Here is a 285,537-nt window from a genome sequence, read left to right as displayed (position 1 = left end):
GGCACAACCTGGTTCCCAGTGGTGAATCAGTGAGGCCGAACAGACAATCCCATCCAAGGGTGCTTACTTGTTGGAGGCAACTGAAAGAGGGCATGGACATCCCACACATTGTAGGGGTTCTTTGGCAGAGCTGCTGCCCACGTAGCCGTCCTTGCATCGCTCGCAGTGGTCTCCCTCCGTGTTGTGCTGGCAGTTCTGCAAGGAAAAGGCCAGCTGCGGGCTCAGCACTGACAGCAAGGAATGGTGGGTTGCACAAAGGATTCCCCATCAAATATTTGGATGCTTCAGTCCTTCCCCTTACCCAGAACTGTCTTTTATCCCAAGCTGACCCTGAGCGGGACCACCCCTGAAATGGTACACGCAGCCAATGCTCCAATCCAGGCACAGCCCTGCCAGCTCAGTTTGCGTATGATGAGCTTTTCAATCACATGCTACAGACCTTATAACTCAAAAATATCCTGCTGTTTCGCTGTTTACTTACAAGGCATATCCCAGATCCTGGCAGGCACTGATCTGAGTGGCCGTTGCAATGACATGGGATGCATTTTCCCAGAAAGAGCCCCTTGGTGTCCCTGTAGTAACCTGGAGCACATTCCTGAGGACAGAGAAAAAGTCAGAGATCTGAAAAACAGTCCAATACATTCAGGCAAAGCAAAGAGACTAATTTAGCTCCCATGACACAATTCCCACAGGGTCATACTGATGGAGAAGAGATTAAAAGCAACACCAAAGATTTTTCAGTGCAGCTCCTTCCCAATAAGAGATAATTGGACAGACAAAAGGACCTATTCCAAGCTACTGCATGCACTTAATTTTGGTCTGCACCACCTGAACTATTTCTCCATCATGCCTCTTCCGAGAGGCCAGAGGCAGCTACCACACCTCTCCCAGGTGCACCACGTTGTGGTGGGAGGGGAGCTGGGAGATGATGTTCCTTCCCCTGGCACAACCTGAGCTGTAATTTCAACTGAAGCCCTCAGGGGTCAGCTTGGAAGCTGGTACTCTGGCCCCACTACTTTCCACAAACATCCAAACCCCGCGGCTGCCACCCACGCCAAGCACGAGGGGTGGCTGGGACCTAAAATGTGACTGTTTGACTCCCCTCTGCCTGGAGCAGCACGTCCCCTTTCACCCTCACCTGGCAGGAGTCCCCCTGGTAGTTGGCCGGGCACAAGCACAGCTCCACGTTGCTGGCGCGGATGCCCGTAGCTGTATCCGTTGCCGTCTCCAGGACCACGTGGCGCAAGGACACGGATGAAGAGAGCTGGGAGAAGAGTGCCCGGATCTGCAGATGTTCCAGGTTTGCCAGCACCATCATGAGCTCCTCTCTAGACACGGGGTTGTGCGTTTCTGTGTGCCTGAAGTTCCCCTGATGGGAGAAGACCTGACATTACTGGCAGGAAGCACAAGACACCTGAACATCCAGCCCAGCCTTCGCTTCCCTGCTGCTGGGACGTCTCGCCTTTGAACAGGTAAAACAGCCGTGGATCTCCACAGCCAGCTCTATTTCGACTGGCAGCACCTAAAATACTGAGCTCAAAGCAATTGTCCCTTCTAAAAGTTGGACGAGGAGATCCTTGTGGTCCCTTCCAACCTGGTATTCCATGATTCTGTCTACAGGATAGTCTTGTCCTTTCAATAGTGTCTGAGCACTTCACTTGGTACACGCTTTTGTGTGCAAACTCACCTCCACCAGCTGCAGCTGGCCTTCGTGTGCATCCCCCGGGGATGGGTACGTGCCTTCCAGAAACATGATGCTCATCTGATTTCCCTGGGAGAAACGAGAAGGTGTCAGTCAGCACCTCATCCTGCTCGTGCGGTAGCAGGGGGCACCAGGGAATTTCTGGGGCTGCACCTTCAGGATCACATCAGGGCGGGACTCCACAGGAATGAAGACGTCACCCCTCCGCGGGTTGGAGTGCAGCTCGTAGCGCAGGTGCCCACCATAGGAGGAAACCTAAAGGGGAGGGAAATTGCATTTGTTGCTGCAAGTCCACACCGCACGGTCAGAGCTGTCCACATTCACCCAGAGCGTGAGCAACGCCTGCGCGTCAGCGGGCACGCTGCTGGCACACGTGTTGGTGCGGCCAGGGATGCACGTGCCTGCTGGTCCAGCTGCTGCTGTGCTCTTACTTACACGGTCCCCAAGGTAGGAGCTGGGTGCAACCCAGTAGAGCTCCTGGTAGGCATCCAGAAGGTTCTTGAGATCAGCGTGGACGAGCTGCTCGCGCAGGCTCAGGGTCGTCGGCACTTCCTGGCGGTCGCTGCTCAACAAGAGCCACCCGTTCATGTCAACAAACTGTGGGGAAAGAGCAATCGTAGATCTTCTAGTGGAGCTACAGAAGGTAGTTGGATGCTGGTGCTCCAGAAGAGCAAGTCCCAGAGCAGCAGAAAGGATAATACCAGGTTTACAACCTCGCATTCTGATGAAGCCACTGGAAAGCTGATCATCACCCCTGCCTCCCGCCTGGCACAGTCCCTCCACACCATGACTTTCCACCCTATTAGACCCCAGAGACCAGGAAAAGGGGCTGAAAAGTGGGAGACGGGCACGGGGAGACAAAGATAACCCTTCTCATGGTGTATCTTCCAGAGGGATGGGATTAATGCAGGGCAGAGACCTGAGGGCAGCGGGGAACCAGGGCGACAGGAACACAACTGCACCGCAGGCTCTGGTGGCCCTGGCCCCTCTCACCTCAGCTCGGTGCTTCTCAGCGCTGCGGCAGCGATCAGTGGCACCGAAGCAGAAACACTTGGTGCAGCCCTTCGGGTTGCTCGCATCCAAAGAAAATGTCCCCAGGCGGCACTGGTCGCACCTTGGGCCCTCCACGTTTTCCTGGAAGACAAGCAAAGCCCAACAGTGTCAGCAGCTTCTCACGAGGCATTTGAGGAGGACAGAGACGGCTGTATGAGAGATCGAAGCACAATGATGCGATGCTGAAGGACAATGAAGCAGTGCCTGCACAGGTTTGCTTGCACAGCACCCATCAAACATTAAATTCACCTGGAGAAAGCACTTGTGAGCCCTGCAAAGGGGCTGGAGCAGGCAGCTCAGCAGCAGTTGGAGCTACTCTGCTGTCATGCAGACGCAGGAGTAACAGGGCTGAAAGCTTTCCCTGCAACGGGCTCTGACACGGGGCTGGACCCAAACTGCCCATCTCCCGTGACAGCCAAAAGAATAAGCCTTCATGGCCAGGAAAGATGGGCAGAAGGAGTCTTTCTGACCCCACCAGCATGTGAGGAAGGCTGGCTGCAGCTCAGGCACTCGCCTTCTCCAGCCCTCCTCCCTCCTGGCACATCGGACACACACAGCCCCCCACAGCCGGAGCAGGAGGGTCGAGCTGAGGAGAAAGGCACCGTGTGAAGGCATCGAAGGGCTGACCTTGCAGTGACACTGCCCCGTGACCGGGTCGCACACGCTGGCTTCGGTACCAGCCTGGTGGCAGTCACAGCGCCGGCAGTTGGGGTAGTGGTAGTAGCCAGGGGCACAGAGGTCACACTGTCGCCCAATGATGTTGGGCTTGCACCTGAATGGGATGGAAGAGCCACAGCATGAGAAACCTCTGCCCCGCGCGGCTGCGCTGGGAGCAGCCGGGCTCTCAGAGCTTTACCCGCGCTGGCACGGACACAATGCTGATGAGGATGTCCCCATTTTGCAGCCTGCCGATGTGTCCCATCGCTCCAGCAGCCACCAGGGATGCCGGCAGACGTGCTCAGTGCCAGGACAGGGCTCCCTCACCTGCACTGCCCGCTGTCCACATCGCAGCCGGGCTCCGTCAGCTCCTGCACGCCAGGCCGAGAGCAATTACAGTCCTCGCAGCCGATGAGCGGGTGGCAGCCGAACGTCTGGGGCTCGCAGACGACACAGTCCGGCTTCAAGGTGTGCGGAGGGCAGATGCACTGCCCCGTCACTTCGTCGCAGAGACGTGTCCCACAGTCGCAGGCTGGAAGAGGCAGAAATGGGTCTGTGTTTGGGGGAGCCCAAGGAGAGTGCAAGGCGACGGATGCAAAGCTCAACTGCTCTGCAGGCAGCTGGGCGGTTTTCATGCAAGTGGAGCCATTACAGGGCTGGAAAATGCAGCCATTTCCCAAATCAGCCTCAGCCCTAAGAAGAAAAATGGCCAGCGCTGGGAAGGCAGAGCAGGAGATGGGACAACTCACGCCTACAGTTGGGGAAGCCCCAGTAGCCGGTGGCACAGCGGGAGCACTCTCGCCCGATGACGTTGGACTTGCAGGGACACTGCCCGCCGAAGGGCTCGCACTGGCTGCCCCGCGCCCCGGCCTCGTGGCACCCGCAGGGCTGCGCCCCGTTGTTGTAGAACAGGGAAAGCGAGACGGCGGAGTCGCGGCAGAACCTCGACGACGTGCTGGGGCTGCAGGGGAAGGCATGAGGAGTCACTGTGCTGCACACCCCCACAGCCTCCCGCCACCCCGAAATCCAGCAGGATCTCCTGCAGCAATAGGTACTGAGGGAAGGAGAGACCCACGATCACCGAGATCCCCCAAAAACCCACAGGTCTGGTCATAAGATAAGGAATGTCTTAATCAGATCTCTTCCCTGCCACATAGGAAGGGAAGGGGTTTTTGCTCCCTGAGGAGTGTGCAGCCACCCAAAGCCAAGTGTCTCACTTGATGTAGAAGCTGTTGATGCCACAGCTGCTGATGAAATCGTAGGACTTGTCCAGGGGTTCCTCCTGCAGGTACTGAGAGCTGTAGCTGTCCTCAGGCACCACAAGGATGTAATCCTGCAAGGCAAGGATATGATGGGTGAGCCAGGGCTCCTTAGATGAGCCAGACGCAGTCCAAAATGAGCTTACTCAAAAAGTGGAAATGCACCCTTAACTTCTCATCAGCTCATCCCTTGCTGGGACAGAACATAACACACAGAGTGCCCGAGTACTGGAAAGATTGGGGATCACCTCTCCATTGGAGTCTGTCAATCAAGGTGCATCTAATCTAGTGTTCCATGTGAGGAATGGCCCAAACTCACTGGAGTGAAAAAAGACAGAATACCCACAAAGGGCAGCACTGACTGTACTTCAGCAGAGACAGGCAGCCACTGTCATCTTAAACTCCTAGACATGAAGGCACTTGGGTTCCAGTTCTGTCTTTCAGCCATTTATCCAAATATTGGTCAACCTTCCAGTCCTGTTGCCTGAGGATAACAAGGGCTACCTGCTCCCACAATGAAACGTGCCTGAACAAACAATGCTATGCAGGTTCAAAATACTACTGGGGCAGGAAAAATGCTTATTCTCATCATCACAAGCTATGTATGCAGAGCAACAGCTTCCATTTCTGCGTTTTCTTGGTATCAAAATCAGACAGTGAGGGATAACTGTCATATACAGATCCTGTCTCTGTGAATCCTTCCCTCAATTCTACACCACTACAGTTGGAGATTGCAACTTTTTAGGGTAGTTCAGAAACTGAGTGATGGTGGGAAATATTCCTGCAGTCACACAGTGACAAAAATCCCCAAGGACAAACTCTGGCCCTGCTGGAGTCATGAGGCTGGAGCCTGGTCCAGCACACTCCAGGAGCTTCCCCAAGAGCCGCTCACCAGCCACAGCTGCTTGCCCTCTGGCACTCGAACAACCACCGTCAGATCGTTATCCGTAACATCCAGGATAATCTGGTCCTCAGAAACTACCAGGCTCCGGCACCCGTAGCCATGTGGGCAGAAAGCAGCATTGGTCTGACCTGAAAAGACAACAAACTTGTTAGTCTGACATTTCCCTACAGTCCCCATCGCACCCTCCTGGTTTGGAAGAGATGAGTCAGGCTTGCTTCAGATCTTTGCATTCCTCCGAGAACCCCCAGTTATCCTCTGGCATGAAAAACTTTCCAGGGCTTCTGCTTACCAGCAGCTTCCCCCAGGTCCCTGCTCTCACCTTGCCAGATGCGCCCACCGTTGATGAACACTTCCACGGGGAAGGTGGGGTGGTTGGGCTGGTAGTAGTGCAGGATGAACGCGTAGCGTCCCAGGGTCTGGATGCGGCTGTTAAACACAACAGCAGCCTGGCCCAAAACAGGAGAACAAAGAGACAAAACTCCACATTTGATGGCTGCATTCAAAGCCTGGATATTTTTCATTCTTGCATAAATTTGGGCTTTTATTGCACAACTGCCAGGTCTAGAGATTTGTGGTGAATCGACCCCCCATATCTCCACATTCCCCTCTGTAATGGTGCCACTTACAAAGCTTTTTCTGGGAGCCCAAAGAACCAAGCCGGGTCAAATGGAGGTAAGACATGACAGTGCACAAGAATTACAGGTTCAGGGACAAGTTTAAAGTCCAGATTAAATTCTGAAAATGCTAACTGCTAAATTGCTCATTGCTAAAGCTACTCAATAGAGAAGGAAAACCTCATGCACCAGGTGTCCAGTGTCACAGAACCATCAAACCAGCCCATGCCGCTACCTGCGGTGGTTGCAGGAGGATGAGCTCTGTGGTGGGATCCACCGCTGTGGGTGGCCGAGGCGCAGGATCCACCGGGACCCCAGCAGGGGCCACATGAACAGCCTGAGCCAGGGGGACATCAGGGGCGATGGGCAGAGCCTCGCCCCCCTCCAAAATGATCGACTGAGAAAGCTTCAGGAACCTCGAGGGAACACAAGAGCTGCTGCAAAACAAGGAGAAAATGGGATGTAAAGATCTCAGACAAGGAAAGAGAGAGGCTCCGGGTCGTGGCAGGAGAAGCACACCCTGTAACATGCAGCAGATCACAAAGCATGCCTGCCAAGGGAGAGGTTTCTACCAGGACCTCTGGGACAGGGACTCAGTGGGAAGAACAGGAACCTTCCACAGGCTAATTTATTCAACGCAGTGTCAAAAATCTGGACACAGCGTGTGTCTCTTGCTGCATGTAAGCAAAGAAACTGCTTTTGGAAACAGCCACCTGCACGCTAAAAACCTGCAGGACCCAAGACTCTTACTTGCTGGATGAGAACGTGCCATGGACGCTGATACAATGCACCTTGGGCTCGATGAACTCCATGGTGAACTGCGCAGCAGGTACGAGGTACACTTTGTGCTGCCGTACAGGAAAGAGAGAAACACCCGGTTACACGACAGCCTCTGCCACTGGGAGCCTGCGGCAGCTCTGTGCCCTCCAGCGATCGGCTGACCACACTAAGCATCTCCTTATCACACTTCAGCTAATGCACGGCAGGTCACACCTCTGTTTACTGCCCCTTCTTCCTTGGCACAAGCCCTAAGGCATTTAGGAGCTGCACATATTTATGGGATTCTTCTATCCTTGCCTAAGCAACTGCCTAAGCCTTCAAGGGGAAATAGGGAGAAGCCACACTGCTGCAGAGCTCCCTCTGCACAGAGCAGCCGCTTCTCTCCATCTCCTAAATCCCAGCCCCACGATCTACTTCAAAACACACCGCTGACCATGGTCTTCACCTTGGACTGCTCAGGACATAGACTAAGATCTAGTATCCAGTCCAAAGAGGACTAGAAAACCCTTCTCCAGGCCAGGCACCACTCCTGCTTCTCCTCCTTGCAACCTGCCCTTACCAGGAAGAAGTCGGCCAGATCAGAGGTGAAGCGAACGGTGGCCTCTGAGGTAAGTTCAAAAGTTGCCATGCGGCTCTGAGAATCTACAGCAATCCCTCGGCAAAGGAAACTGTAAGAGAAACACAGATTTTGAAGCCAGCCTTGAGCAGGGTCATGACCCATATCTTGTCTTGCCAGTTATATGTCCTGAAGGTATTTATACAAACTCCCTGGAAATCTTTTGGTGCCTCTTCCGGCAAGTCCTAAGAGTGAAGTCTCTCAAGGACACCCCAGACATTTGTTTCCTATTGCAAAGGTTGCAGTCTGAAGTCAGACACTTTGACAGTAAGGGACAGGGTTCGACCTGCACCAAGAGCTTCAATAAATCTGCCTGTAGGCCATTCCCTGAGTCAGGGTCCCACCAATGCACCCAGCTGTAAATGGGAGCAGCAGGTTATCTCCTGGCAGAGGCACTAGAGGACTATGTTGGCTCAGGAATGTATTTCCCAGGGATGGCCAGTCACTAAAATCCATGTCCAGCTAGAATGAGTTTGTTCATACACAGCTGAGATGTACAATGCTGAGGCATCGCTGTGTTCATGTGATAAAGCAGAAAAAGCTCAGCTGGGGGGGTTGTGTCTGTCCTTGCCACGTCAGAGGAGGACTGAACCCTTTCTCCTTCTCAGAGATGGCCATACCTGTAGACACACGGGTAGAAGATGAACATGCCCTGCTGCATGGCTAAGTGCGGCGAGCTCACAGCAACACCCACTGTCTGCAGAGCATTAGTGTTGGCATACTCCACCATCAGCAAGTATTTCCCAGGCTGGGCAATAGGCAGGGACAGCTGGACTTCCACCTGGAGGACAGAGGGACAGCTGAGCAGGGGTGTCCTATCCCGCTCCCCACAGCGAGTGCGTGCAGGATGCTACAAACCAGCCTCTTCTGCAGCTGAGGGGACAACGGGCCAACTCTTACCATACACCGCACGTGTCCTTGCAAGCCCTTTGCGTGTGAGACACTGCTTTTGAGTGCCCCAAACAACGGGGTGTGCAAGACTGATGGAGTAACAGTAACAAGTGGGGTATACAGAGGTGCAAAACCCTTCCAATAACCTGCCCGGGTTTATGTAAAGCACCAGAAGAGGGGAGCAGAGGGGTGAGCACCGCAGGGGCCACGCGAGCGGTGAAACAGAAGTGCCACTCACGTCACTGCCGCTGCACATGGCCATCCGGGGATGGGAGGGGGTGAGCTGCTCCGTGGGACACGCTCTGGGTAAGCGGTTGTCCAGCCTGCACACCGCATCCATGCCTGACGCTGCAGGGAAGCTCTCCACAGACAGGTACTTGTACAAGAGGCAGCTAAAAACATCAGGAAAAAAATTGTGAAGTACGATTGTTAGATCAGGATTGAAGTGCACCTGCACATCCTGATCCCATCAAGATTTGCAAAAGGCTCTGCTCTAACATGAGGGCTCCACTGCCCAAGGGAGCATCTCAGGTCAGTGTGGAGCAAGAGATTGTGTATTACAGGGCCAGTGAGGGCAGTAACAACAACAAACTTCCCTCCTTACAACGTGCTTTATCCTGGGGACCATTGCTATAGCGGAAGGGACAACTGGCGTCCAGAACCCAACCAGCCTTCTGGTCAACATGGACAGAGGGGTCCTGGGCAGAGCAAGCAGACACACCGAGATGCTCTCAGCACTACCAGACTCTGCCCATTCATTTTAAATAATCCAGCAAGACCCAACTCATTGTAGCCATTTTTCAGGACTGTTGACTGACATCCAATCCATCACTGGGAACCCAGCCTAGCAGAGGACTGGTCCATGGTCTTACTGGGTGAGGTGGCCCTCCAGGGTCCAGGAGAACACGCAGGCTGCCTGTGCCACGGATGGGGAGATCTAACCATTGGCTTTCTGGGCCACTGCAGGTTCAGCAAGTTAAATCAACCCCACCAAAGTGCTCCACTAAGCAGTTCTACTGCATCCAGACCCTCCCAGAGTATATATTTCTTAACCCCAGGCCAAGAGGAGTTGAGCACGTCCCACCCAGCATTAAGACGTGGAGATTCTTACTTCTGGGTGGCTTGTTCAGGCGCTGGTTGGTAGGTACATGGCTCTGTGACCTTTAGCTGCAGTATTGGTGCTTCATAGTATGAGCTGGGTAGCAAAACCAGATAGTCCTAGGAGGAAAGACGGGAGAGTTGGTTATGTTTGGGACACTTGCCCCCAGGGAGCTGCTGAAGCCCCCCCTGTGGTGGATGGTCCTTACCAGCAGCACACCCTCTGCTTCAACAACCAGAGACCAGGTGTTGGGGTTGAGTACGAAGGGCTCCCCAAAGCTGTTCTGGGGGACGGTGACAAAGGCTGGCTCCGTGCTGGGAGCAAAGACAATCTGCTTGGTCTGCTCTGTACCTGGAGCGGGAGGGATGAGACGCTGTGAAGGGACTGGGCTGGAAAACCCGGGGCTGCAAATCGGAGCCTGCGCTCGGGGAAGCAGCTCTGTAGTGCAGCGGGGAGTCCCGGGCTCCTGCTCTCCCAGTGCTGCCATAGCAGAGGCACCACAATCCCACACTGTCCCATAACAGACATCCAACCTGCTCAGTGGCTTAATGGGAGGAAAAAAACAACGAACCACACACAATAAATCACTACAATCCTTAATGCTAATCCACAGCGCTCTCAGTGTGCTCTGCATCCCCGGACTGCAAAGCATGGAGTACTGCACACCAAGGAGCGTTCTGCCAGCTAGAGAAGGAAGGAACTCATCTGTGAAGAATTTATTCTGAGACAGACAAAAAGAATGGCCCGGATATGTTCTTCCTTAGGGATATTCTCACCCCAGCCCCGCAGGCAAGATAGCTGTCTTCTGGCTAACTCTCAAACCCCTGGGCTGTGCTCCTGTCTTTCTTGCCAGCCACAGACTTTGTACCTGAGATTTAGACATCAATTTTAACGGACAGGACAGAATGCATTTAACGCCTGATCCTGCTGTTGTTGAACAGGTCCTTGGCTCAGCTGACAGATTCCTGTAACCTTTGAATTCATTAACTTTGGATGCAATAACAGTGCAGCACCTAGCAGCAGACTGTCTGCCTGTCTAGGAGTCTCAGGAGTGTTTTGAAGAGCACAGGTGAGAGGGATTCACCAAACAGGGCTGCATGGTGAGGAGACGAGATGAAGATGGAAGTGGAGAATGTGGCACGCTGGCTATCCTTGTGTGGTACGTGGACATCAAGGCAAAATGCAGAGGGCCAGAAGACAAAGCAAGGGGTTCGTGCTGCTGCTGGGATGGGTGACAGCCCTGCCCATGTGTGCTGGCGTCAGCCGAGGCCGAGCCCTTGCTTTGTCAGATGGGAAGCAGGAGTGAGGATGCAAGGAACGAAGAGATGGCCCTGAACAGGCAACAGGGTAGATTTCTTGAAGAGCTGAAGTTTCTCATTCTTTTGAGACAACAGACAACTCAAACCGAGGTGGCTTCTGGAGGTGGGGTGGGAGAAACTGGTCTGCAAATCATACACTTGGAAAAGGCTTCCCTTTTTGCAAGCCACATCTTCCAACTTATCTTCTTGCCAGGCCGCTTGTCTACCATGTGAAGCCCATTTCACCTTGGCAGAAGGTGGCTCAGCGTTTCTGGAGCTGATCTGGCCTATCGAGGAATCTGCCCTCTGGACCCCACTTCTGGTGTGTCAGTCTGGCAGCTTGCTTTCAGCACTAGAAAAATCAAACGTTGCTTCTGAGCAAGGAAGGAAGCACATTATAAAGGAAATGAGCTCTGCTGCTGGATAGGACAGATTAAATACTTCCTAATCTTTGGTGGGATCCTAAAGCATGAGCATGGCTCATGCTTCTCTCGTCTTTCTGCTGCGTAATATGACTGGCCATAAAAATAATCAGCTATTTTTCCTTTCAAAAAAAGTGGAAAAATAATATCTTGGCGTTTCAGACCTTGCATATCACATCAAAGGCAAAACGCCTCCTATGTCAATCCAAGACAGGGAGAGAACTTCACCCACTGATAAATTCGGTAGCTGGTGGTGACAGCCTTGTGCTGTGCACGTGTGGTCTGGAAGAGCTTCAGCAGGACGATGTGGCTGTGGCATTAGAAGAGGTAAAATCAATCAGCCAACCACTCGCTGGGGCACTTGCACGGCCTCAGGTCTGTCCCCACGCAGTCTTGCTCATAGGTATATTTGTTGTCCAGGTCTCTAGGCTTGTTCAACCATCTTTCGGTATCTCTTGTTCTTCTCCAGCAGCTCATGGCTTGATGAGAAGACATCGCATCAGAGTGCAATGCCTGTATAACACACAATTCCATTCCACTTCCAAACCCCACACCACGTGTGAAGCCAGCAGCCTAGTTTGGAAGAAGCACAAGGCACGGGCAGGTCTGCCACGAGGGCACCTGCGAAATAAAACCAAGTCCAGCTGCCAAAGTTTGAATCCAGTTCCCAGCATTTGGCCCATTCTGGTTTTATGGAAACTCAGTTCCATTCTGCCTGGGGCACTGACTGGGGTGTCCTTGTCCTGTATCAGATTGGACAGCAGCCGGATCTCACAGCAGCCCGGCTGCTAACAGTCCTCATCGCGCAGCGCCAGGACTGGGGGCCAACTTGCTGTCACTTTGTTAAATAAGGGGGGGCTGCAAACTCAAATCAGCCTTTTCAATTGGAAGGGCAGGACTAATGGGATAAAGCCATATGGAAGTGTCTTCTGGAAAGGATGACGCAGAAGGTTGCCTGGGATGGGGAGGAGGTGGCGATGGTGCAGGGGAGCAGAGCAGGCTGGGATCCTTACCTCTCCTTCGTGGCTGATAAGCTGTAATTTTGCCATACACAGTGGCCCCTCCTGAATTAATATACCTCAGGATGACATGGAACAGATAGAGCTCTGCCTCCTTCACGTCTACAGTGACTCTGATTTTATTCTGCAAAAAGCAAAAAAGCACACGGGGCCACATGTCACCGGCGGGGGCAGCTCCTGGCTGCTCACCCACCCTGCGGGAGAGCCTGACCCGCCTGCCTACCTGCCTGCCTGCCTCTCTTCCCCCTCCCTCGCCATCCCATGGCACGGCGCTGGCCAGCCACCTGGGATGGGCACACCTGGGACGGGCACACCTGGGACGGGCAAAGGGGCAGAGGAGCAGTGTCACAGCGTGGGATGCTCTGAGTTAGTCTAGAAGTGAAAAGTGCACTTACAGTTGCCACAAACATTAAACTTTCCTTCCTCAACGACCGAGACCCTCCCTTCCACACTGGCGGGCCCCCGGCTGACGTAGCGGAAGACGAGGCGGAAGAGGTCGGGGGATGTCACATTGAGAGTCACCACTACCTTGGGCTGGTGGGAGAGAGAAAGGGGAGAGAAGCAGAGCACACCTTCAGTTACCTCCACCGCCCACAGCTGCCAGCCCAAGCGCAGCCGCTCGGCTTCACTGCTCCCAAAGCAACATGCCACAGCGCAAGGAGACAAGCACATTGGCCCTGCGGCACAGTCATGGCATGGCCGTCCCTTTTGGGGACAGCCACCAGGGGAACAACCTGCCTGCGGGGCTCTGAGCACATCTGGAACGTGCTGTGGCACAACTGGGTGGTTCGGCTACCCCAGGGCACACACTGTGCCAGAGGAAAGGTTTTAAGAAGTTCTTGCTTTTGTTATCAGCATGTTGCTTTTGGGCTTCATGTGCTGTAACCAGACAGCAAGTACCAAAGGCTGAAGCTCCTGCCCTTGTGTTTAAGGGGCTCTGCCCAGATGCCTACAGAGGAGGCTGCAAATTGAGCTGGTGCCTCGTCCTTGGGAACCTGCAATGCGAAGGACCAGTGCTGCTAAGGGAGTGTGTCACCTGTCACCAACAGGCTTGGCAGCCCTCCGCCTGCCTGGACACTGTTTGGCAAGATCCCAGTTAAGGAGATGCTAAAGTCCGACCCATTTCAAAGAGATCTAAGCATCTGCTTAAATACCCTCCGATCTATAGGGCAAATCTGGACTCTGCCCGGGGACTCCTAATGAGGGCTCTGTGTTCTTCAAAGCTCCAGTTACACACCAGCTTCCCACTGGAGACTAAACTGGATGTATCTTGCAAAGTGAACTATAGGTGAGACCTGCCAGCAGAAAGCCACATGCTAGTCCATCTATCAAGGCCTATTTCTATCTCAGATGCCAACACTGGATGCAAAACAAAAGCTGTGAGCTTGAGCGTGAGCTCCATCCCTTACGCTTTAAGGCTGGGGTTTTCTCAAGGGAACCTACAGGAGTTTGTTGCTTAGCTCCTACCTACAAATTCAACAAGAAATGGCTAATGCATTTGGCACCTCTGTTATTTTCCCTAAGCATGAAAAAGTGAAGCAAACTGAAAGTACATGCACCAGAATAAGGACTATCTTAGATGGGACAAGACTGTCAGAGAATCGCTGCTCTGCACACACACAGGCAACACTTCCACGGGAGCCATGCAGAAGAAGAATCCACCCAGGAGAAAAAAGGGTCAACAAATGAAATAGCTTCACTTCTAGGCCTTAGACAACTCCAGATTAGTGTAAACCATCGTTACAGCAAACCAGCTAAGAGCAAGAGCAGAGGCAGAACGGTAACAAGAGGTCCAAGCTGAACATGGCAGCTAAGGAAGAGCTAACTTATTTTTGGAAAAGGGAGGGAAGGTTATGCAGAGAGTTGCAGGAAAGAGCAGAGTCAGATGAAAGAACCACAAGGAAACCCAGAGACAGTGTTTATAGACATCCCTGTAAGTAATCACTAAGCTACCACTCTTGTCTAAATGGATTAGGATGTCAGGGGATTCCCAATTTAGGATCTTTCCCCTCATCAGTCTATGCCACCCCAGCACTACAGGAAATATCTATGCAAACAGACTATATATACACCGTGCTGTTTATGTTGGCCATCATGTGATTCGGGGCGGGGGGGTTGAGGAGCATTTGGAGTGAAAGATGTGTGCCAAATCAGTCCTGCACCGGCTGCATCCTCCCCAGGGGCAGCTGGGCTGGGCTGGAAACACTGGCCGTACCTGGATGGAGGACATCTGCGCGTATCCTCGCCAGCTGAAGCCCTCAAACTCCAGCGGGTTGTAGCCGAAGCGCACAGCCCGGCCAGCTGGTGTGCTGCCTTCCTCCAGCTCGAATTTCAAGTGATGAAGGTCAGGGAAATAATGGTCCCTCGCGGGTCTGGGGAAGAGAAGGAGCATCGTTACCTGCTGGGCTACCTGGAGAGAGAGGCAAGAGGACACCTCTGCCCGGCACGCAGCTGATGGAGCAGCAGCCCAGAGGATGATGTCCCCATCCCCATGGTGGCAGAGGACACTGTCCCCAAGGGAGCAAACGGCAGGCAGAGCACTCCAAGGTGCATCTCCTGTCAGCAGCTTACTGGGTGCAGGTGGGGCCGCGTGTGCTCTGCCGGCAGCGACAGGCTCCGCTCCGCTCCTCGCAGGACGGCCCCAGGGACCCGCCGACGTCGCACCGGCAGCCTGCGGGCAGGAAACGCCTGTTTACATTCCCGCCGCGCTAACGAGCTCCTGGTCACTAATCAAAGGCGCATCCCGGCGGGCGGGGAGGCTGGGGCCGCTATTTTTATTCCATTGTATCCGTTTTCATATTGGCCCCAGCCCCACTTGGATCGGCTCCTCTTCCACCTCAGCGCCGAGCTATTTCCAGGCGGCTGCGGGAGGAACAAGGTCTGCAAACCCTGTCGGCCGGGTGCCGCAGCCCTGCTGCCAGCAGCGGCCTTGCTCCCTCTTCCCTGCCCTGCCAGGATCGCGTGGGCCGGCTGAGAGCGGCCCGATCTCCTCCTTTACCTCTTCCCATGGGCATGATGACGAGCAGCCAACCCCACACATCCATGCCCACCTGCTCCCAATGGGAGGAAGGGGTACAGCTGTAAGGACACGACCCGTGGTTAAAACACACCACTTTCTGGCACCTAAGGGGCACCTTTCCTGGCCTCTTATCCCCCAGCCTGACAGATGTGTGTTCAACAATGGCAAAAGTGTGAAGACAGGTCTCCAGATCCACAGCAAGACCCAGCCCCTGCTCTTGACCATGGTATGATCAAAAGCAAGAGGTAGCACACCTCCTGCCCCTTCTTTCCAAGGCAAACAGTCAGCTGGTATATGCAGAGCTGTTTGCTCCAGGGCCAGCTCTTGTAGCCCCCCTCAGTTCGCCCGAAACACCACGGAGGGGGCTCACCTTGGCACCCAAAGTAATTTGCATTCTCCATATTGAAGTAGCCGTCCTTGCACGCCGAGCAGAACTGGCCGCAGATGTTTGGTTTGCAGAAACACTGCCCATCGCTCTAGGAGAGAAGCAGGAACAGAGGCTCATTCCCTCCTGTTGCTTGTCATGGTTAAGTTGTTACTCAGTTATTTGGGTCTTCGTCTGAGGCACTGGAGGAGCATTTTGAGTTTCATGCTCTACATGGCTTCCTGCATGTGGGTGGGCCAGATAAGGGCCAGATAAGTTAAATCACCCAACAATGCAGGAAAACAAAAATCCAGGCATCCTGAGCCAGACCCAGAAATATGTAGGTGCCTAATTTATGACAGGTCTTAATCCCGTGTTCTCATGCAAGCCCAGATTGTGGTGCAACCTCTGAGAGCTCAGCGTCAGGACAGGCCTCTCCAGCAGCTGCCGGGAGAGACGGAGCTGAAACAATCCCAACACAGCCCATGCTCGGAGGCGCCTGGAAGCAGAGAGGAGCAAACCCACCTGCTGGCACTCCGCGATTCCGCTGGTGGTGCCCTTGGTATCACACTTGCAGCCTGGAGAGAGGGAGATGAACAAGAAAGCCAGATCAGTCAGCCCCTGAGAAGAAGCCTGATGAGGGACAGTACCCGCCACGCCAGAGGACATTGGGTGGGATAAGAGGAGCCAGGAACTGGTCAAGTAGAGGGTAGTGCTGCACAAGGGCTCACATTTCATTCTGGACGGTTGCTGTTGAGGACACGACTACCAAAGACATTTGCCTTTTCTGCACTTCTGTCCATGAAAAATTAAGTGTGCAAAGTCTGCAGGAAGGGCTGAGAATGGCACAACTCATTGCATGAGTCCTTTGTGTTTCATCCCAAGCAAAAAGATCCAGGCTTCAGCCTTTCCCCTCTCCAAGTGGGGGTAACCCAGACCACTCCAGTTCTGACATGTCACCCCGGGGCAAAGACGGAAGGAAAGGCATCCCTTCCATCCAGCAATGATGGTCTGGGTCTTGTACCATTACAGCACACAGGGGACTTTTGGGGACTGTGCCGATGCCATTTCCTTACTCAGGCAGCCGTAGGGGTTCTCTGGAGTCAGGTTCCAGTATAAGGGCTTGCATCTGTCACAAGCTGGGCCTTCAACGTATGTCCGACATGCACAGGAGCCCTGAGGAAAGGGAGAGGGAAAAAAGAAGAGGTGAGAACTTGCAGCACGGTGGATAAACGTGGTGTCCTGTACTCTGGCGTGGGTAATGGCTGTTTTCAGGCTGCGCTTAAGGAAGGACTTGGCCCAAAGTGAGAAAAAGGGGATCATGCAAAAACGACCTGCAGGGCTGGTGGGTTTATTCGATACTCACCGGGGCCAGCGCAGGATCTGCAGTCACCAGCCCTGCTGGGTTACAGGAGCCCACTAGAAAAGAGAGGCACAAGGAGGGATTTACAAAGAGACAGCTCACACCCTGGCTGTTCCTCAAGGGGGTTACTGCTTCCCTTGTGAAGCTCTTGGGGGATGATAAGCCCATTTGCCACCACCACACCACTGTGGCCCAAGATACCAGAGCCCCGACCCCATCAGGGAGAAGGGAGCTACCTTCGCAGTGTGGAAATCCATAGGCGCCCGGCACGCAGCTGTCGCAGCGCAGCCCCGCCACTTTGGGCCGGCAGCTGCACTGCCCCGTCTCCTGGTCGCAGGTGCTGTGCAGAGAGCCCTCCCGGGAGCACTGGCAAGCTGAGAAAGAGGACAGAGCGACCGCTGGAGCTGCAGGGCACGGGGACTCCTGCGTTCAAGGCTTCCCACCAGCAACCTCTTTTGGCTGCCTGACCTTCACCACCATCAAAGCAGGCAGAAATATGGGTAATAGATAACATACACACTCGTTCTTTGCTTTTGGTTAAAAAAAACCCCCATCTTTTAAGAGAAGTAATAGAAGCTGCAATGTTTATCAGACCTATTCCCATAGATTTATGTGTATTTCCAGAGGCGGGGAGAAGATTTGGTCAAAGAAAAGGGGAATGTGTGATCTCATCCCCCAAAGGTCAGCAACCAGTGACATACCAGACCCTACAAAAGCCCACCTGCACCCAAACACCCAAGAGCAGCTTCAGCCGTCAGGGTCTGCCCCGTGGACGTTGTATTGTGGGGAGCAGCCCTGCAGCACCAGGGCAGCAACGCAGCCGTGGCAGTGCCTGCGGCCAAGGGCAAGGGCAGGGAACGGCTCTGTGGCTCCTGGCGTGATCTGCATCCCGCGGCACACGTAGAGATTCTGCTCCCCTATCACATGAAAGGTCAGCAAGCTGTCCGGGAGCTGCCCATGCCCTCCTTGCCCAGCCAGCACTCCTCAAATCCCTGCCAAAGGGGGTGTTTCAGGCTGACAACCCCAGACTGGCTAACAGCAAAACATTGTTCGTAAAACAACAGATCAAAAAAAAAAAAATCGGGTTCTCTTTTTCTTTCCTTACTGTGACTCCTCTACAGCTCTGTAATATGGACGCTGCTTTATGAGACAGAAAAAAAAAGAAAAAAAAAAAAAAAGAAAAAAAAAGCGACTACTGAACTCCTGCGAGACCATTTCATCTCTGCCTCCAGCCTCTTCAAAGGCATTTTGCCGGCAGCGCTCTGCCAGCTGGCCACAGCTCAGGCGTCTACATTTCGTATGGTGCAAGAGGATGATGATGCTCTTTTGTTGCTTCAGGGAAATTGTATCACAGATTATTTTTTAATGAGCAGTAAATTCTTGCTGGGAGACATAAGAGTACATCTGGCTCCCAGTCGGACTGCTGACAGGGAGGGAGATGGGGACACTCTGCCCAGAGCTGGGGACAGCTGTTCAGAGGATTTGGGGCCACAGGCACCTGCCACAGGGATTGCTCAGCCCTGGCACCAGCGGCTCTGCTCCCAGAGCCATGTGGGGCATGGGGAGGTGGATGCAAAGCCACCCTGCCAGCAGGCACCCTGACTTTGGGGCTGCCATGAAAATCCCAAATCCTGACCCTCGTTGTTCAGCCTGTTGTACAACCCTACGCCCGCTGGTTTCAGCACAGTTGCTCCTCCTGTGCATTGGCGTGAACTGGGGTGGAGTAAAGCCCTGAAGAGCCTGGATGGGTCATTTGAGCCACATCTGAGCATCTCAGGGCACCAGGGTATAATCTGAACACAGGATTCAAGACTTTGCTTACCCCACTCAGAGCCCTGCTCCTCGGGCTGCAGGCTCTCCAGCCCAAGGACAGGCAGATGCAGTTCAACACGTTTTATATGCATCTGCACACAAAGCTTTTGGAGAGAGAGTGTGAACCACAGCTGCTCCCAAGTCATATTCTGTAGGTCTGTTTCTTAACAGGTCACTGGATTAGAGGCCATATGTCCAGAGTGGGTTTTATTTCCCAACGGAGCAGGCAGGTCCAAGCTCCAGCTGTTAGTGACAGCGAATGAACTGGGGGAGACAAACTGCACAGCCTTTGAGGAAGCATTTCTTCGAGACATTTACTCATGACAGAGCATGCCTGTCAGATGAGACAGGTGAACTGCGCCCAGGAAATCTGCTTCATGCTGCAAGAGCCAACTATATCCGCATACAGCCCTTGGAGATGGATTACGGAAATGAAAACCATTACAAAGCCAATAGCGGCAGCTATTCCCTTCCCTCCCCTGAGATGTGACGGTGGTTACTCACGCGTGCAGCTGGGGTACCCGTAGAAGCCCAGGGCACACTGGTTGCAGGTGTGTCCCGCAAAATTCACGTGGCATCGGCACTGGCCAGCTGGGCTGCAGTTGTTGTCCAGCGCACCCCGGGAATCGCAGGAACAAGCTGTAAGAGCAGGACTCTCAATAGTCTGGGGAAACGTGTGATCCAGCCACTGATGGTCTGAATTGTCACTCAGCCCCACAGGAATTAGCTGTTTCCATTGAAACCAAATTAATTTCTTAATGCTCTAGAGAGACAAGGAATATTTTCAGCTAGAGTCATGGCCATACCAGGAAAATGCCACTGAGGGTTTTTTACAGCCCACTCAATGTTCCTCAGCAGTTTAGTAGGTTAATGCACTAAAAAGACAAAAAAAGCATAAGCTGAGACACCAGGTCACAGGAGGATTGTGAGGAGGAAATGTGACTGATAAAAACTGCTTTGTCTTCCAGTCTTGGGCATGATCCACGACCTCCAGAACAAGCCTGCCAAGTTCACAGTGCAAACCGCACAGGTTTTGATTTTGAGAAACACCAAAGTCTTGCAAAAATAGGCATGTTTTTCCACAGAATCGTAGAATCATTTGGTTGGAAAAGACCTTTAAGATCATCGACTCAAAGCGCTAACCTAACGCTGAAGGTTCAGAAGGAACTGGCCGCGACCGTCCTTACCGTAGCAGTGGGGGTAGGAGTGGTGCCCGGGGCTGCACTGCTCGCACCGCGGCCCAGCAAACTCGGCTCTGCAGAAACACCTCCCGACGGAGTCGCAGCCGCCCGGCAGCGTCCCGACCGCGCTGCAGCCGCACACTGCAACACAGAGGAACCGTCTGCCCTGTGCTGGGAGCATGGGGCAAAGCTCATAGCAACGTGTTGGGTTTTTTCTGAGGTTCTCAGGTGGGCATTTAGGTGCTGCCCTAAGCATTCAAACTGTTGATCTCTGCCCATTGCACGTATCTTCCAAAACACCCAAAACCCCTCCTCCCAGCCCTCCCCCAAAGCCCTGCCAGAAGACTCTGGCTTTTCACGTGCCCACCCGTGGCAGGACAGATACGCACGCTGGCACAGAGGGTAGTTGAAGTAGCCGGGAGCGCACTGGTTACACAAGTGCCCTTCAAATCCCGTTCGGCACAGACACTGCCCTGTCTCGCTGTCACAGGTGCCATCATATTGACCAGGGCCGGAGCACTGGCAGGCTAGAAAGCAACAAGGGCACTAGTAAATAAACAGCTTATTATTCTTTCCCCTTCCCTAGGAAAGGAACCAGAGGCGCCTGTTCCTCTGGGGTAGAAATGCAGTTGCTGGAGGAACCATGGGGGACACAGCAAACATGCCTGGCCCACAGCTCACACCCACAGGGAATTTCTCAAGAGCCACCCCCCAGCTGGGAGGATGCTGGAGGGTCAGGGCTGGGTGGAAAATATCAGCAAAAGCCATGGGAATTTGTCACTTAGAAGTGAGGCTGGAGAATCTCTCCTCCCCAGCGCGAGTGGAGGACACAGAGAGGCACATTCCTTCCCAGCAAAGGAGGGCGAGCTTGGGGCCACCAACCCCGAGTGACTCACGCTGGCAGCTGGGTCCATAGTGGCCTGGGGCACACTGGTCACACTGTGTTCCCTGGAAGTTGGGTTTGCACACGCACATCCCCACCCGGGGGTCTTTGCGACAGGCGTTGCCTTCCGTCCCACCGGCGTAGCAATCGCAGTCTGGAGCGGGGACACACAACAAGGGACATCAGCGGCGTGGGGTGTCGGGTTGGGGGAGGGAAGGGGGCAAAAATCATCTGAGAACCACAGGGAAGGGGAGGAAGGGAAATGAGAAGGGAAGTGAGAAACTCCAGCTCAGGAAAGAAAAACCTGCCTGGAACATACAGAGTTTAAAACATCAAAAGGAAGGAAAAGGTTATCCTGAGCGCACTGGGGAGCATGAGACAGGGGAGGACTTGGTGGGAAAAGAGACCAAAAAAAAGCGGATGGGATGAGATGAACAAGAGGAACGAGCATCAGAGAAGAGGGAGGCAGAGGGAAGCAGGGATGGGGGCATGGGTGAGCTTCCAAAACAACACAGACAGCAAAACAGAGCGAGCGGCTGCCTGTGCACGCTACCGCAGCTTTGTGCAGAGGGGACCATGGGCACGGACCCCTGCGCTGCACACCGCATGGGAATGGCAGGACATGCAGGTGTGGCAGAAGGACAAGTTTATATCTAAACCCAAAGGCTGAGGTCTGGGAGGACCCAGCTCAGGATCCAGCTCAGCCACAGCCCCTCTGTGACCTTAGGGGGGCTCCTTACAGAAGGAATGTCCCCACGTGGCCCGGACCCCAGGAAAAAAGCACACAATCACAGACACTCTGGGCTAGAGCTTCCTTGTCTATGAAAAGGGGATCATAAAACTTCCCTTTCTCTCACCCCTCAGCTGCCTCCTCTCTCAGAATTACTCTGTGTCGGGGTTGTCTCTTGCAACGTATGTGCGCAGTAAGGCAAAAACCTGATCTTGCATCAGGTGATGAGATACAACAGTAAAGCATGGTGACTGCCAAAGCAGCAAGGAAAATCACACTACTTACTTATTATCTGTCCCGCAGGGAGCACTTGTTCTCCAGTATCGTTGTGAGCGAAAGCTGGAACAGCTATGTAGAGAAAGAGACATTGCACAGGTCATCACACATGCTCAAAGAAATCCTGTTGGTACATCAACAGGTTGGCAGTCTCACAGCTGAACAGGCTGAACGAAAATGTGGAACACGGAACAAAGCGCAGACATCCCACTAAGCAAAGATCCATTACAACCACTTTTAACCTGGGCTCTGGTAAGATGACATTCACAGAGAGGTGATACTCCAGCCAAAAGGGAAGCTCCTGGTGACTCCAGAGAGCCACGTTCAGCCCAGCTCAGCTCTGGTCCAGCTCCCACCAAAGCCAAACATGGGCTCGTCCCCACCTGCAGGAACTCCTCCTGGGACGGGTATGCCACGTGGCACAGGGAGAAGGCACCTGGGGAGCAGCCCCAAGTGGAGCTGCTGGCCCTTCATCTGCGGGGTCTGTGGGGACCCAGACCTGGCCCCCCCACTTACGGTAGCAGTGGGGGAAGTTGAGGTATCCCTCGGCGCAGGCATCGCAGTGCTCCCCCGTGTAGTTAGGCTTGCAGTAACAGCGGCCAGTGAGATCCTCGCAGGTGCCATCGGTGAAGTCGGACTCACAGTTACAGCCTGCGGAGAGGGACAAGCCGACAGCGGTTGTCACTAACTGAGACCCTTGGCGAGCCACAAGCGCCACAGAGGCATCCCTGCGATACAGAGCCTCTAAGAGACCCTGTCATCAGCTGTAAATTCTCTCCAAAACCAGAAAGTGTGATTTTTGCCTCTTCAAAAGGGGTCTGGCTCAGAGGAACTGCTCCCACTGTGCTTGTCCCACAAGTACAGAAGCGCAGATGCATCTCACTTCTCCAGGAGACTCCAGTTTCCCCGGAGAGGTGGTGGTGGCACACTGCAGCAAGGACATGCTCATGACAGCTGATGTGTCACAGACACCAGACCGAGCTGGGCTCCCCAGCAACATGGATAGAACCCCCTGCTGTCTAGAAGTCCCTGTCCTGCATTGTGTGAGAGCAATGGTCTGCAAGTGCCAGCTGAAAGGGCACACAGATGACAGCTACGACTGGACTGCCCTGCAGGCAACGGCAGGGCTAACAACACATTTTTAGCTCGTTCCAGCCCTAGAAAGTGCCACCACTTCTGATTCCATGGATGCTGCAGACACACACACATTCCCATGGGCAATGCCAGCTGCAGCAAGAACCGCTCACATAGCCACATCTCTTAAGGTGCTGCACTCCCTGTGCCAGAAAAAAGCATCTCTCAGCCCAGTCCTTCAGACCACCCTCCCCAGCGTCACCGAGCCCCAGCAGGCATCCACAGCCCGCAGCGGAAATCACACTCACGGTAGCAAATGTACGGAGAGTCGATCGGGTGGTCAGGGGACCGGTAATATCCTGGGATGCACCTCTCGCAGTTAATGCCAGTGGTGTGATGCTGAAAGACAGTGGGTTAGAGGGGCATGAGTTCCTCTGCTCGCAGGATTCACGTTCACTAACAGCTTCAGGGGCCAGGGGAAGCAACTCAGAAGTGCCAGCACACAGAAGACCTAAATCTGCTCGAAATTCCACTTACACCGATTTGAAAACAAAGCATTCCCTGCAAACTGTGTATCCTCACATGAGCCCAGTCTGAGTTTCAGGTTCATATCTTGACCTCAAGCCCATTTCACTTGCTTCAGACGGTAATACGTCCTGACCACTTTGTGCTAGGAGGACTGAGCAATCCGTTTCCTCCCAGTAAGAAAGCACAGCTAAAAGTTTCATGCCACTGCAAAAATTACCCAGCTCATAGTCAACTTGGGAGTGGAAAAGCGACTTTCTCACTTTTACTGGGAACTTTGGAGTCCGAGTTGATTGGCATTGGTGGTCAGAGAGCGACCCAGAGAGGTGGCAGCGCCTGAGCACTGCAAACTAGGCAGGGACATCCCGATGTGCTCAGCACCAACCTGCCCCTCCCAGGGCACGTAACCCTAATCCCTCCCAGTGCACCAACCTGGCCCTCCTCAGCAGACCTAACCCTAAAGCATCAGAGGTAACGGTACCACCCAGGGGACAGCGAGGAACCCAAGTGCTATTTTCATTACTGCTGTACACTCCTTTAATCTACGGCAAAGAGACAATTCCCAGGCAGAGACCTAATTAAGACAACAGAAGGTGCGTGAGGCGGTTGGCGGTGCTGCCAGCAAGGCCGAACTCCATGCTGACAGTGGAAACACACAAAAATCTGCAACAGCCTTTTCCGTAAGAGCCCTTCAGGCCCACCTGACAGTCAATGCAAACACCTCCCCCTTCAAACTTGTCTTCGTGACTTTTGCTGGCTTTGTGGCGATCCACCTCTGGGTCATAGTAGCAGTCGTAGGCATGGCCATTGCAATTGCAGGCTGAAAATACAAAGAGACATTAGGTAAGCTGCAAGTCCACGGAGGTCCTTCAGTCACCAGCTGGATCTCGAGATATGAACTCTTCCTCCTGGGTTACATTTCTATGAGGAAGATGCTCGAATGCATCTGGGGCATTACATGATCACCCAAGCTCCCAAAAGTCTTCCAGCTCAAAAGCCCAGAAGCAGCAACTATCTCACAAAAAAACCGCAGCAGGCACAAAATCAGAAATAAAATATGTGCAAGTGTGTACGGACAAGAAAGAGAAATTACCCAACTTTGGGGCCTCAAGTAGTCTGGTTTAAAGGGCAACATTCTTGCCTCTTTTATCCCATTCAGGATGGAGGTGAGCTGCAAAGTTCAGCGCATGGTGAGGCTGCTCTTTACCAACCCACAAGATTAAGGTCCATCTGTCCTTTGCTGCCCCGCGTTTATTAGCGATCGTGTGATGCAGCTACGCTCCACGCTCTGCGTTCCCAGCGCAGTATAAATTCCCCCTGTCGGCATTTACCAAAAGTTTCTCTAGACAAATAAAGATGTCCTGTATGTAAACATATCCAAATGTAATTCATCTTGGAGACAGAATTGAGCAACAAGACTTGCCTGCACGAACCCTCGGACACGGAGGAGGAACTGGAACATAAGCAGCATCAAAGTCCCGCACAGAACTAATGGGCCTCCCTGTGCAAGCCCTGACTGAGCACAATTAACCACTGTGCAAAGTGTCGTCTTTGCAGAATTAGTGATCTCCACCCAGTGCCACCCACCATAAAATCATCCATCCCGGCGAACAGCTTCTCTGCATTGCAACATCAAGGGGCTGGTGGAACGTGGTCAATCTGTGCTTTGCAAAACAGCCGGAAAAGGAAGGAAAAACCCAACCCCGACTTACGCTGGCACTCGTTGGCGCTGTCGGCCGTGGCGGGTTTCCAGGGGAACTGGTTGAAGCCGGGGCAGCAGCGGTCGCAGGACCCGCCGCAGGTGTTGTGCTGGCAGTCGCACTGCAGCCTGCGAGGGACAGAATGAGGTACAGCCAGGATGTCACCCTGACAAGGATGCGTGGGATGGGGCGCTGCTGCGTAACCCTGCTGTGCACATCACTAGTCATATACACAAATGAGTGATATTTGTTAAACCAAGTATTCTGGAAAAGAGGCTTTTAAAAAAAATTTTTAACTTTCGAATTGCTGATTATTTTTTTTTCTGAGCCAAACACCAAACTTTGCACTTCCAGTGCCATTCTGTCCCTTTCTTCTTCACCACTATCACTCTCTTCTTCACAGGGAGACAAGGATTAGAGAAAAATCAGTGTGCCACTACCTAGCCAGCTCTACAGACACTAAAATGTGAAACGGTCAGAGGGGGCAGCGGTAGAAACCTGAGCTGAAGTGGATTACTTGAGAGGGAGCAGCATGGTGCAGGGATGTGAAGATACCTGAGAGGGAGCAGCATGGAAGATGTCCCATCGCAGCGTGAAAGGAATAAATGACAGCCCGGGGCTGGAGAGGGATGGGCCACACGGGCCCATCTGCTCCTCGGGGTGGGTATACCTGTGCTTGCAGAGATGAAGGCCATGAAATTTGAATTAAGCCTTTTAGCAGCCGCTGGCCCCATGCTCCCTGTGAAACGCTCCTCCTGCTCTTCTCGGCCGGCACAGGCAGGGCTGTGCTGGGTAAACAGGCGGCTCTGGAGGCGCCAGGCAAGAAATCTCGATGGTCGACTGACGGATCTCGTCCCTGCTCGACCGCAACGGTGATTCATTAACATCAATGACATCATCTCCAAAACTTCCACTTAGCAGAAGGCGATTCCCATCCAACACAAACGCTTTGTTGTATTAGACTTATGGATAATACAGTGTGTTCCAGCTTTTATCTGTGCAATTACTCATTTCCCCTCAGGGCCGGTCTGCCACTCCCATCTCTCCCTCCTCCAATGCTTTTCCATTCAAAAGCAGTGTTCAAAAATAAATGTAATTTTTTAAAACATCAGAAATAAATGGAGCAGTCATTCTGGGTGAAATGTAGGGGTGCAGACACACTCCTCCATGGCTGCAATGAGCTGAGTGTCATGGTTTGCACCTACACGTATTTTTAAGATGCGAGACCAGCAAGTGTTACGTATGGGGAATAGCCAGGCAGAGGCAGCAGTGTGGGACAAGTGAACTCATTTTAATGAAACACAGGAGGATCTGCAAATTTAGGGTAATGCGGGCAGGAGCCACACTCAGCACATTTGCTTCAGCCCTGCTCCTGGTCCTCCCCTTGCAGACACCATGAGATGCTCGGCTGCAGGCAGCTCCAAGGAAACCACATTTAATGCTTTTTTTCTTTATTTTTTTCCTCCCATGGCAGCAGCTAGAAATTGAGATTAACATCCATATACATATGCGTAGAGCAAGACGGTCACTGAGTCAGGGAACTCACAGACCTGCAGAGCAGTGTTAATCTCCCCAGCTGGAAGACGTGGCTCCAGCCACACAGGCTGGCTTTTTGATGTTTGAGATGTTTGAAAAGCACTGGTTCAGTTCCCAAAATGTAAAAAGATGGCACTCCATGAGTAAAGATGCACATTTCAAACGGAGAAGGAGCTATTTATTTAGTCTCTGCTGTCCAGAGTTAGCAACGACCTCTCAGAGAGCTCATCTATCACGGCAGCTTTACCACACCTTCTGCTGAGTTCATGCTGCTAATGAATTATGGACAAATGTGCATAAGCTACACTATTTACATGTTTCATTGATTGAATATATACAAGGGAGAAGAGGGAGCGGCTGTGTTCACATAGCACATACTTGCTGTTTGTCCTGCCGTAAAAAATCAAACCGCAATCTTCCCACTAGAATTGACGCTCAATAGCAGAATATAAACAGTTCTTAGCGAGCAGCTGTGTCAGAACTGAGAGCAGCACACATGCTCTACAGCATCTGGATTTGGCCGGGACATCTGAGAAGCAGAAGCAAGACAAAAAAAGCTCCTTCCTCTAACTGCTTCTGACCATACTGAGGGAAAACCACCTGCAAAAGGGACTCTCAGACAGCACAAATCTATCAGCACACATAGTGCTTTTCCTTCTAAAGTGGGAAAGAGCAAGCTAGCGTTTGGGATGCAGCAGCAGGAAAGCATCCTTGATCTCCTGCAGCTCTGCTTCTGGCCTGGAGGCTGCTGTTATCTTCAACATCAGGCACAGAAGCAGCAGCTGGATGCTGTGGTTGTCTCCTCTCTTGCTCGTGGCATTCCATGATGGGGCAGTGAACCCAGGGAAACAGCTGCTCTTATCAGACAGACTCAGAGCACTTGCAGGGTCCTCCTGAGCTCACGTCAACAGCAGCCACAAGTTAAGACACGGTTCCTGTCTGGGCTCCTTGTCTGCAACGTGCCAGGTCCCTGCTGATGCTTATCTCACTGCTCCAGGGCTTTGCCAGGAGAAAGGTTTGTGTCTGATCCTGCTGGTGTTCACCTTTAACCAGGAGAACTTTCCTTCCCTCTGTTTAATTCAGCCCATGCGATCCCAGGGCAAAGACAATTGTGAAAAGTGCAAAGGAGCCGTGAGGAGGCTGATCCTGCCCACACACCGCAGGTCCTTGCACGCGCACGCGGGAACCAGACATGCTGCCAACTTGACACAGCTGGATGTGCAGCCTCCGTAACTTGGCACTTCAGAGAAACTTTCCAAAGCTGGATAAACATTATCATTTATGGCCAGGAAGTCAGCTCACGAACATGCTCCATCACGTCCTAAAGTCTCTGCCAAGATTTCTAGCTCAGCTCACCTCACCTCTATCAAAGTGCTCATCCTGCCTTTCTGGGCAACACGCACAAGAAACACAGGCATGTACAGAAGAGAGAAGTTAAAATGAGAAGCAGAGACCTCCCAGATAGGCTGAGACGTAACTGTGATTTCTAATGGGACTGGGCCGATTCACATTCCTTGCCTCCCTCTATTTGCATTTCCTTGCCCTGTTGCTGTCACACATCAGGACATGTGCAGAGGGACACACCACAGCTCCCACTCGGATTTCTGAAGGAATGATATGTTTCTGACCGCTGGGGCTCATGATATGACAGGACAGAGCGTCCGAGCCCCGGCTGCCCGAGCAATGGTCCTGCCACGCAGTGCTGTGGCTGGTATCACCCATGGGGCAGGAGCAGAGGGATGTCTGACCGCCCAGCAGCGCCCGTTCCGCAGGAAGGCTGGACACAGCTGCTGCCGGAGCCTTGGAGAACGGCAGCGTGACACCCATTAGTAATTATCTCAACTGCAAGTATCGTATTTCTGCTGAGTTCTCTGTGCTCCTGGGCTTGTTAACAGGGCATAGCAATGCCATGAGAAGTTCTGTATACCCAGCATCTTTGTCCTGATGCATCCCAAAGGGCTTTACAGATGTTATGTGCTCACTGTACAAAGCACCCAAGTAGGAAATGTTTTCTCCTCCCAGCAAGCGCGATCTGCTCATGGTGAAATGCAACAGCTGCTTAAGAACATGTGCTGCAACATTAGAGCACAGTTTGGGGCCAAGAGTGAAGATGCCAAATGCATCCAAATGAGAGCGGAGGAGGCGAATTCTGGGAGGCAGAGACAGTTGTCAGCAGAAGTGGCACTGAACAAGGATCCCAACATATCTCTCCTCCCTCATCTTCTCTCCCTGCCTGGAAAGACCCAAGTCATTGCTATAGTCAAGCAATATCATGGCATTTCTATGTTAAAGAATCACTTTGCATCATGAAGCCCTTTTGCCCTGGTACACAGGTGTACTGTACATCCAGCAACATCCAAGTCTAAAACAAACCCAAGGAACTGTACATTCAAGTGTTTATGAACTTCTTTCCTTTTGTCAGAGAGTTTGGCAGACTAAGGCAGACTTGCTTACCAACGCATCTTTGTTTTAATACTTAGTGGCTTTAACCTTGGCTGGGACTCACTGGAATTTTCTTTTAGAAGATCCAAAAGCTCTACATGATCCTGATGAGAAAGAAATACACGCTTCCCTCGTCCAGCTGAATCTACCCATCCCTTTCATAAAGGCAACATTCAGGCTGCAAACAGATGGCTAAGAAACAACAGTTTCATGGTTTGAAGCAGGTCTTTGGCATTTCAAGTTGCCAAGGCGGATGGGAAGTCCCATGAGCCAAGCGTAACTGCTTTGCATGCTCTTGTTCCTTTGCAAACAATATATGTTCAGCTACATACATAATCTATCGTTCTTATGAGTAGAAATGGACAGAGCAGAGTCTCTGGTTTCTTGGGAGACCATCTGTTTCTGAGCGCACTACCCCAATTCTTAAGAAGCCACATGAGAAGCAAGAGACTTCTCTGAATAAGCTCAGAAACCAGGGCTGGGCTTTGATGCAAAACCTCCACATTCAACAACAGCATCGGCGTTGCACACCCACCCTCCCATTCCAGCACTCTGCTCCATGGGGATGGCAAAGTTGTGGGCAGGGAAAATAGCTCAGGGAGCTGATATCTGGCTGAAAAACAGCCTGACAAAAACATATAATTTTTGCTACTTTGGCTAGGCCAGTTCCCAGTTTGTTCTCAGGGCAGAGTCAAGAACAACAGTGCTTGACACAGTTACCAGCTCGGGACAAGGCACAACTCACGCTGGTACCTTTCATTCTTAGCACAACAATTCAAACACTTTTACACAGAAAACTTTGAAAAACGTACCTGTAAGGGTCATTAGGGTCTTTGGCATCACAGACATCCGCGTGGCCATGGCAGACGCAGCGCCCTCCAATGCTGATATCTTTGATGCTGTAGTAGTACTGGAGAGAACAAGAAAAGTTGGCCATTAATATCTGTATGAATAAGCTTCACAACTGCCCTACTCAGGATTCAGCAGGACTTTATCCAGTAAAACGATGTGTTGGGCTTTTCCCTCACAGTGACAAGCTAGACCTTGTCGGCTGCAGCATCTCTCCACGGTAAGACCCGCCACCACTAACAGAGCCCATTAGCTACAAGTCAGGTCTCCCAGCACAGCCAACAAAGCCAAGTGACACTAAGAGGCGTTTCCCAGTTTCACGCTGTTGGTGCTAAGCACAGTTCTTCCCAAAAAGCCTCCAACTCCAGTCACGGCAGCAGTGGCATCTGCTGCAAACATCTCCAGCTGGAGGAACACAAGCACAAAGAGAGGAAATCCCCACAGGCAACATCCAGGAATGTCTTCTCCCCAGAGGTGGCCCGCGCAGCCCTCAAACACCTCCACCTCATTGGCAAGAGGTCTCAAGGCTTGCCTTACCCTCCTTGTCACCGTAGGGTCCCTTAAAGCTTTGCCCATCAGGTGCCCGAGCAGAGTGTTTGTCTGCAGAAACCGCAGTCTGATGTTGGTGGCTTTCGTGAAATTCCGCAGAAGAGGAGAGTAGGAGAAGTTCATGGCTCCCGGGCGCCCGTTTACCAGAGAGACAACAATCTGTCCATGCAAGGAGGGAAAACAAAGCTGTGTCATCCCCTGGGATGGGAGGAAATTAATCCCTCCCTCAGCCAAACCCAGTCTTTACCTCCCTTCAAGACAACTGAATCAGTTGCCTGCCAATCTCATTCGGTTTAACTGAGTAGTTTTAAATGGCATCCAAAACTCAAGAGGGAACCAATTAATAAGAGTGCATACAGACACTGAAAAACCTTGGAAACGCCATGGGATGAAAATGTGCAACTACTCACCTCCCCATTTTCCAAAGGCACGATACGGGAGTATTCAGTGGTGCAGATGGCGTGGTCGTCCTTGGTGATGCGATCCACGGTTTGCAGTCCAAACTTCTCGATGCAGTCCCTCTTGGAAGCTGTTCATCAATCAGAGGCGAGAGCACAATTCAGAGCTCTGCATTGATTTTCCCAACATGAGGGAAGGGTGTATAATCTTCGTTAAGCATTTACTATGTACGGATTGCTTTGTATCGTTAACTCTGTCATTGCTAACATAAATGTACTCCGTCAAGGGAGGGAGTCACTACAAGACTAATAGGCATGGTCAGAATATCCCTCAAATCATCTCATTGTAGTGAATTAATTCAGAGATGGAAGGTGAGAATGGTCATTGTACCTCCTGAGATCATCTGCAGAGAAACCCACCTCTTAATTTTGGCATTAAACTCTCAGCTTAACCACCTTGAGCCCTGACCCTGGTCTGAATTTGTTGCTTTGCTGGCACTGGGTTTGCTACACCACTTCTGCTGAACTGGGGAAGGGCTGTTTGCTGCTAGAGCTCCCTCCCGACGCAGGAGCTTGTACCATCATGTTCACGTGGCTCTTTAACCTTTTGGGTAAGTCTTAAAAAGCGAGCCAGCACAGAGCCACACAATGGGAGCCACCACAAGCCACAGCCACCACTGCAGCACCTCTCAGCAGGCAGGGTGGACACACAGGTGTGGGGAGGGGGCTGGCGGTGTTTGGGAGAAGCAGAGCCTGTGGGACACCTCGCCCTGAACTCTGCAATCGCTCTTAAATGCACACTACAAAGCAGAAATGCCGCAGCTGCCCAGAACCACTCCTTGGGGACAGTGATCGAGGGCTCCTGCCACTAAGTGGCAATGCAAGGCTGGCTAAGGCCAGAGGACAGGCACAGCCAGGCAGCCGCACTGCTGGCCCTGCAACCTGCTTTGGGGACACTGCATGCCAAGGAGTCTCCAAAGCAGCGGTAGGAGCATCCTGGCTTCCCTGCACAGCCGCTCCTGCAAGTCCAGCACCCTTGTCCCCAGGACGCCTGACAGCCCCATGCTGGCAGAGCCAACCAAACCACCGTGAACATTCTGGGGTAGTACAAGACCTGATTGTGCAGGGTGGTGAGCACTCACATCCACCCCTGCAAAACAACAGTGCTGCTCTCCGGCCACTCTCTGGGGCTGTTGCCCCGGGGAAGAGCCTGGGACAAAGGCTGCTGTTCCCTCCCACTCCAATTTCACCTGCACCAGGAGCTCTCAGCAGTGTGCGCCAAAGCACACATGCTCGTGAGGGTGTTTCCACGGGCAGAAGGAGTAAAAAGCAGCAGACACAACCCACTGCTCCTGCCAGCGCTGCTCAGCTCACACAAGGAGCTGATGGCGACATGTTAGCCTAACTTATGGGAATAATCCTCCAAAATCTGTTGCAATGTGCCCCCAGAAGGCACGTCCCCCACTCCACATGCTGCCTTGGTCGGCTAAGCCAGGCAGGAGGATCAGGACAGGGGGAGCACAGAGAGCTTCTGCCTCCCCTGCCTTCACCTCTGGCTTGCACCACCCACACCTCATCTCCAGTACGTGGCCTCGCTCCATGAAACACTGTTTTGGCAACAGCAGGAGCTTGGCTGCATCCACAGGAACACAATGTGGAAGCATTTAACATCGTGTCTCTGGCCACAAAGCTTTTCTTCACCGAGTGCTTTTTTAAAGACCATTTATTCTGAAGCCCCAGGCGAGCAGCCGGTCACCACATTGATTTCCAGAGCACTGCCATGGCTGGGCATGGAGACAGGATGCTCAGCAAGAGCAGATACTCAGGAAAACCAAACAACTCCTTCGGTTCTTGGAAATCTGCACAACCACATGAGCCAGAAGCTGAGCACTCTGAGCTAAAACAGAGCAACCCATCAGCCTTAAACCACAGCAATGCTTTAAGGAAACAGCAGGCTGGGGAAACCTGCTTACCCTCAGCGGAGAAAAGGATGGAGCCTTGTTCTGTGCTATGACTGCGTTCCCCTCTGCAGCGACACTGCCCAGCACAGCGAGACAAAACAGGATAATCCTGCACAACACGCTGAGCTGGGCAGGCAAGGATCCGCGGGAACGGACGGACAGCTGGGACCATGCACCTTTCATGTCCAGTCCCCATTTGAAACGCTGCGTGGGGAACCCTTCATGCGGATAAACGCCACCGTAAATCTCCCCCCAGCGCTCACACTTCTCCTTTGGTGGCCGAGGAACGCGTGGTGCCTCCCGACCGCGATGCACGGAGGATTTCCAGCGCCACGGTCCCCCCAGCCGCTCGCCCCAGGGAGCCCATCAGCTGCACCGACAGATGCTTTCCACAACGCTCATTTCTTCCCTCCTCCCACAAAGCTAAGCCCAAAAGCACTTCAGCAGCCTGGCTGGGGGACACAGGGCAGTGTGGGGACGCGAACACGTCCCACGATGAGCGGGGATCGAGGGGCAGCGCTGAGCCGGTGGGGACAGTGTCACCCACGGCAAGGCTCGCTGGAGTCCCTGTGGAACACTTACATTTCTGTCAGCTGCCTCTAACCCTCTTGCTGAACTGACCAGTGTTTTCATTAGACCACCTACAGAATTCCCCATGCTAAAAATAAATCTCCGCAAAGGACTTCTTGTGCTAGCGAATCTGGCAGGTTTTGGAGCAGCCACCTCTTTATTTCCATGGGAATTTTCCACTGGGTTGTGTCACTGCACGTCCCTTCTCAAGGGGGGTGGTAACAAGGTCTGATGTTGCGGGAGGGCAGAGGACTCCAGACATTGCCACTACATGCAAAGAACAAGCAAAAGGGGCAAGAGCTCCCCGCTCAGCCCCAGACCATGCAACAACGTGACCGTAACGGGCCCCAAGAGAGGCTTCAGAGCTGGAAGGGTAATTCTCAGAGACGATAAAAAAAAAAAAAGCAAAGCAGGCAATTTGACAGCAGTAATTTCCCACTTTCTGCACTGGAGAGGAGCCACCATGCTAAGCAACACAGTGGGTAAAACATCTGCAGCTCTTTCTTGCAAAAAGGTCAGCAAAGCTCAAGCACGGGCTGACAGGTAAGCCAGAAATATGAGCCTTCAGGGGCAGCCCAGGGTGAGGCCTCTGAGCACTCCAAGGTCTTTCCTTGCCAGGTTTTAAGCTCCGGCTGTAGATCTCAGCTCACACCTTCTCCCAATTAATGCTGTTGCTTCAGGGAGGTGACGGTGGTTAACAAGTTCCTTGGCATCTGGCTACCCCATAGACCCTTTGGGAGAGGCTGCATCCCATCTCCAGTACCAGTAAGTTCAAGAGGGCTGTTCTGCCGCAAGATTTTTCCATTACAGCAGCCACTTGGAAGCGAGCTGCTGGTTTGCTTCTGGAGGAGCTGAAATACGTCAGTCTGGATATGGTACAGGGCAGACTAACAAAGGAAAGCAGGGAGGAGATGATAAGTAATCTCATGTTGCCAGACCTAGATCAGCAATGCCCAACGATCGACGCTGGTGCCAGCTTCAGCATCCACATAGATTTGGGTGGACATCAATACTTTAAAAAACACAGTCCCAGAAAGCAAAGAAGTTCTCCTGTCCTGAGGAGCACCACAACTTCACCCAGCTGTTCCGCTCTAAGCTGCAACTCTCGCAGCCTTATGGGGCAGAAGAAATGGAGAACATGTACCACACCACAGCAACGACACAGAAACAACTCCGAACCCAGTCTCATGCTTGCACAAAGTGCCATCTTCACTGTGGCCTCACCACCTGGCACCAGCCTCCAGCTCTCTTATAACACTGGAATACTTACAGGCAAAATACTGCCAGGGCTCGTAGGTAAGGCCAAAGTCAGTAGATCGTTCCAGCACCCAGAGGTCAGGACGAGGGGAATTTGCAAATTTGATCAGGACATATGCCACATGGAAGAGCTGAAAGAAAGGAACACAGAGTTAGTTGGCTGCTCGAGGCATCATGAAAGCCAGGGAGAGCTTAGTGGTATCCAAACCGAATAAATGAGCTGGCACTTTGCAGATCCTGCTGCTCACAAGCAGCCCGTGGAGCAAAATCCTCCGTATCTAAAAGGATGGTGATACAACACGGCTGCTGGAGAGAGCCAGATAGGGAGCTCAGCTCCCACCGGTCCGAATGCAAACAAAACACAGACTTTGTGGCTACAGGCGGTACTCGGAGGTTGTGCTGGGCGACACCTTAGACTGAGCCTTGACCCAAGCAGGCGGCACTATAAACCAGTGCCCCTGCCCTACCAAAGCCCTACCGAGGGAATGTCATCCTGGCTTGGCAAGGCAAAGGCTTGGGCCCCACCACATCATCTGCAAGGTGACTGTGAAAAGTTGCTATATGAAGCTTTTCTGGGGTATTTGGCTTTTGGGCTGTTCTTGGAGTAACAGGTAACAAACACCCTGGACTGCCAGCTCGGGTACATCCGACTGCACCTTGCACCTATCACAAAATTGCTTTTTTTTCGTTTTGAAGGCTCTCTACACGGCAGCCCTGCTTCACCCACACAACCCGTGTTTTTAAGCTGGTTGCAGAAATGTCCCAGCACAGCTGCCCTTCCCCAGGTGCCACAGGGAGGGGAGAGCAGAAGACCCGCCTGGCTTCGGCACAGCTCCCATTTGTCTGGACACTGACGTGTGCACACACACTCTTGCCAAGAATAAAATAAACCTACTCTTTTAAAGAGCTAAAATATCAGTGCTAGAGAGAAACAAAAGCCCCAGCAGAATTTCCCTTCCCCGGCTGGCACGGGCTCGCTCCAAGAATTCCCACTCCATCATCCTGTCACAAAGTGATATTTAAAGGCAAATAAAAGTTCTCTTATCGGAGAAAATTCCTAATGTCAAAAACAACCCAAAAGGGAGTTTAGTGCTTGAAAAGCAGAGATTTATAGCTCAGGAGTCCCTCCTCATACAAAGCTGGCGCTGTATGAACATACATCCCCCAAAGACTAACAGGTAGCCAGAGGGACACCTCTGCAAGGGGAGGAAAAGGACGGCTCGGTGCCCATCGCAGCCATAACCAGCTGCAGGAGGGTCAGAACAGCAGCCTGCACCTCACCCTGCCCCAGCCACACACGGCACCAAGCCACGGGGCGAGTATTAATAATAACGTACCTCCAAAATAGCCCTGACAATCGACAGGAGACTTTTGAAGGGAAAATAGAGACAAGGGAAAAGCGCTTAAATCTACCACGTCATCCATAAAGTACGTGTCTTGCTATGGTAATTCGGACAAGGGGCTGAGCGCTGCCGTGTGGGTACGGAGCAGGAGGGCAGGAGCAGCCCTGCGATTGGCACCGGCGCAGTCTCCTCCTCGGGACACACAGACAAAAATGTCCTCAAGCTATATCAGAGCTAAATCCAGCTGGGAAATCTGCCTGATCCTGAAGCATAGCATTCCCCCCATCAAGGGGGAAACGGACATCCTTTCGAGTTGCTAAAAACTGGGGAAAAAACAGACCTAAATGCTGCCTTAATTTCCCTCTGCAACCTACGTATTGTTAAGGCTTACGAGGGCAAGTTTTTTTGGGAGAGCTGCATTTTCTGCACCCTAATCCTCTCAGTAGAGTTGTTATTTTTTAGTGAAGCCCAAGAGGCTTCAGCTCAGGCAGCTGCTTTCTCTGTAGGACCAGTTCTCACAGCTTCACATCTGCCTCTTGCCATGGGAACAGGGCTGGGTACCAGCCAGTGAACTTACACCTTCTCTCCACTGTAAATCCTCCTCCGGCTTTATTCTATAGGGAATAAATTAATGCTCCTACTGGAATCTGGCATAGCCTTTAGCTGGACAAAATTCACTGCAGCTCCAGCGTACCTGCCTGTGTTCTGGTCTCTGGTACTGGGTCAGCCCCTGCTCCAAAGGAACAACCACAAACATACAATTAGAAACATGAGGCATATCTGTCTTCTGCACTTTTCTTTTTGCAAAGCCAGCTATGAGTTTATGGTCAGAAAATCCCGTGGAGTTTCTGGAGGTTCCTCCTTACTGTCCAGTTTTGTGCTGGAAAGAAATGCTCCTAATTAAACGTCCTTGAGTCCAAACTCCTTGCACACTTCTAGCTCTCAGAAGTTCCCTGCAGAGGTTACGATCCAGTCAGAAATCAGTGCATGGTGAGAGTCGTTTCTTGCGCAAACACTGAAATGATGCAAATACAAACCTAGGGATCAGTGCTTTATAAAGTGAAAACAACAGCCGAAAAAAGAGCTGGTCCTGCTGGTTGCAAGCCCTGGAATAAGTGCTCCTGGGACAAGGGGCAGCAGGGTCAGGCAGTGCACAGGCTCATAAGCCCTACGAGCTCTCTCTAGCTGAAAGAAGCAGCAGTAGCTGGTTTCAGTACATTTTCAGTCCTAGGAGATGTGGGTTTGTGCGTCTACACAGGGCACTGGGGAGAACTGTGCCCGTGCTCCCTGGGAGCTCTCTGAAAGGCCAGTCCCACCCTCAGTAGCAGTGTTAAATATCCAAGACAGGGCTAGCATGCTAATTTTTTATCTTTTATTGCTGCTGTTCCCAGAAAACATCCTCTGGGTTCTTGCTGGATCAGCCGCGCTAACTCAGCTGAAGCCCAGCTCGGATATTCCTATCCTGCTCCTGCCCTCAAAGCCAAACATGATTCCCAAAAACATCATTAGCCACGCTGTGTGCTGTCAGACGGCTGCTGAATTTCATCCCAGTCATGACGGCAATTTTGGGACAGAAAGAAGCCAGCCAATATTGCACACCCACTCCTCTCCAGTCTGTAAGGGTTTGGGTCATTCCTACATGGAGCACAGAAAATATTCTGAAGTCTGTGACCACAGTGAACCCGACCCTGGAACAGGACCTGCATCCTGGTATTCAGAGGGATTTTTGTCAAATCGCCTGCCCCTCCATCCAACATCCTTATCTTGTAGAATATCACAGCCTGCCGGAAAAAATAAAGGCAGACTGCCTGCTTCAAGTGCATATGCTGAGAAAACTCAGAGATACAAAGATGGAGCAGTTATCTCTAAAAATAGAGCTGGCAGAAAAGCCAGACTTTTCATTCCATGTTTAGGTCTAGTACAGTTCTGCCCAACTAATATTGCAAGAGAAATGGTCGGGTTTTTTTTCCAAAGCCTTTATTTAGCTCCTATTAGCAATCAGATGAATAAAAACCTCTATGCTCCCAGCCTCTTAGGCAATTTTTTTCCCTTCTCCATTGAGGAAGGAGGTGGAGCAGCAGATTTGATGCACACCCTTGTCTCCATTGCTCTCAGCACCTCTGAAAGCACGCCAGGTACAACCCAACCTTCAACCAACGCCTGGGATTTCACAAAATGAGTTTTCAGCCAGGAAATTCTGACAGGAGTCTTTTAATTAGTAACCAACTTTCTTTGAAAATAGTAACATCCCTATCTCCAGATGATGTTGCTGTTAGTGGTTTTGAAGCCTGTTTCCTTAGTAACAATCACTTGTGGCTGCACCAGTGCCTGGAAGATGGAGCAAGTCCCAGAGCCAGGAGAGGAAGATGGAGATGAGGGCATTTCCTCCATCTCCCACCCACTCCATCTCCTGGCATGTTTGGATGATGGGCAACTTCATCCAGCATCAAAATCGCATGAAAATATAATTCTGATTACTGCCCAGTGTGACAGTGCAAAGACTTGAAGAGTAAAACCAAGATCCAGAGAGGCAAGAGAAACTGAGCTGCTTTTGGAGCAGTATGTTCTGTCTGTCTGTCCATGTATCCTCCTGCGTGAGCAGCACACGACGGCAAACTTGCACATTCCTGCTCTATTCCCTCCCTCGAGACACTGATTTCAGTTTTCCAGCTCTGGGAGGCACACGTGGAAACAAGACAGCAAGCTGGACCCAGCCACATCCCGTGTTTCTTTGGTGAGGGATTTTTGGTGAAGTCTCACTGATGTTCGTCCAAGGTGCCATAAAGCAACGCTGAATAAGCAAAATCAAGCTTGAAATTCTTCTAATATTGGCAACTCCATTTTGACAAACAGCACGAGAAGCCCTTTTTTGGTCCTCTGGCAAAAAGGTACAAGCAGGCTATGCTGGCCGGGAGCTACGCGCAGCTTTTCTCCCAGTCCCGCAGTGCACGGGGGTAGTTTATATAGCAAACCACTCTCTAATTTTCTGCAGGACAGATTTATTACCTTTGGCGTTGACTTATTAAAATAGCAACATGTAAAAACAAAGCAGTTCATCGCTTCCTAACCGCTGCTAAACATCCCCGTGCAGCACGCGTGTGGATAGCATTACCAGCGCTGCCGTATTCCTGCTTGGGATTTCCTGGAAGGATCGGATGGACCAGGCGAGCAGGTGTGCGGCTCAACGGCGCAGCGCACGGGCAATAAATCCCACTCTGCGGGGGCACACGAGGCCTCCTGGACACGCACAGCATGGCCAGGAGCAGCGGCCGGCCCAAAGGGCTTCAGCACACGCACAGCAGGCACCTGCAGCATTTCGGGGCACACTGCACCCCAGTCTGGGTCACTGCACAGCAGGGAAGGCAGGAAAAATCCAGATGAAGCATTTCAGAACCACTGTGGAAGGTGCGTTGTGGCGTGAGATTTTTTTTTTTGTAGGGTGGGGTTTTTTTGTTTGTGCGTTTTTTAATTTTTCCCCAGAGCTTTCAAAAGTGACCGATGCTTTTCTTTCCTCCCAGGCCCATCCAGCCCCCAGGCACTGCCCTGGTCTGATGCTGCAGCCACGAGCCCACCTGGGAGACACGGCGGAGGCCAGAGCTGGGCCGGGGGTATCTGTGACAAACCCAAGAACACAGGTCACCTCTGTCCCCAGCCCGGGCACCAGCTACCATGGGCACAGCGAACACTCGTCAGGCTTCAAACACTCGGCAGCGCTGGCACCACGTCTGCCTTCCCCAGCAGTGGCAGAAGCTGAAACTAATAAGCGATCAAGCCTCTCCAAGCACCTTTTATCCCCGCAAACAAGTGTGTGGAAGGTGAAGAAGCCCTAGAAAGCCAAAGAGCTCCTGACTTGCTTTGAATTTCTCCAGGTCAGTGATCTGCCCCTTTTGCATCTTTTGCCTGTAATCATTTATTCTCATTGAAGCAATGGATTTACTCATTAACAGTCTGACTGTCCCCGTGCTGAGCTCCTGCTGTCCTACAGCACATTTATTTCTTCCTAGCCCATACATCAGAATCCTTCAATAAAGTCTCTCACATTTAGCTGCTGGTAATTATATGCCTACCTTTTATTTCCAAACGTACAAGAACTTTTTCAACCCTTCTAGGCAGTAAACGAAAGGTGCTTCCCCTCCAAGCAGGCAAGGCTTTTGTGCAGTCATTTTTACTAAAATACTCAAATACCTGAGACCAAACAAACCCCGCAAAATAAAAGCACAAAAGATAGTGTTTGAAAGATGGGTGGGTCCCAAAACACTTTGCCCGTTTCCCTCTTTTGCTCACAGCACCTCCTGCCTCATTCTCTCCTGGAAACCACAAATTCAGAACCACCAGCCACCGTGAAACCTGCTCAGTGCCATCGCTAACAGCAACTCAGTGGTTTACAATGTTATTTTCTAACCAGCGCCTGCTCCCATTCTAAGTGGCCCGGCTTAGGTGAACAGCTGATAGAGCAATTTCCAAAAAGGATTTTTTTCTGTTTTTTAAACACCACTGCGGAGGATTTGGCTCGCTGACTTGTTTCGCACACAGCACTGCTTTATCTCCGCAGCATCCTCCCGCGCCAGCGGTCCCTCCCCGGCCAGGGCCATACACCGCTCCTGCCAAAAACCCTCCGGGGACCAAACCTGCGGCCCTTGGCACACGGCAGGACCGAGCGGTGCCATCACCTGTGGCTCGGCGAGCCTGCACGAGGGAAGATTTGGATAGCCAGGCTTTAGAAATGACCACAAAGAGAGCAGCAGCAAGAGCCCAACACGCAGAAGGTTCAGCCGGCTGGCGCTAAGGATGGGAGAGACACGGAGGAGTCTGCGCAGGACACGGGGTTTGGGGAACACCCCGTTAAATCCGTGCCTGCCTGGAGCTGCAAACAGCAAATGCCACCCGGCTACATATGCAGCGTTCAGGGGATGCTGACACTACAATCTGCGCACGCACTTGTGCTTCAAAAACCCAGCGAGCGGGCTCCCTTCTGAATTCAGAATCAGCCCTTTCCGTGTTCGCCCGACAGCCACCCAAGTGTCGCTGGAGGCGTCACAGCAGAGCAAAACGCGGTCAGGGCAGAAGGGGATGGCTGGAATTGCTTGCAATGGGGCTTCAGCCACTTACAGATAAGGACTTTGCCCACACTAGGCTTTCACTGTGCATTAGGAGATAACCTGCACTTGGCTGCGATGGCCTTTGCACCTTCTAGGTTGCTGGGAAAAGCGTAAAGTAACCCCTTGGAGACAAGATTTAAATATTTGTCTTTTAGCCCAAACTTGAACGAGCATGCCCCTAGGGAAGGGCAAAGTGGGCCCTACATTCAGGATTTCACATTCTCAGATATTTACCTTTGAGGTGTCAATTATCTTTGACTGTTAAACGCTCCTAGGAAGCTTCTCGGAACTTTTTTGGGAGTTGGGTGTTCCTGGAAAATATCTGCATGGTAATTAGTCACTGGCAGGATTAGCAGCAGTTCATACCAGCATCTTCCTCACAGTAAAATATGGTATTACTTAAAAAGAGGGGTAAGAAAAAAAGTGGCTTGAAGAAGAAAAATGGAAAATTACCATCAGTCTCTGGGCTCACGGAGGCACAAGGAGCACTAAGGGGTCGGCACTGATGGCTCCACCGTGAAGTAACACGTGCTTGTGCCGTGTTATCTGACGGGCGGAAGCAGCCAAACTGCCCGCAAGTATAATGTAGATAGGTGAGCAATGAGCAGATGCCCCAGAAAGACTTGGTGTTCTAGAGGAATTTAACTGGAAGTCACTCAAATCCAGACAGATGAATAAATCCATCCACATAAATAAATCCAGCCACCTACACAATGATGGCTTTGAGCAGAAAAAAATTCCACATTGTTCTTGGGGCTGATTTTCGAAGTCCCTTGGTGCATTGCCTTAGTTCTCCTCCCTTGAACTATCAGGAGTTTGTGACTAATTTTAGTAAAATGACAACAATATGAGCAAAAACTCTAGTGATCCCAAAACATACAGAAAAATGTGCTTTTCTATTAATAGCAAGCAGGAACTCCCTGATTTTTCTAATACTAACTGGTGTGCTTGCATCCTAAATCTGAAATTGCTGAGAAAAAACGTGACTTGAGGGATGCAATCTGACAGCAGTTATTCGAGACAGCAAGAAGCAGCAGCCTCTTCAGGGAGCAATCACGTCACATAAAGGGTTTTTTTTTTTTGGTAACTAATGGGAAAGAACTGACTCAGTTTTTAACGCCAGCTAGACTTTGAGAGGCTAATGGAAGAAAAAAATCTCCTTGGAGTGCCTCACCCTACCATAGCAAATTTTATTAATAGACAATTAATATGCATTAATAGACAATGAGCACATCTCTAACCTGGAAGGACATGGCTCGGTGCCTCCCAGTGAGCTCCAGCATGGCACTGGCTCTGCAAATCAGCCTTTTAAGCCCACCTCACTCTGCATCCACCTGGGTTGGCAACGTCCCTCAAGAGCAACTCACCCCAACGTCACCTTTGCTCAGGGAACAATCTTACACCGATATTTCAAGAACATCAATAGGTTGCTTTGTGAAGGAAGACTCAAACAATGTACAATACGCATGTATGAAGGAGAGGATGGCCCTACCTGGTACCTTCTTTTATCAACATGCAGCCTAACCAGGCAGAAATTATGACCTCGAGCACAAGGAAAAGAAAGGATCCCATTAAAGGACCATGTTCATCCCTCTACCAGCCAAGGACAACATCACCACAAAACGATTTCACCAAGAGATTACCAGGGCTTAGCAATGTTCCTGATCTTTCTTGTTTCCTCCGAGTATAATTTAACAACTCTCAGTTAACTTGGTTAACTGTTCACCCAGCTGCATGCGTGCTGAGATGCAGAGAATAAAGCATCCACAGTCACGGATTGTTTGCTTTTAAAACGTATAGAAGGAATCCATGACGTTGGCAGCAATCGCGACAAAAACAAGTCGTTAAGACATGGCACATTCCAGCCCCAGGTGCATGGGCACAGCTGTGAGAAAGCGCAGATCCCCGGGCCAGCTCCGCAGAGCTCAAATCTGCGGGGTACTCGGGTCCTCCAGGCTCTGCCCACGCTGCAGCCAGTGAACCTTGCTGGGAGGAGATGGGGAGAGCAGAGGGACTCTTCTGATCCCCATTCTCACAAGCCACCATCAGTTCGGGCAGGCACAACAGGGTCTGCAAGATGCAAAGTGTTCATGTCCTTATAAATAAGAGTTGAGGCGAGGCCTCGACGGATTTGTGAGCCGAGCTGCCTCCCCCGACCCAAGGGCTCCCACACAAGCAGGCAGGAATTTCAGCACACGCTGGGCCAAAATTCCGCAACTTCCTCCAAAGAGCAAACAGCTCCTCACTAAGAAATCTGGTCTGACCTTTCATATCGCTTCATTCCTCCTGCTCCACAATTAAAAAGCAACAGCAGCACAGCACGGCCACCAATTGTTGCACAATTTCTGTACGGAAACAGCACAGGGCACCTGGGATCAGCTCAAAGCATTGCAGTAAATCAGTGTGGCACAGTATGCGGCACCTACATCACACTGCTGATGTCTAAGCTCAGTGAACACCATGTGTGGTTAAATAACACCCCAATAAAGACAGGGTCCCTACCAATGCAGTACCCCGACAGCATTTCAAGCCAAGCAAAGCTGGCACAGTCAGAACAGAGAGCCTGCCTGGTTCTCAGTTTGGGTCCAAACTGCACAAGAAGGTACACAGCCCAAGCTTGCTCTCAAGCTCCTACAAGATGTAACACTCAGCAATTTTCAAAACCGTCCCTCAAGAAAGGATTTTGGTATGAAAGTGCCTTAAATCCCCCGGAGCCAGCATGACCCTGCAGCCAGCTCCTGTAGCTCACTGCATCTCCCCGTCACCACTCCGCCTTCAACACCTCCCGAACCCAGGCAGTCGGAGAAAGGAACCCGCGATGCAGATGGGCAGGAGACCTCTCTCCATTGCATTAACAAATCCCTCATGATATAACACCGACTTCCCAATGAGCTGGGCTGGGAGTGTGGAAAATCAGGGCAAAATGCACAGGGATGAATTTCTCCTCTTTGTAGATGTGTCAGACATCACAAGGTGGATTTGTGGAACAGGAATGCAGGGGAGGAAGAGCTGAGAAGGGTACATGAGAGGTCTTGTGGTTTAGACCAGGTGTAACAGCAAAATCCTTCAAATGGATTAAGATTTAAAAATATAAATTCAGTGAAGTAATATGCGTGATATCATTCATACAGGTCTGTACGCAATAAACTTGTATCTAACGGGTGGTCCCAGTTAAACTAGAGGCTGTTTCAGGTACATCACAAGCCAAAGCTGGTTGTGCAGAGCAGCTGGTGAGAAAAGTAACCATTCTGACTGGCAAGAAATTTAGATTTCCTTGAACTTTCCAGTCTGCCAGTTCACCCGTATTCTCTAAAGTGCATTATCTATGCTTGCAGGCTTTACTCCAGCCTTTTATTGTCATCTTATCTCCAGCCTCTTCCTGCCCCAGCTTCAAACATTTAACATCACAGAACAACATGAATGAGCTAAAAAAAAAGAAGAAAGAAAAAAAGAATATATATATACCAGTCCAAACTCCTTGGCAACCTGGCTACTCAACTCGCTGCAGAGGCAGGATGGGGTCTGCATGCAGAGATGAGGAGAAGCAATCTCCCCTGGCTGATGAGGACAAGATAACTACAAAATTCCCCATGCCCTGAGCACAGCTTGGTAAAGCACTGGTCAAACCAGACAGGCCTATCTGAGCCCACCACTAATCTCAATTTCAACAGCAACCACTGGGTCAACGGGAGGAGGAGAAAGGGCAAATGCATCCCAGCTATGTTTGTGCCAGGACCATAAACCATGGTCCACCCTTGGGTATGATGGACTAATTAAGCAGCCTATCTGCAATACAGGATGCAGCCCTTTTAGAGCAACAACCACGTAGCTGTTGATTTCTGCAGTTGTATTTGTGAGGGTGCACCGAAAAGCATTCCCGGGGAGCTGGAGAAAACAACCTTCTCTGGCTGAGGACACCACATCCCAAAAAGGGCTTTTGCTATGGGCAACATGCATTCATGACTACTGGGAGAAATCCCCATGCCTGTCAGATCAGCAAGAGGCATCCCAGGCAGCCCCCTCCCTCGATAGCACAGCGGGATGCCCACGGCTGCAGGCAGCGCTGATGAGATGCCTCAAAAGGCACCTGAGCTGCCCTGCTCACCAACGTGCAGGACAAGCTCTGCAGCTCTTCTTCTCTGCCAGTTTAAACACAAACCAACCAACCAACAAACAAAAAGCCTCAAACTCCCTGGTTCCCACATATCCCACAGCTCATGAGTCATGGCCACAACCAGAGCCCAGCCGGCCACTATGGGATTCTTCTGCAGCCTCTATCTGCCCAGGAAGAACGCAGTTATGACACCAGAGGCTCCATTCGAGACAAACGTAATCTCCCAAGATAAGGCTTGTCTGCGGTGAAAGGAAATTGGCTGCTTTGTTTCAAAGCAGACCTCCGTTTCAAGTACCTTTTTGCATACGCTTGCATCTCCTCCGCTGAGCGGCTCGGCCCGTGGGTCAGCACTGGGGCTGGTGCAACAGCAGAGCCCAAAAATAAATCACTGCGGCGGGCTCCCCGCCAGCACAGCCAGCGGCAGGAGGGCCGCGCTCTTCTGTGAACCAGCCCTCCCCGGGACCGACTTAATTGGACCTTGTAGACTCACTTCGCATTTCCAAAAGAGGCCACTGTCCCCCATCGCTGTTTGCTCGTTGCGGGGACAAACTCAGGAGCTGCATGCATCAAAGCCTGATGGTAACGAAGACCAGGAACCAATTAGCAACTCCCCAACTGCCTTATCGGGGGTTTCTGAAACCTGGATGTGCTGCAGGGTGTTCACCTACCCTGGCTACACTGCAAGTCTCTCACAAAGCAGCTTTGAGGTCATCCAGGCTATTCAAGTTTTGTGTTATTTTTAGGTCTCCAAATTATGTGGGGATATCCGGGAAGACTTCAGAGATCCAGTCCAGTTCCCACAGAGTTCAAGACCAAATTGCTCAAAAACTCATTTTATCCTCAAGGGTTTTTTCTTAATGTTTGGCTTATGCCCTCTTGCTTCTATTGGTATTTTAATTCTTTAAAAAACAAACAAACACACACCATACACACCCCATAACAACAAAAACTTGAAAACTTACTAACATTATTTTAAAGGGGAAAAAAATATTCTGCACTCTTTCTGGGCGAAACAGTTATTTTGAAGCATTTCCCACATAGGGAATGAAGGTCTAGAGTGTCTGAAAAGACCATTCACATCCTGCCTCTCCAATTCTCTGTGGGCTGTTACCAACAGAAAACAAGGGAGAGACAAAAAGGACGAAAACATCTTTCTCTTTCAATCACCTCAACTCCCAGTTGGGGCTTACGCTGGCTCATACTCTTTGAATTTCAATCAGCCCATAGCAAAACTTTCAGTCTTTTTTTCCTCTCGAACCACAAGTTTTCTTCTACAGCATCAGCCACTGCTGTTGTGCTCCAAGGGCTTATTCACAGATGTACCTAACTGCAACACCACCTTCATGGCTGACAGCTCTCTCTCCATCTCCCCAAGAAGATCCCCTCAGATCTAGATGCTGCCTTTGCCATCCCTGGTGTCATCACCTCTGTGAAACCCCAGCTGGATGCAGCAACTACAGATAGCAACTCTTACAGATGCCCAAATTTATCTCCTCTAACTCCATGGACCTTCTGGACCCAAGAAGGGAACTATGGGGCAAACTTCAGCAACTTAATTATCCAAGATCAGCTGGAATATGCAAAAGGTGGTGCCCTGCAACCCTCCTATTTGTGGACGTGCCCTGGCCAAGACCACTAGAAGCACACAAGCTTGGAGCATCCTTGCTATGAGCAAAGCCAACACTGGCAGAGGAGAGAATACTCCAGGAAGCTGGAATTCACCCCTCCTCCTCTTAATCCAAAATAGCCCCATTGCCGGCTCATGGGGCTCACTCCAGGACTCAACTGCTCTGGGGTCAGACGAGGAGAAAGGAGCTGTAGGCTGGAGATGTGCTGTGAAGGCAGCAGCATGTTTGCTGAAAGTAGCAGCGCTGGAAGGATTGATAACAATTTCTGCCTTTTTCTTTTTTAATAATTTAATTTCTTTTAGTTAATGCAAAGCTGCCTGAAGGCAGAGCCAGACACCTGGTTATTGAATCTATACCCAAATCAAGTGACTGTGCACAGCCTGGGGACAGCTGGTGTATGAAGGCAAGACCACAGCAATCCCCCGTCGGTTCATCACGCTGGCGTTCGCTCCCCACCGCAGCCGGCTCAGTTTGCTGCACGCTGCTGGGCGGAAAACAAATGATACTAACTCACTTGTCTACAGCATAGTATGTTTTGAAATATTTATCGCCACCCCAATCGGAAGAAAGAAACATTTATCTCTTGGACATAATGAAGAACACATTTCCAGTACTGAACAGCTGGGAGCTGGAAAGGTGGCCAAAGAAAATCCCTAACTATTTTTTCTTTTTCCTTCAAAGTAGGCATCTGGAAAACTCATTTCTGGGGAAGAGGAACCCTCCCAAACCAACCCAGGGAAAGAGTCAATTAAACTCTCAATTAAACTTGGTCACAATTCACAGGCAGGAGCTGATAAGATCCTATCCTGACTGTGACATCAACGTGTTTTTTCATCTGACTGGAGTAGAGGACAGAAGAGGCTGATTTTATTTAATGAAATGCAGCAACTCCCCCGGGCAGAGATTTTCAGTATGGTTTCGATCAGCCACTGAAATATCAGCGAACTCTTTAATCCCCAGCCCAGATCTCTTCAGCTGGTACACTCCAGGCGATGCTAACAAGTTCCTGCCCCCCCGGGATGGCAAATGAGCCCCCTCAGCTTCAGCTGTCCCTGGGAACGGCTCCTCCAGCCCAGGTTCGCGTGAACGCAGCAGAGAGAACGACAACCAGCACACATGCTTGCAAGCAAAATACTGTTTTTTCCAGGCCAGACCCCCCCAGTAACCCATCCAAATGACCAGGGAACCCCCGCATTCCTGTCCTTCAGCTGTTACACCATCACTCTCTGCACCTCCAGTGCACCCCAAGGTCTGGAACCAGTCACTGATTAAACGTGAGAGTAGCGAGAGGGAGCAGGGCTACACGCTGTTTGCTGACACAGGTCCATGCCCTTCATCGTGTCTGAATGATGACAACTTCAGGCTGCTCAAACCTTTCTCCACTCAAGGCACAACCCTCGGGGAGCCTACGGCAGATCCTGCTGGATGGTGCTCCCTGGGATGGTGCTTCTCGCCCCCGTAGCCCAGGAAAGCCCCACCAGACGCAGCAATTGCTGTTCCCAGAAGCACGAGCAGCTGTCAAGAACAGAAATGCTCGGCTTCGGACGGGCTGTCTGGGAAAAATGTTTCTCCTCTAAATTTCATGACGGGTTCGAATTCTTTTGGAGAGAGGACTAACGTGGGGTTGTTTTTAAGTACTTGCTGTGTTATTGCAACTAATAACAGGAAATTAACGGCTTGCTCTGCGGTGGGGCAGAAGGCAGCCCCTATGGGGGCGGGTGCCGGCTGTCCCCACCACGCCGTGTCCTGCCTGCTGGCTGCCACTGCTGGCTGTGTGGTGGGGCCTGCTGAAGTCACCAGACACCCCTCGGAGGAGCAGCAGCAGGTAGATGTGAAGAGGAAAGGCACAATCCAGAGCCAAAGCCTCTCCACGCGCCCCATCCCTCTCCCGCAGCTCTGGGGCAACCGAACCTAAAGCCTTTGTCCGGTTCTGCTCAGCTGCCCAGGACACTAAAGGCACATCCAAAGTGAAGTGTGCCACCTCCCCTGCCTTGGGGACACGCAAAGAGAGCCCCCCTCCCTTACCCTGGCTGCCACTCACCAGCCACTGGGAGAAAAGCTGCTTCTGGCAAACGCAAGACATTTCTTTTTGAGAAACGGAATTAGCTCACGCTGTTCTCCAGCATTCAGTTATCTATCTCAGCAGGCAACCGGGCTTTGCCAGAACAAACAGGACATCAAATAAACAACGCATTAAGACGAAGCACGCTGCGGACACGTGCGGTCACTCTGGTCTGGAGCCCCAGCGGCTCCCGCAGCTCAGACATCTGCAGCTGCTTCGCTCTGCGCTTCCCCGACCTGCCACGGGGCTGCCTTGGGGCACTTTGCTGCAGAAAGCGGTTCTTGCTGCTGATACAAGCCCAGTTCAAAAGCAACAGCTTCACTGAGGACTGATGCTTTCAACACACCCCCAGCTATCCTGGTCAGAAAGGTATCAGCACACAAAGAAGAGGCCAACTGCAAGTAACATCGCTCCTGTAAGCGCTTCTGCTCAGGCAGCACCAAGCCAGAGGCAGCACTAACCCACCTGCTCAAAGTTTTAACACCGAATTTCTGGTCGATGAGACACGCACGGTCCCCGGCAGCCAAGGACCGGAGGCAGAGGTGCAGCTCAAAACTTCTCAAGCCCAGGGGTGTGTTTCGGGTCGTGCTTCTGACCTAGTTTCAAATCCGGGTGGTTTCTATTTGGGGGAGCTGCGCTGCGGCACCTGCCACCCCTCTCCCTTTCAGCAACCCGGGCCGGGGCCGCTACGCTCACATCCCGTCCTGGCCCCGGGGACGCCGAGACACGCGGGCAGGGACACTGAACCGCTCCAGGCCTCACTGCTGATGTCAGACACATTCATTGGGACGTGGGGAAAATAAATCCCAAAGCCTTTCCAACACCGGCACCGAAGGCAGCGTCCCAGTCTGCACCGCAGCCATCTCATGTTTCCTCCTTTCTGGTGCTGTAGGTACCTGAAAACTGATCGCTCCCTCCACTGCAGAAATCCCAGCGCTTATCCCCACGCCCTGCCCAGGAAATAGCATCACCAGGGGGATTTACTACCCCTCAGTGCAAGAAAAATGGAGCGTAATTCCAGTACTAGTTACAGATACAGCGTAAGCGTGGGATTGCAAACTCAGCACGCCCTGAGCGCCCGGTGTGTCCTCACCGGAGGAGGTGGGACCACCAGCACCGGCGGCTCCTCTGCCAGGCTCCAGGGTTTGCTCCGCCGTTCGGGCAGGGACACAGAAAGGGCCAGCGAGAGGGACAGCCGCACACGGGGAGGTGCACGCTGCCTGCATCTGCACTGCTCCCCCAGGCCACGGAGCAAGAACCAAGGACACGAGGCTGCTACCGTGGAAGTGGCAGTGGTGTTGCTGTAGCACATCGCCCTGCTATGAGGTTAACAAGAAGCTGCTAACGACCTGATGTGGATATCCCAAAACACCTTTAGAGCAGCTGCTCAGAGCAGCCATTTAACTTCTGTCCTTTGCTGAACCCTCATAGTTTTTCTAGAGGCAGGGACCTTGTGAGTGCAGTTTAGCATTGAACACAGCACTGTGTATAACACTGATATAAACACCACGGGGTCAGTAACAAGTGGCCGCAGGGATGAAGCTGTATCCCTCAGCAGGATGCACGCTAACCTGAGCGGGTTTGGCTCGCGAGCTGTTAGATAGCTGTACTTGACAGACCAAGGCCACTGTACTGTACGGCTCTGTTCCCGAGGGGAGATTTATAAATATTTTCCAGGATAAACATTTGTAAATAGTGTCTTTCAATTTGTCTGTGAGCAGATTCTTGACCTCTTATTTTCAAAGACAGTCGTCATCTTCAAAGGAGGGGAAGCAAAGCCATTCATGCAAACACGGTAGCTACAGGCAATCCACACTGTTTGGTCCTTGCATCCAAAGCTGTCGTGGGGTGTCTGTACTAGATGGTGCGTCACCAGGCGCAGCAACAGCCTCCCCTGCGATGCCTCCCAGCGCTGTTCCAGGCGCAGGGTACGCCACCCAGAAATCGGATCTGCCTGGGGAAACGCGATCGCCTCGATGCCTCTGCTGCTGAGGGACAGGGGTCACATTCTGCTAAGATCACAGCAAAGCAAACTGGCATCTGACTCTGAGCCTCACGGTTCATGAAATCAATATATGGGCCACGGGAGTAATTTCACCTCCTCTGCTCTTTGAAGAGCTCCCTCCCTTCCCCCTCTGCTGGCCATGAAACCAGACGCTGGGTGGTCCCTTCCAAGACTGTAAACTGGCTTGTTGAAAGCCTTAGCAAAAGAAAGGTCAGATGCCTTATACACCAAGCAAAACCAATAGCGCTACACAATTATTTGCACGTTATTCAAAGGATATGCGCATCCACGCAGCTGCTTGCATCACAGGAGGCATCATATCGCGTGCAGATGCACCCATGTTGCACAGGTTTCCCCTGAAACAGTACATGAAGATGCAACTCTTAGTCACGCTCCAAACCTTCAGCTCTGGCTACAGAATGGGGTAAAGGTGGCGTGAGCTGTGGAGTTGCTGCCCTTCACTGTGGATGGCAAACCCCCACCACGAAAACAAACCTGTTGGGAAGCAGGTGCTCTCCAGCTCAAAGGGTCAACAAGCAAGATGTCCTTGCAAGGAGGAGCCATAAAACCCACAGTCTTTTCTGCAGGTTCAACCGTGAGAAGGCAAGAGCATAAGCACTTTCCTGGACTTTACAGTATCCTTATTCTGATGGTTCAAAAAAAGGACAAGGCAGGGACAAGGGCACAGAGAGCAGAGACAAGACCACAAAGACACTTGACTGCGACCTTCAAGCCAGTTTTCAGCCCCTTTCCGTAAGCCAACATCCATTTGAGAAACTGCAACTTTATGCTACGTGAACATGCTGCAAATCCTACTCCCTCAGCCCCTAAAAAGAATTGTCTTGCAGAAACCCCAACTGCCCAGCAATTTGGAAAAATCCAGCTGTCCTACAGGTGCTTCTTGTTGCTCTCAGTCTTGCCCATTGCTGTAGGCCACACAGCATCACTGCAGAGCAAACAGGCATTTACAGCTTGCTCAGCCCCTCCTGCTTCCCTGCTCCCACTGCCCAGCCCTGGGAAGGAACAGAGATAAGGGGAGTGCTACAGAAAACACCAGGGCTTAAGAAAGGCGTGATTTCGTGCAGATAAAAGGTCTGGGCGTGTAAGCACACACCACTGAAAGAAAGACCACTGCTGAAAGAAGAAAGGGCATGTGCGATGGCATGTGTCCAGGGTGGGGGCACAGCACAGGTATGTCATTTATTGGGGAGGTTATAAACAAGTTTTTAAGCAATAGCTGTATTGTCATTCTCACAGCACCACAGCCTAATGAAATATGTCCAACTGGACGTATTTCAAGGTAGAGTTTCCCTGCAGATGGCTCATGGATGTCCGAGCAGCCCAGCAAGCACAGAGAGAGGCCCCACAGCTCAAGTGAGCACCCAGCTCCTCTGCCCCACAGCCTGGGGTAACCACTCGAGCATTTCAGGCAAAAAGCAGCAAAGAGGGAAGCAAACCCACGCAGGTCTTGCCTGCAGCACCCATCCACCCCACCTGGAAGCAGACCTGCTCTGCTGGGCAGGCTGCAGCCCCTGCCCACACCCCGGGTTGGGCGAGCGGCACGTGCTGGAGAAGGCTGGATTTCCAGCTGTATTTCTCAGCGCAGGAGGCCCAGATCTGCCCTTTGCTCACATTAAAGGTAACACACAACTGACTCGTGGTTCCTTTGCACAGCCCGATCACCTCCAGGGAATGGTTTTCAGTCCTTGTGCTCGTGGTGTGAATTTAAGCCACGCTCTGGATCATGAGCACGGTGGTAGAGATTGGGTGCTGGGCTGGGGGAAGAAGAGCACGGGTCTAAAACAAGAAGGTGTAGAGCAGCATCCTCCTCTGCCTTGGGCTGATGGCGTTAGGAACGCAGCCTTGCCAAAAGCTCCTGGCACGCTGTTCTAACAGCTGCACAGACCTGGTACCAAAGTTGTTCGAGGTAACTTGGCTCACTGGCTGAAGAAGGTTGATGGCAAAGCAATGGGGGAAGAAAATAAGAAATTAACTAGATAGAAAAATCACATCTTGAAACAACACAGGATTTGCTGTCTCAAGCATCTCTGCGCCAAGCTCAGAGAGCCTGCTAGAAATGAACCTGCAATGACTGGGGCTCTGCAAAGCCCAAACCAGCTCCAGTCTGCTACACAGTAAATCTGAACTAAGCATTTCAGCTGCCAGCCCCAGGGATAATGTAAGCCAGGAATAATATTTCTGTGTAGCCCTTACTCCGAGCACACAGTTCCCCATGCTCCCTAATAAGACATATTAATTTTTCACACTGTTAAGGGGAAAGCAAACAGCTTAGACATTTCTGTTCCTACATTAGGCGCTCAAGCACATTTGCTGCATATCTTATCAGCACAGCTCTACCAGCCTTTCTAAGCTGTTTCAAGACTTTGGCCTTCAGAAACCTGGAGAGGGGGGTGGAAAAACCCTCTATTCATACTTACCAAAGCATAGCACATTTTCAAGAGGGCATTCCTACCATCCAGAGCAAACAAACGTTCCCAACTGTACATTCCATGAGTTACATTACAGCAAGTAATATCAATCCAGGTTCACTGTACAAGACAATTTAAACATTCTTAAGAGTTTCTGGGCCAGTTTGCAATCAAAATGGAGAAGCCAGACAAAATAATACTTGTCTCTGCTTTAGACAGCCTGCAGGATGGTTTACACCCAGAGTTTTACAAGTACCGCTACGTCAGCTAGGACCCCAGGCTTGTTGGAACGGGCTCTCCAAGGCATGCTAAGGGCTGTACAAATCCAGGACCTGCTCCGTGACCAGACATTCTCAGCCCTGCAGTACTAAAAATAAGAAAAATTACTATAAAAGAGCTATAGTAGGACCCTTTTCAGTACTGACAAAGCCATGCTGATTTGCTAAGTTTATTCAGGAAGCCCTTGGCCAAATCACGGGCTGAAAAAAGAAACACTCAAGTCCCTTTCCATAGGACACAAATAGGATTTTGTGCTTTAGGCACTGGATGAGACTTGAAACAGCTCTGGCTCTTTCTGTGGCCAACAGTGAATTAGACGACTGTGAAGTTCCCAGAACTTTTTAGGGGTCCTGGGGTGGCAATGTAACAATCCCAGCACAACACAGTATGCACACAGGTAAATATTACCTGATGCCTTATGACAAACAGAAGTCAAATCTTCTGCCTTGCAGGGCACAGTGGGCAGAGCAAGGTGTTCGAGCATCAATACATGCACAACCCAGGCAAATCACCTCACTGAGTAAAAACTCTTGCCCTCTCTATACTGCCTACAAACCCATCAGCCCAGAGCCCTGGACATCTTTGCTTTGGCCATAACAAGGCTTTAAGACCCAGACACTGCAATTCATGACTTTCCTTGCCACTGTCATTACTGGTCTGATTTTTTTTTTTTTAATTTACAAAAATGCCTTCTGCAATCACAACAGGGCTTGGGTGTCACCAAGAAGAGCCTCCAGCTACAACATGCTGAATGGAGCAGGGGAAACCATCTTCTTAAGCACACAACTGAATTCTCCTAGAAAACGCAGGCATGTCACAAGCTCAGATCTTAATCCGCCTAAAAAAACCTCCAAGACCTATTTTAACCTTGATAAAGCACAACTTGTATGGCTGTGACACAGCGACTTCCCATCAAAGGCAGGATCTCAGACCCAGCCTGTCCATAGCCCACCCAGCTCTTCTCTTCCCCTGCATTTATGGGATCAAAAAAAAAAAAAAAAAAATCCCTGATGTCATGCATTTCATTTCCAGAGCAGCAGGAAATCCATTCCAGTCTCATGCCAGCTTCAGCTCCGAGAGTTTCCTTGGGCCGTCCTTTCAGCAACATGGAGAACAAAGCAACCTTGGCAACTGGCCACGCTACAAGCAAATATTTCCCCCATTCCCTTGAAAGGAGTGGATATCCTGTCGCAAACCTGCATGCATGGGAAGGGTAAGGAGAGGAAGGAAACAGAAGAGGATGAATTAGCTAAAAATTGGCACAAAGAAAGAGGTCTCAGCTTGCCACCAAAGGCACTAAAAGGCTTTTCATTTTAAATGACCAGATGCCAAAGATGAATGATTCACACAAACCTCAGGGGAGTCCCAAGCTCTCTGGCACCCAAGAGCAGTATATACCCAAATCCTGCCTCTGTTGGATCTGGAAGCGGATACGGATGCTCCATTTCTCGTACCTTATTCCTGCCTGCTTCTGACCCCAGTTCTAGGAGAGAGCAAATGTTATTTCCTTTCTGCTCTCCATTCCCTGTCTTTCTTACTTCCATCTTGTCCATCCCCAGGGCCAAGTGGTGGTTTTGGAAGGTCCCTTTCTGGACCACCATCAGACAGCAGCTCCAGGTCCCACACAGAGAAGATCTGGCTCCAACACAAAAAGAGTCTCCCTTGCACCACTGTATTAGGTCGCCGTGCCAAACCCGACTGAATCAAGCTTCCAGACATTTCAGCAACATCACTTTTCGGTAATTCTTCTGCATAGTTCCTGCAAGCCTCGACAACACTGGGTTTAAAGCTCTAGTTGTTAGCAGATTTCAACAAAGCCAAGCCCAACGTGTGCAAGCAGGTTTATTCTTCTAAAAATCTGCGTTATAGCCACGCGCTATGTTAGCATTTGTCAGCAAGTTTTCCCACCATGACACTGCCATTCAGAGCCGGGTTAGCCGACCCAACAGCAGCGCATACCAGGGCTGCAGTGGGATTAACATTCCCAACGCCACTAACACCAGCACAGATCTGCAGCTACAACGTTTGTGTGGAAGTTCTCACTGCTGTTCGGACATACAAGGCTCACAAGAACATGAGCTTTGTACTCGGGATCCCCCAAGAGCCCCCTTGTATTTACGGTCCCATTTATGGAGACTTGAAGTAAGCTTATTCCAAGACAGAAAGCAATGACTAGTAAAGAAAGTAAAAAACAAGACAAACAAACAAACAACCTGCAACAACAAAAAAATGTACACACCATCCTGGAGTCCATCCAAAATGGATCCAAAATCTTTGTGCCCACTAAGTTTGGGTGGATGCAGACTTTGCAAAAACCTGGACGAGGATTAAGCAACAGCTTTAGCAAACAGCCAGGACAACAACAGTGAAGTCATGATGAAGCCAGCAATACAGATTGCTGTTTGCAGTCATGAGTCTGTGTTTACAGTTTGCAACTATGTGCAAATACCAGAAAGCCATTCTTTTCCCCGTCCCATCAGGGCTTGGCATCATGTGCATTTAACTAGATCCAAGAGATGCCTACAGCAGCATGCCAACTGTTTTTTGGTCACAGGATGTGCTCCAATCTGCAGCTACAGAAACTTGTAGGAGCCCATAAATAGAGCTCAGCTGAGCGTGTGTGTGAGGGAGAGCTCTGTAACAAAGCAGGCAAAGAATTAAATGGGAAAGTGCAACTAAATGCACGTGTGAAAAATCGCGGCATCTCTCAGAGTTTGGCTGTTTGCTTGTCACTGCATGGCTTAAGCAAACAATTACTGGAAGACTCAGGATGTCAAACAGAAGATGCAAAAATTATTCTCAAGCAGAGCACACCAAGTCACGCACAAGCTTTGCTAGTCAAACTGCTCCATCAAAGATGTGGTTTTCAGCACACACAGGTACAACGGCAAAATCCATCAACGATATGCAGATCTCCTAGGATAAGGGCAACTTACTCTAAGGGAAACCGTTCTGACTTCCAGATAACCACGTACACCACGCAACACAGCCAAAGGTATCCCTGCAACAGGAGCTCAGCTAATGTAACCCTGCTGGCAGCCACAGCTCCTCGAGGTAGATGTGGCTTGGAACGAGAGGTATGAAGCGTCCCATCACATCCAGGAGACTTGTGTCTCCCACGGACATTGTGTTATTCAACAGAGGGAAGCACAACACAAACTACCATGCTAACGCCATCCTCCAGGAGCTCTGAACAGCAAGCCCTGGCAAGTCTTGCTGCAGCAGCAATTGCTGGCCCCCGTTACCTGCGCATCCTCTCTGCCAGAGGCTGCCACCCCCGAGCAGAGCTGTCAGGAAGGAGCATGTCCCCACACGGCCTTTCCAACGCAGCGTGCACGGGGCCAGGCTGGGGTGCTTGGAGGAAACAAGCACCATCGCGTCCTGTGCTGCACAAACAGAAGCTGGCACCATCCAGACCCACCTTCCGTTAGCAGTGACCTCGTATTAACAAAGGTCTTTATTATAGTCATGCTTGGCAAGTCCTTCTACAGAGCACAAAATAATGTCATTCCTCTCATTCTTGTCAGCCTCTGGTGACCCGGGTGGCCCCAAACCACTGTGCCACCCTCGCCTTGTGCAGTCATCCATGTGCCACTCTCAAGACCTTGTCCTCCTCCCTGCACCTCCCAGAATGACAAATCCTTGTTCCAGTCCCTCCTCTCCAACCATTCCCTCAACATGCCTCCAGAAACAAAAACTTAGTTATCAGGTCTATGTGAAGAGGCCACATTTCCCTAATTAGCTGCCACTGATCTTGAGTCTACTCATAAGCCATTCAGAAAGACTCTTCCATGAGCCTCTCACCTTGTGTCTTCTTACTGGTCTCCCTTTTATTTTCTATCCAACAGGAAGCAGTGCAGTATTTATTGTGCTGCTTGGCATCACACATGGGAGGGGAGGTCTGGAATTTGAAGAGCATTTAATCCAGAAAACAGGAAACGGCTGAGGATCAAGGCTGGGCACAGCCCGGAGGCCCGCGTTTATGACTATAATAAAAGGATAAGGCAGAGATGAAAGCAGAGCTGAGCCAGGCTTGGTACAGCATCAAAAGAAAGGTGCAGGGGGCTAGAACAGGCTTGAAAGAGCGGAGAAGCTGACTAGGCAGATGATCAGAAGTGTATTTAGCATCCTCCCTGCCAGCCCAGTGGATCTGAGCCAGGACATAGCTACGCCGGAGCTGCGAGGGCAAGGATGGCTCCCAGAAACCCGCCCCGGGAAGCAGGAACAGCCCACTCGAGGGGCTTCTCATCGTGATCAGGACCAGTGTCAAGAACTGAACTGACTGCGCAATGCCACAGGATGAGCGTGTCTCCCAGCCCACCAGGAGCCGGACTGGCAGCACCTCCAGGCTCAGTCTTTGGGTAGGTGCTCAGGGCAGGAGCTCACGGGCAGCCAAGCGACCCCGCAGCGGTGGGGGATGCTGTCACTTGCTGGAGGACAATGATGGACAGAGGAGAAGGGCTGCACAGGGCCAAGCCGAGAGCTGTCATGGGCACTTGACTCAAGAAATAGTTTGATTTTGTACTCATTGCTCTGGTGCTGTGCAGGCTCCAGCACACAGGCTGTGCACACAAAATGATGGAGGTAGGTGCAGTTATTCCCCTTTTGGAGACGGGACAAGCCAAAGTGCAGAAGACACAAACCCACCTGCTCAGATGCCAGCACGCTCCATGCCAGAGCTGTGAACCTCTCTGGTCCCACTGGGTACACTGACCATCGCAAAACGCTCCCTGTCACATCTGTCTGAAGTAGGAAAACTCGACTGTCCTGTAAACAGAGGCCTGACCTAGAGGGTTCTGGTCTGTTTTAACTTGCGTGGTACAAGCACAAACGGGCTAGACAAAGCTGACCCCTGGAGCATGTGTATCTGCACACATTCGCACCCGATTCCAGGCTCTTGTTTCCCAGCCCAGCCAGGCAGACACTTTCCAGGAGAACAGTAAGAAATTACAAGGCTTGCCTTCCAGCTATTCATTACAAACTAAAGCCTCCCATACAGCTCGCCTGACCTCTCTCCAGCTCGTGCTCGCCCCAAAGCCTTCTCCTAATCTTTGAAGAATCCCAGGGAGCGGAGCAGGAACCAGCAGCCTGGAGGGAAAGGGGAGTTCCATGGCAGGAGACTTCACCATCAGCCTCCTCACTTCTCATCATGCCAAAAATCAAAAATAGGCAACAATATCTATGGAGAAATTACAGTGGAAATCTTACATACGCTTTTTAGAAACAGAGTAATTATCCTTTCATCAGTTGTTACCTGGAGCTGTTCTGGGGGGTGGCTGGGGCTCTTTTTAACACCTGAATTCTCCGGAGCTGGTTCAGGTCTAGGCAGAGCAAGCACAGCCTCTGGGAAGATTAAGCCACGGAAGCACAAGGGTCATTTGTACGAGATGCGATGGATGGGCAGAAACACCCTCCTTGGAGATCACAAAAGGTGCCACAACGCTGAATGATCTGCCCGGAGCCTCCTGCTCTCGCAGGAGCTTTCTCGGTGCTCACAGCCCGCAGACGTGACGCACTGCAGGTCGGGAGTCAAACGCTACCAGTGAAATACCAGCTACTCATTGCAGCCCTGGCAAACTGACTTTAAGCAGTACTGGTCCATGACATAAGTAAACGTAACATGCAATTAAAATTCACATGTCATCCATGATTTACCTAGAGTGATATTCTGCACATCTCCTCCCTTAGAGCAACCACCAGCACTAACAAAGAGGAAAGAAACCTCAGCCTTGGCTGCTCTAGATCCCGGAGAAGTGGACTTGGCATCTGACTTGGCAAGGCTGTTTGAAAAGGGAAGGCTGGGTCTGCTCTTGCTGCCGGAGGAAAGAGATGCCCACTTGATTAACAACCAGGCGCTCTCTTCCGCTCACCTGAGCGGCTCCTGCGCAGCCGCTGGAGCCGTGAATCTGCTGGGGGACGATAGAGAACACAGAAAGGTTGAAATGGGCCAAGTGAAGGAAAAAAATCTCCCCTTATCAGCACCGGAAGAAAAAAAAAAAAAAAAAAAAAGCAAGCTGCTGGTCTGAGTCAGGGGAACTGCAGCTTTGAAGGAAACAGAACAGCCTTCGCAAGCTAAGTTATTTCAAACAATAAAGGAGAAAACATATTGGGAGAGAAGATCCGTACACCTGGGCTCTGCGCCAGGTCCCGGCGCCGTGCGCTCTCACAGTCACACCTTTGCTGCTTCTCCCTGAGAAGCACGACAAATATGCACCCGCTTCCCAAAATACAGCAGCACCCAACAGGCTCCATAGTTAAAGGGCTATTTCAGATCAGGGAACCAAAAGCTTGTAAACAGACAAATAGAGATCTTGAACTACTCTTGGAGGATTTTACGGAAATTGCAGAGGATTCTACACAGGAGAAGAGACTGTAGCCTTAGCTGTTGAAAGCAAAAAGGATTTCTGCTCAGCCTGCTTAACATGCTTTATTTTTAATACTGCTTTTGCTCCAAAAAACAGAGAACAACTTGGAGAAAGAATGTCTTTGTTAGAGATTTTACGTCCCAGCCCCTTACTTAAGGTGCAGAAGCTCACAGTAAATGTCACTAAGCCCTCCTACCCCTTTCCCACAGCGGTGCCCCAGCACAGTGAACACCAAGCAGTCCTTACGGTAAGAGAAATAAAATTAAAAAAAAAAATCTTAAATCTTCACCTATTCTTGAAATGCTCCATAAGAAACACAAGTAGGGCAGATAGTGCAGCCTGTGGCCCCAAGAGAAGTGGAAGGTGTGCATTTGCCAGCCATATGTGCGGGGGAAATGGATGCAGAAGACACCCCAAGGGGAAGGAAAGGAAGAGACTGGTCTCAAGACTCCACTCGTGTAGAGCAAGAACAAACAGGATACCTCAGAGGGAAATGTAAGCAGCAGCTACATCACCCAGAGGCAGGTAAGAGCTCTCACAGCAACTGAAATGACGGTGCAAAAGGAAAAAGGTGCAAGAAAGGAGAGGTTTTCAGCTGAAAATTCTCCTTGGATGACCATCACCACGTCCCACTGCAATGTCAGGGAAAGCAGCCACTAGGAGAACAGCTCCATTCATGACTAACTATGAGCTTTCTTTTGGGACTTCATGAGTTTTCTCATCAAGAAAGCTTTTTAAAAATTAATTAAGCCAGAAAATAAACCAAATTCATCTGTGTGCTGAAGGCTTTTGCTGGGGACAGGGAGGTAACAGCACATCGGTTTGCCAGGTTTTCCTTCCAGCTGCCATTCAGAGCACTCCTGAAGATCTCCACCAGCAGCCTGCATTACTATTCCAACTAAATTAAAATAAATGAGAGGCTAAAAATCATGGTGGAAGAAGATTTCTGAGCACTGTGACATGCAAGGGACTATGCTCTGGTGCAATGGCATTCCTTTAGCACTAGGCCAGGTAGCATTTTCACGCAGAGAACCCAGCCCAGATCTACCGAGGATGAGTAGGAATTTAATATCCATTAAGAAGAAATCGGTTTGCACAGAAAGGATTGACTTGTTCATGCAAGTCAGGCATTCAGCCGCATACCCAGAACCTGCAAGCGCCCTGCACGTCCAACCGTTGTGCAAAGCCAGTCCCGAGGGGCCACGTTTGCAGTGCAAGAGGGAAACGAAGTAGGTTTGTGCCCTGGAAATCCACCACGGGAAAACATCTACCCCCTTCTGAGAGAAGATTCCCACTGAAAGAACAGCAGCCTGTTGACTAAGGGCTCAAGTGTGCAGTGTGTGTTGTGCCAATGAACACCTTCGGAGCTAGGTTAATTGACGGCATGCATAAGTTAATCAGCTCAACAGAAACCAGAAAAATGGTAACATTGGCAGATCCCACTATATTTACTAGAAAGTTCAAGAGGTACTTGAAGTTCCTGGTAAGTTATCAATCTACTCCTTTGCCTAGACACATCTTACAGTGACTGCAAAACACACCTTCAGCCTGGTCCAGGAGCTCAGCTCACAATTCTTTTCATTTCCTTTCTATCTTCATAAGTTACCAATGAATGCAGCTTTTTTTTTTTAACCCTAAAGGAGGCTGCACTTTAAACAGTAACAGCCTGGAGCCCTCCAAAGGAGGAGGTTTCTCTTCTCTCCCTGGTGGCAGAGGTCAGTGATGTGGGTATTTCTTGCCAGTGACCGGTGCGTAGGGGAGGCTGCGTGCGCTCGGTGCAGCACTGCCGAATTAAATACCTTCAGGGTGTAAATCAAAACTCCCTGCAAAGCTTCAGTCTGAAATTCTGCTGTTGTTTAGTGTCAGCAGGACCAGCAGACTCTGGAGATGGGGGATGCTATCCAGCCACCTTCTCACTGCAGTCATTAACCTCGAGCAAGCACTGGCACGAAGCTCCTGCTCTTGCCTGACTGCGAGCATTCCTCTGCACAGAGTTTATCCTGAAGCACCAACTCTCCATAAACATCTCTGGGAAGGGCTGGCCTGGGTTCACCTTCACGCAAGGAAGATGTCAGGCGCTGGCAGGAAGCCAGCCATTCATGTTTCTTTAAACCTCCTGATTTTTGTCAGCTCTGACTCAAATGACCTTCTTGGAAAAAAAAAAATAAAATAAAATAAAGGAATCTTCCATCACACCCTTTCCTCCCCTCCACCCACTGTGGCACTTAATCACAGCAGGATCACAGGGGACAATTCCCATGGTGGCCGTGACTCATGGCCTCCTGTCCCTCTGCTCCCTGCACAGCCCCTTTGCAGCAGAAGCGCTTTCCCATCTGCAGCTGGTCTGAAAGAGCTTGGAGCTCAGCAGCAGCAGGGCAGGCTCAGGAGCCTCCGTCACGACACAGCCCTTTGCCCTCCAAGCAGAACAGGACGGCCAGTTTTGGGGACAAGTCCAGATTGTCCAGCAATGCCACAGCACACAAATGTCCTCCCAAAGCACAGCACCCTCCAATTCTGCCACCCTGCGGAGCTGAACCGTGCTTCGTCGCAGTGCCGTGATGTTGTATTGTGCAGCAAACCCATGCGGTGGCCCAGCCATTCATCCTAAACATACTAAAGCTTCAAGCACAAGGTCATGATAAAAAGCAAGCAAGAAAAAAAAAAACATTCCTTCACACTCTCCACCCCAGCAGCTCCTAAAATTCATTCAAATTCCATCCTTGAAGCCATTTGCTGTACTTCTGGCTCCCAGACCTGTGTCTGACATAGGAACCCTCAGCAACTTTTCCTCCCCTCCCAGCTTTTCCCCCACCAATTCTGGAAAGAAAAGCTCTCTCTTCCCAAGGAGACAGGAACAGACACGGCACCAGGAGGAGCAATTCAGATCTGCCCCCCTCAGCCGATAATCAGACACAATCTCTTCCCATGCTGTGGTGAGAGGTCTGATCTGCCTTGATGATGAAGCTGTTAAGATTAGGCCACTGTTGGCACTAAGATGACATGACATGAGTGGTTAATATACTCACACCAGCTGGGTGGCCAGCCTGAGCCATTTTTTAACTTATTTGCTGGCTGTGAATGATATTTCTCCTTCTCTCCTTCCCAAACGATTTTAACATCCCCCTGAGAAGAGCAAGCTCCCAGCCAGCAAAAGCAAAGACCAACAGGCTGCTTAATTAACTGCCCCTCTCCCACTTGCCACAGCCTTGCCAAACGCTGCAGAAACCCGATTCCAGCTAGTAATTAAGCACTTATGGCTGGAGAGGGACAAAGACAGCAGGGAAGCACAGCAGTGAAGGCAGGGCTGACACCACAACCCCCTGTGCCAGCCCGGGCCAAAGCACCATGTCATCGGTGCTCCAGGCACTCACCATCCCTCAAAGGCACAGAAGCTTTTGGTGGCTGCCAGTCCCTTAAATTAAATCTTAATTGGCCCAAGAGCTCCCTAGGGGGTTGGGCAGAGCAAGGAGAGCCCTTGTTTGCCAGCCAAAAAAAAAGCCCTGCTCTCAGACAAGCCTTCGAGGGTGTTACCTGCACTCTTTCACCGGTATCCAAGGAATTTGCAAAGCCTGGCTGCCAGGTACGCGGGCCTGATCCTGCGCTCACCCTGCAGACCCCGCTGCGTCCTAACAATTCCACTTTTTGTCTTCCATCCTTCCACCCGACCTCAGCTTCAAAAGGAGGAAATTAGTGATTCTGTAACATTGCATGTTGTTTCTATTGCCCGACCTACCAAAACAAAGGAGGGAAAAGCAAAGAACTGACTCTCACCAGGAGCATAAACAGGTTATTACAGCAATTATATACAATAAGGGCATGTATAAAGAGGAAGCTATTAAAAACAGGCTGAAGCTTCAAGTCTGTGCTCCTGTTGAGACCAGCTGGGCAACCACTTACTTTGCAAAGCCAGGAGGGAGGCAGGGGACTCGGTAATTCCAGAGAAACTCCCCACCACGCGAGTCAACTGCAAAACCAGCACCACGCACGCGAGCCCTGCTACCAACCGTGCCGAAGACGTGGTGTGATCCCAGCCCCAGGGTACCCAGAGCAAATACAGAGCCTTGGGAGGGCAGGAGAGAGAAGGTAAACTTACACCACTCAGTTTTAGCACTATTGCAGGCCCCCCCCAATTATTCCAGTCTCAAGCTCCCAGCTCTGAAGGCTGCACATCCCCAGGTGAGCCAAATGCAGCAGCTCGCAAACGCACAGCACGGCTGGGTCAGCCCTGGCCTGAAGCCAGTAAGTTGCCACAGAGAATGACAAAGAGGAGGACGAGCTCCCAAGGAAAGCTGGTCTTTGAAAATCCCTTTCCAGACAAGCGGTGAGCGACCAGAAAGCTGCATTGCAGGCTGGCCCTTGGTCGGAGGAGGGAGTGCAAGCCATCCACCCACCCAGCACACCCCTGCCAGCTGAGAAGTTTCTAAGAGACGCAGCAGATGCCACCTACGTCGGCTAAAGGGATCAGCACACTGCGTGCGGCGGCGGGAGGCTTTGCCCACGCAGCTATTGTGCGATGCACGATGTGCCCCAGGCGTCAGGAGGCATTTTGCTGGTGCTGTGTATAGCACAGCTTTAGATAGCTGACTCTCATGGGAGAGAACAAATCTGTGGAGGGTGTCTGAGACGCTCCAAGCCGAGTGCTGCAGCAGGGCAAAGAGCAGATCAGAGACAATCCTGGGGACTGAAGTCGTGTTTGAGGCAACTAATAGAAGGGTATTGTCATTGATACATCCCACGTATCTGCAGCTGTAGATTTGGAGTCAGATGCCTTACAAATAGCAGTAAAAAACAAGCCTTTACTCCACCAGAGAGGGTGAAAAAGCCACTTGCAAGGTCAGAGCAAAGCTGCAGTGCTTGACAAGGCTTGAAATCACTGCAATCTGTGCAAACTCCCAAATAAAGGGGCAGCGCGCTCAGCCCCTGAAAGGCTGCTTGAGCAATCGCAAATCACGGCAACCACGTTTCCTCTGTGAGAGGTGACCTGTCCACAGCCGCACAACTGCCCCGTCCCACAGACCTTCCAGCCAAGGAGGACCCAAACTTGGCCTCTGGTGCTGCAGGGCAGGCAGCAGAGCTCGGGGAAGCGCGGCAGAGGTGAAAGCTCATCCCTACCTGTTTATGGGCGCACTTCAGTAGTTAACTGCTGAGCACTGAGCAAGTACCCTGAATCCTGAATTATAGCTGGGGCTGCTCAGCATAGCAGAGCATCTTGTCCAAGCCCTGCCACGGTCTGAGGAGTTGCCCCATCCAACAGCTCCACACCAGAAAGCAGACCCACATCCCACAGCCCTTCAGGTCTCTGGCTTGTAACACCTTCCTGCTTCCGCAGCTTCAGCCAGGACATCTTTTCTGCTGCTTTCCTACAAGTTGAGGAAAGTCTGAGAGAATAACCCACTCCCAGAGGGATGGTTGTGTGGATGAATAGCAGCAGCAGAGGAGGCGGTGGGGGCTGACAGCCAGCACTATTACAATGCTAATTCCCTTTGACTTGCCAGCATTACAGACCAAACAGCCATTGTGTCTTTTATAAGAAGATCTTCAGCACGGAGTTACTGTGTTTAAAGGTACCGGTTAAAGTTTTACAGCACAACCTTAAATTCCTCAGTGCTGTATTTTCGTGCTCTGGCGTGAAGCCTTGCTAACCATCCCCCTTCGGGAGGCAGGTACCTTTTTTGGGGAAAGGCACCTGTACAGCATGGCAGGTTTCTGTGAGTGACTCAACCTTTAGGGAGAGCCTAAATACTTAACAGCAAATAGCCCAGACTGCCATTAACACCACAAACAGACAAGAGGTTTTCCCTTCCACATTTTAACCAGAGCCTCCTGCCCTGTCATTAAACAAGTGGGTTTTGTCCCACCCTTCCAGCAAGGACCACTGAGGATGTTAGATGCAGAGTCCTTGCCAGCATGGTCTGCAACACAACCGAGAAGGTCTTGGGTTACCTGTCCAAGGTCCAAAGTGATGTTGACCTGGTTGAACTCCAGCCCCCGGGAGAGAGGGGGGCTCTGCCACCAGCGCTCCGTCCCATCGATGGCATTTGTTATGGGGTGGGCCTTGTTGCTGTTTGCAGAGGAGCAGATGTCGCAGTACTGGCCCTGTTGGAAAGCACAAAACCAACATTTAACTGTAGCCAGAAAAACATGGCACATCACAGACGGGTATCACAGCAATTCAGAACATAAAGGGTGTAAGCCTGCTAATGCAAATCAATATGTAAACTTTTTGTTTGCATCAATTCAGAGCATGGACGGAAGGAGGAACAAGAAAAGGCTCAAAACCCCCCCAACAACAACTCTGTGTAGAACTTGGGGTGCTCTAAGAAGCAACCCTTCTACATTTCAGATACGCAATGAGTGCTGGCAAAGGGACACAGACACAAAGAACTGGTTGCCACGTGCAGAAGAGCGGGCAGAGAGAGAAGCCACACTGCAATGGAGAGTGGCAGCTCCTGCTCCAGGGCCTGCAGCTCCTCCGCCGAGGCTGCCCCTCACCCTGCTGCCCTCCAGAGACCCTGACCCCACCATCCAATCATTCCTATGGGCCCGGACTGGCAGCTCTTCCACCCAACTCCCTGCAAGCTGTTTCTTATCAATGTATTCATGTCGCAAGTTTAGTCCTTTCAGCGACATTTTCAAGCTTAACGGTCTAGCAGCCAAGTTCCATTTGCTGGTGATGCTGCAATGCAAGGCCAGAAAGGGACGGTCCCTGGCCAGGGACGTAGCCGCAATCACTTTTCTGCCTTGCTTTTGTGGTGCGGGTGGCTTTGTCAGCTCCATGGACACGCTGCCAGAGAAAACAGCTCTGCAACCTTAACAGCACCTCCTGAGAAGGATCAGACAAAGACCTGAGCTGTTAGGGACCCTTCTTGCTTTCTCATTTAATGCACAAATTAATCTGGCCCGCTCTTAAGGAAACCTGCAAATAGCCCTGAAAATTGGCACGTTATTTGTTTTGTGGAGCCACTGTTCTGTCACCTAAATTGCTGCTACAAACAGCCTAGAAAGGAACTCTGTCACAGGCAGTTTTCCTTTTAAAGGCGCAGTTATCCCCAGGCAAGCAAGCCGCCCTTGCCTGCCCCAGCTGCCGCCAGCTTCACTATTACACCAGGTACATGATCTCAGGACAGACAATCTCCTTCCTGCTTATTCCATCTGCAGCCCTACAAGGGCTGAGGCAAGACAGAGCCGCCGCAGAGCATGTGATTTTCCAGATGTCACAAACTCTGGAGGACTCTCAGTGCAAAGGAAATGGAGATTTCACAGCATTCTTCCCCACAGCCACGTGCTGTGTTATTTGCAAGTAATTACACAATGCAAATTGTCCGGAACAAGCACACCTTTTAATTAACTCCTCCAGAAATATGAAAATAGCAGATGGGCAAGCACAAGGCCAAAGAAAAGGGAAACCATCCAGGTAACCCTGATGCCTGTGCAGGGAGCTCGGGCTGTACAGAGAGGTCAGGACAAGGCTCGTTGGAACACGCGGCAGAAGGAGGGAGAGCAGACCAGGTAAAACTGACCCAGCTCTTCAGCTCAAACCTTTAATGGGAGGAAACCGGTGCAACAGGTTGTGTGGAAACCTCCGCTGCACAATACACAACACTAAGGGGAGGGAGAAGTGAGGCGAGCTTTACAAAATGTGGATACGTAAAAAAAACCAATAAAGTGTTTCCATATTTTAAATTCTTGCCACGGATGTGAAAACCATTTTGAACCCAAAGTTCACACTGATGGGCAACAGTCAAGTCAAGTTTAGTAAGAGAAGACTAAAAATTAGGATTAGCTGCTCCACATTTGTAATGCTGCTGTTATTCCCCCACTGCTGTGCAGCCAGCGTGTTAGCTGCCAGTGGGCTGGTAGCACATCAACTGCTGAACTAAATTTGCTGTTAAAAGTGCGATTAGCCCCTCTGATACACCAGTTACTCGTTAGTTGTTTCATCAGAGCTGGACCTAAACCTGATGAGAATAATTTCCAGCTTTTCCTATTTTAGAGAAACTCAGGCTCCTGCACAGTGTGTCAGGTCTCTACGGGCAAAAGAAAAGTTCTGACACCAGCAGAAGATTTTAATTAAAATGCAATTGTGAGCTTAGCAGAGACAGCAGGTTGCCAGAGCAAGAGAGGCGTGGACATCACCAAGGTTTGCTAAAGAAAGAACTTCAGCAATGCAAGAAGTTGCAAGGCAGCTTAGAGAACATAAAACTGCCACTGTCAGAGCAAACTGCAGAGAGATAAGGAGGAGGTTTGAATGGAGGGCAGCTTCCAGAGACCTGCAAGGCCTGATCCTGTTCCCGCTCACATCAATGGGAACTTAGAAGTTTCCCCTGAGCATAAAGCCCAGCCTGGCACCCCGCTGGCAAGACCTGCCTGGGGGAAAGCAGATGCCTTTGTCCTGGTTTAACTGGCCCTGCCATGACCCAACCTCGGCTATCCTCACCTAATTTATTGGAAAACCACAGGGAGCGTGACCCAGCCTGGTCCACTGGGGGCGAGGTAAGAAGGGCAGGAAATGGGGGGCAAAAAGTAATATTTCAGCCAAGGGGAGTGCGTGCTTGTAGGCTGTTACCCGGGCTGTCCTCACAGATCAAGTCGCTGCTCACACTGCCTCACCACGTGTCTTTTCTGCAACTTGTTCTAAAAACTACATGTCTTCAATTGCAGTTAAACCACCGAAGTTCAATGCTATCATATATGTAAACACAGAAGAGACACATACAGAGAGATATATAGTCACCCAAACGGCAGAGAACCCCGGGCTGAACCAGGTGCCACCACGCACAAGAGACATGGGATGGAGAAACACCGGGGCAGACGGTCACTGCCCACTGCAGGACACCAAAAGAGAACGTCACTTAATTCAGAGACATTCGGGTATGAAACGGCTTCAGACTCAGCTGTTACCAACACCTGGAAGAGCGAGAGGACAAGACGTGCGATGAGCACCAACACTGCTCAGGCAAGCGGAGCTCAGCGCTGCAGCTCAATGTGCAAACAAAGCAAAAGCAGCGCTGATTTAAAATCAGTGATGTTTGTTGCACATTTTTAAATTCTAAGCTCTATAATTGCTTTGATTAATGCTAGTGACTTCCCTTATTGTTACACTACTAATCTCCTGAAATAAAGTAATCACCTCCAACCCTGTCTGGCTCGGGGAGCCGTGTACAGCCCCCCCAGCTTTGCCAGGTCTCTGGAACTGCCCCCGGTAGCCGGTGGGATGGGGAACACGAGCACAGGGCTGTGCCTTTGCAGAGCTGGCGGGCTTGGAAGACAGATCACTACGAGCATCTTCAGTAAACCTTGATCAGAAAAACAAACTTATAATCTCTCTTTTGCCTCATCTTCAAGACATCATCATTAAGGCAGTATTGCCCATGCTGATTAGCGAGTGGGAGAAGAGAAGCAAACCTTCATGGCGGGTCCCTTTCAGCACACCTCAGCATCACCGTGCATCACATCCTCACAGACTGAAAAGCCCCCTCCCTCCCCCAGTTAGAAATGCTGTCTTCTGCCAAAGAGCCCTGAATAAAGCAAAGGAAACTCCTTGAAAAGGTTTAGAGCCTTCTCAAAGACACTGCAAGTGTCTTTGAGGCAGCATTATTCCAGAAACTTTAACGATTATCAACATTTTAAGACTAGCAGGTTTTAAACTCAACGAACTCCCTTTCCTGAGCATCTTCTACAATGTCAAATACAAACAAGAAGGAAACTGACTGAACTCATTGACTAAATGATTGTGTTAATGTTTACACTAAGTCTTTAGTCCAGCAAACGTCCCTTTCACCACCACAGCACGCGGAAATCCCTTGGAGGGTCCCAAGGGGCACTCTGCCAGAATTCCTGACCAAAACCCCTTCAGGAGCAGGTGACAAGGGAAGGGACTCTGTCTGGTGGGACATGCGGGCAGCAAGGACACGCACGTGGAGTTCATTATTGTCACTTCAGCCTGCTCAAATTGAACACTTCCCTCCCACCTCCCTCATTGCTTTAGTCACCAGGTGGTGCCAAAACTCCTAAAGGGGATGAACTGGGAACTCTGACCTCTGCTCTGATGCCTCCTGTTTCCTCCCCTCCCTTTTAGGTGCTGCCTGCGGCCACGGAAAGGAGCCACGACAAAAGGATTTTTCTAAAGCTTTCAGACTGACCGAAGACCACTGGCCTGGGAAGAGGCGCTCAGATCAAAGTGACCACATGCCAGAGCTGCGGAGGGGAGGGGAGGGGGTTGCGGCAGAAATCAGCACCTGAGGAGCCCTGTTCGGCTCACCCTGCGGTACCAGCACAGGGCTGCACTTGAAGGATGAGTTACAACTGTCCCCAAAGCTGGCACCGCCTAAAGGGTTTATTTTAGTCACCAGCAGCCCCACTGCAGTGTGCCATGCTGGACTAGCAGTGTGGCCAGAGCACGGGTGGACAGATGGAGAGTGATAAATGCATATGCACGTTTGCCAGCTTTTCCAAACAGTCATATCCTCCCGGTTTTGCTTGGCAGATCATTCTCATTGGTTTGCAAGTGTACAGAGGAGCAGTTCTTTACCTCGCTGTAGGCGCAATTACTACATCTAGGTTCCTGTAAGTTTCCCGCTACTAGTATTTACCTAAAGCAAAGATTCTTCAAGTTACATTATTTTACAGTGCAGCAAAAAGACACAGATCGCTTTAAAGGTGGCAAAACTCAGAGGATGGTTCGTCAGCTTTTTGCCATCTACTAACATCTTCAACAATTTCTACAACAAACAGGGCAAAATTCCATGTCATAACCACACAATAGCCAGAAAATTCCTGGTACAGCACTAACACGGGAGAATGCGGCCAGAATGACAAAAATGTTTCAGAGATCATCTCATAACAAAGCCACTCCTACCAAAAGGCCAAGAAAGGCTCAATCCGAGAAACTGCCAGTTTTCCCTTGCTCTTCCTACTGTTACCTACAACAAGGACAATCCTATTGCTCCATTACAACAGGTGAATGCACTGTGAACCTCAGAAGCAACAAGCAGAAAACGCTGGTGAGCAGCAGCTGGTGGCTCTGCAGCTGCAAAGCATTTCAAATCAGAGCTGAGGGGGGCAGCGGGTCTGGAGCTCCTGCAACTAAAACTAGTGTTTTACAAGCTTGTTTACAACTGTTCTTTCCCCTTTTCAGGAGAAGAGTATCTGTTAAACTGCACAGCAGTTCTTACCATCTACATTCCTGGCTACAAGCTCTTTCTGGTCCACTTAAAATGGGAACCCTGAGGTAAGTCACCTGACATTCGCTTGTAAAATTCACTCTCTTAACTTTCTCTGCTCATCCTAATGCCCCACTAAACACAGAAGGAATGGCGGAGTTAAGACCCGTAAAGGTAAATATTATCATATTTATGATACATCGAGTCTCTGGCAGAGGAATTTAGGAGCTGGTTTGCCCAGGATTTTATCAACATAAAGACCCAACGGCTTTAATGCCACGGGAACTCAGCAAGCAGCGTTTCACACGTGCAACTTCTGGCAAAGCTGGGTGAGAAAGAGCACGTGCATCTCCCGGCCCCGCTGCTCGGGGGGTTCAGATGGGCTTCCAGCTCTGGGGCACAGGCCTGGGCAGGGGAGGATGCCCTGGGGACCACCCCTGGTGCCCTTTGCCCCCTCCCAGAGCTCCCACCACGAACCCACCAGCCAGCTGACGGACACCAGCTCTGCACAAGGTCTGGCCGCAGTGGCCGGGCAAGGGGGGGATGCGTGGGAAAACACCAGTGGTAGTGGGGGCCGTGGGGCCCCGCACGCCGCTTCCTCACCCATCCCCAACCTGCCCGCCTCTTTGCTGCAGCATCCACCCTTCCCAGCCCCCGGTGAGACCGAGCTCTGCCTCTTCTCGCACCGACGGCTGAAAAACAGGGGTGAGACAAGGGAGCGATGGCCCGGGGAGCACAAAGGGGGGCTCGGACCTTTCCGCGCACCCCCGGTCGGGAGGCGGCTTTGCCACCCCAGCGAGGCTCCGCAAGCTGCGCGGGTGCGTGTGTGTTCCCCCCCCCCCCGCACCGGCCGTACCTGGATGGTCTGGTTGGGGTCCCCCCCCGCCACCGGCCCCCCGACCAGCTTGCAGTAGAGATCCTCCACGGCGCGGCGGCTGCCGGCGCCCGCCGCCTCCTCGCCGCAGGTGGCGGTGGCGGAGATGCGGGTGCCCTCGGCCAGGTTGAAGTAGGGCGGGTGGAGGCTGTGCCCGTTCACATCGCTGGGGAAGGAGGCGGGCGGGCGGGCGGCAGCGGCGGGCAGAGCCAGCAGCAGCAGCCCCAGCAGCCGCGCACCGCCCCGCTCCGCCGCCCTCGCCATGTCCACCGAGGCTGCCCGAGCGGCGGGGCCGGGCAGCGGCACCGGGCGCCCCGTCCCCTCGGCACTGCGCCCCGCGCCGCCGCGCCCGCGCTACTTCAGCCCCGGCGGCGGGGAGGGGCCGCCCGGCCCATGCGCGGCCCCGCCGCCCTTAACCCTTTCGCTCAGCGCCGGGGCCCTCTGCCCCCCCCGCTTCAGCCCCAGCCTTGCGGGAGGAGAGGCCAAGTGGGGTGAAGTGATTGCCCCCCCCCCCCCAAATAAAAGGGGGGACAGGATCCTCAGGGAAACAATGTGCCTATTGTATCGGCGGGGCTGCGCTGCCTGCGTCGCGCTCACTGGTATTTTAGTACGTTAAACTCCATTAACCGATAGATCGGTTTATCTCCTGGAAAAGTTCTATTACTCATTAACAAAACACTCCACAAAATCCACTTTGCGTTCCTCGGGGTATGGTTTTGGTTATCATTAAATTTGGACGTCGAAAATTTGCTTCCACTTTCTCCAGCAAAGCTGGCTTTCCGGGAAAGGCTCTGCCCTCTCTGCTAAGGGGGGAAGAAGCAGCTGAGTGATAACCCAACCTTCTCCCCATCCCTTCTCTACCGACAGACAGCCCCGCCGTGGTGTGACTTGCAAGGACACACACACGGTCAGGTCTTTACATACTACTGGGGGAAGAAAATCTGCGGTCAAGAAACTGAACATATTACAAGAAATTATATATAACAATACATAAATTAAGTCATCAAAACACTGCTTTGATTTTCTAGCACAGACTTTTTTTTAATCCAAAAACTGAACAACACACACAAAACATTGTGGCTGAACTGGCCAATACTGTTTCTTTAAACTAAGAAGATACAGAGCAGACCAACAGAGATCAGATCTGGACTCCATACAGTTGGATCGCTATGGTATTTGAACCCCACAGGAAGCAAAACAAGCTCACAAGCGTGTCCAGGTCTTTACAGGCTGCTGCTGGGCATTTGCCTGTTGTCTCACATCATCCTCTTTGTTTCTCTTTCGTGGACAGCCTAGCAGGAGCCAGCTCTCCTGGAAAAGTTGCTGTCTTAAAAGCGAAAAGCCCTTTGAAAAAAAAAAAAGAAAAAAAACCAAAACCAACCAACCAACCAAAAAAAGCCCAAAAAGCCCCAAACCAGCCATTGTGATGTATGTAGTTCGAATACAAAGCTCCACGGACTGCATTCAAATATGGCATGTACCTGGCAGGCTATGCAATTACACTCATTTCAGCACTTTCAAGGGCCTTTGAAAGATCCCTTTTATTGTATCTAAAGCACTGTATGTGGCCTGTCCCATCGCGATATATTCTAAGATTACCGTACAGGGAGAGCGTGCCCGGTGCCGCAGCCAGTCGGACACTCGCAGCACCCCGGCCGGGTGCTGCTTGGTGGGTCCCAACATCAGGAGCTGACGAACCGCAGCCCCACACGCCATCAGGAGCCAGGGAGCCACCCAGTGCCAGCTGCTCCTCTCCGGGCACCGCGCGGTGCCAGGTGGCATTAGGGTGACATCAGGACTCATGAAGGCAGGGCGTTGAGAGGTGCCTGGTTCCACATGGCCAAGAGGCACTGGAGCACAGCCGACAAGCCCATTCAGTCAGAAAAACTTCCTAAAGGCCCTTCGGAAATTTTTTAACCCCTTCCTGCTCGTCCGCCTCTTTGGAGACCGCCCCCCCCCCGCCTTGATTTCCACGCTCAATGCAAGATCTTATCACCCAGCAGATGAATGTACCCTTTAAAGGCTAAACAGAACCTTTTAAAACAAATTCTATTAAAGAGAACAGGCAGTCTTTGCCCTTCAGATATGCTCAGAAATGCTTGCTCTGGGCAAAGCAGAACAGCCACCTTTAAAAATACTTGTGCTCTGCAGTAATCGTTAACTAACATGTTTATGTATGGGAGACCAATACTCCACAGGACAGGAATTAAAACTTCCTTAAACTTTATCAAATGCCGTATTTAATTAGCTACTTACACCCCATGGCACCTGTGAATATGTAAAAAGAGTTAACAAGGAAAGCAGGGCACAGATTAGGAAAATAACTTTCTCCTACCCCCACAAGTGAATTACAAGGCAGAAACACTTTGGCCAATCTAATATCCGTAATCCCTCTAGTGGTAACGGTGTGGCACGTAATTAACCACCCCGCCAAAATGCAATTAAGGGAAGTGAACAATCCACCCAGAGTGAAATCGCAGTGAGCATGAGGGTTTTGCGGCAGGGACTCAGGAGCATAATGCAGAAAAAATGACCATTCTGCAGCTCGACTGGCCTGTGGTCAACCCCTAAACTGCTTTGCAAAGACAATTTGAAGACTAAAAACATACTTAGGCTGCCTATACTGAGAGGACCTGAAGTTTTCCAAGAAGCAAAGGAAACAGCTTAAAGAAAGAGGATTCTGAGGGGGTTTTTTCCCAGCATGGAAAGAAGGGGGAGAGGGTTTATAACATGGCTAATCGGTCAATTTAGAGGTCAACCAAAAAGTTGAGGTTAACAGGTTCAACTCCTATCCTGATGCCATCTCTGGTCAGCCACGCTCAGGAAAACAAGACACATTTGCTGGTCTGGAGTGGACACAAGTCCCATGCACTCCAGCATCTCATCCGAGAATCACCCGCAGCAAATATTTCAGGTGAAAACCCCAGTGGGTGGACAAGGAATACTCTGCTCCCAAAAGCAATGTCCCCTGTCTATAACAGCTAGAACTTAGCTTGAATACTGGAGCCTTTCTTCCATTTAAGAAGCTTTTCTAAGCATTAGCTTCGACAACCCTGGACATTTACCATTCATGTTATTATCTGCTCTGATCCCTCTTCAAATTTTACTAGTTTCTTGCGCCCAGCACTGGTACTTCTTGGCTCAGATTCACAAAGCTACTGGCCATAGTGCTACACTCTCAAACAAGACCTGTTGAAGCGGAAGCGACTTTTCCATTTAAAACCAATCCACTACCAGTGAATGCAGAAAGAACTGAAAAAAAAAAAAAAATCTCGCTTGTGGCAATTCTACTCCAGTCTTCTCTGAACCTACATGTAGCAACATGACTTCAGCCATGCTGCTATCCATCTGTAACTGTTAAAGGCATCTGAGTTCCACTGAAGTTTTTACATTTTCCTCCCTAAAAACTGCAGGAGCTCAACAGAAATTGCCATCAGAAACCACAAGCTCTTTCTGCACGCAAACTGTAGAATGACAGCAGGGTTTGGGGAGGGTGGAGGGATGGGAAGAGCTTAAAAGTATCAGAGAATAAATTCAATGTTTGGGCTCTAAATAGCTTACCTCGATAAGGGAACCCAGTTCCTAAATCTGAACAAAGATTCAGCAAATTACAAGCAAGTTTTCCTATCTACACATACCCTTGTAACCCGCTGCAGAAGCGCGGGGAAGTGCCCCACACACAAAAGTGAGGCCTGTCGAGTAATTCAGTGGCAACGCCAACACATTCTGCTTGCTGCAAACAAATTCTCTGGTTTTGTATTGTCTGTTACATAGAGAAATGAGAAAAGAAACTCTTCACTCTGGGAAAACCAATAGAAAATCCACTGTTGCTCTCACGTGCAGGATTTCCTAGCAAGGTACCACCGCAGTCGGAGCCGTCAGCAAAAGCGGTGCCTGAGCCAAGAGAAAGAACTGAGCATATGGTTCTTGTACCGTGTACTGTATGGGGTCAGGAACATGTTATCTTACAAAGATTTAATTACTTTTCTACCACCCTGCATGCAAGCAGTGTGAAGGAGCATGTTTCCTGAGCTTTGCTCTGTGGTGGCTTAAGAACATCATACCAAGATCGCTGTTTTCATAGGCACGTTGAGTCTTGACACAAGTGTGTCAGGAACAGCCATGGGAAGCTAAGAACTAATTCCACGTGAGCTGGAATTGAACCAACACGAGCCAGAAGAGCAATCAATATCCTTCAAGCACATCTCCAGCTTTATAATTTTACAAGCTTTATAGGCTGCACCTGAGAAGACTAAAACAAAATAAAAAAGACACAAGCAGGTTCCAAGTGAGGCTTGCACTGAGTTTGCTGAGTTCACGAGGCGCAGAAAGGAGTTCCCATCCTGTTCACACAGACCCTGCACACACAGACAGTTCTGCAAACAGCCCACAGAGACCCAAAGTACATTTCCCCTGTTTGTTCTCCAAACTGACAGCTCCATTACAGCTTTTTAAGCCCTTCTGCGTATGGGGGGAGCCAGGGCACAGTTTGAATCTACGGTGGGAAATGACTGAAGAGTTTTGTTGAAGGCATGAGGAATTTGACCAGGATCTTGCCTTTCTCAGGCTGGTCCTTATGAACATAAAAAGGCCAGAAGGGACAAGGGGACGCATCACGGTACCTCATCTGCTGTTTACTACAGGGCATAAACTGCTACCCTGCAGTGTTATAACCAGCAGAGCTCTGCTTTTATTCAGATATTCCTGATGCTGGTTTGCAGCGTTAACAGAAGTAGTTAAAAACTGGACAAACCAGACCAGACTGATAAGGTGATGCAACTCTAGAAAAGACAGTGTCCTTTACATCTTTTCATAACTGAATTACATGATGTGAAAATGCAAAACCTCTAAAACTGACAAGCACCAAATGAGCATCTGCAAGAGCTCCCCCAACTCTGTAAAATTAACGTCTTATCTTTGTTACTTTAAAGTGTTCATTCAAATTTGAAGAAGACTGTTTTGACACACAGCTGGTCAGTTTGCGATGCCCGGACAGCACTTTTTAGTTAAAACCAAAAGGAACCATGCATCTGTGTTTCATTTGCTGCAGACATTTCTGCAGAGAGATCAAGAAGTTTCATAATGTAGCAGGACGTGTTACTCTACACCAGGGAATTCAATTCACTTTAAGGTCAGCCTGTACCTTCCCTGTAATCAAATGGTTCCAAAACCCTCCCAAAGCCAGAACAGGTGTTTCATTCATACTGTCTGTCTACCTGGCAAGGAACTAAATACTTTCTTTTAAAGCCTAAAGTCTGTATTATTCTGGGGCTGTCTCCTAGGCATGCTCCAGGCTTGGGCATCATTAGCTACATGTTTTTCTTTGCACAAAGCAAACAGGAACACAGCTGCTTTTATGTTAATAACTAAATCATGCTTTAAATTTATGCCACACAGCCCTCCCTTCAGCCAGAAGGGCCCTGCAGATTTAACGAGCTGACATGTCAACAGAGATCAGTTCACCCACCAGAAAAGTGCAGCTACTTCTAGGGTGAGACATGGGAGCCGTTTAGCGCTGCAGAAAAGTAGATGACCGCATGGAGTTGAAGCCACAGAGGAAGGAACGGGATGAGTGAATGTGCTCAGGATGAAAACCAGTGCAATTATGGGAATTAACGCACTCGCTCGAGTGTGAAAGAGCCGTGGGGGCAAGCTAGAGACACACAGAACACACTTTTACTTCTTGTCAGAAAGGTGGGACATATCCAGCACTGCAAATGGGAGACTGACTCAAGCCTGACTCAGAGAATAGAATTTTTCCTACTATGTCATTGTAACTTCTTTGAATACCAGGAAGTTCATTCTCCCACAGATTGCTTCACCCGGGGTTGTTTCTGTACCCTGTGGCTACGCGCACAAATGTTCTTCGGGCACGGGGTCACGACAGACCCTTGCTGGCTTCCACAAACATCAGATCACAACCAATTTTTCAAGATCTAGGTGGAAATTATTAGTAGCAAGGAACTTCAGGGATTTCAGAAAAAAAAACCAAAACCAAACATTAGCACTTCTCATGCAAATACACACATTTCTTTGCAGGAGGGGAAGGAACAATTGGTGCCAATAAGGGTTGCTTGGGTTAAATCATCCACTGCGTATCCACTGAACGAGTTTCTTTTCCCCTTGCCATTCTTGAGAGCTGGTGCTAAAGTCACAAATAACTCCAAAAACAATAGGTCCTGGAGCAAGTTAGTAACTGACATGGCAAAAGGAAGATTTCATCCAGATCAGGAAGGCAAGACACCAGCGGGCCGTTGCCCGGTTTGCCTCTGCCCTTGGCAACGGTGTTCCCATTAACTGCACATCTGTTCAGCTGGAAAGGTCCAAGTTTGCTTAGATCAGGGAAATGCTCTGATTTCATTAGCGCTACTAAACCAGCACCAAAACGAGGTTGAGTGCTGTGTTTGATAGGTAACGAGCTGTCTACAGGGAACACAGCATTGATACAGATATACCGGCCCCCAGGCAAGCGCAGAGCTCCTACTATGAAAACAACTTCTACCTTCAGACTGGTCTTTTGTCAGTAACTTTTGCCACTTACGTTCCGGGACTTTAAGGTCAGACTTCTCCTTTCCTATAATCAGATTGATCCAAATCTACTTTTCTGGTTTTGCATGGAAAACCTTTGTACTTGCAATCCAGATTTAACTGGAGCCACAAGATGGCCCGGGCACACACTCAAACGCCCAGTATGAACGTAAATGGTTCCTATTAGGGCTAATTACACTATCATATCATATAGAGCTAATTTCCCCAGGACTGATGAGACCCAAATCATGCCTTAAAGCCTCTCCACTATCAATTTCTAGTACACAGGCTTCATGGGGAGACTGCCTTCTCTGCCATACAGGATAGCAGTATTGGCATTTTCCTATTAAGTCCTTTTTATTTACTGAGAAATAATACATAGTAAACGAAAAGTGTAATTAGGAAAAAAACAACAGACCGCAGTAACATTACAAATGCCAAGCTGGCCCCACAAGAAGGACCATCTCAATGAATATCCCACACCAGCAGATGTCCTTTGGTTTTCACGTGTGTTTTGCCAGCTGAAGGGGATGCCCAGTCCAACACACAGTGGCTGCGGCTCCCCAAAGGAATCAGCAACACTTACAGGAAGGTGCACAAACCCAGCAACCCGATGGACTTGTTGGACTAAGCAGAACAAACAATTAAATTTGGAATTTCCCTGTTACCTCCAATCTGCAGTTTAGCTTGGTGTTTAAAAATGCACAAGGCTGAATGAAGCAGTGAAGACACATTCCAGCCAAAAAGCTCCAGTTTTTGCTGCTCTGCAGCAGCTTTTCTAATTGTGCTGCACGTGTTTTCCCAGATGAAATAAGAACTGTGAGTCTTACAAACAGTGCCAGCTGCTAAAGAGGTTAGATGAAAAGTTGGAAAAAAAAATGCTAAAAATGAGGGGGTTTCTTCCCTCATCCCTTTCAAAGCAGTTTTTGAACGTGGGAAATAACTTTGTTCCCCACGTCCAGCAAGCTGAACGGCCAATACCAGCAGCACTGGTATAGTGAGTATGTGGGGGCTCTGCCAGGAGGTCTCTGGCACATGGGCAGCTGTGCTGGGGTCACCGAGCAGCCACGGGGCTGCGGCTGCAAGACGGGAAGCAAAGACCAACCACTCGTCACGCTGCCTCGAGCATTACTTGTCGGAATTATAGACTAAGACCATCACTGGAACCTTCTGCGTACAAGCTGTCAAGGCAAAAACAAGTCTCAATGCACAGGTTTTGTGTTTTCTTCTCACTTCGGACTGGGCAAGGGCTACAGAACGTGAGGGAGAGGATAACTCCTCTGGAGTGGACAAACAGAAGGAGCTGGCATCCTACGTGTGCACCATTGACATTAAACACCCTCACGTTTGCATTATTTCGTTTGAGCACATTAGGAGACACAAATATGGTACTGCTAACTCTGCCCAGTAGTCCCTGTCCTTTCCCAGGGCAGAGGCTGCAATGCAAAGGAAAAAAGTCAACAGAAATTTGTGTGCAATGCCTCAGCCCCCACGGCTGGGGAAGGTCAAACAGCCTCTGCTTGCTGTACCCACAGTGCTGGTGTTGGGGACACGATTCCAGCAAAAGCAGCGATCGCAGCCGCAGTGTTTGGTGTGCGGCGGGTCCATCTGGAGCACCCCGGCCCCTCCATTTGGGGGCACCTGTTGGTACTGGTGTGAGCTGTGCTGCAGCCACTCGGAATGGAACGTGGCCCAGCACCGCTGCAGGCTGGTTTAGCATCATCTCCACACAGATGTGGTTGAGTTCATACCTGCATTTTCCACTTATTTCAGAGCTGGAAACAGAGAGGTTAGTTACTACCCAAGACCCCACAGGGCACAAGGCAGTGCTGGATGACAGAGTTTAGCTCCAGCTGCACATTGTGGGCTCTGCCGATGGGGAATGCTTTACTTTTTTTTTTTTTTTTCCCCTCAGGGATACACTCAATCCAAGCACAATATTGACAATAAACTCTTCTTTCCGAGATTCCCAGTCCTAATCCATGGGACTTGCAGAGGGCGAAAGCATTGTAATGAAATATTAGCAAGGGTTGCCTTGGTAACTGCCCAGATGAAGCCCTCTTATATTCACTGAAGTTCTCCCAGCGTGACTAATACCTCCTGGGCTGTAGTTACACCACTCTGAGAGTCCTGAATGCATGACCAAGTCAGCAGAGCAAACACACTCAAGCCCCATTTATACAGTTACGGCTTAATCTGATTATTTTGCAGTTTCACTAAGTGCAAGAGAAATTTGCGGCGAGTCCATCTGCAATCATTAGCTCCTCACTTTCATCTTGTTCCTCTCACTAATTCAAGCTAGGATTTCCCATTCTGCAGTTCCTAAGAAAAACCAGCAACCTAACAGCTGAGTGCGAATTGCAGTCATCTGTTAAAATGCATTTGGTAACATTTTCTTTATCCTGTTAACCTTATCAGTGAGCATAACAGGTGGGGAATGTGGAGGCCCTTCATGCAATGCAAAGCAAGATGCACTCCATGTAAAGGCCTTGCCAGCCCCTCTGCTGCAAAATCCGGATCACAATTTCCAGCAGCTTAAAACCAGCAGAACCGTGGGACACAGAGGAAGGCGCCGGCAGAGATCTCAGCTGACCTGAACAAGTCTTTTTCCCCCATCACGTCCCTCTCCACACGCTCCCTGGCACTACACGCACGCCCTTCCCCTTCTGCTGGGTGGAATCTGAACTGCTCAGGTATGTGTCCTTGGCCATGCGTGGCTTCAGGCTTGCACAGAAGACGGATTTTCTTCTGCTTCAGTGGGAGCCTGCAAAGAAAGCCTTGGACTGCAGTCCTGCTGTCCCCAGGAAGGCTGGCACCATCCCACCCACAGGACTGGGCCAGGGGGAAACCTAAATGGTTCCTTTGTGAGCCGCAGCTGACAGCAGCAAGACATTATCATTACTCCAAACTTGGGCTCACTCCTTGTGCTGGCTCCCTCCATCTCAGCTGTCTCCCCAGCCCTTAATTCTCCTTTTGCAAAGCTCCTTTCACTGCCAGGACTAAGGATTTATAGATCCCAGAGGGAATGAGCCAGTGCCCTGATCCTCCCTTGCTCTTATTTCTAGGAGTACGATTCATTTCCCTGACTGGGATCGGGGGCAGAGCGCCTGCAAGAGAGGAAAACTCACAAGGTCAAGAGTTCTCATCTGTTTAAAACTTTTTGGAAATATCTTCCTTTGACAAGATAATCTCAGAATTCAGACCCCCCCCCCATTTCTGTCCAGCACATCAAGCTCCCAAGAGTCCTGCTTCAGATGTGAGAGAGGGCGATTGCAATATCAGAGAGAGAACGCGAAGGTGACAATGTGCACTGTGATGTCAAATGAGGGGGGATGCTAATAGCTGTTCCAGCAATTGAGCTGAAAGGCTGAGGACAGCCCAGCGAGCACTGTGTAGCTCCTACAAGGAGCTAGATATTATTGTGGCTACAAGCTCACTTGGTTCTCCACACCTGCCTGTGGGCTTTCATCTCCAAGTGGGACGTGAGCCATAACCATATCCTCTGCAGGGGCCTTGCTTTCCTGGTGAAAGCAAAAGGTGGCAGAAGTTTTGGATCTCCTTCCTACAACAAAGGGCTGCTGCGCGTCTGCAGCTGCGGCTCCTGCAGATGTATCTGGCTCAGCTCAGAAACAAGCAGCACCAGATTCGCTCTCAGAACAGCTGCCGCAGGGCAGAGCTGCTTCCAGGCTGCAATATTCGCCTGACCGGCTGGTAAAAACTAGGACAGCTGCTCTGCACGGGGTACTCGAACCTCCTGGTGCCTGCCCTGGACTCGGATCAGCACAGCCTATTGCTGATAATAAAGGCTTCTTTAACAACAAAGGAAAAATAAATATAGCAGCAAATCCCTCCTGGCACTGGGGACCTGTGGTTTGGTTTTGTGCTGCACTAAGTTGCATACAAACCAGCTTTTAAGAGTCAATTTATAGAGGGTACAAGAAAACATATTATTGTCCACTCTTAAGCTGTTCACCATTACCAGCTGACTCACCTTCTAAATGCAAACTGCGGTAACAGGGGTATTTATGCCTTTCGTTAGCATTTGTCCCTTGCATGCAGCACGAGTGAGTTTTCACACCTGTGTCTGCCATAGATAAGAACCAGCCATGGTTTGGGCTCCACATCAGGAAAAGATTTTACATATTTCCATTGTCACAGCCATTAATCTGAAATCTAAATTACTTCCTATTTGTGAAAGCATCGGACTTTTTTCCATGCAGATTATTCCTACAGTAGCTTAATAGGATCAGCTAGCTATTTTGCACTTAAAAAAAAATCCCCCCAGTAGGAAGAGATAGCAAATAGGAAAATAGATGCTTTATCCAAAATAGAAGAGCTATAAGCCTGTTTCTAACACCACAGAGAACGATGGTGCCACAGCCAAGAACCTCAGCTACAGCTGAGGCTCAAATCCCTTCTCTACCAGTTTCCTGCATGACTTTAGACACATCACTTACTTTCTCTTTGCCTCTCTTCATCAACTCAAAAAGTAGTAGTAGTCATAGGGTATGATGAGAACAAAAGCTGTGAGATGCTCAGCTGTCAAATGTAAAAAAAAAAAAAGAAAATTAACAGAGAAGCACTTTGGGATCCCTGAGTGCAAAATTGAGTGTGGTTTTCCAGCCGTAACGCTTCAAATGAGGTAGCTGGAAACATAATAGAGAGTAGCCCTGGGTTTCTTCTCTGACTACCGGTTTTCAGCAGGAGATTTTCCTCCCCTGCAGTAACCTCCAATTTCCTCAGCACTTCAAGAAAGGTTTGTGTTCTATGTAACCTTTATGCAGTCGTCCAGGTAACCAAAGAAATATTCTTAAATTCACAATGACTGGTTTGCTGGGATAGATCCTGTTACTGCTTTTAAATACTATGCATTAATATCAAGGATAACATTTTAAATAAAGAAAAAAGAAACCTCATAACCACAGCTGGACTACTTGTGGGAGGTTTCTCCTCAGTTTTCAAAGATCCTTGAAAAACTGGCAAGGAAACCAAAAGCTATTTTACTTTCTTTAGGAACACTAAAGGGAAAAAGGTACTTTGTGGATAAGGAGATTAAAATTACAAATACACTATATGGAAATTTTATAGTAATTAAAGTCATTATCTTGATTGTATACTGTAATTTCAGCTGGTTTCAGGTTTTAGAATTTTATTTAAAGGAGCCACATTATTAAGAGCTTCAGATGTGGAATTACTGCTGAAAGGTATCCACTCTGGATTGATCCATAGCTCTGAACTTTTAAGGTCTCCCAAGATGAAAGCCATTTGGAAACTCCTTATGTGATTTATGCATATAGGGCCTGACATCCTCATCTTCATGCGAGGGGATTTATTCCTTCTCTAATGAGGTGAAGGTCAGGCATGCCACGCTCGTTCTGGAAACGGAGAGGGTACGGGCGTGTGCCCATTGGCATTCTTGCCTTGAGCTCTGCACTTGAAGCATGAGGTATGAATAAAGGAATTTAATTAGTTCTTGCCTGCTTCTATTAAACCACTCTGGAGGGAGGGATGCAGAGACAGTGTAATAAAGAGGGTATGTGATTTGCATGCTAATAAAGGCACATACACTTTCTGCGGACAAGCTTTGACTTGATACCGAGATTAGAACTTGCACTAAGCCCAACCTTGTTCCAAAGTGAGCCTGCCACACACAGCAGTGCGAGTTTCACGGGGTTTTAAAGTTAATTACAATCCATTCTGCTTTTGCTGTTTAATGTCTCTCTGGCTGTTCCCTGCCCTGCAGCTCACTGAAAAAGCAGATCAAGTGCTTTGGGGTGTTTATCAAATCCTTATTATTACAGGCACTCACTGGGTTTGGGAGAGGAAGCTCCAGATTCTCTTTTGCTGTTTGTTGATCATATTTAGGGCTGGAGAGAACGGATGAGACCTGCTCCCCGCACACAAGGGACCGAGGCTGCGGTTCCACAACATGTTGTCTTTGGCAGCAGTGTCGACCTAATCTGTTTCTGCCCTTTTTCCCCTTCTGGTTGTGCCAACAGAACCATTTGTGGAACCAGGCTGTGAACCAGAATATGGACCTGACCCGGCTATAAAAAGGGGTGTAAACAATTTTTTTACAGTTTATTTTTTTTAAGCTATCTTAAGCCATTTAAGAAATAGCCTTCCCTGTGAGACTGCACAAGTCGTACATCTGGAAACACAACTATTACTGTTAACACAGGTAAACACTAGAAGTTCTTGAAAGGGACATCCAGCTCTTGCTGATTTAAGACAGCAGTTCCTAATGTTAAGAGCAATATGGTAAAGCAAAGTGGAGTGTCACTACGCCAGAACCGAAAGTGATCTGTCCATTTCAGGGGAGAGAAAGACAGGTCCATGCACTTACAGCAGAGCTTGTAGTTCTTGGAGCACGCATAAGTTGTGCTGTTTCAGCTAGCCTTACAGATCTTGTTAGGGGAAAATCCCAAATGTTTTGCTGAAGTAGTCTTCAGCCAAATCCAGATTTGCAATAGGGATAGGAGAGTTAATGAGAAAGATGAATCAGCTGCAGTGATCAGCAGCAAAAGAGAAAAAAAAAAATTAAATGCTTATCTGGGTGCTGGATTGAGTCCTTGATTTCCATGAGTTTCCTACATGGTCTTGGAAGAATTCTTGCTTGCACCCCAGTTTCCCAGCTGTAAGACGGGTACAACAGCACTGCAGACACAGCAGTCGAGGCGCTAGATACTGAGGTAAAACACTCTCCTAAGGTAACGGAAGAAAAAGACTCACGTAACAGCACACGGTGTCAGCAGGGGACAGGGAGCTCCTACCCACTGCAGGGACAAGGTGGCCATGGGACCTCCTGACAGGAGTTCCGAAGCACAGCCATGTTCTCAGGGAGAGACCTGGGTGGTCTCTGATGCAGCTCGCACTGGTAATTTGCAATAAAACACTGTCTTGGCAACATACCACAAACACCTTCCTACTAAATGAAAGCCCAGCTTTGTCCCTGGAGCATAGTGTTCAACCTGACACAGCTGCTCTGAACACGCTCCAAAGGCCCTGCAGAGGGTGGGAGGCACCTGGGAAAACCCAGCAGAAGTGCAGGTGAAACAACCTCCTCGTTTCTCCCAAATCCCTCGGCTTACAGTGCAGCCGTGGCTTTTGCATTGGGAGTTTAACCACACCACGCTTGCTCCATGGGTTCTTCTTTGCCAGATCTTCCCTGCCTCACTGAGCCACCTGCACCAGCTGGACTTGGGACCTTCGCCTCCCCACCCATCCCATCCCAAAGGGTGGGAACGTCTCTCTTGTTGAGCTGCATCCAAAGGCTCCCAGAAGCCAGGCTCTGGGAAATCACAATCTTGGTGAAGCAGGAGCCAGCCAGAGGTTTAGTTCTTCTGCTTTACCACCTGCTGTGCATTAGCAACTAATCATTAACCTCCTCCTCTATGGTGAACCTCCAGATACACTCATACAGATGGATCTCAAGATCAAAAATATCCTAACTCTCATGTGTGGGTAAAGACTCATTTGAATGCATTTTCCCCTCCTCCAAAGTACATTACTATCACTGGTCAGTAGAAGCTTATTTCAAATATAGCAAATCCCCCATATGTGCAACGGGCTGGACTTTTCAAAGGCTGCAGCCATCATAACCCAGTTCCTAAATATTCAGTTTTTGGGAAGATCAACCTTCACAGTTTTTAACTCCAGAGTATTTCACAAAGTGTACTAAAAGATCAAGATTTTTTTGAGAGATATGTGATTTGCAATCCAAATTTGTACACTGTAAAATGGTTACATTTTAAGGTAAGCCGTAAACTTCTGAAAATCAGACATGCTACACCAGACACTCAAGATCAATAGCTCTTCAGAAGTGCTGCCCTGCATGCAAAAGATTAGAAGAATAGGATCCTGCATGAATATGCAGAAATGTATAGAATGACAGAGGGTTGCTGTTCTGTCATATAACACTGAAGCTTCACTGTCAAACTCCTTCCCTGAGAACATCACAGCACCATCAAGCCAGTAGTAAATCCCCAAATTATTTGACAAGGACATACATCCTGTTACTTTGCTTTACAACTGCAGAAATTAAGGCAAACAACAATCATGTCATTTACACAAGGTCACAGTGAGTCCATGCCGGATTTCCTTAAAATAGTTGAAAATCCCCCATGAACATCTCCACTGTCTCCATACAACAAGTTTGAAAGGAGATGAGTTGGGGAATAGCACGAACTCCACCAAAGAAAATGAATCCCTACAGAATTCCTCAAGAATGCAGAAAAACCCTGCAATCCTTCCCAATATTTTTTCTACTCTCTTGGTGATTACTAATCTTTACGGAGTTTACATTCCATCTATCATTTTTATAACCAGAGATCAAAAAGGGATTACGACCGGGGGCTGCAAGCTATTCACACAGGGACCCTGTTTATCTAAGCAAAGAGAGCAGCTCTCCCACTTTAACCATTTATATGGTGGCAGAAACATAACAACCTGGGACATGTGCAGAGGTAATTTGCTGTCCTACACCAGCAATTTAGATGGTGCCATTTATATCAGCAGAAGCATCTCTGAATACGTATCAGTCGCAAACAACAAGCACGCGCCCCGAGCAGATTTCAATTGTTACACCCATTTTACATCCAACTTTTTTTTGAAATTAATGTCAATAATTACATCCCTTCTTCGGCACAGCCGGGAGTGCGCTGGGAGCTGGAAGCGCTCTGACGACGGAGCGCTGTGACCCAGAGACCCCTGGCAGGCATAATTTAGAAAAGTCAAAGCGCTGATCTAAATTCATATTAAAGGTCAAATCATCCCCTTGGGGCTCACTGGAGCCAAAGCTCAGCTACAAGAACTCAGCTGCCCAGGTTGACCAGAAAGCAACTGAAGTCCAGCCCATGCTGCTGGATTGAGCGGATCTCAGTCACCAATGCCTACTCTCCTGGATAAAAATGATGGTTATTTGAGATGTAGCTGAGACCTCTTAACCATAACAAATAATGATGTTGGAAAGGGTTCCTTTGATCCTCAGCAAAAATTACAGCCCTGATATCAGAAATACTTCAGTTTTTGTTTTGAAGCAATAAGTGGTATTACCTGGCTTCCACTTCCTTTTGAGCTGGAAGGCTAAAAGAAAAGAAAAACAACAAAACCACAACAACAAAAAGGAGCAAGACCTTAAAAAAAGACAGTAAAATACCTGTAAATATTCAGTAGCTAAAATGAAATTGATTCCTTGATGCATGACAGCATCTTCTTAAATATCATGAAGAACAGAGCCTGCTCTAATCTAGACAGTTATATATAATAAGAACAAAACAACAGATGAAGGGAAGGAAAAGGGACCTCGGGAGACTTTTTGGAGCAGGAAGGGATTTCCAGGTTACGGCAAAGAGAGAGAGTCAGGGATTTAATGCCTGTAAGGTCATTTTGCAGACTTTCTGAGGAGTGGATTCTCCCCCGGTATTTGCTTGCAGAATGCCCTGATGCCGCCGAAGTACTGTATAAATTACACAATAACCAAGAGGAGTGGGACTGGCAGGCTTGATGGGCCTTTACCCTGGTTTAAAGACCACTCCCTCTACACAGATCCTTGCATGTTATTTCAAAAGAAGCTGGCATCCACTCAGTTTTTTCCTGCCAGGTGTGTTTTTCATCTCCTGCTCCCATCCTCAGCAAACACCGGCATTCGGAGCGGCTGGGTACCAGCTGTCCTGCCTGTGCACAGCCAGAGAACGGGCACAGGACTCTTTTGTGCTTTGCTGCAAGATAAGCCACACAGACTGAGCTGCTATAACAACTGGAAACTAGCATTAAAAACACATATGAACATGCACGCCCAGGTCTTTAGTTGATGGGGAGAGGAAGAGTTAACTTCAAAACGAAACCCAGCAGCCCCAACCTTTAGACAGGAGCTGTCTACTTGCAGTAAGTCAGGTCTGGGGGTGCTTTGCATCCCAGAAAGGTGACCAGCAATCTGCTGAAGCAGCTCTCGCCCATCCTCGGCGTGAGCAAACGCAGCATGACGGATCCCTCCCCGAAAATTAATCTTCTGTGGGTTTGGCTTCAGCTAATGCCAGGACCCCTGGGGCAGAGACGGGCTGTGCTGCTGCTCTGTGTACCAGGAGAAAGTCCCTTTGGCTACAGCACACCCTGCAACAGGGGAGCCGAGGCTTTCCAGGGTGCTCTCGGCAGCTCCCCGCTCCCACCCCTGCAGCTCTGAGCACCCCCCGAAATCCACAGCCCCTCCCTGCCTCCCCCGCAGCTCACTGCTGCCTTTGCCGTCAAAAGCAAGCCTTGGGGATAACCGCAGACAGCTCTGGGAGGCAAAGGTTACAGGTGTGCCCCGCACTCCCTCCTGGGTGAACCCACACTGGCGGCAGAACGATGTCCAGGCCCCGGGGTGACAGCTTGACGAATGACATGCCACATCAAGGCTGGCAGCTTCTTTGCCTGGGAGGAGCAGAGAGGTTCACGAGCATTCTTCTCCTCTGAAATCATTCCCCTGCCTGACTGCCATTTCTAGCCCCCGTAGCTCATTTTTTTTTTTTTTTTGCCCTAGTAAACTGTTTTAAGATAAAAGGTACCAGGAGAAGGTGCCCGCCTTGAGGTGAGGCCAGTCGTCACTCCAGGGATCGCCCCGCTTCGTGGCTGGGGGTTTTCTCAGTCACCTCCCGGCACGATGAGGTGGCTGTGGCAAAGGGGACAAATGCCACGGGGGACCTGGCACTGTCTTCTCACCCCTTTCTTAGCTGTGCAACATGGAGAGACAGGACAGATCCTCATCCCACAGGTCACTCCTGGTTCTTCAGAGCACTGTAGTTAGTGGGTATCTGCTTTGTCTTCTTCCCAGCTTGGACACTGGCTCTTTTAGCTCTGAAAAGACGACGTAAGAGCTGTTCTGGAGGCTGGTGGGTACCCTTCATTTCCAGAACTGGTGGGAGCAGAAGTCACCAAAGCACAAGCCATTAACTCCCGTCATTCCCTTACTCCAGGCAAAGCAGAGATATGCTGCCACATTAAAATATAACCCTTCAGAGTCCCTTTCTGCTACAGGCAGAGGCCCTCTAAGGTCGGCAGGAGACTCTCCAGCCACACCAGCATCTATGGATCAAACCTAAAGATTTGTTCTTTGTCGGATCCTGCCCCGCGTGTAGTGCAGAGCCACCACCAGCACTGCACGGCCATGCAGCCTCACAGGTCCTCAGCTCCCCCACTCACTAAAAAATCTGCAGAAAGAGCCAAGTCCATGTAGAAAAATGTGTATTTAAAAAAAACCCTGAAGATGTAAAACATGCGAGACTGTAGAACTCTTTTTACTAAAAGAAAGCAGACAAGGCAAGAAATACCAAGGAAGAGCCTTGAGCCCCGAAGCTGCAGGCATCACTCAGACCGCTGTGTTGTAGCATGGACACCAAATGGATGGGAAAGTACAGCCTGCAGCTCTCCGCCACGTCCAGGAAGGACCAAGGCCCTTCCCCCTCTGTTTTGGCAGTTTCAAGTGACATATCCGACCATGGCTCATAAATCTCAGCTAACCAGCGCATTTCCTTAGGCCCCCGTATCTTTGTTTAATCACTTTCTCTAGACCTTGCTGACTTTCCAGATCTTGCATGCAACAGCTCAGCAGTTCCAGCAAGTGACATAAATGAATTCAGCGGCCCAAAATACCACCCCCACGGGCTTCGGTAGAGCTGTTTCACAGCAGTGCCCCACACCAAGAGCTGGCCTGGACAAAGGTTTACTGTTAGATATGTCCGCTTGTGAGGTTTAACATGCATCATCTACCATGCTGACAAAGATTAAATGAGTCATCCTTTAGCAAGTGTTCAGCTGGCCAAACTCAATCTCGTGGGGATCTTTGACTGTAACTCAAGCTACTTAAATCTGTTCTACATTAGACTCCTGTCAGCCAAAATGGCTTAATTTAAAACGTATGTTGGGGTGTAATCACGCTTTTCAAAGCAGGCTTGATAAAACCCAAAGGTGCTTGAAAACCCAAAGCCGTACAAATGACTTTTCACAAAAACCTCCTAAATATGTAAGCCAAACAGTCTGCTCTTCTGAGAGAGCAGGAATCTGACTCAAAATGCACTTGGGTTACATCATGTCTCCATCTGATCCATGGGAAAAAGCTGGTATTAGTACAAGACACAGTAGCAAAGAGTTTAAATTGTCCATGTCTGGGGACTGTTCTTTGAGTTTTCAGTAAACGCCTGCTATTAAAATCCCTGTGCTGTAAATAGTCCAAAATCAACTATAATTTTAGCCTGCGACTCAAGCAGAATTTAAAAAAAATATTTTAGAAGCAAAACAAAAGATGCTTCACTTTCATTTCTGAGCTACAAAACAGCTGAGTTTGGATTGGGGGAGGGGACACGAATTCTCCTACAGAAATAAAGAGAGAGTGGGTTATATTTCACAGAGTTTTAAATGTAATATGTTGGCCATGGAACTCCAGAGAATACAATGTCCCATGCATCCTGGCATTTTCTATCATTGTAAGACTCTAACCTAACATTTGAAAATTAGAGGTTGGTATTTGCATGGGATAATAGTTTAATCTTTGTGAGAGTGGAAGGGCCTGGCTGGCAGTGGGGTGAGGATCAGGTATTAAGATGCATTGTTATAAATGGGGACAATCAGCGAGAGCTGTCAGGATGGCTTTTGTTAGGATTACCAAAGTAATATCCAGAAGTGAAGATGCTCATAGGAAACCAGATGCCAAATGCAGCAGTGTTTTGCGTTGCAGCAATTAGAAAAACTGGTGATGACTCGTTACAAAAGAGACTCACCATGTGCATACAGACACGCACATTTTTGCAAACAGAAGAAAACCCCCTCACAAAATATACTGTCCTAATGACACTTTCAGAAAGCATCTAGTATAGAACTTACACTTCTCCCAAGCCCTTAACATTTGTTGTATATTTATACCAAGGTAAAACCCATTAAAAACGATGCCCTGTGTGATAATGAACCACGCTATGACATGATGAGCTATTTCTACATGCAAGGGACTTATATTTGGGCAGTAAACTGCACGGACAGTTGTACCACGTTTGCCTCTACACTTGCTCCCCCCTCGAGTGAACGTGCTTGGAAGGGGCCGTGCCACAGGCAGCAATCTCAGCCAGGACACAGTCACACCAGGGTAAGGTGGAGAAGCTTTTGGACTCTAACGTTGTCTCCTAGACCAGTTCTCGAAGCTGGTGTGAATTCCTGTGGGCGTCTCTCCATTCAGTTCAAAGACATCACACTTGTCTGAGCATAAGTTAATTTTCCCAACACTTGGGAAAAAAAACCCACCACAGATGGTGCAAAAAGGATATACTCACTTGCCTCCATACCAAACACTGCAACAAAAACATAAAACCACACGAATAGGGTGAAGTCAGCGTACGCAGGCAGTTGCTGTCTGTCATCAGCAGAGCAAGTGGCCCCTACAATTAAGACCGCAGGCTCCGTCTGGTTTTGGCATCATTCATTTCTAATAGCTGCTGCCATATAATATACAGATGCTGTAGGTGAAATTAAACCTGAAACGCCACCACAATATATCATTTTTATCCCAATATCTGAAGTGAAAGGTATGCTCATGCTGGAATGCAACAATTTAAGTGTTGTTCCTGTCAATCTTCAAAAGCATTTGCAGTCAAATTGAGCTGCTCAAACTACTTTATTCCATTTGAAAAAATATGAGTAATAAAAGTAGTGTTAGATGATGAGCACGGGAGACAGGTGATGCTGAAATGAATTAGTGTGTAAAGTCCTGGGGACTTATCTGTATCTCTCCATCCTGCAGGAACCTGATCCTTGTAATATTTTGATATATGTGGTCCTGCTTCAGGAGCACAGAGGCAAGTGGAAACAGCAGGAAAAAAACCAGTGTCTGAGTAAGTCTATGTCTAAATAGTGGGAAACACTGGGGTGGAGGCAGAGAACAGTTTTTGCACAGTAGAACCTGATCCCTGGGGGGCTTCCCCTGCAGATCCTCTCCTCAACAGTGGTAGCCAAACAATTCCTGTTATGAAGGCGAGTGACTTTTCCTTCCTCACCATTGCCCCAATTAACCTGGGCGATGCAGGCAGCAGAGAGCACCCTGTGTTCACAGCCGTGCACACTCCCATCCCCACACACCCTTGTCCATATGGGGAGCCCAAGGGAGGCCAAACAAAGGGATTTTTCAAATTTCAAGTATGTACTGTTAATACCACAGCTACAAACAGGATAAAAACAGGACCTAGCCTCTCTCTCCACTCAAAACCCACTGCTGCAGCGGCACTGCCTGTGCCAGTACAGTTGCAAGTCCTTTATCTTTGCAAACAGTGTCCTCGGCTCCCCATTCAGCCTGTTACATCTAACGCAGGATTTAGTTAATCATATACAGCAAGAACACAGCCCTCTTTGTCAGAGCCCTGCAAGCGTAAAAGACTATTCAGGCAATGGGTGGGCATCACTTGAAATTATGATACTAACGAGGGTCAAACGCTCCTTGTTTCCCTTCTGTTAGTCACATCGAGCCTGTGCAACGCAGTGGAAAACCTGCATCTGCCCACCTCTAGGTGCTGAACGGGCCAGTGCCCATCGAAGGGTCCCCTAATGACCCCCCCACCATGCTGGGGCTGCCCTGCAGACCTGGGCAGGCTGGAAGCACATGGTGGCTACAGCTCCCATCCCCAGAAATGCACGTGGCACCAGGAATCATGGAACCACAGAACACCAGGTTGGAAGTGACCACAAGGATCATCTGGTCCCACCTTTCTGGGAGAGGGCTACAGACTATCAGTCACTCCCAGGACGTTTGTCTTGGCAAGTAACTTTATGCATCTGTCGCCAACGCTACGAGACTGGCTGCCATGGAAGCTGGTGCCTCAGGGGTACAAAAATCTGTGTACGCCTGCACCCGGCAGTGCCTCTCCAGCACACAGGAGATGGGGGAATTTGGATTCCTACCACAAGCAAATTGCAGCGTTATTTCATCCCTCACTTTCCTACCATATGTGTGGCCTCCCTGCTTTTGGGATGGGGCTTGAATGCATCAGTAACATACAGCGGGGTTTGATGTAAACTCCACCAGCCCTTTCTCAGCCAACTACATCATGACATCTCAGCTGCTTAACCCGATCTCTGCTTGAAAACTTAAAGGATTTGGTCTGCTAGAGCGGCAGCAACTCAAGCAGCAGTTTCCAGAAGTGCCTCTTTGGGACTGAACCTCAAAGCTGACAAAACCACTCCACAGATGCACCTCACACCCGCTTGTGTCCAACCAGAAAGCTTATGGGGAAAGCCCAAGTCATGATTGCCTGAGGTAGACCCAAAGTGGACATGATGACCCAAAAGTTCCATTCCCTACACTCCTATAATGGTGTTTTCAAAATCAAAATTAGGAATGAGCTTATGTTGTCCTGGGCTGGCAAATGGCCACAGGCTGCCCTGTGTGGGCCAACCCACTGTCATCCCAGGACCTACAACAGCCAGGAGAAATGTGCATGGGCAGAATTCCTGAGTCCACAACTGGCCTCAAAAACCAGATAATATCATGGGAAAACACAGGGATGACCCCTGGGGGAAGCAATCCTGTATCCCCAACTGCCGTCTTGAGAGCAACTCTAAAGCTGTCTTCACTGCACATAATGCCATTAGTTTCTGTAACTGCAGTAACTGATTAATTGTTTGAGAGCTGACTATGAAACACACTGCCTGGATCTGAGCAATTATTAAAAAAAAAAAAAGCATATTCTACCAGCCAACTGTTTAATTATCAAGGGTATTCAGCACAGTGTGAAACTACTAGAAACACTTCAGATTTTCAGAACGAGCTATTCACTCTACTCCGTTTATTGGAAAGAGTCAGAGTACATAACAGGACATGAATGTGATTTATTCCTGTCCGTACCACCCATGCTGTGGGCTGCGATGGAAATGCCACAGATTCAGGTACGTACTCTTCAGTACGCTCCCAAGGGAGAAAGTGGACTGAACTTCTAAGAACTGGACACGATTCCCATTATGGAGAGAATTCCCTTGGTGGATTTGTACTACCTCATTTTCACCGTTGGCTTTATGTCACCCCTCTGAACCCCCTGATCTGCAGAGGGGAGTTTTTGGTGGTCTGGAGGAGGGCAGTGCCGAGCGCCGCCGTTTCGGGGGGATCTCACCCTCCTCTGGCACTGGAAGCTCTCCAGGGAGATAATGCTGTCACTGCGAGATGAGCCCACTAGGACTGCTGACACAGCATTTCTTTTCAAATGTAAACAGTGGTTCACGGTCCAAGAAAGCATTTCACACTGCCCAGCCCAAACATTTAGAAAAACCCCTCCTCTCCCTGAGTCTTGCTTCAGAATCTCAATTTAATTTTCATGAAGTTAATGAGCTCTGGTGCTTTTCATCTGCCTTTTGGTTTCTGTACCATCTTTGGGGTGTACTTCAAGTTTTTCCTTACAGACTTCAGGAGCAGAAATGCAGCTTTAAAAAAAAATGAAAGCTAAATATTAAGCTGCAAGCAAAACATCTGATATTGCAAGACATGATAAAATCACAGGAGCTGGCAGGACTGGCAGGCTGCCCTCTCCTCCTCCACCCCTGGCCTGTGTCCCTTTGTGAATTGGCCTTTGTTTGCTACAGATCCACTCTAGCGGTTTCTCACACCAGAAATTAAGCCCTATTTCATACAAACCTGGCCCAGAGGGCCTTTGGCTTCTAGCCAGAACATACATAGCATTTCTTTTTATTTGCTCTTCCTTTTTCAATCTCTCTCCCTTCAGGGTCCTGTTATTTTTTTCTAAAAAAAATCCTGATTTTACTGATTAAAGCGCTTACTTTCATGTCGATACATTTGTTTTGTACTGCCTTTGGGGTCACAGGGAAGTACAAATCATTTTGCATTTAATGGGAGCTGGGAGAAAGCTGAGGAGAAAAAGGGATATTATCAAGCAGATGCTGATATTAGCCTGGTGATGGCTCAGGACTGGAAAGGAGGGAAGTGGTATTTTCCTAGAATGAGACGGCCCGTGATGTGCCTGCAGCGGGCCGAGGGAACACGCTGTTATCAGCGGGGCCGTGCCAAAGGACGTGCCGCGAGAGTGGTGGGACACGGGGTCCCGTCACAGCTGCTGCACGCCTGGGGACAGGCATCCGAGACAGGGTACATCACCACACACGCTACACACGCCCACTGCAATACACGCTGCCGTTTCCCTTAGCGCCGTAGCTTCAAAATTACAGGGAAAATAGCACCCAACGAGCTGGTCTCTCAGCACAAACCCTGCGTTGCAGAAGGGAGCCAGATGCCTGACACCAGAGACAGTCGCTCCAGGCCATGCCTCTGCCAGATGTAGTCGCCTGCATCTGGCACACATGTGCAGTCAGTCAGGGCCAGATTTCTTGTCCTACCAGACGTGGCCGTGCTGCCAGCTGCTTCCCACAGGGCTGCTCCTCTCCTGCTGCAGAACGCTGTTGGTTTCTTGGCTTTGCTCCCGCTGAACTTCTAGGCTGCTGCTGGACACCACCACCTTCCCAGAGGCAGGCACAGAGTCCTTCGCTGTTTTGCTGAGAATTAAGAAAACATGAGGTGAGGAATCTCTAAATGGAGACTGAGCAAAGCTAAACCTGCCCTCTCAGCTGGGTATAAATTTAGGTGGCTTCACAGTGAGATGGAAGCCTGCATCTGAGAGCAAATGAATTCTGTCCCTCTTCCAAATGTGGGGGTCTGAGATCAGACACAGATGCTCACAGATGCTGCCACCTTCCTAATTCCCGGGGTGTGCGGTACACAGGACCAGTGGCAACATCCCAGAATTCACATACTGTCCTCTGCACACTTACCTCGTGCAAGCACCTGTGCTCCTCAGGGCTGCCAGCACTTTGCTCTGAGACTAGCCTATCTTTCTGGCTCTGATTGCTCTCAGAGACCCCAAGACAGAGCGTGAAATCTCTGAGGAAGGAGAATAACCAGAATCAAATTGGGAAATATTAGAGGATTGTAGGACAAGAAAGGTTTTCTTGAAGATTTACAGGTCTTCCTTCCCATCCTCCTCTTTTGTGCTCAGTTTGGATCTAATTACTATTTCCACCTTCAAGTTCTCTTCCCTGATCCTAGAGATCTGTGTGCAGGCCACCTCCAACAGATAACTAGTCCCTACCGAACCTTAACCAGCCCATTTCCTTGTCTCCCTCCTGCCTGTGAGATGAAACTTGTGCAATTCCCTGGTTGCTCCTCCCTAAGGGCTGGTTCTACCACCTTGTCATCTGAGAAGACCTGGACCCCGAAAGCATTCGCTGAAAAACATGGGAAAAACAGTTACAAAGACCTCAAGCAGACGAGAGAATGGTACCTTTATCCAAATCTGGAGTCCATTGTCTTTTAAAATCAATTTAAACTGAAATAAGATCCATTCTTCCCTTGTTCCCTCTCCAAAAATCAGCCGTGATCACAGGGCACTCTCAGTTTCACAAAGGCTGGAGACCAGAATGGGCCTCTGGCACAAGTATTGGGCAATTTATCACAGGAGATTACACTCGGCGAGGGTGCTCATGTGGTTAGGATTTAACAGTCAATTAAATAACACCGACATTCCTAACAAAGAAGCTGGGATTAAGGAAGGACTCCAAAATGACTCCTTTTCCTTCCCGACTCTGATGCCAGCCTTGGGAATCTCCCTGTTATTAACCCAGGTGTTTAATTAAAGCCAACCGGAACAAATAAAATTGCTTCTGAAACTTCACTGCAGTGGCATCAGACGGTCAGGGCTGCCCTGGGGCCCTTTGGAAAGTGTGCAGAGGAAGCTGTGCTGTGTCTTGGACTTCACCGAAAGGATTCCAGCCATGTGTTCAGTGCAAGTGACTACGCTGCTCCTGCTCAGGTCATTCCAAATGAGTAGATAGGGAAGTACTACTTCTTTTCAAAGTTAACCACTGCCAGACAGTGCAGATGAATGTGGTGCTGCTGGTTAGAAAATGCACATCCAGCTGTGATTGCCCGTGATTTACAAAACACGTGCAGTGCTTGCACAGTGATATGAACATCTAGGTCCTACATAGTGTATAGATACACAAAACCTCTCCCTTCCCAACCCCTTCCAGCAGGCAGCAGTACCTCCCTCCAGATGTCAGTACTGCTCACATCTATATCATTCTTTAACCATAAATCCACAGTTTTCCATAAGAAAGCTGTGTGGTTTTCTTTCTTTTTCTTTTTTTTTTTTTTCCCCCCAAACAGTAAATGTGAATTTTCTCCCAAATGTCTGTCTCATTTTTATTAAGCAATGATACCTCAAAACAAATGCTTGAGGTAAAACCAGAGTTAAGACACACAGATTACCATGGTGTGGTTTCATGTCCTTCTCCTCAAGTAATCCTCATCTGCCATGGAGCAGGGTAGCTCTGCATCTGCAGTGATAACACCGAAAGGGTGACAATGACACAGGAAGGTGATGCTGTCCATGCGTTCATGCTTCAAGGAGCATGGGGCTGTTAGGTGTCTAATTACAAAACCCATGAGAGACACTGGCACTGTGTCTTAATGAAGACTTTTCTTATTCCAACAGACATTTATGATCAGAAAATCAGATCCCAAAGTCAACATTTAAACAACCCCCATATTTCTGGCATGTCATTTTTGCCAATATATGTTATTTTACTCAATAGCGCATTTCGCAGCCACCCAAGTGACAGCCAAACAGTAGTTTGAGCTTGTTTATTGGAACAGTAACACGTTCTGCTCCTTCTCCCTAAGGCCACACAGAACTAGCACCCCTCCAAACATTTTCCAGGAAGTAATGACTTTTGGGAACCCAAAAGATAGAATGGAAGTGGTTGCTCAGAACAAGCAGCTGTAGATCCCTTGGGGCTACACACAATGCAGAACGGGATGCTGCCTGACACTCTGTTTAAATTGGGTGGATTTATGAGCTTCTCTGATAACAACTGTTATCTGGAGCTAGAATCAGTTACGGCCCCCCCCTTTTGCTGGAATTTCTCTTGGTTTGTTCTGTTCCCAGCTCTGAGCACTTCTGGAGAGTGTTTGGTGGAGCTTTGTCATTTGCAAATTCATGAAGATGGGAATTGAAGTCTAATGGGATTCTGTGAATTTGCATTAAAGGCTCCATTGACCTCAGAGATCCAAGAAGTCTTTAGACTGTGCCAGAGTAGTAGGACCAAGGGTGGCAGCCACAACTGCGTGCCTTGGAGTAGCAGTGGGTTGTACAACGATCCATCCTTTGTGCCATTTGTGACTCCTGAATCCCAGCTACTGATACAAGAAATGGGTGACTGAGAACAGGCTCCCCACGAGCATTGCTTTTTGCCATTTGGAGTCCCCGAATACCAGAGGCATTATCTCAAGCTGCAGAGTGTTGTAAATCAGAGTCACTCTTTCCAGCAGCCAACTTTGATAAGACCCTCCTCAAGGAAGAAAAAATGCTCAAACAGCTCTACCCCTATAAATGGTACTGGATTCAAAAGAGAAAAAAGATACCTGGATTATTTTATTTGCGTGTCCAGGATGGTGTAAAAATTCCCTGCTGAAGAAAGGATAAAACCAGTGGTTAAAATAGTAAATTAGGACACCTGCCTCTCTCTCAACTCTACTGAGCAGATCTTCTTTAAAGAATATATTCCTCGTGTAACAGTTATTCAAATAACCACGCCACCTCATATTGTATTTTATGAACACTCTTCAAATCGATTCAAAGCTTCCTAATTTTTTCATAACATCCGTTTTAGAGATGGGTAAATTCTAGTATAGGATGTAGCAGTCGGCTGGTCTTGCTCAAAACAAACTTGACTGTCAGAAGTAGAAACGAGGTCTCCTGAGCCCTGGCCCCAGTGCTCTAGTTTTTCTGAATGCCTGTGATGCACACTTGATGGGAAGCATGCCAGGAACAGCTCTCTGCTCAGTAGAAACCAACAGCACTCTTTTTTACTTACCTTTTCTTTGTAAAGGCACTGAAATCAATGAGGGTTGAGTATCACACCAGGGACGAGACACAAGATTTCTGATAAAGTGACAGAATTTGAGATTTTTACATAAACCCGTGGAAACCTGTTACACATATATGTGTATGAGACTTTCCTGAATATTTAAAGTTTTCGTGGAATTAAGACTTAGGGCAGCGAGTCAGCACTGGTTCCAGCTGAGGCAAGGATTGACTTTGCTGTCAGGACAGTCTCAGACCATCTTGAAAACTAAAACCCACAGAGATACCTGACAAACATTGCATTCTGGAAAATAAAAAAACCTGCATCTGGGGCCTTAAGAACAAGCCAGGTTTGATGCCAACCATTCAGTAGCCAAGATCAGAAGCGAACACTGGCCGCAGTGTCACTGGCCGGCGGGTACGCTGGCACCTGTCCCACACCCCCAAAGCCTCCTGTTCCCTAAACCGGTGCAGCATTTGGGAGAACATCAGAAAAATTTCATAAAAATTTCGTAAAGATGAAAGGGTTTGTGCCTAACGTGGTCACACTTGTATCACTTGGCAAGAAGGTGACTGCTGAGACATCAGTTTCCTCTGCAATCAAAAGATCCAAGGCTTGGCGGCGTGGCCTTCTGCAGCATCCCCAAAGAGATGTGCTGGGTTTCCAGGAACGGGAGCTCCGTGCTGCAATGATCAAGTTCCCTCTCAAGTAACACACTTTGCAGCCTGAAAGCTGCTTCCTTAATCTGCCTGTTGTACTTCACATTTTAATCAGCACCATCTGTGATCAGCTTCCTTTTGTTTACTTATTTCTGGGTACAGGCAGTCTTAGATCCTCAGATTTTGGTCAGCTTGCCTGGAAACTCTTCCAAATTTGAGATGACCAGCTGATGTACTGAACTGATGGTTCCATGCACTTGAGAGCAGACACAAGACAGCAGCAAAAGCGACCCATGGGCAGACAGCGAACCGCAGCATCGACTTTTTAAGGTTGTTATTTCCTCAGCACAGCTGGCTCGGGGGCTGCACAGTCACAGATCTGGCTCCTGCTCCTGGCTGAGCGACCCGGCACAAATGACCCCATTTTCCCAGGAATGCGGAGGGAGTTTGCTGCGAGCACGGCTCCATTGGCCAGAACAGAAATCAGGCTTGTAAATCCCTTTCTTTTAGCACCAAACTAGTCAAAGGCAGAATTAAATCCCCAGCCTTTCTAGTCCTTGTAGAGGAAAGAACTGAATGAACCAGGGACAAGCTGCAAGTAATGACCTCTGCCACCGCCCCAGTGCGCTGCCCAATTTGTTTTGAAGTGCTATTTTTATTCAGCCTCAGACATTTGAAACACTTTGCTTAGAGCATGAACTATCACATTTCCCAGCTCAAAGTGCATTCCATGCAGAGTTGCGCTAACCGCTTCGAGAAAAAGCTGTTTTCTGAAATAAAACATGCAGTATCTTAGCATTTTCGCTCGACTTTACTTACCTGACGGGCACTGCAACTCATGCGAGAGGTCAATGCTCTGATTCACTTTGATGCCCGTGAGGATGCCGGCACATTCCTTTCTGGTGCAAAGCAACAGATGGATCAAGTCACTTCTCAGGACTCTGGTGCCCTGTGAAAGCAGCAAAAAGATTATTGTATTTAGAGCCAGACGAGAGACCTGGGTGTGCAACAGCTTAATTTTGATGCACATGGTGTGTCCTAGCACACAGTTTGCAAGCAGCTCAAAATGCATCAAAATGCAAAGTGTGACTTTTAGCTCCATCCCTGCAATAATCCCCGATTGATGTCCAGCAGGCCTGGCCGTACTGCATGAGGATCTTTGTTCATCTTCTCACGAGAACATCTGTGCTGGGTTAACAGACAATAAACACACAGGTCTGGGGCTCCAACGATCTGCATTTTAATCCTGGCGCTATCAGATGGCTGTGGATGGCCATACCTCACTTTCCCAGGTGTGAAACAAGGATAAATACACAGATGTCCCCACAAAGCTGGTGGGGATCAGCCATGGGAGAAGCACAACACAAAACCAAGGCACAATACATAAAAAACCCCCAACATTGACCTTATTACTCTGTTTCCCCCAAAATAAGCCCTGTCCCAAAAATAAGCCCTAGCATGATTTTTTCAGGATTTTTAAGGATGCTCAAAATATAAGTCCCACTCCAAAAATAAGCCATAGTTACAGTTCATAAAAAAGTCAATTTAAATAGTGCCCAGGCAGCTATACATGTAACAAAGTAATAAGTTTTGGAGCAAAAATTAGTATAAGATCCTGTCTTATTTTCAGGGAAACAGGGTAATTGTTCTTAATTCTTAAAATCTCACTACCTGCAGTTCCTATTGAGGATTTAGCCAAGAACTCCTGCCCAATATGAAACAATAATGTATTTCCCAGCAGGAAAAAAATGCCTAATTAGTTTCCTATGTTGTTTCCACAGCTGATTAGTCCAACATACATATGGGGAAGCTGCCTCCCCTGGGATGAGTCAACGCAAACAGTCAGCAATGAATTAACTAAAATCAAGCCCTCGCTTAACCCGTTCACAGTAATATTTGCAGCAGAGGTGTGTTTATCTCTGCGTGGCACTGAAAGCGGCAGCAACCGAACAAAACAGGAGGTGGGAACAGACAGCTCTCCCCGATATCCAACTGGAAAAACAAAATCGCTGGCAAATCCAGTGTAACGGCTTAGCTCAGACCTCTAGGTAGGCTTTCGGCAGCCTCCAGCATCGCTGCATGCCTTAGGAAAATAAATCATATTCCTCCTCACAAGCCGTCCCAGCTGCTTCTCTGCAGGGAGCACTAGTGGGACAGGCTCTGCTCCACACTCTCCTGCAGTAACGGATACACGTGAAGGCAAAAACCCCCATTCTTGGCCCTTTTTATTCCTCTTCTGAGTCCCAGAGCTCCTTTCTGCAGCAGGGAAACACGCTGCCCCTTGTCTTCTCCCAGCCTTGGCAGCGTTTTCCCTGTTCGGCACCTTGCAAGCAGAGCTGATGTTATCAAAGCTGCCAATTCTGTGCCTCTGACAACAGAAGATGCAGCGGCCTCCTAACCCCAGACCTCTGATCACAACACACAGCTGAGATTGGCTAAAGCAGCTTTTCAACACCACGCAGTTCATTAAGAGAATGTCAAGGCTTAAAAGAAACAAAATCAGTATTGAGACATTGACAAGCTCCCACCAACAATCAAGGTGTTTTAAATAGACAGGCTCTGCTCAAGCAGCAAAATTTTGGCCAAAGACACTAAAATAGCCCCAGTGAAATCAGATGTCTTTAGGATGCCCCTGCCAAGTCCTCGTAAGTAACAGAAAAGAATTTCACGACTTGGTGCAACGTAACCATGTAAGGGCAACTCTGTCCATCTTGTACAGTACGAGTACAGTTCGTTCCCTTTCATGGCTCTGGAAGATCTGAACTATTCCTGTCCCAGGGAAACAAAGAACATTTTACATCACAATACTAGAAAATGCAACTCAACATGGATTTTTAAAGGGACACATGTCCTCCCTTGTGAGGATTCCGCAGGAATTTTTGTAAGACCTCATGCGCTGCACAGTCTCGCTGGTGAAGACTCTGAATTCAGGAGCCCTTTAGCACAGCACTGACCCATTTCCCATTGAATGAGGTTTTAGGTTATGGCACCATAACGTTTCATAAGCTTATTTGGACAAGAAGTTAACGAAAAAGTAATTTATTTTGATTTTTTAAAAATTCTGAAAAACAGCAGCAATCAGAATTACAAAGCAAAGTTTTAGATTACAAAGTAATTCTTAAATACTTAATCAACACAGAAGTGTTAATTTTGTTTTGCTGTATGCTAATGGAGTTTTACTGCTTAAAAAGCCATCTGAGAGACTGCAAGTTCATCTTGAACTTTAAGCTGTCAGTTCCCTTTGCCTGATGGAGGAATTCCACTGAAATCCACAGGGATGAACAGAGTCGCAGGGGATTAGAAGCAAGTCAACAATATTTAAACTCTTTGGTAAACCAGGCATTTATCAGCAGTAAACAGTTACTGGTTTTATTTAAAGCTCTACCCTAATGCCAAGGCAGAAGCAGCTAATTTAAGATATGCCAGAAAGAAACATCAAGTCCAATTAAAACTTATCTCCCTTTACTATGTGTAAAGGAAAGTAATGAGGACTGGACATAAGCCAAGCTGAAATCACTCCAGTTTGGAGACTGTATTTGTCTTTCCAAAAAGTGTTTTCAGAGATTTATCTGCTGAAAAAATGAATTATTTCCAGGAGTATTACAACTATTTCTTTTTTTTAAGGCATCTTTCTTGGTTGACTTAGAAGTCAGAAGAAAAATAACTCAAAACTGAAGTGTGGGTTCATTTTTTTTTTCCTGCATGTGATATTTAAAAGGTATCTCCCTTGCATTTCTGTGCTATGTTCAACATAAATTCAACATGAAGCCTTTTTTTGTTCTTTTTAGCTGAGTTCCCCCTTACTTGAAACATCCAGGAGTTTATCTTTAAGCATTCTATCAGTTTGAAGGACAACTAGTAAATTCAAGCATTATCAGTGGGAAGACAGAACGTGCAACCAAAGATCTCTTAGTTTATATCCAGACAGTAGCTTACACTTGAAATCCTAATTCACTTAATGGTTTGAAAGAAACGTGATTCGAATTAAAAAACCACAGCACGCTGCAGTGACACATTAAGGTGGCCTGATTTGCTATGCCTTGGTTCAATACATGTTCATGGTGTCAAGACAGGATCTTCCAAAGAAATACGCTGCATTTTGACATGTCTGAGAAGTCAGAAAAATGAAGATAAGGAGAAAGATCCTACACTTGGGTAGTTCAGCCATTGTCCTCCTCGGTTCAGAGGCGACAGCATCCCTGTTCCAGGCTCTCATGAGAGAAGCTCAAGGCTTTTCCCACACCCACGTGCATCCACAACAACTTGCTAACAAGTCAGAAATAAGCCACATGGAAACCAGCCCTACACAGAGACAGCTTATGCCATAAACAGGAAAGCATCACCAGAACAGTTTCTATCACTGGAGAAAACTTTGAGAGAGTGACTATGCAGAGATTTGGGTACAGACAACTGCAAACGTCGTCCCAGAGATGATCACGCGGGAGCGAACACGCTGTAATCTGGATATAACCTCTCTCGGCAATTCTTGAGAACGCACGATCTGAAGGACGGCCTGTGTAAGGTTGTAGATACTACAAAATTGGTAAAATTCAGCTGTCAATGGAAGTTTTCAATACCTGTCATATAATGCTGGCATATTTTAAAATTATCAAAATCATATAAACATTCTGCTGAAGTGACAAGCCCCAGCTGATGACCTGCTGTGTGCAGACAAAATCTACCAAAGCAGAAGCAGCACCCGGCAGAAAGGAGACAGCCTCTTCTGGAATCCCTCCTGCAACACAAAAATCGGAGACATGACACCACTAGAAAAGACATTATGTGTTGAAGTCCTTGTGGAATCATAGCCAAAGTAAATCAGAAATCTCTTTTCCCAACAGAGGTACTAATGATTTTAACTAGACACTTTAAGACACAAAAGTATATTCTCTGAACATTGATTCTTTCCCCTTTCTCGCACCTGTATCTCAGTGCAGCAGCTGCTTCTTGCTTAGCACCTACTGCAATTCAGTTTCTCAGTTTCTGCAGACAGTATAGGAGAAAGAAGATTGTGGAGATTTCGCTACAGTGCTTAATATCGTTAAGACATAACGAAGTCTTAATACTGCCAAAAGCACTGGGGCCCACTGGAATGATGTGCAAGATCCCAAAGGTTCATTAGCACAGCTAGAGCACCTTAAGCATTGCACTGTCCAAACGTGGTGATACCAAAGCTGAATGTGAAGAGCTCAAAGTAAAAACAAAAAGCACAACAAACAAAACTCAACAGCAAAAAAACCCCATAAAGGCCATGAAACAGCTTGTTTCTGATATGTTCTGGCACACAAAGCAGGAGCAAGTTCCGAGGTGTCAGGATCCAGCACCGCCAGGTCAGGATGTTTGTACATCTTTTAAATGCTTCGGTTTGACAGCCCATCTGTGCTCTCAGCCTCGCAGGATCACCAGCTTCTTTCTAACCCAGTATCTGAAGTTAACGCCTGGCGATAACTCAGCAAAGCTTGTGGTTTGAGTATCTGTAGCCTGAGCCAAGAAATCACATTTTTCTTTCACAATCACTGCCTCAGATGCTTCACATTATCAGAAAACCAACCAGTTCCAATTAACACTAAAGACCAGACATACAACAGGTAAAACCTTGAAGCAGCTCTTTCCATCTACATTATAAAAACTTGCGTGTCAGGCCAGAAGCGTGAAGTGATGGAAATCAGCCCAAGACAGGGAACCAACAGAGGCAACGTCAGCAGGTGTAGAGTCATTCAAACTGTTTGCAACCTCCCTCGATCCCGCTAGCAAGATAGCTGAAGAAATAACATATCAGCAAGTAGAAAGACTACCTACCCCTCAAAGGGCTAGGAAGTAATCTACTAAAATATTGCCAAATGTCGAGTTATTTATCCTGAAATTATTTCCCTGCTTTTTAACATCAAGGTCTTTTATATAAGAGTAAAAATGCAAAACTTTAAGAGTCTCATATGGCAATCAATCTGAAGTATTTCTGGTCTTTTCCACGAATTCCAGTTTTAATAATTTGCTTAAAGAATGTGTGTCAACGGCAGAGGAAATAGCGAGCCTCTACCAGCAGAAAAAGCACTAAACTTTGATATAATAACCAAAAGAATCCCCTTAGTTTTTCCAGTGAAAAAAGCAGCAAGTGAAATTAGATTGCTACATTGCAAAATGTTCCATGACAGACCCATAAAGAAGCTGAGCTGCAATTGCAAAACCTTTTAAATCCGGAAGGAAAGAAAGATACTAGTGAACCAAAGAGTGAAGCTGAAATTCTTGATTTTCAACTCTGGTACTGCTTTACGAGCAAATTTGTTTTAAGAATTCACAATTGGAATCTGTATTTCTTTCGAAGACACACATTTCTAACTCCTTTTGGACTAGCTATATTAAATCAAACTACGTTTACAACTTGAACAGAAGACACAACACAAGGTAGGTTTGTTTGAACTCTTTATTTTACAACAGATGTTCCATATTGGAGTTGCTTCGGTTAGAAGTTCCTAGAAGAAAATGAAACAAACATTGTTACTAGTTTGCTTCAACAGCTCAAGTAAATATTTTTGACCAACTGTGTAATCATTCTATAAACAGCCTATATATTTTAATCCTAAAAGTTGGATTTGGCCATGGAAGTTACCCCTGCAAGAGTGAGAGGATAAGATAAACATACGTACTTGGAAACAATTCCATCATTTTTTGCCAGACGCAGAATGGAGTCATCTGATTCACCCTTTAAAAAAAAAAAAAAAGACGATTCTGAAGTGACCAAATAATTGCCGATACACATTAAAGACAGCTGCAGTGTTTAATGCCAGTGGTGAAACGCACAACGCTTTCCGCAGATCACTATATTTTGTATGCACAGATCAGCGTTTTCAAAACAAGCTGTTAAATTCTTTGTCATCGTTTAGGATAAGAAATAGCTTTAACTTGATAAAATATGCACTTGTATTAACAAGATAATATTTCAGGGTAAGCAGACTCCTGATGAACTCTAGGAAGATTCACACCATGTTTAACAAAATTAAGTGATGGTAGTATCGTCTCTAATAATTATAAAAAACAGGTGTTAGTACCTTGGTACATTCTTACAAGAAAAAAATCCACGCGCATCCTTCAGTGATTAAGAAGAAAAAATAAACATAGGTAATTCTACAAGCCAATGGATTGAGGAAAAAAACAGAAGAAACCGATTATTGCAAGTGAATTTGTTCCCATCTTCACTTTGTCTTCATCATTCCACAAAAGCTCTTCCTCTAGAACGTGCTGAAAGCAGACTGTGTTTTCAGGACCAAACAGAAATCTAAAAAATTATTAATCAATATAAAAGGAAGCACAATAATATTGTATGTCAAGAAAATACTTACCATTCTACGAATTGCTCCACAGATGGCGTACGTTTTGAACTGGCCATTTACTCTGCCTGTTACCTTGTCAACCTGTAATGACAAATAAGTTACGCCACACAGATTCTCGCAAGATTTTATATTTACGTCACATTTGTCGAGCACCCAAAGATGCAAATGACTTGTTAAATTCTACAAATATTTTTCTGCAAACTACAAACCTCAAGGAAAACACTGAATTTATAAAGACAATTACAGAACATATTTTCACAGTGAATTTATAGTTTATTACATAGAGCAGCTATAAAATTTAATAACAAGAACACCATAGAACATGGTAGACAAAAGAAGAAAATACATCTGAGTTATAAAAAACTATAAAAGTTCAGTGTGAAGTTTACTTGTGGATTCTACTGCCTTTGTTAATTCCTTTAATGTTTCTTTTAAGGTCAGAGTTATGGAAAAAAAGTGAAGGAGGGAAAAGGATGGTCTTGTTGGGCAGAAAAATGCCCAACTTGAGAGACACAAATTGTCTCACTTCCTCCAGTTGCTGAGAAATTTAACAAAAAAAAAAAAAAAAACCTGAGCAATATAAATAGTGAAATTTAACAGTATAGTAAAGCCAGTAATACCATGTGGGTTTGTTTTCAAGATCTGCGAATCTCTGATCCTTTGAACGTAAGAAATAGGGATCACTGAAGGAATGAAACAGTGAATAAGAAAAGCATTTGCCTTAACACTTACAGGAAATTGCAAACAGCATTTTCAAAAACGATTTCTTAAGTCAGACAGATAACACAAGACACCCAGTTGTTTAAAACGACAGGAATGTAGTCTTGTGGTCTCCTATTCAAGAAGAAATAAATCAAGCTATATAGCTCATATAGGATAAGAACATTGTGTACACAGAATTCCTGCAAGATTAATACCAATAAACAAATGAGAGGGAAAAAAAGCATGCTAAAAGGAGTTTAAATTAACTGGAGCCCATGTGCATTTGCTGGGTTCCTGCAGGAGTCAACGTTTTCTCAGCGTATGTGTTAAGCTTGGAGGGATCCGCAATAACGCTACCGTGAGAAGATGAAATTACACTCAGACAAGAACAAATTCCTTATGTTACAGAAAGAAAACCAGATACATGAATGCCAATTCAATGCAAATAACCAGCCTGCCTCAGGAAAAATTCTAAGCATTTAACACCCCAAGCACTGAATTAATCAAACAATAATGCTGCACACAAAACACACGAGTAATTTCATTTGTCACCTATCAAGAGCAGCAGTGTCAAGTATTAACAGGAATGATTGAAACAGAACACGGAAGATGGCATTTTAGTTAAGCAAGGAAGAACAGAAATAGAGTTCTGTGCTGGAAACTGTAGCTTAAAGTTTGGACTAACTAGGAAAAGTACAAAGAATATTAACAAGAATAAAAAATTAAAAAGCAGGGTGCACAAGGACAGACTGAAGAGCGGTTCTTTTTTAGACACGTGAAGGTACAAGGAATAAGAATCAGCCAGAAGCAAACATTTCTTCTTTCCTTCAGGACAAGGAACTCTCTAATTCATAACTAAATGTCTAGCATTAGGAAGTTGTGTTTAGTCAAACAGTGAAGCACTGGAACAGACTGTACAGAGCTTTATGCAATTCCCTCTATTTCTTAACCTCTATGAAAAGTTTAAAAGCGTGGCTCTCTCATCACACAGTTCTGTTACGGAACTTACCTCAGAAATGTTTATCTGAATAGAAGCATGATCCTTAGCACCAATTATTCGGTTGCTAGCAGAGCTAAGGAATAAAATCACATGATACATTTAAACAAAAGGAAATAGTGACAATGAGAAAAAATATTAAAGCCAAATCTACAGCAGTTAATTAAAGCCGCACAAGAAGTTTAGAGAACAACAGTTTAAGCTTTCAGAGTCCAGCAAATTAAAATGCAGTTTTAAGTAGATTTAAATGAGACTTTCGCTTGGTAGCATCAGGCTAAGTTGCCAAATGGCCCTTTACTTTGGTTTTCATGTGGCCAGTTCACCCCTATACAGTGCACACAGTAGCAGAGGCCTTCAAGACACAGAATATCAAGTTTTTCTTCTCTAAAGTGCAAGAAAATACAGCAATCAAGGTAATTCATGAGAAGGCAGTTTCTGTGCTTTTCATTGGGAGCCATCACAGCTGCCAAAAGACACTCTGGTTGGAAACTCTCAGAAATCACAGGCTGCAAAAAACATTTGACTTGAATCTAATAAAATATGGCCAAATGGTTTATTTTTCAGTGACTTTCTAACAAATGCATTTACAAAAAACTCCTCACTCTCCACTTGCTCTCATCTCAAAATTGTACTTAAGATGCGCTACCAAGGCAACAAGCCATCTCTCGTCACTATGAGCCTGTAGCACAGAAATGTTCGTTTGCTTCCGAAACAAACTCCACAGGAGCTGCTGCTGCCAGGCTGATGATATTAGTTATAATTGTTTAATTTCTTACTTACATCTATTAATTATTAGTTAAAAATAAACTAAGTGCTCTGCTCTTAAACAATGCGTTACTTAATCTTCTGTCTCCCTCTTGTCATGCAGAAGGATCTAAAACTTGAAAAATATCCCCTCGTTCTGCAGGTCGTCAGAAAGGATTTCTCTCATGTCAATGGGTTAATGATGGGTATGTCTTTCAGAACTTAGAATCATTGAATCATTTTGGTTGGAAGAGACCTTCAGGATCAACAAGTCCAATCATAACCCAACTCTAGCACCAACCCACGTTCCTAAGAACCTCGCCTAAACGCCTTTTCAACCCCTCCAGGGATGGTGACTCCACCACTGCACTGGGCAGCCTCTTCAAATGCCTGACAACCCTTTCAGTAATTTTTTTTTCCTAATATCCAATCTAAACCTCCCCTGGCACAACCTGAGGCTGTTTCCTCTAGTCTTGGCGCTTGTTCCTTGGGAGCAGAGCCCGACCCACCCTGGCTCTGAGCTCCTTTCAGGCAGTTCAGAGATCAGAAGGTCTCCCCTCAGCTCCTGTTCTCCAGGCTGAACCCCCAGCTCCCTCAGCCGCTCCCATCATACTTGTGCTCCAGCCCCTCACCAGCTTCATCACCTCCTCTGCACTCTCTAGTATTTCAATGTCCTTCTTATGGTGAGGGGCCCAAAACTGAACAGAGGATCCAACTTAATCAAAGTATACATTTACTTGGCAGCTTCTCTTCACTACTACTACTACCACCACAAAAAAAAGGGCTCTGGCACAGACCGTCCGGGCCTTGGGTCCCGGGTACAGATGCCGCCCGCTCAGGGAACCGCTCACCATTTCCGCGGCACGTAGAGGTCCACGAACTCCCCGGCGTCGTTCTGCATCTCGCTGCTGAGGCGCCGAGCGGTATCTCCTGCAAGGGACAAGGCCGAACTCGCAGGCCAGTCCCTACAGGAACCCGCCCCGCGGCGAGGCGAGCGGGCCCAGCCCGGGACACGCCGCCCCTTCCCCCGGCCTCACGGCAGCCCAGGAACCGAAGAGGGAACCGAGGAAGGCGCCTCCCCCGCCCCGCGGTGCCGCTCGGGCCGCCCCAAGCCCTCCCCACGCAGCAGCGCCACGATCGCGCTCCTACCTCGCGTGTGCGGCGGCGGAAAAGAAGGAACGGCGGCGGAAGCGGAAATACGGTGGGAGGGAGGGGAGCGCTTCCGGCATGGCGCCGAACGTCAGCAGGGCGGGAGCGCGGCCGTTGAATGTCCGTTAAACGGTCGCCATGGCCTTCCCCGCCCCTGCCCTCCGGGAGCGGCGCCGGCGCTGCCGTTGGGCCTCGTCCCGCCGGCCGGGGAGTTCGGAGCGGAGGCCAAAGCCTGTCCGTTCCTCCCCCGCGCCCCGGGATCGCCGTTGGTGACGGGACGGTCACGGCGCCATGTACGTGAGGGGACCCACAGAATCGCAGAATGTCCGGGGTTGGAAGGGGCCTCGAAGGATCATCCAGTCCAATCCCCCCACCGGAGCAGGAACACCCTGAGGTTACACAGGAAGGTGTCCAGGCGGGTTGGAATGTCTGCAGAGAAGGAGACTCCACAACCTCCCTGGGCAGCCTGGGCCAGGCCCTGTCATCCTCACCGGGAAGAAGTTTCTTATATTAAAGTGGAACCTCCTGTGTTCCAGTTTGCACCCACTGCCCTTTGTCCTATCATTGGTTGTCACTGAGAAGAGCCTGGCTCCATCCTCCATCCTCCTTTTATATATTTATAAACACTAATGAGGTCACCCCTCAGTCTCCTCCAAGCTCAAGAGCTCCAGCTCCCTCAGCCTTTCCTCACACGGGAGCCCCAGCTCCTCAGCCTTTCCTCACATGGGAGATGCTCCACTCCATCATCTTTGTGGCTCTGCGCTGGGCTCTCTCCAGCAGTTCCCTGTCCTTCTGGAACTGAGGGGCCCAGAACTGGACACAATATTCCAGATGCGGTCTCACCAGGGCAGAGTAGTAATATAGAGTAATCCACCCCAGGTACCATTGGCCTTCCTGGCCCCAAGGGCCCAATGCTGGCTCATAGTCATCCTGCTGTCCCCAGGACCCCCAGGTCCCTTTCCCCTACACTGCTCTCTAATAGGTCATTCCCGACCAGCCCCAGCACAGGGAAAAACCACTCCAAAAGAAGATGTTTGGTTACAAAACACGTATCAAAACAGTGTTTATTTCACAGCGTCTTAACCTCACAAGTTCATGGGGAAAATATGGAACGGGCTACAAAGACTTTAAAATAATGGAGTAAGACAAACCCAGTACTGTTGACATGACAATGTACAACAGCCTCTTCTCCAGAGAGTTCTCCAGCATCTGTACACAGCGCCAGAAACACCCTCGGCATAAACCAGCACTTCTCTGCAAAACAAGAGGAGTTGGGCTGGGAAAACGTCAGGCCAGCATATTATTAATATTTTGGGTCCCGGTTTATTAACGCACAAGGTAATAATAGTCCTTTGCCACACGGTGGCAGCTTTTCGGGGAAAAGAGAAAGATTCCAACACAGGACTGCGAGCTATGCTCTAGAAACAGAAAAATCAACACACAGACAAAAGTTACCGCATCCCTGCAGAAGGGCTGTTTCTGCACAGACTCCGATGTATGAGGCACAGACCAACGTCACAGGACGGCATTGGCCCTAAACCCGCGCTCCGCCAGAGACACCAGCCCAGTGTTTGCTACGCCAAGTTGTTTTTGGCCTGTGCTCCAAACAGCTTTTTATGCTCAGGAACACGGCACGCGCCCAAGCTGATGTTTAGAGTAACCTTTAGACAACATAAAGCATCCTGTAATTTAGTGCTCCTTATCCTAATTTGTTCTTCTGAAAAAGAAAACAAAACTTGCCGGTTTATGATGAGAAACTGTAACTTCAGGGAGTGTAACTCCAGCCTGATGCCCACTGCAACTAGACAAGCTTCCACTGAATAAAGACTGCAAAGTGTTGCAAACCAAAGTGTATTTTTTTTTCCTTAGATGGTGAGAAAGGAAAGTTAATTTTGTTCCAGAAAACTCTTCATACACTAAACAAAGAAGTTCCCAGACAAAGAATTTCTTATTCATACTAACCTAAGTGTTTTACTAGTTCTGGAGATACCGTGTAAGAAATTTCTTTGCTCAGTTTACTTCTTTAGGAAGTGGTGGACCACTTCTGTTTACTAATTTGAAGGTCATCATACACTAGATGTTTATTACATCACTATTTCTTGCATGCAAGGACAGTTATATTCAGTAGAAAGTTTAACTAGTAGGCAATTTTTTAAACCTCTTGGAAGATAACTGGCAAGCTTGTCTAACTTATGAGCTACTGTCTCACTTATGGAGACTGGGAAGTCCTTTTGCATTAGAGAGAAGTCACAAGCATATTGAATTTTACACAAATAACTTGAAGCTACATACAGCTGAACACAGTTACAAAGGATTTGATAGTGACTCTAATTATTATATACGAAAAAATACATTTTGAGCCCTAAAGAGGAAGGGACTCCAGTAAAGTTTGCTGCAATTCTAATGAAGCCAAATTAGCTTCAGATAAAACACAGCTGAAGCACAAAGATTCAGCTTTGGTTTTGGCTATAACCAACACTTAATACAAGGAACAGGAATTTACATTACTTTACATATTAGATAGCAGGTCCCTCACCTCAGTCCAAGGTCTAGTATTTCACGTAGGAGTCAAACTCAAATTACACATTTCTCAGTCGCAATAGCCAAGCATCAGTTTTGTTCCTTGCAAATGGACACGGTTACTTGTACCCCAGTATTGCTTCAGAAAATAAACCCTAGAGCCAATATCACAGAAGGTTCCGCATAAAATCAAGAGTTCATTCCCAACCCAGACATTTAAAAAATAAATGAAGGAATAGCCAATGGTCAGAGAAGTTATTTAACCTTTGTGTAAGCATCAGAGCACTGCTGGGCACCAGCCATTTAAAGTGGCTGTTCAGACGTGCAACAAATGCCAATTTTATGAGGACCACCACAGTGATGCAATGCTTGGAAGAACAGAGTGAAATAAATAAAATAAAAAAGCATTTTAAATATTGAGCATGCTTTGTTTCATTGGCTTAGTTTGGCAGCAGTAGCTCTACTGACTTAAGTATTTGCTCAGAGCATGTAAGACCATATATAATACAGTCATACTAAAAAGGTGCTTCTTTCAGACTATGAACACTGAAACAGATAAAAATCATTATACATTTGACAGCAAATTGCTCTTAGTCCACGGCTAATCTTCCACTGAAGAGTGAATTAGGATGGCAATCGCTTTGCTGCAGCTGCCTTGTTCAACATGTGGTACTTCATGACACATTTTCAAACAATACTTCCTTTTAAAATAAATATATGTTCTTAAAGTACTAATAGTTAACTAAATTGGAACAGAGTAGTTTCAATTTTGCTACTTCTAGACCTATAGTATAGTAGAGAATAGATGCCCCCTGTATCATTAGTGCAGATATACTGGAATTGTTTTCCTTATATGCAAGGCCAATGCAGGTAAAGAATAAATGGCTATACAAATTCAGGATTCCCCACTAAATAACATAACTAACTTAAAAAGAACTGGTACCGGACCAGCCAGTTTTAGGCACATCTTTAAAAAAATAAAGTATGCATTTCATTAATGTAAAAATGCGAGAGGATTCTTAGAAACATCTGAACTTCACGGTGCACTGGAATGGAAGTGATGCTTCCTTTAGTTTCAAGGAATACAATAAAAGCTTAAAAAAAAAAAAGGAAACAATACCATAGTGTTCTTCATAGCGAAGAACAGTTTTAGTAAAACCAAAAAGATAAATAAGGAATAATAAGCAGCCGTGACAGCTGACAGGTGAATATTTGTGCTTTAAATGTCCAAAAGAAAATAAAGTTCAATAACTGTTCTCGTACCATCCCCCAGGCTTGGCACACGTGTCCATAACACACACCTCGACAGTTCAATCGCAGCCCGCAGGCTCCAAACCCCGCCGCGGCTGTGGCAGGATGCACACAGCGGCGCAGAAAGGCCAGCGGCAACGTCCCCAGCGCTCAGTGACGTCCCCAGCGCTGCTGGCTGTCAGCTGCAACGCGGCTTTGGTTACGACTGTTGCGTGAGCCGTCTGTAATGAGGTAAAACTTGGTTTTCAGGAAGATAGAGAGCCAGTTCCAAAGCTACAAGGACGGTGAATTCAAAACCGATGAGATCTCTTCTGTTGAATCTGAATCGCTCTTCTAGTTTCTATGATAGTTATTAAAAGAGAGAAGGGGAAAAAGTACCAGTTAATCCACAAGATACCAATGCGCTGTTAAATTACGTCAGCATAAAACAGGACTCAGTGATATGCACTGTTCAATTAAGTCAGCATAAAATAGGAGTCAGTGATACATGGTCAGGGCTGCACCTACAGAATCAAAAGTGTTGCCAAGGATCAGACAAGTAAACCAGCTTATCAGCTCAGCTGTGACACCCACACAACAGCTACGTATGTTTGCCCGAGAAGCAGTCAATGTAAAAATAACCTCGCTGTAGGATCAGTAGGACATTAGACTGCACCAGTCAGGTAGTTTTAATGAATTAAAATAAAGAAAAATCAAGTAAGAGCCCTAATGACAAAAAACTGACTGAAAGGGCTGGTCTTAAATGCAGACATTCACTGCTGCAAATCTTGGCTCTAATGTTTGTCTCGTTCTATGGAATAGAGGGTTTTGACAATACCTGAAACAAGTCTCCTGTACTTACATCTATAAGGTGTTTAACTTCATGTTTCCTGAGATCGCTGCTGATCTTGGCTGCAAGCAGAACACAAGCACCAGCGCACAGTTTGCGGTTCTGTTTGTTGAGTTTGCCTTGGAGGACAAGCTTCTCAAAGTAAACATAAGCCATGGAGACTGTAACCGGCTCCAGATTGCACTCTTCACTCAGGTTCCGCATTTCTCTCTTTAAACTGGGAACAGGAAAAGAGGACACCTTCTCAAACACGACGGCTTTTATGAAATGCTGTAGAAATACTGCAGCCTGGGAACTCAGAAGAGCATCCAGGCAAGACTCCTCTTTGGAAAACTGTGATGTGGATTATCCCAGAGTGGAGAAGCCCAGCTGGCAGCAAGCTGAAGCTGATGCACAGATTTAACCCTGCTGACATCATCTGCTGCGGGAGAACAGTTCTCCACCTGCCCATAAACAGCAGGGGCTTGGCTGCCCCACTGACACACAGGCTACTCCTGGGTGGCTGCCTATGGGCTCCCAAACTGGTTTGTGATTCATAAGACCGAACACCCCTGACCTACAGAACACCACATCAAAGCCGTGCGTGTCGCAGCAGTTGCTGCATGGAGACCTGTCTGCTCCCCACCTCCTGGAGGAACCGCATCTGCAGGGGAAGGCAGACTGGCTTACGCCCTTCCCAAAACAGCTGGCATTTCACTTCGGCATTAAGGCAGACTTTACGGTGTGTGCTGCCCGTCAGGGCTGCCATCCGTGCTGCACCTGCAAGAAGCTCTCTGTGCAAGGACACTACTCAAAGCAGCTACAAAGAGGAGTATGCAGGATGCCGGCAGCACACAGACTCTGCCTGAGTGTCTGCTCAGCGCTGAGAGTTACACAGAGTCCTGGTGATTCAGCAGAGTCGTGGTTAAGCCAGCTATTTCAGAAGGTCCCAACTGCATTAACTGCCATGCGATACTGGCAGGACTACAGCTCTTGGGAAGCGCAACACTACATCTTGCTGATGAGCAGCCAGATACATTTCCAGGAAAATGAGGAATTCAGTGTGGCATAGTCCTGCCTTCATGAAATGCTTTTCTTTATTACAACTCCCCAGACCTAACATTCTTCTTTATCCTATAATCTTATTAGAGTTCACGGTCATCAGTGAGCCTGGTAATTGAAAGGAGAAAATAGCCCAGGGGTCCAGAAAGACAACTCAGAGCAGGACTGCACTACAGCCAGACAATCAGGTTACAATATTTGTTTCAAGGCTAATGCTGCTCCACTGTTAATTGGCTATGAGTGTTAGTCCACCACAGTTGGTGAAACAAAACCCTTTTAGACTGAACTATGAAAACCAACTGTTACCCTTTCTCAGCATCCTAAACATTCCTGTACAGGGTTGTCATCCTACACTCAACTCAAATGGCAACAAAAGATTAGTGTTTAATCATATCTACTATTAATAGATCTAGTATTTGCTCCACACAAGTGGAAGATAAAAGCAGCCTTGTACAGCACAGAAGTTCCTGTTATTCGATGCTTGTCTCTTACCTCCTAATTTTGCTCAGCGTCAACTTGATATGAGGAAACTTCTCTCTAAAGGTTTCATTCATATCCTTTTTAAGGTCCGAGGGTTTCACATATTCTATGACTGTAGTCTGAAACACAAGAAACAAAATTTACCATTTCTCAACAGCCAAGTCTTCCAAAGACACTAATGCAAAGGCACACCTGCATTTGACATTTCTGTAATGTCCTAAGTAACAGAACATGTTGAATCTCAGCCACAGACGATCTTAAAAAAATAGTAAGTGAATGGTTACAAGAAGCAAATGACAACATGAGATACATGTGAGGTTGTCCTCAACAAGCTGAGTGTACAAACCCAAATATTTGTATTTTTCTTAATCAATTCACAAAAACCCACAACTTTTTCTTCCTACTGGAAGTTTTCTTCCTTGAAGAAGTTCTTTATAGGAGGACCTTCCAGGCACTCTCTCACTCCGCTGTTCAGGTATGCCAGTCACTCACCATGTAAGAGGCAAAGATGAGAACACGTTTATGTTTTCCACATGGCCATTGAGGATCATCCAGAAGATTTGGATCGTACTCTGAAGCTTCCCCAGCTTCACTTCCTAAGTTGATGAGGAAAGCAAAAGAGACAGAGCTTTAAATTCTGTTTCCTCTTAAAAAAAGAATTTTCAAACAGCAAACATTGTGTTGGCAGATCCCATAGCACAGGCAAACTGCAGCTACCGTCACCTGTTTGCATTCCATGAACGCGCCAGTCAGGTATTACAATTATTAAAAACCGCACGAGCTCTTTCTCCAGCAAGTGCCTGACGAACCATTTTAGACTCAGTGCAAACCAACAGTTTGTCATCCACAAATATGCACAGAAAACAACTGCAGGAGACTGAATTCTTTCGCCTATAATCTAGCAGACAGCAGAGCTGTCAGGTTTGGTCTTTTACACAAGCGATTGTTGTCACAAGCTCTTTGGCTCATACATTGTCACAGTGCTAGAAGACCAGGAGAATCACCTGTACCAACCTACACCAGATGTTGCTTGTTGAGTAATATGAAACTTCGCATTTCCAAGGAAACAGCTTTGTGCTCCTTGAATTGTGTAAACAGAACTAGGCCGGATATATAGAGGATGTAAGGAGTGTGTGCAACTCTCAGTCCTCAGGCTCATCATGCATGCTTCATTAACGAGACTGCTTTACTAGGCTTCACTAAAACCAGTCTCCTTCCAGCTGCAGCATGTCCTTCCTAAATAACACACTTTATCACTTGCAATTGTTTCAGACAAACATTTTCTGCTGTGTGCACAGCAATGACAAAGCTGGTGACTGTCCTTACCAATGTCTGTTCCTGCTGGTATCGTTTTTGCTGTCACAGGTTTATATCTTGATCCGGGAAGACTCCGTGAAGCACTGGCTCGACATGAGGGAACAACACAATGGTTGTCGGCTTTGCGAACAACTAGGGCATTGGTGGGATACAAGAATTTTGCATAGGACACAACCTTAAAGAAGAGAAAGTTGTAGTAGTTTCAAAGGAAAATTTCTTGAAAAGCTTATTTCCAGACATTTATGATTTCCCAGCTCAGGGTCTCCTGGAATCTGTGTTTGGGAGTGGGGGCCTTGAAACTGTGGGACAGGAAGAAAGGGAAAAGTTGGATGAGGAATGCCTTGCTTCCATGATGCAGTGTGCAGGTGTTGTAGAAGATATAGTGGGGTGGCAAAGAGAAGGGGAGAATCACATCAGTAAAATTCTGGTAGTGCATAAATTTAACTAAAGAGGTAAAAATTTCACCCATGTTTCTCTCAAAACACCACTCACATGTTGCCTGAGGTACCAGAATTAAATCAGTTCAAAAACAGAAGCAGAAATGATCATGGCCTCCAACAGCCTCCTCAGAAGCAGCTTTATCACGGGCCAAACATTTCAAAGTTTAAAGATCAAAACAAACTCCAACTGCTCCGAAAAGTTACAGCTTTCACTTTACAGATGGCAAAGTACTGCATAAATTAAGCGATTTGCCCCAGCATGAAATGGTTCTGCTGCCCCCAGCTCCAGTCAGCTGTTTGGTCATTGGCATTACAGAGCAAGAGACCAAAAAAGAAGAGAAAGAAATTCCTTACCTTGCCATCAGCACCCAGCTCTACGCCTTCCAGTCCAAGCACCATCTCAGTGGAGACTGAAACTCCCCCAGAAGGATGTCGTTGCTTCTGTGCTTCCATTTTTAGATCGCTAAATGCAGATAAGAAAATGCAGTATTGGAAAATGCAGCATAAGCCCAGGCTCCTCTACGGCAAACACCAGAGTCCACCCACTACCTACGGCCAACACCGCCAGGTCAGAGTTCTACATGAGAACAGTGCATCCCTCAACCCCATCTCCAAGAAAGCATTAATTAAGTACTCCTTTCAAAATTTAGAGACGTCAATTCACTGAAGAATCAGATTTAGCCTCATTTTAACTCAAATCTGTACCAATATACCCATTAAAAGTGAACTTTTTTAAAATGCAGTCTTTATGCACAAGACCATACCATTTGTAACATGCTAATGCTCAAACACTTAACAGCCAATATGACTTATATTAACTAGTTTTCCAGGATTAGAAACTTGCCTTTTCAACTGCAATTTTCCAACCCTTGTGCACACAGGCTCAAATTCAGAATTAGGGCTGCGAGCAGAACTCTGCAGGCAGCTTTGTCACCTATGTTCCAATGCGAAAAAGCAGCTTTCAGTGGAAGAACTGCATTGCCAGCTTACATGCAGAACGACAGAGCGTGCAGAACTGCTCTAAAATAGCTCCAGTGACCTTGCTGCTTTTCTATGAAGTGAGAGAATATTTTCCCATCGACTATTTTTTACAGCAAGTGTATTTACATACAATACAATTCCCACCACTAAACATCCGTTTCCTTCCTCCATAAGTTATGTACAGGACAGAAGTGACAACACAATTGTTTTGCCAAAGGGGATTAGAACAAAAATCAGTATTTTCTATGGCATTACTTGTAGATCATAGACCTTCACAGAATCAACTTTGACTCCGCAAAGCAAAGCTGCAGAGAAATCCAGTTAGCAGTTTTGTTTCTCGTAAGTGATCATACTGACAGTTCTATACACATATGTAGTACAAACACTAAAAGCAGTATCAGTCTAAACTGCTGCTTTTTTTCTCAGATTGCAAACAATGACATTCATGGCTTAGGAGAGCTGAAAAAAAAAACCAAACCAAAAGCATTCTAAATTTCCTGAGATGGAACTTCCCTATAAAACCTTGAAGGGTTTCCAGTGAAGGTGGCAGCATCTTTCCTTGATGCTCTGCAAGTTTTTATGCTGAAAAAAAATGGTTTGTTGCACGAAAGACAGTTGATTTCTGCTCATTTTAGGAGCATAGGAAGTCCTAAAAACCACATCTGTTCAGAGTTGGTTTCAGGGATTTCACAGGACTGGAGTGCTTTAAATTGTGAATAAACATCTGAAGAAAAGTCTACTTTTCCACTGTTTTTCTCCTGGAGTTTGAATGAACACTTTGACACTGTGGCAATGTCTGATTTTCCTGCTCTGATAACAAGCTCTTGTCCTTACACATAAACCGTAAGTTAAGTAAGTCCACCTGCTTGAAAACAGGAGAGCTACACCAACCATACACATTTAAAAATAAGATCTTTTGCAAACAATAGACCAGGCGTTTCACAAAACTCACCTGATCCGTAAACTCTCCCCATAAGGTAGGATAGAAAAAGCCACACAGAGTGTTCGTTTAGCACAGATTAACACTATCCTGTAAGCAGACAGGAAAAGATCAGGACCAAAATTAAGACGCAGAAGTTACAACACAGCTTTTTGTGGAGCACAAACACAGAACTCTTAAATTGTTCTGTAAATCACACAGATACTGCTATGAATTTTATGGTTCCGGAAAGCAGAGGTTTCATTCTGACTCTGTAGGTCCTTAGAGCTGAGCTCTACATCAAACCCCAGCCTTCGGGAACCGCCATCACCTCGAGAGCTTCTCAAAGGAGATCCCAGTCTTTAAATATATACCTATATTTATGTCATTTTTACATAAACCTCGTGAAAAGATATAGATAATATTTTCAATTTAGATGAGGTCTCACACCTCTATTAATAATAAATATGAACGCAGCTCCCCCTTCTGCCCAGCAACTATGAGCTAAGAATTTGGCTAAATCAAGCCATCCTCCTTACACCCCCCTCAGCTCTAATATTTCTGTGTGCCAGAAATAAGGAGGAGAATGATTTAACCTCCTTGGAGCAGGATGGCAGAACCATCACAATATTGCTGCAGATGTAGCAGATATGAGCACCTACCACCTTTGATAGATTTAAGTATGAAATTATCAAGAGCCCAAGGATATCCCCTAATTAAACGGCTAATTGTGTTGAACTAGAATCTACTTCTGAGCACAACCTATTGCACCTGAGTCCAGGAGGCACCTGAATCTCCACAACTTACCTGCTGTTCTTGGTGTCATACTGCCTCATGTTCTTGATGAAGTGCATCTTCTTCAAACTTTTGTGTCTTGGAGACCCAGATATATGCTTGGTTCTAGAATGATAGAAAAAACCCAACAAAAACTGTTAAGTGCTCTGAAAAAAAAAAATAGTCATGCCAGTTGTATGATCAGATGGCAGCACTAGCATGCAGGACCTCATATTGGCGTGGAAGAGGGTGGAGGGAGGAGAGGACTGCATGCAACGAGTTGAAATTAATGCTGCTTTCGAAAAAAAAAAGTACCTTCGTACACTGGCATATTCCACTACGTCTTCTAAAAAGTCTAGAGAGCAGCGCTGGGAGATAAAACGCCTTCTGTAAAATGTACAACACCACGAAGAGTGAACAATATTAGTTCATGGCCTCTGAGTTTATGAACTGCAACAGATCTATGAGCTTTTAGGACAAATGGCAGGTTTTGGGGATTTTTGTTGTTGTTGTTGGAAGAGTGTTTAATTAAGAGTTTCGAGTTCCTAAAAAGGCCAAGAACGTGTCTCCCCCTCCAGGACCCCTACAGTACATACTTAGACCAACTGCATTAACGAGCATTCACTATCTTCAACACATAACACCACCTACCTAGAACTTAAACACCTAAAAAGCTTTCAAATACTCATTTAAAATCCTACAAGAAATATCACAAAGCGCCCAAGCCCCTCATCAAGGCAGGGGAGTAAGTAATTTCCTATCAGTCTGTGGACAGATACAGATATATCTGTATGATGACTGAACATCTGTGTATGTTGTCTATTCAGAACACAGCTGTGTCCAGCTGCAGGAGGCGACAGACCGAGATAGCTCAATAAAATCGACAGATCTCTCTGGAAAACTACAGAGAGGGCTATTAGAGAAAGCAAAGAGTATTCGGTACCCATCTGAAATCCCAGAAGGGAAGATGCAAGGAGAATAATAGTAGGAATCATGCGAGTTAGTGTAACAATAACAGGATATTACATTTAAGAAAAAAAAAAATAGACTTTGACAAAGTAAGATACATGACAATTGTCAAAGTCGAGTCATTCTTTGTGTGGTAGAGATTTCCAAATGAATTGTGAATTTCTTAAAAGAAAAAAAGATCACAACTCAAACAGGTAGGAGGATGAAAAATTAGTGTTCCTTTCTGTCAACACAAGAGAGGTACATCCTCCCACAGGACTAACAGCTTCAGAATTGCCAGAGACTGCCTCCTACAAATCAACAGCACTAAGGGTGCTACTGAAAAACATTCCTGGCACAGCTTCAACGCCCTTCACCTGCACTTCAGTATTAAAATAATTTTTTTTTTTTTTTTGCTTTTCAGGGAGAACTGCACAGGAAATTTTAATGCTTTCACATATACACAGTTCTCCAGTCTACTTTGGCATCTAACCTGCAACAAAAACCTTCATGAAATGTGAAGGCAAATCTCGAACCTCGTGGCACGAATGCAGTCGGTAACACCCAGAGTCCTCCGGCCCTCCTGGGGAGACCTGGCGAGATGCAGACGAAGATGCCATGTGTAGAGAGCAAAGGGAAAACACAGCTCAGGCCAACCACAACGGGCATTGGTATGAAAAAAAGCACATCATTCTGTAAAACCATGCTGGTGTCAGTAACTGGGCGGACTGGGAGAGACACAGCAAGACCTTCACCATTAACTCCAGTGCTGGAGGTGCAGCTGCCCATGGGACCTGTCTGGATCATTACACCTGCTGAACATCACCTCGTTTTCTCAGTAATGGGGACAAGGGTGACAAACACCTCAACCTGCTGCTCTAAGAGCACATCTGGAAGTCAAAACCTGCTGCAGGGAAGGGAAGATCCTGCCCCTCCGCTCCAAACCACGATGACTCATCCCCACTCTGCCAACAGGAAACTTCATTTTTAGCTACGCCTCTAAAGAATATTTTCTGTTCTCAAGTGAAGCTGTCACCTTGGAGGAATCCCAGATACCAAGCAAGGCACTCTCCCTCAAATCTCAAAACAAGGTGTACATAAAGATATCTCACTAACCAAGTTAGAGCGCCTGGAACAGTTTTTGTGCTCACGCTGATGTTTATAGAAACAGCTCCCCGCTGCAGCCCAGGAGAGGCTTGCTGGATTCCTTATTGCCACTAATGTACAGACCTTCTTGATTAGGTAGCACAGTACTTGGAGCGCATTGCAACACTTCACACTTTTTGAGTAGTCTGCACTTATTGTTATATATATTAATAAATACATTCATTTTTTTAGTTTGAACGCTCTCCTCATGCAGCTAATCCATACTCTGACAACAAACAGCACAGGATCACTCCAGCAGCTGCTGGCTTTGACAAAAAAAAAAAAAATGTTGAGTCACTTATCCTGTGCTAAGCAGCTTCACCTGGGATAACACTTCTTGCTTGTGCTCTGATCCACTGGAATTCAAAGGATTTTAAGTAGTTTACACAGAGCATTTGTTGCCAAATGCAACCTAAATACTAAGCCAGAATACTCAAAGTTATACACGTGCTGTATGTTACCGTACACACACCCTTAGCGACATGCTACCTGATAATTAGAAATCAAAGTATCCAATATTAAAGCATTAGTGAGTTCTGTGTAATTTCAACAGTATCCTAAAGAAAGTCCAAACACTTGTTAGCCAGTACCAGCTATTTCCTTGACAATTTCTAGAGGGTTTTCTTGCTTCTACGTCCTTGGCCAAGAGCTTCCCCCCCACTAATTTAGGAGCCAGTAAAGCAGGACCCTCCCAGGACTTGAATGTTAAAGCCAGCAACTGTGTTTACACAGCCAGAATCTCCGAGGGACCCAACAAGAGAGAAAACAAGTGCGGCATATGCTCCGAGATAAGGGGCTATCACGCAGAAGAATTCTGGATTACGCCTCAGCTTATCTCCACGTGCACGCACGGACACACGCAATCCAAACCCGCTGCCGAATTCCTGAGGAGCTAAACATGCACTTTTAGAAACCCACAAAGCCCCTTGTGTTCAGGTAAAACCCCATAAAACTAAGTTCGGAGTTGCGTTTTGACTCCCATCCTGGGAAGCAGCAGCCAGCCCACACGTTAATCCTTTCTGATGGATTTCCCACTGAGGAAACCCAACTTCTGAGAGCTTCCAGCTTTGGAGTTGTCCTCTCCTGCTCTGGCCAGAGGGCAAACAATGGACAAGAAATACTCAGGATCGCTGTCCCCGAGGTCGACACAGCTCTCAAGTGTCCCCAGCAGAACAGGACACAGCTAAGAACAACCTATGTATAGCGCCGGTAATCCCTGTGTGTCCCGTCTTATGAATTGAATGGAAAAAGCTGGTTAAGTCACAGCTCCAGATGAAAGAGCAGTGACCTTTCCGACAGCTTGCCAGGAGCATTTTCCCCTTCCCACCCACCGGCTGGGCTACTTGCAGGCACCCGTGAGGACAAGGGTGAAGCCTGAGGGCAGTTGGAAACATCCAAGATGGCCATTCTTGAGCAGATAATAAGTAGAATGCATAAGAGATGTTAACCCTGTGCTATCAGACGTGGCTTCAGGCACACGCCAGCCTCGTCCACACCTGCTCCTGGGCCTCCGTGTCTTCCAAGGGACAGCAGAACAGCCCTTTGTGCACCTGCGTCCCTGCTCAGCACTCCCACACTTTGCAACAGCCCTCGTGAACCTTTTAACTTCTAATATTGGTCTTTAAATTGCAGTGGCCACTGATGTTAAGCCACTGCGTGCAGCTGCCATTTGGCTGTTTTGAAGCTTTTGTCTGTTTTGCCCTTCTGGTTCCTGCATTTCTTCTAATTTCTTCTTTCTAAAACCTTACTGGGATTCTCCCCAGTAAGCCAGTTCACCCCCACCTCTCGCACGGCCAGGTTTGCACTCCGAGCCCAGCACACACCCTGAGTTCAATCAGCATCCAGCTGTTTTCACCAATACAGCTGCTCAAGTTCATCTTCTGCCCTGACTTCTCATCCTCATCACTCCCAGGATCACCGAGCAACACGAGCCTTCCAAGACAGTGACAGGACCTGAGACCTCCTCTGGGCAGGGGACTGATTTTTGTCACACGGAGCAGCATCTGTAGAATCCTAGAACAGAATCCATCGCCGTTCTGCGGGACACAGCCCCGGGCACCGCGCTCACATCAGCAGCCAGGCTCGTGTCCTCTGTTGCTCTTTAGCCGTACGCACTGTTAATATTATAGATGGGCAGAATGCAAGAGGCCAAGGATTTTTAATTACCGTGTAATTAGGGGCTAATAGATTTTGGTTTCTTATTTCTCCCTTGAAAGACGTTTATTTTAATACAGATGCCCCTTTGTAAGGTCCTTTACATGCCTCGGTATAATCACAGCTGTCAAGGGGCTGAGTTATTAATATAACAAAGACAAAAATAATTTATTGTTTTTGGGAAGCACTAGCTTAGTAACAACTGTCAAAGGTAATTTGCACAAGAAATCCAGATCCCAAATCCTGTTTACAATAGAAAGACATACCTGTCAGATTTGTTTTGCCAAGACATATTTTAAAGATTAAGCTGTATAGCTTTCCTTTCTCACGGGCAAGCCAGCAATCCAATATGAACTGCACTTCAGTTAGACTAGGTGAAATACTGGCGTCAAGGGATTAAGAAAAACAGTTCCAGTTTTTAAGCTTAATTTTTCGCAGCCGCCATTACTCACGCAGCCCAGGAGACATTTAGTGTTTTCAGGCTTGCATATCGGAGTTTGAGCATCCCTGAGCTCGTCCCTGTGCCCCACACCTTCCCACCCCAGTGCTCACGTTAACGAGCTCCAGCTCACAAGCACATCGAGTGCAGCTCACCGGTAGCAACAAGCTCTCAGTAATTAACACCAAAAGGAGTCAGAGACCACATTTATACTAAATCACCATCAAAACCACATATTGGGTGAAACAAATGACTTTGACAAAGAACCTACACCATGAAGTGCCCAGCACTGAGCAAGCTGTTTTCACGGACGGAGGGTTTCAGTTCTGATGTTCAACAAGTGGAAGACACTCTGCATAAATGATAGTAAGCGTACAGCTAATCGCTCCTTCCTTACAAATCAGCTACTCACTGTTTTATGGCACTGCAAACGTGCCGTTTGGATCGCAGGCCATCATCCCAAGAGCTTGTTCTGACATTTGTTTAAGTATCACACTGCCAGAGAGTAAATACAAGTCCCACAGCAGGGTTAGTTTAAGTTATTCTGCCAGTAATCTTCATTTTAAAGAGTAAACCCAAATTAGCCACATGAGCATGGGAAGTACTTTATGCTTCAGAGCAGGTCCCTCTGTGAGGCCCCAGGATGAGGCCCAATTCCTCCACCTTTGTGCTCTTACTCAAGGTTTGTTTGCAAAACTGAAGGGGTCCCAGGGGCTTTCCTGCAGGTCCCCAACAGCCAGGAAAAAATCCTGCACTCAGCCACCAGGAAAGCCACGTGCAAGAAAGAGAACGTGGCATGCACCGCATAGGCCAGGAGAGAAGGAACAGAAATGAAGTATAATTTGAATGAAGGTGGAGGCAGAGTAAGTGGGAAGCTCACTAAGCCTGGAGAGTTTTAAACACTAACAAGGAAAGAAATTAAGACGCTCTTCACAGCGGCTGCTGCTTCACTGCTGATTCACAACCGCATATGATTAAGACCTAATTCTACTACGAAACGAGCTTTGTATTCATTGCCTTTCATAAATCACATTGTTTTGGTGCTAAGAGTGTTCAGACAATCCAAGGATAAAACAATGCCTTCCAGTAAGGATTATGAAAGCCATCTGTCGCAACAGAGCCACCAAAGCAGATGGAAGGTTTGCTCTGCCCCGAGCCCACTTCTAAAGCCCACTCCTAAAATCCCAGCTGCTTCTCACAAGGCAAACTAGATGTGCTGGCCAGGACACAACCACTAACCGTATTTCTCCAAATTTCTGCCAGTTTGTGGAGAAGTTCTGAGCTCACCAACCTGCTTCCCTCTGCGCTTTGTGCTCTGCTCACCAAGCCCTGAACCACTGACTGAATCAGGTGAGTGAATGCAAAGTGCATCCTTGATAACTCTGTGGGCATTATGCTAGAAATATTCACGCACTTTCCCGAAAGATGATGCTGATGCTGTCATTTCATCACGTACCTTATTAGAATAAAAGCCTTCAGCTTTAAAATTTAAAAAAAAAAAAAAAGGAAGAAAAAAAAGAGATAAGCTTTTAACTGAGAAGGAGAATAAAATTAAAAACAGGTGACTGGAGGAAACCCCATCAAAGACAGTTTAGAGAAGTCTCCCAGTGTTTTTATGGGCACTTGGTTCTTCCCACCGCCACACCACTCATCTCCTCCAGCCCACAGTCAAAGGGCTGTAGCCTCAGCAGGGCAAAATTTTATGCTCAAATTGCAGCGACCACAACAGAGCAAGTGCAAATCTGTCTGTGCTGGCGAGCAAACCGCTCTGACCAGCAGCAGTTCAGCCCATGCTGCGGCTGGCAAACATCTGCCCAGCTCGGAGGCAGCTCTGGATCCGGGCTGAGCTGGGTACCAGCACACAGAGCCCCAGCTGGCCCGGGAGGGACGCTCCCCGGAGAAGGTGGCTGCACATTCGGGATGCTCAGACCCCCGGGATCTCAGCCTCAGGCAGCGGGGTCGGCTGGCAGCAAACTTTGTGTGTTGAAGACTCGATACATCTCAGGAATCAGAGGGATAACTTGTGAAATGCTTCACTTGCACTTACGAGACCAAAGGTTCTCATTTAACATCTTTTTTCAGAGGTCATACTATAATAACTTACAGTAAGTTATACACACAACAGCTATAAACCAAAGGTTAGGAATTTAAAGCTTTGCATTTGAATAGCAAGTGAGTGGCTTTAGCTGAGCACCCTCCATCTGCAGTCACCTGCTTAACAACAATACCTTGTCCTCATTAAAGAATCCAAATTTCATTATGCCTGTGTGCATGTCAGATTTTGCATTTTTAAACTCCAACTAGAGAGTCAGAAGACTTCAGAACAACCTTCAAAAGAAGGCTCGCGAGCATCTGCAAGCTCGCTCAGTCTGACAGCCGCACGGCTTTAACTGAGTGACAGATGGAAAATGGAGAAACACGGGACAACTGAGGTTAGGTCTTCAAGATTTAATAACTAAAACAAATACTGCAGGAAATTAAAAAATAAAAAGAGAATTATGCAAGAGTCTCCTCTTCTCCCTCCACCTTTTTGCCCCTCCCTTCTAAAGCAAACCAACCATACCCAAACCCAGAGAAGAACCCATCTGTAGCTCAGAACTACTCTTGGAAACAGAAAGCAAAGATCTTTCCCTCCCTGCCTCATCCCACAGTTCACAGAAACTTGCAGAAACAGCTCACCACTGCTGAGAACTCTTCTGAACCGGTTCAGTCGCAGTGCCATGAGCACACAACAGCCCTGAAGAAGCCTCACCTACAGCCGAGTGAGGCAGCTGTCTGGCTGGCAAAGTAGATGTAAGTCTGGGCAGCCCACGTCTCTGCAATTGTCAAGGAGTTTGGGGCTCAGTAAAGTCATGGTAAGGATCCCCAAGAACCTAAACATGTCCTCTTCTCACTGATCGTAACACTCCTACAGGACTTGCTTGCTGGAGGTGTAAAATGGGACCCCACCAATTCCTCCCCAAAATTAAGCTATCTGGCTTTTGACATTTCATTTGGTAGCATTTTCCCCTCTCTGCTGATGACTTGTTGACTTGAAGAAGCAAGACAGCATGATTCCAACCACCCTCATCGCCTCCTGCTCAGAGGAACTGGGAGCTGGAGCAAAGGAAAAGGTGGAAATGGCACTTTCAGAGCATCTCCAAACCTGCTGCTGGGGCACCTGCACCACCGCTGTGAAAAGCTGGTGAAATAACTGCAATTACAGTTAATTCTGTACAGACTCCTCCTGCCTGAAGATCAAAGTTACTTTAAAAGCCTCTGGACTCTTTTAGATGAAGATGTCAAATAACCTCGGTGTTAGCAGTGTTTAGGAGAGGTGTGCAGGATACCAGAACGCGCAATTTCTGATCTCCAAGTCTCCCACTAGGCATACAATTTACTTCTGATAACGTACCTGGCTGGGAATGCCAGATAACAAATACTACAGGCAGCTATAAATTACAAACATTTAATATTGGACACATGCAATTCACCTGCAGTTGCAAATACAAGAGAAAACTGCCGAAGCAAACTTAACTTTTCAGCTGACCTTTAAGTAAAGTTCAGGTTTCAAATACGTTCATTTTCAGCCCCAAGCAGCACATCTCAGTCTGCTCTTCTGTGACCTGAAAGGTCAAAGCTCGAAGGCTCTGACAGATCTTGCTGCTTCCTGAAAAGCACCATGTGTGCTCAACTTATTCCAAATAAGGCTTAGAAATTAAAAGTAAGGCTTTTAAACATTACATTTCATCCATCTCAACAAAATCTCTTTATTAGCAAATTTTTTTGTAAATATTTATAGTCTCAAAGTGAAAGCAGCAGCTAAGCTGACAGTAGGACAAAACAACACATTAACCATCATAAGCATAGAAGTCTGACCAAGCATTCCTGTCATTCCAAGGAACTAATTTGCTCACACCTATGTCAGCAATCTGGCATCCAATTAACACTTAAAAGCAGAATTGGTCCAAAGTGTTGCTGTTATCAACTGCTATTTAAACTCCCACCCTTAAAATGATCTAAATTAGCTCAGTCATTTCTGATTTATCAGCAACCACAAACCTGAGTGTTTGGCTCCTTGACCACTGAACACCAAGGACATTAAAGCATCAGATGCAAATAATTTAGTCTCTGTATTTATTCTTAGGCTCAACAAAATGCACCAAACATATGGCAAAACCAGCTGCTTTACATTGCACTATAGCGAAACCTCAGAAGCACAAGCAGCATTGACATTCTGGGCTGTTGTTCCCATTCTTCCTGCTTTCATAACCTGGCTATTTTCAAGGCTCTGTTATCTGTGTTTCCTCAGAAAGCTCTACCAGTTTCAGACCCAGCTGCAGAAATTCATTAAAAATCTGTGAATGCCGGTTTGTTCGCTGTTTGCTGCCGCCCTCCACTGCTTTTTGTGAGGCTTGTTCTTTGAAAGAACAAAAGAATGGGGCAAGATGGAAAAGGAGAAGGGAGGAGGGATGGCAGGCAGATTAAGCAAGCTAGTATAACAACACGGTTGTAATTTCAGATTCTGTAAACAGAACATTCCTTAGGAAAACAAAAATAGAAGGTTAAAGTCATTAAGTTTATAACGCTCAGCCAGCAGCACAATGAAACAGATTGAACGGTGCCTCCGTGGGAGCGTGCACCAAAGTTTCCATCCTAAAGGACCTGACAGCTCCAGAGCAACTCTGAGAAACTCCACATTATGTCAACTGAGCAGATCACCCATTCCTTGGGCTCTACCAAAGATCCCACCCGTTGCTAATCAATAAGCAGCAGCTGTAGCAGAGGTGCCATCACATCTGTGCTGCCACTCTCATCACCTTCTTGCAACTTTGCAAGCAAGCTGAACTAGGTCAAGTTTTGCAATATAGCTCTGCCTGGTGAAACTGTCAGTTCTAGATAAAGCGATCTCTGTGGATCAGGCCAAGCCCCAGCACGATGAAATCGCCGGGCACAGCACTGCTCACCAAACACGGCCGGAGCAAATCTAGAGACCCCTCAGCCCATGTTCCTGCTGCATTTAATGGAGGCTCCACAGAGGGCAATTCGAAGCAGCTCATGACAGTGACTAAAAAAGGACTCTGAGGAAGCAGCTGCCTTAAGTGGGCACCACAGATTAGATGTCCAGAGTCACAGCGCGGATTTCGCCTCCCCCTTCCCTCTGATGACTTCATGCACCTTTATGTTTGCATGATGCACAGTTAACCTATCTGGAGCGTAGCAACATTACTGTACGGCAAAGTGATGCCCAGATTCCTGAGTCCAAATAAAAGGAAACCCATTTTGCAACTGTTTGTTGATTTCTGAACCTTATTTTTCAAACAGCACATCACTCACAGAAATGGAAGCAGCATAAGCAACACTGTCCCACAGGAAAGTCCCTGAACCGTTCCTTGTGTGTTTGCAACAAGAGGAGACACCATCATTCCACAGGGATGAAGGGATGCTCGGTGCAGAGCAAGCCATGGAACCGTCAGAGAAAAAATAAAGTGCTCCAAGTCCCTCACCCTGCAAGTCGCATGTGAAATCGCAATTACAGAGGGATGGTCCATCTCACCCACTCCTGTGCCCAGTGTGACTGGGAGTAGACGCCTTGGGTCTCACATCCCCACAGGCAGTATAAAACTGTCCTTGTGTCAGAAAATGTGTGTATTGCTATGTGAAAATGTGGATCTTCTGCCCGATAGTTTTGGCAGATGTTCTCCACTCTTTTCTTCTTTAAAGACAAAAAATAGATGAACTCTCACTCCAAATCACCCTCATAAGCGGTACACAAAATGATTAATGCCATACAATATACCCTTTCAGCCATCTCTTCCAAGCTGAATATTCATGGTCTGTTCTGTCATGACTCAGATAGAAGCCCTTTCATTCCCCCACTCCTCACACTTACCTCTACCTTTTATTTCTGATTTATCATTCTTTTCAGGTGGATTGATTAGAATTACTATAGTGGAACATAACATCTAAAGTTGGATGCCAAGGAAAGAAGCAAGAAGGACACCATATGAGATGATCCTAGGAATATTTTCTTAGTGTCCTACTGACGTGGGAAGGGGGAAGGATTGATCCATTTATACAAACTCCATCAGCCCAGAACTCAGTATGTATAGGCACACCGAATGTCACACACTTGATGCAAAACTTGCCTTCAAGAGCTTTACCTACAATATTAAAGCAATTAAATGAATTGGACAGCAGCTACTGCTCTGGCTTTTGTGGACTGGAGTGCTAGGAAGGAGCTGTGCCACAGCAACCCCCTCGCTTCAGGCTTTCCTGCTCAACAAGCGGTGCACAACAGCGCAACCTGTGCACATAGGGCACCATCGAGCATCTCCAGCTTCAATTTCTGCAAGAAGTACAGAAAAAAAGACCCCTTCCATTACAAGAAGAAAAGCAACAGGTGGTAAATGACAGTTCAAGAAGGAAAATACCCAGTAGGGATGACACATAAGAGGACCCCAGACTGTACCGACCAATAGCTACTTCTCTTTAAATTCGCTTGACCCTCCAAGGAGACATCTCCTTAGGATACTCAGAACACCTCCACTGTGAGATGTACACTGAAAGGGAACACCCATTAGGGCATTAGCAAAGCTCCCCAGCTTTAAAGCACAGACAACATCTCTATTTCAGCTCGCTAACAAAGCTCTGGAAGCCACTACAAAGACCACAGAGACTTTGATACTGCTCTGCCTATCTGCAGGCTCAGAGGACCAGCTCACTTTACAAAGCTCTTTATGCAAGGAAAGGCCTGAAAAGAGTTCCTTCAGAGCTCAAATCCCCAAGATCTGAGCGAGGGCCCGCCTTCCAGTCGATTAGAAAACCAACACTGTCAGGCTGATAGAAGTCCCTTGGAAATGCGATGGTAATCCTGCACTGAAGGCCAGAACACCCTCCCTGAGGCTGACTCAAAGTTCCCAGCACACAAGCATTTATTAATATCTAGAGTTACTGCATAGACGGGCATCAGAGATCAGAAGGCTCTACATTAGCACTGTGGCCATTGCACCGAGGAAGAGTCCTACCGAGCAATGACTCCGTCGGCTTCATCCGTAAACGGAAAAATGCAAAAACCGAGCTCGGGAAAAGCAGGAGGCAGGGTTCAGGATACGGCAGAACTGCAGCCAGAGACTCAGCAAGTGAAACACTCTGCAAACCCCCCTCGCCAGGCGCTCCCGCCAGCTGGGGCATCCTCCGCGCAGGCAGCCGCGCATCCCCCGGGCTGAGCCGCGCGTCCGGGGGCAGCGCTCCCCGGCTCCTGCAAGGCCGAATCTCCCCGGGACACCTCCGGCGGGGCTGCCCCGGGGCAGCTGCTCCCTCCCGGGGCTGGCGCCGCCTGCCAGGGCCGCTCTCCCCGGGGGCGGCCGTTTCCCAAGCTCCGCTCCCCACCCCCCGGAGCCGCCGGCCGGCCGAGGGCCCTGGGAAAGTCCTTCTCTTCCCAGGGCCCCGGGGGGGTCCCGCCGCTTCCCACGCCCCGCGGGGTCAGGACGGCCCCGCCGGCGGGGGCGGGGGGGTGTGCGGGCTGGCCCAGCGCGCCCCGTCCCCTCACTCACCTCTGCCGCTGCGCCTCCAGCGCGAAGCCGCCGCCCGCCGCGCTCTGCGTGGGGCTCAGCAGCCCCGGGGCGCCCGGCTTGGCGGGCACCAGCATCCCCGGCAGGGCGGGCGGCGCCGGGGGCGGCGGGCACAGCGGGCCGCCCAGCAGCTGCGGCAGGAAGATGCCCCCGCGCGGGGGGTCCGCCTCCCCTCTAGCTCCGGCGGCGGCGAGGGGGGGGACGCCGGGCAGCAGCAGGGCGGGCGGCGACTGGCAGGCGGGCGGCAGGGACAGCAGGCGCGGGGGGGCTCCGGCCGGCTCCGCCGCCGCCTCCTCCCCCTCGCCCGGGCCGGCGGGCGACGGCTGTTTCTCGGCCGGCGGGCAGGGCGGTCGGCCGTCCAGGGAGATGTTGTTGAGGAAGAAGAGGGCGGCCTGTCGCCGCCGGGAGTCGCCCCGCTTCCGCGGCGGCGGCGGCGGCTGCTCGCGGGGCGGGCGGGGAGGCGGGGAGCCGCACGCCGTGGCCGCGGCCATTCTCCGAATGAGCCGCGACCGCCTCGCCCGCCCGGGCGGGGCGGCGGCGAGCGCAGCGCGGCCGGCAACTCGCGCGCTCATTGGATGCGTCGCGCCGGGATGCAAATGAGTCCGGCAGCGGCCCAGCGCTTATTGGCTCGGCTTGTCATCACGGGTAGCCCCTCCCTCTCCTCGCCGGCCCGTGAGGCTCGGCTGGGTCCTAGCGCCGGCGCACAGCGGCGTTGTGGGCCCGGGCAGCTCGGTGGTGCCCCCGCCGGGCGGGGAGGAGCTGCCCCGGTAGCCGGGCTGGCCGCTGGGGTTAGACCGTCGTGAGACAGGTTAGTTTTACCCTACTGATAATGTGTTGTTGCAATAGTAAAGCTGCTCTGCTACGTACGAAACCCCTCCCCGACCTTCTCCCCGAGGCTGTCACACGAACAGCCCCTCCTCCCTCAGATACTCCCCTGCCACAGCCACAATCCCACCGAGTCCCCACTCAACCGCCCACCGTGTCCCAACACAAGCACTCGTCATGTGTCTTTGTATAACTTTTTAAAAACTTCCCCCCGTCTCCCCACCCAAACCCCCAGTGACTCCAGCGGTCGCCTGTTCCCAAGGTCTCCTGGCCTTCCTGCACGCGGGGAGGACACATCTGCTAAAACCATCAGCAGGCGGCTGTGTGCATCCAGCTGCTCCTATAAAAGCAGATGATGGTTGTTCCTCATGCTCCAGCCCGGCAGCCTGGGACCCAGCCCTCCAGTTTGCGGCGCTGGGATGGACCTGAGGGCACAGATCTCCGTGTGTGTGGCATGGATACCCATGCACAGCCCTGCGACTCACTGGCAGCCTCCAAAACTCCCACGGAGGGATGAATCCCCATGTCTCCTGGCCCCTGAAGCAAAGCCGAGGCAGCGCTGATCGTGGACCGTATATGGGCAAAGCAGACCTGGCTCTGGGAGAGCATAAACTTAGTATTTATATCCACAAAGTGACTCAAAGCATTTCTGCGCAGCATGCCGCTTCCCGGATTGGCGTGTTTATAGTGCACAGAATAAACATATCCCTTAGGCACTTGAACCGATGTCTGCCGCATCCCGGGATGATGCTCTGACCGCTTGCCAAGTCAGAAAGCTCTGCCCTTTCCGCCATCCTCAGAGGACACTGATGTGCAGTGACGGTGTCCGAGCCACAGGGCCTGGCAGGGGAGGTTTGGGAGCTTTGCTGGGTGTGACGGAGCCTCTGGTGACGAAGCAGGATGTGGGTGCTGGTGGCCTCTGTGTTCCTCTGAAACCGAAATGGCCCTTGCAGACTCCTGTGCCTCCCACCTCATGTGCTGCAAAATCCGAGCAGGATTTTGCCCATAGACGTGGACAGATCAGACCGAATTTACCATTCATGAAGGACTACGAAGGTGTTTATAACTAAATGTATTAATGTATTTGCAACACAGGACCCTTAGAATGGTCAATTCATTCGACAAATATGTTTAAAGAAGCTATGTGACAACTCTTAATATTGCTTGCAGTTTATACCAGCAAACTGATGTCTGATGGTACAACCTGAAATATGGGCACTGAATAAAAGATGGATTTTGAAACTGTCCTATATAACACACACAGGTTCTATGCCTTTTCGTATTTTTTTTTGGAAACTGTTGCAAGCGGGACATCAACACTTGTCTAATAGTATTAAAAATATTTAATAATAATAATAATATGATTAGGATAGGAGACATAGACAATGTTTTCTTGTGGGCTTCCATTTAAAAGCCTACAGTGAAATATAAACTCTCCCCTTAAAATCCCAAGAACATCCTGAGTATCTTATGCCACTCAATATAGGTCAGATTTTGAGCCTAAATTATTTGGCAGAATCATCTGATATCACAGCTGTGGAAAAAACATTTTGGGATAAAAAGGAATTAAAATCCTTCCTACTGGCAAGCTCATCAAATAAGCCGAGGGATAAGTGGGCATGGAAACCTAGCTAGGCTTGCTGCAAACAATTCTCTAGAACCCAAGTTTGTTTTTTTTTTAAAAAAAAAAAAAAAAAATTCATTCTTTCCTTGTAAAAGCAGCTGTGGGATGTAAATCGTCCCACTGAGTCAGTGCAGGATGAAGCAGCCTCCATAGCTTACTGGGTTGCTAACTTCAAAGCTGAATTTAGCAGTTTGAATGTCGCTGCTGTTAGTGCTGGGGAGCTTTCATCTTCATCTGACAAGAGAACTAGCTCACAGCATATGAGTACAGTGGGCATGTTGCTGTGTTTCATGGAATCTGACACTAAAACAGATGGGTGGCACATCAGCATCATTTCCACAAAAAGCAGGGGCTGGGTACAACCCTGAGCAACCTTTGCTCCCCCTTTCCTGCACGGAGGGAATCCCTGCAGAGGGGGCACAGAAGGAGCCTGAGCTCCGTTTTGACTTGAGATGCTCCTAGTTCATACACAGGGATGCCGTTTTGGAGAAAGGCTGGACTCATCATGGTCTTGCTTCAAGGTCTGGGCTGAAGCGCGCTCCAGTCTTTTGCAAAACCCCAGACAAATGGGAAGACAGGCAGTTTTGCATTTACAACGATGTTATTGCGCAAATGTCAAATGTTACTCCAACTCTCCAATGCTGAACTCATGCTCGTTTTGCTCCTGGAGCTCCTGCTCTGCCTTAAAGAAGCCATGAGCATGAGCTGTGTGGTTACATGTCTGAGCAGTCAGGGGTTGCAGGATTAAGGAGCTGGTCTGCAGTGGGCCAAGCCTGTGAGTTCTTATTCCAATATTATGATGGGAATAGAGCCACCAAAGTCACCAAGATTTTTCTACACGCAAGAACTGCAGGATTTGTTCTAAGCATCTGAGACAGCACTTTAAAGTACATATGTGGGCTGGGTGTTACATTTTTTGCAAAATCATGGCCCAAAATCGAGCAAAGATAAACAGGTCATGAATATATTTAGGCTGGGAACCAGAAGAACCGCCTTCCAGTTGGCAGAACTGCTAGTATTAAGATAAGGCACCAGAAATTTCTGGACACATTTTTCCATCCTAAGCAGGGTGTGAACAGGGATCCAAGAGACAGGGGATCAGGGGGATCTCTGGAAGACTGGGAGGATGACGAGTAAATACAACGTGCAACCAGAGCTTACTGTCCCCTCTCTCCTGAACAGGCTCTAACCCAAGGACCTTGTCCCAAGGACCCTACCACAGTTCACCCCTGGTAAATCCTCTCCTTAAATCAGCACAGCCAGAGGGAGTGGGGCTCTCTGGAGTTCAGCGTCACACTCACCACATCCCCCTAAAGACCAGCTGCTGCATTTTTGGGAGTATGTGTTCTCCTGAGCTCATCTTCCCCCTCCTATTTAGTATGTCTCAGAAAATCCCTGGGGTACCATTCCCTACATGTGTTATATATAAGAAATAAAAAAACCCCCCACATTTCTAATAGCATTCATACGTTGGACCACTGCTGCTCTCCACTAGCACATCCATCTCCATTGTTCTCCTCCTGCATCCCAAACCCACGAGCCAGGTTTGACTCAAGCTGTTGGCCCCACCAGTACATTAGTGACCTTCAATGGTTTTAATCTGCCTCTAGTCGGTTCCGTTTGGGAGTCCTGGTTTCTTGTGGCTGCTGATGGAAGGGAGTGACCATGTCCCCTGGGTGCTCCCCCGCGGTGGGTGACACAATCCTCTATTCTGACTGCAGATTTCCAGTTACAGCAAAAGAACTTGTTGAGCCCCAGGAGGCCGACATTGCCAGCAGATCTCTGCGCTAATAACAGTGTGCCTGGAAAATGACTCAGACTCTCCTGTGCGATACGAAGTATTTAAAAAAGCACGGATCTGATTGATTTAATTGTATAGCTCTGCGCCTCTGCACTCAGGAGGGATGTGTGCTCGAGTTGTGAAAAATGAATGTGAGGACTTGTGAATGAATGAATCAAAACCTCTCCCCTGAGCCACATGGCGCCTCACTACATGCTGTTATTAATAGATGGATAATTTTCATGGGGGAATTTTGCAAAATGTGTTTTCTGGAGAGGTCCCTGGAGATCAGCACCTCTAGCAGATGATTCGGTAAGACTAATGTGTGCAGCAGGGCCCAGCCGCAGCTGGGGAACACTCAAAGGGTTGATGACAGTTTTCAAGGCAGAACAAAAAGCCATGATGCCCAAGGGCTGCAGGAGGAACATGCGCTTTGGCTCAAAAATTCCTACAATAAACTTTGCTTGAGATAAAAGAGAAAAAACCTCCCCAAATCTCTCCCTTCCAAGAACCACCACTGCATGTTGGATGGGCTAAGCCTGTCCACAACTTCATAGCCTGCTGTCAGCAATGTACGGCTTTGCTGTGGACAATCCCACTGTCCCTGTCTCCTCCAAGCCCCCAGCCACGCACCGCAGAGCTGCATGTGAGGCTGCCTGGGCACATGCTGCTTCTTTCACATGTGCAGGGTACATCTGAACTTGGGAAGGACCTACGCGAAACACCCAGCCCACTTAAATCCCCACAAAGGGACTTAAGCAAGACTTCAGTAATGCCTGGAATGAATTTTCCTATGGTGAACTGAGGAATGAAGCTGCGTTTCCAAAGCCGGCACTATAAATGGGCATTGCTTACTGCTCAGATCTCGCTTTAAAGGAATTCACTGCAGAGAAAGTGGTGCTCAGTCTCATGAAAAGGGCATGAATTAAGCCAGCTTCGAAATATCTATTGCCATAGAGGCGACACTACCACGGAAGTCTGTAAGGGGGAAGAATCTGATGTGCATTTCTCTATTTTTGTTGCTTTTGGTTCCTGCATTGCAGCCAGCCGTGTCCCCAGCACAGTTCCCTTTTGCTTCGAGCTCGTTGCGCTTCCCACTTTGCTGCTCCACACGGTCTCTGTTACACACGTAACAGAGGAACCTTTGTGTAGTGGCTTTTTTTTTTGAGTCGGAGAACTCACAGCTAGACTTGCACAAACTTATTTCTTACGCAATTTTACAAATCGAGTTCAGAGAGTAGCTGAAAACGTCAGTTCACTGCTGAGTTTAGGGGGAGGCTGATGCACAGGGAGGAGCAGGGGGGTCTATGTTGTGGGAGTGATCCAGCACATACAGTAACTTAACGATCAACGAGCAAACGAGTTGCGATGGTCTGTTACCGGAATTGTTTTGCATGACGGGCAATAAGGGAGCCAGTTGTTGCTCTTTTGGATGGTCTAAAAGCAAACAGAAATGCTGAGACCATTGCTCTTTCAGATTTGTTTGGGATTTCAAACCCAGCCCCTGGCCTGGGCAAACCCAAGCGTGCTCTGAGCCTGGTTCTCTGGGAAACCAGTTCACCGGCCTGGGCGTCCTACCTACATCATGTCACTGATGACATCAGAGCTATAATTTCTCTGAACAAAACAAACATGAACTGCCAGTCTGCCAGAAGGACTGGTCTGTTCACAGGACTTCTCTTCGGCTGGGCTGTGACTCTACGCGTAATTTCAGTGGCTTTTTTGGAGACCGCTGTGTAAAATAGTTCTCGCGCTGAACAGAAATGTGGCAACAAAAGCGGTTTAACTCTGCAAAAAGCACAGATTGCTGGGTCTGGGCCACAGATGCCCCTTGGGACCATCAGCCAAACCCCAGTGAAGTCATGTCCTCCTCTCAGGGATGGCAGCATCAGCCCAGGGGATGAACCCACCCAGCGTGTTCCTGCAAACACACTCCAGCAGAACTGAACTTGCACATCAAAAACCTCCGGGGGTCCTTGCAGGTCTCAGATTTCTTCCTTACAGCAGAGGAGTTCCAGTCTGAGGTTGGCTGCATATCACCAAATCAATATGTGCGTTTATCTGTCAAGAATGACTTGAACAAGAGACCGACAAGCATAATGATGAGAATTAATGACTTCAGCTATTACCTGTGCTTCTGCAACATGGGGCGGGGATGGGGTAAGAGTGAGCCAGGGGCTGGGTAGGAGCAGATTTTCCAGGGCTGGATGAAATGCAGTGTATAAAGTTTATTTTACTTCAGCCACTTTCTCAGAGGAGCCCTTTACACAGAGCTGACAAAACCATTATTTGTTTTTATAGTTATGGGATTGCCCTAACTATGAAATATGTGTCCCTGCCAGACCCTCACACACGTCCTGCACAGAGACATGGGGCATCAGCTGAAAACGGCAAGAAACAATATAAAAGAAAATAGAAGTCCCGTAAACAAGGGTGAAATCTGTGGTGATCTTGTGCAAGTGGAGGAAAAAAAAAAATCTCCTTAAGAAAAACAGAAATTGAAGAGTTCATTATTTTTGGCAGGACGTCTGCACGGTTTGTTTATCAAGGGATTGTCATAAGGAGGAGATTATTTTATAGTTGCATAAAAGTTCCCTCCCTCCCCCAGTTCTCCCGATCCCAGGCTGCCTCCCTGCAGTCTGCGGGGCTGGGGCTCCCGCACCCACCTCTTCCAGCAGAACACCTTGGGGACAGGGACCGCCAAACCCTCCCATCCCATGCTCTTCTCCCTGCCCTCTCCAGGGCCACGTCCCACGTCCCTGCCCATGTGCTTGCTCCTCACTTAACTAGAAAACCATGAGCTTTCTCCTGGCCAAACAAGATCCACACGTGTATGAACCCTGGGTAGGGATTTAATCGATGCGGGTTTGCGTGTGGGGCCCTGTTGCATCCAGCTTGGTCACCACCCTTTGCCCAGCCACCGGGATGATGTCTATGGAGAGTGGGGTCTGGATAGTCCATTCTCCTTGCATGAAATCCCAGGGAAGAGCATGGTCCTGATGCAGGGTGAGTGCTGCAAAGAAGGTGCCTCCTGTTCCTAGCACCAGTCTGAGGGTCACTGCGCTGCTCCACCAGCAGCGACCTGCCAGCTCCAGGTATCACCTGCACCTTGCTCAGCTTCTCCTGGGGCACCAACTGAGGATTTTCAGGGTGTTTTACTCCTTGATGAGTCCTTATGAATTCCCCAGTGCCTGGCCCGGCTCAGCAGGAGGAGCCGCTCTCCCAGCCTGGGTGGGATGCTGAGGTCTCCAAGCCCTCTCCTCTGGTCGGCAGCATCGGTGTCGCTGCTCATCCCACCCTGCTGCTAGCTCTCCTCAGAGGCGTCCTTGTGGGAAGCAGAGCAATTCTCCAGTTCCTTCGTGATCCCCGTTGAGCACTGCTCCACTTTGACTTTCTTTCTTCCTCTCGTCGGCTTCTTAGCTCCTGTAAACAGCAAGGTGACCGCAGTAGTTAACCACTTATCTCAGGGAAATGAAAGATTCCACTGTATCACCTTGAGCAAACTTTTTTTGCCGTATGACATGTTGTTTAGCCTGCAGAACAGGAGGCTGAGGGGAGACCTTCTTGCTCTCTAGAACTACCTGAAAGGAGGTTGTAGCATGGAGGGTGTTGGTCTCTTCTCCCAAGTAAAAAGCAATAGGACCAGAGGAAATAGCTTCAAGTTGTGCCAGGGAGGTTTAGATTGGATATTGGGAAAAATTTCTTCCTGGAAGGGGCTGTCGGGCATTGGAACAGGCTGCCCAGGGCAGTGGTGGAGTCACCATCCCTGGAGGGGTTTAACAGACATATAGATGAGGTTCTTAGGGACGTGGTTTAGTGACAGTGTTACGTTAATGGTTGGACTCGATAATATTGAGGGTCTTTTCCAACCAAAATGATTCTATGCACTCAGCAGAAGAGCACCCTACTCTCTGTGACAGGGAAGGTGGCCAGTGCCCTCAGGCATTTCTCACAGGAGCCCCTTGGGAAGCAGCAGAAGTTGTAGCCCTGAGCTGATAGCATAAAGAACTCCTCTTCCCTACCTTTTGTCCAGGGATCCTGTCCTCTTTTTCTCTTCTTCTGCAGTGCATGAGATTTGTCTTTGGTGCAAAAATATTTCCCATCAGCCTGGGCTTCTTGTAGGATGTCATCTTCATACGGGGCAGCCACCTACATCAACAACAAGAGCCGTTGGTCTACAAATTACTCCGCTTTCTCTGGGAGCTGATGACCTGGTGGCATGGCTGGGGACCTTTGTGACCACTGCTACGGAGCAGCGACAAATGCTCAGAAACCCTCTTGACTATGGAAAGAGCGATACCTTTATCCTTCAGCAGCAAGTTGGCTAACAGGGAGGGAATGCGGTTTGGCACCTGGTGTAGGAAGGGCTGTCACCTCCCAGAGTGACCTTGGGTCAGGACAACCCGTCTTACACCTCTCAGACCTGATGGCTCAAGCTAATGGGCTGGGGAGAGCAAACACACCTCGCTGTCCGTCGTGTCTGGCTCATCAGATTCCTGCTTCCCAGACTCAGCATCATCATCATCTAAGGAAACACAAAAAGAAGGGTTTTCTTTTGGCTGGCAGGGAACCCGACAAGCTCACGAGCAGATGCAGAGCTGGTGGTACAGCCTCTGGGAGCCATCAAGGCAGAAAACAGATTCAGCAATAAACTGTGTTGCAAAGCAAAGGCACTTTGAGCTACATGGCTTGAGATGAAGGTTTATGGAAGGTCCAACAGGGCTCTGTTGGGGAACGAGTTCCCAGTGAATCTGCATCTCTAGGACTTTACCACCCCAAGGTTGCAAGTGGCGCCCTGAAATCCATGGCCAGGTGCAGATTGGGAACCTGAGGTGTATTTAAAACCCCCAACTGTGCCATCTCATTTGAGATCCAGATGGGGAGGAGCATGTCTGGGTGAAGAGGCCAAAATGGACAATCCTCAAGTTTGCTGCCCGTGCCGGTCAATGGCTCTTTGGCAGGGCACACATTCCAAGGAGCAGAGGAAGGAAAGGTGGGGAAGCTGCTTCCCTGCCCAGCAAAAGGATTTTTCTGCATGCAGGCCCTGGGGCTACACAACCCCAGACATGTACCTGCACGCACCAGACACACACTCAACCTTTGCACAGAGCCAAGCTGCCCCGGTCAGTGGCTGAGCCTTGCTGGCGGTGGCATCACCCTGTCTGCATCCACAGCAGCAACCCATGCTGGCCGTGGAGGGCAGAAAGGGCTGGGGACAGAACTGTGCCCTCCTCCGAGGGGCAGGAATATTCCAGGACCTCCACATTTCTTGCTCCTGACACCCACATCTAGCCAGGGTGGGGCTGTTGGCAGAGCTGCCCCTGCCCAGCTGGGAGAGCAGATGCTGCTGCTTTCAGGCACTCCCAGAGCCCCTGTAGTTTGATCCCATCCTCACTTTATCTTTCCATGGGTTAAAGTTCACTAGAAAGTGCAGAAGTATTTGTGTATTGTTTCCTGGGCTTTCTGTCAAGCTTCAGGTGAGAACTGAAGAAAGTCCCGTATTCCCACACCCAGAATGTAATCAGCTGAAATTCTTCTGCTATGATGATATCTCCTTAGCATGTAAATCATGGAAGACTTTTTTTTTTTTTTTTTTTAAATTTTATTAACTGTGCAAAATCCTGCTCTGGAGAGTGTTCCCAAACTGCTCCGACACGCCCAGACCAACTAATCCAGGCGAGCTCAACTTTCTGGCTGAGCCAGTAAGGCTGGTCCTGAGCAGCTCTCAGCAGACGTGCGTCCTGCTCTTCTCCCCATGGCTGCTGCCTCCCACCCATCCGGCAAACCTGCTGCCCACATCCTACTGCAACTGGACAGGGAGAAAGCACCCTGTGTCCCCAGACTGCGGGCACTGCTGGTTTTGGGAAGGGAAAGGCTTGTACACAGGATGGAGCAAGGAAAGGGAAGAGAGCATCGTCTCCAACCTGCTGCAGGTACCAGCATCCCTTCCTCCATGCTCAACCCTCCGTGCTGTGCCAGCACTGGGCACTCTTTGGAGCAAGGGGGCACAGACAGGGATGGTTTTTCAGGGTTTTGTGAATAGGTCAATGCTAAACCAATATCTTCAGCTGCTAGAAAACTCCAAGACACCCAGCAGCTGGGTGCAGGGTGCTCTGCAGGGTGTGCAAGGTCACCCCATGGGTGGCTCCTGCTCGGTGCGGGGCAGAGATGCTGGGCTTTACTCCAGAACAGCCAGGGTTTTCTCCCTACAGGTACTGAGCCTAAATTTTGAGCATCCCTAGGTTTGAAAACTGAGCCCTCAAGGACAGAAGTGTCAAACTTAAGAGTTTCCTCAATGTCCCAAAAGAGCTGGGAGCTGGCAGCACCTGCATCCCTGGAAGGGTGTCCCATGTGGGGTGACTATTGCTTCAGTCAGCAGGGATTGCAGGTGGTGCAGAGCTCAGCACAGAGAGCTCCCAGCTGTGAGGTACCTTCACCAAAATGCACCTTTTGCTCTTGCTGTCTCCAGCGTCACATTTGCCTGAGGCTTTTTACCTGGTTCTCCCTTCTGTGCGCTGACAGCCAGTCTCACCCTGGTCTCTGGAAGAGCCTCTGGGTTGCTCGGCATGGACTTGTTTGTTGGATGTGCCTGTGAGAAAGCAAGCTGTAAGACAGAGGGAGGGCAGCAGTCCCATCAACACCAGATATTATCTCAGCTATCGAAACCCTGCCTTTGCCAGGCAGGACAAAAGGGCAGTCCCCAGCCCCTACGTGATGACTGTGACACCCGTGGGGACGAGCACTGCAGAGGTATTTCTATGCACTCGTGGCGTGTTACAGGGGAGCCCAGCACCCTCCTGCACTGACCGGCAGGGACGGGATGCAGGTGCTGCTGCACAGTGGCCCTTGGACCTGGATGGAAACCCACAGACGGGCACCGGAGGAGGGGGTGGGTAGGGAATGAGGACCAGGGCTGGACAGCCATGGCTTTACCATGTGCAATACATCCCTGTTGGCTTCACATGCAGCAAAGCCATCTTCTCATGGGGATATTCACGGTGGTCAAAACAGCGCTGGCACCAGGGCTGTTTGATGCCAACAGGAGCTGTACTCACCACAGCTGCCGCCTCCTCCTCCTCTTCTTCCTCCTCCTTGACAGCATCAGGCAGTGCTTGGGTGGCATTGGGCCAGTGGCAGGGGAAGCACAAGTTGTCCCTCTCTGTCCCGTGTCTCCCACAGGGGCCACGGGCTGCTGGCAAGGCAGGGCTCTCCCTGGGGCTTGGCCGTGGGCTACCAGCCCCCCGTGGCTCCCGACGGTTGTGCCAGCCCATTTCCCTGCCGCGGCCGGAGTCTGACAGATCCAGTGGTGCATCTGCACCATCGTCCCTTGTTGCCTCCACCTTTCCTCGGAGCTTGAAGCTGTCTCGGGTCAGCCAAAGATCCTTCTCTGCTTTCCCATCCATGGCATCCTCCAGGAAGGACCTTTCCTCCTTGCATCCCGGTGTGATGCTCAGCCACGGAGAGAGTGGCCGCTCCTCTTGGACGGGCTTTGGGTCTCCGTCTGCCCGCTGGCCGGGCTGGCACTGCTGCATGAGGAAATGCTGGAGCCGCTCCCTGTGCTTGAGGAGCTGCAGCTTCTCCTCCAGGTGCTGATCCCTCACGTACACCATGGTGGCAGGAAGCTTCAGTAAGGCTGCGTGATCTTCCCAGCCGTCATGCGACCTTGTCCTGCCATCGGCATCTTTGGACCTGAGCAAATGGCTGGAGAAGCTGCTGCCATCCCGGTCACCCGAGGCGCAGTTGCTCATCAGCCCCAGCTGGTGCAGGGAAAGGTGCTTGTGCAGGAGGCAGAGCTGCTCTCTCCGTGCAGTCATTTTTAGGTTTTCATATGATGGAGCAACCTTGGGGGAGTCTGGTTTGCTTGCTGTTAAATAACTAAAAGAAGGAGGAAAAAAATAATCAGGTTAATTAGAGATTTTTCACGTGATTTCTCAGCTCCAGCAGGTGATGTGTGTGGTTTCTCCTGCTCTTTCTGTGCCCTGTGGCAGCCCTTGGCCTGTGCACCACTCCTGCCTTTGGGTGCTATGCTGGGGAGAAGGGTCCTGGTGGCCGTGGGGGTCAGGCAGCCGGCAGCAGGTCTCCACATCACCATCCAGCAGCGCTCTCCTGTCCCTGGGTCACAGCAGCTCCAGGCAGGGGGTTGAGCAAGTGGAGGATGCGGTGACGGCTCACGTCAGTGTTGCTGCTGAGGAGTCACTTGTCAAACCTTGCCTTACAGCCAGAAGCATCCTAACTACCTCCACTTTGGGCTTTCCTAGTGCCTTGGTGGGCCTGAACAGCTCCAGGACAGAGGAGCAGCCCACCCTCCCCTAATCTCACTCAATGGGAGATTTGTACAGCCATACTAAGAATGTTGGTATGGTGTAAGAACCTGTCCTGCAAACCCAGCCCCTGCTGTCACTGGTTATTTGGCAGCTTCCACGTGTGTGAGCTTTTCCCGGGAGCTCTCAGCAGATCTGCTCCCAGCTCTGGGAAACTGGCTGGCTCTACAGGTGAACTCACTGGCTTTGCTTATCCCTCTGTGCTCCTTAAATCCATGGGCAGGATAAGCCCGGGGAGGTGCTGAGCCCTGCAGAAAAGCCCATTAGAATAGATAAGGAGGAGCTGGGATTGCTGCCTCCCGGGGGGCAAGTCCTTCTGCTCCCCGAGGTGGGGGCACCCCGTTCGCTTTACGAGTCTGTCTGACAAAACTGGAGCAACAAGAGGCTGATTTCATCAGACTGGATTCCAGTCATCTTTTGCTGGTGTAAACTGAGAGATCCCCCCTGCCCCCACAAGGCTGTGGGAGAAGTCTGGAGAAGAAGATGGGCAGATATGGCAAATACCAACCACCTCATTGCCATCTGCCTGGTGGGACAGCTGCAGCGGGCCATGGGTCAGCCCCACACCACCACCCCTGGGGCAAGCAGCTCACCTCTCAAGGCTGGGGCTGTGCTCGCGCTCCAGTGGGAGAGGAGGCTTCCTCATGGGTGGAGACACTGCTGCCCCTGAAGGACTTTTCTCCAGGAGGCAGGGTCTGGAGCCAGGTCTCACCAGGGCGATGGTTCCGTGCAGCTGGTTGGCGATCCTCTGGGATGCCTGGAGCACGGGGGAGAAAGGCCAGGTGAACCGTTCTGCTGCGCACCCCGGGATGGAGGGAGCCTCGCCGAGCAGAGACGCAGCTCTTCACCAGTGTGAAGTGCTCTGACATAATTCTGGTCAACAGCTCAACCATATTTTTATTGGTTTTCCCAGGAAATTTCCCCCTTCATGTTTTCTAGCGGGATTTGCAGTAGTCTTTATTTTCTGACTGCACTGATTTGTAGCTCAGAATGTCTTGCGCCTCCTCTCAAGTCAAGCCATGATTCAGTGGCTTAACCAAGATAGGATCCTGAAAATTCCCCGACCCCTAGTCAGGCCACTAGACTTTATTTATGCGATCTTCCTGGCACGCAGTGGTTTGATGGGTCTATTTCCAGTGGAGTACCCAGCTGTGAGGCCAGGACATTATCATCTCCATCTGCTGTCATCAAAGGCTCACCACATGTTCTGACTTGACTTTTCCCTGCCCACCTGGCGATGTCACCAACCCTTCCTGCAATCCCTATTAATTATCCTCACAGCCCGCCTGCAGCCTTACCAAAACCCCTTTTCACTTGCTCTTTCAAGTTTTCTCTGGAGTTCAGGTAAGTGAATCCTGTGCCAAAACAGAAGCATCTTTGTGGGTGTGTGTGTGGGCTCGAGTTCCCACGATGGGGAACAGGGCTCCAGGTCCTGCAATCTCATCTCCCACTGCCCAATATCACCATATCACTCAGCATCCCTCAGCTGACACATAGTCTTTCTGTTTTAAAGGCATAGCAGGCTTGCATCAATGCACTAAACAGCAACCACTGAATTCCTGGCCCTCTGAAAATACCAATATTCATTATACTGCAGATGGAGAGACATCTGCAATGGTCTTGGGCAGGGCTGCTGTGGTGTATTTGTTCTCAGTAGCCACAGCTCCCACGGTTTACATATTCTCCAGGCTTTTCCATCATTCATAGTGCTCCAGCTCCTTGTCTGGCCAGATAATGGAGAGCTGACTCTGTAACTCAGGATAAGCTACACTGAGAGATGGCTCAGCACAATCTCCCTGGGTCCTTCACTCCTCAGAGCTTTCTCCAGCAAGATACTCAAGAGAGGAACCAGCGTGGTGGGCAGAGGACATAAGGATGCTAGACGTGTTGTCATGGAGGATAAACAGGGGAGCAAACAGAGAACTGCGTGCTCACAGCAGGGACAGGAGCCTGTGCCAAATTCCAAATACTTTGCCTGCAGTGAGCGGCAATTTCTGCAGAGAGGATGCATCTGGCATTTGGTAGATGCCCTCCTTGGCTCTGGCAATGGCAAACCACCCAAGTCTGGCTAATTGTTTTACCGTCTAAGTGCCTCCTACTCATTCTCTATCCTAGTCCACCTGCCTTGATCCAGATCAGATGACCACAGTGGTGGGGAGAACGCCTGAGGACACCAGGCTGCCTCCAGCAACTCACCATTTCTGCAAGGCTGACTTCTTGGAGGACAGTGCTCGGGGAAGTCCTACTGCTTGGAGAGCTTCTCTGTCCCGCAGGCTTTTCTGCAACAAAAGACACAACCAGCCACCGTGACGGTCCCGCAGAGCTATTGCAGGCTGCCCTGCAGCGTGCTGGAGTCTTGCAGCCTCCTGAGGATGCTGCTGGCTGGCACCAACCACCTTCTCTTGAGAATTTCCAGCCAAAATTTCTGTCTGGCTCAAGCCAGCACCTGAAATAACGTTCCCTCCGTTGCATGTGTGGGCAGCAGCAAGGCAATGACATGGTCTCTACATGAAATGGGTGGCAGGTCCGCACCTGCAGAGCACTTGCCTTACAGTGAGGGCACCCAAGCACCCTTTTGCTCTAACACAGAGCAGTGCGTTTGTTGCTTGACATGCAGTTTCTCCCCTAACAGCTATTCTGGCCATGGCAATGTCCATCTGAGCTGCCAACAGCTTGGTCTTTGCTCTCCAGACTCTTTCCCAGAGCAGCTTTGCCCCGTGGCTCATGTCACTCTTCCCATCCCCAGGTCCCTTGAGGGTGGTGGGAGGCAGCAGCACCCACCTTCTCCCAGCTCAGGGCCCGGCATGTCATGAAGGGCTTCTTCTGCTCCCCTGTGAGCTGCTTTCTCTGGGCCAGCATTCCTGCTTGTGGGGGACAGTAACGCCAAGGGGGAGTTGGAGGTGGAGCTGCTTTCTCTGGAGGTGACTCCTGGGTGTTTTGTCTCATCCCTGTTGAAAGGAGAAGGACACGAGTGAATGAGAAGGGGCAGGAGTAGGAAATCACTGCTTTGAGAGCCACCACACTGGGAGTTCTGAGTTACAGAGCCCGATATATAAATATACATATTTATATATATATGTATGTGGATATACCGGATCCTCAGACTCACCGCCTTGCGTAGCAGCTTATTGCTGGCTCAGCTGCAGTCTGGAGCATGGGGCAGAGCCAGCGCAACAGCTCAGGCTCTGATTTCCCCACCTGGCTGTGGGTAACGTCACAGGAAGCCACCACGTTGGGCAAGCCAAAACCCAGCTGCAGCTATTGCAAAAGCTCTGTGAGAACCCGTACGTCCCTGACTGCGCTTTCAGCCTGTGTAGGGGTGGATTCAGCACGGGGACGTGAGGACTGTCACCCTGTACCTTATTGAGCTGGTGGGGCTGATGCTTTTGGTCACTATGAGGGAGTCACCAAGTCTTAGAGCCCCACGCTTATGCCATGGCTGGACCCTGATTCTGAGACATGGGTGTTTGGCTGGAAACCTTCCTATCCAGCAGCCCAGAGAAGAGCAGAGCAGAGCAGAAACTCTCAGTGCTCAGCAAACCCAGCCTGACCTAGAGCTCCAAAGCTCCTCAGGCCTTGGGGAGCACCAGGGAGCAAAAGCAGGAGTTTCTCTTTAAGCGGATGATGCTCTGTGCTCAAAACCCCCACATTTCTAAATTAATCCCTTGGTGCTAATTCCTCTGGACTTTAAACCCTTGAGGAATGAGCTGATTTGTATATATTGGCCAGCCTGGCATGTTCGTTGGCTTTCAGCATAGCGCGCTGCTGGGATATGAACCTGTTGGTACAGATCTCTCCTCCCTCCTAACCCTGGCTCAGTCCCCACTCTCTCTCCTTCCCCAAAACCACAACCTGCTCCCCGCAGACCCTCCCTGGCTGCTGCAGGAGGGGAGCCCATGTCCATGTCCATGGAAGTCCATTGTGAAGTCCATGGCCAAGGTGAGCAGCCCCCTATGGAGGGATGTTGAATACCCTTGTTCCCCAAAAACTGAATTATTGCCTGCAGGTGAACAGAGAATGAGCAAAGGTCAACAAGGACTTAGAGATCATTACAGGTGTTTTGGTGTCTAACATCTACAGGAATCTGTGGGAATTAGATGCTAAAATGCCCCTGATAATGGCACAGTCTGGACACAGCTCTGCTCAGCTGCAGAGATTCCTCTGTCCCTACCAACACCCCTTGTAATGAATAAAACCCAGGAGAGTGCTTACTCCAGACTCCGGAGCCTCTTCAGTTCTTCCTTGAGAGTTTTGTTCTCTTCCCTCAGGCGGTTCGTCTCGTTAGCTGCAGAAACACAAGTTGTGCTGCGGATTCAGGCACTGCAAGGAGAGAGCTGATGCTCCTCACATCTCGCTGGGGTGCACAGAGAAGGAGGGAACAGCACTGGGCTTTGGAGGGATACCGACCTTCCTTCCTTCTCTGAAAACACGCTGGGGGCTAAGAGATAAAAAGGAGCAACTTTCCAACTCGGGTTTGCTCCGGACTAGGGGGCTGCTTGGTGAGGACAGCATGATCCAGATGAGAAGGTGGCTGTGGCACGGTGGGATGGGCACAGCCAGCATCCTTACAGTGGGTACCACGGCCACATCCCATGAGAAGGCACTGGGTTCATGGGAGAGCTGGGGGCCTCAGGGGTGATGGGATGAAGAGCAGAGGGAGCTGCGAGCACCCAGCAGCCAGGCGCTGCAGCAAGCGAGAGCAGACATGCTCCCGGGCAGGGTGGGCTACTGCCGCAGGGTGCTCCTGCTCCAAAGCAGCACTTGGGGAGTGATGGCATAATAGGGGAGATAAACCACGGGCTGCTGGCACTTCTCCATCCCTCCTAAATGCCTTATCTCCTTTACCCCCATGAGCCTCCCTGGGCGAACCAGATCCCCAGGGAAACACACCCTGAGCCAAAGTGGTGCTGGGAGCTCTGCCAAAGGCTCAGGAGAGGATCCATCGCACGTGCTGCTTGATTTCCATTTACCCATGCTGAACTGCTGCTGGGACTTCCCTGTCTTTGCCAGTGTTGCTTCTGCGATGCCGAACACATCTTTTATCCAAGCAGCTGACATGACCTGGCCAGCCCAGGGCTGCTCTTGGCATGAGCATCTCCCATTTTTCTGGAGGTGCAGAGGGCTGTGACCCCCCAGCTCTGTCACTTCGTGTGAGCGGTTACCTCTGCTCGGAGAGGACATGGGCTGCCATCCGCAGTCCTGGTCAGATCTGATTTTTCAAGGCCCCCACACTCGCATTGGCTCCCTCCCTTCTCCCCATCCCCAGACCCCTCCTGGTTGCCCAGTCACTGGCTTATGTGCAAATATTTGGGAGAGGCATTAACTGAGGAAAGTCCCAGCCAGCCAAAGCCAAGCTTACAGCAGGCAGTGGTGCTTACTGAGGATGAAGATGTGCTGCAGGCTCTGGAAATGCGAGGTCTCATACTCATTCTGCTTCTTTTTCGCCAGCTCCTGGGTGACCATGCATCTGTCGCAGAGACCCGCTCGCAGCCTGGGGGAAAACCCACGGCGGCAGCTTGTTACAACACGGTTCCCACTGGGAAAATAAGCTCCTGCCTTCCACACGGAGAAGCGTGAACAGCCAGCACATCACTCAGAATTGGTGAGAGGGGTTATCACCCGTGCAGCCCAGCCCTGGCCCTTCCATCCCCCGCCCCAGATCCAGCCCCACCATCATCAGCTTAGGAAAACTCCTCTGCATGTGCCCAGGCTCCTCCAGCTTTCCCAGTAGCTGAGTATGAGCAAAAAAAAGAGGTTCAGGTGTTACATCCCACTCCTGGGAAGACAGCAAACCCCAAACTCTCCCCCAGGAGGGCGCACTCACTGCCACCAAACAGCACTCTGCTGAAAAAGAAATCTTACCTGTTTTCTAACACCTTTACATTTTCTTTAAGGACCTTCTGTTGTTCCCTTAATTGGTGATTCTTAGCAAACAGCTCTTCAATTCTCTGAGCATCACTAATTGAAGAAACAGAAGAAAAGAGGGTTGTTAGATTTCTCCCTCAAATCCGTGCCTTTATCTGCAGTGCCCTCCCTGGGGGAAGGATTTCTGCCCTTAGCCCCCTGTGCTGCTCACACTGATATGGCTGAAATGCTTTTGCTTGTGTGACAGGAGGGAAAACAAATGTATTAGAACCTAGATGCTGCCCTGTGACACCCACCCTTGGAGTTAGCATCTTGCTTTGTCCCAGTTTATTGCTTCCCAAGAGATCATGCACCCCTTAGAATGAGCATCACTTGGCGGTGGGAAGGCAAGGCAAACTGGAGGTGGGTGGCGATCACCTGAAGCCTGTGCTGAGGATTTGAATGGCAAAAGTCACCAAAAGGTTTGAATTTGGCAGAGCCAGAAAGGCAAACCATGCTCTCTAAACCGGGGGCGCAGAAAATGAAGTGGCGTAACCCCTGTCCATCCCCGTCCCGCTCGGCGTTGCTCACCGGCACTTCTCCGTCGTCAGCTCCATCAGCTTGCTTTGCAGACCTGCGATCATGGACAAAGAGGTGGGGATTTATTGCACGTTCCCCAGCGCTTCAGAATCAAAATGCACCCATGGAACATCAGCAAGGTACCTGGCTTTGCTGAAACCTCATCAATTTACAAACCTTATTTCTCAGGAGTAACACATTGCCTGTGTTAAGTAACACCACAGTGTAATATAGCTGGAAAAGTTGTACAAAACGCGAGCACATTTTGTATTTCCACTATTTAATGAGTCCGCATTTCCCTCCCACCTCCAAAAAGTCTGTTTCAGTTTTGTTTCTACTTATTTCTCGTTACAACATGCATTTCCCAGGTGGGCAGTATTTTATAACTCTCAGGGCTGCAAAGTGTCTTGGAGAATATTTACAGCTCAACAAGAATGGCTTTCATTGATGGATCTGCAGATGTTACATCTTGTCAAATCCATTTTATGCAAAGTAGATGTAAACATGTGGTTTAAATTGCTCAACAGTTTCCTCTAACTCTCACAAGGCTGGAAATTACACAAGAGAAGAATGAATTCATAAGCCAGAATCCTCCAAAAGTGTTGTTGTTTTGTTCATAATATTGATACTGGGAATTATTCTAATAGAAAAACAATTGAATTTGGCATTTGTTTGCTTAACCTAATGGTTCTTATTTTAATAATACATGATCTGAGGAATAATTTATTCCCTAGAGGAATAAACTATCCAATCGTCTCTAAGGTTTTCTTTAGCAGAGTCTCACACTCCTACTGCTTCTGTCTTATAGATTATTGCATCTTTCCACGGTCCCTTGGATCCCTCAGTATCCAAATATGCTTCAATCCACGTGGCGCAGAGAAGATGCCCAGTACCCACTTGCGTGTCACTTCTGCAAAGCTCTCAATTCCCCTTTATCACAGACCAGAGCAGCAGGAAAGGAGCCCAATCCCCTGTGATTAATTCTTGGAGCAACTGAGATTCCTTCAGAAATATCTTCAGGGATATCAGATACAGGAATGCCCCTCCCCCCGCTTCTGCTCCTCCTCCTCATCTAAAAAATTACTGATTTTATCAGTAAACCTCATTCTCCACCAGGATAAGACAGATAAACCATAGCAAGGTGCCACTGGATGGTCCCCTGAGGGCTGTGACCCTGCATCCCCATCCATCCCCATGGGTGATGCTCGCTCAGCTCTCATTCCCCAAACTCCCCAATCCACACCATCCTCCTACCCTCAGGTGATTTGAAACCAAACAGATCGAGGTGGCAGTACAAAGGAATGGACCTCAGCCAGTTTTTAATGAGACTTCTCGTATCTTCTTACCTTGGACTTCTTTCTCATGGATTTCCTTGAGCTTATTCAGGAACTCTGCAAAACTCTCTGTGCTCATGTTCAAGGCTGTGCCACACGCCGGGCTGCTTCCAGCGCGAGGATGTCCTTTCGTTTCAAATTATTCAAGTTTCAGTCTAAAATAGAAACAAAAAGTCCAATAAAAGAGAAGTACCTTGTGGATGTGATGTTTTGCAGAGTCCTAGAAATGGGGCAAAGCCCAAATTTAGAAAGTGGAATCATTTGCTAAACCACACGCATGCATAAAGCAGTAGGCTCACCCAAGGATGCGTTTTCAGACCTGTCCACCCTGCCTCAGCCTCAGCCTGGGGGCGCCAGAAAAGTGGAAGAACACCAAAAACCCAGTTTGGGAAAAAAAAAAAAATAAAATCAGGCTTTCCCTCTATTTTTGAGCTGTTTAAATCACATTTATCTGGGGTGAGCCGGGGGGCATTTTCTTGAGGAAGAGACTGCAGGGCTTGTGTAGGGACCACAGTGCTGGGGATGGATTATGGGAAAACCCACAGCAACTTCGGTGCTTGAATGGTTATGGGGTTATTAACGCTCCATCATGCTGAATGCCATCACTTAGTGCTGGTAATAGTGTTCAACAATCGCTGAAAACAGATAAAGTGCTCTACTTTTTTTTAAAAAAACCACCCTTGCTTTTTCCTTTTTCAGTTGAACACACCCCCAAACAGCAAAGAGACATGGAGAGTAACCCATGGCACTCCCAGCTCTGTACGCTGGGAAAGGCAGGAGGTAAAAAACCAGTCTGGTAGTAAAGTGGTTGTTTTTTAGGAATGTTGCTCTAATTTTAAGAATTTTTGCCCTAATTCTAAGAATTTCACCCTCCCCTAAAAGTCATACAGGGTTACCCAGTCACAGCCAGCAATTCCGTTACTGATAAAGTACCTGGGCACTCAGCCTTCAACCGTGCAGAGGTGATCGGGGGGGAAAACCTCCCCTCTGATGTTGGAAGGTGAAAGGCCAGGCTGGGACCCGGGTTTTGCAGCCACACGGCAGCATGGGGCGGTTTCTGCTGCGCTCCAGCACGCTCCCGGCGCGGCTGCCTGCCGACAGCCCGCCCGTGCCTTTATCTGCATGCAGAGGTGTGCCAGATCGCCTGCATATGCAAGATGTGGGCACGCAGAGCTGGAAGAAGAAACTTGCCCCTAAAGCGTCTGATTTTCAAAAGAAATGAGGCACGCGCCGGCGAGCAGAAGCAGGGAGCTCAGCTTTTGCCATGGTTGGATCAGCGAAATAACTTTATTGTCTTTTGAGCAAACAAGCAGAGATTTCACTGTCTGGGGAAACAATTAAAAAAATATTCATTACTCCCACTTCCTTGGGCATAACCCACCCTTTCCCAGGGCTGGGTGATCTCTCCCACCAAGGAAAAGCCACACAAGGCACGGCACGGCTTGGCATGGCTCGTGCAGCTGGGGATCAGCTGCCGTGAAATGGGGTTGGGAATCAACCTCTGCCCCAAGAGCCATAGCTGAGTAATGAGCTAGGTGAAATAATACCCAGCTCTACTCCAAAACAGGAGGGAAAAAAAAAAAAAAAAATCAGACCCCTGATGTTAATGGGAAGCACTTGTTGAGTCCTAAATCCAGCTCTATGTGGGCAAAGCACCTCCCTGGTGCTGAAGGGGGATGTGAGACCCATGGCTGCCATCGCAGGGCTGGAACCACCAGTGCCAACTGGGGAGGATTTGAAGTGCTCAGGCACCGATTCCCATTGCTTTCCCCAGTGCTGCAAACTGGGAAGGGGCTGCAGCTGGGAGCAGAGCCAGTGGCAGCTGTGCGGGCTTCCCACGATGCTCATGGTGCTGGATCAGCCCCCGCCGCCCCAGCACTGCCCAGGGCTGGAGTCTGAGCAGCACCTGGCATTTCGGGCCAGGGGGCTCCAGCTGGGACATCTCAGAAAGGTGACATCCCGGGAAGGTGACATCCCAGCTGGGGCTTGTGCCAGCCTGTGGTTGAGCCCAGCAGAGCCAGATTTGGGTCTGGGGTGTGGGCAGCAGCTTCGCCCTCAGTGCATGGCTGCGGTGCCAGCAGGGCTGATTTTCTTTTCCTCAGATCCCCCAGGTCAGCTGGGATCTGTGACCCGCTGGAGATCTGACCAGTGGGGAAAAGCTATCGCCTTTTTCGGTGCTTTTTGAGATGCCAGCATCTATCCCTGCCTGCAGACGAGACATCCACTCTGCAGCAAACCTGGCGAGGACATTGGGTCTCTGGTCCATGCACACACGCAGTCACAGAGATGATGCACATGCATCACTCTCCATGTATCCCTACCCAGGATTCAGACTTTTGCTGCAGCACTTCAAATCCACAGACAGCCCAGGATGTCTGGGGCTATGGCTTTGCTCCTTTCCCACCCCGTGTGGACCGGCCAAAGCATGAAGCAGTGGCCCCCTGCTCCTCCACCCTGCTCAGGAGGACTTATTGAGGGAGATTTACTGATGAAGACCAGACCACATGGTTCCTCAGTGTGGAGCTCACTCCCTGAGACAGAGATTTCATTTACAGCCCGGAGCCCTTTCCAGAGCTGTCACTGTAATATACACCCGGCAGTGCTGCATGCAGCCCCTTGGTGCGTATTTCAGAGTGACAGGTGCCCTCTGCAAACAGAGCCCCAGTGTCAGGGACTGGAGGCAAACTCCTCACCCAGCCCCTAAATCTGGTGGCTTTGGGAAGCCCAAGCCCCTGGGACAGCCACATCTTTGCTCACCTGCTCTCTGCATCCCCCGATGCTCAGCTCAGAGTGAGACACAGGGTCAGGGTGTGGGGATCCCTGACACATTGACTCTCACACATGGGGCTGGAGCATCCCCTGGCATCTTCTGGGTACCGGTGGCATCGCTCCTTGGGGCGGGATGCTCCTGATCGCAGCTGGGGAAAGGAAAAGTGGGAGGGAGGTTATTTCCTCATTCGTGCCAGGGGGCTTGGGCAAGAGTGGACTCAGACAGCTGGATCCCACAGTACAGCTGTTCACAGTTCCCTAGTCCCTGAGGGGTTTCTAGCCTCTTGTCACCATCCCTAGCACTACTGGCCACACTCACAGTGAGCTGCGGTGCATCCTTGCCCTCAGCACTGTTTCCTTTCAGAATAATAAAGCAGCTCATTAGATAAATCAGCTTACACCACTAAGAAAGAAAAAAAAAAAAAAAAAAAAGGCAGGACTCTGAAGTTCTGACTCTGTCAGATCAGTGAAGCTTAATGGATTTACAACCAGATATTTTCCCATCAGCAGCACCAGGGTTGTTCAGCTTCAGGCTGGATTTACGTAATATACCTTTCACTGGGTGATTGCTGGGCAGGGCTGCTTTTGCCAGACAAACTTTCTTTTCTTGGCTACCCTACTATGTTCCCGGTCTAATTTTAGAATTATGAATTGAATTTATACCCAGAAAAGCTGCCTGATCACTCATGGAAAATCTGCAGTGCCAGGAGTATTTTGCAGGCCAACGTGAGGCTGATCTGCTTTGCTGATGTACCGTGCACTTGTCACACTGAAGAGAGGTTTTTTTGCATGTATTGGGAATTTTTTCTTTTTTGCTGGGCATTTATTTGTTTGTATGACTGAATGTGGCACAGGTTGCTCTAAAATTGAGCCCAGCGCTTGCTCTCCACCACACTGGTTTTGTGCGCGGGTGCTGGATAGGGGCTGACAGATTGCAAAATTATCCCCCGACCAGTGAGACAGGAGGAGCAGCTTTGGCTCACTGGGGAGGAGGAGAAGGTGCCTTCCTCCGCCTCGTGCAACCCGAAAATCCTCCCTGATGCCCGGCAACCACTCTGTGCTGCTCTGCCAGCCCAGGGGCCAGTTTGCAGTGCAGACATCCAGCCCCAGGGTCCCCTCTGACTGAGGATGGGGATCCCACCAGTCTCAATGGTCCTTTGGGGTTGCTGGGGACCAGCACTGGTCACAGCCCCCAAAACAAGCTCAACAGGCCCAGCAGCCCCCAGGAGCTGCTGCACTTGCTCATGTGTGCACAGACACGTCCCATTGCAGGAAGAAGAGAACAAGAGCGAATCCTCCAAGATGAAGCTCCAGCCTCAGGTCCCAACCTGCATGCACCTCTTTTCTCCAACCCTAAAAAGCGTGTTGCCCTAATACAGCACAGCCCTGGCTATCACAAAACCGGCAGCACAGTTTCTACCCCACCACTCCAGCCCCTTTAGGAGCAGCTGCTGCTTCTCTAACCACAGTGACAACTACCAAAGCAACAGGGATTTGCTTCCATTACCTTATTTCTGCTTGAGAGCCCCCAGCTGGTGGTTATCCCTCTGTTCCCTGGGCACAGGGACATCCCTCCTCTCAGAACAGAGTTTTTGCTGTTCGGGTGTTGCAGGATCACTAAAAGCAGGAGGTGTTGGTCCTCTGCAATGCCTGGATATAGTCAAGAACCAGAATTTGGCTTTTCTGTAGCAGGATGAGCAGTTACAGGGTCTATTCTTGCACCATCCCCAGCTGGGAGGGTGGGTTTGTCCTCGTGCTCCCCAGTTTCTTTGACAAACAGCTTTGCTGAGGTTTAGCAGCAAAGATTTAACCTGCTCGGGAGGGACACTCTCATTTGGACCTGCTGGCCATGCCGGGATGCTCCCCAGAGCACGGTGGGCTTTGCCAGATCCACAGGCAGGTCTGTGTGCCCGCACAAGGATTTGGAAGATGATTAAAAGTAGCAACTTATCTGCCTGTACATCTCAGGGTAACCACAGCTTCTATAAACATTATTTAATTAACGCCTCAAAATGCTCTGGGAAGTGGGTAATGAAGCATTATCGCATTTTTCAGTGTTTTAATTGGGAAGCGGTGAGGCACAGGGAATAGCTCAGGGCCCCATCGGGTGCACGGTCACCACCTCCCAGCCCAGCCACCATGCTGCTCTGCATCCCCCATCCCCAGAGCCCTCGGCTGGGAAAAGCGGGTGGTAAATACCCTGGGAAGCTCTGATACATGCAGTATCACCCCACACTCTGCTTGTGATCCCATTACACTGTGCACGGTGCCTGGAGAGCATCTTGGTCTCGCTGTCTCCTCCTCCACAGCAGAAGACCTGGACAGCAGCATGCCTCAGAGCTCACGCTGCTCCTGATGGATGGAGAATCCATCATTCCTGATCCTGCATGGGCCAAGCGGGTCTTGTGTGGGGTAAAGGGCATGAAAATCCATCATAACCACACTCACAGACTGGCACCTCTGCTCCTGCTGTGTGCTGTCATCCCAAGTCCTTCAGATGGCTGTGCAAAATGAAAGAATAAATCTCTCCCCCTCGGATACAGTGCAGGTAATGAATCCCTTAACTGAATCAGCTTTTCTCTTAATCAGTATTTTAAAAAAGGGGTTATATACTGGGAAGATTCAGTCTTGCAAAACCATCCTGGGCGCTTTGTCCCCGCTGGTTGAACTAGGTCAGCTGGATGGGGGTGGGATGGCCTGCAGCACTTCTCCTCCTGGGAGCTTGCGGGACCTCAGGCTGCTGGATCTGGCCCCATCCCCATGGTCAGGGCAGGTTAAAGCCTCTGGTGGTGCAGGTTCTAAAGCTGAGCTGGGACCTCCTGCCATTGGGAGTGTCCCAAGGGGGAATGTCCCAGCTTTCAGGGAGCTGGGAAACCACTTCAGGCTTTTCTCCACTGATGTTTCCCTGTACATCCCATGTGGTTCTTCCAAGGCAGGGATGGAGCACATCTGCAGATGCTGCTTCTCCTTTTCAAGGCTCCTTTAGGGCAGCTGGAGCAATGACAGGGTTTCAGGCATCATGCAGCTGGGTAGGAAAGGTGGATGCTTTCTCTTCCCAGCCTCCACATCTGCTGCTGGTGAGGTTTGGAAGCCAGGTTGCCATCACCGAGATGGTATAGGAATGTGCTGATGGTGTTGGGGCAGCTGGAACAAATGAGCTCCCTCCAAAGGCCCATGAGGAGCTTTGACAAAAGATACCAAGGACTCATTCCACTAAATCTCTGTCCTTTGGGAATTCCTGCACCTCGCATCAGAACAGGTGAGAGGTCCCACTTACCTCCCCACTTCTGGGGAGGGAAAGTACCAAATGCCTCTAATTTAGAAGCAAAACCCACGCAGTGTGGCTTCACCTTCCTTGCAGCTATACATCAGTCCAGCAGCTGCAGGCATGGCTGCCAAGCAGAGCTAGTCTGCTCCCGAGCGCAGCCCCTAACACAGCGCATATTTGCGGGCTAGCTGGGACATGCGCACCCTCTCACCACTCCCGAGTGATCGAGGGCAAAGCTCAGTGCGAGATGCCTATTTGAGAAATATCTGCTTCTTCGATACCCGGTCATCTCCCCTGTAAGGGCTTTCAGGGCATTCCCCATCCGGGGCTGTCCCAGCACAGGGGACAAGGAGCAGGTGATGGGGACAGTCCAACCCGCTGCAACATGATCCCCGTGCAGGGAGGCAACATGCATAGACACAGCCCTGCCACCCCAGCAATCCCCCCATCATTTCCTTCAGCCTGGATTTAAAGTGGGGAAGAGGGACAACAGCCCCTGGTAGCATCACACCCACTGGGAGACCCAGCAAGCTCCAGCACTGCTGAATATTTGCGCTGCCCATAGGAACGTATCTGCCCACCCTGTGAGGACACAGGCAGGCTGTCCCATGGGGAATGCAATGGGGACAGAGAGGCTGAAGGTGGGGGGACAGGGGGCCACTTTGCCCAGCTACCAAGAGTCGCTGCAACCTGGCTCGCAGCTGCCACAGAGTGCAGAAAGGAGAAAATTCCTTCTTAGCCCTGGCAGCAGAGCTGCGATCAACTGCTGCCAGCCCCTGCGCTCCTGCTGTGCATCTCGACATGGCCACCGACCAGGCTCTGCCCGCACCCAGGATGTTTGCTCAGAGAACGCTTTGCTGTTTGCTGCCTCTGGTCTCTGCTCCCTGGATGCAAACGTGACTGGACTCCTGGATACTGACATAAACCCTGACACCCACAAACTGCTCTGACCCTTGCGCAGCTATTTCACTTCGCCCGAGCTGAACACTGTTTCTTCGCATTTCAGATTCCAGCAATACCTCATTACCTTTCATGCTCAAGTGGAAAACGCCAGAGGAGAAGTTTTTGTTAGAAGAGAGAAGAGCCCGGTGTCCCAACTGGGCAGTGGCCGCACAGCCCGGGCTGGCTCAGCTCTGCTCCCTGCCAACCCCGCACACCCGCAGAAGCAGAACCACCACTTTGCAACAACCCACCGACTCCACGACTGCTAGAAAAATCCAGATTTCCTCCTCAGACTGTGAGAAGTGACCGAAAAGCAAGCAAACCCGTGACACGGCAGCCTCTGCCCATCAGATGGGAGCTGGACCAGGCTCCGGCTGCCAGCACCAAGTGACAGCTCTCCCCAGCACCCTGCTGTGCAGATTTTGGGCAATTCTCCACACGTGGCTCGCACCAGCTCCCTTCCCAGCTATGTAACACTGCTCGGGATGCCGTAGGACAGATAAAAATCAGTGCAGGCACAATACTCACGTTGGAGGGCTGCCTCTGTGTCTCTGCCTCGACTCCTGTGGCTCGGTTAAGTTGTGATCAAGACACCGTCATCTGGGACACAGGAGACAGGAGTGAGCAGTGTAGGTGAACTTGCACAGACAATAAGCCATAATTTTTCTTTGCAGTCTGACTGGCTCTACTGGTTTGCGTTTCTTTGCCCCAGCAGCAGAAAGGAGGCTCAGCTTAACTAAAGCTGCCCAACAGGTTCTGCTATAATACAAAAAAAGCGGCAAGACCGGTATGGCGTGAACTCAGATAGAGATTTGATTGTTTTCCTGTAATTACAGTTCAACCTGTGCTGTTGGTTGAAGTCAATCACATTAGCAAACAGACCCATTTAAATAATTCATCCACCATTAATATGGGAAAATTTTCATTTTATATAACTCAGCTCTTTCTGAGAGGAAGAGAAAAAGAAGAAAAATCAGAGGTGACAGCAGCAGTGTTCTAAACTAGGGTGGCATAGCCCAGGGCACACAGCAGCCCCCAGCCCAAAGTGCTTTGAGAGGGGAAGGAACATGCCCAAATTGACACAAATGGCTACTTGCAAGTGTAGGATGAAAGCCTGTAGTCCTGGACCATCTCTGGGGTCACTTTGCAGCAGATGGGGATGCTTTGGGGACCAGTGGGGAAAGGCCGGGGTGACTTGGGTGCCGATCCTGGCCAGCAGCGCTGGCTCAGCCTGAGTTGCCTCCTGGCTCCAGCTGCTGACACAAGCAGCTTCCACCCCAAACCGTGGGCTGGTGGAGCCGAAGGCAACGTGGACACAGCCTGAGCCTTTGAAGTGCAGCTCTTTCAGCATCCCCCAGGAAAACACTGGCACAGATTCACTGCCCAGGCTGGGCAGGGACAGCCTTCCCCTACATCGCCGCAGACAGGGGCTGCGAAAGCAAGAGATGCATTTCCTCACCATCAGCATGGCACCAATGAAAACTTGTTGCCTACATATCTGAGACACAGACAAGCACATGCTGCTCAGCTGAGAGCTGCCTGGTGAGCACAGAGTCCTGCCGTGCTGGCGTAGCCACCTCTGGGCACGGCTCCACGCTCCGGAGAGATGCGTCCGTGTTGCTTAATAGGACGCGTAAGTTGGGGAGGGTGGTTTCCCCATGATATTTCCAGGGCTGGTGGATAGGGAGAGCTCCTGTGGAAGGGGATACGGAGCACCAAGGCTCTCCTTCAAGCCATCCTGTGCAAGGAAGGCAGCTCTGCCGTGCTGCGCTTCCCCAGAGCTCTGTCCCCAGCCACCAGCTCAGATCCTCAGCCAGTGCAAAACCACATCCATGCCCCGGCAGCAACATCAACATGCTGATTTACACCCCAGCTGCTGAGCTGGCTCCTTAAGTAAGCCCAGCACAGTGCTGAGCATCCTTGGCAACATTTCCTTGTGGCGATCACATTGCCTATCTGCGGCTCTGCTGCCAAACGGTGGCTTTACGCTTCCTCCCCCGTGCACGGACAGGTCGGGCAGGCGGGCAGCAGCCAGGACTCCCAGGAACGCGGCTGGACGCCCACGCTATGGAAATGGGCGGCAGGTAAACAAGCAGCCGCTCGGTGAGCCGTGGTCCTTGGCAGACCTGTAGGGACTGTTTGGTGGTTGTTCTGCATGCATGGAATTCCTGGCTTGTTCCTCTGCAAGAGGGACATAGCATAGGGCTAAGGGGGTTATTCTCCATCTGAATCTTCTCATGAGCCATCTGCAATGGACAGAGGGAAGCTCTTGGCCTCTTTATTCCCTTTGCTTTTAAGTTTTTTGTTTTACCAAGGGATATGGCAATTAGAGATTGATTGCTTGATATGGTCTGGTACCTCAGGCTGACGTTTGCGGTGGCGGAATTAATGGCAACTGCATAGAAGAGAGATCCTTGCTCAGACCAGCCCGGTAATGCCATGGGAGGAACAATGGGGTAACAGGGAGTTGCGGAGCTGCGGAAAACCTGCAGCAGCCAGAGCTCCCAGCAGCGGTGCTGGGACAGGCAGCACAAGCCATGGGGGCACCACCACCATCTCATGACTCTTTCCAATGGTTCAGCCACTGCTCTATCTGCAGCATCACCCACAGGGGTATTGGGAAGGGAAACACTGAAAGGGCTCAATGGTAGCGGCTGCTTGTGGGGAATGAGGAGACTCAAGGCAGGACCAGCTGCCTGGAAGGTTGTTCTAGTGCACGAGAAGGCAGAATGGACATTTCCTGGGAAGCAGAAGGTGATGAACTTTGAAATAATCTCCACTTCGTCTTGCAGGTGTCTATTGGAGATCACACAGACTGCTCACACAAACCATGATCACAACAAATATTGCTCTGCTTCAAGGCTAAAAAGTCAAAAGATCTGGGCAGGACATCAATTTCTATACAATTGGAACTTAAATTAAAAAAATTATATAGGCCCTCTCCTGAACTGATTCTTTCAGTAAGTTCAGGACACAAAGTGGGGAAAAAAAACCCCACCTCCCTCTCCTGCTAACAGAGAGAGCAACCCTTGTAGTTTTGCCTTGCCTTTTTGTACCAGGGCGCTTGATAACGTAATAGAGAAGAACAAGTTAATTGGTCTGAGAACATCAGCTCAATATACACAACAGGGAAACTGTTTTGATGGTGAAAAAAATCAATTATCTGAATTGATTCAACTGACCCCCACCCAAACTCAGACGACAAGCGTGAGTCAGGCTTTCAGAGAAATCTGGTCACCAAAAATAACATGTTATGGATGTAGGTTTTCTTTCACTCTGCAGGTTTCAATAGAACAGGAAAAAAATCCTATTTCATGGAAGAACTACATGAGAGTACAGATTTGTTCCCACCAAAAGGGCCTCCACAGGGGATTAAAACCACCCAGGGGCTGGGAGCTGGTGTCAGCAAGACAGGGCTGTGGTACCTGAGCAAGGAGAAGGGCAGAGCCGGAGATCACAAGCAGGTTCATCTCAGACCTCAGGTCACAAGGTGAGATCATAGTAACACAGCCAGAGCTGGACACCAGCATCCTGCAGCATCACTACAACAGGGACCGACAGCCCCATGCTGGGCTGAAATAGGCTCCTGGGCTATGGGTGGGGGTGGAAGCACCAGGTGAAGCTGCTCAAGGCAATTAAAACCCATTAATGCCCTCAGGGCCCTGACAAAAGGATCCTCCCATCATTAACAATCACTTCTGGACATGAGGGATCAGGTGAGCAGAGCCCAATGCCTAATTTTAGAGAACATCTACGGTACCAACTGCAGCACATGCCAGTAATACTAGACCCAACTTCACCCGCAGCATCCATAACTCCACGAGTCCCCATTGCCATTCTCGTGTATATTTTGAGGCTAAATAAAATGAAATAGAAACCCAGGTTGAGAAGCCAGAAGTGTCTGGCAGCTCCAGGGCAGGATGAGCAGCAGGAGCACCCACTGCAGCTTGTTTGCATTGCCCTGACCTTCCCACTCCCTGGCATGGTCACCCAGCACAAAGCTGTCCTGCCTGTCTTTACATCAATTTAGATAAGCACTTCAGAACCTGATCCTCTTGGGTTTTTCCATAAAACCCTGTGAGAGCGAACCCACCAAGCTCCCCGCAGCAAGAACAAGCAGACAGGAGCAGCATCACTGGGCTCATTTCAGCAGGATGCAGACATGCAGAAAACAAGGCAAAAATATAAAGGGGACCTATATAAACAAAACCAGGCAGGTGTTGCAACAAAATAATTAAATTTTCCCCAGTTAAAACCTCCTCATCCTGACATCCTTGCTGTCCCTGCGGCGGGCAGGCTGTGGGTCATAGCCAAGCAGCACATCTAGCAGGCAGCTTCCAGCAGAGGCTGCTCGCCGGCTGCAGAAACGCCGCTGCCTGCAGCTGCCTGCACAGGACATGGCTCCGGGCATCGCCTGGGGCAGGATCCGTGTGCCCGTGGGCCTGGAGCGGGTCCCCGCAGCCCGGGCAGCGCTGGGTGCTGGACCCGAGGGAGGGATGGAACATCACCTGGCAAACGGGAGTGAGGAGCTTGCAGGTTGCTTTTCTTGCCTGGCAAAGGTAGAAAGAGCCTGCAAAAGTGGAGAGAGATGGGGGATAAATCAGTCATTTTCAGGTGCTATAAGCATTTAAATCATATTAAATAAAAAAGACATCCTGCTTTTGTGTGCTGTTGTTTCACCCTGGGTTTGTATGGGGTGGCACTGGGTGACACAGGGTGCAGGCGAGGAGCAGCTTTAATCCTGGAGAATACCCATAGATCTCCTTGGAAACCTGCTTGCAAAAACCTTAAGGCACTACCTACCTTAAATTTCCATTACTACAAGATATAAAAACAGATCAGCTCGGAGAAGGGCGGCCACTGCAAATGTAGTGTTAGCACCAACAGAATAAATTCAATTTTTACACAGGTTTTCCTCCTGCCATCTGCTCCTGGAGAGTGTAACTCAGCTTGTCGGAGTCATCTTGCTGATTTCAAAGCCAGGAGCTACCTGCTTGGCAAGCCTCCTGGCATAATTAGCAAACTGGAGCAAAATGCATATCAAGGCAGAAGATGAACTTTGGGAAACCTCCATAAAACATCTAGACCCACAGCAAAGGATATCACTCCCCAGATGTAAGACCTTCATGCCCACATGGCAACACTGTAGGCAGGGAAAAGCTACTTCTGGAAGGGATGTTCAGCATAAGAATATCAGTGCTTTTGGGGCAGGTCTTTCCTAAATCGAAGAACCCAGCCTGCATTGGATGCAGCCACGGAGACTGCAAGCAAACAGTTATAGCAGATAAATGTGTGGTGCTAATGCAGCCCCATTCCCCGGCAGATCGCCCGGCTCTTTGCTCTGAAGTGGGTAAATATCATTATGCCTCCTTGCAGATGTGGCAGCTGCCAGTTTGAGAGATCAGAGCGATTTGTTCAAAGTGATGGATCTCACTTGTGGCCCTGGAAACGACCTGACACCTCACGGGAGGGTGGCTGGGGATGCTGCAGGGTTCTTCGTGCAATAGGAACAGATCCAGCCCGTGGCTGACACTGCTCCAGCGATGCCAGTGCTGGCAAACATGCCACACAACCAGCAGAACAACTTTGAGTCACTCCGAAATCGAGCCGTCAGACAATTTTCATCCTTTTGCCTCTCCAAATGTCAATGTCTTGTCCAGACTCATCCAGAAAAGGGAAATTTCCTACAAAAAGCTATCTTTTCATCCTCCTTTGGCCAGTGCTGCCAGCTCCAGCCCTGGACACATGCCGAGGAGCTGAGTCCACATCCCAGATCTCCTCCCGCTGCTGTTGCTTTGCCCTTTAGCTGTAACTTTTTGCTTAACTGGAAGGAGAAGCAGATGAGTCCTTTCCACTCTGGCTCAGTTTCCCTTCGCCTTCTTGAACCTGCACCATCTGGGATGCAAACACCCCGGGCGAGCAGCTTTTGTCTTCCAAGGTGCTGCAAACCTGCAGGAGAGTACAAAGACATCAGCAAACTAGGGGTCAGCTGCTCGCAATGAAACACAAAAGGATGATGGAAACGTAGCTGTCGATATCAGGCTTTGGCACAACTTGTCTGGTCAGGAAACATGCTGTAAGTTTTCGTGATCCCACCTAAATTCACCTGTTCCTATCGCTGTTGCTCAGTAGCCCAATGCATGAATATTTAATATGCTAAAAATATAGTCTGGCCCTGCGGATGGGGTGGTGTGCAGGGTGCATTGGTGCCTGATGCCAAGGACGGGGTTGTACCAAGAGTTATCCCCCTCTCTCCCTGCAAATCAGCTTGTTGAAATGAGCATTTCTTAAACTTTACCAAAATGACCTCTTTTTGGCTCATCCATCTTCATGTGACCACTCGGCTGGCAGTGGCTCGGTCCAGGCTGGGGAAATGCGAACAGGCTGCACATGCTGGGATTCGCCTCGCCTCCACCTCTGCCTTTCCCTCCTTCTGCAAGGAGGAGATTAATGCAATTAGGGTTTTTTCTTAACCATTTACGCACTAACAGGGAATCATGTAGCTAGTGTTCACAACTGGCTCCCACCTCCCACCTCTTCCATCCTGTGCTCCCGTCCAAGCTGGACCAGGATGCTGATCCTGCCCAAAATTCATCTTTTTTTTTTTTTTTTTTTTCCACAGGGAGAGAGGAGCCAGGTCTGTTTTCAACTGGCTCCTGCTCGGCTGAACTGGGGAGGACCCCGTTGTCCTCTGACATGTCTTGGCTGTCTTTTAAGCGGTCATGACCCATAGTTTGAGAAACTCTGCACTTAGCAGTCCTTCCTATCTCTTACTCCTCCATCTCAGCTCTGTCTCCTGCAATATCCATTTTCCCTTGCCCCTCCCTCCTCCCCTGGCCAAAAAGAAATAAAAAATTAAGTGTGAATTTCAGAGCCGAAGATGCCTTTTTTTTTTTTTAAAGCAGACACCAAGAAGTGAAAGAAAAACCCTTCCCGTTAATCATAGTCCCATGAAAATGGCTCCAATTGCACAGAGAGTTTGGCAAATTACAGAAGATGCAAATGTCAATCGAAGAAACTGTGGCAGTAAATATTTTTCACAACTACTTTGTTAGCAAAGCTTTTCATTGGAAAGGCTCCTGCTCTGGAGAGCTGGGGAGGATTGACAGCTCTTTATTTTTTGGTGGTCTTTAAGTGGTTTACCCATAATGCACAACCATGTGGTTTATCCCTCTGTAATTAATTCATCAGTAATATCTCAAAGGCAAGGAGCCTTATTTTGAACTTCATTTCTGGCGCAGATACTTGGAAAGAAAGATGCTTCATTGCTCTTCTCTTCCCAGCTCTCCTCGATGTGTTATCACCTGAATACTCAATGTCTGAACCCCGAAAGTGCCGAAGTTGTTTTTTTTCTCACTCTGTTTCCATCTTTTCTTCTCCATCATGGAAAACCAGCAGCAAAGTGGTCACATCACAATCAAAGGCATGAAGAGATGATTTGCTTGAGTCCATTTGAAGTGGAAAGAGTGAACGTCAAAGCAGCTGTGGAGCATCCAGTGCTGCTAACCCATCACTGGTTTCTCACCAGTCTCCTGTTATCTGATGATTTTCTTTAGAAAAATCACAGAAAACCCAATTCTTCAGTTTGCAGTAGTGGCTATTCAACTCTTAGGCAAGAAAAAGTAGCTCTCTGCCAAGTTAGGCTGCAAAAAACCCTGGAAAATGTTTCCCATAGCCTCCACAGCCAGAAGGTGAATAAAAGGACTGAAACGAGCACTGCACTTACATGGACAAACTGCTAAGCTGGTGCTACTGGAGTTATGTTCTCCTTCTGGGGCCAAAACCTTTGGAAATGTAAGATTTGCCCCGGGGCCTCGTTGTTGATGGGCTGTTTGCGGGGTGTAACGCTTGCAGTGGTGTACGCGGTTGTGCAATGCCACAGCGTGAGCCTGTGATTTATGTCTCTTTCTCCCAGGCACAAATAAAAGACAATGTCATCTGATGTATTTGCAGGGATCTCTGTGAGATTTCTTTCTCCAAGTGCGAAAGTTCCTTTAGGGAATGTCGTTTATTTGGGCCAACTTCTCCCTGACCGTGGCCAAGGGTTGTGTCCAAATCATGACTTTCCAGCCTTAGTCTTTGCAGGGTCCCCTCTCCCAGCTCACTCCCTTGCCTTGGCATGCGAAGATGTTGAGCAAGCATGCTCGGCACACGAGGGTGGCTGAGGGGATGGCTCCTGCAAACCCTCCCTCTCCCGTACATCTGCTCAACCTGCCCGAAGGGGTCCAAGCACACCCACCCCAGCAAAGCCACTGCAGCCACGTGCTGCCTGGTCTGCGTGCAACTCCTTTTGGGGAGTATTTTAGGCAGCTCCTCTCCATCATCCGCTAAAAGCAACACCCGTTTCATGCTCTTTGCAGAAATGAACTTGCGAATAAAGCCCAAAGGTGAAGGGCTTCTCTGCCTGCCTCCATGCCTGGCCCGGCTGCTCCCAGCCCCATGATTTATGCTTTGATTTGCGAATGCCTCTTCCTGCCAGGTGATCACATGGGCCCTCGCCTGCACATTATTTTCGTATTTGCTTTTCCTTCCCTTCCCCCCCCACCCAAAATGGTTTTAATTTTTATTAAAGCAATTTATTCTTGTGGTTGCCAAAGGCTTATCGGGTTCGGCATACGTTCAGACAAGTCGTGCCTGGTGATTTTGGAGGGGGGGTTATGTTTGAGGGGAGGAAAATGAATGAAAGCAACTCCAAAAGGGCGGCTGAGTGGGGCTGGAGCAAGCGTGGCTGGGCTCCAGCGCCAAGATTTCGGCTCCAGGCAAGGGTGGAGTTCAGGAGCGAGACAGCCTGTGCGGAGCTGGGGAGGACCAGAAAAGGGCCAAAGGGGATGGGGAGAGATATTTACACCCCCTTGAGCTCTTTGCAATACGGCCGCTGCCAATCTGGAGCTGTTGGTATTTAAAATGGCACGTAGAGAGGTGTCTCTTCTCCCTCGCAGGTATGTTAATGAATACCCTGGTAAGAAACTCCTTGGAAACTTCCAGGGAAGACAAATCCTCTTTGTTGACGAATTAATTTTCTCCCTTTGCTTGACCCTTCATCTCGTGCTGCCAGCAACGTTCCCATTAGCTTTGGCAGAGTTTGCCAACATTTGCTGGGATCCAAGACCCATTGAAATCTGCTGGAGCCTTTCCATGGATCTCAAGGAGCTTTGGGTCAAGTCTTCTGCCTGCGGGATGAGGCTCGGGGTATGCGCGTTGGCTGCCTGCTCGGAGCCTGCCGGTGAGTGATGAGCTGTTGAACAACGTCTTCATCTCTGGGCAGGGCTGGGAGGGGGACGGGGATGCTAACTGGAACCAGCCTGGAGTGAAGTCATTTGTTTCACCGCACTGTTCCCCTTCTCCTGAAGGCTCCCAGGGTGGGAAGCGGAGCTCGCAGGCGGTGATGGCTGCAAAAACCCCAGGGCTCTTGGTTTTGTTGCGTTCAAGCTTCACATTCATCCCCAGTGCTAGAAGAGCTGCTCAGTCCTTGAGGCTGTTCCCCACCAAAGATCAACCCACCAGGGCAGTCCCACCATGGGAACCTCCCACCGCTGCTTTCCCGCAAACACCGCGGCTCTGCGGGGAAAGGGCCGTGTCAAATGCCGGTGGCACGGGGAGAAGCGTGGCCCCCGCAGAGGCTGCCCCGTCCCTGGATAAGGAGAGCGAAATAACTCCAAACTGACATTTTTCCAGTGCTCTTTGCGAGGCAGCTATACATGGGTTTTATCAGCATATGAGAGCTTGCAAAGATAACACTTCAAAGAAAACACATTCTAAATACACCTTTAAAAGCCTTAAAATGTAATTCCATAAATGTTTGTGTTACTCGGGCAAGAGATAAAGCCAAGTGGTATTACTGAATTGTAGCGGGGCTGAATACCTGCAAACTTCCCTCGTGTTCCTATCAGATGAATGGTTCACTTATTAATCTATATCTGGATACAGTAGAGCCCTTTCCTTTCTCAATAATCTTTTTCCCCCCATCTCTGTGTGCTGGCTGCTTTGCTGCTCTGGCAGGACCCAGGCATGGGTGCAAATCCCAGCAGGAGCGTGGTGGCTGCACAGACTCCAGTTTGGTGCAGAGACCCCATCCCTGAAGTTTCACCTGGCTCCTGAAGATTAACTGAAAAGCAAGGTTGCAGAGAAATAATGAAGATGAATTCTCATTTAATTGGTGATGCTGGTCCCACTGGTTTGGAGGTGGGTGATCCCATTTTCCTCTGCTGTTGGTGAATCAGGAGCATGATGTCTCCGTGTCCCAAAGGATGGACTGCAATGGCCATATTTTAGCATTATAAAAATGCTCGGAGAGATTTGTGGCGCTTGAGGATTGCAGAGCTGTGGGGTACCAATATCCTATTTCAGTTTTGTTTCTCGTGGGTATGAAAGAAATCAAGGAAATCAAAAAGGCAGGACTGAAGCAGTCTGTGCAAAATCCTGAATTTAAATCCTTCACAGCACTCTGGTCAAATGAAAACGACTCACATTAACACATGTCCAGAGAGACTTCCGCTGCCTGGAGCAGGAGTGAAGGAAATCCCTGAAATCTCTGTTTTTCCATGGGAGAGCTCTGCTCTGCTGTTGCTCCAGGCAGCCAGTGACCTTACAGTGGGTACCTATTTATGCAGGGTTGCGAGTCAGGGGGGAGGCTGATGCAGCTTTATAATTAATTTCCCTGCAGCTTGTTTAGTCCCTATGATGCTTATTGGGGAAGGTGGAACGCTGTTTAACGGGGCCAACACGGCATGTCATAACAAAGCATCATGCTGACACCTTTGGAAATGTTAAACCTTGAGAGTACCAGCCCAAAAAGCTATTTTAAGAAACAAGTCTGCCCACACTGGCATACGTGCATCTCTCCAGCCATCTGGGATGGGAGAAGGATTTGGCCATTAGTGGAAGATTTCGCGCCCACTTACCAAATCCATCCCTGACTTACACTCAGCAACTTTCCTGAAGCTCAGTCTGAGGGATCTGGCCGGGGGTCCCAATGCCCATCACCAGTGAGAAGTGACACATACGAGCCAGGCTGGTATCTGAGGGGCTGCACAGCTTCTGAGATTTATTTCCACATGAAATGTGGAGATGAGGCCAGAAGTTTTCTGGCAGAACTTGCAGCTCCCACCCATGGGCAGGTCCCCCTGGCAGCGCTAATGGTCCAGGAGTGGACATCAACGGTGATGCAAAGGCAGCGCTAATTGATCCAAATTCTTGTGTGACAGACAAAAATTTCCCAGCGTATTGTCCAGTGCACTTAGTCTTAAATAGTTAACATTATTCTTAAGGTTCTTTCTTCTTTAAACCCCCACATGTCTCTTTCTCTGTATTTACCCTGTGCAGACTACTTTTCAATCTCTAGCACTCCTCAATCCCAAAACAAAACCCTCTGGACTTCTTTGGATGCTAGAAAGCAGGAGTTTGGATATTTGGTTTAGATCCAGAAACATTTCCCTCTCTCTAAGCCAAAGAAAAGGCATTTGCAATTTTTTTATACTGTACAGTGCAGAAAGATGCTTAGAGAAAGGAGGGTACAGGGTGGTCCAGGGTTTGCCACATCTTTGGGACCTTGTCCTATGGGAGCTACCACTGGCACCCAACAACCCCAGCAAAGACCACAGGGAATCTGTTTTCTCCCTTAAAGCCTTGATGATGATACAGTTTGCAGGGAAGGTGACTCTACCCCGAAGAAAGCGGCTCTGCAAGCCCTGTGGCTGAGGCAGCCGGGAGCCGCTTGCCTGGTGGGCTGGGAGATCAAAATCAGGAGTCAACAAAGATGAAGAATGGCAGAAGGTGAAATCCTGTGTTTTCTCTCAAGGAGGCATTTTCTCTCCTTTATCTAGCGTGCAAGCTATCTAGGCTGTGTGTACGTTTAGCTGTCAGTAACTGAGACGCTTAGCATTTTCCCTTCTGCTCAGCATCTGAGGGCAAACCCAGCGAAGGCAGCGACTGTAGCAGCACCATGAGCAGCTCGAGAGCTTTAGAGAGCCAGGGTAGTAAGCCCCCATCCTTCTCCAAAAGTCTCTTTTGAAATCATATTCCGTGCTTGCCCAAGGGCTCCTCTGGCTCCTGGTGCTCAGGATGAGTCCCTAGGCTGTGGGGCTGAAAAATCAGCTTGGTAAACCCAAGTCACTAATGGTAAATAAAGGTTTAATCATCTGTGTAATCTTTCCTAATTACCAAAGAAAAGCAATTACTCTGAGCCCACCCAGAGGCTCCAGTGTCAAACACTTGTCCCTGTGGTGATTGATTCTGGTTCCCCAAAATTCAAACTGATAGGAGCGTTTTGAGTGAATGCTGATGGGCAGGAGAAGGCACCCTGGAGGGTATAAACAAACCTGGGACTTTATCTTCAGCCCAGAGCTCCTCAATCCATGGCTGTGAGTGGTTTCTACCAGGGCAGCCGATCACGCTGGCCTTTTCCCCAAGTCCAGATGCTCTGGCTGGCTGGAGATCCCATACAGCAGGGACATGAGGGTTCCCCCACGGGTTACGTGACCACGTCAACAGCTGCTCTTACAATGCAATATCAAGAATGCAAAGGACCACCACAAAGGGTTAACTAATTAGGAATTAATAACCCCTTTTGGCTGGGGCAGAGAGATGCCTAAGATGTACTCAAGGTATCTGGAAAGGCTGGACATGGCTCTACTTCTGCAAAAGCTTTCCTGAAACCCACACTGATGAAGAAAACGTGATACCTGCTCTTTGCAGAGGCAAATGGGTTCCTTTCAGAGGGAGACCCACTGGGGAAAACCAGAAGGGCTAGTCACAGACTGTCTGGAGCCATATTTACACTTTTCATGCTTCAAATGTAACATGGCTTGTACAGGACTCAGTGCACCTCATCTCAAATTCAATGAGAAGAAAATGTCACCAAAATGGCAGTGCCAGGAGGTGATGCTCTTCTTCCTTCTGGCCAGGATACTTAGTTTTATTGCAAAGACTCTACTTTTTCTTTCATTTTATCTGGCTGTTTTATGTTTTCCTTCCTACAAGAGTCAAGTGCCGTCCACTGGTGCTGCCCAGGTTTTCGAGTCTCTGTATCCCTTCCATTCTCAGTGTAAATAAGGGAGGTGTTTCTTTAGTTGTGTGACATCTTTGCAGCACGAATTGCCTCATGTTTTACAACACTCAATTGCAGTCTGCTGTGCATGCACACTAGCACCGATAATTTTTTGGCTAACGGTGGTATTAAATCATCAAATAAAAACTAATGAAGGAGAGAGCCAGAAGATGTGATGATGATGAGGGGGAGGAATTCATAGTAGCAGAGGGGACCAGCCATCATCCAGGCATGGTTGCTGAATTTGTCTGTGTTAATTAACATTTTGATTCATTAAGCATGGCTCATGTTATGGATTCATTGACGAGAAGGTAATTTCAGAGCTGGTTACAAGGAGAAGAAAGTTTTCCCAGGTCCCACCCTGCCCTTGTTTTGCTGGTGTAGGACAGAAGCGGCTCTTAATTTTAAATGCAAATAAAAAGAGAGGCGAAATGGAGCACGTCTGGGGGCCAGGCAGCCCATGGACTGGCTGGAGCAAATGCAGGAATGGGGGTCCCTACCCACATCAAGTTTTCTGAGGCATTGCGACAATTAAGGGAATTCGCCAAAATCCAGCATCCGCTTCCCCCAGCTTTCTTTTATGCATACAGAAAACTCTGTACATCTTCTCCTGGATGGCATCACACTGCATAAAGAGGTTACTACTGGAGAGATAGGGATGGCCACATTATTCTTGTGCAGCCAAGTGCTGAATCATCAGGAGATGTCATCTATACTTGTCATATATATTTTACAGAAGGAATATTTCCAGGATGTTTTAGAGAGCATTAATATCATTTATATGTATTGCTTCTTTTATGCCTTTGCATAAAAATCCAGGTGTACTTTTTTGCCGTGAATCTGGCCACCTGGGACGTGTAAGGAGGGAAGAGTTATAGCTCAAACATTTCGGAAATCTCTAAAATGCACCTGCAATCATTTCCTCATCCATCACCACACTGTTATTTTAAGCTTCAACATCTTGGGACTTCCCAAGCCTCCAAGTGAGCATTGCACATCCTCTTTCCACACCCTCCTAGAAATTAATCACTACAATTAAGAAGGTGGAGCAGCTTCTCCATGGGCAGAAATCGGCCCAGCGCCAGTCCGAGCCATCAAGCCTTGCTATCACACACCAGCAGAAGACCTTGCCCTGTGCAGCTCTAGGCAAGAAAAAGCTGATCCAAGACCAGAGGGACATGAATGATCCTTCTTGAAGCATTTCAATATCTTCTCCTTTGACTCTTAGAGCAGGAATTACAGTGACTCATAAACACGGAAAACAACCTGATTAATTCTATCTGAACATCAAGAAGTGAAGGGGTCAAGATCAGAGACTGACACTTACTGTGTCTATTATTTTGCCCGGTGCCTGGTGCCCAGCTTTTTTACTGATATTACTTTTTCTTCAGACAAAAACCCAGCCAAGTTGCTCTGCTGGCTCACTGTACTTTTAAGAAGTGCATTTAGCCTCATGAGAATGTATCAAAATTTTGATGCCTAGCAGAAAATAAAAATATTTGCATTCGGTTCATTTATAGAGTTGCACATGAAATGCTCCCCCTCAGGGCATATCCAAGGAAAAGACTAGAAATAAAATATAAATTCTAAACAGCAGTAAAACGTTTATCGCTTTGGGGGTTATGAGTGTTCAGCTTTTATTACTACGAAAATCAATTTACTGAACTTGGGTTTACTGCAAAATCACAAAAGTGAAAACCTGAATTTCATTCGGCAGCCGCAGCTTTGCTGTTCTCCCTTCCCGTGCCCGGGAGAGTCGTGTCCTGCATGGCCCCCCCTCTGCCCTGTCGCCTCCTGATGGCAACCCATCCGCTCCCGATGGCAACCGAGCCACCGTCCATGTCTGACCACCTACCTGGGCTCTCTCCCCCTGGACATCTCCAAGGAGGAGACCAAGAGTCCAACTTGAAAAAACAAACCCTGAAAAAAAAAAAAAAAAGAGGAAACGGCCCATTTCCTCCACCAGGATTTTTGGTTGTATTTATGACCCCGCCATGAGCCGTGGTTTGGAATGGGACTGCAGGATACGTCCAAAAAAAGGAGCTGCTAAAAGCAGCCTGAGGGGGAAAACCCTCACGTGAACTTCATTATAGTGGATTATTTAGTGGGAAGTGCAAACGTGCTCGTTCAAAATAATATTAGGATATTGTAATAGTGATTCAAATGGTCAAAATAATTTAAAAAAAAAGGAAAAGTAGGTGCATGGAAGTCGCTTCCCTGTGACTGGTTATCATTCAGTGCAACACAACCCACCAATGAATCCCACGCAGCCACTCCTCTACTTTCATTTCAGGAGTTTTCAAGGCAAACATCAACACGTATTTTAACAGAGCAAGTGGAAAGTGGCACAAAATGTTTGGCCAAAGCGTTTCAGGCTTGATGCCCCTTAACAGTAGCTCAGAAGAAACCGTGGCCAGGCTGCCACAATGGTAACATTTTGCAAATCTTTCACAGTCCGGCACATTCCTCCTCTCCAGAGTCCCATTTCTCCATAAATGCAAATATTTAACATAAAGAGAATTTCAGCCCTGCTGATAATTTTTGGAGAAACTGTGAGCACAACCCACTCCAGATGCAGACAGGACTTCTGTCTTTTCCCCTTCCACCCTGACATCCCTCCGACCATCCCACCTGAGCTGAATTTTTCAGCTGTTGCACCAAAGCAGCCCCTCAAAGCTTTATCTATCTATCTTGCAAAAGATGGAAAGTGCTTTACAATTTTTCCAGAGGTCACCTGATAACCCTGTCAGGCTTAATTGTGCCATAATCAAATCCCCTCCCAGCATGGGGTGGGATGAATCAATCGCGAGCAAACACTGCTGACAGACCCCACTGACATGAAAGGCGTGAGCTCACAAATAATTCATTACAAATGCGTGCGACGGATGGGATCCATTTTCATTTCCTAAAAAGAAAAAAAAGAAAGAGTTTCTTGGCTTGCAGTGGAGCAAACAAGAGATGTGAACAGAGCCATTAAGCCACAATGGATCATGGAGGGAGGGCAGATCGGGATGCAGGAGGACAAGCTGTGGTGTCTCCACCGTGAACACTCAGCCCTGAGCATCACATCATGCTCGGGAAAACTGGGGACCCTTCATCCCTCCTGGGGAGGCTGGAGGGGCTCCCGCTGGGGATACACGGCTTTTTTCAGCCATGTCCCCCCCAGCTAATAGCTCCTGAGTTTGGGTCATGGTGTCCCGCCTGCTCTGCCTGTGCTTTTCAGGATGGTTAGTTGCTTGTCTTTAATACACAAACCCGCTCAGCTGATTCCTATTTTTCCAAGAAAATGAGCTGTCCTTGTCACCTCCAACATGCCAGACTGCGGATCAATTATAGAAACCTGTATCTACACCCAGTGCTCTTCTCCTGGGGGTTCAGAACCACCTGCCCCGGTGCAGAGGCACAAACCACTCATAAAGCTGTTGCAAACCTGTCACCAAGGGACGATCCCCCCTGGGGACCAGAGCCCCTTGAATTTTCCCCTGCACTGAAATTATTTTCCAACGAAGCAGACTCCCTCCTCAAAAAAAAAAAAAAAATCCTAATGAAATGACTCACATGAAGAGGAATTCAGTCATAAAGGTGCTGAGTTTTGCATCCCTTGAAAAAACTTTGTTTGACATCACTGGGAAGAGGAAAAACACATGTGAAAAATAACCTGGATTTTCCCCTCAACTCAAGCTATTTTCCCTGGAGCTCCAGCACTGCCTCTGTGGTGGGATACGAGCTCCTTTGGGCTCTTGCAGTGCTCAGAGCACATATATTGCAGGTCCTACACAAACAACCCCTCTGCCACAGGCTGAGGGAAGAAGGACAACAGCTTTCCTCGCTGCTACCACCACACTGATCCACGCCAGCATGAGCAATGCCCTGATTTCCAAACTCCTTTGACCATTAACATGTGAGTATTTTTTTATTTATCAGCAAAGATTTTGTGCTAATATCCCTATTAGCCCAGCTTTCCAAGCAAACAAGGATCCCAGCATAAATATCCCTATTAATCAAGGTTTCAAGCTACCAATTAAAAAAATTAAAATTATAGATTACATAAAGCTTATAGATGCTATACAGGTTATTTAACAGACTGATGCAGCACTCCCCCAACATGAAGCAAAGCCACCAGCACCTTGCCATTCTCTCAAGCCACGATGATAACCATAATAACACCGAGATAACTCTATTTTTTCCCGTACAACTGGACCGACCTCATTTCCTATGGGAAGGGGAGAGCCCCGCAGAAGCCGCTCACATTAAATATGGGAAATGACTGCCACCTCCAGCCCTCCGCCTGCTACTGGAACCAGCAGCTCCAGCCTCCCCGAGCGACTGGGGAGCCTGGAAACTTGTTTTACCGCTCACTTGTACCCGAGATATAAACACTGGGGCTCCGTGAGCAGAAACACGAGATGGCAATTAGCCCAGAGCTATTAGCTGTGCCCGAATGTCATATACTCCAAGCTTCCTTGATCCACTGGAATTTATATGACCATTAATGGGGACTGTAAATTGCTGTCAGCGGGGATAACTCGATCCATGTTTTTTTCGGAGAGGTGGAGGGACGGGGGAAATGGGGAGGAAGAGGGGAAAGTGGCCTGACATGGCCATGTACAACAGCTTAAAGGCACTGCTGTGTACTGGCATGTAACAGATAATAAAAATATGGTTGAATTTAAAATGTAAGGATACGGTGTCAAAATAAAATGTCTCAAGGACAAGTAGGGAGCATAAAAAAGTCACAGCCCATGCTGTGAGCATCAGCTGCACATCATAAAGATACATTAATGGTATATTTCTTTGAAAGAAATTTTCATACTTGGGGGTTTTATGAGAAATAAGTGTTTAAAATATTAAAAGGGGAAATTTTATGCTTGGAGGGGAAAAATGTTCAGATGAAGGTTATGGGAACAGCAAGAGTACAGAAGTAAAGCGCTGGTACCTTCGGTGGTGCCAGTGGTGACCGAGGGCATTGACCCTCCCAGCTGAGCTGCGGTCCCCACCACCCCCCCGCGTCAACCCTCCCCTCCACCCGTTCTGCATCCACAGAAACCAGTGGGATCTGTTATTAAATGGGAACAGAATCAGGCCCCTGAGGCCAGAGATACAGGCACAAAGTAATTTCTCATTGTAAAACAACAGGCAAGCAAAGCTACTTAAACCAGATCCACTTGCATGCCAAGGAACAAAAATAAAATCAATGAAAGAAATGAGGCTTCATTGTCAAATTCAAATGTTGGAGACGAAAGCAATTAATCAGGATGCATATTGCTCCTTTTTGATTCTGGGCTTGGAGAAATGTCCTAGGAAGAGCTCACAGCATCAGAGCATCTTCGCTGATGGCTTAAAGCCAGAAAATAGAGACCTCTGAGCTTGTGGCCAGTTTCCCTGGGTTCATTTGGGCTCAGGAATAAGCAAGAGACCCACAAGTCCATTTTTATCAGGGGGAAAAAAAAACCCAAAACATTTGAACCCAATGACTAAAATATCCCTTCCTATTGTTCCACTTCTCTGTCAGCCTCTGAGAAGAATAAACTGGCATTTCCTTCCCCTGTCCTGCTGTTAAACCCACAAGTTTCAAGGGAAAGCTCTAAAACCAGGGAATTTCTCAAATTTGATCTCCCATACACAGCCATCGATGGCAAGCAGCTGTTGACTATCTTCGCTTTTAGGGATGGTTCTACTACATATTTCACTGGCATTAACGTCTAGAGGTCCTGAACCGAGTCAGGGCGCTGGGATGCTCCTGAGCCAGCTTGAAATCATATGCTGATTTAATATTTGTCTTCGACATATTTATAATACCTGCCCCCTTCTGGTTTCTTAAAGGTGAAGAGATTTTGCTGCAGAGCAGTAGGGTCCGAAAAGGATGGGCATTGCCTGCACAAATTGGATTCTGTATCTGACATTTGGAGGATGCTGCTTGTCCAGCCCCAGCCGAACACAAACGACCATGTAAAGAGAGTTTGGTTGCACACCCCAAGGCTGGGAATTACAGCTCTGGAGAAAGAAGGACTAAAATTTCGTGCGAATCTCTTAGAAAGACAACACCTTTTTCCAAAATATGAAGCCAAATTTGCAGTATGTTGGACACCATAAATATTAATGCAGAATATATTATGCTTGTGTATCGTAACTATTCATGATGCGTAAATGTTCACACCCTGCAGCTGAAATCTGCCTCAGGGCACTCGGTGCCCATCAGCAAACCTTCCTGGCTCACAAGAAGAGATTTTTCCCTCTCTTGATTTAAAATCCATGCTCAATCCAGTTGTGCAAAAATTGCAATTCCGACCATTGTTCTAGGAAACTTTTTAGGAGGAGTGTCCTTAAAATAAACCAAAACCTTGTTCTCTTGGTTTCCTGACGCTGTAACAACCAACGTGGACCATTTTACACTACAGGACGCTCCATGAGGCTGAAGGTGGCACCGCTCATCCTCATGGTCCATAAAACGTTCCTACCATCATTAGGCTGCTCAGAGCCTTGTGTGGTCCATTATATTTTATGCCGGTTTCCTAAACATTCAGAGTTAAATAAACTATGATAACACTTCATAAACATTTTTCTAACATGCGGAATGTTTGACGTGAATTTCAGCTATTTTAAAACTAATAAACAATTGTCAATCGGACATCGGAGACTAAGCAGAAGCTACAACTGTTCTTATGGAACATCAAAGGCATAATAAATATCTGATTTTTTTAAGAAGAGGCTTTTGTACTTTCGCATATGAGCCTCTGTCAGAGAGCAGAGGGAGGAGCGCTGGGGCCGTGTGTTATTGTCTACCATGTTTTAGGTTTTGACCGAGAAATATGAGGCGACACACTTCATAGGATCAGACTGCACCTCAGAAATCTCCTGGTATTTGGGGGAAAAAAAAAAAAAAGAGGCCGAGAAGGCATCAGACTCCTGCTCTGCCCGCTGCAGATGCACTTATGCGCTTTTATCCATGTCCGGAAGATTTTGCATTGCTGCAGTATCAGAGCACACACAGGGTCCCTCGGCGTTTGGGACAGTGCCACCAGGCAGGGTCGGGAGCACAGGACCAGGGCCCCATGGCCACCCCAAGCACTCGCGGCTCCTCCCCGGCACAGAACCAGCCCTTTGATCATGTCCCGCTGGGTGGGAAGAGGAGACAGCTCAGAAAAATGTTTGTCAAGAGAAACTCAACGTCAATGGAATATTTTTTTCTCTGAAGAGTACCCTGGATTGGAGGAAAACAAAACAAAACAAAACAAAGCAGCTAATTTAGAATAACAGCTCATTTAGCAAGAGATAGTTCGTCTCCTTTAATCTATTGTTCGCAACATCTCGACTGGTTAAAGGTTTCCCGACTGAACAACAAGAGCTTGTCAGCTTTGGAGAGGAAACTACCACTGCTTAATATTTATCTCTGTGCACATACATCAGGAAGGAGTCACCGCGGGAGCGGAGCTATCGGCCCCTGCTCATCTCTCCTGTGCCACGAAGGATGTGCCATTCCAGATGAGATGAAATTTGTTCTCCTGCTTGGGATGACAAATGGTGGCCTGTGTTGTCGGGGGAGGACCCCTGGGATAATCGTGCTGCTTTATAAAACTAGAGAGTTTTGGAACTGAATCTAAGGCAAAGTCACAGAGATGCACTAAAAGCTCCATTTTTTTGTCATGACACAAAACAGCAGCACTGGAGAAAGCCTTTAAAGCCACCTGTGAGGCTCACGGGGGTTTGGGATGCTCTTGCCAAGCTGCTGCGGAGCCAGTGGTCACCAGTACTGGGCTCCCCCATTCCCTGAACAGCTCTGGAGCCCCTCTGCCCCACTCAGGAAAACCCCAGAGGTCCACAAGATGAGAAACCAGGAGGGTACGAAGCTGTTGAGCAGATCTCCCACCCTTCTCCAGAGCTTTCTGCAGGCTGACAGGTGTGATGCCTGAGGAAACCATGTCAGGGACCTGCCACAGGGATGCTGCTCCCCTCTTTGCAGCGAAACCTTCCCTAAATTCACACCTCAGCCTGTGCAGATGCCCTGTGCCCCTGCTCAGGATTTGCTTTAGTCTCTTCTGCACTGAGATGTGTCTTCTTCCCAGTACAGCCCTGCTGCTCCCAGGACAAGGGGTGATGGTTTTAAACTAAAGGAGGGGAGATTCAGGCCAGACATGAGGAAAACATTTTTTTACACTGAGAGTGGTGAGAGCCTGGCCCAGGCTGCCCAGAGAGGTGGTGGATGAACCATCCCTGGAGACATCCCAGGCCAGGCTGGACGGGGCTCTGAGCAACCTGAGCTGGTGCAGATGTCCCTGCTCATGGCAGGGGGGGCACTGGATGACTTTTGAAGGTCCCTTCCAACCCAAACTGTTCTATGGTTCTATGATCTCTGCTGCTGCCATTCTGTGCCAGGGCTGTGGGAAGGTTTTTGGCTGTCCCACTTTGCCTCTTCTGTCCCAACTGGCTGGGACGGGGCCGGCACCATCACCCTGTTTTTCCCAGCGGCAGGAAAAGGCTGGTGAGCCCCAGCGGAGCCAGTCTGGCTGCTTTTGGCTGAGTCGGGTGCTGGGGCAGATAAGTAAACACTTGCAGCTCTGACATAAATTACTTTAGTCCTTGACAGCAGGACACTGACCAGGGTCGCCTGATAAGGGAGGGAAAACCTTGCATGTCTCTCAGTCCCACTCAGATATTTCACAATAAATGTCACTGGGAAAGAATAGACACTTCTGTACCCATTAGGCAGCTGCATGTTCCTGTCACCTTGAGAAGAAGGGACGCATTGTCAGAGCTGTCCGAGCAGGCAGGAACCAGCTGTTAATCTGCTCCGACATCCTTTTTCACAGAGCAAGTGTGAACGGGGCGTTGCAAAAAGCCGGTGGAAAGGCGATTAAAAATAGGCCCTCAATGAACACCTACAGGGTCTGTCACTGCGCTGCCTATGGGGAGCATCGGCCAGAGGAGCGGGATGGAGACACCATCTCCACCACTCTGCAGTCCCCTCCTGCCTGTGCCTCAGTTTCCCCTTGTCAGGGATTACATCACACAAGAGCAGGACATCTCCCTTTACTTCTGTGAGTAGCCAAAGTCAGTCTTGCCTTCAAAGGACCCTGATTCACCCAGATCCTCCTTCAGAGCAGATTGTTTTGGGCTTTAGCTGGTTGCCCAAGTCCAGGTGGCACAGCTGCAAAGTTGATTTTCAAAAGTCGAGGTGGATGGACCAATATTGCGTCATCTGCATGGGTCCTGGCAGATGTAACAGTGATACCTGAGGATGTCACTAGCTCCAGGTGGACACCCTTCTCCTCTGCTGGACATCATCCATGGAAACCTGCCTGTACCTTCAGCATCAGTGCCCGGTGTACAGATGTACAGATTTCTGTAGTGGAAATGAGTTTGATTTTGGCCCCAATGGGTAAGATTGCTGCAGACCCATTGTAGCTTGTTACTCACGGTGAGACATTGCTGGCCCAGCTTTTGCTCCGTCTAAGTCACCTACACGCACTCTCTGTCAGATCTTTCACCTATTCTTGAAACCCCGTGTCCTGCAGGTCTTCAGGGCTTTGCTACTTGGTCTTTTAGCTACAGGTCCCTTTTATTACTTCAGATATTAGGAAATCTTGGGTGGAGTCATCCGTTTAGTGTCTAATGTATTTAGGATACTTATTTAAGAGATATTTCCCTCCACTATCTCACGTCTGATCTCTGGAGGACGATGCGGGCCACTGTGGCCAAAGGCTGCCACGTCTCACCAGGGTCCCACCATGGCACAAGCCCCGCGCACCCCTGGGGACTTGGCCTTGGCTCCTGCTCAGGTAGGACAGATCTGGCCAACGCAGTGAGCTCAAAGCTCCCTTGCAACCCCATGTTCAATATTGGAGTTTGCTCCACTGTTTAGTCTCTTAATGTGGTTCTGCTTATTTTTACAGGTTTCCCAATCTGCCCCCTCCCCAGATTGTTTATATTTTTGGAAAGCCTTCTGTTTAGCGCCTGTAATACCCCTGACGTCCTTTAGCTGCAGTGGTCTTCCCCTACCCGCCCCTCTGCTGAGACTTAACTGGGATTTGTTTCAATACTAATCTCTCAAATTGTTTATTAAACCACCTCCTGATTTATCGGCAAAAGATTTTTCTTTAAGTTATAAAATTTCAATCAAAATTCCTTTGGGTATTTTGCATTCCCCTCTTACGGTCACTAAATCCTTACTTGTTCTCGGCGTGACCCCCGTTGGCTTGCAGCCTGGGCTCAGCTGGAGAAGTGATGGAGAACATCGATGTGCACCGCAAGTGAGCGGCTCCGGGTGCCCCCCTGCCCCAAAAACCTCCCACCTCCAGATGATCAGCAGCACAGGGGCAGCTTTGCAGCCCTCCCACCACAGGGACTCATTCCCCGTTTAACTTTTTCTAGAGTTGCTCTGCTGAAACCATTTCTTTCCTTTTCACCTCCAGTCTAAGCCACCAGCAAGGCTTCCCCATTAGCAAGGGTGAGTTTTCCTTGTTGTTTCATCCCCTTACACCTCGTTCCATGCTAAATAATTCCTCTTCCACCTTGGTGTTTACATTCTTCAGATACTTTCCGCTGCTTTTCATGTCCCGACTCATTTGGCCCTTTGCTGGGTTATACCCGGCTCCTTTTATCTTTGCCCAGTGGTGCCGCCTCCCAACCCTTGCTCCCTCCAGCCTGCCCGGCTCAGCAATGGCAACACCAGCCAGGCTGTTTTCTCCCCAGAAAAGACTCATCCACCCATCCCAGTCCTTCCAGGACAAGAGCGGCCCAAAGGATGAGCTTGTTCCCTGTCCCTGTTGTTCCTCAGCCTTCCCATCCAACTCACTCTTGGTGTAAATCAGGTGTAGATCAGACCAGGCAGCACTTTATACTCATTTGTCACTCTGCAGCAAATACAAGTGTCCGAAATCCTGATTTGAGAGGCAGCCCATGAATGCACATGACAAAGCTGCATCCTTCCAAATGGGTGAAGCTTCATCCTCCTATTTCCCACATGACCACCACAGATTTTCCTAGAACCCAGGGAAACCTTTGGCCAAAGGTGAGAACAGAAAATATTTCACCCATCTGGGAAAAAATATTTGGTGTTCAGCCCTTCAAACAGCTTTTGGGCTCTATTTCCAGGAGGAGGAAAACCATTAATGGTCTGCATACCAAATAATGTCACATCAGGCCTTCAAATCCTTATGAGGGTTTTACCCTTGGTATCATTTGATTATATATTTACTATAGCAAAGGAATGGCAAGTCAGTAACTGGAATAATACAGCTATATAGAGAAGAAAAAAACACCTTATTAGTTTAATACACACTATTTCCCCCAAAACACAGCTCCTGACTAAAGTTAGCCAAACAAAACCGTCCACCTACTATATGCAAGACACTTCAAAGAGAAAATTAAAAGGGACAAAACCGATATGAAAGGATGAGGAATCCCAGAGGGTCGTTATCAGGATCTCTTTCAGTGGATGTTCCCATGTTTTAGTGGGGAAAAAAAAAAAAACGCAACAACAACAGAAAAGAGCTGGGAGTGCAAGCCTCTGTGGCTGATAGAGGATTTTCCTCTGGCTAGACACAGAGTCTTTAAAAAAGCTGCGGCAGAGTGTGGGATCACTAAACACCTTCAGATTCCTTCCCCGCTGCCAATCATGGCATCAGCAACCGCCCTCTCTCTGGCGTCTGTTGATCCCACTTTGAAAACCTCCCCATTTATCACCACTGGGAGAGATCCTGCTGGGACCGCTGGAGCCTGCTGCTTGTCAACAGGGTACCTTATCTTCTCCAAACATTTGCTTAACCCTTTGTCTGGCAGGCCAGGAACAATGGGAGCCCGACCCCAGCCCAACACCGGGATCCCAATTCCAGCCCTGCCTGGGGCAGGCGATGCTGGACCCTGCGTGGCCACGGGCACTGGTGGTGGGCTGAGCCAAAGGAGAATGTTGGAGACCACCATAATACCAGCCTTCACCTTCATGGCAAATGTCACTTGCAACACCATAGAACAGAGGACTATTTTTTAAAGTATTTTCTACCAGGGACAGAGGTACAAGGAGCTTTTCTAGCTCTAAGCAGGCAATGAAATACATAATTGACTCCAAAACCCACCCCAAACCCCTCAAAGTGACCCCTTTTTTTTATCCACCCCACCAGCGGTGAGCAGACATTTAGCACTGGGATGACAGCACACCCAGACCTTTGCTGTTCAGAGGATCTCACCTACTGTTCAGGTGATACGATTCAGCCACAGACCTGATCCGCAAGTAATAGTGTTAAAGATAAGGAAACCTTTTTGGGATCAGCAGAAGTACTCACAGGATCTGGAGCATGCGTGTTGAAGCTGTAGGTCTGTGCCGAGCTCTTCTGCCTTTCCCTGGAGCTGTCTCTGCAGGAGCGGCAACCTGACTGCACAGAGAGCAAAATATTACTGATTATGTGATGGCTGACAGGTCTCTGATGCTACAGCATGGCATGCTTACTCAGGTAAACTTTATCTCCTTCAGGGGAAATATTCCTTAGGCAGAGAGGACTAGTCTGAAAATGCCTCCTGTGTTCCTCTTCCAGGCATTGAACAGAATAAGGTTTGTTTGGGGGTGTTGGGCTTTTTTGTGTTGTGGTTTTTTTTTCCCCCCCCCCTCCACCTGAGCTATTTTTGTTTAACTTAACAAAGAAGGATGACTATCAGGAGGAAAAGGCCGGAGTGTTGCTTTTTTCTGCAGCTTGCAGAAGTTAAACCTCACCTTCAGGCTTTCATTTCAGAACACGTATATCTGCACCAAACCCACCAAATTGAAAACTGTTTTTTTGAGTCACCCTCTTCAGACCTCTTTTGCCCCAGCCAGTAAGTTGTTCTCATGGTACCAATGCCAGGTAAGCATTGCAAGTCTGACTCCAGCTCCTTGGGTCTGAGACACGAGTGGAGTTGAATAAAAGACATTAAGCCCATGAAACATCAGTTCAGACACCATGGGACTTTCCCAACCAGTAATTATGTGACTGCTACAGACTAGAAGACCAGATGTAGTAGGTTACTGCCCACAAGTGCTGGCTTACTTGCTGTCTGCTAGGTCACACTTAATATGGCTTTGAGAGGAGAACTGATGAGAGCCCTGTGATTATGTTTTACACACCAAAAAATCCCCACATTATGAACTTAATGGAAGATTATTATGAAGCAAGAGGAAAATGTTGTCAGGAGCCATGGGAAGGGTTAGAATAGAAATAAGCCCTTGAAAATTTTCAGCCGTTATCACAGCAAAGCTGTTTTTTTTGGCTAATAAAGCACCCAGGACTGCCTGCAAGACTCTAGTAATCCCATAGCTGGATAAAGAGCTGCAGGTGAAGCTGAAGAAGTGAGCTCCCCTGGGCCATGTGCTGCCAAACCTGGGCACAGAAGCCCCAATAGTGGCAAGTCCTCATCAGCAAATTGGGAAGCAGAAAACAGAGAAGTCTCAGACCCAAGCCCAACTAGGGGAGAGAGAAGATTTCAAGCCTCTCCACTGGGAAATGAAGCACCTCTGGTAGAAGCCAAGATTGCTTCAAACCCTAGAACCACATCCCTGAGACAACACACTATTTAGCACAGCTGGTGTCTGCAGGGCCCCCAGGCAGGTCGACGGCTCTCACTTGTCCTGGGCTTTCTTGGACTTTGAACTGTGTTTGCTGCACATCAGGAGAGCAGCAAGTGGGAGGGAGAAACGCTGCATTATCCAGGAGCTGCTGCTCACCTGAGCCCACCTGAGACCTTCACCTGCCCTCTCCACCAAGAACCTCCCTTATAAAGCCCAGCCCCTCCAGCCAGGGCTGGGGACATCCTGCTCATTCTTAAAGAGGCCAACTCTGGATCTGGCCTGTTCTCACAGAAATTGGCTTTGTCAGAGGGAGATAACTGCAAAGGAAAGCTTTGGGCAGCAGCTGACGGATGTGCTGCAGCAGGGGTGCATGTGGGGAGTGCCCAGCTCTCCTTTGGGCCCCACTGCATTGATGGAGCATCCTCTGCTTTGCATAAATACAGAATCATAGAAGTACATAATAAATATTTAGTGCATAATTAGTCATTTTTCATTCATCCTCACTTCTATAAAGTGGCTCCAATCTGGAGAGAATTTAGCTGGAGGGCTATAAAAATACTCCAATTTCCTACACTTGCATTGACTTAACATTTTTCCAGGTACTCTTCCCAGTCTTTATTCATGTTGTTCCTACCCATCATGGTCTTCTTTTAGGCATAATTTGGTTATCTATTTCTTTAATCCCAAAATGGTGAGGGAATACAACATGGAAAAAAAAAAAAAAAGGGAAATAGGCCCAGCAAATGGAGTTCAAGAGAGATAGGAAGGAGCCAGGGACTGTCAGCTCCCCGGGGCCCCGCAGGATGCCTGCGAATGACAGACAGCATTTCCCGAGTATCAGACGAGGCCAAACACATTTCTTGATAAACTAATTGAGTAAATGTGTCGAAGCAGTGTGAGTGTGACTGTGTGTGCTGGCTGGGGCTGCTCCTGGGGCAAGAGGGAACCCTGTGCCTCCCGAGGAGGGTACGGCGGGGGTGCAGCATCCTTCCAGGGAGACGGGATCTAATAAAGTGCATTTTGGGAGTGGGTTATGACCAGGGTGCCCGTTGTTACTGCTCAGTAGGGAATCTCCAGTGCCTGCTTAAGGGAAGCTCAGTGGGTGCCCATCTCCAGGGCCATCATCCCAATGTGTTGAGTGAGTAAAGGTCACTTTATGGGGCTTTTCTGATATAAAGTGGGGGTGCCGAGGTGGGCTGTGGCATGCCACAGTCCCTGTTAGCTGGGGTAGCCCATGCGAGCAGCTGTGTGCTGAGGGTTCAGCCCCAGGGCAGGTGGCCCAACCCACGAGGGAGATGTGACGTTTTGTGGGTGAGACTGGCAGGTGAATAAGGGCTGCCAGCCTGGACCAGTTGAGCATTGGCACTGGGAGTACTGGGGGATGTGATGTGGTAAGTTTTGGGCAACAGCTCTGGGTAAAGCCACCTGCGCTTATTATTTAGTTACAATGCTGATGCTGCTGGGGTTGAGGTGAGAGCAAAGAGGAAGATGGTGGTGGTACCCTGGAGACGAAGGATGGGGTGAGCTGGGATGCAGCTGCCCTGGGATACCCTGAGCTCACACCTGTGTCCACCAGCTCAATGCCGAGCATCCAGCCTTCCTTCTCAGCTCACCCATCCCCACTGGACCTTGACTGTGGCACATTTGTGCCTTTGGATCGTCTATTTCTTCATCCACACAAGAAGAACCACTGAGTTTAGCACAACGTCGCCGATTTTTTTCTGCCTTTATATTTTTCCTGTGCTCAAAAATATTAAGCAGATTCTCAGAATAGTGGTGCCAGGGCTGTGGAGACAGTGGCTGTTCTCTGCCCGGGCTGGGGACCCCATTCCTACACCCACTTGGGGCCAGACCCCCAGCAGCAGCAAAAAGAAATGTTCCCATCCCACATACTTATTCACAGGATGAAAGGTTACATCCTACCCTTCCTTCTCCTCCCTCTTGGTCCTCCACTGCCTTCCAAAAATGACGTTGGGCCACGTGTATCCTGAGCAGCATTTGCTCAGACACGACAACCTGGACTTGACCCCCGAGGTTCTGGCTCCACCGAGTCTTCCTGGCCGTTTCGGGCAGCAGGAACCTCTGTCAGCGCTAGTGATGGATGGGTTCAGTGGGAGAGAGGCCTACAGACAGAAAGTCTCACAAACACAGCGACAGGCAAAAATAAAATAGGCCCAGAGCAACAGCAGCTTGCTATGGGCAGAGCTCGTTGTTCGCGGCCTCCGAGAGCCATCCCTCCTCAGGGACACTTAGTTGTCACCATCCTTCCTGCAGCCCGTGCTGTAGATGGAAATCTCTCTTGCCCAGGTGCACATTGGCTTTTAGGCTTTCCCACCCTTCAGCTTAACCACCAACAGCTGGAAATAAAGCAAATAACAGCAAAGATTTCTCTAGTGTGTTAAGAAGCAGAGGTTTGAGTTTTCCAGGTGGAGGGAGTGACATGGCAGACACAATAAATGCCTGAGGCCACATCTCTTTTCATTCACAACCAAACTTCCAGGAAAGCAGGTGGTCCATGACGGTATCTCCAGCTAAATGATGTGATTTGACTGGCAGATGACTCCATTATATTGTGCAGGGTCAGGACAACTTCCGAGTGGGATCCATCTCCTCAGGACCATAGTACCTGTGAGATATCTCTCAACTAGAGGTGCTCCAGCATCCCTGCCCAGCACCCATCTCTTGCAGCTGCTAGTACCGTGGCTTGGGGGTTCACGCTGGGAACCCCTGGTGAGAAGCATCCTGGACACTGGTCACGGACATGAGCCTCTTCACTCCTCTGCAGTGTCTGGGCAGCTAGTGCAGATAGAAGTGGAAATGAGAGCAGAAGAGAGAGGATCTGACCTTGTGTTTCTGTCTCCTTCTCCAGATTAAGCCATTTCCTTATAAGAGACACACACCCTGCAGTCCAAATATTAGCTGAGTTTCCATTTCAGGCAATGCCATCATCAGCAAACTCAATCCCAGCATGCGTTTGTACCCGCTCTCCATTTCATGACATTCTAACATTGAAACTTTATTCATTTTCTAAGACTAGTCTTTCATTTGTGTATCCAGCGCAGAAGACAAGGTTGTCTGAAGTGCCAGTGATCTATGAGCACTGGATTGAGGGAACACCAAACTGGAGGGACAAGTCACAGCAACCCTTTGCTGCTGTCCCAGCTCCACATGCCAGGACACGAGCAGAGCAATTCTGCTTCTGGGAACGCCTGAAACAATGTCCCTCCTTATTCCACTACCCTTGTTCCACCACCAAAGCGGCAACAGGAGCCGCATTGTGCAAACCGTTTCCTTTAACCATGGGGACCAAAGCTGGAGACTAATCCTTTGGGAATACAGGCTCTGACCAAGGAATCGAGGTTGCTGTAGGATAGTGACTGTGTCTGCTCCGAACCCTTGCCGTTATTGCCTGTGCCACCTTATTCACCTGGTGCTTTATGATGGGTTATGCTAACATAAATGAAATTTAATTTCCGGTTATTAACCCACAGAAAGGTATTGCTGTTTTCAGAGAAATTACATTGCTTCCAATTAGCATTGCCCTTTGGTTTATGGTATGTTGTTTTGCTTGAAAACCTTTGAACCAGGTTGTACACCAGCTGAAGGGCATTCTGGGGCTGTTAATAAAGATTAACTCTTTTGAGCAAATACGTGTTCTGATTCATTTGCGAGGACTGCGCCGTTGCAAAGGAAAGAGATCTCAGGAAATGCTAGACGGCTCTTTGCTTTCCCTTCAGTGTTCTCCATATATATTTTAATGCTTTCCTGTTCCTTGGGTCCCAATTTCCAGCCTTCCCAAAAGAGATGTCCTTTCCATTGCCACAGCAAGATGGTCATGACAAAGTTAGCAGCTGCCTTCAGAAGCTGGACATTCAGCAACTGCCCTGCTTCTGCTAGAGAGGGCTTCGGGTTCTCTTTGTCCAACATCTCTGTAAAACTTCCATGGAGAAGAGGAAACTAGAGACACTAAGAAGAGGGAAAGGGGAGTTATTGTCACTTAAGAACAGTGATATACAAATTGATTTGACTGTCGCTCAGTCTTGTCTCTCACCGTCCATCTTTCCCCATGGTGCAAAGAAATTTTATGGCTCTGAGCTTTAGTCTTTCTACTTGCCAGTTATTTACCCAACCCCTTACCTTCAGACTACCGATGTACAGTACAAATACAAAGGCAAAACTGTCCCCAATGTGTGCATTTTCACTCCGACTGGCTTTCAGGTTACTTTTATTATCTTACACTTCTATCACACTGCCAAAGGCCATAGTCTCCCATGCTCATTTATTTTGTCTTTTCAGTGGACCTTCCCCAGTCAAAATACTTAAAACCAAGGGAAATAAAAAGGAAAAAAGAAAATTTACCTTTAAAAAAACTAGTTTTCATTCCTTCCTTTCAGACAAACACTTCTCTAGACTTCTTGCAGTCCCCGCAGGAGAAATGTGGTTTGCAGTGTGGGTACCTGTGCTATACGTCTGTGAGGCAAGGTGATGGGGTTTTGTCTAAGGACAACAATTCAGAATATTTCAATTTTCCTTTATTAAAGCTGTTTGCATGACCATGTGATCGACAGCTGCTGGATCTGAGCCACTCAGCAGTAAGTCTTTCATCTAAACTCCTTAGATTTTCCCTAGCCCCCCTTTTTTTCCCCCTCCTGTTGAGTCTGGGTAGCATGAGACATAACCTTGCATTTATTGCATGCTTCTCACCTTGGTACTTAGCTCCTAACGCCCATATTACCCCATAGATGCACAAGACTCTCCAACACGGAGTTCCAGAACAGAATGTGGCAATCCCACCTTCATCCCCACGCTCCAGGGAGACACAGATGTGTCTCATCTCTGAAAACCTACCCTTGAGTTCTTGGAAATGCCAATGTGTAGAGAAGTCCATTATCTTTAATTTCAAGCAAAAAAAGTGTGAATTAGACTCATTTGTGGTCAGGTTTGACATTTTGGGAGGCAATATCTACACGGATTCCATTGGGATTCAGGATTCACCCCCTCGTAGGTGCAAACTCAAGACAAGATCGATGTGCTGACAGCCATGGGTCAATATATCCCTTGGTCATACTCATTCCTTATGGAAGTGGGTGCTTCGTTCTGTACCTGTTTAATCTAATGTCCTGGTCTAGCGCTTCTCCTGAAAGCTGATCTATAAAGCAATGAGCATAAGATCCTGAGTGGGAAATACACTGCAGATATATGGCCATGCTAAAAACAGATAAGTGCAAGGATGTGTGGTGAACAAAATGGCTGCAACCTTGGCAGGTCTGAGGACATTTATTGTGAAAAGTAGCTGGGGAACAATCAAAGTAATTGCTCTGGGCCAATGTACATGTTTCTAATGAGTCTCGTTGCAGAGGGACTTATTCAGTATGTCTGCATTATTTACACAGGACACCACTATCAGTAAAAGGCCTTATTATCTTCTCTGTATTTGTTTCTATATCCATCAGTTTAGCAACTCTCAAATTCAGTGTGGGGTTTTTTTGTTTTATTTATTTTTATAGCTTGTTTCCTCTTTAGTGATATTATCACAGAGCCAATAAAAGTGCTTTCCTTCTACATCTGGTCAAGGAAAGATTTTGCTGGGTACGCGAGTCATATTTCTGAAAATGCCTCTGAGTGAATATAAAAAGCTGTTGGAAGCAATTGAGTTTATGGTTGCCTTATGTACTGTCATTAATTAGGAAATAAAGCAAAATGCATTTTATATCACTTGTAATCAAAATGTTACAGTCTTAATGTGAAGTCTTCCAAGTGCAGAGCCTGCAAACAGACTCTGTTCTTGTGCAGATGAGCAGAGAAGAAAAAAGGATATGGAGCTTTTTTAAATTTTAAATGCAAAGCCCAGATTTTCAGAGTGACAGTGTAAGAAAAGCTGCCATACAGTGAGGCAGGATGGAGGCAACTGCCCCGATGGGGAAGGCAGGATGACTGCACAGGATAACCAGGTGGCTGCTGTGATTTATTCCACCACTGCAGCATCACAGTAACTGCAGTAACTGACTGAGCTACAGCTCAGTCTGGCTCCCATTCTTGGGTACCACGAAATGCCCATCTTCAGCAACCACTCTTTTCCTCTGTTTTAGATTAAATTGATATTTTGCCCCCGTTTTCGGAGAGTTCAGAGTTTTCCTGATTCCCTTTCCTGCCTCCTGGTTCAAAACATTGAACAGGATAAAATATAAATAATAGAAGAAATACAAACAAAACACTTTAAAAGAAAAAAAAGGCATTTCATCAGCAGCCCCTTTTTTCACAACCTTTAACATTAGCTGCCTTTGTCAAGTCCATTAGGACCATATCTGCACTTTCCGGAGTTTGAATGCTTTCATATATTTGGCTCCATGTGAACAAACCGGTGGAGCAAACATATTAGTAGATCATTTGCCATATACATGATTCAGATACCCAGACACGTACAAAACCCAGGCAGGGATTAACCAAGTCTGACAGCACTGAAGTGACTCCAGTTCTGTGTATGTATAAGCGATAATGAACCAAAGGCCCTGTTTGTCTTCAAATAACACACAAAATGATTAATTAGACAGAGGGGCATGAGTAATAATCACAATATTATATGCTCTACCATAATGGAACGCTGCTCTCTTCTTGCTTTGTTCCTCTAATCTCAGAGAAGCAAATATCCACAGGGTGTTACCAACAGAGCTGGAGGCAGATTGCAGTTGCTCGCAGTTTATAAGAAGTACTTCTTTCCCATTGTGATTTTATACCCCAGGGACATACAGAAAACCTCTTTAGAAAATACACATGGTTGCTAAAGGATTAAAGGGATCAGCAGGAAAAAAAAAAGTGCAAAGAGCTCTAGTTGCAGATTACAGAATTGAACACATTCCCATTAACTTCAATCGCAAACTTTTCTTTGAATCAAGGTTGGATCTTGAATACTTTATCATTGAGATATTATTTGGTAAAAATCATATAGCTTGTCATACAGATACATTAAGAAAACCCCACAGTTGCTTAACTGCTTATTTCCTGATTATTCATCTACTTCTGATTATTCATCTACTTCTTGTGCAAGGCAAAACTGCTCTTTTGAATATTTACCAAAGCAGCTCTTCTGGTAGGGGGTTCCCACCCCAGGAGATGCTCATGGTGGGGTTGGGTACCGGCTCCAGGTCCCCGGGCTGAGCCCCTCGCTCTGAGCCGGGGTCGGCAGAGGGAGCAGCAGCCTCAACCGCTCCCGTCCCCTTGTCCCTCCAAGGAGCGGCGGGCTTCCAGCACAAACTGGAGAGCAAAAGGTGATGGCAGGAGCCACCTTATATGTTGCATCATGGCCCAGAGAGCTGGGCAGCAGCTGCTGCGTGAGCCCGTTTCCAAACTGCAATCTGTGTCCTCCACTCCTCTCGCCTGCTCAGCTGAATAACAAACAGGAGAAGGGGGTAAAACCCTCCTCTAACACTCAAGTGTCTATATGATATGATCCATACTTGCCCCCCCAGCTCCCCTGGGAAGCCCACACACTGTGCAGCAGCCCCCAGGTAAGCTCAGCAACACACAGTACCCCAAAAGTATTTCTGGTTTTGAAATCAAACCTACGTTATGGCAGTTATCCAGCTAAACATCTATGCTTTTTGTTTTCCTCATTTAAGCAATAAAACCCATTTTTCTGTGTTGGTTATATATAGCTTTGCCATCCTCCAACTTTAAAAATATTATAAGCAAGTTCCTGTCTTTGCCTATTTTTAGTTGCTATTGTCCACTTTGACATTTTGGTGTGCAGTATGGACTTGGATGCACATGGATCTGGCAGAGGTTTTGAAGCAGTTTTTCAGTAGGAAGGGACCAGGGAACACAAGCTGTGATGCATTTCTGCATTTTAATTCATTAATTAGCGCTCAGCCCAAGGGAAGCCAGTGCACCCCCTCGAGTACCATTTGATCTTCTCCCCCAGGGACCTTTGGGTCTGGAGGGAGCAAGAAAGTGATCACAACACCTGCATGAGAACCGGCCCTGGACAATGGAGTTTCTCAATGCATATTTGCTTTTTGCAACCATATTTTTCTCCTTTAAAATGCCTCTCGCCTCTCTTTCTTCAAAGATGACTTGGTTTGGGGATGCTCTTTGCAAGCAGGCCATGTTCAAGTGGAAGCAACATTAAGTTTTTCTGTCTCCAGAGTATTTCTGTCTCAGCAACACCAGTTTCTGGTGGAAATTTTTGTCTAGGGTTGCAAAAGGGCTCTCTCATTCATTTAGCAAAATAAGCTGTTTCCACTGTGACCTCTTGGTCCAACTCTGCCTTTGAAGCACCTCACATTGGCCATTGATAAATGGAGTAAATGGAAATGTGAGAAACCCTCCCAGGCTGCACCAAGCTCTTGCTCATGCTAGAAAGACTTGAGTAAGTAAGAGGAAAGATGTTCTTCTAGCCTACTCCAGAAACACGAGTTGGATAAGCTTGGGAAAACTGGTAGCTCTTAATGATTTAACTGTCCTTGCAACCTTGCAGTAACCTCTGAAATGCAGAGCCAAGTGGCTTTGCCAGCACAGCTCATGAACACCAGCCTCTCCTTCACCACCTCTGGGTACCCAGCACGCCATTCCCACCAGGGGCTGCCCACCTGGCACTGTCCCTTCCCCACAGCCTCTGAAGAACCCTGGACCCCACAACTTTACTCCTTGTCAGCCCTGACATTTGCAGACACGCTCCTGTGAGTGACCTCGGCGAAGCTGGAGTCTGATGCAGAAGGGAAAATATTCCCTTCACTTGACATACCTACGTGTTAAAATGGAACAGGCTTGTACAGGGGAAAAAACCTCACCCTTATCAGTGTGACATTGTGGAGTCTCACGATCATAATCCAATATTAGCGTGCGATAGGGATCCTGCTGGTGCTGCAGCCCGTGACGGGGGAAAAATTGGACCTTGCGAATGACCTCTGCCTGGGTCCCAGGTCTGCTGTCACCTGCTGCAGAACCCCCGCACGTCCCTGCTCCGACACGGGGAACATCAGAGCATTAAAGCCACATGCTCTGCAGGGAGGGCGGCAGCCCCTCTGGCACCCCAGCACAGGCCGAGCCTCCTGCAAAACCAGCCACATGTCCCTTCACATGTTTATCATCCTATAATCTCTCTGGCTCAAGGAAAGACATTTAGCATGTCAATCATATTCCCATTACTGTAACGATTCGCTGGCATGGTGGAATGAGAACCTGGGAGAAATCCTCTTGAAGGAAGGGGGAGGAAGAACGGACTGGGGAGTTGCTTTATTTTTTGAGGCAAATTTAATCATGCCTGCCAACTATTTTAAGGAAAGAACAATTACCTCGGGTGCTAAAACAACACAGAGACAAGCATAAATAGGGACTGGTCTGAGTTATACCCCTAAACCCAAAGCAGATACAAGTTTTTCCAAACAAGGGGTAAAAAGACAGCAAATGGCACGACTCAGCCAGGCAGCCATGTACCAGCGGTAAGATCTAAACCTAATATTAAAACTTAGCATGACAGTGGTTAGATGATGCTAGAAACCCTCCTTTTACTTTATACTCCTTGTAGCTCTGCCTTTACGGCCAGGTAACTACAACCAAATAGCAGCACAGGCAGCAGCCTCTTTATTTGCTCCCTATACCAGGGCAGTGGGATGCACATGAGCTCCTGGGAACACAACATTTGTCCCTGCCCTGCAGCATCCCTGGTCCAGACTTCAGCAAGAGCTGCTGAGAGCATCCATTTATAACCGAGACAGTGGAGATCCTACTCGGCACTACGGAAAGGCTTTTTACATCATAAATTGTATTTAAAGGCTCTTTCAAGAAGACAAGCAAATTTAAGAGGGCAGTTAGCTTCTGGCACTTAGATGCATAACTTTATTTGAGTATTCAATTTCCTCCTTCATTCATAAAGTAAACATCTGAGTTATCTGAAAGTGACTGTATACTTACGCAGTGTTTTCTTAAAAGAGTCAATAGGAGCAAGGCGACATAAAATGCTTCAGAGAGCATGACACAGGAAAACACAAGCCTTTAAATTATACACATTCAGGAAACGGTTGAATTCAGCATTTTAGATGGAAAGGTTAAAATGTTTGTGCTGAATTGTATTAAATCTTTCACCAGTAAATCCTGTAGGAAGCAGAACATTTGAAGGAACCTACTTATTCCCAGTGTCTAGGAAAGACTCCCAGAGTTTCGAAGGAAAAAGTCCATTAATCTCTTTGGACAAGTGCAATCTAATAAAAGCTGTTGTTAAATTAAGGCGACTTTGTTATTAAGTGTTTTCCAAATTTAGTCTATTTTTCTCCCCCCAACAAAATCCCTTTTTGTTCTGAAATGGAGTAACTTCGCTGCCTTTCAGCCTAAAATGTTCTTTTTTAGGAAGACTACTGTGCACAGCAGATTGGTGGTCCACCTACCAGAGAACAGTTTTCTTTACTACACATCTGCCTTTGCAGGATTTTTTTTAATAGATAGATGAGGTTTTGGTTTGGGCATCACCTCAGTGGTATAAAAATCCTACTGACAAGCCAAACTTTACCATATAGATGTTTTTTACTCCAATTCCATGTGAAAACCAGGGCCATTCTCTGCTACCGACCTCTAGTTGGACCTTGGTCATGTCACTTTGCCGCATTGCATCTCAGCTCCATCACTGACCAAGTGTGGATGTGACAGTGAGGATGACATGAGGATGACACCAGAAAGTGCCCTCGACACTGTAGGGTTAAAGGTGGGGAACCAAGCTTAAAACTCTGATAGAGATTGAACATTTTACCAATATTTTACCAAAAATCTCTCTGGGCAAGTGAAGGAAATAACTGACGACAGGACAGTATATTCACAGCCACTTTCCAAGTTAGAACTGAATTAATACTCGGTTTCAGTGGAGGACTCACAATGCATAGCTAGATTTATTTTTAAAAAAAATTTTAAAAAAGAATTTAGCACTTCTGGAGTCTGGAGAGCCTGAGGATCTGAACCATTGAAACTCATGAGCTTCTCAGTGATCAATTCAGACTTGGCTGGGAAGGGAAATTCTCAGCTTTCTTACAAAACAAACTAAAAGCAAAACAAACCACTTTTCCTGGTGAGACTTTCATTCAATTCTGCAGACTCAGGAAGCTCACAAGATAAGCTTCCACTCCAAGGATACACTCCAAGCTCACTGAAGCCTAGACCCAAGCTGGCAATTAGCAGGAATGCAGCATGCTTAATGAATTAACACATTGGGGCAGGCTGACCCGGTATGGAAAAATAACCTAAACATTTGTGGTGTTTTCTGCAGGCTGATTGTGCACCTCAAAAAAGGCATCAGTGATAACAAAAAGCATGTCAGTCTCCCAAGAAACCCCCCAAGGAAGTCCCCAGATTTCCTAGTTCTGAGAAATCATGAGGATTTCTCCCTGACTTTCTTTTTTTTTCCTCCTCTTGGTTTTGGATCTCAGTGGGAAATTCAGAAGCACTTAAATAGCAAGCTAAAAAAAAAAAAACCAAACAAAACAAAACCCACAAACCAAAACCAACAACAACAAAAACACCAACAAAAACACTCCAACCTTATAAACCTCAAATCAGATTCTGGTTCTGTTTAGATTTGGTTTCTGATGAAGAGATAAGTAGATTCCTATTCTATCCAAACCAATTTCCTACTAATTATGGACTGATCCCTTGCCTGTTTTTCTTTGAAAAATCAAAACCAAATTTAATTACAAGAGTAGAAGACAGTTATTTCAACTGGAAAACATGGATGATATTGTGGTTTTATTTTTGGCTTTGGCTCCTGCAGATGCAAGGGGTTTTGCTTGCCATTTATTCTAGCTGCCTTCAAAAAACAAAAGAAACTCCATCCCTGGTGACTTTGCTCAACCCGCTCCAGATGTAACTGATTTTGTGGTCATGTTACAAGCCCCATTGACACCGCTTTAACTAAAATGATTGGTGATGCACAAACCAAGCCAGAAAGGAAAAGCCAAGAGGTACCTTCATTTCAGAGCAACCATAGGCTTCAAAAAGTTTAAGAAAAACCACTTTGTGCAAGTGCAGAGACCTTCCAAAACCTGGAGCTCCCGAGGAGGAAAAGTGCCAACATCTTAAACCAGCTGCTGGTGTCTCCAATCTGCCCTGGCTGTCATCCCCCAAAATTGTACAAGGCTTTTCCTGCCTGCAACTTTGCTTTAAGAATAGATACAAATTTCCAAGGGTGGGAGACAAGGACAGGCCAAGTGCTTGCTCCCCATGAGCACCCAGGGTGCTGCTCCTGCTCTCCCAACCACACGACTTCGATGTGATGGGGCAGATGTGGCTCTTCCCAGGTTTATTGGCATTAACTCTGCAAAAGTAACACAGGCTCTGAAATGAGGGTGCCCAGGGAACCCCACACAACAGGGAAAAGGAAGCAACATGAGGACCAATTCTGCATCTTTGTCTAAAGGGCAAGTGGCAATGTCAAAGTCAATAACCTAGAGCAGAGTCCACCCAAAAAGGAGCACTGTTATTAAAACTTGCTGCTCAGAAATGAGCTATCCATTATTAATATTTTAAATTGCTAAATCCTTTCTAATCATGCTTTAATGTAAGGCAAAGCTGTATGATTTAAAAGCAAAGCTCAAGCCACTGCCAATCACCCCTGGTCATGTAGCAAAGCCCGCTGCAGGAATATTGATGAGACCAGCTTCAGGGAGAGATACTTCTGGAGCAGCTTTGCTGGGTCCTCAGCCTCCTCTGAGAGAAGCTGTGTGGCCTTTCATGCTCCGGGACTTTCCTGGAAGCCACAGAATTTGCAGGTTCATTTACCCTGGATGCAGAGCACAGGGCCAAGCTGGCACACAAGGCTCATGCTCACAGACGCTCTTCTGTGGATGCAAGATCTGCAATGCACCAAGAGAGAAGCACATCCAGGTACAACGTCCTTTTACCCTTGGTTCTCATCGTGGGCTTTCTACAGACTCTTGTGGAACTGCAAGAACCTTCTGGCATGCAGGAAGGATTTGCTCCTGGGGAAAGCCAGTTTTGGGGCATGACCTGAAACATGGCTGAAACCAGCAGCCCGAGCTACAGACAGTGAGGTCTGGGATGCTGTTGAGTGGGAAGAACTTGGTTATGGAGGAATGAGAGTTCCTATTTATCACATGTTCCTGTCAAAGGAAGGTGATAGCAGCATGTTCAGCTACATCCAAGTGCCAAGTCAACACCAAATCTTGCCTTGTTATTGTATCTGTATTATTAAATATAGAAATAATATGTACATATCACATTCATGATGACATAATAGGTTTAAAATGCTGTGGGATAGCAGAACAAGCTTACACCCTTCCAAGGGAACTCACATGGAGGCTCAACCACCACCATTATTCCTGAATGCTCACCATTAGTCACCACCTTCCATGCTCCTGTTTGGTGCTGAGGCATCATTAATCAGGGAGGAAAGATGCCAAGGTCAAGCTCAGGAGTGACAATCACCCTGCAGTCCCCACTCGCACTGCCTCACGGTGATGGGAATGTGCTCCCACAAAACAAAAGTGAATCTGAATAAACTGCCTCCCCAAAAGGCCACTTTATGATGCCCCTTGAGCAGCAGCTTCCCCATTTAACATTTATGCTTACAGATCCCTATACACACACAGCACACCTATTAGAGCCTCTGTCACACTCGAGGTGAATGATTAACGCTGCAGATTCCACCTTGCTGCTCACCTTAGTCCTCCTGCTCACACACAGAGGGGTGGTGTCTCCAGCACTGTTTTCTTACCCCTCTCGCTATGGGCACATCACTAAAAGCAGCTTAAGCACTGCTCCAGTCAATGTTTTAGCGGGCTCCTGCAGCTAAACACTCGTCATTTCCATTCATTTCACGAACTGGAGCTATTCTTCTTTATTACAAGCAAAGAGTGAACAGATGGGAAGAATGATACCGACACCTGAAATAACAGCAACATCAGGGCCCCGCTCCATGCTCACCTCTCCTTTCCTCCCATTCAAGCTCTCAGGAGGTCCCACAGGAGGGTCAGTCCCGTGCCTTGCCCTGGAATGGGGGTAATAGAAACACAGGTGATACTGGGACAAGGGCTGGAAGTTTCCACCAGTGTTTGCTTTAAGCTCTTTGCTTGATTTGGAGAAAAAAAAATAAGTAGTCTTATTCTACTCCTTCCTATCCATCCTTTCCCCTGTGTGTGCTCTTATTTGCACTCATCCTGAGAAGAGGGTTCCCAAAGCTTTCACAGGCACAAAGCAGCTAGTTTTGTACCCAAGACAGATTCTTCTACTTGAATGATAAAGTTTTCCCACTTTCTCCTGCTTTCTTCTGGGTCATCAGGAAATATAAATAGCAGCCTGTTAATGAGGTTAAATGTTTATATGGGAGACCGATTCAGCGCTGTTACCTTGTGTCAGCAGAGGAATTGGCCCTGGACACAGCTCAAACTCCAACATTTTCAAACACCACAACAGTCAAGGTCCACTCTTGGCCACATTTAACACTCCTGTAGAAATGCGTGTTATAAAATCTTTAAATTCCAGTACTAATGCATTTCCTAATGACATTGAAGACAGCCTGCAAGAACAGGAAAAGGCTGGTAAACACTGACAGTGCCATTGGCTTTAGAACACTGTAGATAAAGCTGGTTTTTTGCCAAGTTTGACTATAAAGACAGTCTAACACTGTTCTCCTTCTTTCCTCTCATCATCTATTGTATCCATGACATGGTACTCTTGGGTAGAAATTTTACTGAAACATGGGATCTGGGGTTTTCAATGATAACAGCCTGGGCATAAACTCCCTTTAACAAGAGCCTTTATGGTATGTGCTGCTTCTCACCAAGCTTCCCCTTGAGGAAGAGCTTCCTTGAAGTAAAACCACTTTGCAAAAGGTGTTACTGCTTCTCGTTAAGTGTCTTTTGGGTTATTCAATGTAAATTTGATGCTGAACAGGAGACGTTCTTTGGAGACGCCACCTCCTACCAACCCCTGCCTACAAAGCTTTCTCCATGGAGGACCACCTGATGTGATGAAAGGAGCAGTGCTGTTTGTTTTCTTCTCCTATGCATACAATGGTGAGAAGGAATATTTGGCTCTGGTTTAGCTGCTGCACAAGTAAATAGCCTGGACATTTAATTACTGCAGTACATTGACCTGGAAAGCAATGGGTTGTTTTCCTTACTGGTACACAACCAACTTAGCAATAAAAAGCATTGGAGAGGAGCAGGGGATAAGGACTGAGAAATAACAATGAATTTGTTTCTCTGTACCACCAAAACTATCAAAAAACCAGCAGCAGGGCCCCTACACCCTCACCAGCCCCTATAGCACTGCTGTACCTGGTCACAGCCTCGATTCCACCTTTTCTTCTGAGGAAAACCTCTTGGATTCACACAGTGCTTCACAGACTTGCCAAACACTGGGGTGAAGAAAGGGAGGCTTGATGCCCCCATCCTCTTATAACCATAATGGGCTTGTTCCTCAGCTGGCACAAATCAGCCTAAATGGAGACTTTGGTGCACAGCTTCACCTGAGGCATCCCAAAAGCCTGTGCAAACTTAGAACAGAACCTATCTGTCAGCTGGGTGGTGTTTGAGGTTCAGGCAGAGCTTGGTTGGCAGCTGAGCTGCCACACAAGTTGTGCTGAAGACTTCTGTGTTCCAATGTAAAAGTGACACCCCATTAGAGAGTCTGGGGCTTTGGGGCATCCAGCAGAAATTAAACCACAACTTCCCATTTTCCATGCAGAAATCAAAAAGAAACAAACTTTTCTTTTTGAAAGCAACTGCTTGGGTGAGCAATGATTTTATTGTGCTATTAATATGATCATAAACAAGAACAACATGTGTTCATAGGCTCAAGTGCTTCATTACTCACTCGCTGACTTGGGAAAAATCACCGTGGCATCAGTATAAAGTGCAAAATGGAACAGATCATTGTAGTCATGTTGTAAAATCATCTGGGCAGGTGACCTTTGAACAAAGGCAATTGATAGCTCTGAGGCAGCTGTGCAACAACAGTAAAGATAATAGTTGTCCACAAGCCACCAAACCTGTAGGAGAGCAAATACACACCATGCCTGGGTAACGTGAGTTGGGAAGACCCAAAATTTCCCATGTATTCTGTTCACGTCTATTGGGGCAAATGCTCCTCTTTGCTGTGTAATGAGGGATATAAAGGGACGTGGACCCCTTGGAGAAGGCCTTCAAAACGGCAGGTTGGGAAAGTAGTGGCTGGAAGGTGCATGGGTCCCCCTGGATGTGGCTGCTGCAAGGCTGAGACCTCCATAGGGTGAGCATCCCAGAGGGCTGGTTCCTCTGGGGGTGCAAGGAGCAGGAGCAATGGAAGGTTCCCCTCTCCTGTTAGGGCTGACCAGGAGTCAGAAGTCTGCGGGGATGGCTCCTGCCTTGGGGATGGGAGCGAAATTTTAGAAAACACCCCTGAGAAATGAAAAAACAGTGTTGTGGATGATGCCGTCCACTGAGTGCAGAAAGCGAGCAGGAAGGAAAAATTACACACGTCCTGGATGTTTCACTTCTTGTCCCTCTGCCTCATTTCGTCAGCCACCAGCCCCCAGAGCATCCCGACGCCTGGTCGACAGTTACCAACAGGCAATAAATAAAACCTCTGGAGCCACTGGTGTCAACATCTTGGCATTGTTTGGGTCTTCTTGTTTGCCTTTAAAATAACATTCCCCCTCGGGGTCACATAGACAAAAAAGCAAGGACCCCCTGCCATTGTCCGTAGAAATCAACTTGCCACGACTTGTGTTGCGCTGCCTTTTTTTTGCCTGCAAACTTGGGGTTTGGGGAGCTGCCCAGGAGTGTTACACTACGCCCAGAGTTTCTGCTCCATCCTGCTCAATCATGTCCTGACATGTCACCTTGAGCGCCTGCAGGTAGCCTGAGCCTGGCCCACATCACCTGGCCCACATTTTCCTGACTCCCAAAGGCACTGTTTGGGCTGGATTTGGGGACGGTGTCACCCTGCCAGCCCTGCGCTGCTGGCTTATCTGCTGCACGGCTTTGCCCGGCTCTGCTGCAGATGTTGGCAGGCCAGAGAGTGGAAAAACAAACGGTGGAGACGTGGATCTGTGGTGAGAGCCTGGCCATGCAAACACGGTGCGCCACTGCCCAGCCCAGCGCTGGAGGGATGCCCCTCCGTGACAGCCTCTGCCCCGGCACTGGAGCTTGGCGCGACGCAAACTGCTAACGAAGCTCTGGAGGCACAAGAAATACTCCTCCAAAGGCAGCATTCATCCATGGACTTTGATAAAAGGGTGGCTTGAAACCCCCCACACCCACACAGAGCTACGTTGAGGGACAAGCTGCTGAGCGATGGCAGCACTGGAGGGGACTGATGCTCCCCAGGCCTGGAGCATCTCCTTCCCTGCAGCAAGGGCTGCATGGTGGGAAGCATCATCCTCCATCTCAGCTGAGTCGTGGCTTGATGTCAGATTCACTCTCCCCAATCATCTTTAGCTTGTTGTTTATAATAAAAATCAAGCTATCCATCTCTTCTGACAAGAGGAAGAGTTGCTCCAGGAAGCCCTGGACAGGTCAACTTCTATATTAAGGAACTATTACTTGACGGCTTCCTGGCCATAAATAGCTGTCCAGCCAGGCTGGGGATTTTATTTAGAAATAACAAATAAAGCAGGCCATAGAAGTAGCTTCATGACCTTGCTCCCCTTTATTTCCCACCCATGTCCCCTCCTTGCCATGGTCTTCTCCTCACCCAGGGCTCCTCGGGAGCTTCAGGACCCTTGCATGTCCCCAGCAGACCAACTGGGGCAGCTCCAAGAAGCCATAAATATCTGCTGTTGCCAGCTTTTGAAAGTGTGATGTGGGTTTTGCATCACTAATGATATTTTGCTACAGCTCAGCTCCCAGAAATTATTTTCTATTTGGCTTTCGTTAAAATAATTAAAAAAGAATCTCTACCCTACATGGGAGAAAGCTGGAAATCCTCCATTCAAAACATCCCCAAAACTGGATGCAAACAAATACACCTTCAACGCATCCTTTATTTTTCAGTCCCTCAAACCCTTCTCTTAACTTTCGGAGGACCGACTTCTGATTTTCTAATGCTCAGAGTTGGCAATATCAAAAGTGATCAGGAAATACAAAGAAAAACAACATTTCAGTATTCTTTTATTATTGGGAGGTTTTGACCATTTTTGTCACGTGGTTTGCCTAAAATAATAATTAAAAAATTCTGTATTTGGAGCTGGAAAGGGAAGAGCAGTGTGTTTATTTCATGTATGACTCATCAGCTCAGTGTTGATACGCTAAACGCTTCAGAAGCTAACACTCTATAGAGATGATCATTTTTAATATAAAACAGTAAATGTTTAAAACAACTGTTACTTTTTTTTTCTCTTTTCTTCCTATCGTGGCCAATAAAACATAAGGGAGGCCACACAGTTTACATTTTAATAAAATTAAGTTATTTTGTGCCATGTTATTACAGTCTTTATTGGAAAGTGGAATAAATTGCACACAGAGGAGTCATAGGAGGGAGAAATCACTGTGAATAAACATAGATTCTGGGATGCATTTATTTGCTGGTTTCATCTCAAAGGAGGAAGGCTTTCCCCAGGAAAACAGAGGCGGTCCCAGGACTCCAGCCTCGGGGAGGCAACCCTGGGTCGCTCCAGACGAGGATGAGCTTGTTGGGGAGCCGGTGCCACAGCGGGACCACCCTGACCCCAGCCAGTCAGTGTTTTCCATGAACATCCTCCAACAGAAACCTGTCCTGTGGCCACAGCTTGACACCCCACAGTCCCGAAGCGCCAGGGCAGCCCGTCCTCCTGCCTGTCGGACGTTTTCAGGGCCAGCTAAAAATGTTGGTCCTGAGGCTTTTTGCTGGAGGTTGGGGGTTTCTAGGCGAGCGCCAGGGCACACCAGGAGTCCTGCCGGAGCGGCACGCTCAGCCCGGGCTGCGGGGCCATGGTGGTGGGCGAGAAGGTGTAGTCCTCAGGCTCGAATTTGAACTCGCCGTGGCTGCTGGCCAGTGCCTCATCCGACTGGCTCTGTGCCTGCTCGGGAAGGGAAGAAGAAAGTAATTAGAAAGCCTGTTGTTAGCCAACAGGTCACTATCACCATTGTTGTAAGGCAGTGGTGAGACTTGGATGGATTATGGACATGGTGGGTTATCCCTGAAACTACTGCTGCTCTTCAGAGCAGCCTGGAGCTGGGCATAAAAGGTGCTTCATCCCCAGCAAGCACAAGGAACAAGCGAGAAGGAGACATCCCAGGGACCATCTGCATTTATTTATTGACTAAACACGTCCAGTTTGGAGATCTCTAGGCATGTGTATATTTTTAAGAGCGTGGCACAAATCAGATTTATCAGTTTCAGTCAAAAAAAAGTCCCTCTCCCATACGACGCAGCTGGCACCGTACCAGGCACTCGGGCGCTGGAGCTGAACTTCCCCTACATACATGTATGTCCAGCTTGGGGAGGGCTTAGACCCAGCCTAAAGATAGAGCTGAATCACAAAATTTTGATGTGTGGTTTGATTTAGGGGCATTTTTTCCTCAGCCAAGACAAAATAGCAAATAAATCTTCATTGCAGAAGTACGGTATTGCAATCAGGCATCTCTGACAGCATCACAGCTCTGTGAGCGCTGAGAACCTCAGGGCTATAAAGCACAGATAATGTATGTCCTGGAAGACTTTCTTTAGGAGCTACAGAGGTTTCCACCCTGGGATGATCCCACCAGCTCAATGGGGTTGTAACTCCCAGGATTTCATGGCAAGAGATGGGAACTAAACCCAGCCCTGCACCAAAGCTGGTTCCTCACCGATTGCCTCTGCAGCAGCAGGGCTCAGACCTCCCAGTTCCCCACTGCAAGATGGAATAGCTGATGGGGAGCCAACAGGCTGGAGACCTTCCCAGTCTGCAAAATCTTGGCTCATGCTCCCCACTTTTCTCAGTCTGAGGCAGTCCATCAGGCTACTGGCCGCCAACACAACCAACAAATTGCTTAATATGATCAAGCCCCACCCAGGTCTATCGAGGTACATGGAGCATCCACTCCAGCAGACAATGGATGTGGGCCCCTGTGCCTTACCTGGGACACTGACACGATGGTTTGTCCAGGATACTGCGAGGTCGCACTGGGCTCTGACTTTAAAGTGACCGTGCTGTCTGAGTTGGTGATGGAAGAAGGGGAGTTAGTGGCCGAAGTTGTAGACCCTGGAAGAAAATCAGTACAGGATGATGGAGCAACATAGCACAAATCTGCTCTTAAATAAATTTATATTTTAATGGCTAGCATCACATCTCATGGCATGAATCTATTGTTCTCTTTCTCCATCACACCTCTGTCAGGGTAAGGCTTTGTATTTGGCTGCCAAGATGCTGGAGGAGGAGCAGCCTTTCACAGCCTGGTAGTGCTGGTCCTGGTACAGGACAAAGGGGCTAATGTTGAATATGTCATGATACCTTCTCTTTGACTCTTTAATATACCATTCCCAGCCCTGTTTTTTCCCATTACTCAGTTTAGCCCAGATCTACTTGAACATGAACGCTGCTGGGCTGAAACTGGGTGTCCACAGCACAGAGGAACCTCATGGGAACATGTCACCGTTGAGATTTCCCACCCAGCATCCTCCTTCCATGTGAGGTCTAGGCATAAATACAAGTCTTGCACTGAAAGTAATCTTCAGGCAAAAAATCACAATAATGTGTTCTAATTATCATAATTTCTTGCAGAAGACATGTTGCGGTGGATTTTATTCCAAGCCCCTGTGACGGATGATAGCAGCACTGTACCTGTTGAGGTTTTGCCTTTGGTAATGTTTTTAGGCTTCCTTTTCCTTGTCTGGATGCTTTCCTTTTTCATGGCCAGAGGTCGTGGTACCTTGACATTCATAAAGTTTAGAATCATTAATATCGTATTTTACTTAGCTCCTTCCCACACACGTGTTGCTCTCCTATTTACATGCTGTAGCTCATGCAAAGCACCTAAAGTCCTTGTCCTTCACTAAGTGCTATTTTTCTCTGCAATAGGCCTTGGCTGTGAGATGTATAAGGCTAACAGCTAAGGCTTTCCCACAAAGTTTTCCTTTATTTCCTATTTTCCTTTTCCTGATTTATTAGTGACCTTTATGACAGGGCCCTATTAAATTACACTGCCAGACTGAGAGCCTACATGGCTCGGAGAGAACGGTCATGGGATAAAGAGACTTTAACGTTTATGGCAGAAGTTTGAAGAGGCCTATATGGAGGGATGAAGTCTCCTCTTTGGCTGATGGACACGTTACCAACAGTTCCCATCCTCTGTGGATAAATGTCATCAGCCAGCCTCCATGTGGACTCCTTAGGATCCTTCACGCATTCTAAATTACCACATCTAGAAGAAATATAGCCCTTATCTCCAGTCTGGGATTGGGAAGCTTCAGTCTCCAGCTACTGGAACCTGGTAAGCTTTCTTTTTGGGGAGTAACTTGGCAAACAACCTAATTAAGAGCTACTCAGTGGGAAAAATCTCCCCTCTGTGCAGATACCTCCTGAGAGTATTCCAGAACCCCCTTAGCTTTATTCTGGAGAACATTAGTAGACTGAGCTTTTAACTGTTCAAGGAGACAGGACTGAATTATGGCTCTTCTGGGTCCAGCCTAGAGGCTGGTGCTTGATATCCTGGACCTGCCGGGTGGTGATCCCAGCACCCAAAGGGTCCATCCCAGCACCCAAAGGGTCCCTCCCAGCATGGACGTCGTCCTTACCCCGTGGAGCTTCATGTACAAGCCGCAGGCATTGCAGACAGGCTCCCCTTCGGCATTCCTTCTCCAGAGGGTGGTATTGGTTGTGTGGCAGTTAGTGCAACATAGGCCAGCACGTCTAGATGAAGACTTAAAAAACAAGCAAACAAACACGTGAATGCACACATAACCATGATAAATTGGGAAGTTTCCTTTCATATACAAATAAAATCTCCAATTACACCAGTTTCCTGGAAAATGTGAAACACAGACGATAGCCAAATTCAGATCAAAGAAATTACATTCAAATGAGATCACTCTAATTTGCAAGTGATTTTTTTTTTTTTAATGGAGCTTGATAAACCTGGCAAATATCCTTGCAACACACAAACTTTCAGCAAATCTGCTGGAAGTGATCAAAACTCAGAGCACAGAGAACTTTCTTCCAGGAGATCCACTCAGATGGAGACAGAGATGGAAAATGCCAGACAGACTTTAAGCACATGAACAAAACTCCTCATGCTTTAAGTGAACTCTTCTTCTGTTTTCTGCACTCAGAACTACTTCTAAAGTTAGCAACATCCCAACTAATCTCTGGTTTAAGACAACTGGAATCAATTGGCTGAACTGAGCGGGACTGAACTGAACTGGCCCATGATGGGACCAGGGAGCTTATTCTTTGCACGTCTCGCAGATAATCTGTTCTCTTCCAGGCTGCGGAAACACTGTGCAAACATTAATTAATGACATATTTTGTGAGTGCAGTGATTGCTGGCTCTTAGATGTTAATACTTCCAAATGGAGAGGCAAAATATTCTGGCAGAAGCAGCAAACTCATTTCTGACAACTGTACTCTGAGCCACTGGAAAATTCACAAGTGTCTAAATACAGACTCATCAGCTCAACAGGCATTTCATTTGAAAGTCTCTTAACACCAGGTATTGAAACTATTTTAATAAAAGCCTTCACTAACTATAAGATATTAGTGACATAAGGTAATACCACAGGCTCTCCACATTCAGGTGTTTGAATACGTTCTTTGGCCTTGAGAAAAATCACTTCGATTCCTCTCAAAGGCAGACGAGAGGTGATGCGGGCAATAAAGAACTCCCTGTTTGTTTATTCTTCCATTATTGCTTGATATCATGACTGAGCAATATAACAAATGAAGTGGGAAGAGTAGGAATAAAAATGAAATGTTTTTACAAGGTTAGCAGTCAAATAAAGCTCTGCTTTGAGTTTCAAGAGACACAAGTGACATGTCCAAGTTTTGATTCACTTGTTGCTCAGCAAAGAGGTCCCAGCAACTATTTGCTAATAACAGTATTGCTTTGGAAATCATTTAGCTTTCAAGAAATAACCAGGCAAAAATAACAATACACTGAGGTGTGAGCTGACAAGCCTGGCACAGAGCAAGGGACAGCAATCCTTGTCCTTCATATGGGACGTGGTGTCACAGTGAGATCCTGGAGCAGCTACAGAGCTGCCTGAAAGTCTTCCAGCTGCTGGGCTGTGCCGTCCATCTGTGTGGTCAGGAGGGACCTCAACCCCAATGGGGGCAGAGGGAGGGATGAGCACCCCATGGGAGCAAGGGCTGTGAGGTCCAGCTCCTGCCACAGGTGCGGAGGCGAATTTGGAGGCGCTGAGCCCTGGAGTGCCCGGCACTGTGAGATCTGCCATCGCCTGCTGACGGAGAAAGGCCAATGCAAAGACCTTTGGAAAGCCTCGAGATTTCTGAGCCACCACAGGTCCCTGGAAGGGAGGGAGACACTGTCCCTGTCTCATAGAATGGTTTGGCCGTGGCTTGCAGATGAGGTGGCAACCAGACCTGTGGCTCCAGTGGCCCAAGGGCAAGGGCAGCCCTGCCAGAGTTCTGCCCGTCCTGCCAGCACCTCGTCGCCACCTGCTCATGGGCAGCGACTCATGTCTTCTGCGTCTCCTGCACATCATCTCTCAGATCCACGGAGACCAGAAACCATCCTCCACAGCCAAATATTACAATTTAAACCCCTAAAACCCCATGCGAACCTGGCCCTGTAGCACAACCTGCCGGCTTAACAACAGAGACAGTCAAGGTTACTGTTGCTCCCTGAAGGACGAGAGCACAATACATTATTGCTGGTTTCCCAGCAGTTCCCTTAAAAGAAAATACATTTCTGCCTGCCTCCACCCGGCTGCCTTTGTACCGTTCTGACCTTGTCTAGGAAGTTGTTGACTTCAACATTGTGCTCCAGTGTTTATTTATACAAATGCAGCATACACTCAAACAAAAACTCTTCACAGACCCAGTTTGACAGCCAAGTGCTGCTGATAAGCTCAAGGAACCATGAGCTGGTGCCTATTGAATCAACCGTGTGTGAGCACTGCTTGGAGAGCCCAAAAAATTCAGCGGCAGCATGGCAGATCCTTTGAGGCAGCCCAAAGCCGTCAGAGAGTTTGCTTCACCTCCTTTTCAAAGGCGGTAATGAAACCACAGGGTCTCACAGGAAAAAAAGAAGCCTCTGAACCTTCAGATTTAATCAACGCTTCTCTGTCCTCCCTGCCAGCAGGACGGAGGGGACCTGGAGCTGATAGGAAAGAGGTTGCAGCAAAGTGTGCTGAGATACCCGAGCTCAGCTCCTGCAACCAGGCAGATCGAGGCTCAGAGCCAAAGGCAGCAGCATGTTCGGGGATTTGCCTTCGTTACCACAGCTCTGGGCAAACCTGCACCTTGGAGGATGAGGAAGCAGCAAGAATTGATGGCCAGGAGAAAGCCAAGGCACACAGCATGTATACTGCATGTCTCTGAGGTCCTATTAGATCAACCCAGGGCTGTGATCAGCCCCATCCCCGCCTTCCCCAAAAGTGTCACCCAACCCACTATGCATTGCAAACTGTAAAAAAGGACAGGCTGAAAAAATACCTGCTGAGCCAAGCTGGCAAAACTCAACTCCAGGTTAGTCCTTCAACTTAGGACGGTGTGGGAGCTGCTGAGCACAGGACGCTGCTGTATCTGCCCCCGCCCCGTGCTGCACTGCGTGGTGCAGCTCTGCTCCTGACACGGGGGAATCGCATGGGCAAGAATGGAGCCATCCACCTCCACCAGCTGCTCCTGAATGGTAAAAGTGGTCTGGCTTTTAGGACTGGGTCCAAGGTATCATCTTGTGAAACGCACCAAGAAACTTTGGCTAGAAAAGATACTGCCTAAAATGAAGTGCTGCTCCCATCCTCCTCTAAGATAAATTCTTTCTGCCAAAAGCCACGGTGCTTTGAATCCAGACACAGGCTGTGGCAAAACAGCTGTCCCTGCTGCAAAAGGGATGTTGCTCTTATCTCAAAAAAAAAAGAAACAAAAAATGAACTGGAAGCTACACTACTATTGCTCACCCTCTCCCACACATGAGCACTACTGAGCTGCAGGACGTCATTCCTGCAGCGTTATCTGGGCCATGTTGTGTTCTCCGGGGCTTTCAGTGGGACTTTGCTTTGTGAAAACAGAAGTTAGAATAACTCCCAGTGCGGCATCTACTTACAGAACAAAGGTCGTAACGTAAAGGACAAAAGCAACCATTTTTCCTCCCTGTGTCTGTATTTCACTGCATCATGAAACAGCCAGTTTCATCATTCCTTTCAATTGTGTGTCACCGCGTTCACTGCTCTGTTCCCACCCAGCCCGCACGGGGAGGTTATGAGTGAGGAAAACATTCCCCACCATGGAAATCGTTTTGGGGAAGAAACATCCCAAGCCACAGGGGTGCAGGTCACTCCCTTGGTGGTGGATTTGCAGATCATGCCTGGCACTCTCTTGTTGATCATCAGTGGATCCCCCGTCCTCTGACGGGGCAGAACTTGTTGCAACATGACATTCTAAACCCTTGGGAAAATCCAAGATTTTGAAATGTTTCATTGCAAAGTCAGGATGGAAAGTCAAAGTCGCAGCCCCTTTTCTAATCCATAGAATGAAATCCCCTCAGGTATTTCAATCTTATTGAGATGTTTCCCCTGAATAAGAATCAGCTTTTTCATTTGGGCTTTATCATTACTGTATTGATAGCCAAAATAACAATTAAAAAGTTTGTAAGTTCTTTGATAATTCCTGGCAAGATTTGCTTGTCCCTGGGAAACAGCCTTAATTCTGCAAACTAGCATTCTCCACCTGAAAACTCTGCTGAAATATTTGCCGAAAAATTCTTCACAGGTGCTAGGTACAGGGTGCAGGCAACGCAAGGCTGGCTCCCTTCCCACACACCGAAATAAAATACCGAATAGCAGCAAGACCTCTCCAATTCCTTTGGGGAAGAGCTGTTAAAAAAAAAGCCCTAAAATTCATCCAGTGCCACATTTTGATGCCAGTCCAAAATGTGGAGTTGGATATAAACTGGTTTGCACTGATCTCTCAATTCACGGATTGTATTTGCTCTGAAGAAATTAGCAGTGTGACTCTGAGATTCGCAGCACAGCAGCAAGCAGAGCCCGCTGCCGGGGTGCGGAATTAATGACATTATATTAAAGGAGACCAGGAGGTTTTTGGTGAGAGAGGCAAATCCTGTTGGATAATGCAAAACGTCTCACAGAAATGCTTCGATTTTGATGTGATAAAAAAAAATAGGGTGATTTTCCACGTAGCCGCCACTCATTTTGTTTTGCAAATCTGGAGCCACGTTTCCGGGATCAGAATCAAAATGAAACATCTTGCTCAATCCCAGCTTATGGGGGCTTTTTATGGCTTTCTTACACAGAAACTTGTCACTATTGGGTTATTGCTAATAATTTGTTTTGCAATGCAAAAAAAAATAACTGCATGAATACGCCCCAAGTGAAAGCAAAAGGAGCTCCCAGCTGTCCCCCCGCACAGCTCCGACAAACATCCTGTTTGTAAGGACGGCTTCTGATGACAGGCTCTGAAACCAAAACTGTTACCACCAAATTTAAACATCCCAAAGCGACTCTACCAAAAAAAAAAAAAAAAAAAAAGAGCTGCCTTTGCTCTCTCACTATGGGATCCCAATTGGACGAAGCCAAATATCATATTGGGGGAGGGGGAAATTAATGCCTTAACCTGCAGAGAAACCAGGAACCACCAAACCCCAAACTTCCCCCTTAGGCGGGTGGGTGAAGGCAGTGGGGGAATGAGCCTCCTCCTGCTCCCATCATGATCAGCCACAAACCTGCCTGGGCCGGCTCAGGATCAGCCCTGTCTCCTGTTCAACCCTGCCTAGACTGTCCGTGTCTGCATGAAGAACTAGGAAATAATCATCATTATTACAGGATAAAAAGCAATGCACAATGCAGGAACAGAGCTGGGGGAAGTCCAGAGAGCCCCAGATCGTGGGCAGGGCTGATCAGCCCCTGCTTGGCTGCAGCGCAGCCCCTCCATGCAGCCCTGGGACCCCTCTGGTCCCTCCTGCCCTGTCCCCGTGCTGCCCACCCTCCGGCTTCACTCCCCTCCTCCAGCCAGCTCTGCCCCACAAGAAGGGGCTCCTTCCAGCACTGACAGCGTTTTGTTTGTGGGAGAACCGGAGGTCAAACATGGCCTAACACAAAGTGCAGAGACCGCGACAGAGCAGAGAGCGCAACAGCCCCCTGGCTCCTGCCCTCCAGCCACCCCCCGGCTGGAGTAGGGGATCCCTGTGGGGTTTCCCCCTCTTACCAGCCTCTTCTGTGGCTTGAGTGGCCGGTTGATGCCGTTCATTTTGTGGTAGAGCCCGCAGGCGTTGCACAGGTAGTGCCCGGTGCCATCCTTCCTCCAGAGCGGCGTGGACATGGCCCCGCAGTTCACGCACTCCCGGCCGTCCCCGGGGAATTCCTCCAGGTACTCTGGAAGAGGCACCCAAGACATGAAGGTCAGGAGCTGTCCCCACCGGACAAAGCCACCCATGGGGACCCTGCAGGAGAAGGTTCCCAAAATCCTCTGTGCCCCGCTGCTCCTCTGCAAAGGAACATCCCTGCCCGGTGGGAATTTACCACCAGCCTGCAAAGTGTGGAACAACCCCTTTTCTTCCCCCCACACCTTAATATTTTAAGATTTTGCTCAAAACTAAAATATTCCCCACTACCTTCCCCAACAGACCCCAAAGTGCTGAGGGCGGCTGAGGTGTCCCTGGGGTGGGATCAGGCAGGGAGCCCATCAGCGGGAGAGCGCGGTGTTACCCCCGCGCCGGGCACAGCCCGAGCTGCGAAAAAAAAATGATGAGGAGGGAGGCAAAATGGGGACATTTTCCTGATTTTCCTAATTTCCAAGGAGCTGCGTTGGTCCCTGTCCCGGGCTCGGGGCTGCCCGCGGAGCAACGCCCGGGCTGCGGCTCCGCTCCGGCCGGGCCGGCAACCGCGGGGCTCCCCCGGACACCATCCCCGACACTTCCCCTCCCTCAAACTCCTGCTACAGCGGCTCTTCCTCACTTTTCTCCCCCTCTGAAAGCCCCGTGAAGAAGACGCGGAGCCGCCCGCTCCGAGCACCGTCCCCGGTCCCTCTCTGCCCCGAGCGCGGCTCCGCGGGGAACGGGCAGCCCGGAGCAAAACCGAGGGACTCTCAATCGAGCGAGTCGGTCTTTTCCCTCCTGCTGCTTTTCTGTCTCTTTTTGAAATAAATTCCTCTGCCTGGAATGTTATTTTCTTTCGAAGAAAAATATGGTCTTATTTTTTTTTTCTTTTTATCTTCGATCGTATTAATAATGATCCAGCGGAACGAAAAAGGAAAAAGAACAAAAATCACAAAGGGAAAATGGAAAATAAAAATAAAATGTAAAAAGTAAAAAAAAAAAAGCCTTAATAATTCATTAATGAAAAAAAAGAGAATAGTTTACGCTACTTAAGAGCGGTTTACACTATTGAAGAGCAAAAAATAAACGGCAGAGAGAACGGCGGCCACTATTCTGGGTCCCAAACCACCAGATTCAAAGCGCAGAAGACATTTCCGCGCCACCATCTCCCTCGGCAGGACCGGGGAGATCCCTTCTCGCACAACGCAACGGATTTTCCCAGACAAAGGGAAAATCCTAGAAAGAAATTGCTCCCGAGCACCTCCGGCATGGGAGGAAAAGCCGAGCTGGGGAAGCAGCTCAGTGGGGAGAGGGGCTGCTTCCCTGGTTTAACTTTGTTCTTGGGGTAAAGATAAGATAATTCGGTTCACCGCAGTAAAGATGATAACGCGGCTGAGATCTTGAAGTGGCTTTTAAAGGATTTTGCAAACCACCGCCGGAGGAGGATGGTGAAATACCCCCGGGGCTATAAACCCTGCGCACGGAGAGTCCTTTTAAATCAAGTCCCAAATTTTATTTGCTCAGGGCTTGGTTTAAGAGGACTGTCCGGTGTCGATGCAAACGAATTGAAGTGAGGTTTATTGTTCAACGCCTGAGTGCGTTTCAATGTCTCTCCAAAGGCCGCAGAGCCATGCAGCTGCGGACCTGTTTGGGAGAAGGAGAATTAGGAGACCGAGAGTCTGTTCAAATATAAACTAATTTACCACAATAAATTACTTAAAAGGGAGGGAGCTATAAATCTGCCCCGCTAATTTAAACACAAGGGTAAGTATTGAAGCACAGGCACAAAGTCGATATTGTGAGAAGGAGATATCGCGGGGGTGGGGAGGGAAAGGGTTGAACGGCCCCTGCTCCTCTGTCCTGCGGGGGAATTGCTCTCCTTTGAAACGTGGTCGTTGCCCCTCGTGTCACACACACACTCCCACACCCACCACCTCTATCCAGGGTCAGCCACACAGGCCCGGTGCCTGAACCATCTCTCCATCCCTGGATAAAGTCATCCCCTCTTTTACCATCGGGGATGGCAGCTCAGCCCAGAGCCAGGCCACCAACACACCGGGGGAAGGGGAATGGCTGCGACCCGGCGCCGAGAGCCGGGAAACGAGCCCGCGCCCCGAGGCGACGGTGAGGGGCGACGGCGACCTTACCGAAGGTGGACCTGCGGCCGGGTAAAGCCGCCTGTCTCGTCTGCAGGCTGTGCAGGACACTACTCTCGAAGTGTCCGGCCGTCCAGGAAGGCGGTATCTCGGGGGTCACGTAGGCGGGGTAGGGGCTGGAGTAGGACCCGTTAACGGAGCGCACCAAAGCGTTGCCGTATTGCTCCCGGCCCCCGCCGCCCAGCAGCAGGGACCCCTGGTAGGCGCCGTCGCGGCCCGGGGGGCTGCTGCCCGGCGGGCTGTGCGAGTAGGAGAAACCCGACGGCGGATGGGGGCTGCCGGCGTTGAAAGGAGCGGCCTCGCCACTGCTCTGCCCCCAGCCCGGGGGGCTGGAGAGGTGACTCTGGTGCGGTTCGCAGCTTTGCAGGTAGGGCAACGTCTGAAGGACGGAGGGTACCCGGGTGGTGGGCACGTAGACGGGCGAACCGGCCGACGAGTGGAGGAAGTTGCTGGAGTCGTGGGAATAAGCCGACTGGCCATGGTTGGGGGCGAGGGCCAGACCCTGATACATGTTCCGTCCTCGGCGGCGACGGCGGCTGCTCAGGGCCCGGCCGGCTGCGCCCCGACGTTGCCAAGGGACTCACTCAGAGGAACCTGGAGGGGAAAGAGTAGAGAGCCGCAGGCTGAGAACCCGGCAAACCCGGGCCCGGGGCCCTTCGCACCCGCCGGCGTTTCTCGCGGCGAAAGCGCCTCTTCCCTGCCTCAGGCAGGGGCTGTAATTTATATTTTTTTTTCTTTTTATTTAAACTTTCCTCCGGTCAGTTCGTCCCGCGGGGAAACCCGCGGCGCCGGCCCGAGAGCAGCAGCCGAGCCACGGCGACAAATAACCTCCGCGCAGCGGGAAGCGGCCCCGCCGGCACCTTCCCAGCGCCCCGCCGCCCGCCTGGGCACTTCCAAATGGCCAGAAAAAAACCACCAAAAAATAACCTTTTTTTTTTTTTTTTCTCCCCAAAAGTACTTCCCTTCCCGTCTTTTTTTTTTTTGAGCCCCAGGCCGGGAGCGCGTCTCGGGGCCTTGCTGGCGGGGAAGCGGCCGGCAGCGCCGCGGCCCCTGGGGCGCCCGTGTCGGGCGGGAGGGGGGTCCCGGCGGCTCTGGGCAGCGGTCCCGGACCTGAGGCATCCTCGGTGTCCTACATCCACTAGCGCTGCCGCTTTCTTGTTAAAAAATGAAATGACCCTCAGGCAGGCCTCTCCGTTCGGAGGAAGCCGTGGAGCACCGCAAGAGCATCCCGCCCCCGGCCCCCCTCCCGGGCCGCTCCTCCCGCACAGGTACTTACATGGCAGCGGACCGGGAGCGGAGCCGGGCATGGCCCGGGTGGGCATGAAGCTGCGCTCAGACCATCCAGGGATATCCCAGGAAAATAAAAATAATAGTAGTGACAAAAATAGAATAAAGTTTACGGGGGAGGGACGAGAAAAAACCCAAAACAACCAGGACCCGCTGGCAGACAGGGGCTGCTCTCCCCGGGTCCCTCCCCTCCCGCCACCGCCGTCTCCCGTGGGTGCGTCCCTGGCTGAGCCCGGCGGGGAAGTGGCGGCGGCGGAGGCGGCGGCGGCTCTTTACGGCGGGCCCCGGTGCGGCCCGGCCCACGTGACGGCCGGCGGGGTAGCCCCGGTCCCGGCCAGGATTGGGCGCCTCCCGATATGGGGGGGGCACTGGATAAGTCCCACCGGCTCCGCTCCCGGCGGGGGGGACGCGCCCGCCGGCTCCCCCCTGGTGCGGAGCCGCGGGCGCCGGGCGGAGCGGGGGCAGGATGCGGCCCCGAGGGTGCCCCGCACCTCCTCGCACCCCCTGGCTGACACCCCCCCTCAAGTCTGGATGTGTCCGCCCGCCCCCCGGGGAGGGGTAAGGGGTGGCTCCCTCTTTTCTGGGCCTCGCTGTGTTTCTGGGGGTCTCTCCAACACCCCGATGCTCCCGGGCCGTCGGTAGATACTGGGGAACACACCGAAACTTTTTTCCGGCGGGGCTTTCGGGTAGCAGAGGACATGGCCAGGCGGTTTTCTGCTCCGAGCGAACGCTCCGGTTCTGCTTTGCAACAAAACCTATACTAACGGGGAAGAGGGCTTTAACCAACATGCCCCCCAGCCCGCCCTGCTTTTCTCAAGCGGCCCACGGCCCCTGCGAAGCTGGACCGACGCTTAGAGTCTCTCCGGCCCGGCCTTGCGCGGGGCTCAAGGCGGCTCTGCCCGTCCGGGCCGCTGCGGAGAGCAGTTCTCCGGGTCCTCATCGTCCCGTCGGGGCCGTCGGGCCCCGGGCTGCCCCACTTGCAGGGATTCTGCGGTTCCCCGGGGGGAGCAGCGGAGAGAATCCTCCTCCCCGGCCCAGCGGCTCTGGCCTTGCGACGGCAGCAAAAGCCCTGTCCCCGATTTTCCCTGTCGGCGCGACCCCGCGAAGGGGCGGCAGGAGGGCAAGGAGCACTTGATCCCTTCTGCCCATTTAGCCCGGATAATTTGGCCGAGTTAATTCTCCTCCAGTACGGAGCAGCGAGGCTGGGCCTCACCCACCACCGAAGCGAGGAAATAATTTAATCGTTATCGCGTCTTGCCTCCGAGGCGTGCGGGGGAATTTTTGCGCCTTTGCCCCAAGGCGCCGTTTCTCTTCTCCTTGGAGAAACGGAGTAAAAAAAGACTCGTCGAGTCTCACCCACCGCTTGTTCCACTCACGGGCGGACAGAGCTTTGCCGCCTGCGGGGGACTACCGACAGGATCAGGCCCTATTCGGCCCCGGGAGCCCCGGCTGAGCGGGGTCCCGGCGCCCGGGGGAGCCCGTCCAGCTCTGGTTCCGCTGGGACCAGCGCTGCGGGAAGGGTGGGAAATTTCAGCTCCAAAATAAACTGGTGCAGGAATGCCAGCTATTTCCCTCGGAATAATGCAACGCAACTGGTCGGAGATGTATTTATTTGCTCGCGAAAGCGGCCGTTTACGGCTCGCGGGATATCCCTGTACCAGCAGAGCAAAAGAAAAAAAAGGAAGAAATAAAAATTATATTAATTTAAAAAAAAAGAGAGAGAAAAAATAAAAAAGGAAAATTAGCGATAGAAAAAGAAAATAACAAACGGGGGATAACAAACAGGGGAGGCTCCTGCTCAGCGAGCCCCGCGGCGGCACGGGCAGAAACGTCCCCGCGCAAAACCAGCCCCAACCCCTCGGTGTCTGTGGCTGAGCCAACGCTGGAGCTTCCTTCGTTTCGTTTCTGTTGTTAAAAGCGGGGTGAAGCCGTGGGGATGGGTAGGTTTGCAGGCTTTACAATTTCAAGGTGTTATGTAAGTGTGATTTTTTTTTTCTTAACGCGTTCGAACTGCCCGCTCCCATCGCTTCTGGCATTCAAATAAATGTTAAAACCTTGAAAGAAACGAGGCGCAGCTGAAATCCGGAGAGATTTACCCCGGGAGCGCGTTCACACCGGAGGAAACTGTCGTGCGCGAAAACCTGCCCGTGGACGTGTTGCGTGTCTGTGCTCTGACCCAGACATTTTTCTTTTTACCAGTTTTCAACCCACTTTCTCACGGCGGTAGCGTTAGCTCAGCTCCCGGTGGTGCCGGGGCTGCCTGGCTGTTGCCCCACCGGGCGGCGGAGACCCGAGGCCACGGCGAGGGGCGACGGGTTCCAGGGGTGACCCCTCCCGCTGCCGCACAAGGCAGCGCCCGCGGGCGCGGAGCAGCGCTGCGGGCAGGTGCTCCGACACTGGGGGGGTTTCCCGAGTCACTCGCGACAGTCGCCGTTGGATTGGACCCATATTCCGGTCCCAGGAGGGGACCGGCCCGGGCTAGTGCCACCCACCCGTGAAACCTACGTGGGGCTGCCCATGGGGTGGGGGAGCCGCACCCGGTGCTCACACCGTGCTTCCTTATCGCTGCCGTTTGGGTGTTTGTAGGAGTCTGGTCTGTGCACGGTAACCGGGGGCCAGGCGGGGGGCGCGGGGGTCCCCCGTTGAGGAAGGCCCTGTATGGGCGAATCTTTAGGTGAAGCGGGAGGCAAGTGCCAGCGTGGCGCCGGTGCCAGAGGCGATGCCCCATCCGCAGCCCTCGCACTGCGCCCGGGGACGTCACTCTGGGGTGCGGGACACGGGGAGCCCGGGCTGTGCGGGCACCCTCCCGTGGGGACAAGCAGGGGGTCCCTGGCGCTCCCTGTCCCACCGCGGGCACCCCCGACGTGGCAGGCGGGCACAGGGCGCCGGATATCTCTACCCGGGACCCAGGTCACAGCGAGGCTTAGACGGGCACAAAAATCCGAACACCAGCGCAGGGGCAGGTGATCCCCGGACTCCCCGGAGGAGGCCACAGCCCCTCTCTTCCAGCCCCGGCCGGAGAGGGGGGCAGGCGGGAGGGTCTTTCGGGAGACCACGGTGCCACCCCGACGGCTTTGCCACCGACGCACATCCCTTGCCAGGCTCACGGTCTTTTAGATGGGCTGGATCGGACCTGGATCAGCTCTTCCAGGGGGATACGGCCACTTTTTGGGAGGAGGGAGTGAATTAGGAAGGGGTCCCCGTTCATCGTTCCCCCCGTCCAGGCAGAGCTTAGCTCCGGCTGCATCCGAGCGGGGCCGGTGCGGCTCGGCATGGCGCGGCTCCCGAGGGAGCCCTGACCCCTCCAGGTGAGGCTCCCCCGGGCCGGGACAGACTGCCCGGCGCCCCGGCCCCTCGGCCCTAATCCCGCTCCGGCTGATTTGTGAGTCCTGCGCAGGGGCGGACGCGTGGGAGCGTCCTGCGAGGTCCCCGAGGGGAGCTTTTAGCTCCCCCTCTCTCTCCCCTCAACGAAAACCAAGGGGAAAAAGTAAAGTGGAGAAAGGAGGACAGAAACGTACCCGTTCCTGCTGCACCGGGCACAGCAATGTGCACCCTGAGTGATGCACCTCTCGGTGCATCGAGAGGTGGCAATTCACTAAATATGGCCCCTCTCCCCCGTCTGCCTCCTGCGGGCTGCAGCATCCTCCCCCGGGCTCGGAGGCAGCTCTCAGCCCGCTGCCCTCGGGGGTGCCGCTGGCGGCGAACCCCGACGTTAGAGCCGAGCCCAAGCCGATGCCCCGCGTCGGGGCTCAGCCAGCCCAGAAGCAGGTACTGGCCCCATTTCGGGATGCCCTGCACCGAGCACCCCGCTGTCAAGTATTTCGCCCCTGCAACCCCGACGGAGGGCACCGGGCCGCTTCCCAGCTCAGCCCTCGACTCCAAATTGAACGTCCTGGAGAAAGGATGAGCTGCCTGCTGGAAGAACAAGCTCCCCCGGGGCTACTACCCCCTACCCGTTGGGCTGTGAATGGCGGGGATGGATGGGAGGGGACCAGCAGGGTTTGCGTCCCCAGGTCTGCATCTCCCAATCCGCATCTGTGGTCCCCATCCCCTGACCAGCATCCCTCCCTCCATCCTCCCCCCAGCCCCTTCCTACCCGGTCTCCAAGGGGTGACTCGGTCCCTGCCCTGGGACTGGGCTCAGGTACCTCCTGCAGCCAAGGTCAGGTTGATTTGTGGGGCAGTGCTGGAGAAGAGAGAGAAGTGATGGATACGGCCAAGGCTGGGGGAGGCCCCAGCAAAGAGGGGCTGTGGGCAAGGACTGAGCTGCCCCAGGCCAGCCAGCCAGGGACAGCAGGGTTTTGTGCCTGGAGAAGTGAGGAGATGCCAGAGGGCTGTGTCTCAAAAGGGTTAAATAAACAGTGGGCTCTGCCAAAAAATATTTATCTCCTGTTATATGCATGTGGCAGTGGCTCTTGAGAAGGGGGGCTGTGAGAGATGGGTGGGTGAAGTATTTAAAATCTTTCTCCCTCTTACTCTGAGATCCTGTTTTCTTCCTTAGCCCATAAAGATCTCACTGGCATGGAAAATAAAAGAGGTCCCATAGAGTTGATGTTGCCTGCTGTCCCCTATGGACCCGTTGTATGGGGATGCTTCAGTCTCAACTATTCCTCCATCTGCTCACAAACCCATAACAGCCACAAAAATCACCCCACTTCCTTCAATATTTGAGCGTAGAAAGTGCAGACTGCAATGTGTGCCCCTCTAATATGGCTAACTTGGCACATGCCCCCCAAAAGTGACCTTTGCTTGTGTGATTTTGTCCCCGATTGTTTAAAATTCATTTTCCTTCCAGACTGACTTAACAGAAAGCTCCAAGTTTCAGAGTAGTCATTAAATTTCCCTGAATAAACTGGAGCCCGCGTGTGCTGCGCTGGTGTGCTGGTGCTGGCAAACCCAACCTGGCACTGGCAGAAGCCAGTGAGCAAAGAGCAAAACCACCTCCAGAGCCTTTCCAGCCACGCAGGTTTTCACCACGCTCCCCACTGCCATTACAGGCAATAAATGAGGAAAGAAAAAAAGAAAAAAAAAAAGGCTATTTTCGTATATTAACCTCCTTGTGGCCAGGTGAAAGGTTAAATTCACATGATTCATTGGCGGCTGAGAGACAGCACTTTGTTGCTAGGATTTTGGGGAATGTGGAGGGCTCCAGCAAAGGAGTCTCGCTAATCTTTAAGGGAGGGAGCCAGGCTCCTGTCTGACGGCTGCAGGCCCAGCAGCTCTGTGTTTCATTTCAGACTGTCACTCTCCTATCTCTCAGCTCACTCCCAGCTCCAGCTTGCTGCCAGATCTTGGGAACTGTTAACTCAGACAAATTTATAGATGGAAAAAGAACAGTTAGCCATTGTTCCTGAGGTGGGGGAGGGAGGAAAGTGAGGAGCTTCGGCCACCAAAGTCATGATGTAACCTGGTTGGTGCTTGGTTGGGAGAAACGTGCAAAGGATCTTGCTCTTCCTGTGCCAGGGAAGGAAATTAGGACCATTATGTCACTGCTAAATGTTGGGAGATGGGACACTGGTGCCCAAGTCACTTGGAGACCTCTGTAGAGCGTTCCCATAAAGCAGAATCTCCCAGCTGGACATCTCTGGGGTATGAGCTCATTTTCTTGTTTTGAGTCCTGTGATACTGGGTGTTTTTCCTTAAAGCTTCAGACTCTGGAGTCATGAGATGTAGTATCAACAGCAGTGTTCTCACAAACAAAGCTCCTCGCCATGTGGGCTGTGGAGAAGAAACTGGAAACAGGGAGGTGTCAAGGACTGAAAAAAAGAAAAATCCAGTTGGCAAGTATGGAGACGCTCAGATTTGTTATTCTTTAGGAATGTCATGACTTTTAGGAAGCATTACTGAATTCATCTACCTGGGAGAAAAGTGAGGCACCAAGAAGTTGTTGTCTGACTCGGTGCTCTGCCCCTGCTCCCAGTTGGATACTGTCCCAAGCAGCCTTCTTGGTGGAAAGACTTTTTTTTTTTTTTTTTTTTTTCCCCCAATACAACATTAAACCCTGTATCTGGAAAACGAGAGAGCATCTACTCAACTTTGTATTGTCTCTTTTGGAGGCATGTCTTCCAAAATTACTCAAAGAATAGAGACACACATTCTGGGGGCATTTACCTCCCTGCAGTAAGGCTGTCCCTGTGTTCCCATCCTCATGGTTTCTGCGGCCCCTTCGTCATCTGGAGACCTTCCTGGTTCTTTGTGCTTACTTGCTCAGAGGGAAGCGTGGGAAGGGTTTGGAGGACTGTTTGATGTGAGTGGGTCCACCTGCCTTCTGCATGGAGTGGGTCCACCTGCCTTCTGCATGTAGCTTCAGGCCAGGAGGAATGTGCATCTCAGTGGAATAAACCAGTTGGGGTTTTTATAGCAGCTATGAACCCAGATTCCCAATTTTTTGACCATTTAATGTGTGTACAGAGTAGATGGAGGTGAGAAATTTTTGATTTCAAAAGTAAATGGTATCATGTTAAGCTCTTAGTAAATCCAACCACTTGAGAATCTGGCTGCATGGAAGATAGTTTGTTCTTCCAAGGTCTGAAGGGCTGCAGAAGTCTGTTTGAAGCTGCTTTTTTCTAATAAGAAGCCTGCACAGATTAGATTCTGAAGACCTGTAGGGCAGCACAGTCCCCAAACATGACTCTCCCTCATTTTACTTACTGGAGTTTTATTTAACTCTGCAATAACAGGGACAGACTTTCACAATCTATAAAATTTCTGCCCAAAGTCAGCTGTGATATTGATGCTCATTGTCTGCTTAATTTTGGTATCTATAACTAGAAGCACTTCTTTTTCCCATTGCAGTCTTGGTGTGAATGATTGACTCAAAACCCCGGCATTACACAGATGTGCACTTATAAATGCAGGTGAGAATTAATCTCAGGTGGAAATCTTCCACAGAAGTTAACACAGATGCCCTAGGGATGAATTTGGGACACTATCTGCATCGTGGGCTAATTTTCATTTTGCATCTCTCTGCTCATATATTTTATGTGTCTAAAAATAATCTTCCATGAGGGAGAAATGGCAGTCTGACTTCTTATAAGCAAGGTACTGAAAGGATGTGACAAATGAATGGCACAGCATTCCCTATCTGCTAGAACTAAATTTAATGTATTTAATGTTCCATGCATTGCTTTGCTGTGCTTAATTTTAACACCCCTATGCCCAATATTTTTCCTGCTTTCTCTCATTGCGCTCATGGGCTCTGCTCTTCTTTCACAGCTTCTCAGCCACATCAGAACTGCCTTGGTTTGGGTCAGCAAATCTTCTCTTCCACCCCACAAAACTCCTCTTGTCACTTTTCTCCATCTCTTCAGCTGCATCTCTGACCTCTCCTAGCCTCATTTTTCAACTTCTCAGCAACCTTTCAGCCCTTACTGGCTGCATTTTTCATCTGCTTTGGCATGAAAACATGGCTCCAATTAGTTGGAAAGGTGGTATGGAGAGGGAGAGGTGGAGAGGCAGCTGGTTTGATCAGGATGGGGAGCAAAGCACCTCTTTCTCTGGGCACCCCGACTGCCCAAGAGAGGTGGTGGCTTTCATGGTTGAATACTCTGGAGCTGGGGAGAAGGAGGGGACAGCATTTTCCTGTTCCTCTAGATTTGCAAATATGAAGTTAAGCCAGACCCTGAGCTTTGCACCACATGAGTTTTAGGCATGGACCGTAGCTGGACCTACCCAGATGGCTTCTCCTTGCACAGCAGTGACCCACCAGTCCTGTGGTCAAAGCAGCACCCGGGGGAGGACGTGGCAATGGGCCACTTGGAATCTCCTGCTCACTCCTGAGATTTTGCAGAAACAAGCTGAGCAAAGCCATGTGTTACAAGGAACCACTGGAATGATTTTAAGCGAGTAAAGATATGCAGAAGCAGAAGTCCTGGCAAACCTTTATTCAGTTCCCCATGGAAGAGGAGAAAATTATGAGCATGTATATCCCATCTGATTGTACCCAGGCCAATCTCTAGGTAGAGTTTAACCATTGTCCATCTTTTCCAAACCTTCAGCCCCACATCTGGTCAGCCAGCCGCTTCCCACAGCCAAATGTCGGGGTCTTCCTTTAAGGGCACATTGGCCGATCTGCATACAATTGGCGCTGTGGGTTGAAGCTGAGGTCACCATTGAAGCTGTGTGTTTCCAAGAGTTGTTTGATCAAACAGAATTTACAGACCAGGACGGTTATTGACAGGGCTGACAAAAGTGATGCTCCAATGATTTACAGTCCAGGTGTGTTGTCAGAGCAAGATATTTACCTGAGATCCCAAGAACTGTTAAAATTTAATCCCTAGAGACCTTCTCTGGCTTTTCTGCAGTGTCTTGAAGGGTCACACCTCCATTTGAAGTCACCATGCAAATAGCCCAGAGTTTAGGAACTTCTAGGGGAAATATGAGCAGATACAGTGATTTAAAATATTTTTAATGGGTATAAAATTAGAGAGGTGAACTGATATAGGATGCCCTTTCCCTTATCCCAAATGTACAATTCTCCACAATAAACCTCTTTGAATATATACACATTAGTCAGGATTATCTCTGAATGTCTAACGGGCTAAGAATATGGATCCTGGAGACGTCAGCAGGAGGATTCATTAGAGGAGACGGCAAGTGCTTGGAAATGGGAAATGTATTCTCTTATAAACACAGCCTGCACTGGCGTTGACCTTAAGACTGAACAGAATTGGCTGGAGAGACGGGGAAGGCAGGGAATGAAAACAATGTTCATACGCAACCGTCTCCACTTTTTGCAACAAAACCCGTTATCGAAGTTTCTGTAACTTCTCTTCATGTTCCAAATGAAGGGAACTCTCACTCTCAAAATCAAGACTGCTAAAAAGGGAACGACAGATCAGCCCAAGCTTACTCTTTCCTGGTGAGACAGATTTTGTGGATTTTGAGGGCACATGATGTTACTCCAGGAGAAATTTCCCCTCTGCTGATGTGATGGAACATCCATGTGACCAAAGCAATGCACATTTCTTGTTCCACATATCAGATTATTATTTATTATCTCTCAAATCTTACTGGCCATTTCAACTCTGTAATATCAGAATTCATGTATATGGATGAATACTTATATTTGAAGTGAAAAGACGCCGGGAAATTTTAAAGCTCCTCTGTGTGTAGGCGCACACAAAACATGGATGGTTTCCCCTTTATTGCCACCTCTTCTTGCTCTCTCATTTGCTTACTGGGCAAAATGAAAGAAGCCAGCGCCAAGTACGAAAGGAACTCAGCAAGCCAACATTGACTCCTACCTCATATCTATTAGCTGTAAATTACTTTAACATGAGTGACATCACACTTGACTCTTGGTAAAACAGTGTTAAGCTAGTGGGTAATAAAACAGCTTGACACTAATGATGGGTTCTGCGTGATAAATTACTGTCAGTGATCAGATAAGGGTTCTGGAGACTAACCTTGAACTAAATCTGTTTTGTTGCTACATCTTGTGCGCAGTGTTCCACTTCTTACCGTGGGGATTAAGGGCTCAGAGCCCAATCCTTCTCCGTGCTCGGGGGCGAAAAGGCTGCTCGTGTGCAGGAGCATTTCCAGAAGCAGCTTCCAAGCATCAGGCTGCTCCCACGAGTGGAGCAAGGAGGGTTTGGCCCTAAGCTTGAGAGCGGCCGTCCGGTTACATGGGCCTCATGACCAATCTTTCAGATGCAGGAACAGTTTCCAGCAGTGACTTAAGCATCCAAATCTCTGATATTTTTCATTAAAAACAAAAAAAAGCACTACACAACTAAGGGGTGGATCCTCAAAGTTTCATGTCTTGTTTGTTTGATATGATGGATTTCATTATTGGATGACACTGTTTGACCTATGTGTTATATCTGCCCTACAAAACACAGAAGCCAATGACCTCAGTAAGAACAGAGGATGCTCAGCAGCTGGCAGGATCAGACCTTCATTCAAAGAACTTGTTTTACTTGCAAAACTTTGGGAGAAAGCTTTATACCCATGAGCTGGGAGCTGGCCAAAGTCAATGTAACACATGGGATTTTGAATATTTTTTGCATGTATTTTCTTTGGAATCTAACCAGGGTGCTGCTTAGAAAAGGCTTCACAAATTGTTTTACATTGTTATTATTATTTGAGGGTCTGTTTTCATTTATCATTCAGGTAGCATGCTTGTGAGATTTTTTTTTTATACTACTTGTATAAACCATTGTATTAAAACATTTACCATGGTTCAATTTCGGACCTAACCACTGTTGTCCTGGCCTGTTTATTATGGCCGGTCTTACCCTGGCATACTTGTGTGTTACAAATGACCTCAATGAAGAGAAGTTTTCAATATGTTCATCTGGATACCTCGTTCATCTATGATTATGACAGACCTTATATTAAGATGCAGTGATTTTAATGCAAGTTGCAATTAATCTATCATTCTGGAAAGTCCAGAGTGAGAAAAGACTCCTTGAGGATGGCTCCAGTGCAAGAGAAAGAGACAACTGTGGGGAAAATACCTGGAGATGTCTGGGTCTCCCAAGCAACAGGGATTATTGAACCATGGACACTACATCAGAGGCGCAATTAATGTGCTCCTGCTCTCAGTTCTTTGCTAAAATGCAAAATATTTATTGGTGCTTCCAACTGAGCAGTCAAGTAATGAAGAGCCCAGAGACACCATTTAAATGGAAATATTAATCAAACCCTATATTAATATAAGGTTAATGCACTGTTTACAGTGAGAATACAGTTAGTTCTCCACAAAGGGTGATCTCGAGGATGGAGATGGGGACAAGGCTCTGGCCATGCTTGCAGTCCCCGTGCTCTGGGCAGGTGGCACAGGAGCGGAGCTGCTGGAGAAATCACAGGCGTTCCCACAAAACCTCTCCAATGAAGAAAAATCCATTTTGTTCCCTGCACTTTTCTTTTTAAATCCCATTTTTCGCAGTATTTTCTTGGCTGTTCAGTTCCGTTTGAAAGAAGTGGGCCTTTTTCTGCATGATTCAATGCAAAAATCATTTCTCTTGGCTTATTGTTTGTTTGTTCACTTGTGCTCCTTCCTATCCCATATCTTGATTCCTTGTGGAGGGAAAAAAAAAAGGTAAAGAAAGAGGAGGAAAATAACACTTCTGCTTGGAAAGAAAGGGAGGAGTCTGTGTGGGAGATGTCAAACGGAGCAGAAAATCCCTGGACTTTCTCCAGAAACCCCCATCCACTTGAGCTGTGGATATGATCAGTTTATCAAAACACTCTCTGGCACATCACTGTGAGAGAGCAGAGTCTTCCCTCCATCGGGAAAGGTTTTTAAACAGTCCCCTGGGTTTATAGGACTGAGGGGAGATTTTCATCTGTATTGTGGCCCCTGTGTGCAAAGCGAAAAGGTGCAAGTGGAGATAGAGAGGGGCTGACATCCCCCGACACGCCCTGATGGAGCCAGGAGGAGACCAGGTTGTGGTGGCACTGGGGACATAGGGGACACCGGGCTGCTGCTGCATCCTTGCATGCCCACACACTCCAAACCTCACCCTTCCCAAACCCTGATGGTCCTTTTCCTCCACTGTCAGCTGTTTCCTTGCCATATGCTGTCCTGAGGGGAGAAGCCTGGAGCTCTCCTGACCAGTGATGGATTCGTCCTCATCATCACTGAGAACCCACTTGCAGATGTCCCAGCTGGCCGCAGGTTCCGCAGTGTAGATTTGCGGGGCACTGGAGATGTGACATCTGCAGCAGGAGCTGGTCTGCACCCCAGATTTCCCTGCAGCTCCTCCAAGCCCCACTGCCGGGAGGGGAAGCAATGGGTCAGCAACATTTGGGCAAGATCTGCAGGCGTAGCGAGGAATTCCTTCCTTCTTCCACCCTTTGATTTGCTGAGTGTGACTGGGGGCACAGATTTTACATCCCTGCTGCTGACAAACCAGCCCACGAATGTATGACACACATGCTCACAGACGTGTCTCAGGTTAAATGCTTTTGTCTTCAACGTGCCACTTTTTTTTCTTTCCATTCAGTCGCTTACGAGACGTAACATAGCCCAAGCAACCAGAGACACTGTGACTACCATGATGTAGGAAAGAAACAATCTCTGGCTGGAGCACTGGTCTCCAAACAGCTTTTCTGACAGATGCATGAGCAGGAAATGCAATATCATGTCCAATTTCACATACCTTATTCATGACTGCTGCAATCACAGAACACATGTAGCCCAGCGATACGTAGCACAGAATGCTTTTGGTGTGAGTCTTCTCTCTTGCTCCAAAACAGGCACTTTTGCCGGGAGAGAAGAGGACTCCTGAGAGATGCTGATTTGGCTGAGTTGAGAAATTCCCATGGGCTTATGTAAAACAACCCAGGCACTGAGAATGGATACATGCCCACGTTTGCTTTGCTAATTAACCTTAGCTTATGCTCAGAGGGACTTGTTTTGGAGGAGTAAGTGAGAAGAGATGGAGCAGAGCCTAAACAGCTCTTGCTTGCTCCATGTAGCTGTCTCTGGGGCCCAGCAAGATTCTTCTATTCTCCTTCTGGACCTGGATCCAGTCCCTCATTTCCACAGGAGCATCCTGAGCTCATCAAGCAGTGAAAACACTTGATGTCACAACTTCCCCAAGTATGAGCAGAACCTCTGGTCCCCAACATCCCAATCTCCCCTCTTGCTCCTAAAAGCAGAACAAAGACAAGAGGCCAGATTCTCAGGCAGCATCATAGCACCTTGGTGCTCCCAGAGCTGTGCAAGGAAAATGTTCTTTATTCCCATCTCCTCACAGGGAGTCCCTGTGTGCTGGATCCTCCACGAGCTGTTCCCCTGCTCTGCAGAAGGAGCATTTCCAAGAGCAACGACAAAGGTTTTATTTCATCAGGGACTTTAATCTGGTCGGGGCAGAGCAGGATGAAGTGGCTTTTTAAGGAAGGAATTGGGACCAGTTTCCATTCTGGGATCCTGTGGTCAAGCACCCTTTGGGGTTGGCACTGTGTCTCCCCTACCTCTCTAACACCCAGTTTCAGCAAAAGCTTTTTTATTAAATTAATAACTTTTTTTTTTTTCCCTATTATACTGTGTCATAGAAAAAAGGACTGAGTGATAGACTGATCTGAATGAAACTCCTCTGGTAGCGAGGGCAGGAAGTAAGGATTGTGCCTTGAAACACAAGGTTACAATAATACAATTGAGAACCGCGGGAAAGATGAGTTCAAAGTTTTAGAAAAATCCCACCTGGGCGTGTCTGTGTGGAAACACCTATTTCTGCATGTCAGCACCACTCACATAAGAAAAATTTAGCAAAGCTCAGCTCCATCCACTAGTTTAAAAACCTAATTTCTGCAGTTTAACACCAGTGGTGAGGTTTTTCCAAATAGTGCTCATTGTGCTTAGAAAGGTGCCCACAAATTTAATAATGATCATTGCAAAGTTTCTGCATTCTTGCCCAGATTCCAGGATTTTCCTCTGAGCTGGCTGGCCATACAGTAAAAGTTGGTAATAAATATCTGTCTTTAGTATAATAAAAGCAATGTTTATATTCTTGACAGAATGCATTTGTGAACTTACAGTCATTAGAGATGTAAACTGAAGGCAAGAAGATAACCTCTCTCCCAAATGTTCTATTTATTTCTGTAAAGTAATTTGTATGATTTATCTTATAGACTAAGGTTTATGGTTCACTTTGAACTCCAGGTTCTTAACTCAGCAATTGCCTGTTTGGGCTGAAGCGTATAAGTGATGGCATGACCCAAAGTGCTAGATGAAAGGAAAAAGACAAAAACAAGGCAGACTTCTGGGATTTTAACCATCATTTCTATATTCCATTGACATGTCTGGGTTAAATATTTTCCTTTAGAGGCCAATATGATCATTCCATCTGTATGCCATATCTCCCAGTGACAAGGCAAAGCGCAGAACACGGGCATCTTCAATGAGGCATGCCAGGCTGCGTCCAACGGGGAATGCGAGGAGGTCAAACGCTGGTTTTAGTCATAACTCCCAGTTTACACATACTCATAAGCAAGACAGCATCTATTTCATGATTCATAAAAGAACCATTTGATGTGGGTCCGCGTATCGCTGCTGTGCTGGGCTGGAAAACCCATGTGTTTAAAAACCAGGCTTCTAAGTCATGTTTGCAAGAGATAATATTTAATAATAAATAAAAGCAACTTTCCTGACTTTGCAAAGTCTAAAAAGAAACAGAGAAATGTGACCTGCCCTATTCACCCAATGCCAAGCAGGAAAAGCTGTTAACGTAACAGGAAAGATCCTACAACACTCAGGTTTTGGGCAGATGGACAGTACGTTGGTGCACCTCGAAAGCCAGAGCAGTGCTGGGGCTTTGCAAAGCTCGGTGCAGGGAGCTGCTGAATAGGAGGGCTGGTCCCAAGTTAATTTGGTTTTGTATTTTTATCGCCTTTTTATAAGAAATGTCTCACTCTGGTATCTTGAAAGAAGGGGAGTGAATGTACTTTGCTAAAATATTCAAGGTTGATATAACTTTGCCCACCTCTGAGTGTGTCTTTCTGTTAAATAGGAACCACATCATTAGGGAGAATTGCTGGAGACAGAGTAGGACCTGGTTCCCACCATGTTGTGAGTGATAAGAGTTGTTCCCAGAGAAATGCTTGCTTCCATTCAACCCCAATTTTAGCAGATTCCTAATATAAGGATGTAGTTAAACACCGCTTATTTCTCAGCATCTCCACTAGTGCCATCAGAAAGGATGAACCAAATTCTCCGTCACTTAGCCTGGCAAAAATGCAAGAGACTCAAGTGTGTATCGTGACATGTAACAGTTTTCTTTGAACAGGTGAGAAAACCTAGAGTAGGAGGAAAATTATCCCTCATTCTCAGACCTGGCTAGAAGATGGAGTTTATACTCTGTAGGAAACCTGAAGTATTCAAACCATTTTTCATTCCAAATCAGTGTCAAAAAGTCACCTCTCCTTCAAAAACAGCTCATAAACTTGAAATTTTCACCATTTTCCTTTGAGAAACATCTGAACAGGTCAGTATTAGAAAAATACATTAAATATATATATATATATATATGAGATATATATATATGAAATATATAATGGAATAGAACCAGGCAAGTCAAACTATTAATTTTGTTGCATTTCTCCTGTATATTTTCGTAGTAAGGGTCCAGCCACCAAATACACCCCGGGTGCAGGGACAACACCAGCCTCTCCAGGTCTCTGCCATTACGTTAGTTTAGCACCAACACTTGTTTAGTTGTTATTTTTATCTGGTGGCACTGGAAAGTAATTCGGGTTGGTAGCTTTCAGCATCCCTGCAGAAATCCCTCCCGAAGGTGGCAGGATCACCCAGATCAGCAGGAAAAGTGCTCTTTGTTCCACATAGGAGCAAAGTGGAAGCTACTGAAGCCATTTAATCTCCTGGATAATCATTTGCATTTGCAATTACCTGCCTTCCTCGGCACTTCTGCTGTCTAGCCCGGCTGTATACGGTTTCTGAGAGTGAGGAAAAGTTGCGTGCTAAGCACTGGCTATATTTTGGTGCATTTAGTTATCAATATGTGGAATTCTGTCCAGTCCGGGACGTGAAAAATCCGTATCTTATCTGGCCTCTGCCAGGTCAACATTACTCACAATTCAGACACCATTTACCCTGCAGGGCTGAGACCCGTGTGATGCCTGGCTCTGACCAGTACTATTATTCACTTACTCTTGAGAACACTATAATTAATCAGAAATACATGTTAACACCCTGTCTTCTCTCCCCTGCCTCCATCAAAAATACCCACCAGCCACACAGCTTCTGAAAACCACTGGATTAAGCCCTTACTGAAGTTAATGGGAAAAAGCTCAGCAGGAATTCATCATACTTGGGGTCAGCCTTCTGCTTTTGCTTGCCTCCCAAGGTAGGCAGAAAGCCTGGAAAATGGGAGCAGAGTTAGGAGCTACCAGCTGCATGTGTCTGGTGTTTGCTGTGCTGGATACGACCATGGAAGAAGTGAAACAGAAACTTCCTTGGAGCTGGTTTAAGTGGAGACAGATTTTGATACTGAGGCTGCTGTGATGTTAGTAAATTATTATACAGTACAATAAAAATTGCAAAATAAAGATGGTAATGAACAGTTTGGAAACATCTTCATGAAGTCTCTTTCTTTACAGATGTGATTGACGTAACCCACTGATATCAGATAATGTATCATACTTAAGAGTTCTCCTACTAATGTAGCATCCGAGATGTCATCCAACAATTAACAGAGATGACAAAAAGGATACCTCTAGTTACGCTTGGGGTTCCTGGCTCGAGGACACTTGTTCTTGCCCCAGGGATCTTCTTCTCCAGCCAATTCCTAAAGGACTATCAAAACCAATCTCAATGCAGGTGGTGACCAAGCTGTCCTCCACCTAAGGAACACAAGCTGTCCTGCCCAAATTCCTCCTAGCACACGCATTTAACCCGAAACACGGAAAATCAGAAGCAGGAGCTGGCCCCAGAGCCGGGTTCTCGGAAGCCGGCGTGGGTGCGGGCAGGAGCAGGGTGTACAATGGACCATCTGTTTCCCTCTGTTTTTATTCCCAGATTGGATCAGCCAAGCTAAAGAAAAATAGAGGCAGCCAGAATCCAGCACCACAGCCCTCACTGCACGAGGGGCACGTGTACCCGGGGAGGTTCAGACACGCAAACCCTCTTGCAGAGGGAACTGGCATGGAGACAGCTCACCGACTGGCTTGGAGAATTAACAGAAGCGTGTTTGAGACATGAAAATTATACCAGAAAAAGTGAGAAATCCCCCAAAACTCTGAGTGCTGGCTATTGTTTTGCAGCAGCTGCTTCACCTTGGCTCTGAGTGCTACCAAATTTTCTGTATTTCCCTGGTTGTGACAGATTTTGCTGCTCAGACAGCATGGTGTGATGGGGCTGTTTCTCCTGAAATTGTGTCCATTTGCCCCAAAATGTCTCTGAGCGGGGCCTGGGAAAGGCTCTGCTTGGGTTCCAACCCAGCAGGTTGTGACAGGCTCGATGCTCTGCATGGGCATAATTTCATCAGTGTCAGGGGAACTACTGGTGGCCTTGGTGTTAAGCACATGATTAAAAGCTTCGTTCTTTTAAGTCTTAAATATATAAATAGGCACAGGCTGTAAGGTGCATGAGAATAAATATCGGCAGGATTTAGAGCCTTGTTTAGGCTCGTCCTGTGCATCAGCAAAGCTTCACTCTCTCCTGGGTCAGGCATGGAAATGTGCAGAATTCCGGCTGGAAAAGCACCTTTTATTTTGAGCAGGGCAGGTACTTGCCCTTGTGTATCCTCTATTTGCTTTATACCGAAGCTGTAACGATGCAGGAGGGGGGCACCAAATGGGATTAATCTGCCTTGAAATCGTGTTCCCCCATCAGAGCAGCTTTTAGGTGGTAACCTGGGGGTGACCCCCTGGGCTGTCCTTGCAGCCCCTGTCCCCGCACCCACCCCACGGGTGTCCCTCCACCCGCTCAAAGCGCTGATAAGCGGGGAGGCGATGGCTGTTTTCTCTCTTTGGGGCTGACCTGCCGCTGACCCTGCTCTTGACAGGTCACGTTGCAAAGATGGTGGGGCACAGGGTCCCCGCACTGGCACTGGGGGGGACGCTGGGACAGGAGCACACCGGGGCTGTCCTGGGCTCAGGGGACGCCTCTTGAGGGGGTTTAAATGGATTTGCTGTGCGGGGATGCTTTGGGAAACCGTAGCCACCTACTCCTGATGCATGCACCTTCCTCATGCATGTGCATGTGTTATGGGCATCTTGCAACCTCCCCCAGGCACCTCTCTGAAGGTATTTTAAGAGGGAAAAAAAAAAATCTCTGTTTCACATCACTTGGCCACGTCAGCCCTGACTCAAGATCTCCTACTTCTCCACACCTTTGCATGTCTGAAACAACAGGGTTTGCCATTTCAAGCTCTTCTTGGCAGCTCTAAGGTACAAAAAATTACAATAAATGAAAGCTGAGATAATTGCACAATAACACAACTCCAGGCTCAGTGGAAAAGAAAAAAAAGAAACAACACTTGTTGCAAGATTCAGGGTTTTATCATCACAGCTGGAATCGTTATCATTAAAAGCAAATATTGCACACCAGAAATATCTGTTATGAAGCCATATGGGAATTTTGCACTAAAAATAACCTGCGTTTCTCTTAGTTGTACTATGGGAGAACCTCTGGACCCTAGCTGTAAATGTGTTAGGAGCCCTGTAAACAAATAATATCAATATCTCCTTTGTGGTATTTATACCCTTCATAAATACAACAGGGAAAAAAACCCGAAACTTTGCAAAAGAGGGTGAGGAAGCATAAAGAGATTATAAAACCTGCAGAAGTCACTAGGAGAGAGACGAGCAAATACAGAATGCTTTATCATTAAGATCGTTCCTCTGAGAGACACAGGCTATTTAAATATGTATTTTTAATGCAGCTAAGCAAGATAAAGGCAACATAGAGAAGAGATTTTAAATAAACAAGTAATAACTACCTTGAAAATAGATCAACAACAAAAGCATAACAAAAAGCTTCATATAAATGAAGGTGCTGATGGCAGAAACATATTTTGCACAACAATGTGTATAATAGAAATGCTAACACTTATTAATAGCATAGAAAGATTTGCAGGAATACTGTTTTGGGGCCATAAGGTTATTCATTTCAGAGCTTTTGATTGTCAAACTCCTTCAGAAAAATGACACTTCCATTTCAGCTCCTTTACCATACAGGTATTTTTGTCAAAAAATAATCTCATTCATGTTTTCAGAAATGGGTTTTTTCCTATAAGTACTTCAAACAAACTTTTACAAATAACACCTCATTTCTGCTCGTATTGCTCTGACAAATCACTGAAACAACACTCGAAAACATTAGAATCAGTTGACTCAAGGAGTTTAACATTTAGAATTGCGATAAGAACCGAAAAGTCACTGAAGGCAGCAACAACTTTGAGTCCAAGAGCAAAACCAAGGAAAATCTGTAAAGGGACTTTGCAGTTAACGGAAACACTGCTTGAAATATCTACCTTGTCACTTTACAGCATTTTTCATATAGTTTTGTCTTACGTCCAGATAAATACCAACCTCTCTGGCTCTCTTAAGCTTCTCCAGTGCTTATCTCCTCCAGCAACCCCATGTCCTTGGATCTCTGATCCTCCTGCCTTCGCCGCTGCCCCACACACACCCGTGCTGGGGGTGGGTGCGCGGTGTCACCGTGGGTGTGCAGGGGACTCTCCTCTCTCCCTGGAGTTTGCATTCATGGCCACCCCCAGCCGGGTCCTGCTCGGGGACCCTCAGCTCTTGGCGGTGGGATGATAGAGGGCAGCTGGGATGGGGGAGCCCCGGTTGGGATGTGCACGATCTGGTCCCCGCTGCCATTGTCCCCATGCCGGCTCAGCCCAGGGGGTGACACTGGGGTTTACCTGTTGGCCTGCAGCCTGCATGGGACCCCCTCACTCCTCTCCAGCCCCCCAGCAGCACGGCTGCTCTGCTCCCACTGAGCCACCCCATGTGAGCCCCAGCCCTGGATTTCGGCTGCCGAATGGTTTCTGCCAGCCATATCCTTTCATGACTCCATTTCCAAAGCTTCCCCCGCACCCAGGAGCATGTGCGTTCCTGCTTGGGGCTTGGGAGAAACCCCGCTGCTTATTTAAACCAGATCGAGAGGGTGTGAGCAGATTAGGAGAGGATGTAGAGAGGCTGTTTCTGCCATGCTCGGGGCAGACTGCATCTGTCCTTCATACGGGACGCTATAGAAAATGCAAGAGTTGCCATCTGTTCCTGCCCTGGACTGGTCCCATAAGTGATTCACCTGAAGGCACCCATGGAGACCTCACAGCCCGAGGGTGGTGGGCACCCATCAGACCTTCTCCACTGCTATGGCCCCAAGGAAACCCAACCGCACATCATTTCCTGGCAGCTGGGAAACCTGAACCCGTATCTATTCCTGCCCTCTGCTTTTCATAAATTAGCTCCCTGCATCTCAATGTGTTTTAAGAACTTTCCAAACACTTTATTTATCCCTAGGATCATGCAGGAATAATCAATCCCCTGAGCATCTGGTTCCTTTTGATTTTTTTTCCTTTTTTTTCCCCACGCCCTCTAATCTGGAAACCTGCTGGGGAAGCAGCAGGAGACCCGTATGATACCGAGCGACTTCATTTATAGGGCTTATTCAGTAAAAGCCGTCTTCCAAATACATCCTGCTGCTAAAGACAACAGCTGAGCAGGGAGGGAGAGAGAAGGGAATGAGGCTGGGCAGGGAAAATATGTTCATCAGGGATGGTGGGTTGAGAAGAGGTGAGATGTAGAGGAGAAAGTCAGGACAGCAAAGGGACCAGCGGCTGAAGACAGGGGCTATGTGTGGGCAGCGAGCAGAAGAAAGTGAGTGTGGGGCAGGGAAACACAGGTAAAAGGATAAAAGGAAATCATAGAGTGATAAGAGGTTTTTCCGTTGCAGTCCTGGTGCACACACTGTGGCGTGAGTTGGTACTTAAAGCGTCGGAGTTTCAATGGATGGGGCCAGGTCTCCTGTCCACAGAGAACGTGTCATTATTATTTCATTATCACTATCATATTCAATATGATATCAATATCATTATTACTATTACTTGGCAAGCTTATGCAATTTTCCTGCAAGAGTTGTACAGAAACATCTATATTACTATTACAGCAGCTTTTAAAAATTTAGCTGGTTTTATTTTGAAAGGATAAGCCAGTAAAAAGGCCATCACAAATATGAAATGAGCATCTTTAAGTGAGGGTTATTTCAGATGACAGATGCATCTGATACACCCCAGAGTTTATGCTGGAAAAATGTCAGAGAAAAGATCCCTGTTGGGAACAAGTGTCACCCCTGCCAGCAGACACTGAGCCCCGCAGCCCCAACGTGCACCCCAGGCGATGGAACTGCCTTATATCCAGCCCTGCCTGGGCAGATCGTCCTGCCTCTGTCACATTAATTGGCCATACTTGGGCAGGTTCCTTAAACCCAACGCGTTTGAAGGTTAAAAAGCAAAAGTCCTACCCACTCCCTCTGGCTCAGGGGCTTTCACCCCGTTTTCTTGGAATGGTGATCTCTGTGAAATGGTTCCCTTCCACGGCACAGCTGTAAAATAAATAAATGTGTAAATCGACAGGGCACACTTTCAGACTTTGAACCGCAGAGCCAGAGAACCTGGACTAGTGTTTTCACAAGCTCATGATTGAGCTCCAGCCCTTTGTAAACTTTTACTGGATTGCCATGGACGTGGCAGAAGCAAACAGTCTGCCTCAGCAATTACAAACACGCGGGGAGGCTGCGGCGGCAGGCGGCCGCCCGGGACGCCGTGCATGGCACCGCCAGACACGGGGCCGGGTGACTCACACCCTCCCCAACCATAAACCCCGAGGGACTGGTCGGAATTGCAGCCTGGTGGGGCCAGGACTGCGAGCAGGGCCCTTGGAGCGGCTCCGCCGAGGGGGCATCTGGGCGACGCTGCTGCTCCCCGTGCTGCCTTATTGACCGCTTAAATCCTCCGTAGATCAAAGCGGGTCTGAGAGTGTCTTCCTAATGCTGCTTGAACTACACTGACCTTTTCCTCTGGAACCTCTGTTAACTCCTGCCTGTTACTCATTGTAAACAAAAGGGAGATCCAAAGGGTTTCCAATGGCCAAGACAGACGAGAAATGTTAGGAAGCTGGTGAAGGATGCTCAGGCAGATGACATGATTTAGGGAAAGGCAGGAATTCAGCCCCATGCGGGCTGGCAGCACAAATCCACATCGTAATGCCTTTAACTTTGGCCACGTCTCACATAGATATGGCTTAGAGAAGGTGATGAGCTATAATGCTGGAGCGGCTCAACTATGAACTTCATAGCTTGGTTGTGGGTCAAGCTGGAAAGCGATGGCCAGCCTTGCTGAACATGTGCCAGTGCCACATCACAGTTTGCAGCTATATCGGACAAAATCATCCCATCAAGTCAAAGGGACCTTGAACTCCAGAGGAGCTCTGCTTGGAGCTTTGAACTTTGTGGCTCTGCTCTGCTTCCAACACAAACACTGTGCTGCCGTGTGGATGTTTGGCATTGCAGTTTATCCTCTCCTTTTGTATCTTATCCTCTTTGGGAAGCCCACTGGTACCTCACATTCACTTTTCACTGGCAAGATGATGTGTGCAGACTTTAAATAACGTTAAACCTCGTCATGGTCCATTACTCTTGTTGTAAGAATGTTTGGTTTTTTTTTTCTTATAATGCATCAGAAGTGTCTGGTTAAACTCCAGGGATGTTTCTGCATGGGCTGCAGAGGGAAGGAGCAGCAATGCACCCTTCTCCTCAAACCTGAGCGTGTGCTTGTCGTGCAGCACAGAGGTAAGAGCTGCTGATGCACAGCAGCCACAGCCAGTCCTGGGTGAGGACCCAAATTCCCCTCAGCCCTTCCTAGTGGATAATGCTGGTAATCAAAACTGAGATGAGTTTCATGTGTGATGGCTTCTCAGGTTCATATTGAGGCACAGTTCAGATCAATTCTTCATGCTCTCCAGCGAACCGATGGTGAGCTGAGCCTGGCAGGTTCTCCTGCCTGCTTCTCCTGCCCTCAGCATCCTTCTCCTGGCCATCTCCAGCAGACCCGTTTCCTGGTTTTGATTTAAATGTGGCTCATCTTTCCCCACCCATAACCCCCACCCGCTGCCTGCGCCAAGCCCTTTATCTCCCCTTGGCTTGAAACAAAGGCACAGGGTGTGACACGGTACCAGCAACACCAATTCCCTGTCCGATGGCGAGCGATAACATGGAGCCGCTCTCACCCGCCACCAGCCAAGCGGCTGCCCCGTGCCTGGGCAGGCTGCCTGCCCCCAGCCCCTCCATCAGTTCATCTCTGACTTTTCCACGTTCCCTCCCTGTGCAACCTGGCCCTTGGCCCAGGAATTTTCCCCATAGAGTCTGCTATGAACTCTCAGGAAAGTGCTTTTGAAATATGTCTGCCTGGGCAGCCTCTGGGCTTTGGGGATCTTTGGCGCTAATGCCCAGGGATTTAGGTATTTTGGGAGCCGCAGTTCATGGTCCAGGAGACACAATTTGCAGGGTGGATGCTGGGCAGTTTGGTAACTTCTTTGTGCTGTGGGTTCTTTTTAATGGAGCTGCAAGCATGGGATGGGGAAGAAGAGAGAGGGAATAACTACTCTACTGTGCTGCCCTGATACAAGGACATTTATGATCACTTCAGCACTTACCTGCACCCTGTAAGCCTGCGCAGTGCCATTGATGCAGATAATAAAATTGCTGCTACAGTTTTACCAAGTCGGGAGCAAGACGGATGAAAGGCATGAACTCGAAAAGCAAGACCAAATTTCGCAGGGGAGAGGGAGAGCACAGCCATTGCCCAGGGTTTGGTGTTTGTGGTCTGCCGGGCACACAGTGACCTCTACTGTCATCTCCCCAGCAAACCCCAACCCAGCAGGCGAAGGCAGACGGACACAGGTCTTTTATGGCAATATGAGCTGAGATTATTGGCCAGATGGTGCTGTATTAATCGCAGCCGTGGCTGGGATGCCGCACGCTCACCCCGGCCATTCTTTAGTGCCATCTTCAGGCAAAGCTTAAATATTGCTGAGATCAAAGAACCGAGTGTGGCATCAGCCAGGCAGCCGGCTCCTCACCCTGCCGTGCCCAGGCTTCAGCACTTGCTGGGGTCCATATGTGTCAGCGATTTGATCAAGGACTTTTGAAAGGATACAGTGATGGGCACAGAGTGTTTTGCTTGAGATTAGGTGCTGAGAAGTTTTTCCAGGGGTTGAATGTACCAGGTAAACACCAGCCCAGTGAGGTGGAAGTTGGGGTAATGTCAGTGCTTTTCTGAATAAGGTATTCACCTACAAAAACTCCATTCAGGGTCGTGTTTTTAGAAAGGGCATAGCAGAAAGGGCTGGGGATTCCCACTGTGCTGTCTTCCCTGTTCTGCTGGGTGGGATACAGGGGACTGGTGGGGGCACGGGGAGGATGCAGCTCTGCATGTGTTCCAAGGACCGCAACCCCAGCACTGTGAGCCCCGAAATCCTTGTTGCACCTCACTTTGCTCAGACTGCCCCCAGGAAAATTTACCTGTGCACAGCAGAGCTGCAGGTCTGACCGTACAGCCCGGATGGCCAGGCTGGGGTGGTCTCTGCTCTTTCAGGTACCTCTGAATCTCTGGAACAGGGAGAGCTTAGATGGTTACATGATACAACCTGGCATGCACATGCTGGGAGCAGCTCCTCTGCTGCGGATGGAAGCAACAAATAGAGCCGAAGGTCCCATCCAGACCCAGAGCCCCCAGCAGCTCCTGGGGGGCTCCCCAAAGTTACTGGGGCTCTGGCATATTCATATCTCAAAGCTGTGACCTCCAGCTTTGCCAGCACAGGGACATGGGATGAGAAAAGCTCCAGGCTTGCCTGCCTCCCGCACACATCTGGCACAGACATGAAGCTGATCCTGCAAACTGTTGCTCATGTTCCTCTTCCGCTGGAGGGTTTTTCAAAGACCAGGCTTCCTACAGCTGATTTACAGCGCTTTTTAAAGCAAAGGGGCGATTCCAGAGAAGCCACCAATTATGTTGATGAAGAGCCTGACAGTAAACAGTGTCTTTTCTCCCTCTAAAAGAAAAAGACACGGAGAGAAATCAGCATCTTCCCAACATCAAAGCTAATAACAGAAGTGAAGTGAGACTCTGACCTTTAACAGCCCGCCTGTTAGTGTGGATTATATCATGTCAGCAGCCATCTGCAATATAAACTATACCTGGCTTTGATGAGACCTCTTATAGACCTTTAAATGGGTGGAAATACTGCACGGCTTTCTGCAGAGAGGAAACAAGGCAAATACCGAGGCATTAGCTACGCAGCACATGGGACGAGGGTGTCCTGCCCAAGCTGCCGGGTCACTGGGGCTGCTGCAACCCTCATGCAGCCTTATCTGAGAAGTTGGAGCCAGGGCAGGTTGTTATGGTCCCTGCCAGCCTGAGGGTTTGGATATTTCTGAATATTTGGGCAAATAGCACCTCCTGGGCCTTTTTCTGAGACCAAAATGAGGTCACATCCCTGCTCTCATATGGAGATGTTGGCTCTCTGGAGACTTTAAGGGTTTATCAACCCCATTGACAAATTCATCCATTTGGGCAGCTTCTTGTCCCCATTTTTGCTGGTCTTTCTTTTCATTCCTCTCAAAATGCCGCCCTCACATCCTCAGGGGATGGACAGTCTCTCTGAAATGCAGCACCCACCTTCCTGCAGTGTCCTTTCCAGTTTTACCGGATGCTGGAGCCAACCTCAGGTTGCTCAGGTGCTTGGCCAAGCTAGCAACCTTATAGATTTCCAATTTCCCTGGGTTTCACCTTCATCTGGAGGCTGAGGAACAGCAAAATAGAAAATTGCTGAGCTAAATATAGCAGGAGCTACTTCCAGTAACATATTAGTCTAAGTGACCAATAATTAAAGCTAAACAGGAGTAGAAAGTCTGGGAAAAGCACATGCGATGCCTGCATGAATACCAAGTACTGTCATTGGGACTGTGGCATCGCATGGATGCTGGTGACCGTGAGCCGACACCAGCAGCCTGTGTTACTGTCTGGGAGGGTGTAGGAAAATGCAGGTGACATTTAACTATTTGAAATATAAGGCGCTCCAGGAAAAGCATATGTTTTAAGCCAGTTCTGCATTACATGACATCAGTGCTTCCTGGGAGCTGAGCAGTCCTCTGGTTAACAGAAAGCACAGCACTAACCAGTGCCTGCGTGGGTGAAAACCAGGTTTCTTGCAGATGTATGGGATGGGCAACTCAGTGCTCAAAGCATCGGCAGTGAAACGCAGAGAGCACTTGTAACTCTTGAGCCGTAAAGCCGTGTTTCTAACCCGGCTCTCCTGAACTGTTTGGTGCTGCCATGCACCTCTGCAGTGATTTTTTTGTTTTTGAAATCTCATCGATTTGCCTCGTGGGAAGATCCCACGTTACTGCTGCTGCTTCTGCTAAGCCCCAGCTCAGGTGAGGGGACTGTTCCACCTTGAAGTAAACTGCTTCATTTTGCTGCCCTCCTGCTCCTGGGAATGATGGAGCCGTTTGCTGGTTGATGCCAATTTAGGAGCCTTTGGTACTTCTTAGCTGTGCTGAAGACTCCAAACCCAGCCTTTTTGCCCACCCTGGGGCTCCTCTGCGATTTGGAGACTGATCTGTGGCCCTGACGGAGCAGAGCTCAGTGCTGGAGCATCCCAGCACTGCTCTAGTGTGGTAAGAAATGTGGAAAAGCTCTTCTGCATTGAAGCTTTGGGGATAGATAAGGGCAGAGGGGGATCGAGGATTGCAGGTGCTGGTGGCAGGAGTTTTCCTTCCGCACAGAAGCATCTCGCTAGTTTAGAAGGTGAAAGCCACCGGTCCCCAGAGAGGACCCAGAAATAGTAGGTCTGATGGAGTCACAGAGCATCACTGAGATGCTGATCTAATTTCCTAATATGTTGAAACATCACATAGATTCACAGGGGACTTGTTCCTAGAAGGGGAATTTTCTTAATCATATCAGTAAGAAAAGGAAAATGGAGGAGGGAAAAAAGCCATCATTATGCTGACACCTGGAGATAACACTTAAAGCCAAGCATTGGGTAAGATAACTGTGCTCCTAAACAAAGCTGATTTATGAGGAAAACTCTTCCATTTACAGTCCATAAGTTAAGGGCTCAGGGTTCTGTGCACAGCGGTGTTTCAGTCATCAAGGAATATGGTAATAATGTTTTATGGAAATATCTGAGACTTCCTCTCTATGGAGCCCTGGCCATTTCTGTTATGAAATACACAATGCTTTCACGTCTCAAAGTCCTACACATTGAGCCATAAAGACAAACATGAGTGATTTTGTATCTTCTGGGTCTTTATGGTGTTATAAAATATGTTTTATGTTCCAATCAGTAGCGACAATTTATGAACAGAGAGGCTCAAAAAGATATAACATCAGACTATGTATTTTAATATAGTTTGAGAGAACTGTAATGCCTTGAATGACATTTGCTCTCAGTGCACATGGAAAATGAATAGTAATGCAGTGGAGATTGATGTTTTATTTCATTGGGAAGGGTCTTCTGTGTGAAGAGTTTTATGAGCGTTATAGACAATAACTAGTTGGCTTAAGGAAGATGATTTATTGGTCGTGTGGCTACCTTTTCCTAGAGTGCTCACATTTTCTTAGTGGCTTGTTTGTGAAATTTGTTAGCATCGAGTCCAAGAATTTTTTTTTCTCACTGTAAGTATTAAAATTAGAGCAAGAGGTAGACACCAGCCATTTTTATTAATGTTTCGTTTTATTTACACAATGTATCAGTTATAAGAATGTATTATGAAGTAACACTGAAATGATCTATTTTATATGCAAGTCCTCTGGGGAATGAAAATAAACCTGCTCAGAAGTGGAATTAACATGGGTGTCAGACAAGAATTAGAGTATGCTCTTTGTTGAGTATTGGTCACATTAAAGCACCCCATTTTTAAGATTACACTGAGTATTTATCGCTAGTGCTGGATTTTTGTGAGTTCAGCATCTTTTGGTAAATCATCCTCAAAGCCTCTGTTGTAATTCAGCTTTTGTTAAGCATCGCTGCAAAGCACAATATGCGAAAGGATGCTCAGGCTGGTGTTTGCACAGGGGCTCGGCTCTGCCAACAAAAAATAGCTGTTTAGCCTGCAACAACCAGCCTGGACTTCTGCCCCTGAGCTCAAGTTCTGGGATGGACTCAGCTGCAAGCGAGTTTTGCCATCTCACACCTGAATATCTTTGTGCACGCAGCCATTGGTGCCATTTATTGTGCCAAACCCGCCAACAAACACCATTGCCAAGAATCCCATGATGGCAGAAGAAGGCAAGGGCCCGTTCTCAGATTCAAGTGCATTTCTTAGCCGCTACATTAGCAGGGAAAATCTAGAAAATATGTTTTTTTAAAGCCTCCTCATGAGAAAACAGGAAGATGAAAGCAGCCAGTCTTGTTTTATAAGCAGGTGGGAGCCTCCTGAAAGGACCAGCTTATGATTTGTTTAATGCTGGGCATTGCAGCTCTAATTTGCTGGTCTGCAGTGAAGCAGAAGAGAAGGCAGCTTGACTCCACGGACGGGCAAGGGTTTAGAGGCTGAAGGGTCACTGCACGGGCAGGGTCACTTCAGCAGGAGCTTTTGCACCATGAGAATGGAGCCAAGAGCTCTTGATGCCTCCAGAGTTCTCACACGAGGGCACCTCGAGAGCTGTTGGCCTCCCTCAAGGCAATGCCAGAGGTCAACATTTCATCCCTTAACATCGCCCTTATTGTACCTCCTGATTTATTTTTAATCTAAGAGTTTTATTAATGCTGTTGTCTCTCCTGTACTTAGTACCTGTCCCTCCACAGTAATTAAGCATTAGCTAATATCTGCTCATTGAAAACCGTAAGAGAGCTTTATCATCAGGCAGGAAAAGACTGCATTGATTTAGAAGACACAGTTCATGTGGTAATTTCCATGCCACCTTAAAAATCACTGCAAAGTGATCTCTATAAGGTAATAAACAAGATGCAAAATCACCGTGATAACATTAATCACCGTGAACTCACTTGATATTAATAACGACTGTGCCATGGATCTGTCCAAGGGAATTGCTTTGTAATGCAGTATCAATGTCCCATTATTTTAAAGTGTTACTAAAGTAAAGGGGAAAGTGGGATCCTTTATAGGATATGTGGGATTTTATTAAGCTCTTGTGTGTGGAGAAGAATGGGAGTGCATGGGGGCATCTAGCTGGGATGACATCTGCTAAGGACGATCAGTTTGTCCTTTCAAACCTATGTCACCTGAGTCACCCTGTAAAACAGCTCATCCTTAAAACCAGGGCAGGAGAAGCTGAACCAGAGAAAATAATCCCAAGCATCAACTTTCTTGTTCCAGAGCCCAGGACAGACAGGAGACTGATGAATCCATCTCCTTTCCCACCATATCCCTCCGATGCAGCCCCAACTCCCAGGGTGTCACAAGGAGTTGGGAGCAGAAGAGGCGGATTAGACCCTTCTGGTTGGCATGTGGTGAATTATGTGTTAGCTCTACATACAGCCGTTCACTAGAGATTTACCAGCTGCTTTTTGCCTAAATATTTGCTTAAAACCCTCAGTATATTTCATTCCATAGATTATTTTTTTTCCTACCAGTTATGAATCAGGGCTAAAAGCGTGTTAGAAAGAAAACACACGTTGCTGAAGTCGGATGTTGCATTCAATCAAAATCCATGAGAAACTGAATACTGGTTGGAAATACAAAGGGGGTTGGTGTTCACAGTCCTGGCAAGCGGATTGTTCCAAATTTTGCCTGAGTCCAGTGACTGGGACCAAGTCACCTGGATCAAATGCAGAGGGAGCTGAGGTGAGCTCATTTCTGCAATTTTCAGCCTCTTCTACTCCAGCAGAATCAATAAGAAAAATGATTCTTTTCATTTTCACTGTTTAATTTTTCCATTCCAGTGGTATAAGCCAGCTTTTCTGCCATTCCTCTAAGTACACAGGAATGCACTAAATTTTGCTGTCAATCTGGGAACACTTCTCTAACAGCACTGGGGCTCTCAGCTGGTGCCAGCTTTCCCTGAGAAGGGCCTGTTGAAGGCAGCTGTATTGGCCCAAATCATAATGGGAATCACTGTAGCCAGGGATATGGAAAGAATACTCAATTTTATCTCTTTATTTGTTTCTGTCATAAAGTCAACATATCAAACTTGCACCTAAGTTCTGAAATTCTGCCCATCAGTAACAAACGAGTTTACAATGGGTTGAAAAATCTGTGCATCTGTCTCAGCTGTCACAGGTTTTTCCCCTGGATCTTCCTGAACACAGGATTTTTGAAGCAACATTTAATTTAATCCAATTTTAAGATGTGCCTGGACAATAATATTTTAGAAGCTTTCCTTTTTAGTACAGCTTGAATATTAATTGCTATCTCAGCAGAGTCAAACAAGCTGAAACAATTCAGAGAAACCTCAAATTGTCATCAAAAACTTCCAGAATTCATATCCAAATTCAGGATCTGTCTCCAGGCTCAGTCAGGAGCCAGACCTTCCTCTTATGCAAGTCATCAGCCAATGAACCTGGATGAGTAACGTTCATTGAGGAGGTGAAACCTTCATTTCTCTACCTTTGTGGAGCAATGCCAATGCCACCCAGTAAGGGAACTGGTACCAGTGGGCACTGCAGGAGCTTTGCCAACTCAAACCAGCTGCAAATCTCCTCTAAGTGATTTAGTGATTTTTTTTTTTCCAGGTCCTTAATCTCCTGGGTTAAAGCTTTACGGTGAACACAGTACAGACCAGGACAGTCCAGCACTTCAGATTGCAGCTGCTAAAACCAGTCATCCCCCTCATCTCAGTGTTTGAAATAAATCCTTACATGGGTATCTTAAAGAGCTGGACTAACTCCCCAAAGCATTAATGAGTGTTAAGTGGTGTGCTGAGATAAGAGCACATCCCATTGTTAGGAATGACCGATAGAGCTCAGGGGTCAAGTGAAATTGTGCTTATCTGCTGGCAATTCAGCCTTTTTTCTTCCTGTATTTGCTGTCTAGAATTTTCTTCCGGGGGAGAGAAAAGGGAGAAAAAAAAAAAGGAAAAGCAAAGTGTAAACCAGCCCCTATTTTAATCAGGAGTCAACTGAAATATTCTCCAAGGGCTATGTAAGGATGAAAGACAGACACAGAATTTTGGATGGAAAAACTAAGGGATGCCTTCCTTGCATGATGAAGCTTTTGGGACCACCAAATTATTATAAATTACAGGGAAGTCTGAGCTCCCTTCATGAAAGCCATAGTGCAGGAAAAGTCCTTTTTCCACTAAACAATGAACAGACAGAAGTCTCCTCGCTACTTACTTTAATGCACAGGAGTTGGCACCTAAACCTGCCAACTCTTTCCTGGTGCATCCTGAATTATGGACCTCCGGAGGACGCACGGTGAGAGCCCTCTGGCTACAGCTTCTGCATTGGGAAAGCAATGACAGCTCAGAGCTCCAGAGGAGACCTTCACCTTTCCATATTTTGCTGGACTCCAAGGTTTTTGTAGCTGTAGTTGATGTGTTTTGGAGTCAACTGGGTGGGAGAAGGTTCCCAGCTCTGGAACGGACTCTCTGTTCTTGGCACATTAGAGTCAACTCTCACTACCTGGGACATTCGCCCAGGATTTGATTAAAAGGTTGTTGTAACCAGGGAAAAATGAGGTTCTTGTGTACTGGGATAGGTCCCAGCATATCCATTTCACAGGGAAAAGTTGCAGAACAAGCAATGGCCATGGTCTGGGTCTGCCTCACCCAGGGGCACCTTCACTGGGGTTTGGGGAGCACCTTAATGGTGAGGTGACATCAGAAGAAAGGGTGAGGTAGGAGAAATGCTCTTTGAAAGCAAATATCTAACCTTGTGGCTTTTGTGGAAAGGGACCAACTTTTTTAAAGTGAGGAACTTGAAGTCATAAGCGAAACAAGCAGCCGACCTTATCTTTATTGAGGTTCTCCTGACAAAGCCTGAGGGGTTTTGATCACTCTGTGAAACAGTTTGGACTGCTCGGCTGCACACAAACTCTTCTAAATAATCCTACCCTGTTTCCCAAGCTCTGCGGTCTTTCCAAGACCTAAACCAGCATTTAGCTGGCTGGGCAAATTCCCGGTCCCACTGAGACCAAGTGATGCTTTGCACTCACCTGCAGCAGAACCACGATCTCACCTCCCTGTATTTCTGTTTCCTTGCTGGTCACCATACCAGAAGGTTTCCATAGGTCTAACCTCTGCAGAAATGCCTTTTGACATGAGTGGTCTAATTCCACGCAACTGGAGTTGAGATTTGAGATGTAAATGCAGCCCAGTTAGAAGGAATAGCTGCAAACTCCTGAACTCTTTACCTAAAGAGCACATCAGGAAGGCAAGAGCTACATCTCCCCCTTATTGGAATCTGATGAATCTCTATTAAAATATTATTTGAAGGCTGAAACAAACAAATGTGTTCTCCTCCATGCATTAAAGTACCATATCTATATACAACAACAGTTATTCGAATGACTGGCAAAGTACAGGTCTCTAACACATTGTGTTAAAGCAATTTGTTTATAACCCTGAAGGAGCCTGGGATTTCACCTCAGTTCTTTGGTTTCAGTGATGAAACAAACCCTGGAGTGTTATGAAGTTGGGCAGGGAGGCTTTACCTAAGCTATTCAGCCTGAGCACAGAAATAAGAATGTGTGTTCTCCTTCCTTCTGATTAATAGTTCCAGTCAACATCAGCTAACTTATTCCTATTGACAGATCTATGAAATACTTGCAGAATCAACAGCTCTAAAATGGATGGCAATGCACTGGCACCATAAAGCCGTAACGTTCGTGTCTATTGCAATCAAGGCTTTTAAAACCTAATTACTTCTGGGTGACATCAGTCATATATTTTCATGTGAAATTACAGTGGCATGCAAGTGCCCAGCAAAAGAAAAGAAAACAAATGATGTCCTATAATAACAGAGAAGTGAACTATCATTTTTAATCTGGCATGAAAGCTCCAAATGATGAAGCTTAATACAACTTGTTAAAACACCTAACAAGCGAGGAGGTGATTGAGGATTGTCCTTTTGCCTCTGGGAAAGGGGATCTGCTCTCAGCAAGCACGGAGTGACTGAGATGGCCCTTCGGAGCTGCTTGAGCTGCACATAAAGTAACTTCTAATGATCTCAGTCCACTTTGAGCCATAAAGATTTAGAAGGGACAATATTTTAGAAATGATCAAGTTCCACTCTTTTTATTAGTGAAGATAAAACACCTTTGTGGAGGAAATTAAACAGAATAAATTGCGAAAGCCTTCTGCAGCTTCTGTCATTTAGCGGTGTTGGGAGAGGTGGCAGATGGAGTGAAGTGAGGGGAAAAACTGTCTTGTGCTCCCAAACTCACACACGAGGAGTTTCCAGGACGAGCAAAAATCCTCTCTCTGGTAAAATCCTTCCGGACAACTCCATTGACCAGATGCTTTTAGAGAAAGGCATCAAGATACCTCACAGTCTTCAGCTCCGTTACCTTTCCAGCATTCCTGTGTTATCTCCCTCCATCCCTGCAGGGAAATTGAGGCACTCGGAAACCACAGTGGGGTTTGGGACTTTGCAGGACGGACAGACTCCCTCTGCAGCTGGGGTGAAGGAGGAATGTCCTTCAGAGGAGCACATGGAGGACTCCAGGGATGCTCCTGCCCTGCTCTCCAAATCTCTGTATTACTGCCAAATCACCTCCGGTGCTAATCGCTCCACAGGGATGAACCTGCAGAAGTTCTCAGTTCCTGCAACGGACCATGGCAGAACCTGCCACAGTTCGTTCTTCTGACTTTTATTAAGGACACGTTTTTTTGGGGGGAGATGTTTCTTTTATGGTGTTTAAATTAAGTTTTCAAGGTTAATTGTCCAATTTGATGTCTTTGGTTCAATAAATAATTCAGAGACAGTTTACGTCTTCCCATGTAAAGATGCCTACTGAGGTTACAGTCGCAGCCAGGCACTTCCTCCGATGTGCTATTAGCTAATGTGCTGAAGGTTTTTCCAGCTCGTTTTGGAAGCATTTTTGCTGTTTGAGGGGACATTTGAATGGAACTGAAGTTCACTGGAAGGGATCGTAGTGAAGAGAGCCAAAGCCACCAAGCTATCGATAAAGTCACTGCCAACTTCTGTCGTCCAGTGATTTTCCTGTTGTCAGCCATCAAACAGCAAGAGCACAGCAATAATTTTAGGTCTTAAGAACAACAGCCAGACTTCAGTTCAGCAGGTCAAATTGAGGAGCCTTTTACATGCTCTTTGGGGACCCTTTGTGGAGCAGCTAACTCAGAAAACCCTTTTCTGCAGGACCCTGAGTTGTCACCAGAGCTGATAGAGACATTGTTAGAGATTTCACATCGCTAAACTGCTGTGTGGTATATATGAAGTTGCTTCTTAGTTACATTTTTATGGCTCTCTTGCAAACAATTTACAAGACTGGTTTTCCTATAGGCTTTGTATAATGGGATCGTAACCCTGCTGGGGCTCCCAGGTACCAATGTGAAAAACCCCTATAAATCATAAATATTCCTGTGGTGCCTTAGTGTGAGTTCCAGTGCTGGGAGAGTCCCAAGGGAATGCTGCTGGGGATGGTGTTTGCTCCTGATCCCAGGGACACGGAGCTGGCAATAGAGAGGGATGCTCCTTCTCTCGGAGGAGTCTTGGGGGACCAATTAGTTAATATCTGTACCACGCTACCACTATATAAAGCAAAAGATTTGCAATGCTTACTAAATACCAGTCTTTTCCCTGTTAATCAACCTGCATGCCGAGTTAACAGCATTTTCAGCAAATCCACCAGATCTAGAATTGTTTTATGATCTCAAAACCATCATCTCTCACAGGTACCCATGCAGGTTTGCTGTCACCGTGCTCACCCGCGGGTCAGCAGGTCGTGGGGGATTCGGGTAAGAGCTGCAGCTGGATGAGCCCCAGTGCTGACACTGCAATGCAGCTCCAATGCAGAGCTCCCGACAGAGCAACACTGATTCAACGGCACCGTCGCTGTCCTTTAAATAAAGGTCACGTTGCAGGGGCTGGCTCTGCTCGTGTGTGTGCGCACCTGGAGGGGAAGGCTGGCTCGGGATTTTGGGTGACAGCGAGCTGCTGTGCCCTGTGTTAGTGCCAGGGCTGAGGACAGGCACTGGGATAGAGCTCTCGGTCCATTCGCCCCGTGCTGAGGATGCAGAACTCTCCCAGGGCGACCAACCATAGGGCACAGGTATGTCCTCACTCTGCAAGAACCTGGGGGCTCAGCAGAGCAAAAGCTGGTATCTACAGGATGCTATTTCCATAGCTGTTTGGTTACCCCACCACCTCTTTTTTTTTATCTACTCACAGAGAAAAAAAAATCTGAATTTTGCCTGCTAGAGCAAATTACAGCTACAAATATTCTCACTTAAAAAAAAAATGCAGCTATTGGCAACCTGGCTCATAGCTGAGCAGGGCTTGCAGAGAGCAGATTCTGAGGTTTGCAACCAGCAATGTATTCAGGAGGCATCTGATCAAAGCTATAAAAGGGGGGAAAAAAATCATCAAGGCAACATTGTAAAAGATGATAGTTGTTAAATCTAATTTCAATACCGTGTGTGCATAACCTCTAACTCGGAGGCATCTAAGCATTCCAGACATGGCCGGTGCATTGTAATTTTTGCATCGTTTCACATTACTCACAAGGTACATTAGATGGACACTGAAGGATGAATTATTCTTTTCAGCAAAACATTTTTGTGGAGTAAGTAAATTTATCTTGCGGGGAGAGTAAAAGGAAGAAATATGGCATTAAAATGTGCAGATCTGAGTTGAACACATCTCTCTTTTACAGGGAAACCATGATTTAAGTGCACTCTATTACTAATGTTTAATAAAAGCCATAATTCAGAATGTCAGGCTGAGGCTGTGTGCATTGAAACTATGATTTGGGGAAAAAATGACATGGACATTTTTCAGTACAGTAGCTCTTCTTTAAGCCATTTGTCTGTAGGCCTAAATTAGCTTTGAAACGTACTTTATCTTTTCTAAAAAGGCATTGATACAGCGATTATGTTTTATCAATTAATTTTACCCACCGCACTGGGGAGGACAGAGGTTGATGCCCACCCTCCCCTGCCTGGCGCAGGCCACGTCGCTGTCCCTCTGCCCACATTTCTGCACCACCTTTCGCTTTGAGAGACTTTGGGAACTTCTGTGTATTCACAGACTAAACCTCTGCCTGCCTGCAAGCGGTTCTCCCAAAATATTTGCTTATCTGGCTCTCACCAGCCCCGTTTCTGAAATGGAGAACCCCCGCGCTATCAATACCGTTGCCAGCAGACTGTATATCGCCCCGTCACTGTTGGCTCCAAGGGGAATGTGGGATGGACGGATCGATGGAGAAGCAGAGCGGCTCTTGCACGTCTCCTTCCTCGACACTGCGCAGCCCCATGCGGGCGGGCAGACCTGCGCGGAGCTGGCTGCGGGCTGGGCTCCGCTTGCTGGGTCGTTGCTATTGATTCTTCTGAAAAGTGCAAATATCAAAGAGTTTGGTGTTTCCCGCTGCAGGGTGACTGCCTGGCAGTATCTGAGCACGACAGCAGAACAGCAACGCTGAGCTCGAAGCTCCATCCCTGGTGTCACAGCAGCTGGGCAGGACATCCCGTCGGGAACACAACCGGAGCACTGTCCTTCTGTGATTACACTGTTGCCTTTGGGAGGGTAATTCAGCCAGTGGTGTCCCTCCTGCAGCTCTGTTAGGCATGTCATTAAGGTTTGTGTGTCCCCATTTAGGTGTCATTCAGAGAATCAGTCCCTCAAGGTCCATTGGACAGCTGTCATGAGGGGGTTTCTTGCTCTCAAGCCTGCAAACACTGGCTGTGAAAGTTATATTAGAGCCTGAAGGCGTTCATGGACGTACAGTTGTCAGAAATGCTCTGGATTTTGTTTTGCTTTCTCTTCCTCTACTTCCCCTCAATAAAAGCTTTTTCTAGATTAAAAAAAAAAAAAAAATCAAACCAGCAGCTTGTCTGATGTCTGCTTTGCACCTTCGCATGTGTGCAGCCGTCTCTGAGCCTGCTCAGCTCCTGCCTCTCGATGCTTTGCTGAATCTCGTGCTGCCTTTACCCAGGCTGGGGCCAGCTCTACCCGCCTGCTCTGGGCACACTGCTGCCCGTGGCATCCCCATGGTGACCCCAAAGGACTAAAAGTCACACTGTGAGTGAAAAACACTCCCGTTCCCCCTCTTCCGTTGTCCTTTTCATGGCGGTGCAGGGTGCTGGGTCCTGCCTCGGTGTGATGCGCTGATGCTGGGGGGGGTCTTGTACATCCGCTCAGGCTGCTGCAAGTCCGGCAGGGGCTGTCTCATTGGAGCCGTTCCATCCTTGGGAGCGTTATAAGCCAGTGTCAGGCTTGCAAGACAGCAAAACCTTCTCAAAGTCATGTACACAGGTCAGTAACACCTGGATTTAAACCAAGCTCGAGCTCAGTGTGAGCAGCGGAGGGAGCTGGTTTACAACAGCGGAGGATTTGGGCCATTAAATATCACTTTCATTTACAATCTGACCTGCGGCTGGGACATTTATTAGCACAAACCAATTCCCCTTGGGGCAGGCAAAGCCGGGGAGCTGCATGCTGAGCCTGGCCCTGGTTGTACCTCTCCCAGGGAAACGCTACCTGCGAGAGGGTCTCCTCCCAGGCACCCCAGCGCCCGCAATTAAACTCTCCTTAAACTTTAAAGGCATACTTAAATGTGTTTTTATGGCCCCATTACTTTCTTTTTATAACCAGAGGTGAAGGCTGGAATCCTGTCCGAGACGTCTTAAAGGTTATATGTACAATTAGCTGGTTCTCATCACACCCTTTAATATTTCACTTCATAAGCCAAAACAAACCCCCATAAATCTGCCAAACGCTGGTGGCTACAGGATTGCGGGGGCACTGGTGGGGTGAAGGGGCTGCCAGCCCTCCCAAATATCAACGGGTGACTCAGTTATGGAGAAAACAGTGCTGGATGGGAGCTGGAGCTGCCTCCTGGCGACTCCAGCCGGGATCCAGGCTCCTCTCTCTCACTCTTGTGATATTGAGGCAGAGTCATTAATGACAGATGTGTAAACTTTTGCATGGAGAGTTGCCAATATTTTGCATACTTATGCAGTGCTGCCATAAATATTAATGCAGTGCTAATATGGGAAGTTCCACCAGCTGTGTCCATTCTCCTGGGATACTTCAACTATTTATATTCGGGGTAATGAGCAAGCTGTTATTATATAATCAGGCTGTTGGAGAAACCTTTGGAATAAAAGTCTAGCTGTGAATTAACCAACAACCAGAGTGTGTTTGGAGCCACAAGACATCACAGATTTAATGACAGAGGGTTTGACAGAGCAGAGCCAGGATAGGAGAAAAGCAGGAGAGAAGGAAAAAGGTGCTGAGAGTTAAGCTCCTGAGTAATTAACGCCGATTGGGAAGATGAGGGTTTATTTGCAGTTAGGAATTTGGTTTCTTCCATAGCATCGAGCTTCAGCCATGGGACCAGCTCTGGGAAAATATCTGCTATTTATCTTTAGCCTTAAAAATGAGTTGTCTGCCAGTGCTGGAGTGGAGACGAGATGCCACCGTGCTCGTGGTTCATGTTTGAGCTCCCATAGACAGACCCGGCTCCCATGGGAAGGAGGAGGCAGCTCTCCTGGAGTCCAACACAGGCTCATATTAAGAAAAACAAGTGAAACACCCCCCAAGCCCAAACAAACACCAAAATTCCGTACTTGCAAACACAAAAATTTCTTGCACAACATATTAAGTTCCCAAAGGAGGCAAAAATGAGGAAAGGTCAGTGTTTGCTCAGCAAAATAGCTGCTTCTGCACTGAAAACCACGAGGCAGAACGAACTTTGTTGTGCTGCCCTCTCTCCAAGCACAACCTGCTTGCTTAAATCAGAGCTGGAATGATGCTGCTTTCATCTGACTTGAGAATCAGCCGTCTCTGCTCATGCTAAAGCTGGATTTGTGTTGATTTTATTACTATTTTGGACTCCCACAATACAAATGACTGATGAGCCAGATCTGTGCTGCATCCCTGAACTCTCCTATTGTCTTTCTTTTTTTTTTTTCATCAAATCTATGCTTTTTACAAGGCAGACTTCCTCCTCCTTAAAAAAATTCTGGAGAACAGTTTGGAAGTGATTTAAATCCCCTCTCCTCCTCTTTTTGGGGAACGATGAATATTTAATTGAGTTGAAGGTGGATAAATGATCATTTTCTTCAGCCTATATGGTAGCAAGTAGTAAATTACTTTGCCTGGAAACCCAGTTATAATTGCAAAATTGATAACAGAGGTGTGAAAATTTACACCTGTGATAATAAAGACTAGCTTCCCATCGTACATCGACATTATATCTTATGAATTATCTCTTGTGCATGATCTAAATATTTCATACAAGCCAGCAATCAGAGCCTTCAGCTCACCAGGTAAGAAATAACCTGCTTTTATATTTCATATGCATATATATATTACAAAGAACAAGACATTCTGCATGCACCTACACACCTGCACAGCAGAGCTCCAAGGGTGGGTGTTTGTGCACCTGAAAACTGATAAAGGAACCCAACGGCATGCTGCAATGCAGAGTTTGGAGGCAGCGTGGCAGGGAGGGGAGGACAGAGCATCCTAACCTTGGGCAGACCCAGATTAAAAATTGCGATTTGCCATCCCCTGACTCGAAGCTGGGCCCCCAAACAAGAGGGATCTGCCTTTCCCTTTCTATCCTACCGGCTTTTCCTCTGGAAACTGCTGAGTAAAGGGGAGCACAAAACTTGTGCTCTGTTTTGGCAGCGGCTGTAGCCCTGGGGTGGGGGAGCAGCATGTGGATCCCTGGGGGCTTCAGGGTCCTGTTTGGGGCTCGGGACCCCTCGGAGGCTGCTGAGCTGCTGCCACATGCTAACAAGGTGATGCCTGGCTGCTAATTAAGCACTGCAATCAGCAGAGCTCTCAGCAGAGCATGCTGAAATGAACCCTGTACAGATCGAAATTAATACCGAACAACCTAATGGGCAGAAGCGCACTCACCAGTATTAACCAAAGAGGAAATCAAACCCTTTATATCAAGCTTTCGGCAGCAGGAATTGCCCTTTTAATATCCAGTGAGGGTGTAGATGCTAACTCTGAATTAATCCATAATTTGGGAAGATTTCCTCAAGGTCAAGGCTTTTTTTTTTTTTTCCCCTCCTAAATCTGGTTGCATTGGATGCAAAAAGGGCTGGATGTTACTGGGAATCTCTGTGATATCAGTGGGTTGGTTCAGACCTGGCAGAGCAGGGCTGGGGCTGGCAGCACGGACAGTCATTAAAACCCAGGGATTAGAGCCTTCAGCCTGAATCTGAGACTAATCCATTACCCACTTCACAGGGTATCACTCAGAACTGGAACTAATACCCTCCGTTTAGACTAAGAGAGATGGTCTGTTTTAAAAAGTTTGGACTGGTTAACAGTGTCATATTCAAGATTTCTCTTGCAGAGGTGCCAAAGCCATAAGATATGTAAATTGCCTCTTTCTCCTCATTTTAGCATGTCATTTCATGCTTTTATATAGATATATATTTTACTAAGCACTCTGTTTCTTAAGATATCATTACTTTGATCTTGGTCAGTTTATTAAAGATAATTATATGGAAGTTCCCATGCTTTCTCCAAGATCACAATTGGCTGAGCTGGATGAGAGCATTATGTTAACAAGGACATATTTTGCTGTACATGAGACTATCTTTTTCTAGGGGAGGAAGAAGTGAATCATTTTCCTTCTCATTTTCTCCCTCCCAATATTTTTCTTGAAGCTCATTTCAGTAGCAAGACATCTTCAGCTTCCCCTAGACTAAAGCAAGAGACAAGATGCAAGAGCCATTGATTCACCTTAGGGAATACTTTGGAGAGATCAAAAAGTGCTCGTGTGCAAGCTGTTTCCTGTGGGAGGAGCGTGGCAGTACAATCAATCCATGAATGCATTGTAAAATCAATGCTCTGTATAATTAGGGCAATCCAAGGGTAAAAAAAAAAAAAGAAAAAAAAAAAGGAAAAAACCCCAAACAAACCAGAAGATCACCAATGCATAACAGGACTCTTGAAGACTGGAGTACTCACAAGCCTCTGAATGAACATATTTTAAGTCCATTTCAAAGGCAGGGAGGGAAGACCTTGAGGGATTGATGCAAACCCCTTTTATCATGGTGTAGGCTGCGAAATGCTGAGAGGTCTGGGATGTTGATCACATGTGAGATGATCTCCTTGGTTCTCAGCTGGAACAACTGGTGCTTCAGCACCCTTACCGTCACCCATCCGTTTGTGGGAAATCATTTCCATGGCAAACCCAACCATCTCCCTGCAATGACGGTGGTGGAGATCTTCCCCATACCATTGGTATCCCCAGCAGCGCAGAAAGGCTCTGACCTCGAAAGCTTATTTTCCCATTTAAATATTTCCAACCGTTTCTCAGGGACTGAACGAAGCTGGATTATAATTCCCAGATAAACACAAATTTTAACTATAGATCATGAAAATACAGCAGGGCATAAACAGTTTTCTTTTATATGGCATTAAATTATAAGCGGAGCCAATTAAGTGAGAAGGCAAAAACTCCTTTGAATTAGCAGTCACTTTTGCAAGCCTGTGGTGAAAGCAATAAAGAGGTTTTTCCTGAAAAATCCATCTTTTAGGGTATGGGGAGGGAGTCGCAAGCTGCCAGTCCTGCCAGAGCATGCTTCAGCTCTTTAACAAAGCTTGGCTTGACAAATCGGGCTTTTAAATTTAAAGGCTAAGCCACCCTTCAGCCTGATTTTTAATTATTCAGTGCGAAAAGGCTCTGAAGATCCAACCTGTCCCCAAAGATCCTCTCCAGAAATTAGACTTTGAAGTACCAAGGGGCAAAAAACCAAACAAATACTTTGCCTGGAGTGGCCACCAACCCGACTAATGTTCCTCAGATGGGTCATTAGGTCTTTTATGGATTGTCAGCATGGAGAACCGCTCCTGGTTCCAGGGCAAAGAAAACTGCTTCAGATTTAAATACATGGCTCTTGTGGGACATGACACTTTTACAGGGCTGCCTGTGAATTTGGCAAGAGCCCTGAAGTTGAGAAAGACAGATAACCCTGCAAATCAGAAAAGGCAGGTTTTCATCAATAGAAAATTACAGATCCCTGGTGAGAACTCCCATCATTATCTATCAAGAAATAAATTGGCCTGAGTTCCCCTTAACTGGTTCATCTGCCGGGATCTCATGGTGCGAAGGACCTTTGCCTTCTGACCAGCCATCGGTTCGCTGGGTATTTTAATTGCTTGTAAGAGTAACTATTGCTAGAAAGATGGTAAAGCTGCTGATGCCGTGTTTTCAAAGAAAAGTGGAGGGTTTTTTTGAAGGATTCATTGGCCTGGAGTGTTCTGACCAGTGACACAGGTGGGAAGGGAGAGGTTCCTGCAGGGAAGAGGTGCAGAGATGTATCCTGATGTGCCCTTATATTAATAAATCTGTGGTTAGAGCAATGCCCATCCATGTGAAACCAACTCCAGGAGCAATGTTCAGTGTCAGAGCTTCATTTTCACATGAGAATGAGAAACATCCTTGGGGGGATGAGAAACGCCTCGGCAGGGCTGCGGGCCAGTTTGCTGAGGCAGCTTTGAGTCTTTAAATCCAGTCTTTGGAAAATGCATGGATCTACCTCAGATAAAATACTCGGGAATGTGGAAGGCAAGTGTCCCCTTTCCTTTGGGGAAAGGGCATGCAGGTTGTGTGGTGACAAGGACAAGGTTTGTCGGCCACTGCCCAGCTGACAGCACACGGACAAAGACAACTCTGCCAAAACAGCGCTTGGGCTCCGCTGGCGGGAGAAAGCCAGCGTGCCAAAAAGGATTAATTATGCCCCAAAATAAATGTAAGGAGAAAAGTATAATACCACCAGGAGGATTTCTGGCACCGAGCTGTGAACTCACGGGCTGGAGGAAACAGGGAGGGGGATGTGACGTGGAACATCACTGCTGTAAACCCGGGTGTTCAGTGTCGCCGGCGGGCGAGAGGCGCAGAGAGGACACGCGTGGAGGGGACAACTATTCCAGGAGAGGGCACTCGCGGGAAACAGCAGCTCCCGCCGCTCCGGCCGCGGGCAGCGGGACCGGCCGCATCCCTGCGGTCCCGGGAACGGGACCCCCCGGCCCCCCAGGCCCCTCCGGCCCCGGGAGTGGGGACTCCCCGTTCCCCTCCAGCCCTGGGCCAGCAGTGACTGAGGAATTAACTAGGAGATGAATCCTCGCTGGTCCATATGGATCCTCTCTCATGCCCTGTCTATGCTGGGCAGATGCTTCCATGTGCTCCTACTTGCCGTCAGTCCTGAAAAAAAAAGAAAAAAAAAGAAAAAAAAAAAAAAACAGGAAAAAAAAAAGCCCTAAGGCCACTGGTGCACTATGTGAGAGGGAAACATCATGTATGCTAATTGGCTTTAGGTACTTACAGCAAGATTGAGACTTGTAGGGTTGCCACAGATTGTTGGAAATTCCTCCGATAAGCTGACAGATGAATGTGTCTCTCTCATGGAGAGGTGAGAGAGCAGAAAAATACTTCCAAGAGCACGGGCAGCGCAGCAGAGATGTTTCAGGCATGTCAACACGCTGGGGCGGGGAGAACGCTGACCACTTGCTGCGGGAAGGATGGGGGGAGAGAGGCAACAGAGGGGGAAGGCAGCGGGCAGCTGGTCTGCTGGCCGTGTCCTGCCACCCGCACACTGAGAAGCAGCTTTTTGTATGAAGAGCTCCATCAATTTGAATTAGTGCTTGTAAAGCCAGGTGGGAGCGAGCAGGACTAACTCTGCCAGGATCCGGCCGTAGCATTTCGTACGCCAGGAAAGATGCGAGCTGAGATTAATGTCCCAGCAAAGCTTATTGTTGGGGCCTCCTCAAGCCATAAACCATGTCTGTTTGTTTGGCCGGGGTTTTAGTTTGGGATTTTTGTTTGTTTGTTTGTTTGTTTTCAGAAGGAGGCCTTGTGCATCTTGCACCACAGAGACTTCCACAGCTGGTGGAAATGCTGCTGCTCTGCCAGAGCAAAACCCTGTTCTGAAAATACACCGGAGCCTGTGGGACACCGGGTCTGTTCCAGGCTGTGTCTCCCTCCTCCCCACCCACACCAGAGCTGCATCGAGCCCCGGATATGGCCCAGCTCAAACCACGTTGCTTCTTCTCTCCAGCTGCATGAATACATTTGCACAAGTGATTTCCTGCCAGTTTAGAGCGTGCAAGGAGCAGAAATGGTCCTGGGGCATTTTACTGAGCCCCCAGTTTCTAGATCTGGGTTCGGCTCCTGACCCACAGAGAAAATCCTGCATCTGACCTTGCGCAAGGTCACTTTCTAGTTCTGTGCCTTGGTTCTCCCATCAATAAAATGGCCTTATTAACACCTTCTTTCTCCAAATTTAAGTTTTCCTCACTCTGTCTAGTTTTCGGTTTCTTTCCCATATCTACACACTGTGGATCCGATCGGACTCTTAACTTAATGAGCACAAGAGGCCCTATTACTATGAGCTTCATGCTGTAGCTCTGTCTTTAACTCTGTCTGCTATTTGCTGTGGGAAATATCTCAGCTTTCTCTTTTCAATCACAGCAGCCGTGGTGCAGGACCTGGGGATTTTCAGCTGAAGTCTAAATGTAGTTGACAACTGTATGAATCTTATAGCCAATGTAAGTAGCTAATGCAAATATCAACATTGTAGTGAGAAACACTCAGGAGCAGTAAGTGACTGATAGAAAAGTGATTATATGGACTTTATGTTAGAAAGTAAATATTTACTCTCCAGCATTGACAGCTGCCTCAAGCACCATAGATCTAAAAAAGACATTGATTTGCCCTCCTCCAGCCTCCCTTATCTCCTACTTATGAAAATATCTGGCAAATAGTACATCACCTGCTTCCTCCATAGCCCAAGTGCCTCAGAGCAGCCACTCAGGTAATTTATTTGGTATCCAACAGTGCAATTGTTAATACTAGTGCTTGTGGTGTCCAGTGATGCTCCTGCTTTGCCAATGCTGTGGGCAGCTCAGGCTGTGGGCCAGCTCCTGCCCCGCTCTGCATCCAACCACACATTAAAAAGCAAAAAAAAAAATTAAAAAGAGTTTTGTCTGCAAGAAATCTTATCCCTCGAAGAAGAAGTAGAAAAGAAAACAACCTGGGAAAATGTGACTGTGCTCTTTAAGAGCAGACTGGCGATCTGTGGCTCCCCGAGCGAGCTGCTCTCCTCTTTGCCCTCCTGGAATTGCTATGAAATAACTTAAATGAAGTTGAGCTGCTCGGAGGCTGTCAAGTTTGTAGGAACTCCTTGGCAATCAATTTAACCTCCTGGAATAATTTTTTTTTCTGCTGCTTGAATTTGCTGAGTCAGCGATGGGTGTCCAGGGGCTGCCTGCAAAGCTGGTCCCTGTCCCACGTCCCCATGAGCCACCCAGGGACTTCTCTCCCGTGCAGAACTGCTGGCAGATAAGGCTCTTCACTCTGTCCCTCTGCCTTGCTATTTTTGGAAGGGGCACTTGCAAATGCTGCGACTTAAAATGACTCGTGTGTGAGCACATTGTCATCAGCTGGGGGGTGGGACAGCCTTTGGGGGCAGCTGTGTAAGGCAGGTTCAGCCTCCCTGCTCCACCCAAGGGACAGGGAAATTCCTTTGGGATGCTTCAACATCCTTGAGCGGAGCAGCCGTTTTAACCTCCCATTGGCTCTAAAGGAGAGAAACACACCATGCTCCGTCGCTTTTGTCCCCTTTTGGGGCTTGCTTGCCTTTACAAGAGCCGTTGTAGCTGCAGGTGGCATTGGTTGACATTGGCAGGGTAGGTTGGTGCATGCAGCCGGTGATCGGCATCCCTCCCACCCATCGGAGTTGCGCCGTGCTTCACACTGCAGCAGCTTTCTCTCCACGGTTGATAATTACTCACCTCAGAAATACATAATCGCAAAGTGGAGGATACAGAGAGTCATTTGCAGAAGAAGGGAACTGAGAGCACTTCGTCTGTGTCTCCTGCGGAGCCTCCACATCAGCCAGAGGGATCTGCCCAAGCAGCTACCTGAACATTGTGCTCAATAATTACTAATTACATGAACATTTCTCTTTTATTTTATTTTGCTGGATGATAATTAAGTGTGAGAGTCTCTCTGTGCTGCTCCCATATGTGGAACAGAGGATAGGACCTGCCTTGAAATAATGTGACCCAGTAAGATGCCACCCAAGAAGGACACTATACCCTCAGAAAAGTGATTCAACCAGAAAAATCCTCCAGATTAAGCTCAAAATACAGTTGCAGTATAAACCTTTCTTCCAGGGGTTTCACCTAGCAGTGCGTTTAAAAGAAGAGGAATAAGAAACACATTTACCAAGTTCATAAAACTGTGACCTTGAGATATAGGTCACGAAGACAACACTGGCTTGGGTGGCAGGGTTGTGGCACAAGGGGACAACCGTAGCAACCTGGAAACGAACCTTACAAAAGACATTTCGAGGAGAGATTTGCTGGTTAATGGGGGTTTGGGTGTTCACAACACTGTTGGATTCTGCTTTTTCTTTCACCACAGCATCTAAAGCCACTGAAGCAGGTTGCCCGTCCCTATTGCTCTCCTCCTCCATCAAGTCCCGCTGCCTGCGTGAAGGCAAATCACTCCAAGGACTTTGATAAGATTATTCCCATGAAGGAAGCAGGTGAGACGGGACCCCCCTGTTGCAAAGCCAGCACTCTTTTTCCTCTTTCTTTAGTAGGTGCTTTGGTGTCTGAGATCAGGCTGGAAGAGTACGGGCCAACACAGATGTGTGTGTAAAGTTTTTTTGTCATCAGAGCAGAGAGGTGTGTGGATGGAGAATATTTTCTTCATACAGCTAAAGTTCAGGTTTCTTTTATTTTTTTATTTATTTTTTTTCTCTCCACTCTTCATGCGATGCCAGCAGTTCGGAGAGCAGCTGCCTGCAGTCCTAGGTGTGCATTAGCTTCTATTTGATTGCTGTACAGCAACTCTTCTTATCTTTGAAAATTAACCATTTCATAAGCAGAGAGGAGGTGTCTCGCAACGTGAGCGTAATGCACCAGGCATTGCACCAAAGACTGCAGAGTGCACCACTCCTTCAGTCAGCGCTCAGTCTTTGACACCTAAAAGAAAAAGTATATTCCAGCCCTGTCAGATATACAGAGCAATTATGAGAAACTGTCTTTAAGAAGATATTATTCTCATGACTTTTTTAAATTTTTTTTTTAGTGAGAGGCAATTTTTCACAAAGATCCTCACCTTTTCTTTGTTATATAATTCAGTGTCACTTACAGTAAATTATATTTGTGCAGTTTCATTATCACATCTATGTAAATTCTGCTGCCCTCCAGTAAAGTATCCTCAGACTTTAAGATGCAAAATGATGTTGTTAAGATAGAGTATAAGATAAAACAAAGGAAAGGCAAGAAAAGTGGTTCCTTTCTCTGCATTGACTGCATGGATGTTAATGAAAGTCATCTCCATGTACAGGTCTAGCATCTGGTTGTTATATTTATTTTAATTGTAGATTTATTTTTCATTTCAGGGAGAAATCCAAATCCCATTTGTGCTGTCTTATGACACAAACCCCTGCAAATTTGGAATAAATCTATAGATGAAACATCCGTGTGCTTTTTAATCGCTCCCTTCCCACTAACTAAATATTGTGGGATATTTTAGGGTGAGATATGAACTTTCCAGCTTCATCTCTTTTCCACTCCCATATTGTCCTGGCTGCCTGCTGTTGACTCCTTGTAGGTCATTTCCAGCAACATAAGCAAGACAAGCAAATAGCAAAATTGCAAGATGCAAATGCCCTTCATTTTTGGCTTTGAGTCAAAAAATAATAAGTTGACAATAACCCTGCCAGAATATGCAGCAAGGGTGACTGCATATTTCTTCCTGCTAGCATGACAGTACAAGAGAGCTGTGCACCGGGAAGAGACAAGCCTGTGTTCCCTTGGATGCTGCAGCATGTGCCTTGTCTCAGGTTTTAAAGGTTTTTCTGGATAAAGCATAAATGATTCCTTATAGCTAGCAGCTCATTTCCCCTTCTTCAGTAGAAAAAGTAAGGTGGGGAAAAAAAAAAAGAAAAAAAAGCAGGTGATTTAAAATTATGTTAAAATAATACTGAATGAAGCATAACTGGTTTTTTTTTAAAGCTGCTGCAGGTGTAGGGAAGAAATTATTGTCTGGGTGGTGCCTCTGGTGGGATGAGAGCGCAGTTTGGGACCCACAGGGGTTGGAGCTGAGAGCCCAAACCTGCATTGCTGGTCCCCAGCCCCCATCATGCTCCGAAATCCCACCCAGGCATCTCATGGGTCCCCCAATACTGCACAGTGGAGTCTTCTATATCAGCACTCAGGGTTTTGCACCTCAGGACAAACTCAGTTCCTGCTGTCAGTCTGGGGTATGTTTGTTACCTCTGCATTTCCTCCACCATCCTGTTGCAGGTGGCTGGTCTGTCTCTGATGCTGTCCTGTCTCAGGATTTTCTTCTTTTCCTGTCTCCAGCCATCCCTCTGTAAACACTCTTCAAATATCACCCCTTTCTCCCATCTCTTGTTTCTCAAAAGCTTTTAAAAATCTAATAACTTGCCCGAGCATCCTTGGAACTGAAGGGTTTGAGGTGGCTCCTCTGGTGTCCTCCCTTCTCTCCAGAGAGGCACAGTTTCCCACCACGGCCGGTCCCTTGGCACCAGGTGTGCACAGGGGCTGTCACGCTGCTGTGCTGCCCACTGCAATGACAATAGGGACATTTTGGGTGTGAATTGACTAAACCATAGAATCATAGAATAGTTTGGGTTGGAAGGGACCTTTAAAGGTTGTCCAGTGCCCCCCCTGCCATGAGCAGGGACATCTTCACCCAGCTCAGGTTGCTCAGAGCCCTGTCGAGCCTGGCCTGGGATGTCTCCAGGGATGGGGCATCCACCACCTCTCTGGGCAGCCTGAGCCAGTGTTTCACCACCCATCATCATCATTCTTCCTTATATCTAGTTTAAAATTTTAGGTTAGAACCATTGACTGCATGAACTCCTGGACCTTTTGGAGGTCAAGATTTGGGACTCAGCAACCATCTCAAGATCTTGAGTTGTTGCTGCTACTATTTATCACAAGAGGAAGAAGCAATGAAGTCTGGCCATGGAGGGACACTCATCTTCCAGAATTCAGATTTCTCCCAGCTAAGCCCATCTCTTATTTAGCTGGGGTCCAGCTCCAGCACCAGAGCCTCTTTATCTCCAGCCAGGAGGAGACAATGGAGAAGAATCCTGCAGTGAGCAGCACTTTGGTAGTTTGTGATAGATGCCATCTACCTCATTACCGAACAATGAAACTTTATTGTTCCCTCTGTTCTATTGATTTTTATGTCTCCAAAGCTCGCTGGCAAACTCTGAAATGAATATCTGTCAGAGAAGGAGGACTGCTGCTGCTGATCTGCATCTTTGAAGTGAATGTCCATGGATCAAGTCCTGGGGCACCATTTCTGCTGTGTCTCTGGGATGGGAGGGCTTCTCCAGCACGTCCCTGGGGGGTCTGCAGGGGCTGGGAACTTGCGGGGGGGTTGTCCTTCTTTTGCCCTGCTCGTTGTTCTGTACCCAGCCTGAGCGAAGGATGTATCTACAGGGCTTCTGCACAGCCTCTCTGCTGGAAAAAGGCAGTGTTTTGGCCAATATCCATGAAATTCAGCATGAATCTTCTCCAACTACTTTGGCTTAGGGATTTGGGCTCCACTGATGAGGTCTTCACTGCAAACTCCAGCCTGGGGCAGTGTCATGGCTGGCAGTCCCCCTCCAAGGCTGAGCACAGGAGGGGACCCCACATCTCTAGGACACCGTCCCCCAGATGCTTGCAGCCTTGGTGTGTGGCCAACCTGCCTGCAACGCTACATTCAATATATGTATTATTTGTTTTGTGTTTGTATATAGCCCTCAAGTGGGGAAGCATTTGCCCTGAGGTCTACATATATATCTGGGAACTTTGCAATTAGTTAATATTTTATGCATAATTCATAAAATTATACTACATTTTCTGGGAATAATTAGCTGACTCTGTACCTCTAATGAACTGCAGGTTCAGCTACGACATATACATTGCGTGACTCCAAGGGATAGCAACACGCAGGCGCCTTTAAGCAAAGTTCAAGCAGCTCCTAAATTAACCAAAGTGAATCCCCAAAGATGCAGTTTTTATGCACTGATGCAAGAAGGGAAGGCTCTTGTCTCATAAGCCCCACCAGCCATCGTAGCCCAAGAAGCAAGCGTGAGAAAATAAGAGTTATTTGCTAATTGGGAGCTGGGCAGCTCAGGTGAGACTTTCCTCCTTTTCCTTTATTTCAGTTATTGTGCGGAGCCATCATGGAAATGATCCCTGGTGTGGAAACACTGGGATGAAAATGGGTATGATTGACACCAAGGTTTTCAGGCTTAAATTGCAAATTTCTTTTAAAATTCTGCTCTGAATTGGAGGAGAACGAAACCTGTTTGAGCGGTTCTGTTTTTTAAGATAAAAAATGAGCAATTTTGTCAAAATACTTATTTCAACAGCCTCTGTGGGTGCAGGACTGTCCTCTCCTAGGGCACTCAGCCCCAGCACCAAATCCCTTTGAGGCTGCCACAGAGGTAACACTGGCTCTGCTTTGGCACTAGCTTTATACCCAAAAGTTGAGAATTTGAGTACTGGGTGAGCATTGCCTGCCATGACACAGGAGACAGCCTTTTCTTTTGGCCTCTCACTTTGGGGCTGAATAACGGGTACAAACCCTGGAGCAAAGCCCCAAAGTGCTCCCAGCACACAGCCGCTGCCTGCACCCAGGCAGGGACCTTTGGCGTTTGCTTATGGCATTGAATACAGATGACAAGGCAGGAGAGCATCTTCTCCTGCCCTGCTCAGCCTGGCTGCTCCGTCTGACCCACCACCAACACTAGGACCAGGTGACACGATGCTGGACACTGACAGCATCTCCAGGGCACAACTTCTCCTCCCAGCTCCCTCCTGCTCATGGACGTGGGCAGAAACGAGCTACTGTCTGAAGATGACCTCAGAAACCTGGAGATCTAATACAAGGCTACCAGTAGTCTAAAATATTAAATTTTCCCTGGACGGCACGCTCCCTAAATGAGGAGGCCAGGCGAGCCTGTCCCGCGGCAGGCAGCCACACCGCCAGGGCACACAGATCCGCTGCCAGTAATTGACTTTAAGTGGAGAGCTGCAAACTGGTAAGTATATTAACTTTATGTGCCTCTCTGACATTTTTGAAAAAAATTAGATTTTCGACTCTGTCATAGGTACAAAAGAAGACATGGAGAAAAGCTATGCATGTCAGGGCGTGAGCACATTAAGGCAGACGATGATGACACCTGTCTGGTTGAGTTTAGGCTGACAAAATTCAGCAGAGACACCTCAGTGGAGGGAAGAGGATGCTCAGGAGAAGCAGCGCTGGCAGGGCCCTCCTCGGAAGCATAGCTCACTTTTTTAAATTAGGTTATAACTCAATTACGAATGCAAGGCTCTTCATTCCTGACAAGTTTTCCGTAATCTTAATTTGATCTCATGTCAGAAGGGTAAGTTCCGCTGATAACCAAGCCCAGCTAAGAGTTTAACTAGAACAATAGCTGATTAAAAGGGGTTAATAGATATACCTCAAACAGAAGTAAATTAACGGGAGATGCTGTCTGTTGGCTAATGGGATCAGAACAGTATTTGTTTAGTTTATGAATGATTAATCTCCCTCTCTTGGCATTCCTCAGATGCTAATTGCACTTAGGGAGCCCGTGTTTGTTTTTAGAAGAGTTGGAGGTGGCAGAGGGAAGGTGCTGGTTGGCCCAAAGGGGAGCTCATTCACCCCCCGTAATGGGCTCTTGGCACAGAGAGGGGGAATACCAGTAAAACCACACTAAACCAGACCTGACCCCAAAAGTGTGAAACTCTTGAATTAAAGACATCATTAAAGTCATTTAGGGTATTTTATTGGAAAAATTGTAAAACACTCAAATGCACCAAGCGCCAAAACTCCTCTTACCCCCCTGCTACAAGCCCCAGGCATTACCGGACAACAGCGGAATCCCACACCACAAAAAATACTTGGATTTTTCCCTGCAGAAATACTCTGGGCTGATCACAGGAAAACTAAAAGAAAGTCCAAAGGAGGGAAACCACTTCCTCATGGCAACTTTTGCATTTGACAATTCAAAGCAGGAGCGCAGAAGCATTTGTCAGGAGCGCCGGGAGGGGAGCGGTGATTGCCTGGAAGCAGCTACAGATGGGGGGCTCCCTCCAGCTGCTGCTGCACCACTAAGAGGTGACCAAATCATTTTCCTCTCTACACACTTGTCAGCATTTTAATCCTCCATTATCTTTGTACCTAACAACATAAACATGCTATCTCAGCCATACTGTGAATTTACTAGCAAACAAACCGTTTTAAGCCAAAAAAAAGGGTTTTTTTCTATCCAAAGCTTAGCAAGCATGAGGTATTTTTTAAAGAAAGCCCTGCCAAGTGGGGGCCCCAGTTTAGTGAGGTACCAAGGGATGTGCCACCAAAGTCACCTGGAACCACCCAGCACAAACTTTTGGCATGTTTGCAAAGGGCTTATTGAATTTGGAGCCAGGAGGAGCAGTTTTGGAAGGCAGGTACACATCCTGAGCGCAGCATCCTTCCAGTAATGGGTCAAATTATGTTTGAAGCTATGGCGGACGTCTACAGAGATCAAGGTACCTGGTCTCACCGAATTACTGAGCTGTGATAAAGGCCAATTCTTTGTTCGGTTTAGCTTCGAATGTCCCAGGTGATGGTGGGGAATGACTTTATGGATGATTAGGGCTTTACCAAGGCACGAATATTTGAAAGACACAAGGAACATTGGGAAGACCAAGCCAGCACCAATTATGTACAAGACCTTATTTTAAATTTGGGGCAAACCTAAGTGATCTGAGGAGAATCTCACTTTAATCTCAAAATTCTGCTGTTACCAAAATTGCATGCTAGGAAACTGGATGCTCTTTTACTATTCTCCATAAATAACATTACTTTGTGCTGCTCCCAGGTATTTCATTCATCACTGTATCATATAGAAAGCCTGAGCTGAATAAAACCTTCTGAAAGAAGATGAGGAGATGCACTCTGCCTTATGGATTATTTTACAGTTAGCGAAACCATTCGTTTTCTCTACCTGCTTTCCACAAACATGGAAAATAAACCATATACTGGGAGGTGTGACTTCTATTTTTTGCCAAACAGCATTGAAATAAATTCCCCGTTAGGGAAGTCATCTATAAATATTGGTTTTAATAATAAATTACTGGATTATTTGCTTTCCAGCTTGATGGTGCAAGCAGCATGCTGCAAGGATGGGGGAAGCTCTAGCAAGGCAGATTTTTTTTTTTTGGCCAAAGTCTGGTGGGGAGTCAGAGCAGGGGCACAGTGTGGATACGAATACATGGGAGCCTTTGCAAACCCTGGATGAGGGGGGCAGGCATGGCTTATTTCTGGAATATGGGAACAGATGGGAAGCAGCGAAGCACCAGAGCGTTTATTAAACATCCTCCTGTATCACCTTCTGGAGCCATTTGATCCCCCAAGCTACGAGTATTTGTTACCCAAACCAAACTCCAACGGGGTTCTCCTGAGAGCTTATGGCAAGATTGTTGGCCACAATGTTTATAAACCCAATGAGATGCTTATGAGCACAGAAAGGATGTACAGACCTGGCACCCAGCCGTATTGCCCCTGCACCCTCACACCAGGCTTATTGCCTGCAATAATTACAAAAATACTGCTCCTCAAAGTGAAGTGAACCTCATGCCTGGAGGTGTAAGAGGTATAAGCACACATAATGTGCAGGTATGGAGCTGTTGTGCAAAAGAGACTGTGCTAAACCCTTCTTTGAAAACTATTGAACTCACCCAAAGGCAGTGCTGGAAGGGCAGGTTAGACACGGTGACAAGTCTCATGTGCAGCCACTGAGCTTTGGGACCCCATGGATGGTGGCCAGGGGGAAGCCTGGGGCAACGGGTGCCTCTCACAAGGGGCTGGTTGAGTAAGTTTTGCCCTCCAAACCTTTTCCTTCGCACTGAAGACCCACATCTGAAGCTGAAACAGCCTTTTGTAGAGCCCAGAGCAGGCTCCCAGGCAGCAGTTTGAAAATATTCTGTCTTTTGCAGGCGCTTACAGCTGCAGGTAGGTGCCTAACAAGATTTTCAGAAGCACCTGGGCATGTAAAGCACCTCATTCCCAGTGCAAATGCCACCAGGTGTCTGCCTGCATCATTAGGCACTTAATTGCCTCTGAAACCCAGCTCCTGGGAGTGGGATGGCTGCTGCCAGCATCACCCTGGTACTGAGCCTTGTTCTGAGCTGGCTGCACTGCAGAGCAGCTCCTGTGGGATGTGGGGACTCTTGGCTCTGATCCTGCACCTAGTCAGGCTTCCCCCTGCCTCAGTTTCCTCATGCAGCAGCTAAATTATTCCCATGCCTTTGGGAAGTCCTTTGAGATTTCCCACTGATGAGCTGCGCCAGAGAGAGGTGGTACCAAAGGGCTGATTATTGCAGTTACTGCTGAAAAATCCCCTTTACCTGCAAACCTGGAGCACAGCATGGCACCAAGTCCAAAGAACTGGGAACAGGGTTAAAAACACATCCCAGCAGAGCTGCCCTTTGGCTGTCTGTATTTCCAACTTGTCCTTGCACAGAGGGGCTACAAGGCAAGGAAGTTTTTGCTTCTTGCGCAGTGACGAATGGTCTGGCCAGGTAACAAATTCCAGGCTGAAATATGCCTCCTCAGCAGCCCAACAATATGTGATTGCAGTGGGCATTGCATTAATTTGTGAAATGTCGGGTTTAAATTGGTTTTACAGTTCACTGGGAGTGTGAGGCTGCAGCCTCAATAGTAAGTGCCACTTGCACACAACTGGAGGAAATAACAGCAGAAACTGGCCTCTGCTGCTGAGCCCCCAGGACTGGGGCTGGCAGTAAGGAGCAGGGATCAAGTCAGGTGTGAGCTAATAAATACATCTATGCTGTGAGCAAAGAGCACGCTGTATGCAATCATGAAAAAATACACAAGTGCATGCAACTTCGTTGCTGAAAATTGCTCCTGCTGAACTATTTTTGCTCACATTGCTTGAATTTCACTTGCGTGCAACGCTGCAAGACGGGGCTTTGTTTCCGAAAGTGCCAGACAGAAACCATACCTGGGGTAGAAGTGACCCAAATGGCACAAATTCCATGATGCATGATGCACAAACCCTGGAGACTCCAGTTAACTCCTATCTGCAGAAAAGACCTTTCCCTGCTGGCAGGTCCATATTTGCTCTAGTTAAGCATTAGCTCAGGTTTAGCAGGTGCCAGGCTCAGGAACAAGCCTGTGCCTCCCCGTGTGCCATCGCTGTCCCTTAGACCACAGGGCGAGCCGGTCCCCACCACATCCTGCTATTGAATCCCATCAGGTTAAAATGTGGTCACGCATTAGATATCCCTGCAAAACCCAGCAGCTTCCTGCCCTCCAGATCTGTGTGTTCATCCTCAGATCTGCTGGCTTTAGTGCTAAAACGTCCATTCGTACATTTTATCCCTGTTAGCACAGCACAGCCACTGCAGCAGTGATTTCAGGGCAGGAGGTACCTCCCTTCCCATCACTGTGTCCCATAGATGGGATGAGCTACGGCTCTTCTTCACCTCCAGAGCCTGGGGTGAGCTTGCTGAGCTGCTGGCCAGAAAAAAAAAAAAAAAAAAAGCAAGCAAACAAAAAGAGAATCCCAAACAAACAAAAAGAAATAAACTAACCCCCTTTATGCCTGTCTTTTTTTTTTTTTTAAACCTGGAAAATGAACTATAGCCTCTAAGCCCAGAATCCCAAAAGGGTAGTAACAGCAAGTCACTTTTCGGAGTGTAATCACACTTGGAGAGACAAATATCTGCAGCATGTCTGCATGGGCAGGATTCATGCCCAAGAGCTGGCAGCCTCCTCCAGCCCCTTTGAGCCCTGTGAAGATTTTGAGGGTCCTTGGCACAAGTCTGCTGGTTCCTCCTTGGTTGTGTTTTATTTTATTTCATTGTATTTTTTTCCCCTCAAGCAGACCCTGCTCTTGGGAATCATTTGGTCTTTATTCTAATATGTTTCTTAACAGGCAGGAGGCTGCGCTGATCTCCATGCAATGTGTCTATCATCTTAGTCCAGGCATTTTAATTTACACTGCAGTAAAAAATTTGGCACCAAACATTTTCTACTTTGAGCCACAACAGAGAGGCTGTGCCAAAGGCTTGACTGTGCTCACTTCCATCTTCCATTTGGGGGTTGCGTGTGTGGAAGGACATCAGAAAGAAACCCCCCCAAAATCTGAGTTGACAGTTTTTAATCATGTCAGCGTTGCTGACATGACTCTGCCAAACGAATACCTGTCTGTCTGTCCAGAGGAGCTTTGCAGCACGGAGGAATACAGACAGTATCTCCTGAAGCAGTGTCAGAGGCTGTTTCACTCTAGGAATAGCAGAAAATATGGGTTTCTTTGCTTGAGGAGGTCGCTCCGGTGTGGACGGGCTCCCCAAGTCCCTTGGGTAATCTTCGCAGCTGGGTTGGGGAAACCTCCACCAGAGGAATGGGCTTTTGGGGGTCTGCAGGGTCTGTCTCCTGCCTCTCCCATCCACATCAGAGTGATGCGGGAGTGGTGCAGCCCCACGCTGAGCTCCAGCAGCCGAGGGGACTCCTGTGCTGCTGCAATGCAGGGCTGAGTGCAGGTTGCAGAAAACGAAGGACACACAGACACTGCAGAACCAGGTCCGGAGGCTGGAGGGGAGGATCGGAGCCCAACCCGGTGCCGCTTTTCATTTCCCATTCATTTTAAACCAACACCACCCATAATCAAGCAGCCAGCAAAGGGCACCTGGGCATCACCACATTTCGGAGGTGAAGGGGCAGGAATGCAACCAGGAATAGGCAGGACTGATTTTGCACTGCCCTACATTCCTTACCTAATGCTTTGGCAAGAAGCTGGACCCAATTCCTCATTGTTTATCCCCAAAACAGCTCTTGCCTTTGCCAGATAAGATCTGGGGAGAGTCACCTCTCCTCCCCCCTGCTTGCGTTTTTAAGGGAGGGAGCACTAACTCAGCTGGGCACAGGAAAATGCACTGGTGGGAACACACTGATCCAAAACCCTCAAAAAAACTTCAGAAAAGAGCAAAAAAAAAGGAGAAAAGCAGTTTTCCTTCTCTCTTTTCTTGCTTATTTATCTCCTACACTGTTTTCAATATAAAACAAAGGGAGGACAAAAAAGAAACAAAAAGCCACTGGAAGTGGGGGGACAACAGCTTTCCCATTTCTTTTATGCATGTGAATTGTTCCCATGAATTACGATATTTTTGTTTTGTTTTGGACACAAATTCTCCTAAATTAGAAGGGGCAAAAGGTCAAAAAGAACTTCTTGAATAAAAATTCCCAAACAAGAGGCTGGTTTTCCTGCTTCTCTTTCCTTATCTTAGTCTTGATTCTTGCTGATACACAGTGGCTTCGTTTGCTCCTGTACTTTTACTCAGTAAACCCCTTGACATCACAAACTAACCCCAGCTTTTTTTCCACAGACTATTTTCAAAACCTGCATCAACATGAATTTAAAAGATGAACACACCTTCAAAAGACAGAGCAGAAGATAAAAGACACAGAGTAAAGTCTCGGACAATGCGTGTTTGCTATTGCACAAAGAGATGGGGAAACAACCAGCTGTGAGGAACAGCATGAAGAATTGGAGGCATCTTGGTGTGTTGCACGCTGGCAATGCCTCAAGGACGAGAAACAAATGATCGACTGCTGTATTTGTAATAGGATGGAGGGTAAGGGATGGTGAGCAGGGAGACATGGTCCTGTGGCTGGATGGAGTAGGAGGGAGATGCTGGTGAAGCCACAAAAATCCACCAGTTGGGTTGACCTTTGGAGAACATTATTCCTTCATTTTTTCCTGTCTCATTTGCTGTTCTGATGGAGTAGCTGAGGTTCTGGGCATCCGCAGAGTGGAATGGAAAGTAACAAGGGGAAGTGATGGGAAAATGGGGCTAAGAAAAGGAGAAGGGACAGAAGACATCAGATGGGGACACAGCGATTGGTACATGAGGCAATGGTAATTGGGGAACCTGAGTTACAGAGCACAAGGGAAGCAACAAGGAGATGGGAAAAAAAAAGCAGTAATAAATATTTCTGGACCTGTACTATTCATGACAGCTGTAACGGGTGTATATCAAAAGCTCCTACAAACCCTGGAAATTTCATTAAGAAGTCCACAATGCCTGGACACATATGGAATTATGATACTCCTCATCCTTTCCCGTGTCAAAATCCTCCAAGCCTCAGCTACCTTAAAAAGTTGTTTATAATATCTTCTGAGAGTTTACATCTTCTTAATGCTTCCATATAGGGTATTTGCAGCTGGATATATTTGACTGATACAGTGCATTCTTTATGGTGATCATTCCTTGATTAAAAAAAATATTTCTTCTGTGTCAGGCACTTTCTGTCACTATCTACCATAAATCAATTTGTCACATAGATGGTAATAAAACAAGAGGTGTTTGTTCTCTTAAAAACCACGTCCAAGCAGCTTTTGTAGCATCATTATAGCCGTGGTCCAATGTTGGACTCAGTGGTCCTTGCTATGATGGTCCCGGGAGGGCAGGACGGCTCAGTGGCACCAGAGGGTACAGGGGGAAGAGTCAAGGACTCTCCCGAGCATCACTCATGTCACAAGGGTCGCAGTTGTGTCCCAGCACCGGGGAGTGAGGATTGAGCCCTGCACCAGCCACTCACTGCGGACCTCCCCAAACAACCCAGATTCGAACAGAAATGTTTAAAATCCTGGGGTGTCCTGCCCAGAGTAATGGTGCTGCAGGGAGTGGGTCAGTACCTGTGAGAATCTCCATGTATTTTAATAAGAAAAAGTCTTTTTTCTCACCGCAATGACTGGCAGAGTCTCACAAAGTGATGCTGAAGCCACTTGTCCCTTCTGCAAAATATTCTCAGAAATGCTGCTTTGCGAAAAAAAACCCTTGTTTCTCATAGCGAAATATTTTTATTTTTTAAAATTTCCCAGCCTGGAAACACAGGACAAATCGGCTGTGCTGCGGGAACCCGAGCACCAGCCTGGCTGCTGGGCCATCCATCTCCCACTCCTCACTTCCAGAGCTTCTCAAATTTCAGCTTGGCATCTCTGCTCGTAAGTCTACTTAACCATTTTAATAGCACTAAATGGAGTCTGTGTTACTGCCCTTATCTGCTCTCGATGTCTTCCGGGTCACCCATGCTTAGTTTACTGTCAGAGACAAGTTTTTACTGCTGTCAGCACTGCAGCGTGGCGGTACCTGCAGAGCAGCAGGCTGCGGGCTCGGCTCTGCCTTCTTCATCCTCCAGAAAATTACCACCCGCAATCTGATTCCTGAACATTTGTCTTGCGGTTTTCTTAATTGGTGCCATCAAGGAAGTACTGGAGAAAAAAAAAAAAAACAACAAAAAACCCCCACGCTACACAGTGCAAAAGAAAAGGTGATATTATCTATTTACAATCCTTTTGTGCAATGGTAACAATAATTAACATAACAACAATGACTAATAATTAGAATTGCCTGCATTAAGTTAAGGACATGATTTTGTTTTCCTTTGTGCATATGCAAATCTGGACTCATTTTCGTCTCCTCACCAGGGGAAAAAAGAAAAGTGTGAGAGGAGAATAAGTCCACAAGCAGGGAAAATGCATTTAACTGGACATACGCAGAAGCTGCAGGTTCACCCCAGCCCCTTGCTCGCTGCCGGCAGGGGCGACCTCCAGCACCCACCCGGGTTTCCATGCAGGGTGCTGAGGGCTTTGCATGCCCCCTGTGTCTGCATTTGGTGCCCAGGAAACCTGGTCAGCTCTCTTTAAAATCCTCCCAAGCAGAACAATGCAGGTGGAGATGATAAAAGATGCAGAAAAGATGCACACGTGGCTTCATTTGCAGCCCCCTTCACTCCGAGCCCTGAAGGCTGGATCTGCAGCTCCAGCAGCTCAAGAAACTCTTTGTCAAATTAATAGATTTAAAAGTAGAAAACTCCAGCCGAGAGTCCAAGCACACTTCCGAGATCACCCACTCGGCTTTTGCACCAGCAGCACTGATGGAATTACTTTTACTTTACACCAGCATAAATAAAAGCAAGATCAAGTCCCCTGCCTGGAAGATAAGGATGCAGTTTTACAGTCTCTCTCTCCTTATCACACCCAGACTTCTTAATACTTTGGAAGTATAACGAGCAAGACTGAGGAATCTCCCAATGGCTTGGAGGCACTTCTTGCCTCTCCTGCCAGCAAGTGGGCTCTTTTCCTCTAGAAATTCAGAATGCAAACAGCACCGGGGCTGGATAAATGGTCAGTTGTTTATGAATAGATCATTTATTAAATCCCGTTTGGCTAAAGTAATTCCTGTCAGCATGAAGGTGCAACAAATTGCAAATGAATAATCAATCTCTTCTGCAATTTGCAGGGGTGAGAGACCACACTGCCTGTGTGCCCGGTTACTATATTTAGCACAGATACTATATTTTACTATAATACTATATTTAGCACAGATACAGTAAATGCATTCCTACATGGAAACCACTCTCCCCAAAAATCGTTTTCTGATAGTGGGCTGCCGGCAGAGCCTCAGGAGCAGTTTGATGCCCCTGGGTGTGTTATCAGGTTATTTCTGCTGCAGGATGCTCATGGTGGACACGGTGTTACTGGAAAATAAAACCCTGGACACAGCGTTTGAGCCCATGAACTGGGATAAATCAAATGTAATAGCTGTGACTTACCCGAATAGTCACTCCAGCTTTGGAGTTATCTAGTTACAAGCGTGTTGCTCCTGCTTCATCCAATGCTGGGCCTTAATATAACTTTTAAATCATTGTGAAATGAACTTTGCATTTTATTTCCTCGGACTGTGAAAAAATACGTTGCTGTAACCTGTCCTGGGACAGGGACAGAGGCAGCTATTTATATCGTAGCCAGCAAAACACCCTATGAAACATAAAGTAAACTGGAAAATCAATAATAATTATTATAAGAATGTCTCTGGGTCTCTGGTGTGTGGGGCACTGTATCTCCAGGGTTTGCCCCCCACTCAGAGCATTTGCAGCTTTTCTAGCAGCAATGTAGAGTGCGAAGGAAAAGAAGCAACAGGGAAACTGAGGCAGGGAACTATTTCTAAAGATAAGTTTCCGGCACAGCAAAAAGGCTCCATCCTCACTGCCTGAGTCCCCTGGCAGGGAATGGGGATGTCCCAGCCCAACGGGAGCATCTCTGCAGCAGAGCAAGAAGCACAGCGGCTCTGCAAAGCATCACAGGGATGATGTTTTGGGGACTGACTGTTTCTGGCAGTGATTTAAACCCACTCAGGTGAAGCCCTGGACTATTTTAGGGCAGGTTTTTGTGCTGTGCCCCCAGGTTTGGCTTCTCTGCCAGGGCAGCCCCCTCCCCAGGACCCCCCTCCTGCTTCCCACACCCATCTGCAGTGTCTGTGGGGACAATGAGCAGGACATTGTGGTTCTTCTTGTGAGATGCCCATCCCTTGGAGGGGCTCAACCCCACAGTGGTGGCTTGGGCTAGTTTCAACAAGGTGGACTTGCTCTGCCACACTGGAACAAAACCTCCCGGTGGACGGACAATAGATCCCATTGATGGGAAGGGAGGAAAGGAGACACAGGCTGAGATGTGCCTAGGACAGCAACCGGAGCTGCTCTGCCTGCACTAATGCTTATCATGTTCTAAAAACACTGATCTGTGGATCTCACTCCACCACCCAAGCACCTTTTGTGTAAAAGAAACCACTGGAGCAAAATCCCAAGGGAATTTCAAAGCTTGTAGCACTCACACGTTGCTTTTAGATCAGTCTTCTCTATTTTGGAGGCAATACCGCAGGAAAAACTCATTGCCTTTTTTCTTGTCCAACCAGCATTGATGTCCTCGCCACAGCGGTGGGCTCGGGAGGGAGATGGACTCGATGGTGGTGAGTCCATGTTCTTCCCTTCCTTCGTCCCCTGCATCCCTGGCGCATCACACACAAGGCACGCACCGGCTGGCGTCGTGATGGGTTGGGAGTACGAGCTGCCCTGTTGCCTGGCTTTGTTTTGAGTGCGTGCACAGAAGGCAGATAATGGCGATTGATGTGCTTTTTCCTTCAGGTTTACGTTTCCTGTCAGCTGAGCCGCAGATAAACCATAAACACGAAGAACAAACAAACAATTAGCCTCCCTCGGACCCAGGCGCAGAGGCACTCCGCTAAGGTTTATAGCCCTTTTCCAGCTTTACTGCCAAAATAAATCTTTCACCACCCACTGCCCAATCAACCCCAATACAAAAAAGCTTTTATTGTCTGTTGTGTATTTTTTTTTACAGTAGATATTCGATTTTTTATATTTAGGAAACATTAAAACGAGGGTGTGGATAGATAGATGGGGACCAACACGTAAATTATATATCAATCTGGAGGATGTGCTGGCTTAATCCTTCCTGATGTGGGACCAGAGGAGAGGTAGAACAACCTCTGCTTCCTCTGAACTGTGGTTTTCACCACTGCGGGACCTCCACGTGCAGCATCCCTTGGCCTCACGCACCCATCATGGTCCTGTTTGTTCGCTGGTGGGTACATGAGACCAGATTCTGCCTTGCACAAGCCCCAGCATCTACTTTATTACCCAGATTTATTTTTCAAACTGAAAACTTTTAAGATAAATCTGTTTAGGAACCTGTTTGTTTTCCATCCTGCATTTCTATTTACTCATCCAGGTAGGTTTTTGGTCACTGAGTGGAAATTCCCTTCATGGTATCACTGGTGCATCACTGGTATAAAAGGCTGATTCAGTTTTGGTGGTAAATTACCCATGGCCTTTTTTAAAAATTTCATATGACTGTGAATTTTGTCAAAACTTTGTGTGGCAGTTTAATTTCATGTCTTTATTGTCCAGCGAGGGAGAGCTGGGAGTGCTAAATTAATTTCCGTGGTGAGACCAATAAATTCAGCTCTCCTGCTGTAAAAGATACATTAATTTTGCTACATTCCTTTTTTAAATAGGCATAAAGCCACCTGGATAAATACAGGTTGCACACAGAGAGCAGTCATGGACCTGGGCACAGAGAATGTCAGCTGAAATAAATAAATCAGATGTTAAGAATACAGTAGATGCAGAGAAATTTCACTTTCTTTTGACTTTGCTTTTTAGTGTTTTTTATGTGAGGCAAGGGAAAATGCTAGAATCCAATAATCTCATCTACCTTAAAGACATGAAAAGGAGATGGAGAATATTCTCTGGGTTTAAAATATTTAGAGTTTTTAATGTTTAGTGTCAAATATGTAGGTTTTGATAAGCAGAATAAAGGAAGAATTAATCTCACGTACCATGCACTTGCACATGGGGCTGTTCGCTCATTATAGCTTCACTGCCAGTGGACAAACCTGTGCACCATTTTTAATGGACTTTCTTAGGGATAAACAGGGAAACTTGGGACTTGAGCTCTGTTTTCTGCAGGAGTTCAGGAGTAACTTTCTGTTGAACAACGGAAGTTGGCTGGAGATCTCCACTAATATGACTGGGATAACAGAACGATGATACTCATTGACATGTCAGCTCCAGAGATGGATAAACTAGAAGCCCAGCTAAATCTGGGAATAAACTATATTGATGATGCAGAGAGCAGGAGGAATTTGGGTTTGGTGTTTGGCTTGGTGTTCCTGTGGCATTCACTGTCCAGAACTGCAGGAAAATGTTGACATCGTTGTTGGTCATTCAGCTGGCACGTGAAATGCATTGAGTCGCAGGTAGATGTGTTTGCTAGAGAGAAGATGAAGATAAGACACAGCCAGCACTGGCCAGAATTAAGATGTAATCCTGTGAGGGAGGATCATCTTTTAACGGGCTCATTGCAAAAACCTTCCTTCTTTATGCTAGAAGTGAAAAGCAGCAAATCTCAGGCTAGTGGCTGCCCCAGGGACATGTACTTCCAAGGTCACCCGGCTCAGAGCTCTGGATTCAGAGTAGGTTCTCAGAAAGTGCTCGTTTTACAGTTGTTTTCTGAGTCTGATTCTGGTCTGGAGGGTGTCCTGGTATCACAAATTCAGAAGTCAATTAAAGAAACATTGAAGAACTTTTGAGATGAATAATGGGATGGTGCTTTAGTTCCTGAGACTGAAAATCAAAGCCAGGGGCCTCCGGAGGCTTGCCGAAGTGAGGACAGGCAGTGATGCCAAATGATGTCTGAAAGAGCTCCGTGTCCACAAGAATCCTGCTCACGGCAATGCGTTCCCATTTCTTAGACGGATCTCTGTCCTGTGCTGTCTAGCCAGCTCATAGGTTTCCTGCCAAATTCTCCTTGCTGTGCTATTACCTCATCCCTTTGACACACCGCTTGTCCAATTTGACCATTTTTCCTGCCGTTTCAGGAGGGTGAACTCTCCGAGACAAGGACTTCGCATCCCTTGCAGGTCCACGTTGTCCTCTGGCCCGACCCAAACACTGTGTGGATGGGTGCCCCCGGGGTCCTGCAGTGGCTTCTCTGCAGGGACCTTGGGGACTATTTTCTCTGTAGGTCTCAACTGGTTTGGGGTAGGTAAAGCGAGGCAAAGTCACTGCCCATGTCTGTCAAATGCAGTGAGAGAAAATCTATAGGACAAAAGGTACAGCCATATTTCCTCAAAGCTCGTAACATGGTCCCATCACTGGCAAGAAGGAAACAAAGCAGAGAAGTCAAGGAAAAACCCTGAAGATCAACTAACCTTTGTGTGGCAGAGCAAACGTCGGAGGCCGCGCATGTAAATCACCATGCAAATGATACTGGCAAAGCTTTAACGAGATGAAGTAACCACCACCAAGCTTCCTGATGCAGCCCCAAGGCTGGAGAGGAGAATTTCACTCCGCATGAGCGTCCAGAGCTCAGATGCAAACTGCACTTGCAAGGAATGGAATAAAAAGGGCGATTTAAGACAAGGGTGGCCATAAGTGGCAGATAAGAAAACACAATAAAAAGGAAGATTTCTTGCTCTGCAAGTGAATCCATTTACTTCAAGGGTACTGCATTTCTGTGATACAATAGCGTAACATTTTTATTGGGGACTAATTGAGCCAGTGGTATAATTACGACAGTAAATTAAGGCCTGAAGTATACTTTGAATTTAGGAATAAATTCGTAAATACTTCCTTATCAGTGGCATGTAGGAAAACAGCCAGACTGATTTAGCAAGGAGAAATCCTTACAGAGTAGCCATCTCTAGAAAATTATGAGCCCTCTTTCCACATAAAAATAAGTGATACATTAACAGCTTTGACTGTAACCCTTTTATTCATTGTTTGGTACAATCAGTTTTACTAGCGGGTTAATAAAATTTAATTAATAATTAAGTCTTACAATCGGGTATACCCATTTTTGATTACTTTATCATCGCAGTGTATACATCAATGTGCAATGCAGAGGCCAAAACCGATCTGTCTCTCTGAGCGCTGACGTCTGCAAGCCAGAAACGGTTTGCAGATCCAGGTCCAAACCTGCCAGCGATGGGATGCCCTTTGCAGAGGAGCATGTACCTGCAGGCTCCAGCTCTCAGAACACTCCTTAGGCTCTGTGTGAGATCCAGACCTCGTCTCTGTACCCAAAACAGAACTGATCCTCACTGTTCCCAAAGCTGTGTCCTTTCCTGGGTACCCACCGTTGAATTGGTACCCACCAGTGCAGGTGCAAGCAAGGGAGAAAAGCTGCTTTGCCTTTGAGCTTGGGGAAGTAGTAAGGGAGGGTCAGAACAGCTCTTCTCGGACAGACAGACTGCGTGTGGCTCTTTTGCCTGCAAGGCTGAAGTAGAGGTCTTGAAACCCCAGGGTTTCTGCAGTCTGGCTTTGCTTACTGGTTCTGGCCATGCCCATCCAAACAATCTCCCGGTCAGGAAAATAGAAAGGCAAATAAGCAACAAGCCAGAAACGCTCTCAGTCGGTTCCTCCTTTCCCAATCACTATGCAGATAATTACTGTCCAGGATATCCTCAAATTAGATTAATAAATCAAACTCCAGCTTTTCCACTGGAGTAAGTTTTTTTGCAGTTCAATGACAGCCTGGGTGTCTTATGTGTTGAAGAAAGATTTAGCCACATGTATACCCAGCAGAAACTGGATATTAGAAAGGAGGAAAGCCCTTGAATAATGTGTTTAATGCAGAAAATGCCATCGAACTGTTTTTTATGGAAGTGTATCCCTCAGAAACTGCTGACTTCTCTTTTATTATATTTAGCAATACAAATAGCTGAGGACTGTGTTTGGGCCCATTGCAGATAAAGTGCTGGGAAGACAGTTGGGGAGTGAAGGGACATTTATTTCTCTTACTAAGATCTGCACCATGCTGCCACAGCCAGTGAATCTTATCTCTAAGGCTTTTCTTGGGAATAAAGCATTTAGCCTTTGTAGCCGGGTCTTGTTACAAGGAGCCTAAGAGAAGATTCAATTATGTGCCGTGACACGGGGAAAGGGGATGAGCAACATCTAAGTCCTGATGCAAAGGGAAGAAAGTCGTGCGGTAATCACTGATTCCCTGAACCGCACACTGGAGATCTGATTGACCGCAACAACGTGAATATAGAGAGAAAAAAGAAAGATGAGAGCCTGGAGTATTCTCTAAGACAGCCGTGATCTTGGGGATAGGCTGCCTGCAGATATGCTGTCCTGTGCTATCAAGATCTCTATAGTGTTTCTCCTTGGAAGGGTTTACAGATAGAGAAATATTGCTCTCCCCAGAGATTCCCCTAGGAAAGAAAAGCAACAGCTCAATGAACATCCCTTCCTCAAGGAAGGCGATGTAGCAGTCTTTGAATTTATTACTGTAATTGCTACAGGAATTATTAATAACCTTGCTATATCCTTGCTAACCTTGTCTCAAAACCAGTCAAGACCAGGGGATGATATTGCACGAGTGTACCCATTAGGCAGTTCTATACTCTTGCAGATGGACTTGACAATATTAAACCCTGGCCAGATTTGGCCCAATACGGTGCCAATCCCCTGCTGAGCTGGAGACCTGCTCGGAGGATGGCGTTCGCACCAAGCTGCCAGCACGTCCCATGCCCCGCTGAGCCTCACCTCCATGCCAAGGCACCCAGGAGCAGATCCAAAAGCAGGGCAACCTGCTGGGTTTTCATCAAAGGCTCATTTATCTCTGGTGAAAGTACATGACCGATCAAATGTTTTGCCTTGATTAACGATGCTAATTAAGCTAATGGATCTGAGTAATTTTACAATTGATATTTTTCTGTAATTTTGTTTTTGCTCTGCAGTAGCCAGAACTTACTGCCCTGTCAGCTGCTCTCCGTCATGTTCAACATTATGCACAGACATCATCTTTAAGGTCATATAAATAAACAAAGCAAGAAAGCTCTTTGTATTTATCTCAGCCCTCCCCCGACACCCGCTGCACATT

At 48.3% G+C, this 285,537-nt stretch overlaps 5 protein-coding genes across 8 annotated transcripts in view; all 5 read right to left on the bottom strand.

The window, feature by feature from the left end:
- Window positions 1-72,474, bottom strand: part of LAMA5 (laminin subunit alpha 5) — a 90,186-nt gene extending 17,712 nt beyond the window's left edge. The window contains exons 1-43 of one of the 2 annotated variants that reach the window (XM_065645772.1): window positions 72,146-72,474; window positions 66,071-66,223; window positions 34,817-34,934; window positions 31,028-31,146; window positions 30,606-30,776; window positions 30,032-30,129; window positions 25,254-25,369; window positions 24,243-24,361; window positions 23,325-23,415; window positions 22,459-22,593; window positions 21,952-22,014; window positions 20,950-21,090; window positions 20,443-20,580; window positions 20,060-20,194; window positions 19,377-19,511; window positions 17,297-17,434; window positions 17,064-17,116; window positions 16,774-16,873; window positions 16,223-16,275; window positions 15,704-15,809; window positions 14,886-14,985; window positions 14,530-14,686; window positions 12,710-12,848; window positions 9,784-9,926; window positions 9,588-9,694; window positions 8,715-8,868; window positions 8,206-8,366; window positions 7,529-7,637; window positions 6,940-7,037; window positions 6,425-6,626; window positions 5,895-6,021; window positions 5,564-5,703; window positions 4,630-4,745; window positions 4,162-4,373; window positions 3,740-3,944; window positions 3,383-3,527; window positions 2,696-2,836; window positions 2,138-2,299; window positions 1,856-1,957; window positions 1,688-1,771; window positions 1,139-1,369; window positions 482-595; window positions 68-195 (exon numbers count right to left, since the gene is read on the bottom strand). In XM_065645772.1, coding sequence (XP_065501844.1) covers window positions 68-195; window positions 482-595; window positions 1,139-1,369; window positions 1,688-1,771; window positions 1,856-1,957; window positions 2,138-2,299; window positions 2,696-2,836; window positions 3,383-3,527; window positions 3,740-3,944; window positions 4,162-4,373; window positions 4,630-4,745; window positions 5,564-5,703; window positions 5,895-6,021; window positions 6,425-6,626; window positions 6,940-7,037; window positions 7,529-7,637; window positions 8,206-8,366; window positions 8,715-8,868; window positions 9,588-9,694; window positions 9,784-9,926; window positions 12,710-12,848; window positions 14,530-14,686; window positions 14,886-14,985; window positions 15,704-15,809; window positions 16,223-16,275; window positions 16,774-16,873; window positions 17,064-17,116; window positions 17,297-17,434; window positions 19,377-19,511; window positions 20,060-20,194; window positions 20,443-20,580; window positions 20,950-21,090; window positions 21,952-22,014; window positions 22,459-22,593; window positions 23,325-23,415; window positions 24,243-24,361; window positions 25,254-25,369; window positions 30,032-30,129; window positions 30,606-30,776; window positions 31,028-31,146; window positions 34,817-34,934; window positions 66,071-66,223; window positions 72,146-72,427 — 5,741 coding nt within the window. In that variant the 5' untranslated portion in view covers window positions 72,428-72,474. Of the gene's footprint in view, window positions 1-67; window positions 196-481; window positions 596-1,138; window positions 1,370-1,687; window positions 1,772-1,855; window positions 1,958-2,137; window positions 2,300-2,695; window positions 2,837-3,382; window positions 3,528-3,739; window positions 3,945-4,161; window positions 4,374-4,629; window positions 4,746-5,563; window positions 5,704-5,894; window positions 6,022-6,424; window positions 6,627-6,939; window positions 7,038-7,528; window positions 7,638-8,205; window positions 8,367-8,714; window positions 8,869-9,587; window positions 9,695-9,783; window positions 9,927-12,308; window positions 12,439-12,709; window positions 12,849-14,529; window positions 14,687-14,885; window positions 14,986-15,703; window positions 15,810-16,222; window positions 16,276-16,773; window positions 16,874-17,063; window positions 17,117-17,296; window positions 17,435-19,376; window positions 19,512-20,059; window positions 20,195-20,442; window positions 20,581-20,949; window positions 21,091-21,951; window positions 22,015-22,458; window positions 22,594-23,324; window positions 23,416-24,242; window positions 24,362-25,253; window positions 25,370-30,031; window positions 30,130-30,605; window positions 30,777-31,027; window positions 31,147-34,816; window positions 34,935-66,070; window positions 66,224-72,145 lie in introns of both variants that reach the window. The other variant, XM_065645773.1, reaches the window with a different exon arrangement.
- Window positions 72,475-106,634: 34,160 nt separating this feature from the next.
- On the bottom strand, window positions 106,635-223,496 carry RPS21 (ribosomal protein S21). Of its 2 annotated transcripts, none has more exons than XM_065645747.1 (6): window positions 223,493-223,496; window positions 110,850-110,930; window positions 109,267-109,330; window positions 107,565-107,636; window positions 106,872-106,927; window positions 106,635-106,697 (listed from the first exon to the last, which is right to left on the bottom strand). In XM_065645747.1, the coding sequence occupies exons 2-6, from the start codon at window positions 110,897-110,899 to the stop codon at window positions 106,688-106,690; spliced, it is 252 nt and encodes an 83-aa protein (XP_065501819.1). In that variant the 5' UTR covers window positions 110,900-110,930; window positions 223,493-223,496; the 3' UTR covers window positions 106,635-106,687. The 2 variants fall into 2 exon arrangements, with proteins under 2 accessions (XP_065501819.1, XP_065501818.1); XM_065645746.1 differs by lacking the exon at window positions 223,493-223,496 and adding an exon at window positions 111,148-111,210 and having other exon boundaries at window positions 110,850-110,928.
- On the bottom strand, window positions 112,216-134,430 carry CABLES2 (Cdk5 and Abl enzyme substrate 2). Its single transcript, XM_065645523.1, has 9 exons — window positions 133,922-134,430; window positions 121,733-121,825; window positions 120,959-121,036; window positions 119,380-119,488; window positions 118,595-118,760; window positions 117,761-117,864; window positions 117,281-117,387; window positions 115,760-115,964; window positions 112,216-115,258 (listed from the first exon to the last, which is right to left on the bottom strand). The coding sequence occupies exons 1-9, from the start codon at window positions 134,428-134,430 to the stop codon at window positions 115,118-115,120; spliced, it is 1,512 nt and encodes a 503-aa protein (XP_065501595.1). The 3' UTR covers window positions 112,216-115,117.
- Window positions 141,473-154,325, bottom strand: RBBP8NL (RBBP8 N-terminal like). Its single transcript, XM_065645926.1, has 13 exons — window positions 154,259-154,325; window positions 152,925-152,967; window positions 152,352-152,447; window positions 151,868-151,980; window positions 150,702-150,774; window positions 149,271-149,437; window positions 148,686-148,768; window positions 147,083-147,246; window positions 145,224-146,043; window positions 144,664-144,772; window positions 142,632-142,693; window positions 142,191-142,317; window positions 141,473-141,591 (listed from the first exon to the last, which is right to left on the bottom strand). The coding sequence occupies exons 1-13, from the start codon at window positions 154,323-154,325 to the stop codon at window positions 141,473-141,475; spliced, it is 2,043 nt and encodes a 680-aa protein (XP_065501998.1).
- GATA5 (GATA binding protein 5) lies at window positions 206,625-217,857 on the bottom strand. 2 transcript variants are annotated; one of them, XM_065645759.1, is made up of 6 exons: window positions 217,338-217,857; window positions 215,082-215,248; window positions 209,477-209,602; window positions 208,524-208,611; window positions 207,820-207,944; window positions 206,625-206,780 (listed from the first exon to the last, which is right to left on the bottom strand). In XM_065645759.1, exons 1-6 carry the CDS (start codon window positions 217,855-217,857, stop codon window positions 206,625-206,627), a joined length of 1,182 nt encoding a protein of 393 aa, XP_065501831.1. The 2 variants fall into 2 exon arrangements, with proteins under 2 accessions (XP_065501831.1, XP_065501832.1); XM_065645760.1 differs by having other exon boundaries at window positions 206,625-206,783; window positions 207,829-207,944.
- Window positions 223,497-285,537: the final 62,041 nt, after the last annotated feature.

Source organism: Caloenas nicobarica, chromosome 15 (assembly GCF_036013445.1).
Source record: "Caloenas nicobarica isolate bCalNic1 chromosome 15, bCalNic1.hap1, whole genome shotgun sequence".
In the NCBI taxonomy this organism is placed as follows: Eukaryota; Metazoa; Chordata; class Aves; order Columbiformes; family Columbidae; genus Caloenas; species Caloenas nicobarica.
The sequence above is the reverse complement of the archived record's forward strand: the minus strand, read 5'-3'. Positions and strand labels throughout refer to the sequence as shown.

Bases quoted from the DNA above. Each gene is read 5' to 3' on its own strand.
- RPS21 (XM_065645747.1), bottom strand. From the start codon at position 110,899: ATGCAGAACGACGCCGGGGAGTTCGTGGACCTCTACGTGCCGCGGAAA. The intron at 109,331-110,849 runs GTGAGCGGTTCC...TTTATTCCTTAG, and splicing joins CTCTACGTGCCGCGGAAATG to CTCTGCTAGCAACCGAATAA. The intron at 106,928-107,564 runs GTAAGTATTTTC...TTTTTTTTAAAG, and splicing joins GTGGAGCAATTCGTAGAATG to GGTGAATCAGATGACTCCAT.
- CABLES2 (XM_065645523.1), bottom strand. From the start codon at position 134,430: ATGGCCGCGGCCACGGCGTGCGGCTCCCCGCCTCCCCGCCCGCCCCGC. The intron at 121,826-133,921 runs GTGAGTGAGGGG...CTATCATTCTAG, and splicing joins CTGGAGGCGCAGCGGCAGAG to AACCAAGCATATATCTGGGT. The intron at 115,259-115,759 runs GTAAGTACAGGA...TAACTATCATAG, and splicing joins AAGTTAAACACCTTATAGAT to AAACTAGAAGAGCGATTCAG.
- RBBP8NL (XM_065645926.1), bottom strand. From the start codon at position 154,325: ATGAGCACAGAGAGTTTTGCAGAGTTCCTGAATAAGCTCAAGGAAATC. The intron at 152,968-154,258 runs GTAAGAAGATAC...CCATGATCGCAG, and splicing joins CCATGAGAAAGAAGTCCAAG to GTCTGCAAAGCAAGCTGATG. The intron at 142,318-142,631 runs GTGTGTTTGCTC...TTGTTGATGTAG, and splicing joins CAGACACGACGGACAGCGAG to GTGGCTGCCCCGTATGAAGA.
- GATA5 (XM_065645759.1), bottom strand. From the start codon at position 217,857: ATGTATCAGGGTCTGGCCCTCGCCCCCAACCATGGCCAGTCGGCTTAT. The intron at 215,249-217,337 runs GTAAGGTCGCCG...TGCCTCTTCCAG, and splicing joins CGGCCGCAGGTCCACCTTCG to AGTACCTGGAGGAATTCCCC. The intron at 209,603-215,081 runs GTAAGAGGGGGA...TTGTTTTTTAAG, and splicing joins TCAAGCCACAGAAGAGGCTG to TCTTCATCTAGACGTGCTGG.